This window comes from Pan troglodytes, chromosome 14 (assembly GCF_028858775.2).
Source record: "Pan troglodytes isolate AG18354 chromosome 14, NHGRI_mPanTro3-v2.0_pri, whole genome shotgun sequence".
Classification (NCBI taxonomy): domain Eukaryota; kingdom Metazoa; phylum Chordata; class Mammalia; order Primates; family Hominidae; genus Pan; species Pan troglodytes.
The window spans coordinates 90,314,569-90,602,926 of record NC_072412.2 but is presented as its reverse complement, the minus strand read 5'-3'; the positions used below and the strand labels follow the sequence as shown (position 1 = coordinate 90,602,926).

The 288,358-nt window shown below is 34.8% G+C and overlaps 2 long non-coding RNA genes across 4 annotated transcripts; both read left to right on the top strand.

The window, feature by feature from the left end:
• The first annotated feature begins 41,514 nt into the window (after window positions 1–41,514).
• On the top strand, window positions 41,515–66,734 carry LOC129136849 (uncharacterized). Of its 3 annotated transcripts, XR_008538857.2 has the most exons (7): window positions 41,515–41,823; window positions 43,126–43,260; window positions 53,856–53,886; window positions 59,099–59,423; window positions 60,676–60,859; window positions 63,461–63,595; window positions 64,987–66,734. It is a non-coding gene; the product is annotated as an uncharacterized LOC129136849 (long non-coding RNA). The 3 variants fall into 3 exon arrangements; XR_008538856.2 differs by lacking the exons at window positions 63,461–63,595; window positions 64,987–66,734 and having other exon boundaries at window positions 60,676–60,981; XR_010150535.1 differs by lacking the exons at window positions 63,461–63,595; window positions 64,987–66,734 and having other exon boundaries at window positions 41,525–41,823; window positions 43,126–43,295; window positions 60,676–60,981.
• A 96,822-nt stretch (window positions 66,735–163,556) lies between these two features.
• LOC134808146 (uncharacterized) lies at window positions 163,557–287,930 on the top strand. The gene is made up of 7 exons (XR_010150534.1): window positions 163,557–163,708; window positions 205,370–205,432; window positions 210,284–210,478; window positions 264,637–264,718; window positions 270,465–270,545; window positions 270,687–270,827; window positions 284,507–287,930. It is a non-coding gene; the product is annotated as an uncharacterized LOC134808146 (long non-coding RNA).
• Window positions 287,931–288,358: the final 428 nt, after the last annotated feature.

Genomic DNA, 288,358 nt, shown 5'->3' with positions numbered 1-288,358 from the left:
CAGTTTTGAGCATACTCATAAATATATTGATAAAGAGATAATATTTATCTCTTTGTGAATACTTTATGGCTGAATATTTTATGAAAGTGTCATAAGGCACAAGTTTTTGTTTTGTGTTTGGATTGTTAGCATATAGTAGGTCAAGTATGATTGCTTATGTTATTTATATTTCAAGGAGAAATAACAACCAATTATTCAGTATATTTAACAAAATGTGGCTTGGAGGTAGATTTTCTACTTGTACAATATTGGCTTTTTAGTATTTTCTCTATAAGACAGAATTTTATCAACCACAAAGAACGGAAAAAGTGTTCATTGTTAGGTCTTTGTGCTAAAGACTTTAAAATATCCCAGTTTCCAACAAAAAACATACATTTTACCATCCTGCTGAGATCTACCAAGCGGCAAATATGCGCAGAGATCCCATGATAGCAACAGTGGTTAAAACAGTTACGAGCATAAAGCTGCACTATGAATTTCAGATAGTCTCAATGAAGGACACTGACTGCCAGTCATTAATTGTGCTTATATGTGCAGCTTTTGAGACTTCAGTGTTTTTAGTTGAACAATATTTTTAGCAATATAAAAGTGAAAGTAACATAACCGTGTAAAAGGCAGTGAAGACAGAGTATCAAATCATTAAAAATAAGTAGTCTACTCTGAAACATCCAACTGAGAAAATGTCCTAGGGATGTGAAAACTATATTATTATGTTCTATTTCCAAAGAAAGTAAGAATCACAACCAAGTATAAGATAGCTGAGTGTCTTTTTGTCCTCTCTAAATAAAAATATGCTTTAAAAACTAATGTTATATTACTATATTTAATGAGTTGCTGGATGGGATATCTAAATTTATAACTGGTTAAATTTATGTTGTGACTATGACTCTTTTCCATTTTCATACACATGTATAAGTGCATACCTCTTTATTTTACTGCGTAATATTTGATTCACTGAATAAAAAGCTTGGATTGTTTAGGTGTTTTAGCAGAGTCAGATAAAGAATTTGATAAAGCTAGGAGAGCTGTATGATTTCACTCAAATACAGGCAGTACTGTGAAAATCCATTAGAGTGCCCTTAAAATTTGAAAGGTTACCTTAGACCTATAAAAATTTAATGCATTGAAAATGATATAATACAATGACAGAATCTAAATCAACAAAATCTACAGGCTTTCATTGGAAACCTTTCCCCTCAGAACCGGTTTTCTTTTGTAAGATATCTCTGAAAGATAACACAACTAGGAAAAAGAAGCAAAAGAGATACTCAAATATAGATAGAGTTAATTTATCATCATAATAAGTATATTCCCTAAGTGCCCAGAAGTTCATAGTGATGTTGTTCTTTGATGTACAAATGAGAATTCTGTTCTCTATGCAGGAACATGAGAGTCACCAAGTATAGAAAGCAAGTTAGTGTACCAAGCAAACATTTATCTTCAATTTAGCACTCTGCTTTGAATTTTTTTTCCTTAGGGAAGACTGAGCAATCATGAGACTGGAAGAGTTTGTCAAAAGGCACAGAATTCTACTTTAAAATGGTTTTACGTTAGGTGACTCTTAATGTTAAAGCAGAGATATCAAGTAAGCAATCTGACATTGAAGCAGACACTGTTGTTGCAACACCCAAATGCCCTAGGATTCCATTTACTACTCAAATGTCAAAGTTCACTGAATGGCTGCATGCATCGCCTACATTGCTGCTCACATCTGCTCATACATTATTCTTGGGCTATCAGAACCACCTCACATTGCACAATTTCTTCCTTGTCATCACATATAAAGAGAAATAGCCCATCTTTGTTTCTTCCAGGTGGAACAAACTCTGTGGCTCCTTATCTGAAACCAAATTGTTGCTTGGTTTCATCTATTCCTTATTCTGTTTCCTGAGGCTCTTTGTGGCCACCCATGACAACATCCCCTTAGTAGGTTCCTTGTATGTCAATCCCTCTGTCAGTCTTCATTTGTAAGGAATTTGATCTCATACCCAAGTCAATAGAAAAACGAGGGCTAGAGAAACTACTGTAGAAAGTATCAGCATTTACAACATTTAAACACCTGGGCCTGTATAGCATTCCCTGGGTAGTAAATGTAAAGACAGAAAAACAGACAATAAAACACAGTCCTGGGAAAGTGCAGCCTGTACAGGTACATAAGAGGAGAGCCAACAAAAGAGACTTAGAATGACTGGTGAGCTAGGAGAGTAATCAAGTGAAAAGATGTGATCAAGTGTGTCAAATGCTGCAGAGTGATTAAATAAAATGAGGACTGACACTTGATCACTGGAAAAAATACTTAGAACAAAGTAAGACTATAACCTTCTTACACAATGATGGCAAAAGCATCACTCTGATTATTTCATTTTATCAAATGTAGGGAATGATTTAGACTCTTCTGTAGGACACAAAAGCCCGTGGCTCTAAGGAACTGGAGCAGAAAACACTCTGTAAAGAGAGGCTAAGACCAAGAAGTAAATGGATGGGATTTTGAAGAAAGGCTGTGAAACCCTAGACAAAATATTATAATTACCATTTATAGTGGAAATGATGAAGAACATAAATTTTATTCATATATTGTTAGTAATAAGAATCAATGGCATGCAGACATAAACTCTAGTACAATGCAAAGGAAGAGAATAAAGACATTAGTAGAAAGTGCAAGAAGAGATAAAAAGATAGGTGATAGAAGAAAAAGTGATTGTCAATACATATAAAATAAAATTTATGTGATGGTAACCATAAAATTATATCATGAAATGATATCTCGTTTTCAGCCATCAAATGTTTGCAAGAATATAAGAGGCACCTGGAAGGGTTATGAAAAGGGTTTTGACAACCTATGTAATCTCATGCATTGGGACCCAGTATTTCTACTCATAGAGATTAATTCCAAGGACATTTAATATACTTTCTATTTTTCATATTTAAGAATATTTTAATTATTACTTACTGTAGTAATACTAAAAGTAATACAAACATTTTACTTTTAAAACTTCTTTTTGATTTTTTTTATAAAGATAGGGTCTTGCTATGTTGTCCAGACGGGTCTCCAACTCTTGTTCTCAAGTGATCCTCCTGCCACAGCCTTCCAAAATGCTGGGATTACAGATGTGAGCTACCACACCAAGCCAAAAAGTAAGGTAGGCATTGTGACTTACACCTGTAATCTCAACACTTTGGGAGGCTGAGGCGGGCGGGTCACTTGAACCCAGGAGTTTGCGACCAGCCTGGGCAACATGGTGAGACCCCATCTCCACAAAAAAACTACAAAAAATGAGCCAGGTGCGGTAGTGCATGATGTAGTCCCAGCTACCCAGGAGGCTGAGGCAGGAGGATCGCTTGAGCCCAGGAAGTTGGGGATGCAGTGAGCCATAATCCAGCCACTGCACTCCATCCTGGGTGACAGAGCGGGACCCTACCCCACCCTCCCCAAAACAGTAATGTCAACATTTTAAAAATGAGTTACTAAATAAATTTTAGTATAATCTTAGAGTAAATACAGACAAACATTAAAGTTTTTTATTTTTAACATCTTCAGATTAGTCAACATAAGACTATTACTATTTAATATAGGCATATTACGGTATCTGTATGCTGGCTGGCCTACAGCTGACATCAATATATGCCCGTTATGTGGAATTAGGCAATGTTCAGCCTCCACTTAATCCACATAGGTATAAAGTTTCAACTAATATAAGAAGAACAGAGTCTCCTAAGCAGAACGTGAGTTATAATGTCTCATTTCTGCTGAAATATAGACAAGTCTTGAAGATTTTTGTGGGGCACATGTAAAATAATTTATAGCCAGAGTGAAATGTAGCACCACCGGGAGTAAATCCACCATTTGTTAGGTGCCAAGAATTATGAAGAGTTTAACTTTGGAGGGGACAATGATTATAATTGAGGAAAAGAATCAAAGAAACAAAACCAGATCTTGTTAGCAAAGGTAAAATGAATAATGGGAATTTAGAGCAATGAGAACAAGGATGTAAAAGATTTTGAGCAGTCTGGGCTGAGTGAACTGTTTGTTATTCCCGAGGGAGTTTTGAATACATTCAAATTTTGCTCCTGAAGATTCTGAAAGGTATTAAAGAAATGAGAGAACTTCAATATGAGGCTGAGAGTATGTAGATTTAAACCAGGGTATTTGAAATTCTATGCTTTCTATGATCTCACTCATATTCCTGGACTTTAGTGAGATGTGTATGATGTTTTGAATATTACATATTATTCCTGGAATCCTGCACTGAGAACAGTCCATTTATAATAAGTACATAACACAATCATTTTCATCACTCTTCATTTTCACTGAGGACAGAAAGATATATGATTATTTATAGTGAGTACAAAGAGGGTTTTTGAAGTACCAAAATGAACAGATTCTAAAATATATTTTTATCAAATCCCATAAGTAGCAAATCAGACAAGTAGCAACAGCTGTTAATAATAATAAAATTTTTCTTAAATAAGAAAGTATTCTGTTTGCATTGGTATCAGTTACTAAATGAAAGTAGTAAATAATACTTTAACTTATTTTCTAAAATATAAATGCTGTAAAGTGATAAAGCTGTATATTATCTTTTTGATATTTTTCTAGATAATTAACATCAATGTTACCATACTGTGAATAGAATTAGTTACAAACACTTGAAATTTATTTCTAATTATAGTTTGTAAACTCCATTACTGTTTTTGTTTTGTCATATTTAGTATTCTTTTCACAGAAATAATTACTAGTTTAATATAATACAAGCTTATAATTTCTACAAGTAATGATGTATTGACAAGTGAAATTAAGAAAAAAACTATTTGTGCTACTCATTTTTAACAATTTTTTAGGAAGTTAGGTAAAAAATGTAAACATTTGATTTTGAAATTATGCATTATTTTTGCTAAGCATTGTTCACTTGAGATCAAAGAAACACCCTATCATTAGAAGGAAAATAAGAATTGCATTATAGGCAATTGTATTAAACTCATTATTAGAAGTTTTACTTGGGTCAATTAGGTTTTACACACACACACACACACACACACACACACACACGTTACCTAATTGATCACAGATTGAACATATGTATGTGTATATATGTATGTTACCTAATAGATCACAGATTGAAAAGGAACCAGTAATATTATTTACAGATGATGTGATCATGTAGACAGAAAATTTTAGGAATCTTCTAAAACTATTTGAACTAAGATACTTGTTCATCAAACTTACAGGACATGAAATCAATATTAAATCATTTTTTCTATGTACTAGCAATGAAAATAAGTAAAAAATTATAACAATATTACAATAATAAACTTGTTAGAAAAAAACTGAAGAAAGGAAGTATGAGATATGCATACCAAAAATGATAAAATATTGTTGAAAGAAAACATAAGATATTTAAATAAATGGAAAGATATCCTAATTTCACGAAGCAGACTTTACATTGACAATGTTCCTCAAATTGATGTAAAGTCTCAATACAATTCTTATTCAAAACTCAGTCATTATTAATTTTTGCAGAAATTGAGAATCTTATTCTAAAATTAAAATGGAAATGTAAAGCATCCAGATTTGTCAAAACATTTTTTTTTTACATCAAGTTCCAGGATACATGTGCAGAACGTGCAGGTTTATTACACAGGTATATGTGTGCCATGGTGGTTTGCTGCACCTATTGACCTGTCCTCTAAGTTTCCTCCCCTCAGCCCCAGCCCCAACAGGCCCTGGTGTGTGTGTATTGTTCTCTTCTTTGTATCCATACGCTCTTAATGTTAACTACCACTTATGAGTGAGAACATGTAGTGTTGGTTTTTCTGTTCCTATGTTAGTTTGCTAAGGATGATGGCTTCCAGCTTTATCCATATCCCTGCAAAGGACAGGATCTCATTCTTTTTTATGGCTGCATAGTATTCCATGGTTTATATGTACCAAATTTTCATTATCCAATCTATCATTGATGGGCATTTGGGTTGGTTTTATGACTTTGCTATTGTAAATAGTGCTGCAATAAACATATGTGTGCATGTGTCTTTATACTGGAATGATTTATATTCCTTTGGCTATATATCCAGTAAAGAGACTGTTGGGTCAAATGATATATCTAGCTCTAGATCTTTGAGGAATCGCCATACTGTCTTCCACAATGGTTGAGCTAATTTAAAAGCATTCACTCCAGCCTGGGCAACAAGAGCAAAACTCCATTTCAAAAAAAAAAATAAACATAAAAAGCGTTCCAATTTCTTTACAGCTTCACCAGCATCTATTGCTTCTTGACTTTTTACTAATCAGCATTCTGACTGGTATGAGATGGTATCTCATTGTGGTTTTAATTTGCGTTTCTCTGACGATCAGTGATGTCGAGCTTTTTTCCATATGTTTGTTCGCTGAGTAATGTCTTCTTTTGAGAAGTGTCTGTTCATATCCTTTGCCCACTTTTTGATGGGGTTGTTTTTCTCTTGTAAACTTGCTTAAGTTCCTTGTAAATTCTGGATATTAGACCTTGGTCAGATGGGTAGATTGCAAAAATTTTCTCCCTTTCTCTAGGTTGCCTGTTCACTCTGATAATAAGTTTCTTTTGCTGTGCAGAAGCTCTTTAATTAAATCCCATTTGTCAATTTTGTCTTTCGTTGCAATTGCTTTTGGTGTTTTCATCATTAAGTCTTTGCCCATGCCTATGTTCTGAGTGGTATTGCCTAGGTTTTCTTCAAGGATTTTTATGGTTTTGGCTTTTACATTTAAGTCTTTAATCCATCTTGAGTTAAGGTTGGATAAGGTGTAAGGAAGGGGTCCAGTTGCAGTTTTCTGCATATGGCTAGCCAGTTTTCCCAGCACCATTTATTGAATAACAGACCCTTTCCCCACTGCTTGTTTTTGTCAGGTTTGTCAAAGATTAGATGGTTGTAGATGTGTGGTGTTATTTCTGAGGTCTCTGTTCTGTTCTGTTCTGAAGCTTATTTCTGTCATTTCATCCATCTAACCCTCCATCCAGTTCCGTGCTCTTGCTGGAGAGGCACTGCAATCATTTGGAGATGAGGCACTCTGACATTTTGGGTTTTCAGCATTTTTTCATTCTTTCTTTCTCTTCTTCATCAGTTTGTCTAGTTTCAATCTTTGAGGCTGCTGACCCTTGGATAGGGTTTTTGTGGGGAGGTTTTTGTTGTTGATGCTGCTGTTGTTGCTTTCTGTTTGTTTGTTTTTCTTTCAATGGGAAGGTCTCTCTTCTGTAGGGCTGCTGCGGTTTGCTGGGGGTTCACTTCAGGCCTTATTCATCTGGATAGATCCCTCGCCTGGAGATGTCACTGAAGGAGGCTGGAGAACAGCAAAGATGGGTGCCTGCTCCTTCTTCTTGGATCTCTGACCTTGAGGGGCACCAACCTGATCCCAGTAGAGTCGCTTGTGTATAGGGTGTTTGACAACCCCTGTTGAAGAGTCTCACCCAGTTGGGTGGCACAGGGAACAGGGCCTGTTTAATGAAGCACTTTGTCCCTTGGTGGATGAGGTCTGCTTGGCTGGGAAGAAACCCACTAGTCTGGGCTACCCAGATTCCTGAGAACTACCAGGAGGAAAGGCAAAGTCTGCCGGTCTGCAGAGACTGTGGCCACCCCTCCCCCTAGGGGCTCGGGCCCAGGGAGATCAGGGTTCTGTCCCTGAGCCTCCGGCTGGAGTTGTTGGAGTTCCTGCAGGGAGGCTCCACCCAGTGAGGAAGGATGGGTCAGAATCAGGCCTGAAGATGCGCTCTGTCTATAGTCTGCCACAGCTTACGTGTTGGGCTATGGGGAACACCTCTTTGGACAACGCCATCCAGCTTCCCTGGCTTCAACAGGGGAAAAGCGCAGCCTGGAGCCATAGTGATGGATGCCGCCGTCCTCCAAGCCGGGGAGCTTATGTGTTAGGCAGTTATGAGTCTCAGTGCTGGCTGCTGTCCCTCTGCCAAGAAGCTCAAACGACTCAGACAGCAAGCAGCAGCAACTGTGGTGCTGGTCGCCCCTCCACCAGGAAACTCGGCAGGCTTAAGCGGATTCTAGCTGAGAGGCTGTTGAGAATCTGTACAGCTCTGGGGTTGGAACCCTAGGCCCCGGTGGCGTGGGTCCACGAGTGGGACCTTCCAATCCGTGGGTTGCACAGTTCGGGGGAAAAAGCACAGTTTCCCTGGCTGGGTAGCATGCTCACTCACCGCCTCCCTTGGCTGGAGGGTGGGGGCTCCCCTGCCCAGTGTGGCTCTCAGGTGGGCCACTGCACCACACTGCTCTTCCTTCCTCTCCATGGATCACACCCCCCTACCTTGTCAGTTCCGATGAAAGAACCTAGATATCTTGGTTGCTGGTGAAGGATTCACATGCTAATTATAGTTCTTTTCGATGGGAGCCTGAGATCACCACTGCTTCTAGTTGTCCATCTCGGCCCCACGTCCACCAAAACAATCTTGATAAAGAACAAATTTGGTGTTCAAGAACCAAACCTTCATATATGTGCTTTCCACAACTGTTGCTTTAACCAAATGTGAATCAAAATATTTTTAAAATAACAATACAATAAAATTAGTAAAATTTTTAAAGTAACAATATAACAACTATTTATATAGCATTTACATTATGTTAGTTATTATAGGTAATTAGAGTTTAAAATGTCTGAGAGAATGTCTATAGGTAATACACAAACACTATACCATTTTTTAAATTAGAGACTAGAGCGTCTGCAGATTTTGGTATTTGTGGGGTAGAGTTGCAGGTCCAGGAATCAATCTTCTGTAGATACCAATCTCCTTGGATAAATTTGTCACTGTCTCCCATCAACCCCAGATGGGACCTTCTAGTTGCAGGAAAACAAGCTCAGGGCTTCCACTGATTCTATATTATAGTGAGTTGCATAATTATTTAATTATATATTACAGTGTAATAATAATAAAATAAGATGCACAATAAATGTAATGCACTTGAGATCTAAAAACCACCACTCCCTCCAGCCTGGTGTATGGAAAAAATGTCTTCCATGAAACAAGTCCCTGGTGCCAAAAAGGTTGAGGACCACTGCTTTAGGCTATGAAGATCTTATGAAGGTTTCAAATCATTCAATTCACTCTTGGAGAATGAAAACATATACTTTGTTACTTTTCATATGCTACTTATATCAAGAGGAGAGAAACTTGTTATTCCTTTCAGTTTAAGGGTGTTTTTATTACTGGGTGCTCATTGACACGTTCACACGTTCAATTTCATTAAGGCAGTAAAACCATGGACGTGGATGAAACAAAATGAGAAAAAAGTGATGTCAGAGCTTTCTTTGTTTTATTCTTCCTGTTACTATTTTTTTTCAATAAACAAATCTAACCAAGCATTAAAAGGAGAAATTTATAATTTCTTAAACACTTTCTCAAATCCTGGAAAATTCTATAAACATAATGTCAGTAACTTTCAATTTCTTTAAACTGAATTCCACACAAATTACAGTCATCTGCATAATAAGTACTTAAGAATACAATATCTTTGAAGTCTGTCAAGTTGACCTTTAAAAACCTTTGCTACTCATTTTAGACCCTGCCATTACTGCCCATCAACTAACCTTTTTGTCTTTTACTTACCTTGTATTACAAAACTAACCGAAATTGAGGTGAAAGTGTGACTTTTAAATGGTAAATAATTAAAAAGTAAGTTGCCAACTCATCAGCAGCAGCACATCAATTTGTCACGATTTTATGAACAAATCAATTGTTTCTTTAACAAAAAATAATAATCAACAGCTGTTATAATCAGAGACAAGGTATTCTATTTAAAGTAAATTCCACGGAAAAGCTATTGTGCCTTCTCTAGGCAACAAAAAAGACAATACTCTTGACAAAGCATATTACGCAGCAGTGATGTCAACAAAAAGCTTTTAGAATAAAAATATGGGAGATAACAGTTTATAAGCTCATAAGATTGTGTGATCTCTCTGCAATATTAATGGGATAGATTTATGAGCCGTCCCTATAATCTACTAATGATTCATTGAAAAAGCATGTTTTCAGGCAGCTGTACATATATATAGAATCGTCAACCATAATGTCATGCAAATGTTGACTCACACACCGTATTTTCAAGCAGCTTTTAAAATCAGACTTCCAACTCCTTCTTTGAGTAATACAGGTGGAACTCATGTTTGCTTTGTAACTGACATAAAGAAGGGAAAGCACTTTTCTGAATGTCTCTGGAGCTATCTGTGTGCCCCCTAATATCTAGATGGGTGGGATCAAATAGTTGATTAATACCATCATTTTATTTCTCAGATCATTTGTTCTTCTTATGTTTTATTTCTATATTTTCCTTATCACAAGCAAAGCTTTTCAGCGGCCATTATAATTCCAGTTTTCTGTAGCAGTAAACGGCAAAGCTCAATGTAAGCCCATTGACAAAAAAAAAAAAAAAAAAAAAAAACCTAATAATAATCATTGACTAATCTTGACCTTTTATATAGTAGAGAAGATTTGAAGATTATGATTTTAATCCTATGGGTCATGTCTCTAAAGCCTTTATTAGATGAAAAGTTATAAAAGCGAATATTATTAAGCATTTCATACAGAAAATTACAGTTCTTAAAATATATTTGAAATGAAAAAATTCTAATTTAGCTATATGTATAACTCTAACAACGTGGTACTAAATAACTCAGACACTGACTCAATCATTTTTCTTAAATATGTATCTCAAATTTTCAAGTTTGTTAGAATTTATGGGCTTCATGCTCATATCCATAAATTTCTAATTTACTCAAAACTTCAGAAGAAAGGGCAAATATGTTTTTGAGGGTAATGAACAAATCTTAACTCACATGTATAATCGAGTTCAATTTTCCTCTTTAAAGAATAGCTGTTTCTTCTCTGGTAATATAAACCCAGTATTGCATTGGTGACATATTTTTTCTTCATAATATTTCAATTCAAATAAGGAAATAAGAGTCAGAAATGTCAAATACTCAGATAAGAGCAAATACAAGAACTTCAATCCACCAAGTCTGTGTAACTGAATTCAGTTATATTAGGCATATTATGCCAATTAGATTTTCTTGAAATTATGCACTTTCTATATGAAGTATTGTGTGTCTACTAAGATGATTTTCATCATATTATTTATCATTTATGCAAAACATATTTTTAGCTACTTGTCAGGTGAAAGATATATCACAGCTACTAGAGATCCAAAGATGTAAAGATACAGTCCTTGTTCCAAGAAAATCATAAGGGAAACTGATAGGCATATTTTACAATTGTCATATCATGGGTCAAATGCTATGATAAATCTAAGTATGGAATAATGGAATATTGCATAGTATACCATGAACTCACAGTGTTATTTGGATCTTAGATTGGAAATTTTGCATTATTAAGGTAGCATCAGTAACAAAAATTAGTATCATTAAGGAATTATTCTAAGTCAATTATTATTCACTTTCAAACAAGGAAATCTTTATTTTTTACCACAGTCCCTGGACTTTTCTGATATTACATTGTTCTAAAAGTATTTCTGCTATAAACCTATTAACTTTATGTCTAGCACATTAAGTAAATTTCAGCTTTCATCCAGCTTTTCTGCATCAAACACAGAACAGGATGTTTTCAGAGATTTTCAAGATGTTTATAAACAATGTATTAGCTCAGCACTGTATAAAAAGAAACCAGGAAGTACTAAATCCATGGCATTTTAAATATATACACTTACGATTTACTTTGCTTGCCCTTTTGAAAGTTTCAGCTTAAATTTAACGGCTTATGGGATGGAGGCTAGGATAATTGTATACTCTAGGGCTATGGTATATAATTTTGCGATATGTGTTGACAAACAGAAGTGAGGTTCATGAGGGACTAGCTTAGGCTTTACTGTTTTATCTTTGAAATGAATGTGCACAGAATTTTAAAGGATTGTTCAGATATTTGGAAATTATTTCAGGTATCTAGGGCTAACTCATACATTCATAAAATTATTTTTGTAGTGAACTGCTATTTCTTTTCACATAATATAATCAATATATGTGCTCAGGTAAGGCACAGCAAATTTATGGGGCAACATTAATTAGTAACTAGTAATAAGTAACTAGACCTCTAGTTACTTTGTAACTGAGAGGCTTCTATTCTTGAATTGCTTGTCTTCACTAAAATGAGAACTCCAAAATCTTAAATAATATACAAATTTTTTACAAGCTATTTTTCCCATAATAGGTAAACATACACATGTACTCTTGTTACTTTTTTAAAAACGTGTTCCAAAGTTCAGATTGATCTTCAAAAGAAGTCATAACAATAATATAGTAAAAAAAGATAAGCAATTATTTTAAAACTACTTTAGTAATTATTGGCCAAAGATCAAGAATAATATTTTTTATCAGGTTTTGATTTATGAGGATCCTCTACTAAGTTTTGAGATGACATATGTATAATTTCTAGAGGCAGAAATCAATCATGAGGGATTTAAAAACAAATAATTAAACATTATTTAAACTGATTTAGCAACCTTTTGTTGGGAATTTTCTCTTTTGTTTCAAATATCAAAGTAGTATACATTCTACATTTTTAACACAGATCAATAGGTTATATAAAGAATATCATATATTTTAAAATAAAATACAAACGGCTTACTCATCTTACGATTGGAAATGTCATTCAAATGTACATTCCTTACTGAGAGCCAAAGTTCTATTTATCGGTAAAAATAATTTAACTTTGGAGATGCAAGATGAGTTCCATAATGAAGATAAATCATGTGATCATATTAATGTAGAATTTCATTCAACATTCAATACCCACTCTTGATAGAAACTCAGACAACATGGAATCACTTCTAATTTTCTCAAAAATAATGAAGAAAATCTACAAAACACGTATATTTATCACAATATGTAGTGGTAAAAGACTGAATACAGTTCTCCTAACTTCAGTAACATGGCAAGAATCTTTACTTTTCCACTCTTATTCAGTATAGTACTAGAAATCCTAAGGAATGCAACAGAGCAAGGCGGGGCGGGGGGGCCGGGGGGGCCGGGGCGGGGGCGCCGCGGGGGCCGGGGCGGGGGCGGGGAAGAAAGCATACAGACTGGAAAGCAATCATTGAAATTTTTTTCCTGCTTGTAGAATACATGGTGACATATGTAGAAAATACCAAGGAAACTAAACTGAAGGTTCCTTTAAATAATATGTGATCCAACAAGGTCTCAGGATAAGACATCAGCATACAAATAGTTTATTATATTTCTTTATATAAGCAATGCAATATTTTTAACCAAATTTAAAAAATACCATTTACAATGGCTTAAAAAACTTGACATACTTAGGTATAGATCAAGGAAGGCATGTGCAGGATTTTTTATGGAAAGCTATAAAATCCTAACAAAAATAATTCAAAACATTAATAAATAAGCACATTATGTTCAAAAACATACCATGTTTTTGAAGAGCGCATATAAGAAAATCTTCATGACCTAGGATTAGCAAAAATTGTTCTTAGACATGACAAAACACAAAATACACACACACACACACACGCACGCGCACACACACACACACACACAAAAGCTACCAGACAAAAAGTTGATGAAATGAAATTTATCAGAACTAAAATTTTACTTGGAGAAAATCTCTATGATGATGGTAAGGACACATGGCATAAGATGTAAACTTGAGGCAAACACTTGTAAATTGAAAACACAGTTCTAAAATGGTCAAGAAAATTGACAAGATTCTTGACTAAAAAAGATTTCAATGTGGTAAATAAGCCCTTTGAGAAATGCTTGAATTAATTAGCGATTAGCAAAACTAAAGTTAAATCATAGTGAGATATTAGTACTTATCTATTAAAATAATTATTTTTTAAAAACTACATAAGAAATTCCTGGAACTGTTGCAGAATAACGTTATCTCTTCTTTCTGCTGATAGAAAAGTAAAATGGAGCACTGACCCTGGAAAAATCATTTTTACATACATTTTAAAATTAAAATCAATTTTTGAAATAGAAATTTAATTCTTGGGCATTTATCCTACAGAAAAGAAAATATATTCACATAAAAAGTTGTATTGTGATGTTCAAAGCAGCATCATGTATAATAGTCCCAACCTGGAGAAAAACTGAAATATATTTTATGAGAAAATGGATAAGGAAGTTGCACTATAGTACACCAGATTAGAATATTAAAAACCAACAAATACTTCGAAAAAAACAACAAAAATGTCCTAAATTTATTTTCTAATTTGTATAGGTATAAAGTTTGTATTTAGGTCTGTGATCTATGTAGATGTAATTTTGTTCTAAGGTGTCAAGTATGAGTAATGTTTTTGTGTTTGTTTTTGTTTTTCCATATAGATGTCTAGTTTTCCAGTAACATTTGTTGAAGTCTCCTTTCTTCATTGAACTGCCTTGGCACCTTTGTTGAAAATCAATGAACTATACATATGTGTGTTGATCTTATAACTCTATTCCATACTATATGGGTTGGTTTGTCTATTTTTTTCACTAATGTTATGATGTCTTGATTATTGCTACTGTTAGGAAATCATAAAATCAGGTAACTATTCCAACTTTGTTCTTTTTCAAAACTATTTTTGCTATTCTAAATTCTCTACTTTTAAATACACATTTTAGAATTATTTATTCATTGTTCATAATTAGAAATACAATTGAAATTTGTATATTGAGCTTGTATCTGAAAACATTGCTGAACTGTCATCATTTCTTGGAGGTTTTGTGTAGAGTCCATGGACAATCAAAATGTATTTGATTAGAGAAATTTTTATTTTCCCTTTCCAGTTCATAAATAACTTTTTCCTCCTGTATTTTAATAGGTTAGACTTCCAGTATCACCTCAATGATACTGGTAAAAGTGGATCTCTTTGCCTTGCCACTCATCTTTCAGCAAAACTGTTCAATCTTTCACTATTTAATATGATGTTACCTGTAGGTTTTTTGCAGATTTGCATTAGGATAGATAGTTTAGGGAACTAATCACCTATTCATAATTTACTGAAAGTTGTTATCATGATCAGATGTTGGCCAAAGTCTTATCTAAATCTATTGAGGTGATCATAGTGCTATTCTTCTACTTTCTGTTAATATGGTGAATTATCATAAATATTGTAAATAATAAATTAGCCTTTAATTACTTATATAAACCCTATCTATTCATGTTTTTTCATATGTATATACATTTTCCACACGTGAATTTATGTAAAGGGTGTACAAAATTATTAAAAATACAGGTTGAATATTCCTTATCCAAAATGCTGGAGAGTCAAAGTGTTTCAGATTTCATACTGGTTTTTTTCAGATCTGAGAATATTTGCATATATATAATGAGATATTGTATTAGTTCATTCTTGTGCTGCTATGAATACATACCCAGGACTAGGTAATTTATAATGAAAAGAGTTTTAATTGACTCACAGTTTCATATGATGGGGGAAGCCTCAGGAAACTTACAATCATGGCAGAAGCCACCTCTTTACAGAGCAGCAGGAGAGAGAATGAGTACAAGCAGGGGAAATGCTAGATGCTTATAAAACCTCAGCTCTCTTGAGACTCTTTCATTATCATGAGAACAGCACAGAGGAAACGGTTCCTATGATTCAATTACCTCCAGCTGGTCCCATCCTTGACACGTGGGAATTATGGGGATTACAATTCAAGGTGAGATTTGGGTGGGGACACAGAGCCAAACCTTATCAGATATCTTGGGAGTGGAACCCAACTCTGAACATGAAATTCATTTAAGTTTAATATACACCTAACACCCAGAGCCTGAAGGTAATTTTATGCAGTATTTTTAGTAATGTTGTGCATAAAAGAAAGTTTTGACTGCATTTTTACTGAAACACCTCACATGAGATCAAGTGTGGAATTTTTCACTTGTGGTGTAATGTTGTTGCTCAAAAAGTGTTGGGATTTGGAGTATTTCAAATTTTGAATATTTGGATTAGAGATGCTCAACCTGTATTATATAAAATTATCTTTAGACTCTGTGTATAAGGTGTATATGAAACACAAGTGGATTTTGTATTTAGGCTTAGGTCATATCCACAGGATATTTCATTAGGTATGTGCAAATCGTCCCAAATTTGAAAAGGTCCAAAATATGAATGACTTTCAGTCTCAAGCACTTCTGATAAAGAATACTGTACCTGTATTTACTTATTATCTTTTAATATTTGCAGGGATGTTTTTCCTTTCATTACTGATATGAATAATTTGTGTGTTGTGTTTGTGTCTATGTGTGGGGTCAGTTTTGCTAGAGATTAGTCAATTTTTCTTTCAAAGAAGCAGGTTTTGTTTCACTGCTATTATCTTGCTGTTCTGATTCCAGTTTAAATACTTTCAGCTCTTATATTTACTATTTTCTTTATTCCACTTGCTTTGGACTTAATTTATTCTTCTTTAAATATTTTCCTAAGGTGTATACTTGGATTATTGACTGGGGCCCTGTTTTCTTAAACATGGATTTATTGCTGTTTCTGTTTCATTACTGATTTATCTGCAACTCACAAATTTTGATATGTTGCATTTGTGATTTTATTTATTTTAAAATATTTTCTAAGTTTTCTGAAAACTTTCTTTTTGATCAATGTGTTATTTAAAAATGTTGTGCTTAATTTCCAAATATTTGAGGAGTGCTTAAATGTTTGTTATTAATTTTTATCTGATAAAATTAATACTTCCATTTTTAACATCAAATAAAAGGTCAACCTGGAAGTAGTGGGGATATGGAGAAATTTCCTTTTTTCTATAAGCCAGATTCTAATAACTAAGGAGGTTGGAATGATTCTGTTGATATTGGTGATGGTGGTAGGGATGCTATACATTTTTTGGCAAAGTGGAAGTAGACTACAAAGAAAGAGCAATGCCAAACCACTTCTTTGTTAGTAACTATAACATCAGCAGCATTCACGGTACCATCAGCAAAGTCAGCATGAATTTCAGAAGTGAATACCTTAGGCAGAAATTGTGACTACTTAGTTCCAAAGAGTTTCAACTGGCAAGCATTGAGAAGAATGAGCAGCCCCCTCCAATGTGAGAATGCAACATTAGCCAAGGTCAGAAGAATACGGTAACTGCTCCTTTCAGAGTTTTAACTTTACCAGTGTTATTTGCAGAAGAACTTGTGGCAGACACTTCAGGTGGAACTAATTTCTAATAAGTGAACTGGCAAAGGCTCATGCATTCATAACTTGATGTTAGGAAAAAGTAAAAGAAATGCAATCCCACTTCATATGGAAAGTCTGCTAAGGGTGAGAACCTACATATACAGTTGTGCTGCACTTCACTTGACTTGATTAACTTTTGAAAGTTTATGCAGATCTAATCAGGTTAGGCTTGAATTAGAGTGCATTTATATTCATGATTATAATCATATCTGAATCAGTAGACCAAGAAGTGGTATATTACATGGTAGGATCCAGGCGTTTTCATAATCCTTTGTCTATTTGTACTTTTCAGTGACCATGTTTTGCTCTATCATCAATAGCAGTACTGAGGCTAAAAATTCTTGATGTAAATCACAAAATGAATTTTTTCTATAAACAAGTTTGGCTTAAACTAAACATACTAGAGACAGTCATGATAAGGAATAAAACATATATTCAAACAAAAGCAAAAGAAGATTATGAGATTATTATTTCTGAGTGTTTATAAGGCCTTGTATCTAGGATAGGCTTACTTATATTTAGAAAGTAAGGACTATGCTTCTATGATCTTCAAAGATTTTCATTTGACCTTCTTTGACAGGGATCCCAACAACTTGATCTGATAACACTTGTGATATGTAATTTAAAAATAAGTGCCTGAATTTTTTAATGGTTGATCAGATTAATTCTGTGTGGTCAATTAGTATATATCAATAATTACTGCACATCTTAGAAAATACGTTTTATATGGAATTTATAAATTATAACTTAATTAGCCATCAAAAAAGATAAGTGATAACACAGTAGGTGGGTGTGAACCAGGGCAAATTTGATAAGCTCTCACACACCATTAAACAACCTCAACAGTCATTTTAGGGGAAAGAGGTCTGCACTTTCTGTTTTTGCCTTCTCATCACTTGTGTCGGTAGGTCTCTTCATGAAAGAGGCCCATAAATGAATAAAAACAGTCATATAATACAAGTTTCCTGTTTTATAGTCATAAATATAATAGCATGTTAATAGATAGTTTATTACGATGAACTCTTTGTTACTAAACATAAAATTTGTTATATTTAATACATAGCACCATCTAGTGAAATTTGAGGGAAATGTATCATGTATTGAATATAATGCATAACAACATTGCAAATGTTACAGACTAATTCTTATTCATTAAGTATAATTTTAGGTTTCTTCAAGAAATTTCCCAAGGAATAAATAAAATGTATGTCTGTATATGTGTGTGCTTATATATATAGAAATAGAGACAGATGTGGCTATAGATATAGACACTTCATAGTATTAAAATTTATTCTTTTTATATTAATGTTTATAAAATCAGTAAAATGTTCTCATACTATTAAATAATATATACCATTAAAAGCATGTATTTATTATGTATGCGTGTTTTGATATTAAGAAAATTGTACTTCAAAAGATTTATTTAAAAATCTCTAATAAGTTTTTATAATAACATTTGTTGGATTTTTGTGAAAATAGAGGTTGATGGTTCATGGAAGTTGTCAGAATAAATTTAATATTTACTTGATGAAATATGCCCTAATAGGTTATAAAATATTAAATGTTGAAAAATAAGTGATATTAAAATAATATATATAGAATTGTGTGAACACACCTCACTCCTCATGTTGATTTCTTTTCAATATAGCATAGAGTTCATCTATGTGCAGAGTTTATATTTTTGCCCATACACATATTTTACACAAAAACTATTTTGAACATCATCAGTAATGAAAATATATCATGCTCTGTGAATGAAGGCAAGAACCACCACCAAAAATGTTTTAAAACCACGCTAGGTAATAGAAGGGGAATAGGAATTGGACAAATGGTAAAATAAAAATAAGTCATTATAAAATATAATTGTGGATTTATTTTGCATTTGATCAATGGGCTCAAGTACAATTCTAAAAAGATAAGTTCAAATACATTTTTGTAACAGTTTTGATTAGTAATTTAACAAATAAGTATTGATTATCAGCAGGAACTATTCAATTAATGAATAAGAATACAAGTGTGTCAGTAATGAGAATACACTGCCTGACTTTCCCATTAGACAGCATGGTTGACCAGAAGCCCCAGTTACTATGCTTTAAAATCCATTTTCATGTTTTCCCCAAGGCCATGCTTTCTACCATCTCACTGCTAGCCAATAACCGAGTATGGTATGAGTACAAAAACAGGCTTATTTTGAGGAGACAGGAGGACATTTCTGACAGCCATCTTTGACTCACAAACTCCTCGATAGCTTTGATAAACTTTTCTTAGATTGCACTGCTATCTGGAAAGCTTCCACCAACCTTCTTTTTCTATCTCCTTTACACTTAGAAACACAATCTGATGGCTCTCCAAGACCCAGGTTTCTCTCCACGTTTTCTCAGATTTTTTTTCTAATAAATGGTTCACACATTTAATTTTATTTAATCTTTTGTTGGCATCTATTTCTCAGAAAATTCTGAAGTTGGACGGGTCAGAAGTTTTGTTCTTAGAGTGATAGATTTTTTTTTTTTTCTTGAGACGGAGTCTTGCTCTGTTACCCAGGCTGGAGTGCAGTGGCGCAATCTCGGCTCACTGCAAGCTCTGCCTCCTGGGTTCAAGCCATTCTCCTGCCTCAGCCTCCCGAGTAGCTGGGACTACAGGCGCCTGCCACCACGCATGGCTAATTTTTTATATTTTTAGTAGAGACGGGGTTTCACTGTTTTAGCCAGGATGGTCTCCATCTCCTGACCTCGTGATCCACCATCCTCGGCGTCCCAAAGTGCTGGGATTACAGGCGTGAGCTACCGCGCCCGGCCGAGTGATAGATTCTTATACGGGTTTGCTTTCATTACACAAAGAGCTTTAGTTATTAGTACCACATACATGCTTACGGAATGCTTGATCCACAGGCTTGAATCCCACACAGTGTAGCACTGGGGCAGGGGGCATAACAAGGGTCCCATTTAACGATAAGTTATAGTTAAGTTTAAATTAACTGTAGACCAATAGGGTAACTTCAAAATTCATGTGCCCAGGGATCACCAGGCAAAAAGAGGAGTCACAGAATGTCAGGAGTAATTGACCTTCATCAGTAAAAGGAAAAACGGTTGTCATTATGCAATGGAGCAGGGAGAAATATGTATGAAACCCGGGTGATCTACTTGGGTGCTTCTTGTTCCATTGGTACTCCTTTGCCTCATTTTAACTGTGAATGCTGCAACCCTAGGTGAAGAAGAAGGCTATGATTATTGCAGAATCAGGTACTTCAAGAATGAAAGTTTGACACTCACACTACCAAGCAAGGTTGGAAAAAGTTTGAAATGGATAATGATGGAAGGAGGGTGAGTATCAGTCAGATATTTTTAGATCAACTGCATCAGTAGGGTTAACTTCAAAGCAGTAATGTTTTCCTATATTTTTCCTTAAATATGTCCTAGGTAACCATGGAACTGATCCATGAACCTGTGTGGAGATTTTGAGCTCTACGGCAAGCGTGAGTGGACACTGGTGGTCATGAGAATGGGAGCATGGTTGACCAAGAACCCTAGCTGCTGTACTCTGGAATTTATCAGCCACATTTGCACTGAAGACAAATTTCTCACTGACTGATCAAGCCAATGACTGAAAGTGGTAAGGACACTTACCTGGCCTAATTTGGGAAGACATGGGCGTCTCCTAACAATTAGTGTTGGCTCCAGAACTCTCCTATCCCTCTGCTGAACTTTTCTTAGACTGAAAAAGCAGTATAGGATTCTTTTACACACAGTTTTATTCTCAGTCCTTTCCTTGGGATCAAACTTGCATGACCATGTAATAAATAGCTCAGCATTACCAGCTTCTAGCCCACTTCCTTTCAACAGACCTCTCAAGTTTGCCACTGACAAAATCCTTGATTAGTTAAAACTGACAGTGCAATATCAAATAGCCCAAGAAGCTTGGATAGGCAAGAGGCTAGGAATTACTAATTGGATTAAATTGATTCATTTTGCTGATTGATATGGTTTGGCTATGTCCCTACCCAAATTTCATCTTGATATGTACCTCTCATAATCCCTAAGTGTCATAGAACGGACCTGGTGAGAGGTAATTGAATCATGGGGGCAGGTTTTCCCATGCTGTCCTTGTGATAGTAAATAAGTCTCATGAGATCTGATGGTTTTATAAGGGGCAGTGCTCCTGCACACGCTCTCTTGCCTACCACCATGTAAGATGTGCCTTTGCTCCTTCTTAACCTTCCGCCATGATTGTCAGTCCTCTCAAGCCATGTGGAACTGTGAGTCCATTAAGCCTCTTTTTCTTTCTTTTTTTTTTTTTGAGGCATAGTATCGCTCAGTTGCCCAGGCTGGAGTGCAGTGGCTCGATCTCTGTTCACTGCAAGCTCCACCTCCTGGGTTCACGCCATTATCCTGCCTCAGTCTCCTGAGTGGCTGGGACTACAGGCACCCGCCAACACGCCCAGCTAATTTTTTTGTATTTTTTTAGTAGAGACGGGGTTTCACCGTGTTAGCCAGGATGGTCACGATCTCCTGACCCCGTGATTGGCCCGCCTAGGCCTCCCAAAGTGCTGGGATTACAGGTGTGAGCCACCGTGCCTGGCCGCCTCTTTTTCTTTATAAATTACCCAGTCTTGGGTATTTCTTCATAGCAGTAGAAAAATGGACTAATACGCTGATACACAGCCAGTAGATTATTAGGAAAAATTTTCTTCTAATTTCAAATTAATATTCTTCTTGTTTTAGAAAGGCTAAAATTAGAAAAAATAAAACAACAAAAAAGTATCCTATGAGGAAGAATATAAAAAATAAGTCAAGTATGTTTGTTACAAGGCATAAGACAGGCCAAATAGGGAGAAGGAAAAAATTGGTTTCCCATATTTCAGCTCAAAAAAACAGCAGAAACCCAAAAATATTTGAATTAGGAGATTCTGTTTAGAAGAAGCCTGTGGTCACAGAGATAAATTGCATTATGTCTGATTAGATTATTGTAATAATAAAGCATGATATATTGGATATCAAGTTTAAAATGTCATCTGGACAGTTTCCTGATACAACCTGTACTAACATCTCTGCAAAATATTCATGCAAAAGTGGTTTATCCTCACAAAAGCTTGAATACTAAATTTAGAGATGCAATCAAATTATTTTTTCTAGGGTAAAAATTATAATTTATACTTGTGGCATTCTCTTTGGCATGGCCAATTTTGGTGAACAGTTTAAGTATACATATATAAGACAAATTCCTACTTACTGTTCTCGGGGAATCAAAAACTATTCATTAGTATGTACACAATGTCAACTGCACAGAGACAACAGGGCCTGGATAATCTTTTTAGGTGCAGAGGAGTCTAGATTGCACAAGGTGGTATGTGGATCCAGGATCCACTGTGGAAGGAAGGTAAGCTGCCTGCTTTCTGCAACATGGTGAATGGCTTTGGGAAAAAGGGGAAAGCAGAATGAGTGTTCCTTGTGTTAAGTTTTGCTAAACAGCAAAACTTAGTAATCACTATAATTAAGCTCCTACTGAAAAGAGTGGCATACACCTTTATTGGTCATAAGTAGAAACATGATGTCAGATACAAGACTCAGGAAATACTTAGCAAAGGAGTATAGCAATTACCCAGAACAAGGAGTGACTTAGATGACAAACAGCTTTCAGGAAATATTTATGCAAAATAGAGGCATTGTTTGGTACTGTCAGAGTGTGTCCATCTGCTGGTAATGTTAGAGGTTTTATTCTTTTGGCAATAATGAAAGAGTCCCTATGCTGAAAATTGATGTGGAGAAAACTGTATACCCAGTCTCCACGCACAAGCTGGTGTATTTGATCTTATCGATTTGGTTTATGTCCTGAAAACCAATTCTATTTTTTTAGCAACCTTTTCAATACAAACATAATCTTTTGTTTTGTTTTATTTTACGTAGAGTCTTGATCTGTTTCCCAGGCTGAAGGGAGTGGTATGATTATAGGTTATATGATATTGCAACTTTGAACTCCTAGGTTCAAGGAATTCTCCTGTTTTAGCCTCTGGAGTAGCTGGGACTACAGACATGTGAAATGAAACCCAGCTAATTGTTCTTTTTTTATTTTTTATTTTTTGTACAGATGGGGATCTCACTTTGTTGCCCAAGGTTGGTCTCTAACTCCGGGCTCTGAGTGATCCTCACACCTCAACCTTCCAAAGTGCTGGGATTACAGGCGTGAGCCACTGCACCTGACCCCAAATGTAATATTTAGTAGAGAGCTCTACAGAATTCTAATTACAATAAAGAGAATTCATGATTCTCATTGAATTGTCTGCCACTTTCATCACTACAGAGGGTGTTGAGAACTACCCACCAATCCATTAATCTGTAACCTAATTTAGATACTTAGGGATTATGAGTGTGTATTTTGTTCTGTTCTTATTTACCATGTTGAAATAGCTCTTTTCATTAGCCAAGCAGCACACCTAGGAATGTAGATCAAAATTCACTTCCCTAAGGAAGTTTAAGTGTATGGTTTTTTGTTGTGAGACACAAAAGAAGTAAACTGTAATATTCATATCACTAGTATTTTGAATTATGTGTCTTCTTATCAGGAAAAGTATATACAAAGTTATCTTGAAAATATATATATATATGAATCTTTATTTCTTTATCTTTGTTTCAGCTAAGTTAGACATAGTCTGTAACATAAACAAGGTCACATTATTTATTACTGACAAATTTTACACTTGCAATAAAGTTCTTTCATTAATTTCTTTCTCCTAACAAAATTCTAAGCTTGTTAAAAGTAGGCAAAATTAGTTTACTCACCAATGCCTACCTAAAATAGTCTGGCACGGGCATTTATCATGAGGGGAAATGGAAGAAAATAAGTTATATATTTTTATATATTAGAAATAATACTTTAATGTATTTACATTTTTCTTCATTATAGTAAATACAGTTTGCTGATCTAAAAAATCATAAAATATTCTAAAAACAACAACAGAAAGTATTGACTCCACTTTAATTCTGATAAGGCATCATGATGAATATTCTGCTCTTTATCCTTGTTTATGTAAATCACCCCTAGAAGCATCGGAATTCCAGGCCTCTGTTTATCTACTTCGAATTACTCCCCGTAATTGTCTGCACTTTTAATATACCTCTGCACAGAATTTACTTCCTCACCTCTCATGCTCCCTACATTTAAAAATTAGTATAATATACAATCTGAAACTTACCATCCATCTTCATGAAAATCCCTAAATCATTAACTTACAATCTGAACGATCCTACATCTCCACCAAGGTCAATGCTACCTCCAAAATTTTTGATTACATAACAGCATTTTCTCTCCTCCCTGTGCTTGTACAAATGAGCCCAGAAGCGTGGTATAGACTTTTTTTTTGTTTTTCTTTAACCTTATTCCTGATTTCAAAAGCAATTTCATTCCTCCTTATTAATGCCCCCAATTTTGAATCTCATGTTATTAATTTATATACTGTAAAATATCTCTCTTGGTTGTAAAGTCTACTAATATGAACTTTATTTATCTTTAGTTTTCAATCAATAACAAAGTGCCAGACAAAATGAATAAAAATACTTCCATCAAAGACCATCACAAAATTCTGATTAGGGAAGAAAAAGGTTTCTAAAATAATTAAAAAAGAAAAAAGGGGGGTGCTCTAAATGATCAAGTATCAAAATGGAATGAAATTTTTAACAGCAGGACTGGAAGCTGATTAAAATGGAAAACACATTGAAATTCTTTAAAAAATATATATATGTACTTATAACTCTATGTCTGGTCAAAGTATTAAGTGTAGATTAAATATGGAAACTCTAAGAACTGCTTTCCATTTAGTATGTCATGTGGCTACTGGCAGATGTTTTCAATTAATGTAATGTATTGATTTGTGAAAAATTAAGAAACTGAATACAGAAAATGGGAAATTTATGATAAAAGGGCAATAAAGATAATTATCAGGAGCAAATACATCCATTAGATAGGCTGACAGATAACATAGGTGATCCCAGTTAGATTTCAATTCCAGAGGAACTATTTTTAAGTGTAAATACGTCCCAAATAGTGGAGGATCCATATTTATAATAAAATATTATTCATTTATTTAAATTTCAAATTTAACTGATTTTATTTCTTTCTTTTTTAATTTATCTACTGAACTTAAGTAACCTTATCCAGGAAGGACATCACCAAGAAATGAAACTTCTAGATGGTGTGATGTTTAAGTGTTTTTTATTTTTATTTTTATTTTTTAAATTTTACTTTAAGTCTTGGATACATGTGCAGAACATGCAGATTTGTTATATAGGTATACATGTGCCATGGTAGTTGGCTGCACCTATCAACCCATCATCTAAGTTTTAAGCCCCACATGCATCAGGTATTTGTCCTAATGTTCTCCCTCCCCTTGCCCCCAACCCCCAGATAGGCCCCAGTGTGTGATGTTGCCCTTCCTGTGTCCCTGTGTTCTGACTGTTCCACTCCCACTTATGAGTGAGAACATGTGGTGTTTGGTTTTCTGTTCCTGAGTTGGTTTGCTGAGAATGATGGCTTTCCAGCTTCATCCATGTCCAATGAGTTCATGCAAAGGACATGAACTCATTCTTTTTTATGACTGCATAGTATTCCATGGTGTATATTTGCCACATTTTCTTTATCCAGTCTATCACTGATGGGCATTTGGGATGGTTCCAAGTCTTTGCTGTTGTAAATAGCGCTGCAGTAACATACACGTGAATGTGTCTTTATAGTAGAATGATTTATAATCCTATGGGTACATAGTCAGTAATGAAATTGCTGGGTCAAATGGTATTTCTGGTTCTAGATCCCTGAGGAATTGCCACACTGTCTTCCACAATGATTGAACTAATTTACACTCCCACCAGTAGAGTAAAATCATTCCTATGGCCGGGTGTGGTGGCTCACGCCTGTAAGCCCAGCACTTTGGGAGGCCGAAGTGGGTGGATCAACTGAGGTTGGGAGTTTGAGACCAGCCTGGCCAACATGGGGAAACCCCATCTCTACTAAAAATACAAAAATCAGCTGTATGTGTTGGTGCACGTCTGTAATCCCAACTACTCGGGAGACTGAGGCAGGAGAATCGCTCGAACCTGGGAGGCAGAAGTTGCAGTAAGCCAAGATCTTGCCACTGCACTCCAGCCTGGGTGACAGAGCAAGACTCCATCTCAAAAAAAAAAAAAAAAAAAAAAAGGTTTCCTATTTCTCTCCACAGCCTCACCAGCATTCGTTGTTTCCTGACTTTTTAATAATCGCCATTCTAACTAGAATGCAATGGTATCTCATTGTGGTTTTGATTCGCATTTCTTTAATGACCAATGACGATGATTTGTTTTCAAATGTTTGTTGGCTGCATAAATGTCTTCTTTTGAGAAGTGTCTGTTCATTTTTAAATGTGTTGAAATTATTTCAGAAATGTAAGGAAGAGAATAATGTTACCTAATAAATTTAGCAAATTTTTAAAAATCAATTATTAAATTTGGAAAAACATGTAACTAAATCAAAAAATGAAATGTAACTATAAAGGACTAATTATGTCAGTTAATGTGTAGTCATAAATGTAAAAATAAATCAGTTTGACGAAGTGATAGGGAAAAGAGGTGTATATTCCAGTGCATATAATGAATATGTTTGTTTTCCATACTAAAAAGTATTAAAAGGATAAACAATCATCTTCTGTGGCATTGAATACATTGGTTTCCTTCACTTTTTGAGAATTATAAATGAAGCTGCCCCATACATTTGTGTGCAATGTTTAATGTACATAAGAGTTTGCTTAATTTGTTTTGGTAAATACCACAGAGCATGACTGATGGGTTTTATGGTAAGAATATATTTTGCTTTGTAAGAAACTGTCACACTATCTTACAAAATGGCTGTGCTATTTTGCAATCCCACTGATAATGAATGAGTATTTCTCTTGCTCTACATCCTTGCCAACATTTAATGTTGGATGTTAATGAAATATAAATAATGAAACTTCTAGATGGTGGGATGTTAAAGCATTTTTAAATGTACTGAAATTATTTTAGAAATTTAAGGAAGAAATTAAGATATTAGGAACCTTTAATTACTATAATAGTATTCTCATAATGTGGTAAATCATTTAGCGAGGTGGCAGCAAAGAGACTTTTTCACATATATAAATCATTTAATCTACCAAATTAAAAGAGTAAAATAAAATAATTCTAGAAACTAAGGGTTACGAAATAAATATCAGGAGAATAAAAATGATCTGTTTATGCTAAATTTTTATTGTAAAGTTAACTACTGTTTGACTAGTGAAACCTATCTGTGACAATTTTTTTCTTGAATTGGATTTTTATTCTTTATTTTACTTTCACTTTGTTTTTTGGTCTCTGGTTGTGGAATTTAACTTTGTATTATTTCTAATTCTGTTTGCAATTTGACTCAGAAAATAATAATATGTATGTGTGTGTGAGTGAGCGCACACAGACATACAGACATATTCATCCCCCTTAGTGGTTTTGCTATTTATAGCACTAATAGATTATCTAATTTTTTTTTGACAGATCCTCACTCTGTCACACAGGTTGGAGTACAGTGGTGCCATCTCACTGAAACCTTCACCTCCTGGGTTTAAGCAATTCTCCTGCCTCAGCCTCCCTGGTAGCTGGAATTACAAGAATATGCCACCATAGCTGGGATTACAAGCATGTGCCACCACATCTGGCTAACTTTTGTACTTTTTTTTAGTAGAGACAGGGTGTATTAGGGTTCTCTACAGGGATAGAACTAATAGGATCTTTCTCTCTCTCTCTCTCTCTCTCTCTTGCGTTCACTCTCTCTATATGTATACATATACATATACATATATATGTGTATATATAGATATGTATATATAAATGGGAGTTCATTAAGGAGTATGAAACTCACACAATCACAAGGTCCCACAATATTCCATCTGCAAGCTGAGGAGCAAGGAAGCCAGTCTGATTCCCAAAGCTGAAGAGCTTGAAGTCTGATGTTCAAGGGCAGAAAGGATCCAGCATGGGAGAAAGATGTAGGCTGGCATACTAAGCCAGTCTAATCTCTCCATGTTCTGTCTGCTTTTGTGCTGGCAGCTGATTAGATGCTGCCCACCCAGATTAAGGGTGGGTCTGCCTTGCCCAGCCCACTGACTCAAGTGTTAATCTCCTTTGGCAACACCCTCACAGACATACCCAGGATCAAAATTTTGCATCCTTCAATCCAGTCAAGTTGACACTCAGTATTAACTATTACAAGTCCACCCCTTGTCAACTTGAACCCATACACACCTCCTGAGATCATACATAATCTTCAAATAAAGACAATAATAAGGTCATAATTATGCCTAACATAATGCAACTACCATTCATACAACTGGAAACACACCAACCCCCAAATCAAATGCTATTCCATAAAGTTAACACTGAAATGCTGATAGGAAGTCAATAAATCTTATGTCACATGATAAAGGAAAAAGGAAATAGAATGAAGCTGTTTTCTTAGTACAAGTGTATACATGCAAAACATGTTTTTAACAAAAGAAGGAGGAAATGCTCATGATAATTATAGTCCTCATTTTTGCAGCTGGTTACATGGTCGTAGCTGTTATTGATGATCACCTTCTTCTACTACCCATTCTGTATTCTCTTTGCCTTCAGCAAGCACCTCAGCAGGTCATGGTTTTTTCCTGGTGGAGTGACCCAAAACTTCATTCCTGAAGGGTCTGGGCCATTTGTAGCCCTGCCTGGATTGAGCTGTTGTAGTTTCCCATTGATCTCAATCACAGGGCATGGTAATACTAAGAGATACCCTAATGGAGCTCCTGTATTCCATGCATACTCTTCCTTGCCTCCATTGTGGAGTGGTAGACTGATTTCATCTTGATAGTCTGGGTCAATCACCCCAGCCAACACTGTAACTCCTTTCTTAGCCTGTTGACTTAAAGGTAGGAGCAGCCCAAAGTGGCCAGGTGGCAATCTTCACTTCTAGTTTAATAGAATCGTTGCTGTGTCTCCTGGTGGCAGCATTTCTCCCTCTGGAACTAAGACCTCTAGGCCAGCAGAACATAATGTCATGAGAAGAGAAAGCAAAAATTTTGCTAGTGGATCACTGGGGATGATGGTGAGTAGTGCCACTTCCACTTCCACCCCTTGATTCCTGGACCCGTGAATCCTGGCTGTGGGAGAAACAGTACCATATATTGGATGCTGATTCAGTGCATACATGGCCTTCTGGAGAACTTTGCCCCAGCCCTGCAAAGTATTGTTACCTAGTTGGCATAGTAATTGTGACTTCAAAAGGCCACTCTGCCGTTCTACCAATAGAGCTACTTCAGGATGAATGAGAACATGGCAAGACCAGTGAATTCCAGAAGCATGAGCCCACTGCCACACTTCTTTAGCTGTAAATTGAGTGCTTTGGTCAGAAGCAATGCTGTATGGAATACCATGATGGTGGATAAGGCATTCTGTGAGTCCAGGGATGATAGTCTTGGCAGAAGGATTGTGTGCAGCACAGGCAAACCCATATCCAGAGTAAGTCTATTCCAATAGGACAAATCTCTGTCCTTTCCATGATAGAAGACATCCAATTGTAATCAACCTGCCACCAACTAGCTGGCTGTTCACCCCAAGGAATGGTGCCATACTGAGGGCTCAGTTTTGGTATCTGCTGCTGGCAAATTGGGCACTCAGCAGTGGCCATAACCAGGTCAGGCTTGGCTAGTGGAAGTCCATGTTGCTGAGCCCATGTGTAACCTCCATCCTTGCCACCAGGGCCACTTTGTTCATGGGCCCATTGAGAGATCACAGAGGTGGCTGGCGACAGTAGCTAGTAGTGTCCACAGAATGGGTCATCCTATCCACTTGATTATTAAAATTATCTTCTGCTGATGTCACTGTTTGGTGACCTCAGCACTCACATGGAATACAAATATCTTCACAGTTTTTGACCACTTGGAGAGGTCCATCCAAATACCTCTTCCCCAAATTTCTTTGACACCAAATTTCCAACATACTTCTTTCAAGTCCCTGACCATCCAGCCAAACCATTGGCCAAGGCCCATGAATCAGTGTATAATCACAGATCTGGCCATTTCTCCTTCCATGCAAACTGTACAACCAGTGCACTGCTTGAAGTTCTGCCCACTGGGAAGATTTCCCTTCCCCGCTGTCCTTCAGGGATTTTCTAGAAAGGGGCTGCAGTGCTGCAGCTGTCCACTTTCAGGTGGTGCCAGCATAGTGTGCAGAACCTTCTGTGAACAAGGCCCTAGTCTTCTTTTCCTCTGTCAACTGATCATAAGGAACTCCCCATGAGGCCATAGGTGCAGACTGGGGGAGAGAAGGCAGCATGGCAGGAGTGGAAACCATGGGCATTTGAGCCACTTCCTCATGTAATTTACTTGTGCCTTCAGGATATGCTTGAGCCTGATCACGTATATACCACTTCCATTTATTAAGACAATATAATTTTGTCATATATATATTATGAGTAATCATGTAGCTTAAAAGTTTGTTGAGTAGCTCCCAAGATCTTGAGGAGGGCTAGAGAACTGGGCTTGGACACTTCCTAGCCAATAAAAGTGCTCACAGTCAAGTACAGGACTGTTGAGTGAAGATTCGCTGCTCCTACCAACAGGCATAGACACGGTGGATTGCCTTCACCCTGCTCTTGACCCACAATTCTTCCAGGGTTACTCTTGCCACTGTTATTCTATGAACTGGAGATGGATCCTACTGATTCCCCACCATAAATAATGGCCATGGACGTTTATTTTATTTGGTTCTAATTCAATGTCTGGGACAGGTGCATGAGATTGGTGGATTCTAGTTTCCAAGCACACACACTAACAGCAAGAGAGACTTGGGAAGCAAGAATCCAAAAATTTCAAACTCTGTTGTTAGAAGTAGGCATTTTGTTATAGTGGAAAAAATGCACGTCACATTAATTTAATAAGCAAAAAAATAATAGTAAGATGGTTTCAACATCATCAACTTTGGCTGTGCAATATTAGTATAATTATTTGTTCTTTTCTTTATACTTCTAAAATCATACATTTTTTCTAACATAATGCAATTATTTCTTGTACAATCAAATACATGTTAATCTTCCAATCGAAAGGGTTAAAGCAAATTACTATGAATTACCGAAACCAATGTAAGACCATAATCATCCAGTCATGCCCATTAAAATCTTGCTTTTGTTAAAATGTTATTTTGATATTATCAACAACATACACCCTTTATTGAAGAAAAAAGAAAATGAAGTGTACAGAAGAGGGAAAGTATTTGCCTAATATAGCTATGCATATGACAGAGCAAGAAAGGAAATATGAGTTACTGCTCATAAGTCTTTAATTGTCAATAGATCGTAGTTGTTTTTTATTACTGCCTTGGTTTGCTAATCACACCACAAGTCCTGTACCACAGCCAACAACTCAGTTGTTAAGTTTTTGCCCTGTGAAGTAATGTATCTATCTATATATCTTCATGAATTTTTATCAGATTTATTGATATATAATTAACAAATATAGATTGTATATATTAAAGATGTACAAGTGATGTTTTGATATATGTATGTATTGTAAAATAATCACCATATTGAAACTCGTATATCTATCTCTTCACATGATTACTTTTTGATGAGAACTCTTAAGATTTACCTGCTTAGCAAATTTTAGGCCCACAGTATACAATAATGTTAGTTAAAACCACATTGATATACATTAGATCTCCAGAACTCATTCATCTTGCATAACTGAAATTGTGTACCCTGTGACAAACATCTCCAATCTCTCCCTACCCCGAGCCACTGAAAACCACCATTTTACTCTATGCTGCTATGAGTTTGACTATTGTAGATTCCACATGTATGTGAGATCACACAATATTTATCTTTCTGTGTGTCTGGCTTATTTCACCTCACATAATTGCCTCCAGATTTATCTATGTTGTCACAAAAGGCAGGATTTCCTTCTTTGTTAAGGCTAAATATTATTTTGTTACATATCTTGTATAGCACGATTTTTTAAATCCATTTGTCAACAGACATTTAGGTTGTTTCCATATCTTGGCTATTGTCAATGGTGGGGCAATTAGCATGGGGATATAAATATCTCTCTGAGGCACTGATTTTAATTCCTTTGTCTGAATAACCAGAAATAAGTTTGCTGAATCATATGGTATTTCTATTTTTAATTTCTTGAGAAACCTCTCTACTATTTCCATAATGGATGTACTAACTTACTTTCCCACCAACAGTACACAAGCATTTTTTTATCCACATCCTTGTCAACACTTATCTTTTGTCTTTTTGATAATAGACATTCCAACAGGTGTCAGCTGATAATCTCAATGTGGTTTCTTCACTCTTAAGGAATCTGAATTTTTATTGCCTCTGACTGTGTAAGGTGGTTGTGTTTTTTAAAGCTGTACCATTTCACTTACCATCAGAAATATAAACCTAGCACCTTAATGTATACTCTCTAAGAAGCAGACCCAGCCTCTAGAATTCAAGTAAAAGTAGTTGATTTGGAAAATGAAATGATTAAGGAAGTAGGGAATTGATAATAGAATAAACACCTATTAATGACTGTAGTATTAAGACAGCTACCCTAAAGTGCTATTAAGTCTTAATCCACTGGGGAAACACTGAAAGGATGCAAACACACACTTCTATCAGCCCCATTCATGGGGTCAAGTATCTGTGGTTTTTATACCCTAACTCCTAAGCATCATTGGTGAGGGCTGCTACTGGGTGCTATATTTCCCTGCATATCCTGCCCGCTGCCAAAACTATGTAGGAAACTGATCTTTCCAAAATCCAAGGGAAAGGAGTTTTCAGCTTCAGGGATGTAGATACTGTTGAAAATCACCCAGAGAATATGAAAGGTCTAGGGAAAATGGGCCAGACATTGCCAGGGTGAGCTACATTTTGGGGTTCTCTTGGGCTTAAATTATTTTTCTTCTCCTTGTATTTACTAGTAACAAACACTACACATTACATAACTGATGACTTCACAAACAGGACATTCATACTGTCACTCAAACTGCTACAACTGCAGCTACAGGAACTGGCTGCAGCTGCCACTGTCGCCTTGTCATCCTTGACTTCTCACATGATTAAATTTTAATTCAAGTCTATGGTAGGCGTGTTTGATTGGTGAAGCCTATATCAAGGATTTTACTGTGTATTAAAGGGCCTAAAAGATAAATATCAGTAGTTTTCACAGTTTAAAATAATATGAAGCAGTCTCTGCTTTACAATTCAGTGATTCTCCAAAAGTAGGAAGGAAATTCAACTGCAGAGAAACTTAAGTGAATGAAAATTCAAGTTCAATCATCTTATATAAATTGTTTTTATTTCTTTCTCTCAGGATAACTTTCACAGAGGTAATGGAATTTTTATTACAAGAAAGAAATCTAAGCAATGTACCACAGTCTGAAGGTTAATTAGGTAGTGAGGAATAAACAACGGGCATTCCAAATATTGACTTTCTGTTTCTAAAACTATTACTTGTTCAGGTGGTTAAGTAGATTATGTTATTGGCAACCATCTGCACTTCTCCCTGGATTACACCCTTTGCCCTAACCTTAAGGGCCCTTCAAACGTGAACAGTGTGCAGTTTTCTGTTTCTCCACATTAGCCTCAGCCATGCAATATCCTTTGGCCAACAGGATGAAGCAAAAGTGATGATGGGCCAGTTCTAAACATATACTTCAAGGGTCCTTACGTGTTTTCACCTGTGCATAAGTTCCTCTGAAATTGCTGTGAGAGTGAGAACATTCCTAGTAAGTTCATGGGAATGAGGTGTGGATTAGGGACCTTTGAAGCAGAGCCACCCACAGCTGAGCTCAAGCTAGATAAATGAACCATAGCTAGACACAAACAAATATGAGCCCAATTCATACCAGTAGAGATGCACATTATCACAAAATTTAGGTCAAGTGACCTCAGTCTGACTCAAGAGCTAAAACATTATTGTATGTTCCTTATATTTCTATGGGTGATTTTCCACACAGAATTTTTGTTTCTATAGCTAATACCTCATGTTACCAAGGAAGGGAATATGAAATCTACAATTCTTCTGAGGAATGCCATTGTACGTGTTCCCTTCCTCTTTACTCTGCTGTGTGATCTTTTTATTAAGCCAAACTTGTAAATACCTCAGATGGTTAAAGGAGTGTTATTTCCAAGCATCTTGAATATGTGAACAGTGATAAGTCCATAAACAAACAGGTATGTCAATATATTGGCAACTTAAAGGATACACATAGTTTCTTCTTTAGTATGCAATATAGTTTGACTGTGTCCCCACCCAAATCTCATCTTGAATTGTAGCTTCTATAATCCCCACATGTTGTGGGAGGGACCTGGTAAGAGGTAATAAATCATGGGGGCGGGTTTGTCCTGTGCTGTTGTCACAATAGCAAATAAGTCTCACGAGATTTGATGGTTTTATAAAAGGGAGTTCCCCTGCACTTGCTCTCTTGCCTGCCACCATGTAAGATGTGACTTTCCTCCTCATTCACCTTCTGCCATGATTGTGAGGCCTCCCCAGCCATGTGGAACTGTAAGTCAAATAAACCTCTTTCCTTTATAAACTACCTAGCCTCAGGTATCTTTTTATTAGCAGCATGAGAACAGACTAGTTCAGTATGTGAAAAAATAAAAATGGAGAAGCATTTTAAAGAAATATGTGTTTTATAAATAAAGAAAACCTTCATTTACCTCATAAACCAGATGATTTTTTGTCTGCTGATTTTACAAAAATTATTTTCAATAAAAAGAAATGAATTTTACTAGTGTAGCAAAATTAAATTATTTTCTCTGCTGTAGTCCACAGTTTTGTCTTTTGAGACAAAAATGATTTTTAAAAAAAATATATTTGTTTATGTTTCTTGAGTTCCAGAATAAAGTCAGGCAAAACAATCAGTAGTATTTAAATCATTATAATATTGCTCTTTAATATCATACACCTTAAAAAGTTGATTTAACACCAGGCTGAGTACAGAGTAGTTACACATAAATGTAACAAGTTAGAAAAAAAAAAGGAGAGAAAGAAATATGAAATCAGAAAGAAGGTCAAATTGACCAAAGAGGGAAAATGTTGGGGCCCAAAGTACTCAAAGGAGAAAAATGGAAGGTTGATTGAGATGAGGGAAAAAGAGATTGCTGTAGAGCAATCTATCAGTGAAGAGGTAGACTGAGAAAGAGAAGGAAAAGGTTCTTAGGCAATTGCACAGCATTTGAGTGAGAAATCTATCACTTCCATCTCTCTTTATTTTTATCTTGATCAGTAGGATTTTGAAGTTTATTGTGAGGTGCACAAGTTTTCTTCTTAATAACATCAATGTTCTTATAAGTTCCTAAACAATATTTCTATCTGTGCCATTCTTATATATCCATCCTGCTTTAAACATATATTGTTTAACACGTTGTTCAAACATATTCTTCATACTCTAATTTTACTGTAAGTTTCCTATTAAAAAACTCTGATATTAGTTTGTTGTGTTTTGTGCTTTTTGTTACCCTTTGTAAAGGAGTAGTAGGACATATTTTTGTAAACTTACCAGTCTTTTTATGTGAGGTGGTGACCCCAAAATATACCACCTCTGAAATATTTAACACCCATTATCCACTATGTGACCTCACTGTCTCTCACGGCATTGAAAGCTGACTTTAATGTTCTATAATCTAGAATTGAAATATGATTTGTTTCTTGCATTTAGTCCTTCTTCGTGCTTCTACTCAGTTCTTTTTCTTTCCCTGAAGTAGACTTATAAAGTTTCATTTGTTTACTAACGTGCCCCAAACTACAATCATCTTGTTTCTTCTTAGCTGATTGTCTCATTTTCTATTTTAAAAGTGGGAAACCAAAGTGAACTTGTTTTCCACCTACAAAAATCTTCACCTCCTCACCCATCCTCCCCTCATGTCCATATGGAAGAGGCTGGCGGCTGCTCTCACACTCAACATCACATTTCCTGTGTTCTCTATCACCTGCGTGCCTCCCACACCTGTGGGATGTTGTACCATTGAATATGTACTCGTGATGATTCTTTAGCCACTACTTTTCGCTGGCTCTTTGACCTCAGTATTTAAGATTTATGCTCCTCCCATCCTAAGATATGAAACGAAACACAAGATATGAAACAAAACACAGGCATTTTCTCCACTGTTTCTGTTCTATACTTTTAATCTTTTCTCAGCCAGATGTCTTGAAAAGAGAGTGTGAAGCACACTATCTTTACTTCCATTGATACGGGAGAGGGGTAGGGAAGTGCTGGGTAGAGAAGGGCCGGTTCCTGGCTAGGGCTCCACTCTGGTACCTGTGTCCATGGACCTAGGTGAAGACAGACAGTTGTTTTCTTGCACCAATATTACATTTCCCAAGACCACCCTGGCCCACCACGCCCCCATCCTGTGCCTATAAAAACCCCAACACCCTAGTGGGTACACACAAGTGGCTGAACGTCAAGAGGAACACACTGGCGTAAGGGCACATCAATAGGGACCAGCAGGCTGGCAGGCCATGGACCAGTGGGAAGATGTAGAGTTCGGTCGGGGCAGTCAGAGAGAGCCCAGCCGCTGAGCAGCCCAAATACAGAAGAAAACCACCTTTCCACTCTATCTCCCTTCAGGCTCCCGCATCTGCTGAGCGTTACTTCTACTCAGTAAAACCCTGCACTCATTCTCCAAGCCCACAGGTGATCCTATTCTTCTGGTACATCAAGGCAAGAAACCCCAGGATACAGAAAGCCCTCTGTCCTTGTGATAAGGCAGGGGTCTAACTGAGCTAACACAAGCCGCCTCCAGACAGCTAACCTAAAAGAGCACCCTGTAACACATGCCCACTGGGGGTTCAGGAGCTGTAAACATTCACCTCTAGACGCTGCTATGGGATCAGAGCCTCACAGCCGGCCCGTCTGCATGCTTCCCTTAGAGGCTTGAGCAACGGGCACCGAAGAAGTGAGCTACACCCCCATGAGCTACACCCCTATCTCACGCCCTGCGAGGGGGATAAGGGAACTTTTCCCGTTTCACCACAGCACTGGTACCTCAGCTCCTTGTGGTTAGCTCCAGCCTCCACTAAGCCCTAGATACTGAACTATCACTCCATCTTGAGGTTCAAACTTTTATCGAAATTCTGTTTGTGATAGACAACTGGCAGTCTCACAGGGTGCTCAACTTCAAAATATACAAAATTAGCTTGTGTTAATCAATCATCTTGTTGGTTCTTCTATATTTACTAGTTTAGTAATGACATTTCAATTCTATACATTACACAGGTTACAGTCTTCTTTTAATATATTTATTTTTTATTTTCTTTGAGACGGAGTCTAGCTCTGTCGCCCAGGCTGGAGTACAGTGGCGCCATCTCGGCTCACTGCAAGTTCCGCCTCCCGGGTTCACGCCATTCTCCCACCTCAGCCTCCCGAGTAGCTGGGACTACAGGCGCCCGCCACCACGCTCGGCTCATTTTTTGTATTTTTTTTTTTTTGGTAGAGACGGGGTTTCACCGTGTTAGCCAGGATGGTCTCGATATCCTGACTTCGTGATCCACCCATCTCGGCCTCCCGAAGTGCTGGGATTACAGGCGTGAGCCACCGCACCCGGCCTACACAGGTTACAATCTTAAGACTCATTACAGAGTCCTTTCTGCAATGTAATTTCTTCTGTTGAAATACTTTATCATTCTTACACTTTTTTCATTCCTCAGCACTGTTTCCACAACTCCACTAAAGGCCTTAAAAACTATGTTCTTAAGTAGATAGTCACTCCTTTCCTTGTTTTGTGTTTCACTCCCCTCACTCCCAGCCACAAATCATTCCTCTCATGCAATGTGAGTTCCTAAATTACAAACCTGATCAGGGAATTTCCCATGCATCAAGTCTTCAGTGACAACAAAGTTCAAATATAAGCGAGTACTTCTTCAGCATGTCACTCAAGCTGCATTGGAGGATACAGCTCATACACAGTGTCATGGTCTCCACCCATTCTACTTGCCCATTCATTTTTCTCTCCCTCCTCGATTGTTTCATTACTCCCTCTTGGAATCCTTAACATAAATAGCATTGCTCAGAGAGAATTTTTGGACCACTTTCTTTTATTTTATGCTCCCTTAACATGCTGAACTTCTTTAACACAGTCAAACTACAATATTAATTTTTATATTAATATTACTTTTATATGTATTTTTCATTAATTTTCCCTGAAATACTTACACTCAGTAGTTGAGGCCAATTTCTTCTTTATTCATTATTTATACTCCAGCACCTAACAAATTATCTTAACTTGTTGAGTAAAGGAGGTTAACTCTATCTAAGGAGCACTGACAAAGCCTTCCATAGATTTAGAAAGGCAAGGATATAACATAATTTTTGCTACAGAAATTTTTCTCACTCCAATGCACAGTAATAGTAAAATACTGAGGCTGGTGGATGTTTTGTGAGACAAAGAGGTTATCTAGATAATATGGTGGCTCAGATCAGAGAAATGGCAGGGAAATAGAAAAGATTAGACAGATCCCATAAAATGTAAGTGGTAAGATTAGTAAGACATGACAAGAGCTGATACATGGAATGGGGAAGAGGGAGACGGACAGCTTGAAAAAAATCGAGTTTACCACTTGATACAATCAGTTGGACAGCGATGTTAGAGAACAGAGGAGAAAAGCTAGTTTGGATAATGCAGATATTTTCTCTTGCATATGGCAATTCTACTGAGTAGAATTCATGTTAAAGCAAGAGTTCTAATGTTGTTTTATTCTTTAATTAAATATCCAACGTAGTATTAGGATTATGTACAATCAAAAAGATATGTATCACTAATTAAGGCAGATTTTCAAAGCAACTTTTATTCTATTTTAGATTTATTAAACACTAATAGTCTCTCAAAGAAAGCTTCATAAAATGTGCCTGAGATGATTCTAAGAAAAGTTCTAATTCAAAGGGTAACTCACCATGATCTTGAATTTTACTTTTCCTACACAAATATGATTTACAATAATGAAAACATGATTTTTGCCACTATTAACATTTTTATAAAGATGTTTTATAGTGCCCCAAAATGTTTCTAAATATTCTGTATTCATGTCTTTTTACCATTTCTTTTTGCCTATTTAGAAGCGTAAACTTGGTTCAAATAGCGAGTCTGTGCTGCCATCTGCTGGAAAATGTGAGAAAATTATCTGTTTTAATGGAATAGCAGTGATGTATGCTGCATTAAATAAGAAAACTCAGGTAATGTTCAGGATATTTTTTTCCTAATAAAAGATTATCAAAATGGGGCCGGGCGCGGTGGCTCACGCCTGTAATCCCAGAACTTTGGGAGGCCGAGGCGGGCGGATCACCTGAGGTCGGGAGTTCGAGACCAGCCTGTCCAGGAAGGAGAAGCCCAGTCTCTACTAAAAATACAAAATTAGCCGGGCGTAGTGGCGCATGCCTGTAATCCCAGCTACTCGGGAGGCTGAGGGAGGAGAACTGCTTGAACATGGAAGTTGCAGTGAGCCGAGATCACGCCATTGCACTCCAGTCTGGGCAACAAGATCGAAACTCCGTCTCAAAAAAAAGAAGTAAAACATCTCTGATCTGTAAAAGTTGCTCATTACAGAAAGGATCCTTACAACCTCACATCTTTTAAAGGCCTTCATGGGCTGGGCATGGTGACTCATGCCTGTAATCCCAGCACTTGCTACTAGGGGAGGCTGAGGCAGGAGAATCGCTGAGGCAGGAGAATGGCATGAACCCGTGAGGCGGAGCTTGCAGTGAGCCGAGATCGGGCCACTGCACTCCAGCCTGGGCGACAGAGCAAGACTCTATTTCAAAAAAAAAATTAGACTCTATTTTTGAAATAGAGTCTCGCTCTGTCGCCCAGGCTGGAGTGCAGTGGCCCGATCTCGGCTCACTGCAAGCTCCGCCTCACGGGTTCATGCCATTCTCCTGCCTCAGGCTCCGAAGTAACTGGGACCACAGGTGCCTGTCACGATGCCTGGCTATTTTTTTTTTTTTGTATTTTTAGTAGAGGTGGGGTTTCACCATGTTAGCCAGGATGGTCTCGATCTCCTGACCTCGTGATCCACCTGCCTCGGCCTCCCAAAGTGCTGGGATTACAGGCCTGAGCCACCACGCCCGGGCAATTTTTGTATTTTTAGTAGAGACAGAGTTTCACCCTGTTGGCCAAGATGGTCTCAATCTCCTGACCTTGTGATTTGCCTGCCTCAGCCTCCTGAAGTGCTGGGATTACTGGCGTGAGCCACTGCGCCAGGCCGTTTATTTCCCAAATTTTTTTAACTTACCATTCACCTAGATTATTTTTAGTAGAAAAAAAGTTTGAGTACAACCGAATTAGTATTTTATTAGTAGTGCTTTAGCAATATAAAAAAGCAGATAAAAAATTTAAAGAATGAAAGAAATATTTTCTAAATAACTAGAATATAACCTTACTTTTACTCATGACTCTCTCACCAGGTATGCTTGTGGACCTTGGGGTAGCCCCCGCTAATTGAGAGGTGACAACGTGCTAGCAGCCCTTGCTTGCTCTCGGCGCCTCCTCGTCCCCTGCGTCCGCTCTGGCCACGCTCAAGGAGCCCTTCAGCCCGCGGCTGCGCGGTGGGGGCCCATCTCTGGGGCTGGCTGTGGGGGCCCCTCCCTGGGGCTGGCTGTGGGGGCCCCTCCCTGGGGCTGGCCGAGGCCAGAGCTGGCTCCCTCTGCTGGCAGGGAGGTGTGGAGGGAGAGGCACAGGCCGGAGTCTGGGCTGCATGCTGCGCTCGCCGGCCGGTGCGAGTTCCGGGTGGGGGCTGGCTCGGTGGGCCCCGCACTCTGTGTGGCCAGCCGGCACCTGCTGGGCTTGATCAGAGGCTGGGTCCCATGCGTGGACGCCATTCCCTCTTCGCGGGTTCATTGGCCACAATGTTGGGTCTCCATCTCTTTCTGGCTTCCCCTCTTTTCCGCTTGGTTGTCTGAGATGAGCTCCATCTGGGCTGCCGGAGTGTGCGGGCTAGGTGCCACAAAGTCCTGCAGCCAGTGTCAGTGAGAGGTGAAGCCAGCTGGGCTTCTGGGACGGGGAACTTTTGTGTCTAGCTAAAGGATTGTAAATGCACCAGTCAGCACTCTGTGCCTAGCTAAAGGATTGTAAACACACCAATCAGCACTCTATGTCTAGCTAATCTGATGGGGACGTGGAGAACTTTTGTGTCTAGCTAAATGACTGTAAACGCACCAATCAGCACTCTGTGTCTAGCTAAAGGTTTCTAAATGCACTAATCAGCACTCTGTCAAAATGGATCAATCAGCTCTGTAAAACGGACCAATCAGCTCTCTGTAAAATGGACCAATCAGCAGGATGTGGGTGGGGCCAGATAAGGGAATAAAAGCCGGCCGCCCCACCAAGCAACGGCAATGCAGTGGGGTCACGTCCAGGCAGTGGAAGGTTTGTTCTTTAACTCTTCGCAATAAATCTTAATGCTGCTCACTCTTTCCATCGGCGCCGCCTTTATGACCTGTAACACTCGCCGCAAAGGTCTGCAGCTTCACTCCTGAAGTCAGCCAGACCTTGAACCCACCAGAAGCAAGAAGGAACAAACTCCGGACTCACCATCTTTGAGAACTGTAGCACTCACTGCAAGGGTCCACGGCTTCATTCTTGAAGTCAGTGAGACCAAGAGCCCACCAATTCCGGACACATAATCACCAGGTCTGATGCTTTCTGTTTTAAAAGTTAGTTGTTTATTCAATTTATTTAATAGATAAAGGCCTATGCAGATTGTTTATTTCTTCTAGTTTTATTTCTAATTGTGTTTTCAAAAAATTGGTCCATTTTATCTAGGTTATCAAAGTTATAGACATAGTTTCATTCACAATATTCCCTATCATTTTAATATCCATGAAATCAGTAGTAATATTTCTGTTACTTGTAATTTTTGTCTCCTTTCTTTTTTGTTGGTTAGCTGGTTGGAGGCTTATCAGTTTTATTGATGTTGTCTAATAGCATACTTTTCACTGATTTTCTGTTTCGAATTTTATTAATTCTCGAATTTTTACTATTCTACTTATTTGGGATTTACAATTTTTTTTAGTGTCATAATTTGTGATACCAGAATACTGATTTTAAATATTTCTTCTTTTGTAACGTATACATTTTCTGCTACAACTTACCATCTAGGAATTATTTTGCTGCATCATACAAATTGCAGTAAGTTTATTTTCTTTTTATGGAGTTCAAAATATTTATAAATTTTTTTCAGACTTATCCTGAGACCTAGATGTTATTTAGAAATGTGTTATTTAATTTCCATATATTTGGAATTTTCCAAGTATCTTTTAATTATTGATCTCACCTTTAATTCTATTTTGGTCTAAAAATATACTTTGACATTACTTTTTAAAAATAATTTGTTGAGGTGTGTTTTATTGCCCAGAATGTGGTCTATTTTATTGAATGTTTCATGACATCTTGAGAAAAATGTGTATTCTCCTGTTGGTGGATGAAGTATTCTATAAATATCAAGTGTCTGCAGTAGATTGATGATGATGTTCAATTCAACGGTATCAATTTTGTTCAACTATACTGATTTTCTGACTCCTTGATCTGTCAGTTACTCATAGGGGGGTCTCGACATTTCCAAATATAACAATAGATTTATCTATATCACCTTGCATTTCTATGAGTTCTTGCCTTACATATATTGCCATTATTAAAGACATTCACATTAGGGATTGTTACACCTTCTTGGAGAAATGACTGCTTTTTCATCATGTAATGCCTCTCTCTATCCCTGATATTTTATTTTCCTCTGAAGTCTGATTTGTCTAAAATTAATATAACTACCAGTTATGAGCTGAATTGTGTTCGTCTAAAATTCTTATGTTGAAGTCCTAACCCCTAGTACCTCAGAGTATGACTGCATTTAGGGATAGCATCTCTAAAATGAAAATTAAGTTAACATGAGTTTCGGTAGTATGGGCCCTAATTCATTACAATTTGTGTCCTTTAAAGGAGGACCCAGACAAACGCAGAGGTAAGACCATTTAAAGATGGAAAGAAGATTACTGTCTACAAGACAAGGAGAGAGGCCGTAGAAGAAATCAACCAGGCCAAAACTTTCATCTCAGACTTCTAGCCTTCAGAACTGTGAGAAGATAAATTTATGTTGTTTAAGTCAAACGGTGTGTGGTATTTTGCTATAACAGCCCTAGCAAATGAATATAGTACCTCTGTTATCTTTAGATTATTACTGCTACTATGCCGTATCTTTTCCATCCCTTCACTTTTAATGTTTCTCTCTTAAAGATTTCTTGATGACAACATATAGGTGGGTCTCAACTTTGTATCCACTCTGTCTTTTAATTGGTATACTTAGACCATTGAAGTTTAAAGTGATTATTGACATATTTGGATTCATGTCTATCATTCTGTAACTGCTTTCTATCCGTTGTTCTTGTTATTTTTGTGTATACATTTATGGGTCACATATGATGTTTTGATGCTGGGATACAATGTGTAATCACCAAATCAGGATAATTGGGATATCCATCACCTCAAGCATTTATCATTTGTTTGTATTAAGAAAATCTGAATTCCAGTCTTTTATTTATTTTATTTTAAAATACATAATAAACTATTGTTGAGTGTAGTCCCCCTGTTATGCTGTCAAATACTAGGTCTTATTCAAACTATCAAACTATACTTTTGCACCCATTGACCATCCTCGCTGTATCCTCCCCTCCCCGCTACCCTTCTCAGCCTCTAGTAACCATCATTCGGCATCCACTATTTTTTTCTGCCTTCTGTGGTGTTAATTGATCACTTTTAAAAATAACCTCATTTTCTCTCCTCTCTTAGCATTTTAATTATGCTTTTATCTTTTATTAGTATTAGCCCTAAAGGTTACAATATAATTTACAGCTATTGTAGGTATGAAGTCTTCTTTCAGGATTTCTTTTTTTTTTTTTTTTTTTTTGAGACACTTTTCACTCTGTTGCCCAGGCTGGAGTGCAGTGGTACAATTTCAGCTCACTGCAGCCTTGACCTTACAGGCTCAAGTGATCCTCCCACTTCAGCCTCCCAAGACTGGACTACAGGTACACGCCCCTGCATGAGGCTATTTTTTTTTTTTTTAATGGTGATGAGGTCTCACTATGTTGCCCAGGCTGGTGTCAAACTCCTGAGTTCAGGTGATCCTCCTCAGCCTCCTAAAGTGCTGACATTACAGGCATAAGCCATTGTGCCTGGCATCTTCTTTCAAATAATGATATACCACTTCATGTGCACTACACGTATCTTGTAAGAAAATACTCTGAATTTGTCCCATCTGCCCCTCATAACATCATCATGTATTTCATTTTCATACTTGCTATAATTAACAAATACAAATTTTGTTGTTATTACTTTAACAAACTTCTATCTCCTAGATCTAGGAATTAGAAAAATACAATATTTTATTTATCTGTGTTTATTACTTTAATGCTTTTCCTTTCCTCATGTAGATACAAGTTTCTGAACTATATCATTTTTCTTCCTAAATAACTTTTTAAAACACTTTTTGCAAGACAAGTTTACAGGCAACACATTTCCACAATTTTTATTTTTCAGAAAAAAGTATTCTTCCATTTTAAAGGATCATTTTGTAGAATACAGAATTTCAGGTAGATATCCATTTCTGGTTTTCTTTTCTTTTAGTTTTATAATTATCTGACTCTACTCTTTTCTTGCTTTAAGAATGAGTGACTAGTAGTAGCTTATGTCATTCATTAAAAGGTTGAGTTGCTAGCAAAGTAGAAGAATGAATGTTTTCTATATGAGGTTTAGTTTTAATGAATATAGAAGATGTGCTTTTTATCAAATAATAACGTTTAAGAATTTATTTTTTAATAAAGAAAAAATTTAATGCTGAATTATTCATGCTAGTCAAATCTAGTTTAAAATAAATAGAACAAAACACTAAAATCTTTAAAATAAATGAAAATACTTTTTATTTAAATGAAAGTACAGGCTCTCAAGAGAGATATTTAGATTTGACTTTTTCAAGTGATCTACTTTTAAATACTTACAATTATTTTCACTTATCTTTCTATTCAATTTATGAAATAAAGGCCTTCCTTTTCAGTAGGTAATCTGCATTCTATTAAAGACTGAAAGCAAGACCCTTGACTCATTCTTCACTGAAGCAAACTGTTTCTTGAGACTCAATGCTTATCATATGGTAAAAATGCAGATTTCAAAAAATTAATTTCAGGCTTGAAAGACAAGAGGCATACATACATCTGATATAATTACTGTATAAAAATAATGCAACTTTGATTTCTGAAGTACTAAATGGTCATGTTCTGGAACTCCTTTGAGGTATTGTAAGTTAGATGCTAATTTGCATTGGAGCCTACATGGAAATAATCAGTACAAAATAACAGATCCAGTATGTGAGTTTGATGGAATTAGAATGCTAATCAGAAATGCTTCAATTAACAAATGGCAAGAGTCCACATTAAGTTTAAACTTAGGCCCTGTGAACAATAAAGGGTTTTAAAATGTTTTATAAGAAAATATATTTTTACTCAATAGTCTTTAAATCTGATGTTGTAAAATCATACATAAAAGAAAATGATTTGGTGGCATGTCATGCCCTACATGTGTTACCGTCCAGATCCATGATCCCACAAATAATTGAAGCTCCCCCAAGTTTTTTAACATACATACTGTCGGAAAGACCAGGGCTTTGATCTTCATGCCCTCAGATTGTAAAATTTTACTTCATTCTGTCAGAGTCATAAATTTCCGTCTGCTAATTGCCCTTATCCAGTGAAGAAATTCATTGTATTATACCAGTTGTCCAGTTGTGTTTTTGAAACCAACCTAATTGTCACACAGACTTTTTTTTTTTTGAGATGGAGTCTCGCTCTGTCACCCAGGCTGCAGTGCAGTGGCACTATCTCAGCTCATTGCAACCTCCACCTCCTGGGTTCAAGTGATTCTCCTGCCTCAGCCTCCTGAGTAGCTGGGATTACAGGCATGCAACACCAAGCCCAGCTAATTTTTGTATTGTTAATAGAGACGGGGTTTCAACATGTTGGTCAGGCTGGTCTCAAACTCCTGACCTCGTGATCCACCTGCCTCAGCCTCCCAAAGTGCTGGGATTACAGGTGTGAGCCCCCACTCCCAGCCTTTTTGTTTGTTTGTGGTAAACATAGGAATTGACCCTTCTGGTCTTAAAGCATGAAACTTGTATTTGTTTAATCTGAGTTCTTTCATCAGGAAATCACCTCAGGCCTCTCAAAAAAAAAAAAAAAACTAGCAAAGAACGGAAACTCACCAGATAACCATTTCCAGATAATAAGATGCCAGGATCCCTTATTCATCCTGATTGCTTCCTTATTCCTCCCTAGTTACTGTTTTCTTACACATTGTTACATTTCTTTTCTATTATATAAACCCCTCCTTTTAGTTGGTCAGGGAGATGGATTTGAGACTAAGCTCCCATCTCCTCAGAAGCAGCACCCAATTAAAGCCTTCTTCCTTGGCAATACTCTTCATCTCAGTAATTGGCTTTATGCACAGTGATCAGCAGGACCTAGACTGCCCCTGGTGTTTTGGTAACATTTTCATTACTCAAGATCATTTAGTATAAAAAGATTATCTGTTCTCCATAGTTCTGTGCAACTTTCTCCCCTCTAATACATTTGTCTTCCACCGCACCCCAGTCATCCAATCTAATGGCCACAACTAGATTTTAAATTAACAATAATTGAACCAACTCTTGGGTCTTACTTTTAATCATGGCTTCGTCTGGCAACCACCATCTATCTTGATAGCTCAGTCACTCAAATACCCTAATTCTAAAATTATATAGGCCCTCCTGTGATGCATAAGCTAAACATGCATATATTTTCACATTTTATCAACCCTCTCATTCTAGTGTTGCTGTATACAGGTCTTAGAACCAATGACCCACACATATAAGGGTCATTGCATAATGACCCTCAGTGCATAAACACTGAGGTTTGCTTTCTCTCCATCGATTAAAACTCCTGAGATTGAGGGAGTGCAGATCACAGTACCCTTAAGTTAAACATTCTGTCTGCACTGGAATAGTGAATATAGCTGGGCAACTCTCCCTGCCACCCCCATCCAACACATACATTCATCTTTAATTCATCAGTATAAGTCTCTAGGTGGTTCTCCTGTACTTCCCACATCAGTTATTTTTTTCCACTTTTCTATGCTACTATTTCTTCCATTTTTTTTCTCCTGTTATCAGCTGATGATTTCATTACATTACTGAGAAAATGTATGCAATCAGAAGAGGTCTTCTACCTCTACACAGTCCCAAATTTACCAAACTATTTTTTCCTTCTATTATAATAACTGAATTCCAAATGTTTCTATCCTATTAAAAGTCGGTCGGGCACGGTGGCTCACGCCTGTAATCCCAGCACTTTGGGAGGCCGAGGCGGGAGGATCACGAAGTCAGGAGATCGAGACCATTCTGGCAACACGGTGAAACCCCGTCTCTACTAAAAATACAAAAAATTAGCTGGGCGCAGTGGCGGGCATCTGCAGTCCCAGCTACTCGGGAGGCTGAGACAGGAGAATGGCGTGAACACGGGAGGTGGAGTTTGCAGTGAGCCGAGATCGCGCCACTGCACTCCAGCCTGGGCGATAGAGTGAGACTCCGTCTCAAAAAAAGAAAAAAAGTCAAACCATCAGTATCCCACTCATATACCTATACTAAAATTTTTTATTGCAAGTTCCTTTCTTCTTCCTGCATCATAATTCCTATCAATATAAGGATACACTATCCCTTGGCATGGTGGCTCAGTAATCCAAGCACTTTGGGAGGCTGAGATGAGTGGATTGCTTGAGTCCAGGAGTTCAAGTCCAGCCTAGGCAAGTCCAGGGGTTCCAGTCCAGCCTAAGCAACATGGCAAAACCCTGCCTCTACTAAAAATACAAAGTAATTAGCCAGGCATGGTGGCACATTCCTGTACTCTCAGCTACTTGGGATGCTGAGGTGGGAGGATCACTTGAGCCTGGGAGCAGAGGTTGCAGTGAGTGGATATCACACCACTACACTGTATCCTGGGCAACAGAGCAAGACTCTGTCTCAAAAAAATAAAAAATGAAAATGAAACCCCCAAACATAAGGATATATTGTAACATATTTTATCACAAAAGGCTCCTTCAACCAACATCGTCCTCTAGTTACCACTATATTTCACTCTTCTATGTTGCAGCCAATTATCAAAGAATGCCCTATTAGCATTGTTCCCCTTTATCTTCTGCTTAAATCTCTTGAAACCAGTTTATCACTTGGTAGAAAGATTCCCATTATCTCCAATCTAATACTAATTTTAATTCACAATTCATTCAACATATTAGACACATTTGATATACATTCCTCCCTTTTTCTTGTCTTCTATCAGAGATTTCTCTTGGATATCAACTTGTAACACTGGTCATTTTTAAAATTTGTTTCCTCCATCCCCCAAATCTAAACTCTGGGATAACCCAAGAAGTGTGTTGAGCCTTTCGTTTATCTGCATTCGATTTCGGCATATTTTTATCCAGAATCTGTGTTTTATATAAAATTTATAAGTGTCTAAAAAAAAGGTTTATCTGTAGTCAGAAATAGACTCTTTCTGTGAGCTACAGAATTAATTATACAGCACTCGCTTTACATCTTTTAATTGTTAAGTTGTTTTTTTCAAAGATCACATAGAAAAAAAATGTATCCTTAAAACTGATTCCACTATATTCACTGTATGTGCTTTTTCCCTTATGTTCCCTAACTTAGTAAAAGGCACCGCAATTTATACAGTTGTGCAGGCATAAAACCTATGAGTTAATCTTAACTCTTTTATGTTTTTATATTCAATCCTGAATCTCTTCACTTCTATCATCTATACTGCTAATTCCAGAGCCTAAGCCATCATAATTGCTCACCTAGACATCTTCATTTGTCTCTTAACTAGTTACTCTTCCTCTATTCTTACATTTTTACTACTACATTTTTCAATTATCAGTAAGAATAACTAATGTAAAAATTAAAATGTCTATTGTTGAACAAGCCCTGGTAACAAGGATAACTGAATGGAGAGAAAAATCGCATTCATTAGCCGATAAGACTTGTGTTTTTCTGATAACTGATAAATCTGATAACTAAAACTTTAACAGTTAAAAATAGAGTTCATTAGGAAATAGAAACAACCCATACAATTAGCACAAGATAATTTTCTTTCATCAAAAAATGCAATGGTCAGCATTCATCTCCTCATTGTCTTGATCACACCAAATGATTTCATTAGCTTCAGATGAACTGTAGATGTAATGTTGTGATTGCTTTCGTATGCACATTGTTACATTACCTCCGAAAGATTTGCTCTATTTCAGAGAGACTCAGTCGTTATAGCTCTACACCATCGTGTACCAGTCTCTGCTCTTACTCCCTATAAGAAACAACAGCAATCTGGAGAAATCTAACTCATGCAAGGGATAAGTGAAGAAATCCAAAAATTGTAAACTCTAAGGTTCTGGGAGGTTTGACTGAGAGGACTTTCAATTGTAATACAGTTGAAGGTGACTACTCATTTTTTGCCTTGGTTAATTTGTACCACAATAATAAATTTGAACAATATCCTCCCAGACACTCAAACCAAAAAAAAAAAAAAAGGCAGTATAGATTTTTTTCTCTTTCTTTACACCATTATTTACAAAACTTTTCTGTTCATAAAACACTTTCATTACATTTTTTTCAAAAACTTCCTTACATGTCTGTTTGCCTCTCATTACAATCTGTCCACAAAATTATTGCACTATCCATATTTCTGAAATACAATTGGAATGTCAGCAATCTACTTAAATTCTTCCAGTGCTTCCCCATTATGGGTGAGTAACAGTACACCTTCCTGCAACAGCATGTAACCTGGCAGTTACATGGCTTTTGATACTATACCAACATGTAGCCCCTAGGTCTGTACTAGGATCGTTTCTTAGGCTCCATGATGATATTTTATATATTTGAAGTACTGTTTTAAGAATCCCCACTTTATACCCCATTCATTCTCTTTCACACGGCTAACTCATCTTGTATTCATTCACTGGTCAGCTATCACTTATGAAGGGATGTATTTAGCCCTAACTACTTACATGCATTGTCATTTCTTTTTCTGGATGCACATCTTTTACTAGCTTGTAGAATGAGGTTCTGCTAGTACAAAGCTTTCTATTTTGGTATTAACATATTATTAGTTCATATTTTCTCTTTAAGCTTATCTTGATATAGAATTCTGAAATCACAGAAATTTTCTTCCAGTAACTTGAAATTCCTCATTATATTCTAGCTTATTCTTGCTATTTAAAAAAGTCATCAAATTCTCATTTTTTGGAGGTAATATGTAGTGTGTGTTTGTGTGTATGTGTGTGTGTGTTTAATTTACATACATTAAATAACTATTATTCCATTTATGCTTCTGTAATTTAATTATGACAATGTCCAGGTGCAGATTGATTCTTATTTATTCTGCTTAAGACCCGCTGTGCTTGCTGAATCTGAAGATGCATGTTTTCCATTTTACCCGGAATATCCTTAGCCTTCTCAGAGTAAATACTCAGTTTCATTTATTCTGTTAATGGAACTTCTTTAACACCCTACATGTCTCATAAACTTTCTTTATATTGTCCATGTGTTAAAGTTCCTGTGTCATTTGGCTAATTGTCTGTTAAATTATACTAGTTTACTGCTTACTGCATCACTGCATATTTAATTTTAATTTGATTATTTCTCGACTTCACATATTATTATATTACATGGGTTTTTTTCTTGTATTTTTAATCTATTCTTACATTACTTTATTTTAGAAACAAATATTGTATTCCATGGTTGTCTGTTATTTATTTTCTCTTTCTTTTCATTTTATTTACCTTTACTTATACATTCACAGTGCCGACTTTTGCTTAGACAGATTCTTTTATCATGAGTTGCTTGATATTTTACTCAAGAGCATTTCTATGATAGCTTTTACCATGTACGTCTACTGAATTATTAGCAACCCACCCCTTTATATGGTAATTTCTCAATTTCCAGACTTGCATCACAAGAAAAAAAGAAGAAAAAAGAGATGTAACTATGGGAAATAATGGATATGTTAATTCACTTGACCTATAGTAATCACTTCATTATATATGTATACCAAAACATCTTGCAGTACAACTTAAACATACAGAATTTTTTAAAAGACTGCATCTTCATGCTTGCTTAAGGACATAAATTTTCAGGTGAACTTTTTTTTCCCACATAGAATACAAGCGAAGATAGGCAAATTTCCTTTCTGTAGCCTACTTTTTAATTGTGAATTTCTTAGAATTTTCAGCCTCAGTTACATGTTTCCAAGTCATGAATTGGCCTAAGGCTTTATCTCCTGCCCTGCTCCCTATTCCCAGTATACAAATGTTATGTCACACGTATAAAACAGAAACACCTTAGTTGTGAACATGCACAAATTCCTCTAGGCATCCATGTCATGAGATTATATACACATTAGAAGCTTAGGCTTTTCTTTTGTTTTATTTTCAGAATTTCCCTTATTTTCTTGCAAGGTAACCTATATATTTATGACTATATTAAGTTATTTCAACAACAAATTTTTATTTTTTCCAGCAAGAGGAATTTCAGATGAGCTACGTTGTTATATTGTTTTTTACAAAAGCAAAGCTGAAATGTATAGACTTTTGCCATTGTTCCCTAAATAATACAGTGTAACCACTGTGTATATAGCACCTACATTTTATTAGATATTATCAGGAATCTAGAAATGATTTAAAATTATGGAAGGATGTGCATAGGTTATACACAAATACTACACCATTCTATATTGGGGACCTGAGTATCTGTGGATTTGGGTATCTGTAAGAGGTCCTGAAAAACCAGTCTCCCATAAATACTGAGCGATGACTACACACACACACACACACACACACACACACACACACACACACACATCTCATTCATTTTTTTTAAATAAAAAACTAAGTAAAACTATTTTTGTTCCACATATTATAGGAAATGTTTGCCAGGATAAAATACAGTTGCCCCTTGAACAGGATAAAATACAGTTGCCCCTTGAACATGGTAAAATACAGTTGACCCTTGAATAGGATAAAATACAGTTGCCCCTTGAACAGGGTAAAATACAGTTGACCTTGAACAGGGTAAAATACAGTTGACCCTTGAACAGGATAAAATACAGTTGACCCTTGAACAGGGTAAAATACAGTTGGCCCTTGAACAACATGGGAGTTAGATATACCAATTCCCTACACAGTCAAAAATTTGTTTATAACTTGAGTCCCCCCACACCTAACTACTAATAGCCTATTGTTGATGAGAAGCCTTATCAGTAACATAAACAGTAGATTAACACTTATTTTGTGTGTTATATATATTATACACTATATTACTACAATAAAACAAGCTAGAGAAAAGAACGTTATTAAATAATTATAAAGAGGAGAAACTACATTTACTATTCATTACAGTGAAGTGGGTCATCATAAAGGTATTCATCCTTGTCATTTTCACGTTGATTAGACTGAGAAGGAGAAAGAGAAAAAGTTGGTTTTGCTGTTTCAGGGATGGCGGAGGCAGAAGAAACCATGCAGTTTAAACCCGTGTTGTTCAAGGGTCAACCGTAAAGCAACTCCAAAATCACAGCAACATAACACAACTAAGGGTTTACACTACTTGATGTACAGAGATTGGTAAGAGCCTCTTTTCATGGTAGTCAATTCAAGACGTAAGGTGATGGACGCTGTTTCAACATGTGCTTCCAAGTACATCACAGCTGGAGGAAGGAAGCATGGTGAACTGCACATTGCCCGTTAGAGCTTCTGCCAAGACACGGGACAGTTCACATCGACTCACATTTCATTGACTAAAAGAAATCTCAACTACAGACCTCTCTGAAAGAAGCCAGAAGGCCAGATTATTAGCATTGCTAGAATGACTGTCACAGTCTTCTGTGCTGGAAAGGAAATATTAGTTTAACTTGCTTTCCACATAAGTTACATTATCCTGTTCCCAAGTGAGACAAAATCCCCATTTTGTCACGACATTGAGCTCAGAGTTCAGGACCTCTGGTAGATGCAGACACAAGGAGGCTTTCATTCTTTTTTCTTTTTTTTGAGATGGAGTCTCGCTCTGTCGCCCAGGCTGGAGTGCAGTGGCACGATCTCGGCTTACTGCAAGCTCTGCCTCCTGTGTTCACGCCACTCTCCTGCCTCAGCCTCCCTACTTACTGGGACTACAAGCACCCACCACCACGCCCGGCTAATTTTTTTGTATTTTTAGTAGAGACAGCGTTTCACTGTGTTAGCCAGGATGGTCTCGATCTCCTGACCTCGTGATCCGCCCACCCCGGCCTCCCAAAGTGCTGGGATTACAGGCGTGAGCCACCGCGCCCCGCCGAGGCCTTCACTCTTGTCTCTGAAAGAAGCTCCCGTGTACATTATTCTCCAGAATCACTGTTTCCACCTGTTGGGGGAATCTTCATTTACATTTTTTTTTTTTTTTTGGCCTTAGAAGCTTGGGTGAAAAAATATGTACATTCCATTTTCTGCTAATAGATGTGGAGGGCATAGAGGGAGCTTTACATCTTTAAAGTTCTTAGCCTCTTTATTAACTCAGGCCTATATACTTTCCTTAATTTTAATTGGCTTTTATTTTTCTTTGATTGCAGAGAGCACTGTGAGAAAATAATCATGTTCATGGTAAGATTTATAGTCTGCTTCTTGTATATATATACATCTTTGCTTTCTCATCTCTATGCCTTCTTTATGGATCTATCACAAATATATTGGGTTCACAATGTTAGCATGGCACAGATGATTAGCTTTATCTCCTAAGGAATTTTTGTCCAATGGAAAGAAAAGATTAGCTGAAAACCATATTATTCTTTAATCTGAGACTCTTATTTTACACAGAGGTTTAAACAATAAGTGCGGTATTGTTTGAAATCACACTTGATATTGATGAAATATTAATGATATTTCATCATTAATATAAGAATGGTTAAATTGTTTTATAACTCAAGGGCTTTCTTCATTTTAATATTTTAAAAATTGGGTATGAGAAGCAAATGCTTCTTTAAATTGTCATGGTTTTGGACTCCCATTTTAAAACAAGCTTAAAATTAATACTTCATGTTTTCCTTTTTGCATTCAATAGTAAGCAGCACAGAATACTAATGTTTTGTTTTATAATTTCTTACACAAGAACTCTAAAGTCGTTATGCCCGTGATCTTTCTTCCATGTAATCAGAAGAAACCATTTTACCAGTTTCTTTTATAGTCTATTGACGAATCATTATTTTTCCAGACTCCTTTTCGGAGAGAAACGCTTGTCTTTCCTTATGTAAACTCCAAAAGTTTAAAAAGAAAAGCTCCTCTCAGATCTTCAACCACTTGTTTTTGTATTGTGTTATATGATTTTTTTGGACTTAAATAATTATTACAACAGAGGCTACTCTTGATTGTTTAAGATAAGAAAGGGTGTGGTTTAGACAGAGAAATGTCTTTATAACAAAGTGCAGTGTAAAAGCATCACATGGCTTAATCTCATGACAGCTCTTTTTTTGCAGACCCGGGATTCAGTGGGAGCTTTGCTCAGAGCCCAGTGATCCAGTTAAAAGATAGAGACTAAATTTAAAACTACCTACTAAATAAAATTGGTCCTCTTATACAATCCTGTGGAAGATAGAATTTTATGTTTGATTTGGCATCTATTTTTAATCTCCCTCTCATACAACAGACTCTCTCTCTCTCTTCTCTATCTCTCTCTCCTCTATCTCTCTGTACTTTGAAGTGTGAATTTTGCTATCTGATTTTCACCTAAGAGTTGTTACTTAAGTAAGCAAATTTAGGGCTCTCCAGCTTACAGTTGCCTGGAGTAATGAAACAGATTATCAAGAAATTGAAAGTCTAAAATAGCAGAAAAAGAAAAGGGTCTTGTGGATCTATAAGATTTACTTCTACCTGCATATTTAATATATCTGTGTATTTATTTAATATATAATGTATGTCACGTATATGTTTCACTACAAAAAATATTAAAAAGAGCTCTAATTCATTGGCATAAAGAAAAAAAAGTGCTTAAATCAAATGCTGTATCAGAAAAATAGAGGCTTTAAGCCCAAATCCATTTTCAAGTTTACCTGACTTAAATTAATATTTAATAAGTAAGCTCGTTGGTAAAATAAAATTAGAAATGTCTTCAGAATTGTCAGCATACATTATTGTTTAGATTTATTGGTCAAATAGTTTTAAATTTATCTCTGCTAGATATTATAAGCTGTCAAAATTTGCCATGAGGGTTATAAAGCTATAAATGCAGCCCAAAAGAGAATTATCTTTATTTGTGTCATTTTTTATAAATAAGGCATTTAATATTGCTTGTTCAATACTAACAGCTAAATCTTGAGTTATTGACAAAAAGAATTACTTAACCTTATTATTCTTAAGTAAACACCTGAAATTCACAGGATATACAAATGGTTAACAGGAAAATAACTTTAAATAATAACTATCACATTTTTCATAAGTAATCTATGGTAAACTATTAAAAATAAATTAATCAGGTAAATGTAATGGAATAAATGCTTATAAATAAATTTGTCATATTATTTAGAATCTAAAATTATATTAAACTAAATAAAAGATGGTCATTAAATGTCTGGGTCATTTCCAATGTTTTAAAAATTATAGGAAATCATTTTTTAAATGTGTTCTTATTTAAAGGAAAATAATTTTTGCCTAATTCAAAAGTTATTTAAAGATTACTTATGAAACAAAGTAAAAGGAACCAATAAATAAGAGAGATGCAAAGAAAGTTATACATATAAAGAGGCGTTTCAGCTAGTAAAGGTTAAAAGGAAAATAATTGTGTATGGGAAATAATCTTGTAAGATAAATTTTTGTCCTAAAGTAAAATAATTGGTTATTTAGGAGAGAGGGATGCTTAGGATAAAACAGGAAATCTGAGTATAATGCAAATGGTTTGTGTAAGTCATGATCAGGTTTGTACAAAGAGAATTTATGAGAAAGAAAACTTCAAATGATCACATTGGCTATAATAAAAGGAAATTATTTATAGAAGTGTTTCTAAATATTGGGCTTTGATATTAAAAATACACTAACACACTAAAGAATTGGTAGGAACACCAAAATTGTCTTATTTATTTGCTCGTAATAAAATTACAAGAGATTTAATTTATTTTAACCCCAAATTTCGACTTTTATTGCATCTCATTGTTTTCAGTTTTCTCCCCCATTTGAGAAAACATGAAATAATAACTCCTTCAAATTTTTTCTCTCGGGTTCTAACTGCTATTGTGGCCTGATGCTAAAAATGTTTTATCTTAAAGCTCTAAAGGAAATATCTTCTTTCAATATAACATTCTGTGCCTTTGGCTTTAATGAAACAAAAAAGCTCCACTTATGCCCCAGGATACACTCTTCCTATGTTTGACTAATTCAAGTATCATTTTTATTAGTTTTGACTTCCAGGTTATCTAAATGAACTCCCCATAGGGAAAGACAGGCAATCACACTGCAGAAGGACTTTTCTTGTTTTTTCTTTTTTTGCCTTTTTGTAACTGGTGTAACAAATAAATTTTATGTTTTGTTGAAATAATTTCTATGTCATTTTTACTAAGTTTTAATTTCCCTAGGAAAACTTAAATTAAAACAAATTATAACTTAAAAACAAATAATTAAAAACTTTAAAAAATTAAGCTTTTTATATCCATGTAACTTTCTGTATTGCTTTTAGAGTCCTGTGCTATTACATTACAGTACTTTGACTCCTGGGTCTAAAAAGGACACCAAGTACTGCTAAATCTTAAGCATTCACAGCAGTTAAAGCCTTCATCAGAACTGAGAGATGATGACCATCAAAATAAACTGCCTTTGTGAGACACAGAGCCAGAAATTAAAACTATTGAACCCCTGTAGACCCAGATACTATTGCAGAAGAGGTAGTCACATGAGATTGTAATAGCCCATTTTGAGAGATAAAATTAACTCAGAGTTTCTCTATAAATTTAACATTAATATCAAATGCACACTGATGCAAGAGCAGCATATAGGCCCCTGAGTCAGAATAATACGCCTTTCTTGGAGCATTAACCAAATCTTTTAAAAAAGTATAAAATTTTATAAAAAGATTTATGGAAATTATATCTTAGGGTCAAGGTAATTAAAATTAAATAGATTTGTTTATAACATTTGAGAGACAGATTCAACTAGTCTCATGGTGTTTTTATTAGAGCTTATTGCTTGGGAAATTAATTCTCCTCTCTCAAATAATAAAGGTTTTTGCTTTTTAGGGGGAAATCTTTGAGTTTTTACTTTGGCTAAATGAATGACTTATTTTACAGTGACCTGTGATCCTATTCTGTGATGTCAAGTGTTTTAAACTTTTTATGTTTGATGAACTTTCTAAAATCACGTGCTAAATTCAGTCCTATTGACCTCATTAATTTTTTGTTAGTAGATCCCTTGAAGTCCAAAAATAAATGTTTGGCTTATTTGATGTAATAAAATCATATAGGAAGCATTATCAAATATAAAATGATGTTTAACCATCTTTGGATTATATTTATATAAATGTGTTAGTAGTATTTATTGCAAGATTATATGAGATTCCTGTGACTCTAATATGTCTTAGTATATGTTATCAATAGTAATTATAATTATTATGTAAAATAGTTGAATGACACAGAACTAAATTTCCTTGTCAATTGTATCTTTAACTATAGCTGTTCTAACACATTTTAATTTAATCCTTTAACAAGGCAGTTTATAACCAGCTATAGAAGTCTAAGGATCACTGTTAAATATAGGTTTCTCATAATTTTAGAGATTGTAACATTGGAATAGACAGAAAATTTTCCAGGGCTCTCATGGAGAGCTGACGTATTCATGAGGATTTTTGATCCAATATTGAGCAGAACAGGAATCAATTGCAGAGACTGAACTAACAAAAGAGTAAAATAATGTTGGGGAAACCAGCCCCACACCACACAGTGGGTACCTTGAGTCTGGCGGAGACAAAGGAGTTAGAAAAAGACAGAATAAGCATTTAAAAGGTGGGTCCAGGGAACTGGAGCATTAGAGGCTTGCTCATGGCCCAGAGCTCTCAGGAATCCCCCTAATTTATTGGTTTACAAGCTCTTTGTTCTTAGGGCAGATGGGAGGGGGAGGAAGGGATGAGGAAAAGGATTAATCAGTGAAGGAGAACTCTGAGTCATTCAATAAGATGTATAGCAGTGGCAGTTTCTGTGAATTTCCTTGAGCAAAGGCGTGTGTCTAAACTACTTAAGATCTTTAACTTATTGGGAATGAAATGGGTGGGAATGGTTTCAGGAGGAGCCAAGATGTTTGATTATACTTCACTGCTTCAAGGGAGTGTTATCTCCCTGAGCAACCTGTGGAATGCCGCTGAGCGGTTATGTTCTTGGGGCATAAAGACATGAAGGCAATAAGGAGACTTTTCTCCTCAGAGGCTGCCCATGGCTTCCCATGGGTGTCTCACACAGGGGAGACCAACTCAACTGGCATCCCAGAAACTCTCTTTCCCACATGTCCCCCTTTTTTGTCTTTTTTTTTTTTTTTTTAAATTAATAACCACCATTGCTATGCCATGGCTCGTTCACGGTATCTGGCTTCTCTCCCAAGGCACTGTCCGCATTTGTAGACTAAAAACAAACAGCATAAACAGACACAAACCAAAATAAAATTTGCAATTGTTGATCTACCTATGGTTTTACTCCACTTTAAAGGATTGGTATTAGAAAGGCCATCAGCGGCTCCAGCAAGAATATCAGCTCCAGGCAACAGGGTGAGATGAGCCCGAGATGCCTCAAAAACTTGTTTTCTTCAGTTTAGCAATATCTAATGTTAAATTGTCTTCTTTTCCTTGCAGGTGATGTCTAATCATCGCCCAGTGGTGCTCAGTGGCATTATAGGAGCTATGAGTAATACAAAAATCAGAAGTATTCCAATAACATTGCATTTGAATTCTATGCTCCAAATTCATAATCCAATCTCCCATCCAAATTACTGTTTGACAGAGATCATTAATTTGATTTGCCAATTTTTGATCTATTTGGCTTTGGGAATTCCAAAGCTTAGAAGAATTTTTCTGCCAACTATCCACAAAGCCTGCAGTTTGAATAGAAGAGTGCAAAGCAACAGCAGCAGCAGCAGTAGCTGTAACAGCTATAAGGCCCAGGATCACAGCTATTAAAGTAAATATGAATCTCTTTGATCTATTAAGTATTCCTTTTAGTACTTCAGTGATAATATGTATGGAAGGAGAGGCCTCCCAAGGTCTATTGAGGGAAACAGGTATCCAAATTCCTTCTCAGGACTTAACCAGTAAAATGTTATTATCTTTATTAAAGGTAGAATTAATGCAGGTAAAAAAGATGACCGTTGAGGCATGATATGGTTTGAGAGTCAGGTAGGATATTAATTTTTTCCACTGCCAACATAAAAGGAGGTTTAACACAACTCTGCAATGGGACTGTCCGATTAGAGGTCATGGCTACAACAAATCGAAGTTTTTTACTATGGGTTTCGGTTTTATTTTCTCTTTTCCAAATCTGAATTGGGGTTTGAGCCATCATTGATTTCCACAGTTCTGGATGTTCTGGACTTATAATTGGATCAATCATTTTCGGGCTTGGAAGAGCCATACCGTTCTCCTCCCACTTAATAGGGTAATTTGTTTCAATTCTTCTATATAATTTTGGTGCATTATCTGGGTAGTCATTTGCAAAAGGAATCTCTCTGCAATCTTCATGCTGTCCAGTACAATTTACTGCAAAGCGTCCCCTAGGGGCCCAATCAATGATGATTCCATAGGAATTATTTTGCAGTACAACAGCGCTGTTTGCAGTACAATCTTCCCAGGTTAGCCCCTCTAGCTTTCCAGACAATTTAGTGGCCTGCCTAAGGCAGGGCTTTTTATTAGGTTTAAATTTATTAATCTGGTGATGTGTCATAACATAGCTGTGCTCAAGGTATTTAGTAGTGTCCAAAGATTGAAATGTTCTTCCACTGATTGCATGAATAGAGGCTTTTGATCCATTATGTGCAGGGACATAAACCATTCAACTTTGTTTATTATAATTTAAACATCCTGCTGCCAGCCCTAGGCAGATGGGAGGAAAGCGATAACCAATGGAAACATTCCTTAACATTCCTTCCTCCCCTGGATGAGTAGGACCTCGTTTATCTGTTGGTCCAGGCATCCAGACACTATCATTAACATAAACCTCCACCGGGGAGTCTAACCATGTAACAGGCCTAATCAGTGGTGGGAATGGAACGTAGGGCCAATAAGTGTAATTTTGATCTGTCTCAGCTACGGCGAGACTCACTGCCAGGGAGATTACTGCCATCATAGCTACCATTAGATTACTGATGGTCAGTGGCTTGTTCTGAGACCTCAGGTTCTCTTCTGCAATGTGAGCTACTCTCTTCATCTGCCCCCAGGTCGGTGGAGTTGCTTGGCGAGCTTTACAGTTTCCATCTGCTCAACAGAGATGGTCTTCTGAGCCATCTGACGAACTAGGGGTGCAGGGATGTTCCGAGGTCTTTTCCTCTTCCTTGGATTCTGGCTCATGGCACAGCTTAAGATGTCTTGTGGGTACCCAGACAGGAAGCTGATTCTCTCCTGGTGAGATACAAGCAAACCCTTGACCCCTTGTAATGATTTTGCCTTTTTCCCAGGTTTTGGTTCTGACATCCTTCCACCACACATGTTTTCCCTCATGAGAATTTATTTTTTGCCCTGTCAAATGCTGCTTTGCTGCCGTTGTAACCTGATCTCTAGACAAATTCAAAAAATTTAAAGTGATAAGAGCCAATTGTATCTGCATATGGGGAGTAGAGTATTCTCTGGTTCCCCCCTCTGTCTTTTGTTTTTGTAATTGAGATTTTAGGGTTCGATTAGCCTGTTCAACAATGGCTTGGCCTTGAGAATTATAGGGTATTCCAGTACTGTGCTCAATGTGCCATTGTTGAAGGAACACTTGTAAAGATTTACTGCAGTAGCCTGGGCCATTGTCTGTTTTAATCTTTTGTGGGATGCCCATGGCAGCGAAACAGGAAAGTAAATGTCTTTTAATATGAGCAACCACCTAACCTGTTTGGCAAGTTGCCAATACAAAATGAGGAAAGGTATCTATAGTAACATGGACGTATGAAAGTTTCCTGAATGAAGGTACGTAGGTTATGTCCATTTGCCACAACATATTGTGGGTTAATCCCCATGGGTTAACACCAGTCCCTTCATGTGGCAGTTGTAGTACCTGGCACTGAAGGCAATGTTGCAAAATGTCCTTTGCCTGTCTCCAAGTAATCTGGTATTTCTGTTTAAGTCCTGCTGCATTAACATGTGTTCGGGAGTGAAAATCTTGGGCATTAGTAAGCACAGTGGAAACTAGTAAATCAGCTTGATCGTTATCCCTTACAAGGGCCCAGGAAGATTAGTGTTTGCTTGAATGTACATAATATAGAAAGGAAAACAGTGATCATGCACTGCCTTTTGTAAAGAAGAAAACAGCTGATAGAGTTGTTCATCCACAAGATATTTAATGAGTGTAGTTTCTATAGATTGAGTGGCTTGAACAACATAAGCTGAATCAGAGACAATCTTTACAGGTTGCTTAAAGTCTTCTAACACAGCTATACCTGCCTCTAATTCAGCCCTCTGTGCTGATTGAAAGTCAATTTGAATAATTCTGTTTTTGAGTCCTACATAAGCTGCTTTTCCATTGCTAGATCCATCTGTAAACACAGTTAACTGCTCCTTGCAACGGAGCACTAGGGGTAATTTTTGGAAGGACCCATGTTGTTAGCTTTAAAAACTGAAAAAGTTTGTTTTTTGAATAATGATTGTCAATAACTCCAATGAATCCAGCTAAATTTATTTGCCAATTGACCAAATTAACAAAGGCTTGCCGAATCTGATTTTTAATCTTTGGAACTATAATCTTATCTGGATCTGAGCCACAAAGTTTAACAACTCTATGGTGAGCTTGCCCAATCAAGATTGCCATCTGATCCAAGTATACTGTGAGTGTTCTAACAGTATTGTGAGGCAGAAAAGACCATTCAACTAAGTCCTCACTCTGAATTATAATCCCTGTAGGAGAATGGAGAGTAGGGAACACAATGAACTGTAATGGTAAACTTGAGTCTATTCTATTAACCTGGGCCTGTTGTATTTTTTTCTTCAATCATTTGTAATTCTTTGGCAGCTTCAGGAGTCAGTTCTCATTTACTATTAAGAGCAGGGTCTCCTCTTAAATAGAGAACAGATTAGACATAGCATAGGTAGGGATTCCCAAAGTAGGTTGAATCCAATTGATATCCCCTAATAATTTTTGAAAATCATTTAAAGTTTTCAGAGAGTCTTTTCGAATTTGAACCTTTTGGGGTTTAATTGCCCTTTCCTGAACCTGCATTCCCCAATATTGGAAAGGAGTGGCCATTTGAATTTTATCTGGTGCTATGAGCAACCCAGCATTGGCTACCACCTCCTGATCTGGTGCTATGAGCAACCCAGCATTGGCTACCACCTCCTGTAAATATGAATAACACTGGATAAGTCGGTCTCGATTTTTGGCCGCACACAATATGTCATCCATATAATGAATGTTATACGAATTGGGAAACTGATCTCTCACAGGTTGAATAGCCTTCCCCACAAAAGTTTGACAAATAGTAGGACTATTCAACATGCCCTGTGTCAGGACTTTCCAATGATATCTGGCTACTGGTTCCTTGTTCACAGCAGAAATAGTAAAAGCAAATTTCTCAAAATCAGACTCTGCTAGAGGAATATTTCAAAAGCAATCCTTCACATCTGTAATCATTAATGGCCAGTCTCTAGGAATCATGGTGGGGGAAGGAAGCTCCAGCTGGAGGGCCCCCATCAGCTGGATGACTGCACTGACCACTTGTAAGTCAGTTAGCATGTCCCATCTGCCAGATTTTTTCTTTATTACAAACATTGGCGAATTCCATGGAGAAAATGTTGGCTCAATGTTTCGTTTGTTTAATTGCTCTTTGACTAATTCCTGTAAGGCCTCCAATTTTTCCTGAGAAAGCAACCACTGCTCAACCCAAACAGGATTTGGGGTCTTCCATTTTAAGGGAATAGGACTTGGAGGCCCAACAATGACTGCCCCTAAAAATGGTAACCTAATCCTTTTTGGTCATTTTTTACAGTAACCTGTATGGGTTCAATAATGCCCGTCTCCTGTTTTCCTAGGCCTTTTCCAGGAATATAGCCCATGTTTGACATTATTTTTTGATGAGCTTCACCGTACCAGGGAGAAGGGATTGAAATTTCTGTGCCCCATTGCTGAAGCAGATCTCTCCCCCATAAGTTAACAAGAATCAGTATGTAAGTACTACTCCGGTATGTACTTGAATTCCCTTTAAGTTTAAGCTGGACCTTCTCAGTGTGAGTCCCACCATGCCATTTGGCAATGCGCTGTAAACTCCCGTTGGGACCTTCCTAGGAGGCTCCCCAGGATGGAGGGATACAGCTTTGGTACAGCATAAATCTACTGCCCTGCCTTTAGCTGTGGAGGAGGACAATTGCTGTACATTTGTACAGGGATAGACTGTGCCAGGAACACTCTGTTTGGAGTCAGGGATGTCCTGTCCTGAATTGGGAATGCCCCGTTTTGAATCGGAGCCTGGGGCTGCCCCCTCTGTCTGTTTCCTGGCAAGGGCTGTCTGCTATTATCAAACTTTGAATGACATTGATTAGCCCAGTGTTTTCCTTTCTTACATCTAGGACAGGTACCTGGTTCCCTGCTTTTTCCTCCTGAGTTTTGCCTTTTTTGGCGCTTTGTACACTCTTTTCGTATGTCCTATCTCTCCACAATTATAGCAAGATCCAGGGAACACTCATGTGTTTTTTGTTACCCTTAGTCCAGCCATTGCCTGAGCAAGGATACTGGCCTTATATAAGTGCCCCCCAATGCCATCACAGGCTTTAATGTATTCACTTAATGTTTTTCCCTCATTTAGATCTGCCTTTCCCTTAATAGGTCTAATTGCTGCCTGACATTATGTATTTGCATTTTCATAAGCAAGCAGCTGAATGATCACTTACCTGGCATGAGAATCCGAAATAGCCTTTTGAGCTGCATCTTGCAAATAGGTGATAAAATCTGGATAAGGCTCACTTGGACCCTGTCGAACTGAGTTAAAAGAAGGATAAGTAGTACCAGGGTAGTGAATTTTTTCCCAGGCTCTTAGGCATATAGTTCTGAGCTGATCAGCAGCCTCATCACCCATTACCATCTGTTGATTTAGAGTACCCCATGCCTGTCCAATTCCAAGCAATTGATCAGATGTGATCTTAACGGGAGCTTGGGCTTGAGCATTTCTGCATGCCTGATTTGTTGATTCGTCCATCCACCAGGTTTTAAATTGGAGAAATTGAGAGGGGGACAGGGTCGATCAGGCTAATGACTCCCAATCCATGGGTTTTAAACGCCGGTTATAAGTCACAGATTGTAACAAGGAATGAACGCAAGGAGAATCTGGCCCATATTGTCCAATTGCTTGCTTTAAGTCTTTTAATATTTTAAAAGGAAATGGCTCCCAGCATGCTTGAGCATGTTCTCCATGCCAGCTTCTCAGCTGGCGAAATAATTACCAGAAACTGCCAACCATCCAAATCCCCCATTTGTCGTGCCTGGTGAATGGATGCCTGGATTATCCCTGCATCATAATTTGTATTTGGGCCAGCTTGCAGCATTCTTCTACCATAATTAACAGGTGGACAAGCCTGGATCATTCCCTCACCGTAACTGGCTGTTGGGCAAGCCTGAAGCTTTCCTTCACCATAGTTAATGGCGGGGCATGCAACAATGGGAGTGGCAGGCCGCGTCTCAGGCTCCTGTTCCAAAAATTCATAAGGCCGAGGTGGGAGTGGCCATTCTGGACCTTCCCCTAAAGGCGCAGTAGGTGGCACTGTTTCTGCAGTAGGTGGAACTGTTTCTTTGATAAGTTTTTGGAGGTTAGCATATATAGCTTCCCGTTTCTCCCCCTTTTTAAAACTAGACTGTGATGGTTCACTTTGCTGATCATCAGACTCCCGATTATTAAACTTTTCTGTCATCCTGAAACTCCTCATCCTCCTCCTCAGTGTGGAAGGGCTCCAATGCTGTTTTAATTGCTGACCACACAGACCAAGTGGAGAAGGGAATATCATGGCCCTCTTACTGTGCTCGTTTTAAGTCTGTTCTCACCTTGTCCCAATCTTTTACATTCATGGTTCCGTATTCCAGGAACCAAGGAGAATACTTTTCTATGAGATGGAACAAAGATGTGAGATTTTGGGTACTCACAATTACCACCCCCTGCGGTGCAATAACTGCTGCACCAGGCTTAAATAATTAGCAAACTTACCTTCAGCCTGACCCATATTTTCCTGAGGTTACTCTGGAATTCTCTGAGGGCCCTACTTACCCATAGAGCATGAAGTGAAAAACGTACTCAGGCATCCTTCGTCAGTCGTCCTCCACTCTCCATGCTCTGGTATTTCTTCACCTGATTATTTGTAGAGTTTATGGGGAGCCCCACGTTGGGCACCAGATGTTGGGGAAACCAGCCCCATACCACCCAGCGGGTATCCCAAGTCTGGCAGAGACAAGAGTTAGAAAGAGACAGAATAACCATTTAAAAGGTGGGTCCAGGGGACCGGAGTTGGTGGCTTGCTCACAGCCCAGAGCTCCCGGGCTCCACCCAATTTATTGGTTTACAAGCTCTATGTTCTTAGGGCAGATGGGATTAAGGATTAATCAGTCCCTTGAAGTCCAAAAATAAATATTTGGCTTATTTGATGTAATAAAATCATATAGAAAGCATAAAATGATGTTTAACCATCTTTGGATTACATTTATATAAATGTGTTAGTAGTATTTATTACAAGATTATATGAGATTCCTGTGACTCTAATATGTTTTAGTATATGTTATCAATAGTAATTATTATCATGTAAAATAGTTGTATGACACAGAAGTAACTAAATTTCCTTCTCAATTGTGTCTTTAACTATAGCTGTTCTAAGACATTTTACTTTAATCCCTTAATAACGCAGTTTATAATCAGCTATAGAAGTCTAAGGAGTACTGTTAAATATAGGTTTCTGGTAATTTTAGAGATTGTAACATTGGAATAGACAGAAAATTTTCCAGGGCTCTCATGGAGAGCTGATGTATTCATGAGGATTTTTGATCCAATATCGAGCAGAACAGAACAGGAGTCAATTGCAGAGACTGAACTAACAGAAGAGTAAAATAATCTTTTATGACTTTTTGTTTAAAACATTTGCTGATTCCTTTTGTTTTGTTTTTCAGTAAAGAAAATATTTTTTCTTTCAAACTAGTTATAGCTTTATACAATTTAGTAAAGTATACTCTAGTGAGCAAAATTTAAAGCATAATTCTTTTCTATCTAATTTCTCCCAAATTTGGAAACTATATGCAATTATTATTAGTTTATGGCAATAGAGTTATTTGCAGAAGTTCAATAGCAATCTGTTTTCTTTTATAATAGGGCATAATTGGAGTCACTCATTATTTTACCAAGGCTTTGGCTAGAATGACATATTTTCAGATTACCTTGAGAAAATGAGGCTTACCTATAGGGCCAGTAAAGGCCCCTTGGAAATATTGGCCCCATATCTTGTCCTTTACAAGGTCCTGACCTGTCGTAAGTAAAGAATGTCACTCTCTGATAGGACCAGGGATTTCAAATTTTCTTGGGACCTTGAAAAGGGAAGAATACATTCAATTCATACAAGTATCTGTAGGCACAGATAAATCCTTAGCTGCGCTTAAGGCTTTTTAAAATGTGTAATCTTAGATTTCTTGTTGGAAATGATTCCAGCAAAGCCAATTAAAAGAGAGAAGGGGAGAGAGAGAGAGAGAGAGAGAGAGAGAGAGAGAGAGAGAGAGAGAGAAAGCCTATTAGCAAATGATTATTTTTGCCACACATTACACAAATAATCAAGCCAAGAATAATAAGACTAAAACTTATTTTAAAAATAAATTAGCCCTACTGTGATTTTATCTTTAATAAAATTGGGGAATTGAAGAGACAAAAATGTTTCTAAATGAACTATATTGCACTCATTATTGGATTCTAGCCTTGTGCAGTGATTTTCTATTATTATTATTATTATTATTATTTTACAATTTGGACTGAATTCTGAAAGTTCTCCTTGCCACAAGTCTCCAAAATAATGTTTTAATTATTTCTCTTTGTTTTCCATTTTCCTGATTTGAAACACTAAAGCTAGGCAACTTAAATGTCAGAAGAAAATAACAGTAACCTTTTTGTATACATAAATTAATTTGATACCTATTGATGCATGGACTTCAGAGTAAAACGGCTTATATCAGTTTTCCAGGATTTTCTCCCTTTTTTGTTGTTTGTTGTTTTCTTCCTTTTCTCTTCTGTTTATTTCTCTTTCTCCCTCTATTTTTTCTTTGTAAGAGGTGAGACTTTACAATCTGCTAAAAACGAGCCTTCCCAACCATGTAGGACCTGTTTGTCTAGGAAAAAACTGTCCTATACATGAGAGATTAGAGAAAACCCAAGACCAGAGACTAATTTTCTTCTAAAATGCTTTCTCTCGAAGATTTCAAAAAGAAGAGGGAGGTGAAATGTAAAAGGAAAATAGAAATGTGGGACCCCAATTCAAGATGCCAAAAGGAAAAATTAAGCTGAAACTGAGTCATGCAAGAAGCTGCCTTTCTTTTGGTTCCTAAGCAGATAGGTACAGATAAAAGGTTGAATATCTTCACAGGTAGCTACTCTGTGTTCACTTTGTCTTATGTAAAGTGCTGCCTCACTGAGCATGGGATGAATACCTAATGGACTATTCCCCTATGTGCTCCTTTTCTCTTACAACATGTGGATTTTGTAATGTGACCATACCCTCCCACTTTCCCCTCCAGGCTGCTTTTCCCCTTTAAATATTGAAGCCCTCAAAAATTATCTTTGGAGAAAGGCACAGATGTGTTTTTTGAGCATGTCCTTAACCTTTGCAAAATAAACTTCAAAATTGATAGAGACCTGTCTCAGATACATTTTGTTTTACTGACTGATTCTCATTTCATCTTCGCTATGCTTCCAAAACCATCAAGATGGGGAAAAATTAAACACACTCACAGAATAAACAGTACAGTAATTCTTAATGCTACTGCACAGAAATGTCTTTCACCACTTAAACTATCATGGCATTGGCCAAAACAACTCACAGATTCATTCTTAACTTCAGGTGGACACAGGAACACAATACTATCATTTCTTTCAATAAAAAATATGGCTGGGAAATTTTTCTTAAATAGTATGAATGTCTCTATCAGTGTCTGTATACAAACAACACAAAGAAAAATGCAATTTATACATACTCAATAAGGGGAAGAATGAAACTTTTCCAGCATCTGTGTATTTTTTGATAATACATGTTCTATTTTGTTGCAAATTTTTGAAATGTAAAAGTATTTTTAGAATTTAGTTTGTGTGTGTGTGTATTTAATCAGGAGTTGAAGGTAAAACAGTTATAAATTTAAGGGGTTTATTTTTGTTCACAAATCATAAAACTCAGAACATGTCATTAGAAATTGATAAATGATTACAAATTTTTATTTGAGATATAGAGTTAATTCTAGTTCATTGTAGTTATTTATTTACTTTAGGTTACCTTGAAAATACTAATTAAGATTTTTTGAAATGATTAAAATCATTCCATTTTCATTTGCATAATTCTTAATTTATAAAATGCATCTTGTTAATAGAAATAAATTTTTTAAGTGTAATGTAAGCTACTTGGGTGAGGGAGAAGTAAATATTCTTTATATTCTTTCAGAATTTTTTTAAGTCATATACCACTTCACAAAATCCTCCAGGTAGATTTTAATATGCTGTGTTTTCTTTGGCACTGCTGAATTAATCTACTTATATTTCTTATTTAGAAGCTGAAAGTGCCATTGAGCATACCAAGATTTGTTTTCTAAATGGCGATCCGGCTGGTGTGTGTGTGTGTGTGTGTGTGTGTGTGTTTGTTGTTGTTGTTTTTCTCCTCTATTAATTCAGCTGCAGTAAGTGCCTGGATTGCAGGCATTTGCATTGCAGTAACAACAAGTGGCATGCTAGTGGGCACTGGCCTGGAGCCAAAGAAGCCAAGCTGCCTCAGGCTTCCTTGTGCTTTCACTACTCCTTCAATGGACCTTTGGTGTCAGCTGAAAAGTGTGCAATAAATCAGCCTGTTTCATCAGTTGAAATCCTATAATTGAATTAAAGAGCATTTTCATAGTTTATGGGAATCTCAGTCATTGGTTAAAATCTAGCTGGATGTGCCATGTTCTAATGGACTGGAAATGAATTTTGTGACTGTCCACTTTAGTAATTTTCTCAGCTGCCTTTCTCATTCTTAATGTTTCAGCAATTGCAGTCTGTGTCACCGGGTGGTCAGAGCAATTTCCTCTCACTAGTCAAAGCTACTCCTTTTTGTTTTTTTCAAAAATCTTCACCTGTTTTTTTTTAAGTAGTAAATTTGTGGTAATATCTTCATCTTAAAATCTTTTCTCTCTTTTATTTTTACTTATAGCAATAATTGTACATACTTATTAGGTACAGAGTGATATTTTAATACATGAATATAATGTGTAATAATCAAATCAGGGTAATTAACAAATTCAGCTCCTCAAACATTTATCATTTCTTTGTGTTGGGGACAGTAAAAATCCTATTTTCTAGCTTTTTGAACATATAAATAAATGATTTTAACTGTATTTATCCTACAGTTAAATCCTATCAGACACTAAAACGTGAAACCTTTTAACTCCTGCCTGACCCAAAAGTGTTTGAGTATACCTTAAAAAGTAAGAGCTCAAGACAAAAATCTCTATGCTACTATTTGAAAATCCATTTAATATATACATAGCACATATATAAGTAGATTTCTTTTACCAGTATTGAAGGCTAAAGAAAATAAACTAAAACAATTTGTGTTTTATCTTTCTCTCACATATACACACAACTGAAAATAAACAAGTTTTTGCTATTTCATCCTTTCAAACTGGAATATGAAAAAAAAATGATACTTTTGAAGCCTGATTTCACTGGTACCACTAAAGTAAATTTGTTCATCCATTTACTTGTCAATTTAACAACAGTCATTATTTATTGCCTGCTGCATTTCAGAGATTCTGCTAAGTTCTGTAACTACAAAATTTTCTGATATACTAGAAAAAAAAAAACTAGAAAACAGATAATCACATATACATATAAACATCACATAGAGAAGTTTGGTTGTGTCAAAATCAATTTACAGTAAGTGATATTGTGTTGCCTCTTTTTCAGTCTTGATTTTTATCTCCTATAGAAAAGATTCTTGAAAAGATTTTCAAGTTGTATTTTATCTAGTGTTTAGCACTGTACATTTCAAATACATTTTCCCCCAGTCTTATTAATTTACAATTTTCTATCTTAAGCAGCACTTTTTATGGTTCTAAACTGCTCTTATTTCCAGTAATCTCTCAGCTACGTGTGTCATCTTGTCTTACAGCAGTAATTACTTTATATGAAAGTGTTTTTTATTTGCCAATATCCATTTCTCTCATAATTTTGTGCACAGGAGAGGATTACTGTAAAGTTAGGTGAGGCCAATTTTTTTTCTCTAATGAATGACATACGAGTGGATGTGCACATTTTAGCTTCTCAGTGAGATCACTCTGAAAAACACATTTAAAATTGAAAGTCCCTTTCAATCAGCACTTCCTGTGGCAATGCCTTGTCATTTTTTGCATAGTAGTCATTACCAGTTATCAATCAATGCATTTTAAGTAATTTTATGCTTTTTCTTGCTCCAAAACACACACGATTGTAAGAGCAACAAAGTAAAAGTAATTCTTTATTTTATTTTTTTACTAATATTGTTTCTTTCCCTTTGGATTTACAATAGGGCTTAGAATATAGAAAGTGCTACGTGAAATAGCAATTATGAGGCAGATGTAAAGAGGTGATTTCCAAACTAGGAAAAACGTGTGTGTGTGTATACACACACACACATTTTACACATATTATTTCTATATTATATACTAATATATTTTAAATATACAAAATACATTGATTTGTATAAAATATATAACAAATACTATAGAGAGACTATATATATACATACATACATATATATGTGCTTTTATGCTTGTGCTTTCATGTTAGTCTTGTTTGCTTGAGTGTTCGTTTTCTCATATACTTGTGTGCTTAAGTTTTCTTGTTTAATTTGTTCATTTACATTATGCAAAGTTATATGGATAGTATAATTCATTAAAAGCATTAGAAGACTAAGTATATTGGGGTAATAAATTTAACAGACTTAGTTGAAAAAGTAGTAATATTATATCAAGTAGAATATTGCAATTTAAGATATCAAAGATTGTGTATTTCTGGATTATGACAATATATTGATGTGGCAATGGGATATAAAGCTAAAGTGGAATGCATTTAAAATTCCTGGAGTGGATGAGTTCAAGGATTTTAGGCCAGGCTTGGTAGGCTGCATGTAGCTCTTTACATCACGAGGGAAGCAGGTTCGTTAATAAGAATAACAGTGTCAGTCAGAAGCTCAAACTAATTTAGAGAAGTAACTATGAGTGTGGTTGAATTATCTGATTACCATTTTAGCTGCATATGATAGGCTATCCACAAATAGGTTGAAATTCTATGAGGTGTTTTTAATAATGGGTTTAGGATCAATACATTTTTAAGCTTCTTCACATTTTTCTTACCTCTGTTTTTCAAAGAAGTGGACTCACTAAATCTCCAACATAGACTGTTTCCTCTTGGTTCTAAAAACAGTATAGACTGGAAGCAAAGTATTGCTGAAACTCTAGATTTTCTTTTCCTCCTTCACTCAACATGGAATAAAGGAATAAAGAATTCACAAACTCCTAAGATAATCCATTCACTTTTCTGACTTCTCTAATTGAGGGAACATTATTGATTTTAACCCTATTTTCCTATAATAATGAACCCCGTTACATATATATATATATATATATATATATATATATATATATATATATAATTTGTGATGGCACAGATTAAATCTAAACCCTCACTAGGTAAGCTCAAATATTTACCTGCTGAAAATTTACAATGGACCCATTCTATGATTGAAAGTTTACGTGTTTGACTTCTATTAATAAATATGTCATCCCTTGGTATTCCATTTTGTAGGATTGAATTCTTAATTTGGTTCCTTTTTTTCTGGTAGTTTACTTTCCAAACTCATTTTTATAGACTCATTTTCATATCCATTGTTACATATTATAGACTAATTATTTCCTCCTCTGAGGAAGCAAATTTATTGTTATCAAACAATGTTTCATTTATTTGAAAACAAGCATTATATTTTACATTACTTTTGCCTTCCTTGGGTTAAATATCCTCATTTCATCATTTTATTTCCCATTTTGTCAGAGTTGTTGATCTTTGCTCTTTGACACATTTGACTTGATAGACAACACTGTGCAGAGATTTATAAGTTTTACCAGTATATCTCACAGATACGAACAGCCTAAAACTGAACCATTATCCTCCTTCTTCTAGACATTGAGTGAAGAGTGAAAATTGCATACATTTTTGAGAGTTGAAGCACATTGATGGCTCCATGTAACACCCATTGTAAATTTTAATTGTTTTATCCATAGAAGTATAAACTTCATTTTTCATTGTTCCAATTTAACTTATATTCCGCCTCTTAATTTAGATTCTCAAGTTCCTTTAGAACCAAGACTCAAATAAATAACTATTTCTTCATTGTTCCTGATCCACCCAATCTATGAAGTAGGTCAGTTCTCTTTGTTTAACTTCAGTCTAATAAATCATAAATATATAGAATGGAATAGAAGTGTATTATAATTATCAATTCTCAGAAGCAAGAAGGAAATCCAAACTTAAATTATGAATGGGACTAAGATGTTGAGAAAAATAAAACAAAATTCTGAACCAAGTGAAGTAAAATGCTGGTATAGTACTTTTTAGAGACATCCATGAAGTGGAGAATATAAACATATTCAATGAGAATCAATCTAGGTGACTTGAGGTGAAAGCTTTATGCTGAGTGAAACGCAACATTCAAGAAAGGGCAGTGGGGTGAACTTGAGAGTAAGTGTAAAAAGTTGAGAGCTCCAAATTTAGTCAAAAGATAAGAAAAATGTGAGAAATTTCTATCTTATAACATTTAAGCCTCACATAGCATCATAACAACTCTCAGCCCACCAGTGGTCCATCAGACACAAAATTGATATGTTTAAAATTGTATTCATTTATTTTCTTTTTAAATTATAGATTCAGAGGTACATATGCAAGTTTGTTACATAAGGTATATATTGTGTAATGCTAGAGTTTGGGCTTCTAGTGAACTCATTGCCCAAACAGGGAACGTTGTACCCAATAGGTTATTTTTCAGCTCTCATTTCTCTCCCACTCTCCTCCCTTTTTGACTCCCAAGTACCTGTTACTCCACTCTGTATTTTCATGTGTATCCACTGTTTAGCTCCCACTTTATAAGTGGAAACATCTATAATTTTGTTCTGTGATTTAACTCTTAGCATCAGCTTATAAAGGCAAAAGTTTTGAGTTATTTTCTGGTTGATTCAGATTTGAAATGTTTAGTAGAATAAGATAGTTGGCATGAAAGCACTAATCATTTCAATTGTTGAGTAAAACTCCAGAAATTTCAGAAAAAAATTGCTTAAAGTTAGATGAAAATCAAATCAAAATGATTGGAAACATGTGAAAAACAGTAGAGAATCTGATAGTAGGTGGGCCACAATTGCTGTGGAGAAATGAAGGCATGGACCTGAAAGGGACTAGAGGACCGAAGGGCTGAGAATAGTCTTGGGGAAAAAATAGTTTCTGGATTTTCTGTTCCTGTCCTTTATATTGTGACTGTGAGAACGTAAGATTAGAGATATAACAAAATGATTATGAGTTCAAAGCTGAAAATCTGTCTCAGGTTTTACTCAAACGTCAGCTTCCATTTTTGAGCCAGTAGGGGTGTTCAAAATTCTCTTGATAGCATTATGAATCAATAAAAATGATTTCATTATTACGACTTCGGCCAAGATTATATCATTAGCCCAGATCCTATAATCCCAGAATTTTGCCAGATCCTTTCATATCAGGAGGCAACAAAACAGTAGAGCCAACAGGTAGGGTAATACTAAGGAGATGCTGGACTGTTACTACATTGAGTAGCCAAGAGGGTGGTGGTGGCTGGACTGCACACCTCTGAACCCTCTTTTACTCTAACCTTGGTATAGGGAATTATTTAGAGGCTAGCTGCACCTAAACACAAGAACGAGATATATGATGCAGAAATTTGGAGGTACCCTGGGGGTAGACTTTACATGAAATGAAGGGGCTCATTTGCAATCCTAAAGATACACCTCTCCTTCACTCATATGATTAACACATTTTAGAGTTAATTTAGTGTCTCTTCTTACAGCTATCAGAAGAGATAATGAGCCTAGGTATGGAGTATATCAAGCAAGTTGGAATAAATTCATATGGGAAAAAGTGTTGTAAGACATGTAAAGAGGAAATAAAAATGAAACTGATGAAATGAACATAACAGCACACCACTGAACATCAAATGGATGAAACCAATTGAACAAGAAAGCTGAACATTTTAAAATCTAAAAAGATGGTATAAAAATTGGAAACAAGAAGGAAGAACAGTAGTTTTGAAGAAAAATTAAGCCAAAGACAGGATAGACTGGATAGAAAAAAAATTGTTGGCATACTTTCAAGAAGTAGGACAAATAGAAAGACCAAAGACCTCAGATCATGAAGGTTCTTGATCCATAGTCACTTATATAAATAAGTATTATTTAGATATATAATAGAGAATTTTAGAAACAGCAAACAAAGATACAAAATAGTAAAAGCTTTCATATATAAAGCCAGGTATATCTAAGAAAAAGCTGTTTGTTCTTCAATATAATTGAGTTATGGTAAATTAACATGTTTGTTAATCATAGATAGACAGAACTTCTAACAGAAAGGATAATGTCTCTGGATCAGAGAACAGGCCATGTATTACATAGATATGCAGTGGGGTAGCACCACATGGGAGGAGGCCCTGATGGTAAGATTTGGAAAGTATGTTTCTCATCATAGCATCTTCCCTTTCAAGGAGAGAAGGTGTTACTTTAGCGACTTTATTTTCTCAAGTATTCCTACATATCATCACTTTTTTCCATCTCAGATAAGAGAAGGAGTTAAAATTATTCAGCAACTAAAACAATTGCATAAATTAATATGTGAATAAATATAGATATCATATATGACTTTGTCTGTTTCTTCATTTTCCATGAAACAAAATACCAAGTCAAATATAATAGTATAAAATCATTCTAATAATTATTTTGTTGCATAGTTATACAGCACATTAACTGTCACATAACCTGAGAAGTCACTAATCTGGCCCTCAGTCTAAGGTAGCCCAATTTTATGTGTTTGCTGTATCACTTCTAAATTTTCATGCATAAACATCATTTATAATGAAAAGCTTAACAAAATTGTACAGATCATTAAAGTATAGACAGTTTTGTGATTTTTAAATTTTAAAAAAGTGATTTTAAAAGTTAATGGCTAAAATCCTCAATATACTGTAAGTCTCAGGTAGGAATAAAGTTTCCTCTTCCTACAATTCTGTCCTTATAACATATTCATGTGCTAGGCAATTAATATACAGCTGTTGAAAAAAAATCAGTGAAATTAAAATTACTGAAAGCCTAGGAGACAGTGATCATTTCTAATAGAATATATTAGAGATCACTGTGACAAGCTTAGGGAATTTCACATGTTTGGGTGTACATGTGATTAAAAAAGAAAACTTTCAAAAACCCCAGAGGGCAAAAAGTGATTATAGTAATAATGTGGACAGTGGCACTAAATGGAGGTTTCACATCCAGTGATGGTAAACTATGAAATACAAATCACAGGTGATTTTAATGAGAGTTTTGAAAAAAAATTATTAAAATCAATGATAAACTCTAAACGTTTTAAATATAAAACTGAAGTCTTTCATGATACCATATCAAAATGTATACATCAAATGTAATAAGAACTGAAATATAAAAATTAGAATTGTAAATCTAATAGATTATCACAGAGACCCTGTAATGGCACATTGTTGAGGTGAGGTCCTCAGATGTATCTAAGTTTTAGTGGGACTAAATTATGCCTAACGTTGCTCTGTATCCTCTGTAATGAAGCTTAAAAGCTTTGTAGAAGAAAAACCCATCATTCAGGTAACTTAACTGTGTATTATGAAATGTCCAATATTATTTAAGGGAACACAAAGAAATTTAGCATCTGACAATATCACATTGACACCTCCTAGCATTTCATATAACATTTTCAGGCTCAAAAAATAAAAGGATGACATAAACTATAATCAGGAAAATAAAACAACAATAACTAGAAACAAAAAAAAGTGACAGTAATAATGGAACTAGAAGAAAAAGATATAAAAACAGATATCATAAATATCTGTTTGATATGCTCAGAAAGCATGTTTAAAAATGATCATCAGCCAGGTGTGGTGGCTTACACCTGTAATCCTAGCACTTTGTGAAGCCAAGGCAGATGGATTACTTGAGCTCACGAGTTTGAGACCAGCCTGCACAACATGGCCAAAACCCATCTCTACCACAAGTACAAAAATAAACTAGGCATGGCGCCTTACACCTGTAGTCCCAGCTACCTGGGAGGCTGAGGTGGCAGGATCACTTGAGTCTGGGAGACAGAGGTTGCACTGAGAAAAGATCTTGCCACTGCACTCCAACCTGGGCAACAGAGGAATACCCTGTCTCAAAACAAACACAGAAACAAAACATAACTTACGGAAAAGATGGCAAGTCGAAATTTTGGAGATGAAAAATAAAGTCTCTGGAATTAAAAAACAAACAAACAATAGATGAAAAGAATAACCGTAGAGTTTATAGAAGAAAAGCAGTTAAAACTTGAAAATAAAACATATATGTAAGACTGAAAACAAAATGAAGAAGAACATCAATGACTTGTGAGACAGTATCAGCCAAAATTGACAAATGGGATCTAATTAAACTAAAGAGCTTCTGCACAGCAAAAGAAACTATCATCAGTGCGAACAGGCAACCTACAGAATGGGAGAAAATTTTGGCAATCTATCCGTCTGACAAAGGGCTAATATCCAGAATATACAAGGAACTTAAACAAATTTATAAGAAAAAAAAAACCCTATCAAAAAGTGGGCAAAGGATATGAACAGACACTTCTCAAAAGAAAACATTTGTATAGCCAACAAACATATGAAAAAAAGCTCATCATCACTGGTCATTAGAGAAATGTGAATTGAAACCACAATGAGATACCATCTCACACCAGTTAGAATGGCGATCATTAAAAAGTCAGGAAACAACAGATGCTGGAGAGGATGTGGAGAAATAGGAATGCTTTTACACTGTTGGTGGGAGTGTAAATTAGTTCAACCATTGTGGAAGACAGCGTGGCGATTCCTCAAGGATCTAGAACCAGAAATACCATTTGACCCAGCAATCCCATTACTGGGTATATATCCAGAGGATTATAAATCATTCTACTGTAAAGACTGATGCACACATATGTTTATTGGAGCACTATTTACAATAGCAAAGACTTGGAACCAATCCAAATGCCCATCAATGATAGACTGGATAAAGAAAATGTGGCAAATATACACCATGGAATACTATGCAGCCATAAAAAATGAGTTCATGTCCTTTGCAGGGACATGGATGAATCTGGAAACCATCATTCTCAGCAAACTAACACAGGAACAGAAAACCAAATACCTCATGTTCTCACTCATAAGTGAGAGTTGAACAATGAGAACACGTGGACACAGGGAGGGGAACATCACACATTGGGGCCTGTCTGGGGGTGGGGGGCTGGGGAGGGAGAGCATTAGGAGGAATCCCTAATGTAGAAGATGGGTTGATGGGTGCAGCAGACCACCATGGCACGTGTATACCTATGTAACAAACCTGCACGTTCTGCACATGTATCTCAGAACTTAAAGCATAAAAAAAAAAAAAAAATCCCTGGCTTCTGCTAAACATACACCTTACTGAGATCAAGAACAGAAAATATTGACATAGATGTTAGTCTGTCTCTATGGGCACTAGCTCCTGCTTGTGGGTTTCAGCTTCTTGTTTTCCCCTAACTTACTTCAATTTATCTCTCTTTCCTTGATGCCTTATAGACTTCAAGCTTCAGGCTCTAACATCAGACACAAAGACAGTAACACTACACCAGAGACTAACTCCTTTCCACAGCTTCATGAAGTCCAAAGCTTTTAAAATTTATAAATATGTGTGTGTAAGGTCTATGTGTAATTACATACATACTAATATCTAACTACATTGTACATCAGGAATAACGTGTGGTAATTGATTCCTTGATATTTTGTTGGTGTTTTGCTGTATACATGTGATAAAATAAATAATAAGTGCTTTGTTTATAGAAATTATATAAACATTGATTTATTTTTCTTATAAACAAAGAATAGTTATATATCTCATAAAAGGAAAATAGAGGGTATGTAGAAAACATAACCATAAAAGTGAACAGCATTATTTAGTTACTGTTAAACATTATTTGAGATATTTTTGTTTGGAAAATATTTTTAAAGTGATTTATTTTTAAGTAAAAATGGATTTATTTCAGCATTTAAAGAAAAATCTTTTAGAATCCACTTGTCCATTTGGGCACCTATAGGTAACTATTATTCTGATCAATCCAATAATTATTATATAATAATTATAAATGTTTTAAATATTCAGAAATATTCTATCAATGTTTTAATATAGATATTAAGATTTAGTTTTGATACTATGTACATACATGTATGAGTACGAATATACCAAGTAAATACTAATTTTAAAAAACTTAGTCATCGGGGTTATATATATATAAATATATGGATATTAAAATGATACTACATATCAATAATTAAAATAACATGTGTTCATAAAGTTATTTTAAAAATTTAATGTTGGAGAGGGAAGGGATTGTCAAGTGTCTAGCTCATGCTATGAACTCCAACAGAAACCAAGTGAATTACATTTCAATTCACCTTGAATGCCCATTCCTGTGATCTAATCTAAAATTGCAAAATATTTTATAACCTTTTGTAGGTGTTCTGTTCCAAACAGACAAGTAGGTAAGCATGTTTTATATTCACATTGTATTAGGAAAATATATAGGCTTAAACTTTTCACCTTAGGTAAATTGCTTGAAAAATGAAGGCAAAATATTTTTTTAAATGACAGAAATTTAAGTAGTTTTAAAAAACTAAGTGTAATGTAAAGCAAAATTATCATAGAGTACTGAATGCTTTCCTGGAGGCATTTCCAACATTTTATTACAGCCTTCATTAAAGAGTATTGAGCATTTTAATGGAGCAGAAGGGAAAAGACTGCCTGGTTCGGAATTGCCAATTGCCATTCAACAACCTTTGTCATCCCTTTGTTTTCGGCAATGTTGCCCTCATAGAACATTAAAATATCACAATATTTCTTGTCGACTGGTAAGATGACAGCTCTGAGGCTAGTTGTACAGTCACTAAGAAACTAACTAGGATTATTACAGAGAAGTGTATATGATAATTAACAATTAAACTTTAACTTTCTGAATAGAAGCTGGTTTTCCCCGGAGGGGACTCTGCATAGATTACACTGAAGGAAAAACTTAATAAATTTTTTTGCATACATCACTTACATAATTATGATTCCTTGCTATAGTCATTACTATTTAAATGCTCCATGTACAACTGTAACTTTGAATATACCTTTTGATGTAACTATTTACGGAATAACAATGTTTGCATTTTATTAACATTCTATTGTGACTGATATTAGAATCTTCAACGAGATACTGTTGCAGTATTTGGCCACATGTTTTTAAATAAACAATTCAACAGACAATAAAAGAAATATAAATATCCAAAGTATTTATTCATAACCACATCCCAGAGATTTTTGAAACATTTGGGAGCAGATGTTCTGAAAAACATAACCTCTATTATGTTTAAAGTTAATGATATAAACCTCATCATTTTCAAAAAACATTCTAAGCCTTACTTAACCAATTTTCTTGGGAATTTAGCATTTCACATGTTATTTTTCTTTTCCATTTTTGTGTATAGACATATATCGTACTTTTAAGGAAACTATATTATTTTAGTCTCTAATTGGCAACAAAATCTAGGCGGAGTTAACAATAGTGTGGGGTGGAAATTGTATTTTGCAGCTAACAATTGTACTTGTTCAAAATTAGTAATTTTAACAATTAAAATAGTTTTATATTTTTTCCTTAAAAAATGTAACTCAGAGTCAGTGTCTCATGCCTGTAATCCCAGCGCTTTGGGAGGCCGAGGTGGGTGGATCACAAGGTCAGGATATGGAGACCATCCTGGCTAACACGGTGAAACCCCGTCTGTACTAAAAAATAGAAAACATTAGCCAGGCATGGTGGCGGGCGCCAGTAGTCCCAGCTACTTGGGAGGCTGAGGCAGGAGAACCGCGTGAACCTGGGAGATGGAGCTTGCAGTGAGCAGAGATCGCACCACTGCACTCCAGCCTGGGCGACAGAGCGAGACTCTGTCTCAAAAAAAAAAAAAAAAATGTAACTCAGAGTACAGAACATATAAGGTGCTGAATATTAGACATACATTTTGTCAATTTGCTTATAGTATTTGAAAATATTAAATATAAGGAGATTCGTTTGTTCCTAGTCAAATATAAAATTTAAATTTGTATTTTAGAGTGAAATAAAAATACTGGCAATCAATCTAAGTTACATGTCATGTACATAAATAAACATTGCTATACAGATTAGCTATTACAAAAAACAATGCAGCAATTTGATTATTAATCACATCCCATTTTAGGGGTTGTCATAAATCATATTTCAGGTATTTAACTTTCTAAGACCACAGCTACTGCTAAATCCAAAGCAGGATCTGGCCACTGTGACCTAAACCAACTTCAGTCTATTCTTGGTTTATTTAAATGGAAATGTTTTAACTTAAAATTTAACAATATGGGACTAATATGGGAATTTAACAATATGGGAATATTAACTTAAAATTATTAAAAAGATTGCATTCATGCTTATACAACTGTTATCTATATGTATTATACAACAATAGGTTTTTTTGTTTTGTTTTGTTTTGTTTTTTAGACAGAGTCTTGCTCTGTCACCAAGCAGCAGTGCAGTGGCGCGATCTCAGCTCACTGCAACCTCCACCTCCCAGGTTCAAGCAATTCTCCTGCCTCAGCCTCCTGAGTAGCTGAGACTACAGGCACACGCGACCACGTCCAGCTAATTTTTTTTTGTATTTTTAGTAGAGACCGGGTTTCACCATGTTCGCCAGGATGGTCTCAATCTCTTGACCTCGTGATCTGCCTGCCTCGGCCTCCCGAAGTGCAGAGATTACAGGCATGAGCCACCGTGCCCGGCCAACAGCAATAGTTTTTTAATACACATTTGTATATTTTCTCTTTAAATTGAAGGACTATTTAAAAATCCAATTTTGATTATAATACATGCAAAGCACTGTGGCTTATGTCATGTCAAATAACTTTTTATTTGGTTTTATATGGAAAATTTTGAAAAACAACACTGTAGTGATGAATAATTAGGTTAAAATCCCATTTTTGTCTTCTTCCTAATCTGACTGACATCACAACAATGGAAAATACTGAAACACTAAGTTACGCTAAGGAGTCTTGCAGTCTCAATTTATCTCTCTTTTACATCCCTGATGTTACAAGATAATGGATGTATTGGTTCAGGGTAAATGTGTTTTTTATTGCTATTGCAGGATAGTAAGCTTTTTTGTTTCAATGATTTTCTGTCATTATATGAGAGTGATAGAGTCTGTGACACATAAAATGATGTAGATAAAAGGTTTTCTTGATACATTCAGTACCTTAGCAAACCCAATGTTCAGTTTCTTCACACGAGAAGAATGAGGTTTAGTGGTACCTATAGACAACTGGTCTTCAAATTTGATTTCATTCCATGAACAACGATAGCATAGACATACTTTCTCCCGACCACAAAGGACTGTTTCAATTTTCAGAAAAAATTTACATCTTCCAAAATGATCAAGTGGTTCATTTTTTATTAATATCAAGTAGAAATATTCTAGAAAAATAAGATCAAATTTTATTTAATCTAAGTATAATTTCATAACTTTCATAATAAAGTTTCCTACTAAAAATCATAAGCTGCTTTTTTCATGTTTATTTTAAAAAGTATAAAATAGTTTGTTTTCCAAATTATTATATCAATTTATTTTTCCCCAACAAACAGTACTAAGCTTTACAAATATGAATGTTAATAATATCTCTTTTCTGTTGAATCAGAAATTTAGAACTTTTAGATAGAAGATGGATAGACACTGAAAACTATTAAAATAGTTACATATTATTAGAGATGTGAAATGGTGTACCATACATTTTCATTCACACCCCATTTATAGATATTATGTTGATAGACATTGTGTTTCCAGTTGTGAGTTAAAAAGTATATTGCAATAAATAATACATATACTTGAACATATATTCTAACATAGAGGTGTTTCAAAATCTGGAAGTTTTCTAAAATTGATATTTCTGGATATAAGCTATACACATATTAAAATTGTAATAGATTAATTCAAATTTTATTTTAAAATGTTTTAATAATTTTCACTTCAAAATTTTCACTTGTGTTTATTACCCACATCTTTATCGGCATAATATATCAAAAATGTAATCAGTTGAGTTAACATTTAATATATTATAGTAATTTTGTTTAAAATACATCTAAAGTTTACAATCAGCATTTAAAAACCTGCCAAATCAAGCAAATTCATATAAATCAAAGTAATTTAACTTAATATTACTAAATTCCCTTTTATGATTTTCATGAAAAGTTTCATTAGAACTTCATCTAGTGAACCATTGCAGATATTAAATAATATCTTTCCACTCTGACATATGTATTCCCTTTAAAATACTTAAACATATTGAATATCCATATATTTTAATGATCTGTGATACTAAGCAGAAATCCACACTTCTAAGGTGATTAGCTAGCATTTTGATGAAAACTCTGTATTTCAGAAGTGTTTTCTAAATGTGTTTCTGTAATGTTAACCTTTGCTGAGTGCCAGAGACTCTGGCAATTAACATAACAAATGAAAGAGAAGTTTACATTTATAAAATTAGTTGCTTGATAATAAGAGACATTAGAAATGGGATGTTAATTGTGAAATTGATGTTATCTGTGAACATGGGCCTATACTGAGGAAACTTGAAATATCAAAGAGTATATATCTTAGGATGTCACTTATCTGATGCCTACCAAGTAAATATAACTTTGATTTATTCGTGTCATTTTAGATGATTAAGTATTTATTGCTCTATTTACCCCATTTTTTAAAAATGTTGTCTTAACAAAATAAATAATATTTTCAAATAGTTGTTACCATTAAAATGGTCTGTCTGCTGAGTATGGTGGCTCATGCCTGTAATCCCACTACTTTTTGAGGCCAAGGCTGACGGATCACGAGGTCAAGAGATCAAGACCAACCTGGCCAACATGGTGAAATCCCGTCTCTACTAAAAATACAAAATTAGCTAGGTGTGGTAGCATACACCTGTAGTCCCAGCTACTTGGGAGGCTGAGGCAGGAGAATTGCTTGAACCCGGGAGGCAGAGGTTGCAGTGAGCCGAGATTGCACCACTGCACTCCAGCCTGGCAACAGAGCGAGATTCTGTCTCAAAAGTAAATAAATAAATAAATAAATAAATAAATAAATAAATAAATAAATAAAATAAAAGGTCTGTCAATTTCTCGTTCTGAGTCGAGTCGGGAAAAATCAAAACATGCAGTCTAGTTATTTCAGACATAAGGGATTCAATACAATGATTTTTTACTCACACAAGCTGGAAAAGCAAAGAGAGGCAGGTAAAGAAACTGGGAGACGTGAGATACAACCAGAACAAACAGAATAAGGGCATGGTGGCTCGTGCATATAACTTCACCACTTTGGTAGGTGACAGGATTTTTTGCAGCCAAGAGTTCCAATACAAACTCCAGCCTGGAAAACTGACTGGAAAAAAAAAAGTAGCTCTAGTTCTGAAAAATGAAGGGGGGAATTTGTATATAAAAGGGTTCAGGTCTTTGTGTCCATGTGTACTCAGTGTTTGGCTCTCACTTATAATAAGAATGTGTGGTATTTTGTTTTCTGTTCCTGCGTTAGTTCATTTCAGAAAAGAGTGGGAAAAGGGTGAGGATCAGAAAACTACCTATTGGGCACTACGCTCATTACCTGAATGACGAAATAATTTGTACATCAAACCCGTATGACATACAATTTATCCATGAAACAAACCTGCACATGTGCCCCCTGAACCTAAAATAAAAGTCAGAAAGTAAAAAACAAAGTAGAACAGCGGTTACCAGAGCCTGGGAGAAGGACGAACGTGGACTTATTGTTTAATGGGTACAGAGTTTCAATTGTGAATGATGAAAAGTTCCGGAAACATGGTGGTGATAGTTGCACAACGATGTGAATGTACTTAATGCTGCTGAACTGTACTCTTAAAACAATTAAAATAATAAATTTTATGGTGTTATATCTTACCATAATAAACATTTTAAAGAGTGAAAAGAAAGAAAAAAGTGTTCAGGAAAAATTTTGCAAATACACATGGCAATCTGATACTACTATAATGAGGCTGCACAGACATGGCTGGGATCTCAGGGAGGAGACCCGTCATGGTGGTTGATGGAAACACTGTCAAAGTCATTGCTGAAAGTCACTGTTGAACATGCAGAGGAGCTGCCTTGGTGCTGCACAGTAGGGGCCAGGGCAAAATTTTCTGGTACTGAGACCAAGAAAGAGGTTTCACATTGCAGGCCCTGAAGCTGGTGATGCTGCTGCAGCCCAGATCTGTCCTCTGCTGATGGATGGGTTAAAAAGACAGAAAAAAGACAGAACTGGGAATTGTTTAACTTTTCCCCTTTCTTATCTAATCTTCTAGCATTCCCACTATCAGAACATTACCTGGATACAGTTAGCGATGAAAGCTGGGTATTATTTTCAGGGTACCAGCCTCTCTCAGTACATAGAGCACATGATTTACTATGTCCTCTATAATATACAGAGATTATAAAGTGTGTTGACAATTTAGAACTTTAGAATGCATTCATCTTGAAACAGAACACATTTAGGCTTTTTAACTTAATGATCTACTGTGCTGGAACTCAAGTCTGTTTATTGATAACAAGTTAGTGTGAATTTTAAATATTTTGAAAAATGTATTGCATGTTTATTTACAGAAAGCTCATTTATGTATAATTGTTGCATGAAATAGAAGGAGCTGTAGTATGCATTTAATGTATCGCTCATCATTTTCACCTTAGGCCCTCACTCTGACTTTTGCATCAATTGCATTAATCAAGTTGCCACCATCAAGTAATTAGGCTGATATTAAATTCTAATGGTTGACATGTTCATAATATGGACTTCTCAGTTCTACCTCTATAAACTAAATGAGCTTGTGGTAATATTAGAATTTTAAAATATTAAATTTTACACATAGTATTGACTACTTATATTTTGTATCCTACTTTTTAGCCTTTCTGAAATAGAGTCTACTGGTTTATTTTCTGTAAATTTCAGCCATGTGTTGACTGAAATAATACGACATTCAGTACGCTGTGCTTGTGACCTCTTCATTCTGATTGCTAGTCATATATTGATAATTTTATATTTAATAGCTCTGAGATGTAATTCATATATAATTAACCCACTTCAAGTATAAAATTAAATTTTTTTAGTTCATTCATGGAATTGTACAAACATTGCCAAAATTGATTTTAGAAAATTATCATCAATCCCCCGCTCAGAAAATCTCATGTGCACAATAACAGTTACTTCTTATTTCTTCTTATCTCTCCCATTCTTGATCCTAGGCACATTTGTTTCTACATTTTCTATAATTGAAATCAAATTGAAATAATTAAACAATTTGAGTCTTCTTGTTTCTTTTTTCCCCTTGGTCTCTTCACCTTAAAGTTTGTTGGCATTTTCTTTTCCTGACTTTTTATAGAATCAACTTTTGGTTTCAAAATTTTTCCATTAATGTTTATTTCTGCCCTAATCTTTATTATTTTCTTTCCTTGCTTCCATTTATTTTCTTGTTTCTAGTTTCTTATGATGGAAAGATATGGTATTAATTTGACAACTTCATTCGTTTTTAATAGGGGCATTTACAGCTATAAATTTGCTTCTAGGCACTAATTTAGTTGTATTCTGTGAGTTTTGGTTTGTTGTGCCTTTATTTTCATTTATTTCAAAGTATTTCTAGATTCCTCTGTGATTTTGTGACTCATTAGCTATTTAGGAGTGTTTTATTTTAATTTCCACTTATTTGTAAATTTCTCAAGTTTCATTCTGTTATTGAATTATAATATTTCATTGTGATTGAAGAAAATACTTTTTAGGATTTAAATCTTTTCAGATACACTGAAGCTTACTTCATGATTTGGCATCTTGTGTATTCTGAAGATGTTTCATGTATAGCAGATACTTTATATTCTGTCATTACTGGGTGAAATTTTCTAAAAATGTCTGATAAGACTTGTATTTTAGTGTTAATCACATTTTCTCCAGTTCATCTTCACCAATCTATTCTACCCACTATTATTATGAGGTATTAACGTTTCCTACTATTCCTTTTGAATTACATATTTCTTTTTTCACGTCTTTCACTTTTGTTTCCTACATTTTGGGCTATTTTCTTATGTGCATATATGCACATAATTACATTTTTGTATGGATTTACCATTTTTATTATTTTCATATGTTTCTTTGTCTCTGATTCTTTTGTCTGTTTTAAATCAATTTTGTCTAATATTAGTATAGCTGTTTCAGCCTTATTTTTGTTGCTATTTGTATAATACACTTTTCCATTCTTTTATTTTTGAACTTTTATTTTTAAAGTGTCTTCAATATAGAGCATTTGATATTTGTTTTGTTTGTTTCTGTTTGTTCTTGTTTAATTATTAATGAAAATCCTGTTTATTCATTCATCAGATTTTTTTTTTTCTTTTTGAGATGGAGTCTCGCTCTGTCGCCCAGGCTGGAGTGCAGTGGTGCCATCTGGGCTCACTGCAAGCTCTGCCTCCCGTGTTCACGCCATTCTCCTGCCTCAGCCTCATGAGTAGCTGGGATTACAGGCGCCTGCCACTACGCCCGGCTACTTTTTTATATTTTTAGTAGAGATGGGGTTTCACCATGTTAGCCAGGATGGTCTTGAGCTCCTGACCTCGTGATCCACCCATCTTGGCCTCCCAAAGTGCTGGGATTACAGGTGTGAGCCACCACGCCCAGCCATTCATTCATCAGATTTTTAACCAATAATATTTAATGTTACTATTGATATAGTTGGATTTATATCTTCCAATTTATATGCATCATGTATTTTCTTCCTGTATCCCCCTTTTGCTGCTTTCTTTTGCATTCATTAATATTTTTAATTTAACATTCCAAATCTGTTAATGTTTTCTATATTTTTTTTGAGTTAGTTCGTTAAAACATTTTTTGTGTGTGTGTCCAAATTGCTGTTTGGAGTCACTTCCTTTCAGTTGGAAAATCTTTCTTTCATACTTCTTATAAGAAAGGTTTGCTAATAACACATTTTTTTCAGTTGTTTACCTGTGAATGTCTTTATTTTCTCATCTTGATTTGTAAAACTTATTTTGCTGAACTTAAGATTCTTGTTTGACAATTATTTATTTATCTATTTCCTTTTAGCCCTTTGAATATGTCATCCCACTGTCTGCAGGCCTCCATTGTTTTGATGAGAGGTCTGCCGTTAATCTTATCTGCATTTCGTTTTAAGTGATGTTATTTTTCTCTTGCTGCCTTCAAGACTTTCTTTGCTTTTCATCATTTTTAATATAATTTGAATTTGTGTGGATCTTTTTGCATTTATTGATTTGTAGCTTATTGGAGAATTACATTAATGCTGTTCCTTACATTTGGAAAGATTTTAGTGATTCATCAAATATATTTTGTACACCTTTTCTTCCTCTCTGCTATTTACATCGTTCATATGTTGTGATTAATAATGATCTGTGTTTTGCTGAGGCTCTGTTCATTTTCATCAATCTTTGTCTCTGTTATTCAGATTACATAGTTTCTAACAATCAATTATCAAGTTAATTAAACCTCACTTCTGCACATTCAGGTCTACTTTTGACCCCCCTATAATATACTAATTTTGTCACCCACAATGATGGAATACAAAATGTACCCTATAATAGTGTAATTTTCATGTGTTATGCTGCTATTTAGATTGTGAATTTCAATTTTCCAAAAATAACTTCTGTTTATGGATATTTAGTATTTGAGGACAAATTGTCATCATACATTATTTCTTTATGCACAATTTCCTGTGTTTTTTTGAGCTTATCTATAATAGTTTCCCTCAAATCTTTCTGAAGTTCCACATAGCTGACCTTTCACAGGCAGTTCCTTGCCTGCTATTTTTGTATATATGGTCACTTTCTTCTTTCTTTGCATGTCTCATAATTGTTTTTGTTGGAATCAGGACGAGTTTGGCAATGTATTATATCAGCTCTGGATAATAATCTCACCTCTCTCTAGGACTTATTGTTGTTGTTTGCTTTTTTTATTTGTAACTTCTGGTCATCTTGGCTTATCTCTTTTAGCATTGAACCTATACCATAAAAATGAGCTGAGGCAGCGGAAATTGGGGGTCTAATTTTGGCTTGCCACACCTGAGGTATAGCCTCAGCCCTCGGAATAGGAGCTAGATAAAGGGATGGGGGGAGCCCAGTCTCTTTACTGCAATCACCTGGATTTAGCTTTCAAGACATGGAACTGAGGGTTTTGAGAAATGCTAGTGGTTTGCCGCCTTTCCATTCATATACTATAACCATTGACCAGGAGCTGAGACAAAGAGAATAAGCCCTGTTTTCTTAGCCACACTCAATCCAAGCAGAGTTTCAGTCCTCTGATCTAGAAGGGATAGGCTGGGGCCTGAGTGACATAGACTTTCACTGTTCTTAATAAGATTTATATTTGCTTCTTCATTTGCTGCATGCTCTTAGGACAATTTGCAGAGCCTTTAAAAGCTAAATTGTTTGTTTATACAAATGTATTTTTACTAGCTTTTGCCATTCATAGTTGATTTTCTTGGGAGAGGTTCTGTGTAGTTTCTCATGCTCCTATTCTGAAAGCAATCCCCCAAAAGCATGTTTTTTCTTCTCTTTGTTAAAATCATTTGGAAATATTTATGAAATAAATTTAGTTAAAACTAAAAAATCAAACTATTAAGAATTATGTACTATTAAGTGATGACTTTCAATCATTTTTTTAAAAGCATTTAATGATATTTTATTTTACATTGTGTTTCATTTTACAAGGTTGAGTCTCCTTTTTCCAAATGGTTTTCAAGTGTTTTAGATTTCAATTTTTTTTTTGATTTTACAATATTTGTATTATACATGCTGGTTGAGCATCCTTTATTCCAAAATCTGAACTCTGAAATGTTTCAATGAGCATTTTATTGGAACATCATGTTGGTATTCGAAAAGTTTTGAATTTTGGAGCATTTTGGGTTTCAGATTTTTGGATTCAGGATTCTTAACCTGCATAATATAAAACACAAAGCAAATGTTCTAGTTCAGTTAAAATTACCACACAGGCAGAAAGTGTTGAAATATGTACTCAATATAGGACAGAGAGTTAAAAATAGTCATTTTTACCATGAATTAACTATACATTATTAAAGATTTGTTCTGATACTTTCATCTCCCCCCCCCCTTTTTTTTTTCCTGAGACGGCGTCTCACTCACTCTGTTGCCCAGGTGCCCAGGATGAGGTACAGTAGCACAACCTCTCCTCACTGCAACTTCCGCCTCCCAGGTTCAAGTGATTCTCCTGCCTCCTGCCCAAGGAGCTGGGATTACAGGCATGCACCACCATGCATGGCTAATTTTTTTTGTGTGTGTATTTTTAGTAGAGATGGGCTTTCACCACTTTGGCCAGTCTGGTCTCAAACTCCTGACCAGAAGTGATGCACCCACCTCGGCTTCACAAAGTGCTGGGATTACAGACATGAGCCACTGGGCTCAGCCATATTTTTATCTTTATACAGTCAATGAACATTTCCATTCATCAGTTACTGCAGGCTAACTAAATTTATAGTCATTTTATTGAGTATAATTGCTTTGAACTAAAATCTCTAGCTATTGCAATGCAATTTCATGCTAATATAGAATAGACACAGGTTAGCAGGGGGAAAAAGGCTTTTGCTGTAAATCATTTTGAATGTGACACGTAATTTTCAGGTAAATATTTCTGAGAGACATGTAAAGAATATAATTGGAATAATGTAAAAATGGCTAAAACTCTCTTTGTATTTCATTTTGAAAAGAGAAAAATATTGTTTTGGTATCCTGTTTAGCAGGTGATTTATTCTTTTGCTGGGTTAGAGCTCCCCTATGTGGCTATTTTGTTGAGACACACTAAGAGCTCAATATTGATGTATTTCAACAACTAAACATAAACTATCCTCCTAGATATATCTCAACAAAAATATATTGAGATACTCATCTATAAATAATTTTAAGTTTTGTAGAAATTCTAACTTTTCTCTCTGAATAGAACTGCCAGGAGAATTTTAATAGGATTAAAATTCAGTGAAAACATAAAGTTAAATGCTATATGGTATCAATAAAATAAGCAAATTTATAACTAAGTCAGCATGCACCAATTTCTCATACTTGATTGACGACTAAGTTTGAAATAGTTTATTCCCAAAAAATTAGGAGGAAAGTTTATTTTCCATTCATTTAATTGGTCTATTTTAATCAAATTAATGTGTGTACATTTGAGGAGGGAAAACCATGTAAAAAGTAGTTATGTCCCTCAGCACACTGAAAATTTTGTAGAGAATGTAATTTATGTAAATAGATGTCACATAATTCTACTAAGTACAATATCAACTGTAATAATCTATTAAGTTTTCATGAGAATGAAAGAATTTGAGCTCATTTTACAACATGCTTGGGATATTTTCATCAAAGTATACATTTCAGTTTGCATAAATTGCAAAAGTAAAAATAAAACTAAGGAAAATTTTAGGATATGTCTAGGGAATCAAAACCTACCAAGTATTATCAGACACTGGATCTGGAAAGAGAATCACTTGTGCCTTGGGAATCATATTCATATTTCATATTAACTTTTCAAAATATCTAAAATTCAAATAAAGCATATGAAGTTAAAATGGAAATTTACCATATAGTCTTTTATTTTACATTCATGAATACAGTAAAAAATTCTTTTTCAATGATTTAAATTTTTAAACGTGAGCTATTTCTGTGCTTTGCTAATAATGCAAAAGGCAGTTTATATGAAAGGTTTATGAGCAGCTTGCAAATAATCTGAACATAAAAACTCACAAGTAATTATTAACACTATACCTCACTAAAATATAAAAGCAAAAGAGACACCACTGAAATTAAAAAGAGGATAGCAGTCATTAAGTATAATTGTTGCTACCAGCCACCATAGTTCTGAGTCATAATAACCTCACAGTAAATATATAGTTGTGTGATTGAATGAATGACTAAGCTACTTGCAAAATGTAAAATGTTCTTTATGCCAAATGTCTCTAACATAGATACCTAAACAAATTATGCCTTTACATAATTGCCATATCATCCCAATACAGGTAAAATCAATAATGATGTTGTCATCAATGGATATTTCAGGATGAATGAATTCATATTCTCTAGGGGAATGCTAAATATTAGTAGGGGATAGGGTAGGTGAATTTAAAATACCCCAACCAAATCATCCAAAAATAGACCTAGAGAGAATGAGTTCATTGAGGAAATGGTTTCCTGTACACAGCATAAAGATATGCAAGCAGTATGCTGATTGTGTACTTTCAAATCAGTGCAGAATTTTAATTTTATTTGGCCATTATTTTTAAAAAGTTATCTGGAAAAGTATTCAATATATCTGAGCACTCTAGGTTAATATATGTGTCACAGGACCGCTGGTTTCTTAACAAGTTTTGATTTATAAAACATTTTGTGGTATTATGTGTCCCTAAAGCCTGCACAATACCATAAGGGTTAGCACCAAAGACATTCAAACCATTCATTGGCCATGGTTTATCTGATAGTTGAAGGGAAAAATAAATGGGCATGGAATATTTTTTAAAGAATCCCCAAATGATCTGTCAGAGGAATACAACGTATTTTATATTAATGGAGATGAATAATATTAAAGCAATAGGTAATAAATATATGTTGGGCAGGTGGAGATATTTTAAAAAATGGCAAATAAAAGTTTGTAAAATGTTGTAGTCACAGAAACTGTAGTGTTTATTCTTGGGGTCTTTGCTATTAACTCTCAGCCCTTAAGGCAATAGGGCATAATGCCGTATGAAAGAACGTGGAAGCCTTCTTACATGAAATAATTGTGAGTAGCTTACAAACAAGCCGAATACAGAAAGTGCAAGAAAATGTTGATACTATACATGACTGAGATCAAAATGAGAGCAGCAGAGTCACCGAAATTAAACAAGCGAGTAGTAGACACCAGTAAAGCTGAAGTTTACATAAGATGTACCCGCTACCACAGAATCAATTCATGATAATCTCTCAATAATTACATAGTTGTATGACTGGAGAATAGCTGAGTCAGTGCCTTATACCTGTAATCCCAAAGTTTTAGGAGGCCAAGATGGGAGGATCACTTGAGCCCAGGAGTTTGAGACTAGCCTGGGCAACATAGTAAGACCCTGTCTCTACAGAAAAAATAACAAATGAGCAGGGCATGGTGGTGTACACACCTGTGGTTCTTGCTACTCAGGAGACTGAGGCAGGAGGATTGCTTGAGCCCGGAAGTTTGAAACTGCAGTGAGCTATGTTCGTGTCACTACACTCCAGCCTGGGTGACAGAGTGAGACTCTATCTCTAAAACAACGACAACAACAACAACCAACAGCATTAATAAAATAGAACAAACACTGGTTAAGTATCTTCTATGTGTCAGACAATGTAAGAAGCACTTCTTTACATACAAACATTCTAATTCTGAAAAAGCACTGAGAAAGAATTATGTAGTGATACATAGAGGTTATATAGTTTAGCCAGATTAACTTTGTTTGCTTGTTTTGTAGAGAAGTACTGAAATCTAATATCAGAAAATATTTCACATAATACTGTAAGAAATAATATTGTGATACATCCTTCTCAATAGGTATCAGTAGGGAATAAACAGAAATGCATCACATATTGATAAAAGATGACCAAGTCAATTAAACAGAAATATATAATACCTAATATATGTGAATATATATTTTGATAAAAGAGATAAAAAGGTAGATGTTTTCAAGCCAATCTTTAACTAGGGACATGTATCTAACAAATTTATTTTACAATTTTAATGCAAGGAAATACAAGAAGGAAATATAGAAAAGCAAAAGATTTAGGATTTATTAATGTAAGATACTATCAATGTAATGGTAACAATTCTGCCTTTGCCCACTATTTCTTCTTGGTCAGAGCAGTAGGAAAGGAAGGGTAGAGAAGGCTATATCCAACTAACTCTAATTTAGAGATTTCATTCCTAAAAAAAATTCTTTTCTCTTTTAGGTGAAGCCTTCTGCTATCTTAATAAACAAAAAATGTGTGAAGTTAAAGGTACATTATTTGAGTTTTAAATAATTGAATATCTTGTACTTAATTAAATCACTGCCTTGAAAAATGAAAATCATACCAAATTATTTGTATTTTTCAAACTTTGAGAGAGTTTAGGTACCAAAAATTGCATCAAAGGAAACATGCATTTCAACAGGAAGTGAATTACACTTATCACCATGGAGCTCGTCTGATTTTTCTGCCACATTTCTTCCAGCATTGCTATTTCATCAAACTCCACAGCCATTAACTTTGCCATAATCAGTTTCTCTCTGGATTCTACAAAACCTGGCAACTGGAAGCAAGGTGGGAAAATGCTAACCTCTATTATTGACTACAATTGACTCATTCGTTGAAAGTAATTAGATTAAATTAAAAACACATGTTTATTTTTAAAACGTAAATAAGATAGAAAAAAACAAAAATATGTGTGTGCTCTTCAATATCACCTCATGTTTAACTGTGCTAAAATTTTATTCAAATGTCTTCTATATCAAGTTATACTCATACAAATAACAGGTTATTTTATCTATAGATCAAATATATACATACATATATAAATTACATATGTATAATTTTGTAGCTTTCTTTATTTCACATATAATGTTTGTACCATCCCTAGATTCATGCATGCAGATAAGAGATGTGCAGGCCGAATTATCCAAATGACAGGGTGCTAGATGGGTCTGAATATTAGCACAGAGCATAAGGAGAATAATCATTTACCAGTAGTGGAATTTTTTAAATTTCATTTCATGCAGTTATGTTGGAGTAGAATAGTTAAGACAACATGAATAAATAGGAATAGATTTATTACCTACAACTCAAGCCAAAAGGAAAAGTAACAGTTCATCTATACCTGGGAGCTCATTGTCCAGCATGTCAGCTTTTATACATGTAATGCATTTACCCTTTACAACATCACATTTGTTAAACATGCTAGTTTCCAACTTCACTCTTGACCATAAGGAAATCTGCCCAGGGGTAAAACTTAAACTGTGTAAAAACAGTTTCACAACGCAGAAATGGCCTCTGGGAGGGGATGCAGGCTGAGTATTAGTTCCTAATTACTATTTACCACATTTGCATGTGGTTTTGTCATTAGTGTCATTAACGTAAAGTGATAGTCTGAGGATCAGGATATTTGGATGTAGAGTATATGAAATACAGCTTTAATTATACACTTAAATTTTGGTATCATGAGCTTTTTACTAAAAATAAAACTTTCATAATTTTTTTTGCTACCCTTTGATATTTTTGTCTTCAAAGGATAGGCTAAAATGAAATTTCTTTTGAATTTATTGATGCAGTCAGCTGCATCAATTTTTACAATTAAAGCTAATATTATTCCCTTTCTTCTATATTCAGAGGCCCCTCTTATTAATATTTCTTCCTGGTATGTCCCTATTTTTCTCATTTTTTTCTTCTGCAGTTACAATTTCTTTGTAAAATTTAGTCTATTAAAAATATTCCACCTTTTTTATTGTTTCATATACATTTCTATGTTATTACTTTCCTGCCAGGATATAATACCAAGAGAAAAGAAGAATAACAATGTCTTATAATGAAATGAAAACTTAGTAAACTAATGAAAATAACACTGATTTGATCCCTTTTTTTGGTAGAGACACGTCATTAAGGAGACAACTTCTATAGACAGAGATAATAATTATTTTGTTATAATAAATATCTGACATATTTTTCTTTCACTGTACCAAGTAGTAACACATTTACAAATACCATTTATCAAAAGTAACCATCCTATCTCTAGCTTTAAATGTTCTTTTCATTTTAACAGCTGGGATCACCCAAACACCTGCTCTTGTTCCCACAAATTTTTCAGCTCACATTATTATATCTAAATTTCCTCTGTGAACATTAAAGGTTTCATATGATTGGGTAAGATAAGAAACTACCTGAGGATTGGATACTTTTTTTTTTTTTTTTGAGATGGAGTCTTGTTCTGTCTCCTAGGCTGGAGTGCAGTGACGATATCTTGGCTCACTGCAACCTCCGCCTCCCGGGTTCAAGCGATTCTCCTGCCTCAGCCTCCCAAGTTGCTAGGACTGCAGTGCACGCCACCATGCCTGGTTACTTTTTGTATTTTTAGTAGATATGGGGTTTCACCGTATTGGTCAGGCTGGTCTTGAACTCCTGACCTCGTGATCCACTTGTCTCGGCTTCCCAAAGTGCTGGGATTACAGGTGTGAGCCACTGCACCCGGCCTTTTGTGTTTTGTTTTGTTTTTTTTGTTTTTTTTTATTTCTAAAGGTATGAGTTTGCACTGACCCAACAATACTAGCTAAAATACTATGTAACTTTCCTGATGTCATATCAGTATTTTCTTCATTAGTAATCACTCTAAATTATCTTAAAGTTAGACCTCAGCTATAGGGCACAAGTATATCAGAAAAATATATATCTACACTAAATACTTTCATTTTGTATTTTGTAGATATACCTTATATTCACAGAGTAAAAAAATACTGTTTTGAATGTTCACTACTTTTATTCTCTTCACTCCAAATATAATTAAACCACAGATTTATACTATTTATTACACATAGAATGGTCTGCATCTTGCCTTGAGTGCTATTTTTTGAAACATTTTGCCCACTCTGTATAACAGTTTTTGAAATATAATGCACATATTGTAAAATGAATGTATTTAAAGAGTGCAATCCAGTGGTTTTTAGTGAACTTGTAAAGTTGTGCAACCATCTCTACTATCTTATTTTATAGGACTTCTCTGTCATCTCAGAAAGAAAGCTCATACCTGTTTAGTAGTCATTCCCCATTCCTGCTTCACCAGAACTGTCCCTCACAAACACTCTTCCATTTTCTGTACTTGAGCATTTGTCTATTCTGGACATTTTATATCAATGTAATCATATAATATGTTACTTTTTGTGCCTGGCTTCTTCCAATTGCCATAAGGTTTTCAAGGTTCACCCATCTTGTAGCATGTATCAGTACTTCATTACTTCTTCTGGCTGGCTAATTTTCCATTGCATAGATATATAACATTTTGTGTATCTATTTCTCCAATGATGGCCATTTGAGTGGTTTCTATACCTGGGCTATTATAAATAATGTTGCTGTGTACATTTGTATATACATGTTTTTGTATGGACATATAGTTCTAATTTTCTTTAGTAAATACCTAGGACTGAAATTACTGGATCATATTACAACTGTATATTTATCATTTTGAAGAACTGCCAAACTGTTTTCTGAAGTGATGGCACCATTTTTGAATCTCATCAGTAATGTATGAAAGTTTCAATTTATTGCATATATCTGTATTTTACACTATTGTCTATTTTTTAATTTTACATATCTTCATAAGTATGAAACTTTTCTGAAGTGACAGCACCATTTTTCAATCCCATCAGTAATGTATGAAAGTTTCAATTTCTTGCATATATCTGTTTTACACTATTCTCTGTTTTTTTATTTTACATATCTTCATAAGTATGAGGTGATATTTTGTGGGTTTTTGATTTGCATTTGCCTAATGACTAATAATTTTAAGCATCTTTTCACCTACTTGTTGCTATTTGGGTAAAACTTCTTTTTTCGTTTCTTTCTTTTCTTTCTTTTTTTGAGATGGAGTCTCGCTCTTTCGCCCAGGCTGGAGTGCAGTGGCGCATCTCGGTTCACTGCAAGCTCCGCCTCTGGGGTTCATGCCATTCTCTCACCTCAGCCTCCTGAGTAGCGGGGACTACAGGCGCCCACCGCCACGCCCGGCTAACTTTTTGTATTTTTAGTAGAATAGAGACCGTGTTTCACCGTGTTAGCCAGGATGGTCTCGATCTCCTGAACTCGTGATCCTCCCGCCTTGGCCTCCCAAAGTGCTGGGATTACAGGCGTGAGCCACCGTGCCTGGCCATAAAACTTCTTTAAATAAATGTCTATTTAAAAGAATAATTAGGTTATTTGATTTTTACTGTAAATTTCTAAGTGATTTTTATATATTTTATACAAAAATACCTTAAAAATGTGTAATTTGATTTTTTTTCCTTTCTTTGTATGTATTTTAATTTTTGATGGCCTCTTTTGGAAAAGAAAAGTGTTGAAATTTGATGAAATCCAATTCATCGTTGTTTTTCTTTTGTTGCTTGTGGTTTTGGTGTCATATTAAAGAAGCCATTTCCAAACCCAATGTCTCAAATATTTACCCCATTTGAACTAAGTTCTTTATCATTTTATCATTTATATTTTGGCTTATAGTTTATTTTGAGTTAATTTTTGTGTATTGCATGAAAATGTCAACTGCATTTATTTGTGCATGGATATTCAGTTGTCCTAGCACCATTTGTTCAAAACACTATTATTGTTTCATTGAATTTTTTGCACCTTCATCAAAGTTGAATTGACCATATTTAAGCATTTATCTATGGACTTACAAGTCTGTTCTCTTTATCTGTATGTTAAGCCTAACACATTACCACCATCTTGGTTAGTGAGCTTTTTATATGTTTTGAAATCAGTGAGCGTGAATACTCTAACATTGTTCTTCGTATTTAAGGCTGTTTTGGCTACTCTGTGACCCTTGAATTTCTGTATGAAATTTAGGATAAGGTATAAAATTCGAAAAGCAAACTGTTGGGATTTTAATAGATTGTGTTTAGATGGTAGATCAATTTTCAGAGTATTGCCATCTTAAAAATATTATTTCCAAGCATTAAGTATGGGAGTTCCTACATTAACTTAGGTTTATTATGTTTCAACAATGTTTTATAATATTCAGTGTACAAGTTTTCTACCAGTTTTGTTGATTTTTTTCTAAATGAGTCATTCTTTTTGATTTTATTATAAATGGAATTAATTTCTTAATTTCATTTTCTGATTGGGCATTTTTAGTGTATAGAAATATAATTGAATTCTGTACATCAATCTATAATTGTATCAAACTGATTCATTCTAAGGGTATTATTTTAGTGAATTCCTTAGGATTTTCTATGTGCAAGATCATGACACCTATGAATAGAGATAGTTTGTCTTCTTTCTTTCCAATGTCGGTCCAGTTTTTTATTATTACCCAAGTGCTCTGGCTAGAACCTCAACTTCAATAGTGAATATAAGTATCAAGAGCAGCTATCCTTGTGTTTTTCCTGGTCTTTGAGGGAAAGCATTCCTTTATCACCATCAAGTATGTTTGTTGTTGGTTTTTTGTAGATAACTTTTATCAGGTTGAACAAGCTCTTTTCTATTCTGAATTATCTGTGTTCTTTAATCACACACATTGGTTTAACATGTTAAATGCTTTGTTCTCTACCCTTTGAGATCATGTATTTTTTATTCTTTATTCTATTAATGTGGCACATTAAACTGATTTGTTTTTGTATGTTAAACAAATCTTGGGATAAATCCCACCTGGAACTAATGTATAAATACTTCTCATATATTGCAGGATCCAGCTGCTAGCATTTTTTGAGGATTTTTGCATCTTTATTTATAAGGGATACATGTCTGCAGTCTTATTTTCTCACAATATTTTGGTCACATTTGGAATTTAATATACTGATCTCATAGAATTAATATGGAAGTGTTTTCTCATTCTGTGCTTTGGAAGAGTTTTCTAAGGATTAATGGTAATTTGCCTTTAAATGCTTGACAGAATTCATCAGTTAAGTCACCTGGGCCTGGGAAATTTTTGTATTTTTAGTAGAGGTGGGGTTTTACCGTGTTGGCCAAGCTGGTCTGGAACTCCTACCTCAAGTGATACACTCATCCCAGCCTTCCAAAGTGCTGGGATTACAAGCATAAGACACCCCTCGCAGCCTGTGTGGGTATCTTATTCCCTTGTTTTTCCTTTTAAAACTTTTAATAGCCATTTGTGAGACTGAAATCATATTGACCTCTCAGACAACTTTGAGGGTTAAACAACTACTACAGATTGTATTTGATAAATGCCGTATATATAAGTGTATTCACATAGAAAAAGCTTTCGTTAGGTTTAATAAAGATAAGGCCTGGGAAAGGAGCTTCACAGACAGTTTCCAGACAGATAAGATAATCTCATATTGTCTTTCTATTTTCTTATATGCCTAAAAAATCCTAAAGATTTATTCAAAAAACTCCTGGAACTGATAAATGAATTCAGCGAATTTTCAGGATACAAAATTCACATACACAAATCGGTAGCCCTGCTATACACCAACAGCGACCAAGCTAAGAGTCAAATCAATAACTCAAACCATTTTACAATAGCTGCAAAATAAATAAAATAAAATACTTAGGAATATATTTAACCAAGGAGGTAAAGACCTGTACAAGGAAAGCTACAAAACATTGCTGAAAGTAATCAAAGATGACACAAACAAATGGAAACACATCCCATGCTCATGGATGGGCAGACTCAATATTGTGAAAATGACCATTTGTAGATTGCTGCCAAAAGCAACCTACAAATTCATTGCAATTCTCATAAAAATACCACCAACATTCTTCATAAAACTAGAAAAAGCAATCCTAAAATTCATATTGAACCAAAAAAGAGCCTGCATACCCAAAGCAAGACTAAGCAAAAATAACAAATCCTGAAGCATTACATTACCCAACTTCAAACGATACCATAAGGCCATAGTCACCAAAGCAGCATGGGACTGGTATAAAAGCAGGCATATAGACCAATGGAATAGAATAGAGAACCCTGAAATAAAGCCAATATTTATAGTCAGCTGATCTTCGACAAAGCAAACAAAAACATACAGTGGGGAAAGGATAATTTATTCAACAAGTGGTGCTGGAATAATTGGCAAGCCGCATATCGAAGAATGAAACTGGATCCTCATCTCTCACCTTATATAAAAAATAACCCAAGATGGATCAAAGACTTATATCTAAGACATGAAACCCTAAAAATTCTAGAATATAACATTGGAAAAACCCTTCTAGACATTGGCTTAGGCAAAAATTTCATGACCAAGAACGCAAAAGCAAATGCAACAAACACAAAGATAAATAGATGGAACTTAACAAACTAAAAAGCTTTTTCACAGCAAAATAAATGACTAGCAGATTAAACAGACAACCCACAGAGTGGGAGAAAATCATCACAATCTATACATCCAACAAAGGACTAATATCCAGAATGTACAAGGAACTCAAACAAATCAGCAAGGAAAAAAAACAATCCCATAAAAAAGTAGGCTAAGGACATTAATAGACAATTCTCAAAAGGAGTTATAAAGACGACCAACAAACATATGAAAAATGCTTAACATCACTAATTATCAGGGAAATAAAAATCAAAACCACAATGTGATATCACCTTACCCCTGCAAGAATGGCCGTATTTAAAAAATTTAAAAAAAAATAGATGTTGGCATGGATGTGGTGAAAGGGGAAAACTTTTACACTGTTGGTAGGAATGTATACTAGTACAATCACTTTGAAAAACCATGTGGAGATTTCTTAAAGAAGTAAAAGTAGATCTACCATTTGATCCTGCAATCCCACTCCTGGGTATCTACACAGAGGAAAGGAAGTCTTTATATGAAAAATATACTTGCACACACATGTTGAAAACAGCACAATTTTCAATTGCAAAAAATATGGAACCAGCCCAAATGTCCATCAATCAACTAGTGGATAAAGAAAATGGAATATATATATATATATACCATGGAATACTATTCAGCCATAAAAAAGAATGAAATAATGGCACTTGTAGCAATATGGATGGAACTGGAGACCATTATTCTAAGTGAAGTAACTCAGCAATGACAAAACAAACATTGTATGTTCTCACTTATAAGTGGTAGCTAAGTTATGAGGATGCAAAGACATAAGAATGATACAATGGACTTTGGGGGCCCGGGATGGGAGGGGGATGAGGGTTAATAGACTACACATTGGGTACAGTACACTGCTTGGGTGATGGGTGCACCAAAATCTCAGAAATCACCACGAAAGAACTTATTCATGTAACCAAACACCACCTGTTCCCCAAAAACCTACTAAAATAAATATGTATATATTTATATATTAAAACAATTCTTTCAGCAATGTTTTGTAGAATAACTTATATGTATTAGGTGGGTTTTGGTGCAATTTTAATTTATATCATGTTAACATTTCCGTTTTTTAACTCATATTACCAGTATATTTAAAAATTGATTTCTGTATGTTTATCTTATATTTAACTCCCGTGCTGAATCACTAATTGGTTGATTAACAATTATCAATATTAATAGAAAAGATAATGATAATGTCACGGGATCCTTGGGGTGTTGCTTTGCTAGCCGGGAAACTCTATAGCTGGCGACACCTTCTGCCTGAGTATTGCTTGTGCCCACTGGGCTTGTTCTGCCCACTCAGCCTGGCAAGTTGTGCTCAGCTCACATTACCCACCAGCATCCCACATCTGCCTAGGGTGAGCCAGGCATGGAGCAATGAGGGGTGTGTGGGTGAGGGAGTGCGGGGTCTGGCTACTAGGCACAGCCATTCACAAAGGCTGCTGTGACGGAGCGGGCAGCTCGGGGCTCTGGCACAGGTGCTGGCTCCCTGTGAGACTGCAACTCGGCCAGATGTACCGCACTCAGTTTCCTCTGTGCTCCCCTGAGTCTGGACAAAGGGAACGCCCTGCTGCCCAGAAGCTTGGAGATGCCAGGAACCGCAGAGCCCGAAAGAGGGTGTTACAGCCCTGGCTCGGGGATCTCCTAGGTCTGGGACTCCTTATGGTGGCCCACAACGTGGCAAGTGGCAGGGGAGGGGGGTAGCTGAGCTTGTTTGTGCCCAAAGCTTCACAGGCAGCCAAGTAGCGGGGGCCGCGGGTAGGGGGAGGGGCTCTGATGTCCCTGCTGCCCCAAACATTTGCACACCCCGCTGGGTTGCGACAATATCCAGGCTTGACTACAACTTTGCTACAAAATTGGAGTGGGCGCGGGGGAGTGGGGAGAGGCCAGGGAGTGGGAGCAGGCACTTCCAAGCCTACAGGGGCAGAGGTGGCTTCCTGCGCAATGAGAGCTCAAGGTTGCCCAGGTACAGCGCCCTAGCCATGTGGCTGCAGCTGTGTCTGGGAGTGCGGAGCTCCTGCCCTTTTAACTCAGTAGGGGGCGGTGCTCCTGTCTGTGCCTGGCTCTGGTGGGGTCTGTGGAGTGTGCAGACCCAGCTGCACCTCGCCTGCTGCAGCCCGCGTCTTCGCAGAGGCTGCTCCAGACCATCGCTGCCATCGATAATTCTCTGGAGATTGGGTTAATGGGGGGGCTCCAAAATGGACCTATGCTAGTTGCTTTGAGTAGCTATTTTTCAAAACTAGTATAGCCATGAAACAGTTGGTTTCAAAGCTAGGAAGGAGCAGGGAAGGGATGTATAGAAAGAGAGTAAAATGCTAGCGAACTTTCTGTTTTCACCGGGTTTCAACCATTTTTGTTACATACATATCTTCAGATTTTTTCAAATATTTGGTCAATTTCTCAAATTCTGCAAGTGTTAATTTTGACAGTTTTTACCAGTGTTCTTGTTCTTGTTGCTTTCATGGAGGCATAGCCTTTCCGTTTTTACTCCATAACTCTGGTAGTGCTTAACTCTGGTAGCAATATTCATTTAAGCTTAGCTTTACATACACTAATAGTTCAATCTGAAAGTCGTTATATCTCATAAAACCCAACAGACATATCACAGCACTGGCAACATTTTCTCCAAATGGTTCTCCCATAACTTGTTATCAGAGGAATCATTGAGTAAAAAGTTTGCAAAGAGACAACAAAATAAAGACAACACATATTGCTAATAATTACTTCATGCTTTTTATGTATCTGCATGAATTGTTAACTCTTTTATAAACTAGCATTCATTATATTTTCACATAATTTTCAGAAGACTCTATCCTTGACCACACTTTAGTTAGGCTCATCTAAGCCTTCTAGGCCTTGACATTGGCATCTTACCTTATCAGTTTTACATTTTCCATTTCTTTTTTAAAAATATATTTCCAACTTTTAGTTTAAGTTCAGGGGTACATGTGCAGGATGTGCAGGTTTGCTACATAGTTATATGTGTGCCATGGTGATTACCTGCACAGATCATCCCATCACCTAGTTATTAAGCCCAGCATCCAATAGCTATTCTTCCTGATGCTCTGCCTCCTCCCACCCTCCAGCCTCTGACAGCCCTGGTGTGTGTCGTTCCCCCTCCCCGACCCCGTGTTCACATGTTCTCATCATTCAGCTCCCACTTATAAGTGAGAACATGTGGTATTTGATTTTCTGTTCTTGCATTTGTTTGCTGAGGATAATGGCTTCCAGCTCCATCCAGGTCCCTGCAAAGGACATGATCTCATTCCTTTTTATGGCTGCATAGTGTAACATGGGGTACATTTTCCATTTCTAGTAAGAATCTTGCTGTCAGTTTAGAGAGAACCACCCACATTTACTATCTGATCACCTTTGATAGCTGATAGAATTCCCCCTCCCTCACCATTCTTCAGGTGAAATTTGATCACCCTGGCCTGCCTTCAGGACAAATCCTGTCAAATAAATCTTTCCTTACCTTTGATGTTTCCTCTTGGCTATTTTCCATCAGCAGACCTCCAGCCTGGTCCTTGGCTATAAATCCCAGCTTGTCCATGCTGTCTTCAGGAACTGATCACAGCTCTATGCTGAGGTCCCTTTTCCCCTATTGCAATATTTTCTGTAAAAAAAATTTTATATTGTTTGAACTAATGTCCAATTGTGTTTTTTTCTTAACAGTTCTTTAAAATATTTCCATTATTCCCTTTCTAAAATAATAAATTATACATGTATATTTAAAAAACAAAAATATACAGATTTTATTTTTTCTTTATTGATGCATTATTATTTCAACTTTGTCATTTATCAGGATTCAAATATAGTATTCACATCTTTGGATTAAACCATTTTCAGTAGGTTCTATTGAAAACTCATATTTACACTGAAACCATCTCTTTAGCATACCTGTATAACCTAATTTATAGCATCATAATTGTCTTAATGGCCTAAAAAACACATATTTTCAAGTAAAGTGAAGTGATCATTTTTTTTTTTACATGAACAAATTTCCACTCTTTGGCCATTGATGTATTTCTATTACCCTTCTCAGCCCACACTTAAGTATTAACTATATTAAGTTGCTTTCTAACAGAGCTTGTTTTTAAAACTTTCTTACTACACAATAGAGAATCGCTTATGCTACAAAGAACACTTGTTCCAGTTCATAAAGAAGTGTAATAGAAACTCAAATCTGAGAGATAAGCCTGTAGGTGACATAATTGCAAATGCATCATGAAAAGTAAGACAATAGTGAAAAATCCACTGATATTACTGTTATAAGAGTAAAATTTTGTTTTAAGGGGGAAAGAAACTATATATAGGTATTTCTAATTGGCTCCTATTCTTACTATTCTATTATGTAATGCTATTATAATTGGTTTATAAAAGATATTACAGAAGAAAAATTTAAAAAAGAAGAAAAGTAATATGATCTCCTTATAATTCCAGGTAAACAAAGTTTATTATATTTAAAACCCATCATTCATGATTGTAATTATTAGAACACTCCTAAAGCTGATAATGTATATCAAAAAAATTCATTTCATAATATTTATATTTATTGATGAAATATTTAAAGCTATTATTTTACAAATCAGGAAAAACAAATTCTTATAACTATCATCTTCAATATTTTACTGCAGATTATAACCAATAAAATAAGCCAAATAAAAACTTAATACAAATTATACAGATTGGAAACACATATATATCTCCTAATAGGAGATATTTTTCTATTACATGTATGCCCTATTATTTACAACTAATATAATTATATGCATAGAAAATTATAAATAAATAAATAAAACTCTCAGATAAATAAATTTTAAGAATCAGTTAAAAATCAAGTACTTTTCATTTTTGCTGTTTATATCTTGAATGCATCTGGAATTAATTTTCACATCTTGTTTTTTCACAAAACAAGTTGACACATTCTAGAAGATAGATTTCAATAATTAAGTGTACTAGCAAACATTTATAAATATTAGTCTTCATTAATTTTGATTCAAAAACCTGAAATATAAATTTTCTCTATAAGAAGATTAACAAGTGTCAAAGGAAAACAAAAAGTACAAATTTGGATAAAGAGAATAATTTCACAATATTTTAGTGACATTGTGTTTGCATAAGCCCAATGACACAGTAATTAAAAGAAAACTTAATTATGAAGATCCTGTGCAAACATTGCCAGTTACATTTGCAATTAAATTGGAAAGGAATAAAATAATTTTTTAAGTTGCAATAATTATTGGTTAAGTTGAAAGAAGCCATACCAAAGAGACTAGATACCATATGAATCTTTATGCAATTTCTGAAAAAGGCAAATGGGAGAAAGTAAATTAGTGGTTTCTTGAGGTAATTATGCGAATGAGCATTATTAGTAAATGAACATGAGAGATTTTACTGACAGTGTGAAAATTCATTAAAACTGAATTTTGATTGCAGAACTTGGTAAATTTACTTTAAAAATGATTGAATTGTACCCTTGAAATTGTTTAGTTATACGATATATGAATTTTGCTTTAATAAAATTGTTAAAAACTTTAACCAATATTATCGTCATTGTGCTAAGGATTATTTACTTTGCTTAAACTTAGTTAATTTAAATGTTAATTGAGCAAATAATTTCCTTGGAATCACAATCTTGAAAGTTTTAATTTGTTTTTTATTTTTAATAAGTGTAACTCTGGACATGGCATAGGTAGATCACACATATCAGTTTTCCGGCTTCATACAGAAATATACAATGTGAAAGTAATACATAAAAATATGTTCCATGGGAGTTAAAATAATTTGAATGCTTTCATTTTCTTTTTATTTTATGTATTTAAAGACAGAGTCTTGCTCTGTTGCCCAGGCTGGAGTACAGTGGTGCTCACGTCTGCCACAAACTCCTGGGCTCAAATCATCCCACTTCAGCTTCCCAAGTAGCTGGGACTACAGGCACATGCCACCACGTCCAGCTATTTTTTAAAATATCTTTTTGTGGAGACAGAGTCTCACTTTTTTGCTGAGGTTGGTCTCAAACTCCTGGCTTCAAACAGTCCTCCCACCTTGACCTCCAAAGTGCTGGGAATACAGGTGTGAGCCACCACGCCTGGCTAGAAATGAAATGTTTGCAAAGTAGAAGAACTATCAGTAGATAAGAGAGAGTAAAACTTTAATGTAATTGAAGCAAGACTATTCATTTTATAATACTGCCGTTAGCAGAAAAATGTGTAAATTTCAGTAGTGCTAAACTTTCTCTAGAGCAATATACCTAAGAAATACACCACACATGTATATTTTTGAACAGGTTTTACAAGTAAGAAAAATTCTTCTATCATACTAATAATCTATTTCTCATATAGAGTTTTAGATGGGTGACAATATGGTTCCAAGACAACAGAAATGTAATATTTTAGGTAAGTCTAAAAATGGCTAGAAAAAAACTAAAATTACACTTTATAAAATCTAAATAATAAATAATTGTGTACATTTGGTGATTTATATTATAATTCTGAATGTTATACATCTATTCACGAGCTACTTTTCACTTTTTAAATTTAATTACAAAGTATATATTAAGGATAATATGAGCATCATGCTTCTAAATCTTATTAGAACACTTTCATGTGTAAATAATGGAGTACAATATTTGTCCAAAAAAGAAAAAAAATTGGTATGCATGTACATATTTGTCTGTGATCTTCCCTAGATACATTTATTCCCAATTATTTATAAGAGCTTCTTGTCCCTCTGTGGTTGTCCAGGAAATACTAGACTTCAGAGGATTTGACACTTGTTTTGCTTTGATCATCTTTTCATCCAGGGGAAAATAGGTTGCTCTGAACTCTTTCAGTACAGACTCCTATAACTCAATCTTATATCCTCAATTCAAATTAAATGTCTCTGTTTTGTGTAATGTAAGATTTCTCAAGGAAAAAGGATGAGAGGCAGAGTTCTTCTAAGACTTCAAAACCATGCTTTTTCATTGGAACATGGACGTCAAAAGTGGTTCAAACTGTATACATAAAATAGAATTTATGGAGAAGACTTTCAAGCAGAGAAATAGCAGACCTTAAAAAATACCTTGAGTTCTCACTCCACACAGAGGCTTACTTACGTGCAGCTTAACTGAACTAGATATCCATCAAAGGTTCCAGGAAGAACTATCTATTGGCTGTACTTGGGAAAAGGAAGAAGGACTAATAAGCAATCATGTAACAAATAACAGAGCTTTCTGACTGATCCAGCTCCTTGAACTACTGAAAGCAGGCAGGAAATGTGCCTCAACAGTTAACAGAATTTCACTGGTCAGTTTAGAAGCAATCTGATGCCTCCTCCTTTTTTAGTAAATTTTACAGGGAATGACACAATTACAAAACAGTTTCAAAATACTTGTTTACCCATTAATGTTTTTCCTCAATTTGCTTTAAAACTGCATTTTCAGTGTACATGGCAACTATTTAATAAGGAATGGGGAAAAGACTCCCTATTCAATAAATGGTGCTGGAATAACTATCTAGCCATATTCGTAAGAATGAAACTGGACTTCTACCATTAACCGTATACTAAAATTAACCCAAAATGGATTAAAGAGTTAAATATAAGACCTCGAACTATAAAAATTCTGAAAGAAAACCTAGGAAAATCATCCTAGACATCAGCCTTCAGAAAGAATTTGTAACTAAGTCCTCAGAAGCAATTGCAACAAAACCAAATATTGACAAGTGAGACCTAATTAAACTAAAGAGCTTCTGCAGAGCAGGAGAAGCTATCAAGGGTGTAAACAGACAACCTACAAAATGAGAGAAAAAAATTCACAAGCCACGTATCCAACAAAGGTCTAAGATCCAGAATCTATAAAAAACTTAATTCAACAAACAAAAAACAAATTATCCCATTAAAAAGTGGGCAAAAGGCCGGGCGCAGTGGCTCATACCTGTAATCCCAGCACTTTGGAAGGCCGAGGCAGGCAGGTCATGAAGTCAAGAGAGCGAGACCATCCTGGCCAACATGGTGAAACCTTGTCTCTACTAAAAACACAAAAATTAGCTCAGCGTGGTGGTGCACACCTGTAGTCCCAGCTACTCAGGAGGCTGAGGCAGGAGAATTGCTTGAACCTGGGAGGTGGAGGTTGCAGTGTGCCGACATTGAGCCACTGCATTCCAGCCTGGGCAACAGAGTGAGACTCCATCTCAAAAAAAAAAAAAAAAGTGGGCAAAAGATATGAGTGAACACTTCTGAAAAGAAGACATACATGCAGCCAACCAACATACATACAAAAAATGCTCAACATCACTAATTATCAGAGAAATGCAAATCAAAACCACAAGGAGATACCGTCTCACACTAGTCAGAATGGCTATTAATAAAAAAAAAAAAGATACTGGTGGGGCTGCAGAGAAAAGGGAATGCTTATATACTGTTGGTGGGAATGTAAATTAGTTCAGCCCTGTGGAAAGCAGTTTAGAGATTGCTCAAAGAACTTAAAACAGAGCTATCATTCAACCCAGCAATCCCATTACTGGGTATATACCCAGCAGAAAATAAATCATTTTACAAACAAGACACATGCACTCGTATGTTCATCACTGCACTATTCACAATAGCAAATACATAGAATCAACCCAGGTGCCCATCAGTGGTAGATTTGATAAAGAAAATGTAGTACACACACACCATGGAATACTACACAGCCATTAAAAAGAAAAAAAACCATGCCTTTTGCAGCAACATAGATGCAGCTGAAAGTCATTATCCTAAGAGAATTACACAGAAACAGAATACCGAATACTGCATGTTCTCACTTATAAGTGGAAGCTAAGCATTGGGTACACATGAACATAAAGATGGGAATAATAGACATTGAGGACTACTAGACGGGAAGAGGGGAAAATGGCCAAAAAACTATCTACTGGGTACCGTGCACAGTATCTGGTGACAGGATTATTTGTAATCAAACCTCAGCATCACACAATATGCTCATATACATGTACCCCTTGAATCTAAAATAAAAGCTGAAATTATTTTTTAAAAATAATTTCAGTATCTACTGCCTGAGAGTGCTATATCTATACACTTAGAATATGTATAAATAAATTACTTATTAGAAGTTATTTATTACAAAGTCTTTTCTAAAGTCTAAATGATGCTAACATCATTTAGATTTAATTTCCTGCCATTTAGGCATATTGAAAAAACATATTTTTGTTTTGTTTTGTTTCACACTGTTTCATATGGTTCGGTTACTTCATCCTGCAGCCAGAGTGATTTAATTAAGTCATAACTTAAGGCCAAACAGAAAAAGCTAAATATCCTTTCTTAAAGCCTATAATGGTTTTTATTATACAATTTCAATATGTATAAAAGGAAGAAATTTTATCTTTTAAAACTATAAATACTTACCTTGAAAGATAGACATTAATATAAAACTTGTGTGTAGGTATATAATTTTGCAAAACTCTTTAACGCATATGTGAACATATAATGTAGACTACTGTTATTAATTATATGTTGAGGTATAGATATCTTCCAGATTACTAGATAATGCAAAATTCTTTTTACAGTGTTATTGTAATAAGTTGCACTCCTGTAAATCTGGTATGTTTCACTTGAGGAACTGCCAGACTTGTTTACCGAGTTCCTGCACCATTTTACATTACTACTAACAATGCATGAGGACTCCATTTTTCAAGTATTCTTGCTAGTCAACACTTTATTTTCTGCATTTTGGATTATACCCCCAATTTTGTTTTCATTGCCTCAAGGAGCTGCAAAGCTCAACAATTGCCTTTAACTACTTTTGATCAATGAACCCAAGGAAAAGTTTTTTCACACTGAGTGAGCCTTTCTCTCTGAGCTGCATATTCTGTCCCCTGTACTCCACGTAAAATACAGAGCAGAAATTTGCCTGACAATGTAAAATACTTCAGGGTAAAAGTGACTTTACTTTTTTGTTTTATATCTCCACTCACTTTTGGCCTACGGTTTTCATTTTGTCTTCTTAGATTTTTAATGCTTTGAAGATGATATATCTCATGTATATTTTACAATGTAGTGATTCGAATTCAACCTTGACTTTATTTCAAATGTATAGAGAACTGTCTAACAGCAACAAAAGCCTGAATGACAGCTAGGTAATTCAAGATGCAAAAAACCTGAGCATAATTATGTTTAAGAGGGAAAGCCTGTGGAGAGAGAGTGATTGAAAAACACTTGAAATCAGGTGTAAATAATGAAGCATTTTGATAGGGGTGATTGAAATAAAGTGGAAGAAAATTCCCGGATAGGAATAGTCAGGCCTTAGCATTCTTGATTAATTCACAAACGTAACTTGCAAAGACCTTTCCCTAAAAGACAAGACTACAGTGGAGACTAGTTTAATGCCTCTGATAGGGGTTGGATGCGCCCCCACCCAAATCTCATCTTGAATTCCCACAGGTTGTGGGAGGGACCCGGTTGGTGGTAATTGAATCACGTGGGCAGGTCTTTCCCGTGATATTGTCATAATAGTGAATAAGTCTCACGAGATCTGATGATTTTATAGCGGGGAGGTGTTCCCTGCGCAAGATCTCTTTCTTTGCTTGCTGCCATCCACGTAAGATGACTTGCTCCTCCTTGCTTTCTGCAATGATTGTGAGGCCTCTCCAGCCATGTGGAACTGTAAGTCCATTAAACCTCTTTCTTCTGTAAATTGCTCAGTCTTGGGTACGTCTTTATCAACAGTGTGAAAACAGACTAATATAGCCTCCAATCTCAGAATTCTGGTGGAAGTTCTAAATACCTCTCTTCTTTGCATTGTGCACAAGATTGAGTTTGTGTGGTATGTAACCTACTAAACAATAAGAATGCGTGCCTCCTGTCTACAGTAAACACACTTCTGAATATCTGAGAAACTGTAATAGTAAGATTCTCAACTTTGCAACTTAGCTCTGTTTACAGTTCTGCTGTCTTCTGACATGTATTAATGATGACGCTTTAATAGTTCTCTTTCATTTGTAAGAGACTCAAACACACTTTTTAGTGTACTAAAAGTAGACTACAAGCAAAATCTTGGTGCTGGTAATGAATGAAGGAAGGAACAAAGGGTTGAAGAAAAATAAGAAAAAATAAATAATGAATAATGAAATAAATGAAAGGAAATAAAATATTCTGGCTTTAGAATCAAGCAGACCTAGGTGTTTAAACCTAGGCCTACATGATAGATACTGATTCTGTCTATTATTTTTTCTATTATTTGGATCCTTAATCTCCAGTAGTATCTCCCGAGGTAATAGGAGATATGTATTACAGTAGCTTAACATGTAGGTGTTTCTTAACCACACACAGTCTCATAAAGATTACCTGATTGTCTCTCTCCCAGTATCAAAATCAATGGGCCTGTATAGGTGCCACATCACTACTTGAATAACAAAATGATCAAGCTATGGGGATAATTTTTTGTCACCCTGCATTATAATCTCAAAATTGTGCTGTCGTCTGGGATCTTCTTGATTGACAACTTTCTCAAATTGGCAGAGAATGAAAGAGGTACCAGAAGCAACAATGAAATGCCTTGCTTCCAACTAATAATGCCTGTCTAGGAATAAAGAAAGTTCAGTGCGCTCACTCATTTCTGTTCATCTATTTCAGGTGGCTTACATTTTGGGAAATTTTCCAGTCTTAAATTTCTAAAAGATCACATTTACCTCTTTCCAAAATTTCTAATCTAGCACGTAGTATCTAAATGTAGCACTAAATTTGCAATAATACTCTGCTTCTCACTGTATATCTCAAAATATTGTTTTTAATTTTGAGAGAAATATGTATTTTTTGCAATTCTTATGAAAATAAAATTAGATATATTGATTTTAACTAAAGAGGTGAATTTTCATAGAGCAATCCTCCTCTGAGGAGGTATCCATGAACAAAGAAAGCATGTATGTATATGAGAAACATATGAGAGTATTCACTGCAGTATTCTTCAAATAACAACTGCCCAAAACTAGAAATATTAGTGCATATATAGGAATAATTACATGAACTATTTTAAATTCAGATATGAAATATGCATTAGAAAGGTGAGATTTTTTAATATACAAAATTCCATGCAAAGATCAATATATACTTGTTCTCACCACAGGGAGTTTCTACATGTGGCATTGACTTGCTCGATACCTATTCCAACCTTCTTTTAATACACTTTTCTCTACCACACAGGCTGGAGAGCAAAACCTATTTTCTCACATTTCCTCGCAGTGAGGCTCCTGGGTGTAATTTAGATTCTTCCTATAAGATGCACTCCTGTGTGAATTTGATTCAGGACTGATTATGGTGAGGTGAGGAACTGAGAAGGTTCAAAGCATCCATTTTGCCGTTACTGATTGTAGAACTTCTGCAGCTGTCTTCTGCGGCCATGGTTTGAGGATCAGGTTTCTCTTTTCCTTATCAGGGAGTATGCTGTTTAATTCTGGAATCAGTAACTATGACAGCAGATTCCTGGGTCTGTGGCTTAATGATTACTGTACTTGCTGAAGAAAAATTAGTGACCATAATCTCTGTTGTAGTTTTAGAAGTCCCTTCTATTAGTTCAGTATTAAATTATGTTCTTGGTTTTTCTTTAAAAAAAAAATTCCTTATGCTTTAACTAGTAGAATGGTTTCTGTTTTCTGCAATTTGATGCAACCCAAGTAAGATGTATGCCAAAATCTTAAAGGAGAGTCCCTGGAATTAAAGCTACACAAAACTGCTTCATGTTGCTTGTTCTTCATTTTACATTTTGGTTTATTTTATTTGTTACAATAAATGTGTGACAAATAACTGTTTACATATTAGAAAAAATGTTAAAAATTTGTACTTGTCCAAATTGTCTTCATTCTAAACCATTATGTTTTTGTAAATTTATGCTTTTATAAAAATAATCCAACTGTATGGTTAGAAAAACAGGTTTAAAATTCAACGAAGCTAAAACAACTAAACTAATGTATAACTAAAAGGTTTAAAACTCAAATTTTTATTTCCCTGTATTGGTCATTGTGTTCTTTAGCTCCAAAATCTTAGGTTAGTTCTCCTGTATGTTTCTCTTTGTAAAATTTCTCGAGTTTGTTGTTTGTTTATTTTTGGTATTGCTTTTATGATTTTGTTAGTTTTTTTGCCTGTGTTTTATTGCGGTTGACTGAGCTTATGAATAATTATTTTGAATTATTTGTCAGGCAATTTGTGGATCTCCAATTCTTTGTGTTGGTTACTGGAAGTTTATTGTTTTCCTTTTGTGATGTTCCCCTGATTATTCCTGATTCTCAGAGTCTTTCATAGTTGTCTGTGCATTTGAAGAAATAGTTGCCTCCTCCAGACTTTATGGACTGGCCTTGATAAGGAAAGACATTCACCTGCAGACATAAGGAGGCATGTTGGATCTCTGTATACCAGGACTAGTGATGCCTGTTGTCAAGTTGTGGGTGTATGGTGGTTCCAGCTCTCGCGGGGGAACAGTGTCTCATCAACTCAGGCATTTAGGGTCCACAGTTATAGTAACTGCATGGTATTTGGTGGCCATAGCTGTAGGAGGTCCATAGTAGCTGCAGGGGCTCTTTGAGTCTCTGGTAGCACCTCTGATTACAGTGACTGAGGAACAGGGAAGACAGTAATAAGATTTGGGGCCAGCCATATGAATACATTCAGCTACGTAGCACATAGCTGCATGGGCAAGCTTCGGATGCACAGCAAACGGTGGTGAAAGCCAGGGCCTGGAGCAGGGTCTAAGGTCAATTATGGGTGCAAAATTAGTGGTGGGGGTCATCGATATGCACATGAAAAGCTACGGAGTCAGATATGCAAAGATAATGAAATATTAGGACTGAATTTAACTAAAGAGGAAAAATTGGTACACTGAAAATGATAAAGTGTTGATAAAATAAATTGTTGAAGACAAAAAAATAGAAAGATATCCCCATTCATTGATTGGAAAAATTAATATTTTAAAAATATTTATACTGCCCAAAGTAATCTACAGATTCAATGTAGCTGCTATCGAAATTCCAATGACATTTTTCACATAAAAAGAAAAAATAGTCCTGGTGAGGTGGCTCACAACTGTAATCTTAGCATGTTGGGAGGCTGAGGAGGGCAGATCACTTGAGGTCAGGAGTGAGACCAGCCTGGCCAACATGGCGAAACCCCGACTCTACTAAAAATACGAAAATTAGCCAGGCGTGGTGGCACAGGCCTGAAATCCAAGCTACTCAGGAGGATGAGATGTGGGAATCACTTCAACCTGGGAGGCAGAGGTTGCAGTGAGCCAAGATTGTGCCACTGTACTCCAGCCTAGGTGACAGAGCAAGATTCTGTCTTTAAAAAATAAAAAAAAAGAAAGAAAGAAAAGATAATTCCAAAGTCCACATAGAATCAGAAAATACCTCTAATACATAAAGCAATATAGAGCACGAAGAGCAAACCTGGAGAAATCACACCCCCTAATTTCAAGCTATATTACAAAGCTATAGTAATCCAAACAGTGTAGTACTGACATTTAAACAGACACATAGACCAATGAAATAGCATAGAGAGCTTAGAAAAACAGCCACAATACATGGTCAACAATTTTTGATAAAGATACCTAGAATACACAAAGAGAAACAAGAAAACTGGATATCCACATTAAAAAAATAAAATTGGGACTCTCTCTAACATTATACAGAAAAAATAATTCAAAATGGCTTAAAACTTAGGCATAAGATGTGAAACTATAAAAGTCCTTGAATAAAACATAGGAAAAAATCTCCTTGATAGTACTGTGGGCAATACATTACTTTTTTTTTTTTTTTTTTGCATATGATCCTAAAAGCACAGGCAGCAAAAGCAAAATTAAACAGTAGGACTGCATCTAACTAAAAAGTTTCTATTCAGGAAAGGAAACAATCAACAAAATGAAACGGCAACCAATGGAAAGGGAGAAAATATTTGTAAACTGTAAATCCAATAATTAATATCCAAAATGTAAAAAGAACACAACTCAGTAATAAGAAATGACTCAATCAAAAAAAGGTCAAAGGACATGAACAGATATTTTTCCAAAGAAGACATATAAATGACAAACAGATGTGAAACATCAATACTTATCAGATAAATGCAAATCAAAATCACAATGAAATACCATCTTACACTTTGTAGGATGTCTATTATCAAAAATTAAAAGATAACAAATGTTGGTAAGAATGTGAAGAAAAGAGAACCCTTGTAAACTGTTGGTGGGAATGTACATTGGTACGGCCATTATGGAAAATGTATAAAGGTTCCTCGAAAATTAAAAAAATGAAACTATCATGGGATTCAGCAATCTGACTTCTGAGTATACAGTCAAAGGAGATAAAATCACAAAATCAAAGAGATTTCTGCACTTCCATTTTTGTTGCAACATTATTTACGATAGTGTAGGGAGGGAAAAACCTAAGTGTCCAACAACATATGAATGAGCAAAGAAAATATGCAACACACATGCACACACGCACAGAGGAATTTTATTTAGCCTTAGAAAAAATTCTACCACTTGCAGCAATAAACAGCATGCTGACTGTAATTACTAGTAATCTACTGTACACATGTAATTTGCTAAGAGAATAGATATCAAGTGTTCTCACTACACACAAAAAAAGTCACTATATGAGGTAATGAATATGTTAATTGATTTGATTATGTTATTTCACAATGCATACATATTTCAAAACATTATGTTGTTACCACTAAATGTTAATATACATAATTTTTATTTGTCAGTCATACCTCAATAAATCTGGGGAAAAAGTCAGCATTCTTAAATAATTCTCTCTACAGTTTAATGAATAAAATTATAAATAAGTGTTTTCCATTTATGATATCTGTCCATAACCAATTACATATTCATATAAATCTGGGTAATTTTGAATTCTCCCAGTTTTAGACTTTTAAAATGTGAGTTCTCATTTTCTAAGGACCACTTGGTGGTAATGTATTTGTCAAATTGTTACTAGGAGACTATGGTTGGAGTAAAACCATAAGGCAATAAAGGCAATGTCTGCTATAACCCCAAACATGCATATGTATACATGGATATACATGGGTATATCTATGTCATCTCTGTAGAACATACAGTGTCTGTAGAAATGGTAAAGTAGGTGATCTCTTTTTTTTCTTCCAAAGAGAATTTAGATATTTTATTAAGAATGAGTGATACAAAAAGGAGGAAATTTTAGTTTCTTTGCTGTGGCGGCTATGTACTTTTTTTGTTCTATAACTTTGTCCAATCTGTGGAATGAAGCTTTGGCTTGGGTTTTTCCTTGTCTGAACAGGAAAATGAAATCTATCCTATTTAAACTCAGGTGACTAGAAAAAGGAAAAAAAAATTAGTTTAATGGAATAGGTAGACTACTGATGTTGAGGTGTCCCTGAATCCATCCCCATAACAAAACTAATGGTATAACCTCAGGACTGAACTGCAATGATTGAATAAATGTCTCATTCCTTATGAGTTACACTGAAACACTAAAATTCTGATGACTTTTGTGTGGAACAATACAAGAAATTTAGATCTGTCTCTTCTCTCTTGAATTCCTGATCTGGCCTAAATTCACACATACATTCTTTGCATTGCTTGTTTGCAAAAACTTAAACTGTGACTTTATCCCCAATATCTTTCCCCACATGCTCCTTGTGATTTGGCCTAGCTTACCTCCCACTCAGCATGTATTATAAAACAAATTAAACTTTTGTGCCATGACCACAGTTCACAATCAGGTGTTTTTGTTGTTGTTGTTGTTGTTGTTTTGTTTTGTTTTTTGTGTGTGTGTGAGTACTACTACCTCGAACTTACTTTACGTATCCTGAAACCTGCATTACCTGAGTGCTCTAACTATTTGTCATTCTGCATGTCAAGATTGATGAGACTTGCTTGGCTTTATCTGCTATAGTTCACGGCTCTAGAACTAAATCACTGTAGAGTTTGACCCAAATGCTTACAGTTGAATAGACCTGTCATCTCTTCCTGGAAAAACACCTCACCCTCAATAAGTTATGGCCCCTGCCTGGCTAGCTTTCTCTTATTTCCATTTATTCTTTGGCATGTTAACTCTTTGATTTGAAACTTCATGAGTTACTACTGTATGGAATACGGCTATGTTTTTATAAGAACACTGGGAGAAGAAAAGTGGTTGTTACACCCAAAGAATGAATCAAAATCACAAATCAGAAATTAGGACATGAAAAGCATTTTCAGGAGGAATAATTTTCAGCAGCTACTTGAAGAAAATATAAAACCTGATCTCTCTTTATGTCTAGACCCCGCTGTGTTTATTATCTTGATTGTAAAGCCCAATGTATTATGAAGCTGGTTAGAGAAAAGTAGAAACTAATAAATTAATAATAATAAATATGCCAAGGAAACATAAATCAGAATAATGTAACAATGGAGCTGAACCTCTGGAGCTTTCTCTCATCCTCTCTACCTGCACTTAGGCAAAAAACCTTAATCATCTGCACATGTATTTGTCAATTTTGTTTGTAAGTGTTTGGCATTTTAGAGATCTTTTTGCTCATAAACCAAATCTCAGATGATAGTTTGGTGATAGATGTATGTTTGCACAAAAATGTTTATTATCTGGCACAAAGATAATTTTCATTCACCTTGTCCCCATTCATACATAAAACAACAGGTTTGTAATAACCTGATTATACATCTATCATATAAAACTGTATTTTTGGATATTTTTGTTACATTTGTAGAAATTTAAACCCTTTCATCTTCATATAAATTTGACAAGTGTTTCTCTGTCACATTTTTTACCATTTTTTCCTCTGATATTTAGGAATAGAGATATAGAAATATTAGACTTAAAGAAGCATTACTAGTAATATGATGAACAGGATGATTAATTGACAAAAAAGGGAAATGAAACAAACAAGAAATGCATGTGGGTTAAGTATACATATTTCAAACATGGATAAACAGAAGACAATGAAAGAAAATTTCTGTTCATTTTTGAGTATTTGTTTAAAAATATAAATGTTATCGAACTGTTTACAATTTTATATAAATTGTTTCTCATAAGATATGTGAAGAAAAATAACCTATGTTTATTTCAAATTTCTAAATAAAACTTATGAGTTCTGGGAACTCAGGTTTAAGATACATCCTAAAGTTGTATCTCAGAACTGTATTCAAGAGCAGACACTGTTAGAAAGAGTAGCTTTGGTAACAGATGGGTTCAAATCCTCAGAGGTAAAAAAAAAAAAAAAAAAAGGCTAAAATTTATTTTAAGAATCAGATGAGAAAAATCACATACGTCTTTATCAGATACAAGTGCAGGCTTTCCATTCCCCTCCTAAAAAATAAATATAAATAAAGCTACAAAATATTATTCATAATTCTCACTACTGGTTGAAGTAATTTTTGAATATAACTGGTTTGCTAGGAGGAACAGCTTTTGCTAAGGAAAGTTTATTTAAAAAGCGTATGCTCACTTACACTAATTGCTTTCATGCCAACTGCTCAGTCTATAACATGTAGGTTGTTCTATCCTTCTGGTCAAAATAACAGGTTCTCCCTGCAGACAAATAAGGTTGAATCTTGTATTTAAATAGTGTTTCTTGTTCATCTTTTATTTCTGACCAAGTTTATGATAATTCATCATCCAACCCAACTGCAACAGAAATATAATATATAACAGTATTATCAGTGTTCTATTGCTGGAATAAATTTGTATTATTTAAAAAAATAGTAGTATGTAACAACCTTTAAAGGTACTGTATGTAAATGAGTCATCAGCCTCTTTTCAACATAGTTGAGTATTTAATTTTGTCTTTAAGCGAGAATCAGTTATTAATGGTTGTAATATGATACACACTTTCTAAAGATATATACCTCAGAAATTATTCCCAATATGTAATAGAGAAAACCAAATTATTCTAGATTGGTTAAAAATTTTGAAAACTAAATCTGAAGTTAAAGACTGTTTTCAAGTAAAACTGAGAGATAAATTAACAATATTTCTAAATGCTGATTAAATATTTTACTGCTTTTTTAACATTTCTCATTTTTCAGCCTCTGCAATAAATGCCTAAGTTGTAACAGTTGTAAGACTGAAATCTTTGTAAGTTTATATTTCAAAAAAGAAAATACTCTACATATGAATTTCACCTATTATGTAAAACAAATACATTGATATATATATATAGAGAGAGAGAGAGATGAACATGGTAGATATTTTACTGAAAGTCACTTCAGTAATAATATCTAAAATAGAATCTGCTATATTTTCCCAAAATTAGACTATTTCTTATTGTCATTATAATCAAATCATTGACTTTTTTTTTTTTTTTTTGAGACAAAGTCTTCCTTTGTGATCCAGGTTGGAGTGCAGTGGTGCGATCATGGCACACTACAGCCTTCACTTCCCAGGCTCAAGCAATTCTTCTGCCTCCACCTCCTGAGTAGGTGGGACTACAGGCACCATCACGCTGAACACTTTTTAAAATTTTAGTGGAGACAAGATCTCACTGTGTTGCACAGGCTGGTTTTGAAACCTGAGCTCAAGCAATCCTCCCACCTAAGCCTCCCCAAATGCTGGAATTATAGGCATGAGCTATCCCACCCAGCCAAATCACTGACTTTATAAAGATATAATGTATTTTTACACAGAAAGTTAAAAGAATTTTCACTCTATATTGGACATTTTTGTATTAACCAATAATTCTCAAGTAAAAACATCATTTTTCAGGAATTCTGGTATTTCTGTTTGATTTGGCTTATAACACATTCTTGGAAAGATGGATTAATAATTCAGTATATGAACAATTGAATGACACATTTCAAATACAAATGTAATACCAAGGGTGGAACATAAAATTCTGAAAATCTATGAAATATTTTATTTGCTTTTTATTTGGAAATATTTCTGACTTTCAAAGACATTTTCTAATAGCTAGACACAGTGGCACAAGCCTATAATTTCAGCTACTTGGGAGGCTGAGGAAGGAGGATCCCTTGAGCCCAGGAGTTTGAGACCAGCGTGGAAAACATAGCAAGACCTCATTTTGAAAAGCAATCTGCCTGTGAAATTAGGCAAAGTGATTGTTTAATGCAAGCTTGTTCAACCCACGGCCCATGGGCCACATGCGGCCCAGAACGGCTTTGAATGTGGGCCAACACAAGTTGGTAAACTTTCTTAAAACATTATGAGTTTCTTTGCGATTTTTTAAAGCTCATCTACTATCATTAATGTTAGTGTATTTTATGTGTGGCCCAAGACAATTCTTCTTCTTCCAATGTGGCCCAGGGAAGCCAAAAGACTGGATACCCCTAGTAATGTTTTATCTCAAAACTCTTTGACTATTGCAAATCTCCATTTATTAAATCTGTTTATCCCCAAGAGTTTTTATTAGAGTATTTTTACATTAACAATGAGTAACAAGAAAATAGAATGGCTTTGTTATAAAGAGGACAAAAACATATTGATCATCTCCACACCAAACGAAAATATAAAAGTAAAGACCTAAACAGTATGCAAAATCAAAATCTGAGGTTGATAATTTAAACCTACTTTACTGAAGTAAATAAAAATTTACAATGAATAAAGATCAGGCGCCTTTTTATTATTACTTTAAAATTGGATAGACTGCAAACATATGCATAAAATCAAACACTCAAACATTCCTCATTGCTGCAATTCTACACAGAAAAGATGTAGGTTAGGCAGCAGATTCCCAGTAGGATATTTAATAATTGAATAAGCCTGACCCTTTATAGTGCTCTTGAATACTCTCGGGACAATGGTAGTCCAAAGAAAAACGATATACCGATGCTGACTACACTGAGCTAGTCTTAATTGTGAGTTAGTCTGTCACATTTCACTGCTTTTTGTTTATTTAAATTGGTTAATTTCCATGGAGAATTGCAGAGCTCAGCAATTTTTACAGTATGATTTTGTTAATGGAATGAAAATAAGCCAAGTTTTCATGGTTTAAAGGAAACTCCTTGATCCACAGTGCAACATGTTAGTGTTTTAAAGTTTTAACTGTGTTTTTCTCACATGTTTTGTTTTGGGAGCCTATATACCTTGATATTGTGGCATATACTTAATATTGCTGTCAGCAAGAGTTTATGTTTATTCCTACTTTACAGGTAACTATTTTATTAAGAATTCCCCTTGCTGTCATCAACCCATCTCTCAGTATGCATGGATTCTTAAAATACATTGGTCCTGCAATGTTCTCAACTTTTAAATCTAAATCAATGGTAATTTTTTCTTTATTGAATCTTTCCCATCAATATCCAAATATACTACAGTCTCTGCTAAAAGTAGTAAAGAGAAAAAAAAAGGAAAAACTTTTCTTGACCAAATCTTATCACCTCAATTAATTTCCCCGATAGCAAGAGGTCTCAAGAGATATTTGTTTTATAAGATGTGAAAATTCTTTTGATGACAGATCCAACCCAATGACACTAATAGCACTCAGATAGATCGATGGAAGACAACACTTTGTGACTGGCAGCTCTAATAAGAGGGTGCAGCTCAGGGCCCTAAAGGTGGTCGCACTTAGGGACAGGAACAGAATCACAGCAATCTGTATCTAGCTGTAGGGGGCAGTTTATGCATGGCAAACAGGGTAGGGTTAGGTTGGTTGTGCAGGCTTTCTGTGGATTGCTAATTTGAGTTATTTTTCCAGTTCTGGAACATACAGACGGTCCCTAGTTGTCTGGTATCTGTCTCTAGGGTGATTATGGTAGGGGCATAGTGGCTCCAGAGTCTGAGTGGCAGATCAAAAATCTGGTTGGATCTTAACTTAATCACCTTCTCAAGAAGAGCAATTGACTGGCTTCTAGCCAGAGACCCCAAATTGGGTCAAGACAACATTAAAAACAAAGAAAACGAATCACACTATATTGCATTATATATATTTGTAATTACTACTGTGTGTCTTATTTTTTTCTTCTTATCACTCATATCAGAATTTTGTTCACAAGTCACTATCAAATGATCTTCAATACAGGTCAGCAACAACATCCACATTGACAAATCAAAGGCTAATTCTCAGTGCTGGCCTGTGTATGGCATTTGAAATGGTCTGTCCCTCATGTTCTTTAAATATGTTATCCTGTTATTTCCTGCACAGCCCTTCATCACTAGTCATCACCTTGTAGTCTTCTTTGCCCATTCCTTGACTTTCCAACTTTTAAACATTGTTTGTACCAGAGTCAGTCAAACTTCTTTTCATGTCTGTGTGCATTCACTCCCAGAGTCCCCTTATTCACCCCAGACTTTAAATACCATCATTAAACTGATGATTCAGAAATATGTAAGAACATCACATTGAACTTACTCTTGTTTTACTTAAATTTACATCAATCTTAAATTTATATTTTACTTACATCAACTCTTAAGTTAAACTATATTAAACTTTTATCACATTCCTACATCACTTTTTGACTTGACTGTCTAATGCTGTTTAAAATATGCCCAAGAGTGAACCTATTTCTTAGTCTAAAATGATACATATAATCATTATTTACTCATTTCAATTCCATTTTTCCTGGTCCTGTCTTTAAAATCCCAATTCTGACCATCATCACTTACTAGTGCCTATAATGCCAATACAAGTCATCATTCTTCTTTAGTTAAGATTTTTGAAATTCATTTTAAGTTTTTATCTTTACTCAATTTTCCCCCTTGTAAACTATTTTCATAACATTATATTTCATATGTTCTGTATTATCTTTTAATTTCAGCTAAAACAGAAACAATTTTACTTTGGCTTAAAGAAACTTAATTATCATGTTCTGGTTTCCTCTCTGACTTTTTCGTCTGTTATTTTTTTTTTCCCTTTCTGCTGCACCCATACTGATCTGTGTTCTGTTCATTGAATACAACAAGCACTTCTGCCTTAGGGCGTTTGAATTTGCCATTCCCTCTGACTGGAATGCTTTCCCTCCAAACTTTTTCAATCAGGAATGCTTCAGTTACACGTTGAAAATTTCACCCTGCCTCCCACACAGATCATTCTGGTCTTGTATCTTGCTTCATTTAGCTTTAAAAGTATGTATTAGTTTTCTATCATTGCCATAACAATTACCATAATCTTGCTGATGTAAAACAACACAAATTATTACGTTGTAGTTTTATAGGTAAGAAAGTCAGCACTGCTTCATTTAACTAAGGTCACGGTATTGACTGGGCTGTGTTCCTTTGCAAAGGTTTTAGGGGAGGACCTGCTTTCTTGATCATTTGGTTTGTTGCCAAAATTCAGTTCATAGTGCTCATAGGAACTAGGACCCCTGTTTCTTGCTGGCTTTAACCAGAGCGCTATCTTCAGCTTCTTATAGGTGCCGTATTCTTTGATTCATAGCTTCATTCCTCCATTTTCAAAGCCAGAAAATTTGGGGTGAGTTCTCACCTGGAATCTCTTACATTATTTTTCTGAGCACAGCCTGGACAATTTTACTGTCATTTGCTCTTGTTGTTGCTGCTGCTGTTGTTGTTGTTTGGCTTTCTTTAACTTTTAAGTTCAAGGGTGCAAGTTCAGGTTTGTTACCTAGGTAAACTTGTGTCATGGGGGTTGGTTGTACAGATTATTTCATCACCCAGGAATTAAGCCTAGTATCCATTAGTTATTTTTCCTGATCCTCTCCCCACTTTCAACCTCCACCCTCCAAAAGGCCCTAATATGTGTTGTTCCCCTCTATGTGTCCGTGGATTCTCATCATTTAGCTCACATTTATTAGTGAGAACATGTGGTATTTGGTTTTCCGTTCCCAAAATTTCACTGTGTTTAAGACACCTTGTGATTAGACTGGGCCTGCCTGAATATTTAGGAATAATTCCCCTTCTCACAGGAGTTTAAAGCACTTGCAAAATATGCTTTGCCATGTAAGATAACATTGAAATCTGTGGGTTCAGGGGGTACAGTGTGTACACCTTTTAGGAGACTTAATATGTCTGCAAAACACTACCTTACTTATTATTTCTAAATTTCTTTATACTGTTTCCTCTCACTGCACTCAAATCTTAAGGTGAAATAAATATTTTCTGACTACCTATTTCTCATTATTATATTTCAAACACCTAGAATAATAACTGGTTTGAAAACACGAATACAATAAATAGATAGATAAGTAGTTTTGATTTTGAAAATTTCAATTGAATGCGTGTAAAACAAACCAAAAATAATTTATGCTGATTTTCAGCAAAAACATTATTATAAAATCTTTCTTGTGTATTATCAACATTCGATTCAGTATCAATTTCATAGGTGCACATAAATTTTTTAAAAATGTTGACAGATTCAAGATTTCTCTTTGATGAAATATTTTAATTATGTTAAGGCAAAATAGGATTGAGCTTTAATGAACAATTGGTGAAAGGGTAAATTTATTTATTGAGCAATACAAAAAGATTGTTCAAACAATTCTGGCAAATAGATCAAAGATACTTGCATCTAAATGTAGATGAAAAAAATTATCCGTTCCCTTTTGCAATATCATAAAACTGCAGGTAACAAATAGCAGGTATCTTAGTCTGAGTATATAAATTACTTCTAATGCATTCTTCTATTTCCAAGAAGAGCCACAATACCTGAGGCATCTAATGGGTACCAAAAGCAGTCAGTGACTGAGCTGAACTGTGGATTACTAATTCTGTATTCTATCTATTTGGCTTTCATATTTAATTCTTGAAATATATTTAAAATACACTTGGTAGATATATTTTAATTTCCTACCAGCTATTAGCCTTAATTAGTAATAATGATTTTAAAAGATGATTATTGCAGTTAAGAGGTTTTGGATAATTAGATTTAGTCTTCTCAAATATGTCCCAGTTTGCTCTTTTTGAACTGGTGGGAAACATTATCTTATTTTCAATGCCTTCTGAGTGGAGTATGTGTGTCTGTGTGTGTGTGTGTCTGTGTGTGTGTGTGTGTGCGCGCGTGTGAGAGAGAGAAGGAGGGGATAATAATTTTAAGAAAAGAAAAATACAAAATTTAAAAAACATAATAATTCACCATTTGACAATTTCTGATACTAAATGAAAATATCCAATGAATAAATGTTGGATTACAACAATATAATCGGCAAATTTGTGTATTTGGTCACAGTCTTGAACAATTTTTAATATTAGATAGATTAATCTTTAGAAATGAAAACTCTAAATATGCTACAAAATCATAAAAGTTACACTGATATACTCTAATAGGTATTTACTTTTTGCTTTTAGAGCATCGGTGCTATTTTTGTCAATGATTTTCCTAAGATAATTCAACACTTTTTTTTCCTGACTCTTCAAGTTCTATTCCTTTGAGTTTCCATCTTAAATATGAATCATCTCTAGAGCATCCTAGAAGAACCAAGAAAATCATGCCTCTAATTCTGTTGGCCACAGGGATTATTTCAAGCACAGGCACATGGCTGAGAATTCTGTTTTTTATCCTGAAAAGATAAAGCTCAGTAGCTTCTGGCAGCAATTTTCTGATTATGAGGGAAAAAATAATAATTGGTGGAGTCAGTGCAGCAGCTGCAGCTCTGAAATAAGGAGAGTTAACCTTATAACTTGCTGTTCCCAATCACTGCAACCCTTTCATTATCTCACTTTCAAATATTTCACTTTCCATCTTAGCCTTCAGTTTAGTCCTTCGAGTTCTCCACATCTAAACTGCTTTGACCCTACCCAGACGTACAAACCTTTGTTGCTGCTAAATTTTCAAATCCACTTATTTCCCACCCCTTTGATGCTTTTTTATTTTTCATATATAGGTTAAATTCCATGAGCCAGCATTATAACCATTCCCTTGCATAAACTCTTAACTCTCCTTGTCCTTACTATAAATCAATGCTTCCTCATGATGCAGAACAACGTCCGGCACATAGAAGGCATTCAGAAAAATTTTGATCAATGAATTGACCCCATGTTTGAATAATTTCAGGAATGTGCAATATGTAAGTGTGTTTCTAACTCTACTCCCCTCTTTTTTCAAAATAAGGAAAATAGAAAATAAGATGGGAAAAGAATCCGTCTTCGTACAACACATTCCTGGCAAAAGATGTGGCTCAGAACTCAAGCCACCTCACTCCCAGTTCATTGCTCTATTCTTCCTAATTTCCTAGTTGTCTGAGCAACCTTATGTATTTTCTCCCAGACAACTTTGAGCCTTATTTAATGACCTCCCTTCCACTACAATAGTTGAAGAAAGATGTGTATCAAGAAATATTTCAATTTTTAATTTATAAACAGAACTACCCCCAATTTTAAGACACTTATATGGTATAAGCCATGCAGACAGATTCATTGTAATAACAGATTTATTTATATATGCAAATCATTAAAATAATGTAATTTTTCTCAACTGAGAGATGACTGAGCAGACTAATATTGACAATCTTTAAAGTATTTTGATCTTGTCCTAGAATAAAGATATTGGATCCATAAGGCTCTGCTTCTGAGAAGTTTGGGAATGAAACTAGGATTAGGTTATATTCATTGATTTTAGTTAAAGATTAATGAGAAATAAAATTGTATTGAAGTATTATTTCTGCAACAAAATCTTTTAATACACTGTTTAAAGTAAACGATTTAAATCAAGGATATTTTTAAGAATTAGATGAGTTAGTAACAATTATCTTTTTTATTTGACAACTTAAAAAATATAAATGAAGCACATTAGAGAAGGTTGTATTTTTTGCTTATTTTTGTTTGTTTATTGTAAATATTGGATAAGCTATTTTGAAAGTGAATCTTTAAACCTAAAAGAATCAGAATTATCATATCATAAGAAGTTCAGACTGGAAGTAGAAAATTTCACTATAAATCTAACCTCCAAATTAGCTAGACACTAGGATATGTGCAAATGTCTGTGTACTCCAAACTAAATAGGAAATGTACATGTCATTAACAATTATATGCTAGAGTCATAACTATTATTCACTTATCACCTGCTTATGCTAACTATGTTACAATAAGTTGTTATTATATTGTTTTGTTACTTTTCTTTACCTCATAAGGAAGAGAACTGGGAAAACGTATGTCTCAGTTAAGGTACATACTCTTCATCCATCCTTCTTTCTTTTATTTCTTTAATTATTGCTTCATTCATACATTTCATTTTTCTTACCCCCGTCACTTCACAGGCACTCTAATATGTTTAGTATATATCCTTAAATTTTATATATTTTGTAATTGTGTGTGTGTGTGTGTGTGTGTATGAGTGACAGGGTCTTGGTCTATTGTCCAGGCCTGTGTGCTGTAGCATGATCATAGCTTTCCGCACCCTCAATCTCCTGGGCCCTACTGATTCTCCTACCTCAGACTCCCGAGTAGCTGCGACTAGAGAGGTGGTGTACATTAGAGAAGGTTATTATTTTTTGTAGAGATGGAGGTCTCACTACATTGCCAAGGATGGTCTTGAACTCCTGGGCTCAAGCAATCCTCCTGCCTCCACCTCCCAAAGTTCTGGGATTAAAGGCATGAGCCATTGTGCCTGAATGGAGTGTGTATTTTTTAAATGCATACATGACTTAGCAATATAAAACATGTTTCTTTTGTTTATATGTAAAAGGAGTTATATTAAGTATTTACATTAATTTACTTCTTTTGACTCCTGGATTGCATTTACAGGGTATATCCTCTGTTTCTCTCTTTCATCAGAATTAAACAATGCATGGCCAGGCACTATGGCTCATACCTGTAATCCCAGCACTGTGGGAGGCTGAGCGGGGTGGATCACTTAAGGTCAGGAGTTCCAGACCAGCCTGGTCAATATGGTAAAATCCCGTCTCTACAAAAAATACAAAAATTAGCCGGGCATGGTGGTAAGTGCCTATAATCCCAGCTACTCGGGAGGCTGAGACAGAATTGCTTGAACCTGGGAGGCAGAAGTTGCAGTGAGCCAAGATCATGCCATTGCACTCCAGCGTGGGTGACAGAGCGAGACTCCGTCTCAAAAAAAAAAACAAAAAAATTAAATTAACTTTTAAAAAAAGAAATAAACAATTCAACACTCTCCAAATCCCATTATATCAAGAATGCTGAAACGATCTTCTGGCACATTTTATCTTTCAGAGCTCTGTGAGAATTTCTCTGGTCTATATACGCAGAAAAAGATTCCTGAATCCAGGATTTATTATAACTGAGGATGTCAGATTACTCCCTATTTTGAATTCGCCAGATGAATTTCTACTAGCAGTGCAGAGTTCACTTCATTTCCACTGAAAGTTTTACTCAACATTTTTATCTTTGAAGATCATATAGACATAATATAGTGGCACATTTTTATATTCACTGACTAGCGATGATTTGTGTACCTTGTATGGAATTCACTTAAGTTTTATCCTCCATTAATTATTTATACCTTTCCTCCATTTTCTACTGTATTTTCTGTTTCATTTCTTAGTGATTTGCAACAGCTCATATATATATACACACACATTAGAATTTAGCCTCCTGTAGTTTCTGAGTTTGTATATAACTTTCACTAAACATCTATATGGTATGTATACAATCCTAAATGTCAGTTCTTCATATTATGTTTTATGCTTTAGAAATACTTTTAAATGGCTAGGCGTGGTGGCTCATGCCTGTAATCCCAGCAATTTGGGAGGCTGAGGCAGGCGGATCACCTGAGGTCAGGAGTTCCAGACCAGCCTGGCCAACAGGGTGAAACCCTGTCTCTACCAAAAATACAAAAATTAACTGGGCATGGTGGCAGGTGCCTGTAATCCCAGCTACTTGGGAGGCTGAGGCAGAAGAATTGCTTGAACTCGGGAGGCGGAGGTTTCAGTGAGTCAAGGTCGTGCCACTGCACTCCAGCCTGGGCGACAAAAGTGAAGCTCTGTCTCAAAAAAAATTTTTTTTAAATAATTATACCCCAATATACAGCTTATATTTTGGTCACTTTTAAGGCAGGAGAACCTGATGTCTACCTTTGGAGATACTGTAGACATCCTCATTTATTCTGTTGCATGGAGTGGGCCAACTTGTTGCTTACTTATTGATATGTTTTTCCCATATTTGTAATAGAACAAATCTAGATGGATAGAAATAGATACCTGAGCTTTCTATTCATTCTCCTTGTTGGTGGATTTACCCTTTTACAAATGTTTTAACAGGTTCAAATTTTTAAATATCCTCTCCTTGGCTCTACTTCAAAATAACCATTACAAATTAACATACATATTAAATAATTTTTGGATAATTTTGAAATTAATAAACATCTTTAAAATCTTGATTTCACCACTAAATAGTGTGCTTTATAGAACTTTATTTATTTATTTTTTTTAGACAGTCTCATGGTGTTTTCCAGGCTGGAGTGCAGTGCCACAATTTCAGCTCACTGGAACCTCCACCTCCTGGGTTCAAGCGATTCTCGTGCCTCAGCTTCCCGAGTAGCTGAGACTACAGATGGGTGCCAACCATGTTCGACTAAATTTTGCATTTTTAGTAGAGATGGAGTTTTGCCATGTTGGCCACGTTGGTCTTGAACTCCTGCCCTCAAGTGATCTGCCCACCTTGGCTTCCCAAAGTGTTGAGATTACAGGCATGAGCCACCACACTCAGCCCTAGAACTATTAATTCTGACCTTCATTTATAATCTTTAGAAAAGATTTAACATTCTCTTGATGCTAATGTACATTAAATATATTCATGTGTAATGTATAGTTTTTGGTGATGGCTTAAATTGTCTTATCTGTTAGTAACTTTTTAGTTGATTATTTTTCTTGAAAACAAATCCAATATGTTATTTTTATGAATCAATTTTCATATTCAGAATGTTGCCAAACTTATTTCTAATTGTTTTAGATTAGAATTAAATCAATTTTTTCCTATTATCTGTAACTAGAGATAATTTTATTGCCTTTATTTTTATCTTGACATCTCTTTTCTATTGTACTACAATGCTGAATGGAATCTAGTGCCATGGGAAGAGTTACAGATGATATTAGCTATCCTTTATTGTCTACATTTTGGAAAACGTAGGTACAATTTCTCCCTCTACAACTTAAATTGTTTCATATAGCTGTGTTAGTAAAATTTTTCACATTAAGAACGTTTCCTGCCGGGCATGGTGTCTCACGCCTGTAATCCCAGCACTTTGGGAGGCAGAGGAGGGTGCATCATGACGTCAGGAGATCAAGACCACCCTGGCCAACATGGTGAAACCCCGTCTCCACTAAAAATACAAAAATACAAAAATTAGCTGCGTGTGGTAGCGCGTACCTGTAGTCCCAGCTACTTGGGAGCCTGAGGCAGGAGAATCGCTTGAACCCGGGAGGCAGAGGTGGCAGTGAGCCGAGATCGCGCCACTGCACTCCAGCCTGGTGACAGAGCCAGACTCCGTCTCAAAAAAAAAAGCATTAATGTTTATGGAAACATGCATAGTTTTCTATCCCTCAATGCCTATAGATATACATTCGGAAAGTTAACACCCTACCCCCCCCACCCCCGGCCTCCGCATTCCCACACACTTATCTTTACATTAGCTGATCTATAAGGTGGACACGGTAGAAATCAGATTCCTGCCCAGTGGTGTGGCAGGACATGTTCTTGCATAAAAACAAATTGGTTAAATCAGAGCCACTAGCTATGGGGCTGATCAGCCTCAGGCTTTGAAGCTGTTCTACTGTGAATGAAATCAAACAGGAGATAAGAGGGTAATATGCAAGTAAATTATACCTGCTATTGTCCTTTCAATGGACAACTCCAGGCTGTTCGTCCATGGAGCCAGTCTACATGAGTCTATAGATGTATCTGCTAGAGAAACTGCTATGATTTTTTAGGGCTCATCGTAAAGCAGTAGCCAGGAGAGTAATGCTTCATCATGCAGTTCTTCCCAGTTTTACCTGTATCACATCCCTATTGTCTTATTGTCATTGCCCTAGGATTTTAAGAGTCAAATAAAGAATTGACATTTATTCTATGTGTAAGGTTTGTCTTTTTTAGAAACTAAAGCTCAGGAAATTGCTAGCAGGTACTGTTTCAGAAAATAAGCCTTTGGAATGAGATTGTAAAATTGGATTACCCACCTGACTTAAGACAACAATGAACCCAGTAATATGAGTTTGAGATGATAATAGCTTCTGGAAATTGTCACATCGCAATTACTTAAGATTACTTAATTAGTAATTGAGATAAAATACATGTAGAGGGCAAATTATTGGATAATTAATGTAGTGTTCAATCACTATGGGCAACAATAAACATAATTATGATTGTGGAGTGGGATTGATATTACTGGATACTTTGTAAAAATAACCTAATAGCTTTAAGGCAGTTCTTGCCAATGCAATGAATGATTTCAAACCAGAAGACCTCCATAGCAACTTTAAATTAGTCTTACCCCTTGTAGTCACATGATTGACAGTGCTGAAAGAAGAAAAAAAATGTGCATTTAGTCTTGGCAAAGCTTCAAAGAAAAGCTTAAATGTGCATTACTGAATAGTCTTCTATTATATAAAGGAGTGATTAAAAGAGAAGGCATCTGAGACTTGAGGAGGAAAAATATAGGTAGCTGCACTTGAAAAACTTGATCCTCTTCATGCTATTAAGATTTTTAGAAAGGGGAAGTGATCATTTTCACTAGCCAAGACTATAAAATGCACTCAGGTTAAGCAAATCCATCACAAGGTAACACTTATTTCCTTCAAGACTAGCCCCAAACACCTTTTATCCATCTTTAGGCTGGAAAGCCAAGTTTCTATATGGTCCAGGTTGAGAAGTACAAGCTTACACCAGGACAAACATTCCCATTTGCTGATAGATCTTCAAAACCTGGTCATATTGTGCTCTAGGAAACAAGATACCATGTGTAAGGGTGGTTCCCAAGGCGGTGTGCAAAGAAGGAAGTACAGAATACAAATCTGGGTAAACAGAATTCATTAATGTGGGAATATTTAACCATAACACGTGACTTAATATTTGGCAACGGTACCTGGAGTTCAAGCTATTTTTTTTTATTAGGAAGGTATCTTCAATCTTGAGATTAACAATAACTTAAAATAAATTGAGTGCAGATGCTAGAACATTTTTGTTAGTGGTAAACATTGCTGGGAAGACTTACGGAGATCGGAATGGTTAAAATGTATTTATTAAATATATACTGAGAATTGTTGGATAAATATAATGAAAAACAGAATATTTTTCCAATGCAGATATCCTCTCCACAAAGGTGGTAGAGAAATAAAACATTTACTACTGAATAAGCCCTAAAATGTAATGCAATGTGTATCACAGGGAATCTAGTAAAAGACGGCAAAAGGAGAAAAAAACCCCTCACGTTTATTATTTAGCTAAGCAGATACAATCCACTACATACATGTTATAAACTATCATTAGTCTTCAAGTAAGAGGACTTCACAACACCGTTTGTCACACATAATCTATCTTAACTTGACCTGGGAATTTGGATGATCATCTGTGATTAGCTAAGTGGCTTCATCCAGAGGAGAGGAAAACTTATAGCTTTTTAACAGGAGGAAATTTTGCAGCTTGAAGCAAGGAGTCTACCAAAAATTGGACTCCTATTTTTCTACAGAAACTGGAACATAGGGGTCCTATCTTCCTTGATGTTTATATTTCAAAGAGATAGCTCCCAGGTCCTTGAGAAAGACATTCCTAGGTTATAAAGTTGAAAGGCCTATCTAGTTTAGAAAAGGAGATATATACATTTCAAAGGAGGAGCAAGTACTTGTAATTATACGTTTTCTAAATTAAATACTCAAAGAAAAAGGAGAGGAGGAACATATCTTTCCTGAGGATTAAGGCTCTTATTTTTAATTGGTTTTTGTCCTTAGAGAAACCAGTATGCAATTATATTTCTAAGAGTTGCCAGAAGGCTTCCATCCCCTTAGGCAGTAAGAAATGTACTGGAGAAGTCACTCACTATTCTGGATAACTTGTAATGGCTGTTTTTGGGGGGTTTTTTTTGGTTGTCATTTTAAAAAAATTTTTATTTTTGTAGTTCGGTGTACACAGAAGATATTGGGGAAGAAAATGGGCTCTGTAAAATGAATAGATCACAGAATTTCAGAATGGCAAGATACAAGAAATGACGTTAAATGTCAGAGTGAAGTATGCGTAATTATCACAATGTGATATGAATGTTCCTCACTCAAATGTTTCCTCAAATTGGTCACTCTCTAGGGTAACTGTGCATTGGGAAGGGTGAATAAAAGAATATTTGAGGTCTATTAGTTATGGATTTCTTACTAGGGGACACCAGGTGTTATCCAGGTCCTATAGTTAAAGTAGAGGGCTCAAGGAGGAAATTTTTAAAAACGAAATTATGATTTTAGTTCATTTCACATAGCACCCACATATTTTAGTGATACACCTTGTCATTATTCCCTCGGTTGACTAAAGTAAAGCTGAGCTAGAAATGCTTAACACAAATAGAGCCCTCCCAACCCTACAGAGGGTCCTGTTAACAATGGAGTGTATCATTTTCTATTATATTTTTGGGAACTGGGCTCCTGTGAAGAACACACAGTTTCTTTTGTCCTGTCACTAGTGTCAGAGGGTGGAATCAATCTAAACTGTAGGTAAACTACATCTAGGCTTCATCGCGGTTTTATTTATTTTGGGCCCACCCCGGTGTCAAACATTTTGAGGACAGGGACATGACTCTGATTTCACCAGGGCTTGGAGCCTAAGCACTGGTGAAATCCTGAATTTCTGTTGAGGTTTCATAGCAGAAATGCAGGCTTTGCACATTTTGGGAAATTTCCCTGTGCTTCATAGACTGCATGACAATTTTTGTATATTCTGGGATGTTCTCTTTGCTCTTCAGTACCATCATCCTCACTATCCTGTATCTCCAGAGTTCCCTCTCTGCTCTTTTGCCCAAACCTCGGACTTCAGAAAGTAGCTGTAGTGCACTTGGGAAAACCCCTGAGCTTCAGGAGTGCAGGAGGATGATCAGCTTCCCACAATGACTCCAAGACGTTGTTCTTCTGCTCTGTACTCAATCAAGCCCCTTGGATAGGTGTTTGCAGGTGCAATCAGATGCATTCTGTGCCTGTGAAACTTGAGATTGTTATCTGTCATGCCGTGTCCTATACAACCAGTAAAACTGATTAAAATTCACACATTTTCCATGTTGCCCATCTATAGTGAATTTTTCCTCTTCCCACCACTCTTAGAAGGATGAAAAGAACTGTGAGTCGCTCCCCCTCACTAACCGATCATAGCCCTTCGGGTGTGTAAGCATTAAAGGAAGCCGTACCAACACTGTTTCTTTTTGCAGTGATACTGGTTACAATTTAGAGCCAATTTCTTCAAATCTGCACACAATATACAAGTATTTCCCAGGACAAGATACTCAGAAAATGTAAATAAGATGAATGGTGCCTTTATTTTGATGAGATAAATCCATTTTCCTCTGTTACACATCTGTCTTTCTAACACTGCTAAAATATCCACTACCTTTTCTTTTCCAGGAACTAATGGTATGTTTTCAAAGTAGTGCATGAAAATCGTGGCCTGGGGAGCATGTAATGATCAATGTTTATAGCATAGGCTTAGAAATTAAATAAACTCTGAGGCAAGACTGTAAATATGAACTTTCATCTTTGTTAGGAAAAGGTAAATTGCTTCTGATATTTTCTACTCCTTAAATGAAGGAGAAAACTTTTGAGAGACGAATAGCTTAGGTATAAGGGCTGGGCTGCGTCACCTCAGTAAAGATAGAATATATAAAACAACAGCAGCAATCATATCACCATTTAACTAAGCTCCCAATTATCTTCAATTATTCTGTCTTCTCCAAATTCCAACATTTTCTTCACAAGGTAAACAGAAATGTTAAATGGTTTATGATAAAAATAAATAATTTTGCATTTTTTCACATCTCTGTTGGTGGAATAAATGTTAAAATCACTCCAGAGACAGGGTAATGCTCTGGGGTTTTAAATTTGGAGAGGAGTGGAAACTCTAGTTTATTTCATTTGGCTCTTCCTTAATAGATTTAACTCCTTGGATCAGAAAGTGAATATGGTGATTTTTCCAGTTTCTAAAATATATTTATTCCAATTGTCCACTCAAGAAAATAGTCCCAGTACGTATTTCCTTACTCAATAAAGTTCTACTGAGATATACATGGGCAAACATATTTGTAACCTGAAACCCATAAGCTACCACCATGATAATGGTGCCATTCCACATGCTATTCCTGAATATAACATGGAAATGTGTACGATTATTCATGATGAATTGAGATTAGCTTACTTTACCAAGTATACAGTTACCTGGTAAATGGAGAGGTAATTGGTATGTCAGTAAAAGTTAAAATGGTGACTTATTAAAGGTGCTTGTAATATTATAGTGTAGTTCTTACTCCAGGGAACCCTATGGACCCATAAATATTATGAATGGATTTAGACTAGAAGTTGAGTCAGGGATAGAGATTGTGTTGCCTCAACTCAGGGAACTGTAAACCAGGCCTATAGAGTATGGGCTTTTGAAATTATAAAAACCTAATTGTATAATGATGCAACTTGTACCTGATTATGTTTGTTGCAGGAAACCATAATTAATTAGTTACTTCTATGCAGTCTTGCTGATTATTCTATTCTGATTATAGGCAAGACCTAGTAAGTGTGAAGTTTACCTCTGGAGTTTAGTATTGATACTAGAATTTTGCCTCACCAGTATCTTATTATTCACATTGAAATCAGGCAGAATGTTTCATTGGCAGAATTTAATATCTAAATCGCTGGTGTTTAGAAAACAGCCAAAATAGTATTTTTAAAAGATGCTTGCTTTCCTTTTCCTAAAAGAATTTCTCAATGCCTCTTAAAATGATTAATTTGTTGCCTCATCCAGCAACTTATCTAAGTGGTAGCTGAGCATAGTAAGCAATATAAATCCATTCCAACATCTCTATCATGAATAGACTTGGCATCTTATCTCTACATTATATCAAAAGATTTCTGACATCTCAAGTTTATTTAGTGTGGAACCCCATTTATTTAGGTTACTATCAACCCTTGCTGGGAACAGATTACTACCACATTTGGTGAAACACATCAAATTTAAAATCTCTGGTAAATAAACTCATATTTCTAAATTCAATATATAGACTTACGTTTCTCATTCTCTTGCCTAGCACCTTAGAAATACATTTTTGCGCATTTACCCATTTTCTTTATAGACATAATAGCAAAACATCTATCCTTTTAGCTTATGAGCCTCCTTATCCCATATATGATTTTACAATTTGTCTTGTTTAATGTGATGTTGTTCTGAATTTGTGGACAATGAGTGGTAGAGTATAAAGAGAACACTCTTCCTGTCAGGATAACTAATATTTTAAAAAAGACAACAAGGGTTGGTAAGGATGTGGATAAATTAGAATTTTGCACACTATTGTTAGAAATGCAAAATGGCACAGCCACTAGAAAAAACAGTATGGAGGTTCCTTAAAAATTAAAAATAGGACTATCATATGATCCAGCAATCTCGCTTTTGAGTATTTATCCAAAATAACTGAAATCAGAATCTAAAAGAAATATTAGTACTCCAATGTTTATTGCAGCACTATTCATAAGAGTCAAAACATGGAGAAATAATCTGTTCACGGACAGGTGACTAGATAAAGAAAATGTGGTACCCACCTAAAATAGAATGCTATTCAGATTCAAAAAATAAATTCTACAATAAGTGAAAACATAGATAAACCTTGAGGGTATTATTCTATGTGAAATAATCCAGTCACAGAAAAACAAATAATGCATGATTTCATCCATATAAGGTATCAAAAGTAGTCAAATTCAGAAAATCAAAGAGTAGAATGATGGTTACTAGGGACTAAGGGGTGGGGAGTAAAGGAAGTTATTAATCAAGAGGCATAAAGTTTCAATCAAGCAAAAAGAAAACTCTAGACATTTGCTGTACAGCATTGTACCTATCGTCAACAATAAGATATTGTACACTCAAAAGCTTGTTAAAAGTGTATATATCATTTGAAGTGTTCTTACCACAATGAATACATGAAGAGAGAAAGACAGAAACACACACACACACACACACACACCACACTGAGAGAGAGAGAATATGCGAGCATAGAACATTCTTACCATTATTAGGCAAATTTCTCAGGGTCTTTAAGCAAAGCAGCAAAAGCTACACTGACCAGAATAGATTGCTTCTTTTGGTGACCAATTTTTCATGTGTTTTGTATTATCATTTTTTCTTCAACATTCCTGGTTATTCTTAATATCAATAAATTCCCAAAATTTTATAAAAAAGACTTGAAAGTCCTAAGAATTTTACTCGGCTTTATATATTAGGATTTTGCTGAATCAGACCATGCATTTGATTTTCTGTTTTAGCAGCACTCTGGCTGAAGGAGTTAAAAGAATAGAACATCATTGAAATCTCCATTTTCTTTTCTTTTCTATTTTTATTTTTATTTTTTTTTTGAGATGGAGTTTCACTCATTGCCCAGGCTGGAATGCAATGGCACGATCTTGGCTCACTGTAATCTCCGCCTCCCAGGTTCAAGCGATTCTCCTGCCTCAGCCTCCCCAGTAGCTGGGATTACAGGCCACCACGCCTGACTAATTTTGTATTTTTAGTAGAGACAGGGTTTCTCCATGTTGGTCAGGCTGGTCTCGAACTCCCGACCTCAGGGGATCTGCCCACCTCGGCCTCCCAAAGTGCTGGGATTACAGGCATGAGCCACAGTGACTGGCCAAAATCTCCATTTTCTATAATTGTGTCTTGAGCCAAGAATTTAAAACCTGAGTTTCATATGCTATCAATAAAATCGTCTGTGCCATCTGAAGTAGCCCTTGGTTTGTCACCACCTTGCCTTCTATAGGCACTATGAACAAACATGATAACTATGAATACATTCACTACTCTATGCTCTTGACTCCCAGTGTCCTGTCCTGTAGTGTTGCATTTGCACCAGATCAGATAAGAAATCTAATAAGTATATTCTTGAATATGTTATTTTTCCTAGAACACACACTTTTTTTGGTGAATGGGAGACCAGAGTTTTATTATTATTCAAATCAGTCTCCCTGAGCATTTGGGGATCAGAGATTTTAAGGATAATTTGGTAGGTATGGGGGAAGCCAGTAAATCGAGAGTGCTGATTGTTTGGGTCAGAGATAAAATCGTAGGAAGTTGAAGCTGTCTTCTTGTGCTGAGTCAGTTCCTGGGTGGGGGCTACAAGATCAGATGAGCCAGTTTAACAATCTGGGTAGCACCAGCTCATCCATCAAGTGCAGGGTCTGCAAAATATCTCAGGCACTGATCTAAGGTTTTATAATAGTGATGTTGTCCCCAAGAGCAATTTAGGGTGGGTCAGAATCTTTCAGCTGCCAGCTACATGACTCTTAAACCATAATTGCTAATTTTGTGGCCAATTTGTTAGTTCTAAAAAAGCAGTCTAGTTCCCAGGCAAAAAGGAGGTTTGTTTTGGGAAAGGACTGTTTTTGTCTCTGTTTTAAACTATAAACTAGGTTCCTCCCAAAGTTAGTTCAGCCTATGCCCAGGAATGAACATGGACAGCTTGTAGGTTAGAAGCGAAATGAAGTTAGGTTAGCTCTCTTTCACTGTCTCAATTATAATTTTACTATGGCAGTTTCAATCCATCCCTTTGAGTTTCAAAACATCTTAACCTTAAGATGTTGACTAAAGAATATGAAAAGTGGGCGAAGACCACTCTAACTTCTTCCTGCTAAGCAAGGTCATAGTGGGGGTAGGTGTTGACCCCAAGGTGAGAGGAGTGGAACCACTTTGCAACTGTCTGAGTGTACTCACACAGACCGTTCTGGGGTTCCAAGGCTCGCATGACAAAGGCATTAGAAAGTATCATTTATAGCTTTAGTACAGCATTCCGGGAGCAGCGTACTATAAGGTAAATAATGAGTTCCAGAACCAGGAGTGCAATTCCCAGTTTTAAAAGTAAAGATTTGAAAGCATTAGTTTGGGAACTTGTAGCCCACAAAGAATTTAGGATTGAGCCCAAACGTCAGAAAAAAAACCGAAGAACAACTAACAACAGGTGTACTATAGCTGTTTTTGGTTTTTTTGAAGCATAATTTTTCTCTCTCCAGTTGTCATTTTTATAAAAAATAAATCATACCAGGTCAAATTTACTGGTAAAATAAGTTTTAGTATTATTGTTCTCTTCCTAATTATTTGCATGAAATGCAGTAGGAATAATTACTTGCCATCTAGGTTCTTTCTAATATTGGCTTTGCTGAAACTTTGCTCTATAAGGAATCTCAGATTGTACCTTTTTAAAGCCTTGAAGCCCAGCCATGGATTTATCTTTCACTACAAATACCTGTGAATTCCTCTCCTCGAGGTCCCAAGATAATCTGGTGCTCCTGGGCCTATCAGAAAGTGACATTCTTTACTTATCACAGGTCAGGAACCTTGTACAGGGACTGGGTAGACAAGGTATAAGGCCAGATTTCCCAAAGGGGTTTTTATTGGCTCTATAAGTCAACTTTGATTCTTTAAAGAAAGCATGCCATTCTGGTCAAAGCCTTGCTTGGTAAGAAAACAGTTTCTCCAATTGTGTCCTGTTATGAATGAAAATGAATTCTTATTGCACTGATGCTAATAACTATACTGCTGTAAGTTGAGATTACTCCCAAATAGGTTCTAAATGCTGGAGAAATAAAGTAGAATGAAAGCAATATGCTCCAAATTTATCTCCCAGGAGACTTTACTCACTTGCTAAAATATGTAAATAGCTAAAAGGAACTAAGTTTTTTTGACTCTGAAAACAAAAGGATTAGCAATGGTTAATACACCAACTCTCCATGAGAGCCCCAGAAGTTTGTTTTTTTCCTCTATTCCAGTAACAACATTTTTAAAGTTATCAGAGAGGTGCCTTCAAGAATACCCCATCAGATCCCTATCTCTGATTAAAAATTGCCTTTTGAGACAGATCAAAAAAAGACAAAATTGCCTGTGGATGACAAAAGTCTTAGGATAGCCACCATTAAAGCTGTAATTGACTAGGAATCTGGTACTTTTGTGGCATACAATAATTTTACATAACAATTATAATTATTTATAATATACACTAAATCATATTAGAATTACAGAAGCTTCCCATAATTTTGGAACACATACTAATAGCATACTTATATAAATACAGCCCAAAGAAAGCCAAACACCATTTCATATTTGACAATGCTTCCTGTATGAATATACCAAATAAGCCAAATATGTTATTTTTGGACTTTAGGGGACCTAACATCTAAAAGATTAATTATGTCAGAAAAAGACATACTTTATAATTTGATTTTGGAAAGTTTGTGAAATATCAAAGTTTTAAAACACTGAATATCACAAAATAGAATCCCAGGTAACCATAAGTCATTCATTTGGCCATAACAATAACTCCAAAATTTTAAAAGGGAAAAAGCTTTACTCTGATAGAGGAGACTTAGCATTCGAAACAACAAGGCCCAATTAAGATAGCATGAGGCCAACTGAATCCATCTCTTCTCTCTCTCCTCTCTTTTATACTGGTATTTACCCAAAGAGCAAACAAAAACCTTTCGTTATCTTTTAATATTATATAAAAAATCTTTTTTTAAAAGAGAAAACCTAATTTCATGTTCTCATTAGTGCACCTTTCATGCCAAAACTAGTTTTTAATAAAATTTTATAAATCTGTCTAATTTGAATTAAACATAAGGTAATGTTTTAATAAACTTTTAAGAACCCTTTACAATTTTCTGTTAAACAGAAGATCAGTTTTCTTAGAGAACCCTGTTATTCAGACACATGGGCACAGATTCTGGCCCTGTGTCAGTGTGCTTTTATTTAAATGTTCAACCTATGGGGAAAAAAAGTAAATAATCACCTTCAAATCTTAGCCAACTTGCTCAGACCCACAGAACTTTATAATACTAACCCTTCATGAACCCTTTTCAACTTACTTAAATTTTCAGTTTTGTCCCACTATTCTTTCAGTTTAAGACAATTTTTAAAATGCTCTGAGCTAGACAAAATTACATTCTTTTTAACAAAAACCGTATTCCCATGCCTCCTTATAATCTTTTACCAAAAACACATTCTACTTTCCTTATAAACCTTGTATGTAAAACTGTTTCTACAGTAGTTGCTGCTACATGTTACAATGTTAGTTTTTCACAACTTTTATTTTTGGTGAAAAACCTGTTAAGTAAGTGATTTTAATTATGTACTAGGTGTGGAGTCTAGGACACCAGACCGAAGATCAAATAAGGTCTGACTTGTTTCCATCATAGGTAGTGGACACGGCTAACTCCATATGTTCCCAGGCCTTATCTAGAATCTAATGGCTCCAAAGCAGGTAAGTTGAACAATTTTCAAAAGTCAAAGAGGCAGTTTATGACCTTAAAGCATTTTCAACTCATTTTGTAATCAGCGCATCCCCCATGGCACTCTCATCTCTCAGTTGGGGGGTGGGGAGGTGGGGATGTTTCCATACTTTCCATGTGGCCAACAGCATGCTTCTCTGATCCAAGTATGTAAAGAGCCAAGTATTCCTCCATAACTGTCATTAGCCATCTCTCACACAATGCAAAGTAATTTCTGATATCCCCAAAAGTCAAAAAAATCAGGTAACATAATGTAAAGTATAACAGAGCCTTGGATTTTGAGAAGTATATATCTGTTTTCACTTCCTGGGGTTCCATGAGGAAAACAGAGGTTTTTCCCAGAATGGGGTTTTTCCCCAGGAGTCCCAGGCTGTGGTAATTATCTTAGGTTTTCTCATATGGGCATCAAGAGAGGCAAGAAGAAAAATGAAGAAAAACAATTCAATTGACTGAGAAGAAAAACACTTTTTTTTTCTTTCAGAAAAATATGGCCCAAGAAGAGAAAAAACATAAAGCCTTTTTAAATATGTGTAGAGCTTAGATATCTGTTTTTAATTAAGCTGATTGTAACCACAGAGTTCTTTTTTCTTTTCTTTCTTTTTTCTTTCTTTCTTTCTTTCTTTCTTTCTTTCTTTCTTTCTTTCTTTCTTTCTTTCCTTCTTCCTTTCTTTCTTTTCTTTTTTTAATAAGATTTAGAATCTCCCCAAGGGTAGTTCAGGGAAAGAAAAATTCAAGACATGGGGGGAAAATCTCAATAAATGACAAAGTTACACAAATAATAAACCAGAAAGGACTCATTCCTGCAGCAAAGAGATGAACTCAGGCTGCCATTGTCAAAAGACATAGCCTTGGCTGCTGAGTTACAGCATTGAGCACTTTCTATTGCATCTCCTAGAAGCCCAGTACAGCCAATTTCAAGCTTGCAAAGGCTTATAACTGCTTAAGATGATTTTTACGGCTTACTATGACATGAACTCCTAATACCCATCCTCTTGATGGTGGAGAACAAGAGAAAGTAGCCCCACATGATCACAAGGTTAAGCTGTTATGTACAGAAAACAAGACAGAGAAATTTCATCTGGTACTGGTTTTAGGGACTTGCAGCAAAGTTTGTAACTGACCAACCTGCTGGGCTGGCTTGAAAGCAGGCTTATAGGAGTCCTAAACCTATGTTCTATCCTGTGATACCCCTCTGTAATAGTCCATTTTCATACCACTGTAAAGAACTGCCCGAGACTGGGTAATTTAAAAGGAAAGAGGTTTAACTGACTCACAGTTCTGCATGGCTGGGGAGGCCTCATGAAATTTACAATCATGGTGGAAGCTGAAGGGGAAGCAAGGCACCTTCTTCACAAGGTGACAGGAAGGAGAAGTGCCAAATGAAGGGGGAAGAGCTCCTTATAGAACCATCAGATCTTGTGAAAACTCACTCACTATCACAAGAACAGCATAGGGGAAACAGCCCCCATGATTCAATTACCTACACCTGGTCTCTTCCTTAACACATGGGGATTATGGAGATTATGGGAATTACAATTCAATATGAGATCTGGGTGGGGACACAAATTCTAAGCACATAATTCTGCCACTGGCCCCTCTCAAGTCTCATATCCCTTTCACATTTCTAAACCAAAAATGCGTTCCCAATAGTCCTACAAAGTTTTAATTCATCCCAGAGTTAACCCAAAAGTCCAAGTTCAAAGTCTCATTCAAGACAAAGCAAGTCCCTTCTGCCTATGATCCTGTAAAATCAAAAGCAAGTTATCTACATCTGAGATACAATGTGGGTACAGCATTGGGTAAATACATCTGCTCCAAATGGGAGAAATTGACCAAAACAATGAGACTACAGTCCCCATGCAAGTCCAAAATTCAGTGGGGCAGTCAAATCTTAAAGCTTCAAAATGATCTCCTTTGATTCAATATCTCACATTCAGGTTATGCTGATGCAAGAGGTGGGTTCCCATGATCTTGGGCATCTCCACCCCTGTGGCTTTTCAGGGTACAGCTCCCATCCCAGGCTGTTTTCACAGGCTGGTGTTGAGTGTCTGCAGCTCTCCCAGGTGCATGGAAGCTGTTGGTTGATCTACCATTCTGGAGGCTGGGGGATGGTGGCCCTCTTCTTACAGCTCCACTAGGCAGTGCCCCAGTGTGGACTCTGTATGGGGTATCCAACCTCACATTTCCCTTCTGCACTGCCCTAGCAGAGTTTCTCCATGAGGGCACCACCCCAAAGCAAAGTTGTGTTTAGACATTGAGGCATTTCCATACATCCTCTGAAATTTAGGTGGAAGTTCCCAAACCTCAATTCTTGAATTCTGTGTACCTGCAGGCCCAACACTACATGTAAGCCACCAAGGCTTGGAGCTTGTACCCTCTGAAGAAATGGCCCTAGCTGTACCGTGGCCTCTTTTAGCCATAGCTGGAGCTGAAGCAGTTGGGATGTGGGGCATCCAGTCCCCAAACTGCACAAAGCAGCAAGGCCCTAGGCCCAGCCCATCAAGCCATGTTTCTCTCTTAGGCCTCCAAGCCTGTGATGAGAGACGCTGCCAGGAAGCCCTCTGACATGCCCTGGAGACATTTTCCCCATTGTCTTGGTGATTAACATTTGAATTTCTTCCTAGAAATGTTTTTTTCTTTTCTATTGCATTGTCAGGCTGCAAATTTTCCAAACCTTTATGCTTTGCTTCCCTTTTAAACATAAGTTCCAATTTCAGATTATCTCTCTCAAGTTAAAATTTCCACAGATCAGGGCAGGAGCAAAATGCCACCAGTCTCTTTGCTAAAGCATAGCAAGAGTCACCTTTGCTCCAGTTCCCAAAGAATTTATCTTCTCTCTCTGAGACCACTTCAGCCTAGATTCATTGACTATATCACTATCAGCATTTTGGTCAAAGCCATTCAACAAGTCTCCAGGACCTTCCAAAATTTCCCACATGTTCTTGTCTTCTTTTGAACTTTTCAAGCTATTCCAACCTCTGCCTGTTACCCAGTTCCAAAGTTTTGCTTCCACATTTTTGGATATCTTCATAGCAGTGCCCCACTCTCGGTATCAATTTACTGTATTAATCCATTTTCATACTGCTATAAAAAACTGCCCCAAGCTGGGTAATTTATAAAGGAAAGAGGTTTCATTGACTCATGGTTCAGTATGTCTGGGGAGGCCTCAGGAAATTTACAATTATGGCAGAAGGCAAAGGGGAAGCAAGGCAACTTCTTTGCAAGGCAACAGGAAGGAGAATTGCCAAACAAAGGGGGAAGAGCCCCTTATAAAACCATCAGGTCTTGTGAGAACTCATACACTATCATGAGAACAGCATAGGGAAAAGGATCCCCATGATTCAATTACCTGTGCCTGGTCTCTCCCTTGACACGTGAGAATTGTGGGGATTGTGGGGATTACAATTCAAGACAAGATTTGGGTGGGGACACAAAGACTAACCATATAAGCCTCTCTCCATTACAGAACATCTCAGAAAGAAAAATTCTTATCACAAAGTACACCAGATTTGCTACAGCCTAACACTTAGTCTCACAAATCCTTTTTTCTATTAATCAAACCCTGGCTGAGGAGACAAACAGTGGGGTTTACCATTTACACACACACACACACACACACACACACACACAGAGAGAGAGAGAGAAAGAGAGAGGGAGAGACCAGAAACTTGGTTGGTAAGAATTTCCCACCCTCTTTGCCAGTATACCGGGTTTCCAGGTTCCCTTTCTCTGCAGCTTCCAGAGTAACAGAGAGGCTTTTGATGACTCTACTCACTGTGCCATAGCTGTGGGGATCAAGCTACTTTACAAAGGAAAATAATATTGTTCTGTTTTATGGAACCATAGGGAAAAGCTTCTCAATTTTTCAAGAAGCTGCCCAACAGGTTGCATGGGGAATTGAATGAACATTTTCCATCTTAACTGAAGCAAAATACACATAACAAAACAGACAGTAGTCACCTCGCTCAGCACCCAACATTAACCTGGCAAGGCTCAAACTTTCTCCTGTTGGTCTCTGTCATCTGTGATCCATGCAACATGGGGAGCAGTGACCTCTGACCAGAATTCAATGGGTGGTCTCTGGGCGAGAGATAAAGAGCAGAAGGTCACCTTGAGTCAGGACTGTTGAGCTGTCTTCAGCGCTCTCCAAAAGTGACCAGATAAATAAGAGAGATTCTCTGAGTTGGGCCTGCTAGATTTTCATCAGCAGTTCCTTCAGAGATCCCATCCACATATACAAATACACACACAACAAAGACAAGAGAGACAGAAGACCTTCCAAACCAAGATCCCTGACCAAGAATTCCGTAAACTATTTTTTCCAAACTAACCTTCTACTCTCCGTCTGAGGAATCTGCCCGAAATATTCCAGATTGGGGAGATCTCCTGAACCAAGACACTTATCACTAATTAGGGAGAGCCAACTGAGACCCCCAACAGAGCCAAACCAAGACCCCTAAGGAGCTGAACCAAAACCCCCAAAGGAGTCAAATGGAGGCTCCAAAGTAACCGAACCAACTGGGAGACGGAAAGGGGTATTGGCAGCACCCAGAATACTCACCAAATCAGACACCTCATAATGGGGCTATAGTTACAGACATCCTGTGGTGGAGCTATAGGCAGACATCCCACCGTGAAGCTACAGTTATGAGACATCTCCCCAGGACTACTTGTCTATTGCAATTAAATCTATGTACATTGGGTTGGCAGTGCCTCGCTAGTAGAGACAGTACCAGAGTCAGCCCCCAGTCAAAGAGAACTAGGCAGTCGCTTGGGCTGTCCTCTGGATCCGTCGCCAGAGGACAGCTACCAAACCACTGGCAAGTATGCGCAGGGGCAATCCCAACAAGCCCCCAGATTTGTAACTGCTCAACGGGTCCACCTTGCCTATTGCCTAGACAGCCAATTTATCGAAACAGGGGAATTGCAGTAGAGAAAGAATAATTCATACAGGGCCGGCTGTGCAGGGGACTGGAGTTTTATTATTACTTAAATCAGTCTCTGAACACCACACACTTTTAAATAATAAAAATCCAGTCTTTGATAGTTAAAGAAAGAAAATGCTTTCATTACTGGATATAAGTTGGTTCACAGAATCTTCTAAGTAGCCCAAGAATCAAATTATGAAGCTACATACTGCAACAACGAATGTACAAAAGCCATTCTCCCCAAGTTTGGCATCTAGTTATTGGGTAACAAGAAAATTACCATGACTGCTTTTGAAAAACTGAACACCTCTGCCATCATGATTGCTAGAAAATTAACCTGCATTTAGTGGCATCATATTTCATAATGCAGAAAATAAGCCCTAATGGTGTATATCCAATTGGCATAATGTAGGTTACAGGGCTCCACTATAGCAAAGAAGACAAAGATAAAAATTTACATGTGAAACCCTAGGAAACCTGAACTAACCGTATGTGAAATTTTCAAAACTTAGAAATCATTTCAATTTCTAATTGAAATTTCTAATTGAAATTGAATTTCAATTTTGGGTAGCCTCAATGAAACCCACTCTAATGTTCCTCATTGTTTGATTCATAACATTTTATTTTCTTTCTATAATGATTGATATTTTTGGTCAGAGAATAAATAAATGATTGTGACCAATTAGCTGTCTTTAATCATTCTCTTCCATTGCCTTAGGTTTATGATATTATAATTTGAATGTGGAGGTAAAGCTTGTATTTTTAACTACATATTAGTTTTCAGATACGCATAACTTTAATGATCTATGTTGATATACGCTGCTTGTAGTAGGATGCATAGAAACCAGATTGGAAATCACTAGAGACCATTTATTGTATTCTACTTTCAATATAGGGTCTCTATATATGCTAAAATTTATGCTGTATTCTAATAAATGTATTTAGAAAGCCAGTAATTGAAATGTTTGATTTTAAAATGATACTGTCACAACATTAGTGACATTTAAATTTCCCTTAACAATGCTACTATTCAACTACATGATTATTGATAAAATAACTTTTTAAATCGGTAAAAATAATTCACACTCTAATTTCTTCACATTAATAGACTCATATCTATACTTACCTCAAGGTAATGTCAGAAATCTGGAAGACATCAAAATATTACAATAATACTGCCAACAAATTTCTAAATTTTTTATATTTTTATACAATTAATACAATGAAACATGAAAAATGTAAATATAGCATTGGAATAAACATTTTTGTTGCATTTAACATACTTTTTTCTTTTTTTTTTTTTTTGATACAGAGTCTTGCTCTGTCACCCAAGCTGGAGTGCAGTGGCACAGTCTCGGCTCACTGCAACCTCCGCCTCCTGGGTTCAAGCCATTCTCCTGCCTCAGCCTCCCCAGTAGTTGAGATTACAGGTGCGTGCCACCATGTCTGGCTAATTTTTTGTATTTTTTTAGTAGAGACGGGGTTTCACCATGTTGGCCAGGGTGGTCTTGAACTCCTGATCTTGTGATCCGCCCGCCTCAGCTTCCCAAAGTGCTGGGCTTGCAGGCGTGAGCCACTTTGCCCGGCCTGCATTTAATGTGCTTAATGCATATTAATTCCTTTACTTTTTAATCTTCATCAAATGTTTAAAAAGCTTCTCCTTACTATTCATACAATATGTGTGTGTGTATATATGTGTATATATATACTCACCTAATAACAATGAGTGCTTAGAGAATAGATAGTACTGCATTATGACCAGGGATAAAAAATATGACACTCAGCAATAACTGTCATAATAATAATAACAATAATAATTAAATAACAGCAACTGAAAGAAAAGCGTCCTTTCCTGAGGAACTTGTGCAATGCATCAGTCATGCAACATAATCTTTTTCTTGCCATATAGAAAGCAATTATAGGCAAAGGGATACATATACACATATATATGTATACACCTATACATGTATATACACATATAATCAATTTAGATTTTAATCATCATATTAAAATATATTATATTATTATATGTATAAGTTACACTGCAGGAGAGAATATGCCTAAGAGAATTATGGAAGCTGTATTTGAAAAGAAAGATGTGTTTGGTCTTGGTGTTGAAATAGTTTACTCTGACGATAATATATAGGTGATATTAAAGGAATGTCTCAGAGAGCTGAAGTATGTATTACATCACATTTTGAAAATAACTGCCACTTTCCTGTTTCAAGTTATAAATTGATTACATAATCTATTATATTATGGTCCAAAATAAAAATAAATTTATAAAAATCCTGATTGTAAGTTGTGTTTGCCATTCCTATTCAAGAATGTCAAAAAACTAAAAATTTATATAATTAGGTATCTATAGAAATATTTCTTTCAATGAGGTTAACGTTTGAATGTTTATTAGTGGGTATAACTTCCATTTTAATGTCTATTTTATCTTGAAATGAACAGATCAATTTAGTCCTTTCCAATGGCATAAGCCCCATTGATTTTGATAAAAAGCATTAGCTTTCAAAACCTGTTCTATGAAGCAAAAATTATGTTTTCTTCAGTCTTTAGAGAAAATAAGTAAACATAAATTAAGGGCAGAGACTGTGTCTTTGCAGTGTCCTTTTCCCCCCTCCCCTGTGGTATCCAACATATTATAGGTCTTTGATGAATGTTAAATCACGATGATGACAAAATCCTGAACTATCTCATTCTTTAAATCATCAAACTATGAAATGTTATCATTCACACATGATGTTAAAATAGCTTTTAAAAAAATAGCACATTTATATTTCCTTAGGTCATTTTGAAAAAGCAAAACAATTGGCATACATGACAGCTTCCCATCTATCTGTGTGTTTAATAAAGCCAAATGTGATGAAGACTAATGTACCATTTTGATGTCTGGAGAATTTCATTAATGTATTTCCAAGACTATCATAACTCACTCACCTCTGTTGAGTTTATGAGCCATGGGTTTTGCACCAGCACATAAAATCAGCTTTCCTCACACAGTGCAGACACTAATAATATCAAAGATGTCACTTCTTCACATTTTGAAACAAGGTGACTCATTTCCTTCTTCTCAATGTAGTAAGACAATGGAGTTATTTAAATTAGTACTGAAATTAAGAACTTATGCAAAGTCACTAAGTGAGGGTACCATGTTTTTCATAAGAAAAGCCTGGTTTTTTTAAAATCACAAAATTCAAAGTGGTACGACAAAGCAAGTCTTACCTTTGCTCAGAAATGTAATTTATTAGAAATACAGTTTATTAATAAAATCTCCTTATATCGATTATTAATATTCACTTTACTGCTCCATGAAATATTTTAAAAATCCTCCAACAGTATTGATGATGTGCTAATAACAAACAGATACAGTTACTTACTCATTAACCTTCAAATAGTAGTATAATCAGAATGTAAGCCTTATATTTCTTAACTATGTAGCATTCATCTGTATTTATAATTAGGTTGATTCAAATATAGATCTTAAGAATATTTTCATAGGCCATCTATCTCACCCCATTCTACCACCTTTGGAGGTTCCACTTATATAGCTGCTATCATAAAAACACAAAATTATTAAGTGTGTTTAATAGCTATAAATCAAGTAAATAAAGATGTGAATGAAAAAACAAAAAAGCAATGCCTACATCTGGCTTCTGTCTACTTCTCTGACTTCTGGTAACAATCCCTTTTTTCTCTCTCCTTCCCCCATACACACCTCATTTACTCCTCTCCTGGCTCACTGGCCTTCATCGTTGCTTCATTATGTGAAATGCATTCTCTCTCAGATCTAATGTACTTTCTTCTCTTTCTGTTTGGAAAGTTCAAATGCAATTTCTTGCATGGCCGCCTACTGGTGATCCTATAGGTCTCAGTGTATTTTATTATGATGCGTGTGGAAAAAAAATGAATTTCTCATCCACTCTCAAATACAGGGAATCAGTTAGTGGATTTTCATGGATTTTGGCCCAAATAACATGAAATACTAGAATTATTATTTTTTTTCCAAAAATAATGAGGCAGCAGTTTCTGTGTTGTTTCACCACTTAAAAAAATGATGTAACGTTGTAATATTGCATAAGTCACTTACAATATTTTTCTCATCTGTGTAAATTTAATGCTTATATTACTGAACACACATTTTTAGATAAGCATCAGATATTGAATGTAAGAACTTACAGAGGTGTTCAACCTAGTATTTTTCCCCCTTTATATCCATGATGGTTTCCACAAGTATTCACATTGCCAAAAGGCCAAGTGAAAATGATTACACAGTCAATAGACAAACAGTGCAGATACTTCCAGTGCAAAATACAAAAGCAGGCAGGGAAATTCCTAAATTGTCCACAATTTAGTTCCTATGATATATTTAACACATTTATTTATTTATTACAACTATATAAAAACTATATTCCAATCAATACAGATATAAATGATAAAATTTCTCTGTAATTATTTTATTCATTATCATGCAATACATGTAGTGAATGCAGCAGTATGAAAAATGCAGAAAATTGTTAGAAAAGTCATTAAATCCAAAAAATGAAAAAAGAGAATTAAAAAGGCAGCAGTATTGACTTTTCTTTTAGGCCTGTATATATAGGCTTCTCAAATCCTCTAGTGAAGAGAGAGTATAATCACTTCTTTGCAAATTGCCTTTCCATATTATTGTTAACTTTATTGTGAGGTTAACTGAATATAGCTTAGCATAATATATTTGTGTGTATTCTCATGTAAGCCTTTTCTTATCTCTGTTAAGACCTGAATTTGAAGAACTACTTTTTACTTTTTAAAGCATGTCACAAATTCAGAAAATCAAAACCAAGACGGATAAATTTCAATACATTCAATTTGACAGGATAATAAAAAATAGTGTTCATAGGTAAAAAATAAATAAAAGTGGGGAAATATGAACAATACAACCCATAGCCAAATGCCAAGTTCCTAAAGATATTTATAATCCTTAAAAAAATGATAAGAAAAGCAACAAAAGTTTATCTAAAGTGGGCAAAATAAATGGGCATGTAGCCACCAGCATTAAGACACACACACACACACACACACACACACACACTCATTGAAATGTGCTGAATATACCTCGTAATTTAATAAAATGCAATTTAAAGTGATAATGTGACAGGTGTTTCCACCTACCAATTTCTAAAATAAAAGCAAACAGTTTTATAATGCAAAACATTGGTGAACATGATGTGAAAACAGACAGTTTGATACAGTGAGAGTCTGCTTGTTGAACAGCAACTTTAGAAGGCAATCTGACAATATCTGGCAGATTCATTAAGTCAATAAGCATTTCAGAGTACCCCTTTGTTCCAAATACTTTCCAAGCTAGGAAATCAGGAAAAAAATAACAAGCAAGCCAAATTTCAATTTCATTACATTCCAGAGATGGGAGATAGGTGGCAATCACATTAGTACTTTGTTTTAATGTATCAAATGTTTAAGGTCAAACATGTGCTTCATCAGCTGGTAATAATAAGCAAGGCATGCACTGGCAAGTGCTGGGGTAAGAGCGTTGTGACTGTGAGGGTGACATTTTGTTAGAGATCTGGAAGAAGGAAGCAAATATTCCATGTACACATCGGGAAGGAAAGATTCAGTTTTAAAGGCAGGGCTGGACAAAGTTTCTGAATATAGAGCTTGTCTAAAATTTTTTTAGATAAGAATCACAATATAGTTTGGAAAATAAAAGGGAAAATAACAAGGAGAGGAGGGAGAGAGACAAAGGGAGAGAAAAAACACATCATGCAGAGTTTTGAACATTATTGTAAAGACTGACATTTACTCTGAGGTGGAAAGCCATTGTAAAAATTTGAGATGATGAGTGCCATGATCTTATTTAGGTTTTGGCTTATAAGCTGACTCTGGCTGAGAATAGCTACAGAGTAATAAGAACAGATGTGGACTAAGATGAATTAGGAGGCTATTGCAGTAATCCAGGTCAGAAAAGATGGTTGCTTGGGTATATTTTTTAAGGTAATGCCAACAATATATACTGATGAGAATGTTGTAGGATATAAGAGAAGACAGGGATTGCAGATGACAAAGTTGCTGGCATAAGTGACCAGAATAATAAAGGTCATTTACTGCAAATCGGGTTTGCAAGGTAACAGTGTGATGGAATGTGGAGTCAGCTTGCTGTTCATTTTAAGGTTGAGGAGCCTACGGTCATCAAGAGGAGATGTCAATTGCATAATTATATGGAAGCCTGAGGATCAGAGAAGAGGTTAAGACTGAGATATTAATCTAGGGGCCATTAGCTTTCAGATGATATTTAAAGTAAGAGGATGTATGAAATGATAAAAGGTGAGTTTTGACATTAAGAAGTGTCAGAGATGACAATGAAGGAGGAGACGAAGAAAAGGGACAAGTGCTGTAGGAAAGACACCAGGAAAGGATGGTGACATGGCAACAATTTAAAAAGATAATACTTAATATACTGTCTTCTGTAATATAAAATTGATATTGGATTTAGCAACACTGATATCACTGTGACCTTAATAAGCATAGCTTCAGCGTTTTGATGGGAAAATACGATTGGTGTGGAGGACATTCAAGGGAGGATGGAAGGAGATGAATTTTATCTTTACATATGGAGTTTTGCTGTAATGGGAAGTTGGCAGAGATTTTCTTAGGCAGAGAATCAAATAAGTTGGTAGAAGTGATGGTTAGAACTTGTGGAAATATGCCCCAATTCTTCCTAATTTTTCAGTGAACCACAAAGGAAAATATTTGGATGTGAATAAAGGCAGAAAAAGATGTGTTGGTGGTGTCAGGAAAAATTTAACAAAAGTAAAATATGAGCATATCTGCATCGGGAAAATATACAAATGTTTGCTAACACTGAATGCTCCGCAAAACCCAAGTCATACATTTAAAGAAAATCAGTCAGCATGGTTATGTATTTCATTTCAAACAAGCTAAACTCCATTGTCTAAAGTGTGGATTAAATTTTTCTTTACTTTTCTAGGGGATTATTTAAAGCAATGATGGGCAAATGGTTTGAGGTAGAGTCAGAGGAAAAATGATAATTATTTAAGTTAAGGTGAATTAGAACAGAGTAAAGACTGTGATGATAGTTATGTACAAAAAGAGTTCATGGATTGTAGCTCAAAATGGAATCAAAGGGTTTTTGAGAGGGCGGGTTAATTCTGTTCACCTGAGATTCCAAACTGAGAGTCTTTAACAAGAAGAGAGACAATATTGTGGAAGCCGAAATGAAGGGCAAATAGGGTGTCTGCTCCACTCCAGGACTCTTGATATGACCAAGACTACAAAGGAAGAGAATATCCCACTTGAGAGGCTGCAAGAGAAGTGGCTTCAGGGCAGGATAAGATTTTGAGTTGAACAAGATAGTGAAGGTACTATTTAGAGAAAAATTAGGAGATTTGGGAGATTTTCTGAGTTTCGGAGGTGGAGGGGAGGATCGAAAGATTTCTGCATTTGAGGAGTTATGAGAAGTGGGGTCAAAGAGTGGCATGACACTGGGATGCAGGACTGCCTTAAGACTCTTGGAATAAAAGTTGTGAAGTCCAGGAGAGAAACACAGTTAACCAGGACAAGACTCCTGCCAGGAATGAATTCTGCAATTGCAACTCCTGAAAATGTATCATTACAATTATTATTCATGTAGAAATAGATCAAAACAACCTACATATCCATGGAAAGACTCCGGATTTGACACATTGCATTATGGAATATTCTACAAAAGTTAAAAAGTAATAAAAATATTTCTATACATGCATATAAGGAATACCCTCAGTCCTTATTTTAATTGAAATATGCAAGTTTGGTTTACAAACTAAGTTAGTGTTAAGTCTTCACTTTAATTAAAATATATGTATTTCCTCCATGAAGGAGACTAGAGCTCTCAAGCATAAGGGAGGCTTTTCTTTATATGACTATTAACATCATTTTAATTTTCTAACACATAAATATCATAACTTATAAAGCATAATATTACTAAATTAAAATATAAAATACCCAAAAGATTAATGTAGAGGATTGTAAATTTATAATACAGTTTTGGACTCCACCTGACAATTTTAGTCAAGATTCTAGAGTACATAGTGATGGAGATCGGGTAAGCAGTACACAATAGCAATAGTTGAAAAGAGACTTCCATTGTAGCAAAATAAAAGGGGATTTGTGTATATATAATATTAATAATTACATATACTATTTATAAGATATATAACACATAACAAATTGATATATTGCTTGAGTAAACATATCAAGTAATAGGTCATAAAATATGTATAAGACCTATGAATTATGAGATATATATTTTTCTATCTGTAGAGCTTTATATATATCAAGCTATAGTCATGAGATTGAACTACTACTCTCATTCTCAAAGACTGTACAAGAATTTTATAAATGAATAAGATTTTGACTTCCTTTTGTCAAATATAATTATAGTATTATCGAGTTCTAAGCTATCAAGATCCCTCTAATATTCATTGCTATAAATTGTTCTTAACTTTTGCATGTACATTTTATTATTTTCTAGGGTTTAATATTCAATATATGAAAGTAAATTATCAAATTAAAAATAATATAAATACATATATTGTTACATATAACCAATCTGATTTTAATTGAATCATACAAACTACCAATTTTATTTTTTTCTTTTTTGTATTTTACATCTGATTTTCCTTATAAATAATTTTTATATGAGATTTATAGATAGCAAAATTTTTAGAAGCCTTCTACAAAAGAGATTGACTGATTAAAATGCTGTTTTTTCCCTTATTATACTTTTGTACTTAAATAAGTGATCCTGTGTATCTCTAAATTTCTTTTTGCTCTTCTGAAAAAGTGGTAATAATAGCCAGAGCCACTTCTACCCAAGCAACTTGCCCCCAAGTCAGGGGAATGCCATTTACATCACATTTATAATCTGACTCTGATAATAATAGTGGTTACTCCATGCAGTATATATATCAGTGAGTATGTGAGGAATACTTGATATAGTTATTATGAGGAATACATGACATATGTAAAACAGATGAGCTCATCACTTGACACATAGTAATACCTAGGAAACATTTATATTTTATTATTTATTCTTGGTCTTAAGGATAATATAGTTGGAGTAATGGGCTAAATATTCTTTATCATGTCTTCTGAAGTATAAAACTTTTGCATTTAAAAAATCATTTGTTACTGGGCAAGAATATCTTTGTTTTATGAATCCTCCACCGTAACTACGGTCTTATACTATTTATTTTGTGGAATGTTTTACACACCCGTATTTTATTTGAAATGTGTCAGGAAAATAGAATCGCGGTTGAAAGTATTTCTGGTGTTGTGAGAGACAGAAAACATGAGAGCCCTTTACAATAAGCCTGTCAAAATGCCTGTGCTACCTACCAAAAGCCTTTCATTTGTGAAATTCCTTAAACTTTATGACTTCAATCAGACTATCTGGACCTACCTCTAGGTTTCTTCAATAACTGACATCATCTACTTATTAGCATTTTTAGCGTCCTAATCTCTGGTGAATTGTAACACTCTGAAAATTAAAGTTTTATATGAATTTCAATGCCATTTTGGGATTTTCAGAATAACAAAGTTGAAGTTTGTTACTTCAACAATATGGGTAAAATATGTTGAATTATAGAATAACCAAATTATTCTATACTGTGTTGATAGATACTTATATGATCCAAAGAACAAATTGTATTGTCTGTCATATATGTCTAAATATTTATTTAATTGAATACTATATGCTATTTGCTATGTCTCAGAAAGTTTTGAATAAAATATCAATTTTAATCATACCTTTAATAATTCACAAAAATTCTGAGGTTCAATTTCACCTGAATGTTACCATTAGCATGTTTTAGCCAGATTTTGTAAGGTAAGGCCACAGTCACAAATTACTCCAACACTTTAATGTTTATGATGTCATGTTATCACTTTATGGTGGGCCAGCAGTGACTTTGCTCTTGACCTAGGTGTGTCCTCATTTGTGAACCCAGCCTGATTGCCATCCCTAATTTAACACCCTATTTTATTCTGCAAGAGAGAAAACAACAAGAATACTGTTGGAAATACACACGTGTTCTTAAGTATCTAATCAGGACTGGCACATATCGTTCCAGCACATATTGTTTGAACCAAAGCAAGTTGCAGAGCAGGTATAGAGTACTCCTCTTGTAGGGAGACATGCAAGTCACATGGGGTAAGGAGGTATACAGTCTTTCTCCTTGGAAGAAGGAGCAAATGATTTGAAACAACAATGCAAGCTATAACCACCAACCCCCCTTGTGCACACACACGCACACACACTCACACACACATCTAAAAGTAATACAATAATTAAAATCTCCTCATTCTTACTCAGTTCTGATGTCTAGAAATAACCACATCATCTTATATATATTCTCAGAAAGTTCTAATGCATAAAAACAAAAGAGTTTTTGTAATAATGCAATGGATTTTACATACTTGTCTGAAATTGTTTTATTAATTCTAGTGCAGTGCACTTGCAATGACTGTGCTCCTAGATTGAACTGGTTTAAACAACAGATCATAGCGCACTAGTCCTATAATAATAGTCTGTCAATCAGTACTGGTAACATACACAACAGTCTTACTCCTCTTAGTTCTTCTGTCAGAACCTATTTTTAATGTAGAGACTAAGAGTTTGAGATACATACTTTCCTGTGCCATATTATACCTAGCAGAGCAGGAAGAAGTTAGTAGTGTGGGATTATCTTTCCAACTAGATTGTTTTTCTAGGGAATTTATGGTCATGATGTTGCTCACTAATAAAAAGTATAAGGTGCAAAGTGCATGTGCCCTCCCTATTCCTCAGCACTTTGCCATGTGATTACAAGATGCTTGACATGTTGCAGGCATCTGGCAAACAGTAATAGGACATCACCGATGCATTAGGAAAAGAGAGAGAAATCCTAGATTGTAGACAAGATCACCAAACTACTTGACCAACTCTCCAAATAAATGCTTTAGTACAACTTGAGCATATTAGAGACCCTTTCCGCCAGTGAATGCCATTAACAGTTTGGTGTTTTAAAACTTGCAGCTTATAGCAGTCTCAAAAATGATAACTCAGTTTGCTAAGAAAACTATTTTCATTTGAAAAATACATTGGCTTACATCTAACATTGAACTCTTGAAAGTCAATATTTATTCCCTCACCAAGTATTTTATTTTATTTTATTTTATTTGCTGTAAGGTCTTGCTCTGTCATCCAGGCTGGAGTGCAGTGATGTGAACTCGGCTCACTGCAACCTTTACCTCCAAGGTTCAAGTGATTCTCCTGCCTCAGCCTCCTTAGTAGCTGGGATTACAGGCATGCACCACCATGCCCAGCTAATTTTTCTGTTTTTAGTAGAGACAGAGTTTCCTCATGTTGGCCAGGCTGGTGTTGAACTCCTGACCTCAAGAGATCCGCCGACCTCAGCCTCCCAAAGTGCTGAGATTACAGGCATGAACCACCGCGCCCGACCCACCACTCCCCAAGTATTTATTGCCCCCACTCTGTGAAAGACACACTTACATGCACTGGGAGTACAGCCGATAACAAAACACAATGATTCTCTTATGGATGTTGCGTATTTTAATTTAATATTAGATTTGGAACAATTAATTTTGATAAGAAATATTGACTTTGTTAATGATTTCGTTGTGTTTACATTGAGAAACTCTCTCCAATATGAAAGAGTCTATCTGGAATGTTTTTCCCGCAGATACTCACATGGCTCATTGCCTCGCCTCTTTCAGATCTCTGCTCCAACACCGCCATGGAGGACTTTCTTGGCAATGCTACTTAAAATAGCAGTCCCTCAAATTTGTTACTTTGCACTTGCTCCTTCTATGGCATTTTGGTTTAAAATAACACCATTTTATTTCTCATTTATTGTCTGTGTCCTCTACTAGAATAGAAATTGTGTATTTTTCACGGCTGTACTGGAGATTAGTAATGTTACCAGTTATATCAAGAGTAGTTGTCCAAAATTTTTGTGTGATGAAACATTGTGCCTGGTTCCTCAAGAAAATTATACTAAACAGCCCTACATTTTATATTTTATATTTCTCTTAAAATACTCTAAACCATTGCTTTTTACATTGTATATAAATAGGCATATCTTTTGTTTTCCTTAACCACCTTAACAGAAATGGTTAAACAAAGTGTTCAACGTCTGTAAACAATTTTGTCCACCTAGGTAAAATTTCTTTTGAAATTGTGTTCATGTTATTAATCCAAATGTGCATAATTTGCATTCCTTTATACTGATTAAGCAAAAGCAAAAATATGTACTAAATACTCTCTTAAACTTAACTTTTACTAATTATATAGTTTCATTACAGCTTTAAAAAGCAAGTAGAATTTTCTAAATTTGTGCTTAGTGTTTTTATGAAGACTTCATTGTTGGTCCAAAGTCAGAAAAAAAAATGTTTTGTTTTGAATAAGTGTTGTTTCTTATTAATCTCTACCAGATAACATCTGCTCTACTGTAAACTTTTTGCATGCACTCCTGTATCAGAATTACATTAGATTTTATCCATGAATTATAATGTGGCCATTTACCTTTAGCACTAGTTTGATCTTCCACAAATCTCATCACCCTATATAGTCCTTTAGATTATATGTATACATGATGAGTTTCACTCCCTCCTGTGATTAGGTAATTTGTATAACACAGTTGAATGTAAGAAGATTATCTGGGTTGAGCCTGACCTAAAAGGGTAAGCTCTTAAAAGTGGCTGAAGTCATGTTGAAGTCAAAGTTTTGAAGTGTAAGTTGGGTTCATGCAAGAAACCGTCTATTTCTGGCTTCAAAGAAGCAATGGACCGTGTTATACAGAATTTGGATAGCTGCTGGGAGTGAAAGCAGTTCTCAGATGACAGCCAGTAAGGAAACAGAGGTCTCAGTTCTATGCCCTGCTAAGATTTGAATTCAGCCAACGACCAAATAGACTTGAAAGTGTCTTTTTTCCTGCAACCTTCAGACTTGAAATCAATCTAGCTAACATATTGATTTCAACTTGGTGATAGACTAAGCTGAGAATCCAGTAATATTTCACCTGGATTTATGACCTATATACTTTTAACTTGTAAATTTGTGTTGTTTTTAGTTGCTAGTTTATTGATTTGTTAAACAACAATAGAAAACTAATACACCCCTTCTCTTTCTTTTCGGTCTCCATCCAAGCTTACATCTTGCTCTTGTTTCCTTAAACCAGAACTACAGCCCCACATAATTTTGTAACTGTGGTATTTATTATACTAGCTCACCCTACAAGTTTGGCTCTTATTTAGAGTAGTTTATTAAATGAGCTCCTTTCCTGTGACTTATCAGACATTGTCTACATCTGATAATGCCTGACATTCATGGAATTGAGCCATATAAAATATTGATAATTCCCCTGTCTCATTTATAACAATAAAGCAATAACAATATCAGCTAGATTTACACAAGGTACTCAAAGTACTAACACGGGAAATGAAAACTATGGATCTCTCTTATAAGAAAACCGTGTAAGAAATGAGGTCTTAGAGTTATTTAAGATAAACATAAAGCCACAAATACTATTTCGTATTTGTAATTCATACACATAAAGAAAAAGTTGTGTATTAAAATGATACCTGGCTACATATCTGAAAAAATAAACAGTGAAGATATCTAGGGAAAGAATAGTCTCAGTAGATGGAAAGAGAGGTGTCTTCTCCAAAGAATAGTTTCTTGAAAACACGTAATTGAATTAGACCCCTCCACCTGAATTTATAACATTTGTGAAGACTCAAAAGTATCTCTATTTCCTAAGTAATAACTTTGGGGAAAATTATTATCTTTAGTTAATGCATGTAAGACTTGTCTGAGATTTAGTGGGTAAAAGTAGGATAGAGGAGATAATAATAAAAAGAGCATTTACTACAAATCCTCCTTGAGAATCAGGTTTGATCTGTGGTGAGTGTGGGTCTTTCTTCATTTGGGAAGTCAGTAGACAACATATTAGGCATATAGCCCTGAGACATACTTTGCCATCTGCTCTATTAAGACAACTAGAGTGCTCTGTTTTAATAGAATCCTGTATAAGCATGTGATTAGAATGAAAATGTTTTTATTTTAAAATGATTGTTAAACTTAAGAAGTTTCTAGATGCAATTTTGAGATAAAATAAAATACTCTGAATTCATTGTATCATTAATATGCTGTAAGAATTGTTGCTGGAACATTTGCTCCATCAATCACCAGAGGACAGGACAACTTATTCTGACTTTTCAGCTTGAATTGGGAAATAAATCGAAATCATTTCTCTTGCCATTAACCTTCCATATGAACTTACTGAGGTTTAGTGGATCCTTGATTAGCAGTCATTAAAATAGAATATAATTAGCAGCCTCCTAATTATATCTAACTCATTTCAAGAAATAATTTTCTTGTTCTTCCTATCCCATAGAGAGAACCAAAAATTACATATTTTTATTTGGCAATCAAATTCTAAAAGCTAATGAAAAAGAGTGCTTTCTTGTGGATTAATTAAGTGGTGCATACAATTTAGTGTCTTTTGCATAGTGCCTTAAGTTACTTTCAGATAGTTATTGAGTCTATTTTGTGATTATAATTATGGAAACCAAAAACAATTCAAACTGTATATGAATGTGTAGTGTGCATATATGTGTACATAAATACACATATACATGCATGTATATATAAAGTAACACATGTACATATGCATGTTACATATCAAAAAAGTTGTAGGTAATAGGATAACCCATAATCACTCAAATAATAACTTGAATTTAGCTTTAGTTATTAAAAATCAAATATAGTATATGATGCTAGTAACTTTGCATAAGGATAAATAACTTACAACTAAGGAGATAAGGAAGATTTTTCTCATTCTAATTTGGATTAGACACTAGATAGACATTAAAGACATAATTAATTCTATGTTTAGAAGGTAGGGGAAACAGAGTTCTAGGTAGACAAATTGAGCAAAGCCATATACAACAGTGAAAATATTAAAAAGTTTTTTGGAACACAGTGAGTATACTTTCTTCATTGCCGGCTCCTCTAACATCAGCAGAGGATGGGGTGTGATGTTTTTAAATAAAAATAGTATGAATGAGACTAAAAAATTGTTTTGTTTCTGTCTTTTTAAGTTGTATTTTATTTTCTTTTAGATTAAGGGGGTTCAGATGCAGGTTTGCTACATGAGTACATTGTGCAATGGTGAGGTTTGGGCTTCCGGTGTACCCATCATCCAAATAGTGAACATTGTTCCCGATGGTTTTCAAACTGATTATAGAATGTTTGAAATGCAGCCTAAAATTTTGGCTTTATTTCTAGAATTATAAATTACTTGCGTTCATGTTGTCAACACATAATTATTGATATGATAACTTTTCTGAGCACCTGAAATATATTCTTGTACAAAACTTTCTGTCTCCATAAGTGACTTTCCAGTTAGATAACAGTCAGTAAATGTAATAAATAGTAAACAAAATGTCACAAAGGGAAAGGTAGCAGAAAAAAAAATTGGAGCCTTTAGAATAGATATTCTATTCTATGTATTGCTTATAAAATATATTAGTTTTTAAAGGACATTTCAATGAGAAGATCTAAAGAATGATATGAGATGTTTGCCATGTGGGTAACAAGAGAGAGCATCCAGGCCTGAAAAAGTAGGTCCTAAGTTGGATTCATGCTGTGTATATTTGACCAGCAGCAAAAAGCTAGCCTTGCTGAACCAGTGGGAGAGGTGAAGAGAGAATGAGGTCCGAGAAGTGATGGGATCAGATGCTGGAGGGCTTTGTAGGCCATTTTAAGGACTGTACAAGGACCATAACAATTAATGAATTCAATCTTCTATAATCAGCCCATTAATAAACTCAGATCCAGAAAGAATAAATGAACTGGTGTCCTCCCAAAAGAGCCCAGAACAATGCAATTCATCTACTAATTCAACAAATATCTATGGAGTATCTACATTATATCAGTAGGTATAGTAACAACGTGGGGACGAAGGCCATAAAAGTAGGCAGCTATGATTCAGCTCTGTACATTTTATAATAATGGTGTTCATACCATGGAGGACACATTATAGAAGCAGGAAAGGGGAATTGGTTGCCAAGAGAGGAGTCTCCTAATGAGCAGGAATGCTTGAAAAATCCTTAAGTACGAGGAGAGAAGTGTAAACAAAATGAAGTCATAAAAGTGGGAATTCTAATGGTAATGGAGCACAGAGGAACGAAGAAGATTACAGTTGTCAAACTAAAGTATATGGACATAGCTGGGAAGAAAATTCAAGAAGAATGTAGGAAATCTGGAAAAGTGAGAAAGGATGAGATTGTGAGTGATGTTATGTGCTGGTTAAAAGGTATGAGATTTATTTAAGCGTTAATCCAGAGCCATGTAAAACAAAGAAATAGGAATAACATTACATTTAGCTCAAACTTATATTTTATGAATTTACGATGGCCAAGGAGATAATTCTATGGAAGAAAGAAAATCTGAAACAATACAAATTAGACATTGTTTTTTAAATAGAGCAAAGGAAACTAACCTAATATATGACGAGGAGGAAGTAGAATCTGAAGTATTTGACGAGTATTAGAAATACAGTCCGGTGGATGATTATTAAATGGTGTTGATGAAAAAGATGATGGGATGCTATTTCTGGACAGCCTACAAAAGTAGTGCCTTTACTAAAGGAAACAATGCAATAATAGAAATTTTACACTACTTCCTTTAGATTGCACAACACTGTCATCCTTCATTTGTTATGTATAGTACTCTCAGGAACCATGAGGGTTTCACCTTCAGCTCTTCCATCTGAAATTAAGTTTATTATGTCTTCTGTCCCAGTTATTCATTTTCTGTTTTGGTTTCAAGCTTAGCGAAATAAATATCTAAGATAGTTTTCTCACATTTAATCTAGCATTTGTATGTGTGTGTGTGTGTGTGTGTGTGTGTGTGCGCGCGCACGCACGCGCGCTTGGAAGGTAGATGGGGGAACTTGGTTCAACCTGGTAACCAGTAATGTCATCCAAAAAAAAAAAATGCAAACTGTCTTTATTAAATTTTACTAAACAGATTTCTTACAAAGGACATTGTCATTATCTCAAACTGGAATAGGAACAGTGTGGGGAGGGGGGCAATGGAAGGAAAAAAAGAGATTAGTGACAGTGAATAGATTCACCAATATGTCTAGTTTATTTCTGATCTGATATTTTAATAGCTAAATGAAGATGGAAGTTGTATGGTTAGCTGAAAGGACAAAGATGATTTCATTACTATATTTATTTGAAGTACCAGCAAATATTAATTTAACATGGCTTCAGGCTAATAGTACTTGTAGCTTCTTCAAGTTTACACCAAAATTCCTGTGGAGATACAGAAAAAGTCACAAAACCCATGAAGTTATGTACCATTATGTAAAGGGAATGAAGTTCTTAGAGTATTCACTGTGAAATGACATGTTAATGAGGCTAGCTGGCCTTATCCAGTTTTTCTTTAACTCATTTTATAACTGAGCTTTTAAGTTTGAAACTGACTGCCTGATTTCTGTGGAAATTAATTTCTTCCATTCCTGTGCTGCTGTATAGGTTATTTCTGTTTCCCTTGGAATTTATTCTTTCTTCTCTGCAGTAGCGTTAGTTTGGTTTGTATCTATATCACTAATGGACTCCTTAAAGTTGAGGAAGTATATATTACTTGTATTTTCTGAAGCACTCATAAACACTTGAAAATGATTGTTCAATTATTGAATAAAATTTTCTTATCAGAATGGCATAATAATAGTGAACAATTAAATAATGTTTTGCAATGCTTAGTGATTAGTGAGCTGCTTCATGTAATAGAATAAAATAAAATAGGCAATGAACGGAAACTGCATTTTAGTTAACTTGGTGTTTCATTATTCTGATATTTATAAGCCAGCATTCATAAATGTTTTTGCATAGCTCTCTTAGATTATAACTTATCACATACTAATTTCTCACAGTTTTAAAGACCTGTATTTCTCTGTAAACTGAAAGCACATTAAGGAAATGAAAAAGTTATTACTTCTCAGCTACCTAATTATGACAAATTTCACAAATAGAATATATATCTGTATTTTACTATCAAGTATGCTGTCCAGTATTCAAGAATAATAATAATTATTTAGAAAAAAGAAATCTGTGTGTACAGTACTGAACATATTTACATTTCATTACCTTTATTTAAAAAATCTCATATGATATAATCTCATCAAATTAGTTTGAAATAATGTAACATATAAACCTTTAGTATTTTGTATGATTTTTGATATTTAATATGAAATGTAATATAAATGTATATATAATATTTTGATGAGGTGATCTATAAAATTTGTTTGACACATACCACTATCTTAGTAGTCCTATTTTAAAGAGAAATATTTTTAAAATCTATTTTAGATTTACTAGTCAATTATAAACCTAAGTATAAATTTTTATTATAACAAAAGTTTAAGAATGACCAAACAGTGAATGGTTTTCATATGAGAGTATATCTGTCTATATATATATAACATCTGTCTATATATATATAGATAGTACATTTGTCTATATATATATATATCTTGATGCCAATATTGACGTAGATATAGAAATTTTAATAGAGATAGATATGAAATTATTAAGTAAAATCCACCAAAATCATAATTTAAATTCAATTATTTTAGGTTGAAGACAAAGAGAATATTACATTTCTCAAAAATGCTTACATTTGGTATTTTTATATTATTATTTTACAATGGGTATTAAATAAGTTCATATGATTACATCGTAAGACAGGTTGCTATCAGCATTTTTCAGACATTCTAATTAAATGTGTGTAATTTTTCTCAAGGTTCTGTAATATTCAAGTGGTAAAGATAGTATAAGGAGCTTGATTATTATAATGTCAAAATGACATGACTATTCTCTCGACCTACCACATGAATTTATTAATACAAAGCATACATATAAAAATAAATGTAATGCATGTAAAAATTAACAATATTACAATTAAGTTTCTATAATGTTTCTTCACTTAGAAAACAAAAGCTTTCACAACTAAGCATTTGATCATATGTAGAATTCAATTATTCTTTGAAAATAAAAAGAAACTCACATAGGAGTGCCTGCAGTGGACTAGGGTATTTTACAGATGTGTCTAATTTAATTTTCATGACAACTCTAAAAAGTGAATGCTTCTATTTTTTATTTAAAGATCTGAAAATATTGGTTAAATGGTTCCAGGTTATAAGAGTATTAGTGAACAGAATCAATATTCCAACCCAGGTCTCTGACTCAAAAACCCAAAGTTTTCTTGTATGTTTCCAAAGCTTGAAAAGATCAGGTGATATTCTCATTTCATAAATGCAACATCAACAAATCATAACGAATTAGGTCCTGGCATGTAGCAAATTAATTTAAGTAATATTTGTGAGTATATTTTCTATAACAATAATAAATAATGTAGAAGAAATGATGTTTTCATTTATCAATTTTTTATAAGCTACTGAAATTATTTATCATCTTTGTACTATACCAGAACCAAGCATGCATGGTGTTCTTGTTTCTAAGTCATATTATATATATATATATATATATATATATATATATATATAATCTCACATATTTGAGATATAATGATATATATATCAGATCTATATGAGATATATATCATTTAGATGTAGGTATGTATATATGTACATATTACACACAGATACATAATACATACATATATATTTCTATACATCATTTGAATTTTTTCAACTACTTTTTGAATTATGACTTCAATTCATAAGTGTTATTATTTTCAAATTTTCAGTAATATAATATGACATCTAAAGATCTTAATGTAAAGCAATTTAATACAACTTTAATGTGGGGTATTTTCCCCCATTGGACTCCAGGAATTTATAGATAATTCTTGTCGATGACCCAGTTAAAATTTATTTTAAAAAGTGAATCTTTCTTTTCTGGCATAGAACGTAAACTACATGCTGTCTTCAGAGAGCTAAACTTTAATACAAATATTGATTCTCTAATAATAAGCATTTCAATGGACTGTAAGATAATTCCTCATGACTGCTATCTAGACAAAGAAGAAAAGAGAGAAGAATCAAATAGTTCTCATAGGTTTTTATTAAGAAATTTTGCATAATTATTTTGTTTGTTGGTCATTTAGTAGATTTCACAAGTGAAGTTAACCAACTGGATTATTTAACTTATATAAAGCTGTGCTTAACTTTGCTATAAAATGTAGCACTATTTTTGTTCATCTCTGTAGACTTTATGCTTTACTAAATTATTTAATTAACAGAAAGTAAAATGTTAAAGTTAAATGAAACAAATTATCCCTTTGGTGAATGACTGACAGGTTAATTAAAAATCAATGTTTGTGATTGATTTACTCAAAGCTGTGAGCATCCACACTTTTCTCCACTCAATGTACATATAAATTATTTGTTAAATGTTACTTGAAAAAGAGAGCAGATAGAAAACAATGATTTTATCATTTCAATATTTCCTCTAGCATTCTTTTGAAAACTTTCAACTATAGATATGGATCATGTGCTTTCCTATTGAAACACATTTGATTTATAATTATTTAGTATTATTTCTTCAGTATGACTGAAGTTTTTTGGAAAAATAAAGATAATTAACTTATCTGTGCCTCAGTATCTTTCATAAACTTCCTCTATCCTCCTTTTTATAACATTCATTAAGCTGCAATTTAATTATCTTTTATACTAATATCTTGCCACTAAGATCTTTGTCTATAGAAAATGTCTCTCATTCAGTGTTGAAATATTTTATTATGGTAATAAGCATGTGGTAGAAATTCAATAAATGAGTGTATTTTACAGAACCGCCCAGGTATGTAATCACATTTTCAGACTACTTGTCAGATATTGTGTTGCATAATGAATTCAAATATTGGTTTCCAAAAATATGACTATCTTATAACTTACATCCAAGGCTTAAGTATGTCTCAGACATGCCCCAAAATATTTTTATTTCTTTGATTTCTTTTGGAAAAAAACAATAAAATTCAGCCACTAGCTACGGTCAGACAGAAACACCCAGCTTTAATGATTATATATATGTATTTTCTTATATATATGAAAATACTCTGCATATTCTGTATTCTGAAGCTATGCTATTTTTGAAATGTCAAATGACCTGATTAATTGAATTAAAATGAATATGTATCCCTATATTTTTTAGTTATAAGATAAATCTAATAGAGTTCATATTTAGGAAGATGATAATGAACTGAGTACAGGAATAAGTTTAGATGTGTCTATTACTTCATGCTTTTATAATTTTGTTTTAATATCAATTGTGTTACACACACATATATAAAGTGTTTCAATATTTATATTAGCATCATCATAGAGATTTAAAGTCAACCAAGATTATTTAAAACATAAAAATATATGATTTGAATTTAGTTAATAACAAAAAGATATTGCTTTATATTAAATCTGTACTTTTCTATGTGTAACTATAGCTTAAAAATTGTATTTCAAATGTCGACTTTTTACATAAAATAATCAGTGCTTTTTTCTTCTTTTAAAAAATTTACTTAATTTTTCAAAAATATATACCAATGATTTTTAAAAATAGCTAGTAGTTTATTTATTCTCTATTTTGATTATTTTTTCTTCTATGGTACAGTTTTTATACTTCACATCTTATGATGGGTATCCTAAATTTAGCATCATGATTTCTTTAGTAATATTTAATAGTTAAATAATTTTAAGCAATTGTAGTTTCACTGTGTGTTTTAATATTTTTAAACACTCTTACAAAAAAAGCACTTAATAGTTTTTTCAGAGGCAAAACCATGGGAAAATGATATACTCCAACTTGATAATTTTATACATTAAGAAGGTATCCTGTCCTATTTGACATGGCTGATAAATTAATTGGAAGCAAATATTTTCCCAAAACATATTATACAGCCCACAGCTCAACTTTTCCAAGAAAAATTAGGTATTTTACATGTTATTATAATTCTGCCATGGTTCATGCCTATTTTTGCCATATTTTCCAATTCTTTCAAAATCCTTAAATCTGTGAAAAGTAATTTGGTAACACAATTAAGAGATTTAAGTAAAGAAAATATGGTATACACAGAAGGTATGCCAAATACAAAATGACTGTATTTTGTATAGTCAATGTGAAATATTAAAGTTCAATTTTTTTCAGTACCCATAAATACTGAAAACTTATTTTCTTTCAGTAAAACATCCCATTTGATGGCTGTTTATATGGCATGGTTTCTGTCATGTGGAGTGCTCCCCTGTGATCTCTTCACTGAATCCTTTTTGAAAACTCTGAATGAGAATTTGAGTTTATTGGAGTGTGCACTTTCCAGCTCACATCTCTCATTTCTCTACTCCAACTTTTGAATTATCTTCTCCAAATTTTAGTTTCCCTTTCTGCCTCAATCCAATATTACTCAATATTACATCCTTATATTTTTCCTATTATAGTAAATTAAGATCAACCATTCAATGATTATTCAATGAATATCTGTCAAATGTGATGCACTGTTCTGAACATGTAGGATATACCAAACAGGTCAATAAGATATCATGCAGTTTATATTCTTAATTACCAATTCAATTTCAATGTATTGCAAGGCTTAAAAAATATATCATAAGAGACTATTTTCTTTGAAAACATTTAATACAACCTATTAAAACCCAAGGAATAGGCTAGGCACTGAAAACATAAGTATTAAAAACTATGTTTTTCATTTAAATAGTTGTTGGTCTACTGGCCAAATGATAAAACTTGAAACAAAATAGTGTGATATTTCTGAATTTGGAAGTTCTAGACTCAAATGCTGTTCTTGACTCTTAGTTCTGCTACTTACTGGATCTTGAGAGAGTTCACTTTACCCTCATCAATGAGTATAATATTAAGAAACATATAGAGAATATAACAGTGGGATTTAACTTACAGAATTACTGTGAAGATTAAAGTCATAATAGAAGTACTGCATATGGTCTGGCACATAAAATGTGCTCAATAAATGTATTTTTGTTGGAATGCTATTGCTAATGTGTTATAATTGTATATATTTAAAATAGCATGCTAGTATCTGTGAGAAATTAACTTACTTCCATCTTGGCAGAAAGGTAAAGGTTAATAACAGTTCAGCATAAATTACAGTGTCTTACATGAACCTTAGTTTTCTCATTATAAAATGGCAGTAACTTACTGTAATAATTAGCAGAAATATGAAAGAAGAGTTTTGTGAAAGTGGAATATAAACTCTAAGCACAATATAAATATACAATGTTACTAATATACTATAATAAAACTGTTAACAAACACCAAAAGGCATTTGAAGGTGAGTTACCTGAAAGTTTGGTGTTTGGTTTGCCAAGTAGGTGCCTACAGTTAAATGATAACACATTATACACTTTATGAGATAGCTGTTAAAAAGTAGAGAAATTGAAATGTTGGTGCCAGAAACTTAAAAAACAGGACTCTCTATGTTGTGAAATATCATATTTAATAAACTAAGCCACATGGTCATGCCATCATTATTTATGCCTCTTTGAACCCCAAACCTCCCATTTATTAATAAAAGTTGAATTATATCCACTCATTTGATTGATTCGATGAGTGAGGCTTACAATGAGATGATCTACTCTGAACATCAGCTAAAATGCTTGCCTCACAGCAGACACTATAAATATTGTCATACCTCCTTCATTCAGTCTTTACATCATCTTGTTCTGGGGGAACAAAAAGAATGACTAGGATATGAAACAGGTTTCATGGAGCCACTTGAATTGCTTTCTCAGTACATCACTGTATTGCCAATATCTAAAGTGCCTTTTTTTCTATAAATAAAGAATTATTTTCTCACAATAAGGTAAAAAACTCTCATAAATTTTGTTCATATTCTCTGAAAGTCAAAAACACAGACAAAAAGTCGCCTGTGGGGAATATGATAAGCTTTATGTGAGAATATATTGCCATTAAAACAACCATCACCAGCCAATATACCTCCAAGGTGAATCTCAGAATAAAATACTCATTTTTTTAGAGAAATTGGGTTAAGTTAGTTGTTTTCTGAAAAATCATTAATTTTCCCTAGAATTGAAGAAATATCACAAAAATTTATGACTATAGACATAATTGAAATTTATTATTTGTATCATAATAGAGCCGGGGCTTATAAATATTTATTTTCTTTGAATTTCTCTACTCTACAAATGATCAGTGTACATAATACACTGAACATGTACTACTGATAAGTCAGGATTACGATGGTATTTGGCAAATTATATGCAGCAGGTAACACTTGTTTATTTCTAAGTGCTTGTAGTTTATGAAAGCCCTTTAGCCAAGATTTATTTTAGTATATAAAATTTAAAAAAAATCTTTTAAAGCTAATATATATTTTCACCAACTAGAAGACTAAAAGACAATTCACTAAAGGATTAGAACATGTTTGTAATTTTCCTGGAGAGTCGTCACAGTAACCCTTGGAGGCATATACTGTCTCCATTTCACAGATGAGTAAATAAATGACAGGTAATGTGGAGATTAAACACATATAATTGTTTAAAAGTGTATTTGGTTTTTGCACTGAAAATATGTAGTAATTAAAATGACAGAGTTAGAAGAAAAGAGACAGAAAATATGTTCCCTCTAATAAAAGCATACTGAGAGAAGAATCGAAAACAGGATTAAAAGTCACCTTGTCAATAAAAAGACAAGTCAGATGAATTAAATGTATCAGAATGTTTTCACATGCAATTAATAGAAAGCTCAACCAAATCTGTGGATAACAGTAAATGGAAAATAGATGCTACTACTTCTGAATAATTTCATTCAGTACATTTGGATTATCTACACTGGCATTTAGCCAGGCCCCAAATCTCTTATTTTATCCACTGGCTTGCTGGCTCATGATTAAAATGGCTACTTCAGTATGATGTTAGCTGTGGGTTTGTTGTATATGACCTTTATTGTGTTGAAGTGTGTTCCTTCCACATCCAGATTGGTGAAGGTTTATGCACCGCAAAGAAAACCATAAAATGAAGAGAGCCTATGAAATGGAAGAAAGTATTTGCAAACTATGCATCTGACAAGGGGTTAATATCCAGAGTATATTAGGAACTCAAACAACTTAAGAGCAAACAAACAAACAAACAAACAAAAACCCCAAAAACCTGATTGATAAATGGACTAAAAACCTGAATAGACATTTTCCTAAAGAAGATACACAAGTGGTCAGCAGATACATGAAAAAATGCTGAACATTAGTAATCATCAGAGAAATGCATATTAAAATTACAATGCCATTACCCCTCATCTTAGTTAGAATGGCTATGATCAAAAAGACAAAAAATAAAAAATGCTGGTAAGGACATCGATAAAAGGGTCCCCTTACACTCTTGGAAGGAATGTAAATTAATACAGCCATTATAAAAAGCTATATGGAGATTTCCAAAAAAAATAAAAATAGAACCACCATACAATTCAGCAGTCCCATTACTGGGTATATATCCAAAGGAAATGAGAACAAGATGTCAAAGAGACATCTGTAAACCAACGTTTATTACTATTTATTTATTACTATTTGACTATTCATGATAGCCAAAATATGGAATCAACCTAAATGCCCATTACAGATCAATGGATAAAGAAAATGTGGTCTATATATGCAACAGAATATTATTCAGCCATAAAACAGAATGGAATTCTGCTTTTTGCAGCAACATGGATAAAACTAGAGGACATTATGTTAAGTGAAATAAGCCAAGCACAGAAGGACAAATACCATATAATCTCACTCATGTGGAAATTTAAAAGTTGATTTCATAGAAGTAGAGAATAGGGTTGCGGTTGCCAGAGGCCGGAGAGGGGTGGGGACGGGGAACAGTGAAAAGTTGTTCAATGGGTAAACTGTCACAATTAGGAAGGATAAGTTTTGGTGGTCTATTATACAGTAGGGTAACAATACTAGCAAACAACAATGTATTATATATTTCAATGTAGCTGGAAGAGAAGGTTTTGAATATTGTCACCACAACGAAATGATGTTTAAAGTGATGGATATGGTAATTACCCCATTTGATCATTATGCAATGTATACATGCACTGAACCATTGTATTGTGTCCCATAAATATGGACAATTATGTGTCAATTATAAATAAAAATATGTAAATAATAATAGTTCTAAACAGGTAAAAATAAAATACTATGGCTAATTCATCTGCAGGACACTCTTGCTTACATAACTTCATCCAAACAAAGAAAAGGAGAGTGTCTCTCTACACATTTTTTAGTCACAGTGGAAAACATTTTCCATCAGACCACCCAGACTAACAGCCTAATATATCATAGGCCAGAACTGCGTCACTTGTCAATCCCCTTAAATCTATTACTGACACAGGGGAATAAGATTGTTGTACTTCATTTAGTTCAACCATCACTCATCCTGTGTGACTAGGAAGAGGCCCATTTTTCCTGAACATAGCACCTTCAGACATACCTGAATTACATCTAGATTATTTTTGGCAAGAAAAAAAAAAGAAATGCTATCTGAATAGGCAACTAACACTGTCATGTTAGGTATGAGTGACTTAGAGGGAAAATATAATATAGAGTTGAAATGTTTCTGATTTTATTCTGTTGCAAGCTGACTAGATTCAGGGACCATTGCATTGTACTACTTCAGTCAGCATCATCCATATTAAAATCTATGTGAAAGATGTTTCCTAGACTTTCACACAGTAAAGCTTGAGTGGCCATGTGCATCAGCCCTGGTAAGTATAGTGTCTTGCAATGATCTTGAAAGAGATCTACAAATTACCATGGAACAAAACAATTGCTGTTATATATTAAGCACTGAGTGCCACAATACAGCAACAACTGAGTATTGCTAACATACATTAAACAGAATGTGCCACAGACTGAACTAACCTCTAAATATATTTTCTAATTTAGTTCTCATAACAGCCTTATGAAATAAGTACTTTGATTTTCTCCATTTATTGATGAGATTGAGTGCTTTATAAATCAAGTATCTTTCCCAATATCCCATTTAGTAATTAATAGAGATAAGCTAGAGGTAATTATCAAATACACATATCAATTGCTATTAAACAGCACTCTAGATATCTACGAAATGTAAGTAGAAGAAATGAGACATGATTGATGAATCAGAAATATCAGAACTGGAATATAAAAATAAAAATGTTGGCCAAATAAATGAGAAATAAACAGAAAAAAGTGCACAGCCAAAAAAACCCACAAGGAATACTCATATATGCAATATTAGCACTGATTATGAAATATTGTTTTCTCTCAATTATGACATGTAAAAAAGTCCAGAATTAGGCATAAAGTTTTCTTAATCCAAATGTAATCAGTCAATATGAACACAATGTTTATGATTTGATTACTTTTTATATTCTATGTGATTACCCCAGAAATAGTGATAGCAGGAGTAGAAGCATTTACTATTTTGTCACATAAAACAACTTATATTAGCAAGGGTTGGGGAATTACAAAATATATTAATCATATTAATATATTTTCAGATATAAATGACAAAATTCTAAAACACTTGAAGTAGACTACTGATACAAACTCAAAATTTTTAAAATTGATGTCTCTAAGAATCATTACATTTGAAGCTTTGTGGTCCTATGTGGAATCTTTTCTTTGTCATATCTTAGCTATGTTATAGTGCAGGAAATTAATTAATCTCCAGAGTTTCAAATTTTCCAACTGTTAAATGTGGGTTAATAATATCTATTTGTCTTGGTCATTTGAGGTTGAAGGTAACAAGTGCCAAGTTGTCTGGCTGCTTGGCACATTCCAGTTACTTAATAGAAAGAAGAACTATTAAAAAATTAACAGTAGTCCTTATCTCTCTCAGTGTATGTATTCCAAGACCTGCCATGGATGGCTGAAACCCTGGATAGTAGGAAGCCATATATATAGATATAGATATAGATATAGATATAGATATACCCATCTATCTATCTATCTATCTATCTATATATACGTGGCTTTTTCAATCTGGTAACTAAGATGGCTGTTAAGTGACTAATGGATGGGTAGTGCATACAGTGTGGATAAACTGGACAAAGGAGTAATTCACAGCCCAAGAGGGATAGTGCAGGATTTCGTGACGCTACTCCGAAGGGCACACAATTTAAAACGTATGAATTGTTTATTCCTGGAATTTTCCTTTTAATATTTTCAGGCAGTGGTTCAAAATTTTTCTGTAGTAACTTTCTGTATGTCACTGAAACTATAGAAAGTGAAACTTTGGATAAAGGGGGACTACTGCACTTAAATTTCTATTTGTGTTTGTTTTTTCTTTAACTCTACATGTAACCTGAATTCAGAAATCAGTTTCATAATTCACGGCCCCTATGCAATTATTAATTCATTAACTTTAGCTCTTTTCAACAGACTATGGTTCCTTGATATGGAGAAGGACTTTTATGTAATTTTTTCAAAAGCATCAGAGCCAACACATGCACAACTCAGAGAGTTATGCTAGTTTGTGTCAAGATGGCAGATAATAGCATCAATCCTTGCAGTTTAAAAATTTTTTGAAAATAGCATTTTCAAAAAGTTCGATTTGGTTTGGAGTTTATATTGCCGGCTACTTTATTTGATAAAATCATTTTAAATTTCAAACACATTTTAAAGTTTAATATTAAAATATAAACAATGTATATTTCAAATGAGTTATCTCCATACTTTTCAATTTTACAAAATAGAACAATAAAAAGTTTTTTTCAAAAAGATATTCTAATATATGAAGTACAACTTTTTATTTTTTGCAAAGCAAATGTTTGAAATGGGGCAAAACAAAGAGCAGCCTCTCAAATCTAATATACAATCTTCTATATAATTCACCACTAAAGAGTAGGAAAGTCATGATCTCAGAATAAGACTTCCAAGACGTAACACTTTAAATACATAAAGAATTTACTCTGTCACCATTAACTTTTTCGTTTAGCTTCATAAAAAAAGAAACTGTAACACATTGGCAGCAACTCCTGGGACTTACTGCACCAAAACACTAAGGTGTCCACCATGCAAGAAAGGACACCTTTAAAGTTGTAGTGAATGGAGCATATAGTCTTAATAGTGCTTATATTTGAAAGATGATATAAACAGACAATGACAAAATCAGGTTAAATAGCTTTTGATTAAAATTTCATAGCAGTTTTCTCAAAGAGAAGGATCAGAATTGGTATCTGTATGTTAATAATTGCAAAATTGAGCAAAATAATATGGAGTATACAAACTGTTATATTAAACACACTACTGAAAATCCTAATAGATTTGGTAATTTCTTGAGTGGAAAAGATCTGTTTGTATAATAAAGAAAGGAAAAACCATAACATAGTCATCACTATCAAAATGGCAGTGGCCCAGTTTTTGGAAGCAATGATTTTTCTACTTTGTTAGAAGCAGTATTGTATTTTAAGGATAATAAGTAATAAACTTTGAGTTCTCCTTGATATAAAATTTAAAGAGCTGAAATGTTGGACGAAGTTAGTATATTGGCTCCATTTCAATTCTACTGTATAACTGAAAGAATTAACATTATTATAAAAAGTTCAAATTCAAATGTCTTTTAAATTAAAAAAAGTTTTTTATAGAGAAGTAGACTCAATATAAAACTGAACAAACATAACATATATATAAAATATATTTATTTATGTTTTACATATAACATATTTATATAAATTTATTTATTTATTTGAGATGGAGTCTCACTCTTCTGTTGCCTGGGCTGGAGTGCAGTGGTGTGATCTCGGCTCACTGCAACCTCTGCCTACTGGGTTCAAACAATTCTCCTGCCTCAGCCTCCCAAATAGCTAGGACTACAGGTGTGCACCATCACGCCCAGCTAATTTCTTTGTATTTTTAGTAGAGATAGGGTTTAGTCATGTTGACCAGGCTGGTCTTGAACTCCTGACCTCAAGTGATCCACCTGCTTCAGCCTCCCAAAACGCTGAAATTACAGGCATGAGCCACCACACCAACCCAGAAAAAAATGTATTATAAGGAATTGGCTCATGTGACTATGGAGGCCAGCAATTCCAAAGTCTAATGTAGGCAATTTCTGGTCCAGTATTTAAGAAGCTTGGAAGTAGCTATTTCATCCTAACAAGTAAAATGCTGAACAAACTGAAAAAAAGCAACAGCTTTTCTTATAAATATAAGAGACTTGGAGGTCAAAGGAAAAACTGCTGCCCCATAATTAGAGAGTTCAACAGAGACATACAGAGAATCACAACCTGACAGAGCAGAAACCCACAAGCACAAAATTCCTTGGGAACCAGTGCTGGGGTAGAGAAACCTAAATGTAATTGATGACTGCCTAGATGTTCAGTGCAGACAAGAGAGAAAAACTCAGGGGGTCCGGTGATGCCGTTGAGTACATCTTTTTGAGTTTTACCTCCTGGAGCTCTACCAGTTTCTCACAATGAATATCAAAGAAAATTCTTCATGTGCTTCTAACAGATAGAAGGAAAAAGAAACCAGTTCGAAATATGCCAGAACATTCTGTTCTTTTTTACAAGGTCTGCCCTCAGGAGAAACTAACCAAAGCTTATCTTGCTAGGGTTTTTATCAGAGTCTATCTGACCTGGGGGGAAGGGAAATCTTCAAATCCAGCCCACTCTAGCTGTTCTTTCCCACCCTCCACTTGGGAAACAGAAGAACTGAGAAGCAGCAGCACAGGGTCAATAAGAGACTGAGACCTAAACATAGAACTATAGAATGCTTGCCCTTCCCCGAGACCTTACCACCACATTACTTACTAAAGGACTATTTACAGCACTCCCCTTTTCCCTGTACATCATGTCTAGCATCACACACACACACATACACACGCACATACACACACTCACACACACACACACAATTCCAGGACATGCTAAAAGGCAAAAACCAAAGTTTGAAGACAGTGCAAGCACCAGAACTAGACTCAGATATCATAGGAATGTTGGAATTGTCATGCTGGTAATTCAAACCAAGTATTGTTAATATGTTACTGAATAAAGTAGACAGCATGCAAAAACAGATGGACAATCTAAGCCGAGAGATGGAAATTGTAAGAATGAACAATAAAGAAATGCTAGAGAAAAAAAATCACTAGTAGAAATGAAGAGTGCTTTGATGTGATTATTAGTAGACTGGACAATGCTAAGGAAAGAATCTCTGAGCTTGTGGATATCTCAGCAGAAAGCTCCAACACTGTAAAGCAAAGTCTGTAATGTGGGTCAGCAGGAGGATGAGAAATGCTAATGTCTCAGCTGTTGTCCTTCGTAAGCGTCTCTTGGAGAATTCTCTCTGGATTGGGAAGATCTGTCTTTTTGTTTTAGTCAGGGGTTTAACTGATTGGATGAGTTCTACCTATATTATGAAGAGCAATCGCTTTATACAAAGTCTACCAATTTAAATGTTAATCTCATCCGAAAACACCCTCCAAGAAGACACATAAAATTAATCATTACAGAAGCTAAAGGTTTCAAGTGCAGGAGAGCAGAAAAAATGTATAATTTATTAAAATAAGAACATAAGAATATAGTGGAATTTTTTTTGCAATAATATAATTGCATTAAAATAACAATGTTGGTTTAGTTACTTTTTTCCAAAAAAATCTTTATTGTATGGCTCATGATTTAGCTTCCAGTTACAATAAAAACTTCATTATCTTTCTACACACACCTCAGTAAGTGAAGTAATAAAAGGAAAGAGGGTGAAATTTGAATTCACCAACAACTGCTTTTAATGCAACTATGGATTCAGAAAAGCAAATGGCAGTTATTGGCTAAAATAAGATTTGGTGTTATGGTAGATTTTATATTAATCTTACTTTAATAGCCTTAATCATTTAAAAATAACTATTTAATTCTCGTGTTCTCAGGAGATTAAAAGTAGAGAAAACTTCTCTACATGTTCATAAACTAAATTATACAATAATATAAAACAACATCTTTACAATGTATTTCAAGAAATGTGAGTTTAAAATGAGAAACCAAATTATGAAATGTCTGGGTAAAGATAAGTGAAGAAACGATGTTTCACCTAAGATCAGAGAAGGATTTCACAGCAAGCTGGATGTCCACAGCCTTCACAGTACTCTTCAACCTTGGATCCTTGCCATGTTATAAATAATGGCAAATCGGAAAAAGAGCGACCTTTTCTACTCTTTACCGGTGCAGCTCTATATTTCCCTTCTTAATAACAGCTCTGGTAACATTCCTGTAAAACAAATCAGAACAAAAACTTCTAATGGTAACTACATTTGAAGGGCCTTGAAGACAAAAAACAACTTATTCTTGGAGAATTTTTTCATGTTTTTATAAAATTTCTCATTGTACAAATCAGGTGGGTGTAAAGAGCCCTTATAAGTATTTTCTTCTTACTTTCTTAATCCTAACTTAATTACTGTTTCTTGAAAGAAAGATATTTTGCCAGAGAATGCGTAACACTTGCTTATGACCTTAAGTGGGGTTTGCAGATGGTCAGAAATAAAAGAATGGCTCCCAATGCCCTTGAAAATGGGAGAAATACAGCTGTGTAAGGCCATCACAGGTTGTTATTTTGTGATGATTATTTGTACTTCCCCCTTTTGGAAAATTAAGTTATAAAAACAAACACCTGTTTCAATAATTCACAGTGCATCATTAATTCAAATGACTTCAAGGGAAAAGCTATGTTCATTCTTATGAACTGAATTTCCTAATGATAACAATTCAATCAGTAACAAAACTAAAAAATCATTATTAAAATATAATTCTCAGGTTGCATAGCCTGATAATAGTCAATAGCATTACAATGAAAATGATTATTCAACTGTCTTAAATATACAAAAAATTTTCTAGTACTTCTAGTTAGGGGTTACAGTTATTAGAGTCTATTCTTTTAAAGAAACTGAGCTACTGTTTACATTTGTAGGGTACCCTAATGTAAAGCCTTCATATTATTGTATTTCATCTAAATTTTCCAAAAAATATATATACTACTAATCTAAACACACAAAAATAAATGACTTTTAAAGAGGCAGGCGAGCTGTCTACAGATCCTATTGAAACATTGGATGGGATTTCACATTAAGTGATCCAACCAAACCTGAAAGTCCACAAAATTATTATTTCTCAGTATTTTCAGAAAACCTTCTAGAATTCTACAGCATCATGTCAAATTTCATTATTTGTATACCATTTATACCTTGAAAATCACAATAGGTAACAAACATATAAAATAGAAGCATGTTTTAACTGAAGATTTTCACTCAAGAACAGGTAAGTTAATAAAAAATATAATTGTAATTGAAACTTAAAAGGTGATGCTTAATCATTATTTTTGTTTATTTAAAGTGTATAGTGTTCATTCTCTTCTCTAATTTTAAAAGTGGTACCAAAGACTTTTTATGTATGAGTTTCTCTTACATGCATAAGTTGGAGTTTTGAGTGGTTAATTTTGCATAAGTCATACTCAGAAATTTCATATTTTATTCTAAAAAACTGAGAATGAACATAAATTTATGGCAAACAATCTGATCCTACAATCCTTTTAGTCTTTTACAAGCTGCCACCCTTTTACAGTCATCTCATCCACTCATAGCCACCAAGAGGCTTTAGTAATTTCCCTTTATTGTTTTTCAAGGTCTTCATAGACAAAATTATTATTTTATATGGTAATTTGTTTATAAAATAGTTAACTAATGTATGTGAATGTAAAAACAAGAGCAACTGGCATTAACAGGAGAAAACCCAAGCAACTAACTTTAAACATTTTGTTCAGCTGGGAGGAAGTGATTGCAGAAATGTTGAGACATTCTGGAGGAATCTTCCACCACCAGTATCCACCTCCATATAAAAATCAGTTAACATGTTGGCAGAAGCATTGGAAAATGGCTGAAATTTGATAAAGAGACTTTCTAATGCATCTTGATCACTAACTGTTTTTTCAATGTAGACATTTTGATATTGGGGAATCCAAATAAAGCAAATGAATTATGATCACTTGCTCTTCTTTGGAGCAATGCCTACCAGAACATATTTCAGTAATTCAGAAACATATTGATTATGTCATTATGCAATATGTTTTTTTCTGGTGTGAATAAGTTAATGGGTCATTAACAATCTGTCATTGATGCATTCTTATTCATTCAACCAAATTCAGCTCCATTGTATCTTTCCTGACCCACTCAGGCAGAGATCAATGAACCTTCCATTTGCTCTAATTGCACCTCATATATGATACCCTTTAGCAGAGGTAAATCTGTTGAAATGTCCACCTCCAAAATCAGAGGTGGGCAGCTCATTTGAATCTTTTGTGGCTGATAAGGGAGGAGGAGCACCATCATTGATAGAGTATATTACCATAAAAAATTAAAATATAGTAATCTTCCATGTTGCTCTGTATGGTAACTTTTGTTCAATTAGTTTCATGGCTTCCCTAGAGCTTCCAATCAAATGTGGCATAAACTAATAGTGTAAGCTCATATGTTCAAAATATAAGAATACATTAAATTCTAATTAAATCAGGTTAAATTATAAAAAGATATAATTTATATATATAAATTATGTATATATATGCATATGTGTGTATATGTATGTGTATATATAAGTTTTGAGGCAGAGTCTCACTCTGTTGCCCAGGTTGGAGTGCAGTTGAAAAATCTCAGCTCACTGTAACCTCTGCCTCCCGGGTTCAAGCAATACTCCTGCCTCAGCCTCCCAAGTCGCTGGGATTACAGGCACCCACCACTTTTGTATTTTTAGTAGAGAAGGGATTTCTCCATGTTGGCCAGGCCGATCTTGAACTCCTGACCTCAAGTGATCCACTTGCCTCGGCCTCCCAACATGGTGGGATTATAGGTGTGAGCCACCGTGCCTGGCCAATATTTTATAGTTATAAAGAATGGTATGAGAAAAATTGTGTTCTTAGGTCAAAATTATCCAGTAAAATATTCTGATTTCAAGTCAATATAAAAATTTGAAATATATTTGAAAAGTTATTTTCTTTTTCAATTTCTGATGTAAGAATAGTATGAAATAAATAAATGGCAGCATACATAGCAATGGATTTTTAACATAAGAAACAATTTCAAATATGGTGATAATGGCTCTCCTCAAATCTGAAGAACTGATTTGGAAAAAGTGCTTTTCTTCGTATTAGTGGGACCAAAGTTGTAGAAGTTGTTGGAGACGTTGGGTAAAGTTTTAATAGTGTCAGATAGAGATAGTTTTGAGAAACAATTTCAGAGCTTCCAGGAAGCTTTCTCTAGAGCAGTGGTACCCTCAGCCAAGATTAATTTGGCACCTTCAGGTGACTTTTAGCAATGTCTGCAGATAATTTGATTGTCATAATGGGAAGAGATCATGCTTTTAGTATCTAAGTGGATAGAAGGTAGGGAGGTTGCTAAACATCCTATAACGCACAAGATAGCCAGATACCGCAACTTATAAAATAATAATGAGAAAAAAGTGTCAGTAGAGCCCAGATTGAGAAACTCTGTCACGGAGGTGATGAGGATGAAAATAATGATTACCATTATTATTGATTTTACCTCAAAAGACCATGTTATGAATTTTTCCTATTACTATGGTTATAATGTCAAAAATGAATTAGATTTTAAAATTTATTATTCAAATATGAATTCAAATTTATTTACTATTATTCCATAAGAAAATATTTTTTATACTCAGATTCTAATAACATTTTTTGAGTGAGAAGCAAATGAGTGAAATTGTAAACAACCTATCAGGAATTGTACATAGTAAAAATGTACTCTTCAGTCCTGTGAACACTACTTGACATGCAGAAAACAATTTGTCTTATATCCCTTGTTACTTGTTATTTTCTATGAATTATGTTAAAAATGTGTAAGAGTTTCTATTCTTCTGCAATCAGACTTCTGAAAGATGGCTGGATTCAGAAGTCACGTAACTCTACTTTTATACACCATTTCTTGACATAACTTGTCTTCAACATATACCTACTGTGATATTTCTTCTCTCCTTTAACCCTGTTCATGTTACATCTGCCAGTGTGCATCTGTTTAATACTCCCAGGCACCATGTTAACAAACCTGTATACGTGCTTTGTATACAACGCTTATACATATGAAGATGGTAGAACTTCTTAGGAGATTTAAAAAAATTGATGCTTTAAAGTAACAATTTTATGTTATAATCAGAACTTTTTGTCATTTTTCTTGAATTTTAACATTCCTTGTTAAATCAATATCATCTTTTACAATTGACAGTAAAAGAAACAAGATTGATGATTTTTAGCATTATGGGGGGCACAGTATTTAGGATAAACATATTCAGCAAGAGATTACATTCTTTTAAATACCTACTCCATAAAATTATATCCAAATTTTGTGCTTATATATGATTCAACTTAAAAATTCAGTTTATCAGAGGTATTATATGTAGTGTGCTGCAACAAGTCATTTAAAGGTTCAAAATCAATGTTAAAATATTTTAACATTAACCTAATAAGGATGTTATGAATGTTTTTATTGATTATCACATAATTTTGGGTGGATAAACATAGACATGAAATTTGAGTAGGCTAGTGCCTACTAGTCAGACTGGAGTCTGACTTCATAACTGCAGGTCAGCCTTGGCTGAATGCATTCCTAACATACAAGTGAAGATGTTAGGGCATTCGAAAAGCAGTCAGGAAGTGAAGTAACAAGGACTCTGTCTCAGTGGAGGTTACAAATATCCCCAAAAGGCAGAGACAACTCTTAGAATAATGAGAAGAATCACATCTTTGTCATTATAACATCCAGGATAATTCCTTTTTTTTTTTTTTTTTTTGAGATGGAGTCTCACTCTGTTGCCAGGCTGGAGTGCAGTGGCATAATCTCAGCTTACTGCAACCTCTGCCTCCCAGGTTCAAGCAATTCTCCTGCCTCAGCCTCCCCAGTAGCTGGGACTACAGGCACAGGCCACCACACCCAGCTAACTTTTTGTATTTTAGTAGAGATGGGGTTTCACCACGTTGGCCAGGGTGGTCTCGATCTCCTGACCTCGTGATCTGCCCGCCTCAGCCTCCCAAACTGCTGGGATTACAGGCATGAGCCACAGCGTCTGGCCGATAATTACTTTTTTAATGTTGTTCTTCTTTAACCACCTGATCCTTCAGGTGTACTCTTTATCAAAGATAAGATATTTATAATGACAAGATAAAATATTTCCAAATATATTGAGAAAATTGTTTCTGTTTTTTTTTTTTTTGTTAACCTAAGAAATGAAGATGTTCTGGCTGTAAATTTCATCAAATGTCTTGCTAATATCACATTCTATCATAAAAGAGGGAAAAAGCCATAAAATATTGTTTTTATGTTTATCAAACACTGATATCTAGGGACATGAAAATTTTGCTCAAATGGGTGATATATTTGTGAATTTATTTAAAAATATTCATTGCGTATATATATTATGTATTATAGAGAGTATGAAATTCAATAATCCCATATTTTAACAAAATATTCACAGGCCTTTACAAAGCTTAACTCTACTAGAGATTACAATCTTTAAGCAAATATTTATGATAAACTGTGCTGAGTATTATAATGAGGAGAATGTCCTAGGCAGAGAAAGCTACATAAGTAGGTACAGGAGGGTAGAGATATTATGATGGGTTCGAGAAAAACTGTGTATCTAAGAAAGCTAACAATAGAGAGATACAAATAGATGCAGGGAGTCAGAAGTATAGCTACATTAGTAAGACAGCTACACTCAATTTTGTATCATATTTACTGTGAAATGCACCCAGAAAAGATCAAAGACCTTTATAACAATGCTCATATTTAATACATTTTGCTTAATCTTAGTATATGATATAGTTTGAAAAATTACCATAGATAAATTTTCAAGTTTAAGAGTTGCAAAACATGTTCCCTACTACTATGATACCTAACATACAATGAAGAGAATAGAGACATAGGGAGTACAATCAACAGTTAATGTTGGAGCTGGGATTGGAATCTATAAAACAGGGCTCATATTAACACACTGTTCACTACTGTACAATTCAAATCTTCACAGAGTTTCAATTCAAATAATACGTAAATAACTTAGATGTTCTTTATCATCCATCTATGTAATATCCCATATTTCTTTCCCCACCATCATTAAACAGCCTATGCGGAAGTATGTGCTTTGTCACAGACACCAGTTAAACTTGAAGGTTCGGAGATGCATGGCAGAATTCCATCCTTTTAACAGCTTACAAAAGAGCCAAAGCACAGATAAGTTACCAGTCAAGCAAAAGTGGAGATATTAGGAGAATGGCAAAAATGATGATAAAGGAGCATCATTTACTCTGTTGATTATCAGGAGATGCTTTCCTAAGAAATTCATGTCTGCAATGAAACTTGAAGAACAAATAGCAGAAAATCAGTAAAATAAGGTTGAAAACACATTTTAGACAAGGGAAAGGTCACATGTCAATGTTGGGAATTATGAGAATACATGATAAATGTAGAGTAGATATAGAGAAATAAATTATTTGTAATAATTTTCAGGAGATATTAAAAATTACACAATTTTGGAATTGATTGGATTGTTAAAAATTGAGAAAATAAAAAAGCCTAAGATTTTCCCCTAGTCTTGGTAAATTAGAAAATAAATGGAATCATTCATTAGAACTGTATTAGTCAGGGTTCTCCAGATAAACAGAACCAATAGGTGTGTGCATCAATATGGAGAGGCAGAGAGAAAAAGAGAAGACAATGACTTCAAGAAATCTGATTCACAGGACTGTGGGGGTTTGGTAAGTCCAAAATCTGATCGGGGAGCCTGGCCAACTGGAGATTCAGAAAAGAGTTGTAGTTCAAGTCCAAAGACAGTCTGATGGAGAATCAGGAAAAGCTAGTGTTGCAGAGAAAGTGAAAAATTCCTTCTTGTTCAGGGAAGGTCAGTTTTTTGCTCTATTCAAAAATTTAAATGATTGAATGAGGGTCACCCATATTATTGAAGAAAATCAGCTTTACTCAAAGTCTACCAACTTAAACATAAATCTCATATAAAAGCACTGTTACAGAAATATGCAGAATAATGTTTGACCAAATATTTGGGTTCTATGGCCTAGCCAAGTTGACAAATAAAACTAACCATCAAAGGAGGGGAATACTAAAGAAATTGTAGCCATAGGTATTTTTTTTCTTCCCTAGTGAGAGCCATCTAATAGCTAATTGATATGTCTTTTTAAAAAGAAAATTTATCATTCTAACTTTCATTATTTTAAGCACTACATTTACCAAATATTAGTAAAGAAAAAAAAAGTCAAAGTACATTCTTGACCAAATCTGAGCAGTTGATATTCTAGATATTGAGAGGAACATTAAATATTTTGTCACACTAACAATATTAGGCATTTAAGGGAAAGAAAGAAAGAATTTAATCTATATATTTTACTTTTATTAGGAATATCCTGTATTTTTTTGACACCCAGAAATTCAAAGCTCTCCAATCCATGACAAAAATGTTAAGAAAAATCCGCAGCCTTAAGTTTAGTAAATAGTCTAGAACACTGAAAATCAATTCCTAATTCTTCTAATATTTTCGAAAATGCCATTTTGTTTTCAATTAACAGTCCTTCCAGTTACTTCATAGCCCATATATAATTTTCTTCTGAGTAGAGAAAATCACAAAAATTCCAAGTCAACTTTTCTTACTGGTGGAGAGATCCACATGACATATAAAATACTTGTAAAAATTCTTTTAGTTGCTCTTTTTACAAAATCTATCCCTGAAATCTATTGCTTATCAAGCAGTCTATTTGATAAAGTTGTAATAGATAAGTTATTCTTTTTATCTTTTTTTTTTTTTTTTGGAGACGGAGTCTCGCTCTGTCGCCCAGGCTGGAGTGCAGTGGCGCGATCTCGGCTCACTGCAAGCTCCGCCTCCCAGGTTCACGCCATTCTCCCGCCTTAGCCTCCGGAGTAGCTGGGACTACAGGTGCCCGCCACACCAAGTCTGGCTACTTTTTTTTGTATTTTTAGTAGAGACGGGGTTTCACCGTGTTAGCAATGGTGGTCTCGATCTCCTGACCTCATGATCCGCCCGCCTCGGCCTCCCAAAGTGTTGGGATTACAGGCGTGAGCCACCGTGCCCGGCCTTTTTTTACTTTTAAAGTTTCTTGCCCTATTATGCTCTACAAATAAAGAGAACATATGCATTAAATGATTCAAGTCTTCAGGTCTTATTTTAGGTGAAAAGTGTTAGCAACTGACAGTACAATTAATCCAGGAAAACTAGGATTAAAAAACAACAACAAACAGCAGCAATAAACAAAACAGCAGCAATAAACATTACTGTAAGTATAATCCAAATTAGTTTATTGCAAGACCTATTTTAATTCAGGTAAGCAACAGCTCTCTGCTATCTTGTGAGACTTATTATATTCCCTGAAAAATTATAGATATTAATATTATAAAGGCTACCTCTATATTAATGTAATTTTCAACATCTTTTGTCGTGTTGTTTAAATAATGAACACTATGTAAATATTTAGTCAATAAATATTTAAAAACTATTAACAGTTCTTCTAGTTACTTCGTAGCCCACCAATAATTTCCTTCTTTGATGAGTAGTAGAAATCACAAAATTTCCAAGTTAACTTTTCTAATTGGTGGAGAGATTCACATGACAGGTGAAAGATTTTTACAGAGTATTTACAGACTTTTAGGGAGTTATTAAACATTTTTCTCTTGATTAGATCCAAACCCGCTTTTTCCACTTTCACTGTAGAACTGGAACACTTCAAAGTACATTTCTTTGTGACCAGTTGATTTTTCTATTAGGTTTGGTTTTGACAATAGTGGGTATTACAGGGAGGCTGCCAGGTGAAAGATGGATAAAGGGAATTGTTCCTTTCGTTTTTAATGCTGTTCTTTCTCACTTTGTAAGCAGCCATTGGTTCTGGTTTCCAGCTTGTTCTCAAATCCCCAGAATGAGCTTCATGGCACCCTCTCTGAATACCAACACAAGCGGGCAAAATCTTCCTGATGGGCCCAGGCTGCAGCTCTGCGGCTCCTCTTCCAAGCTTCCAGCTTGTGCCAAGTGCAGCCAGTCCTCTTTATTTCCCCAACAGCATGGGTACAGCTGCTCCCCGTAGTTAGTATTTCTACCATTTTGATTTTTACTTTTACTTTTTTGTAGTCTTTCACTGTCTCTTAATCAATTTCTTCTAATATATCTCCCTATTAAAATAATTAATATGGTGTTATCTCTCCTTGCCTGGACTTCAACTAATCAAGATCTACTCCAGTGTAGCTCTAGAGCCCTTCTGAGAATCAGTATGTCCAGTGTTAGGAACAGATGGGAGCATGAGAGGTGACTTCTGTAAAATTTTTGTAATTACAGATGCCTGAAAAACAAACACATATAGTAAATATATAGTTTACTATATATTTAACTATAAAAATTCAACTATAAAAATAAGTTGAATTATGCATATCTGGAACTTTTTTCTCACTTAGCACATAACTTTTTTTTAACTTACCACCTTTTTGATAGACAATTCAACAGATTAAAAAAAAAAACAAGAACAGAAAATGGGTGTTTTGCAATCAGAGAGAGCTAAATTTCTTTATGCTCATGAGGTGCTTTTTATACTTTTATTTTCTGAATTCTTGTTTTATCTCATAATTGCATTTTTTAGGTTTCTCACTTACTGGATGTGAGAAACTTAAGGATAATGATTTATCTTTGTATCTTTATGCCTAGCATAACACATATACAATTTAGGGGCTCAAAACATGTTGAGAAACATAAATTAAATTTAGTTTAGCACATTATAAGTTGTTAAATGGTGTAAAAAACATAAACTGCTATTATTTAACTGTTAGCAGAAATTTACATGTGACTAGAAAGTTGAATCAATTTATATTAAGTATAAAGTAATACACATAAGACATTTTTATATGAAGACTAAATTATTTTCTGCCTGGTAAAAGTGTCTTTTATTGTTTCCCAGAAAAATTATTTTTGGGAGATATAGTTTGTTATGTATTCTTCATTTTTATCATCCATAACATGATCTGACTGATGGACCAAAAGTAATTATCTTATAGATCAATTAAGATTTATGTACTTAATGTACTGTACAACAATATATCCAATGTTATAGGGATTATTTATGTAACTTTCATATTGGAAAAAAATCATAGCCATTAAAATGCCATTCAGTTTCTTATATGTAAGCCTACAACTTTCAGTGCATTGCTCATTTATTTCTTTCCTTCCTTCCTTCCTTCCTTCCTTCCTTCCTTCCTTCCTTCCTCCCTTCCTCCCTTCCTCCTTCCTTCCTTCCTTCCTTCCTTCCTTCCTTCCTTCCTTCCTTCCTCCCTTCCTCCTTCCTTCCTTCTCTCTCCCTCTCTCTGTTGTCTTTCCAAGACGATAACCTCCGTTCATACGTTTTAAAACAGGTAGAAATTTTTTGTCTCTCTTACAATTAAAATGCTGGCCCCCCCACCTTTGCTGCTGCTTATGTCATTAGTGGATGATAAATCTATAATATTTTCATTTTTCATTTTTATTACTCAAAAATGCGATGTTTGCAACTGATACAACTAACCATGTATATCATATACACTGCAAAACTGCATGGAACAATATGCACTGCAAAATTAAACTAGACAGAATAAATTGTTTTCACAGCATCCATATTGGTAGAAACTTAGTTACTTTTGCTAAAAGCCTCCATGTTTTTTTCTACCATTTTTTGTTCTTCTTGTCTTGGGAAAAACATTTACCAATTTCTTAATTCTTCAAAAGTTCTCTTTCATTATTAAGTCCCCTTGTCCCACTAAGAAATGTGTTTCAGCCTTGTTACATTTAAGCAAAAAAAAAAAAAAAAAAGCGTATATCTAAGAATTGCATACCTTGCAAATAAAAAATCAGACACTACTTCAATTATGGTCCAATAGCTTAGGAACATTCCACATTTTTTGTCATATGCTTTAAATCAGCTACCTGGATTTCAACGTTTAGGGCTCAAAACTTGGAATGGGGCATTAAGCATTTCTGTAACAGCTCTCCCAGAGCGCAAATCCTGGTGCTGATTCTGTTCTCCAGTGTGACTAACAGTATGTTATGCCACATGTTGAAAATAATATGTCTTTACTAAACTGATGATAAAATCACCATAACATTATAAGTATTGCACCCAGGATATTCTGTCCCCTACTGAAACAGACATTACTTGTTCAAGCATTTCTGTCATAAGCAAGTAGATTATATTTCCTTGTTACTAGATTTGTGGTTAGAGGCATGATCTAGACAGCAGGGAACATGAGTTTTGAGTTATGTTAGTATTTTTCTTTACTGTTATTCAAGTCCCTTATTAAATAACTAGGGATCATATTTATCTTTCTTTCTGGCGTTAAATGCACTTACAAATTCTAGGTATGAATTTCAATCCTGAATGTTAAATGATGAAATTAAGCCTGACACACAATTCTTAAGCATTTATTTTGCAAAGCATAAATGTATTTGAAAAACAGTCTCTTCTCTTAAATTATATTTTATATTTGTTGGTTTCGGGTGATGTTGAATTAAATAGCTGACTGATATGGATAATAATATCATGTCAGAGTAGATAATAAACATAATTTTTAAAGTGAAATTAGTATACATTTTCTGCATTTTCATTATATTTGGAACAAACATTCTATTTTACATTAAGTTGTTTTTAATTTAAAACCTCTTTTGGCTTGCATGTGTCTCCCTCTGTCCCCAAATTTAGATTTTTTAAAAAATGATAGACTCCTAGTATGATCTGATGAGCTACCCCCTACATACTTCTTCGAATTTATCCTCTACATTGTTTTACTTTATCCATTTCTTTTTCCTGTGAGTGCCCAAACCCTTTTAAAATGCCAATTGTATTCTTGCCTAGATCGCTTTACACATATTGCTCCCTCTCTGAAAAAAATTCTTCTCCTTGCTTTCTTATTCCTAAATTATTTTCATTTGTAAGCTATATACTCTAAAGCTTCCCATTTTCAGCCTTTCACAAATGATCTGATATGAAATGCCACTATTTACTCCATTCAACTGCCATCCAATTTTCCTGTTTTATTCTCTCATAATTCCACTATATGAAATGCATTTCTTTCTTTCTCTTTCTTTCTTTCTTTGTTTCTTTCTTTCTTTCGTTCTTTTTCTCTCTCTTTCTTTCTTTCTCTTTCCCTCCCTTCTTTCCTTCCTTCCTTCCTTCTCTCTCCCTGTTTCCCTCTCTCCCTCTCTCTCTTTCTCTCTCTCTCTCTCAGTTGACTCTTTCTGATTCACTCTATCTAATCCCATTCATTTATATTTGTATCATTTTGCTTATTTTTTGTTTCCCTCTATCTCAGGGAATACTTTTGTAAAAACAGAAACCATAGTAGGTGTTTTCACAGGGAATTTAATACAGAAAATTACCTTGAAAAGTGTTGGGAAGGCAAAAAGGCAACCCTGAAGCAACAAAGGCATTGTGACTGTAGGCATCAGCTCTTAACTCACATAGCTGAGGGGAAAAATGGAAAATATAGGGATTACCAGAACCTGAGAAATGATGAGCCTTGCAAAGGTAGGCTCAAACTTCTGAGAAGACACTGACTGGATAGTGGTAGAACTTTTGGTTCATGGAACTGAGCCTCAGACTGTTAAGCATGGGATGCTGTCTGAGCAATGCTAAAGGAACTGGAGAGTAAAGCATACACTGCAACATGTAGCCCTTTTTTGAATGACTCTAATATTAACATTAATGGGAAAAAAAGTAGCAAAGCAAAACAAACAACAAAAAATGAGAAAGCCCAGTCTTCATTCATAATCATTCCTCATTCATAATCAATCTCTGGTAACCCCTTCTGTCAAGACTTTCTGTTTAAAATACAGTAGATAAAAGATAAATATTGTATGTGGATCCTCAGTCCCAGCACCACAGAGCAGAGAATAGAATGGTGAATTGAGACGAGGAAGACAATAGGTTGATTATCAGCGTACACCTTTCCTTTGGTTAGCCTGTATCTATTCAAACACTTGCCATAGTGAATTACAATATAATAACAATTGTAATGTTTTCCTTTTGCTTACAAAAATTCAACTATTTTCATTACCCTCTCTTCAAAACAGAACACCAGGTACTCTATTTTTTCTAACTCTAAGCAAATATGAGGATATCTATTTCTGAATTATTGTAATTAGTCCACTAGTTGTGTTATGATCACCATATGATTCTGAAGGTTATGTGTAAAGTTAACCACTGATGAACAATTTCTCTTTTGTACAATAATGAAAACAAGAGGCAGGAAACAGAAATTGAATAATATATCCACTTGTGTGCATGTGTTTGTGTATAAAAAATAAAGAAGAGATTATGCATATCTGTTACAATATTTTTTCCCCCAATAATGAGTCTATAGTTGATATTTTAACTTCTCTGTTCAATTACCAATTACTTTTTCTCAGCAGATTGTGTTTTTACCTCAGGAGTTTACTCAAAATTATTTCTAAAAGCTGTAATATTTGAGTAATATGGCCTTTAAGAGTTGTTTCCATTAACATTTGCTATTAGACATGAAGTACTAAGTGACTAGTACTTAATCACTGTGGATTTTAAGCATACTCCTCCCTGTCACCAATGTATGCCAGCAACACACCTATCTCGTAAGTATCATAATAAATCACATCAGAACATAACTAATTTATTCTTTGTCAGTTCAGTGGAGTGAGGGAATTGAAATGGCCAGGTGATGACCTCAACCTCCAATTCAATCATTTTTCTATGCCCTAATAGAAAAAAGCAGAACCTAACATTTTTGGTATAGAAGTGAAAAATATTTCTAGATGGATTATTAGGTGCAATAGTATAATAGGCAGAATTCTACATGTATTTACTACTCCCACTACAATTTCCATCCCCTGGTTATTCAACAAACATTAATCTAGTTACTTCTTTGAAGGGAGTTTGACATTGAAAGTAAGGCTATTCATAACCTGCCTTCAGGTTAAGGGTATTATCCTAGATGATCTAGGTGGGTACTGTGTAATCACATGAGCTCTTAAAAGCAGAAAATTAAGGCAGGGAGAGTCAATAGACTGTGAGACTGAGGCTGCAGAGGAAGTAGCAGAGGAAAGAGGAAGCAGAGTGGATGTAAAATGAGATTTAAAGAAGAAGAACACAATTCACCACTGGTGTTTGTGAAGATGAAGTCACAAGGCCATGAGGCAAGATCTGTTGACAGCCTGTAGAAGATGGGAAGAACATCTGGCTGACAGCCAGCAAGGAGATGGGTAAAAGTCCTACAGTCTCACAGAACTGAATTCAGACAACAATCTGGACTAGCTTAGAGGGGGATTATTCTTCAAAGCCTGCAGAAAAAAAAAACTGGCAACTTGCTGAAACTTTAATTTCTGCTTTGGTAGACTCTAAGCAAAGAAATTAACCAAGCCCACCAAAGTTCTGACCTACAGAACTGTGAGACAAGATATATGTGCTGTTTTAAGTGAACGATTAAGTTTGTGATAACTTGTTAGGGCAATAATTGAAAACGAATGAAAGAGTAATTTAATCCTCCTCATTTCACTCTTGATTACATGATCTATGTTTTCTAACAATGAAAAAATATAAATAACCCTCATGTTGAAAGTTAACCTAAAGCATAGATCACCTCTTTCAAGACAGAACATCATACTTTTAGTGTATTGTTCCTCAACTAGCACTATAACTGAGTCTTCAGTCAGTCATTTCTTCTTTCTATCAGAGAAGCTGCTTGGCATGATAAAGAATTCTATGGCATATGCCTATTTCCACACTTATTTGCTACAGAATAAATCCCTTATACAGAAATCACAAGTACATATATAGTGGTGTTAACAAAAGCATTATGTGCAGGAATGTCAATTCATAAATAGAGTATATTTCTAAACTAGTGAGGACAAATCATCACTCTTCCCCAAAGATGCAATCCCATGAAATCCTCCCTGGCCAAGGTGTGATATTAGGACTTCAACATTGTTCTAGATGATGGAAAACTAGACACTCAGTAATTAAGACAGCAAAGTGAGTTGTGTGATGTTCCACATTGCTTAGCCTGTGTAGAGCCTTCATCTCTTCTTTTGTGGCTAATCATAAATAAGCCCATTGCTCAAGCAAAAAGGTGGCTGGAGAGTTCGCAACCAGCCTGGGCAACACGATGAAGCCTCATCTCTACTAAAATACAAAAAATTAGCTGGGTGTGGCAGTGAGCACCTGTAGTCCCAGCTACTCGGGAGGCTATGGCAGGAGAATTGCTTGAACCTGGGAGGCAGAGGTTGCAGCGAGCTGAGATCACACCACTACACTCCAGCCTGGGCGACAGAGGAGACTCTGTCTCAAAACAAACAAACAAACAAAAGCAAGGTGGCTGGAGAAAGAGGCTAACTGATGTTCAAAGGGCAGGTTATGTTGTCCAGATGATTATTGAAAGTTTTCTCTGAAACAGATATTCCTCTGAACTCATTTTTTCCATTTTTTCAATTCTGTAATACCGTTATTTTCCAAGTTTCTGATTATACGGCCAAATCATTAGCCACTGCCTCAAATTAATACAGATCTATCTATCTATCTATCTATCTATCTATCTATCTATCATCTATTTATTTCTCACAACAGACTAAGAAATCCAAAATGGATTGCTTGATGTGTGGCCCACTGGGATAATTTTCATTCACACTTGTCTTTCAAGGACATAGTTCTGATTAAGCATCTAATGCTGCAGTAGTCCCTTGTAAGTCGGATTTATCATATTGACAAAAGACCTAAGATATTTCTTCTTCTATCAATTTGTTATAAGGTACTGTGCAAAAAAGGTCATAGGAAGAGGAATGGCAATGCATCAAGAGATGGCATCAAAGGAATCTGAGCCACCTGCTCATTCAATTTACTTGTATTTTATTTACCTGCCTGAGCTTGATCTCTTATGCATCATCTGCAGTGATGATTTATGGCTTCTGGGCATGCTCTGCCTTATAATTTGGTTGGTAAAAAAAACACTCAACTCAAATAGTTTGGTCAAGCCACATGATCTCTTGATGTCTTATAATCAAATTTTTAAATTTATATAGGGCCCAATAGCAAGTCAGAAAGTGTTTCTCATAAGGAAATAAAAAAGTATATTATCCGTGAAAAAGGGAAAGCTGTTTCTTCAAAACACAAGGAGTCTCCTGTGTCTTATTAGACTTCAGCAGATTTGTCACATACATTTTATGTATCAATGTAACTGCTGTAAGGAAGTTTATATGGCAACATAGCTTTTATTGCACAATGGACTCCTAAAGAGCTTTCCCTTGCTCTTGGCCTCAACATTGAGAGTCTTATTTGTTACATAAAACACGTGTAATATATCGTCTTTGAGGTGTATGATGCAATGTGTATAAATCCATTTTAGGCATTGGAATGATTATCTTTATATTGTACAAAAAAATTTAATGAGGTGACAAGGCCCTTAAGCTCTGTGAGGTTTGACTCTAATCTCTGGTTTACATTTTCCTTACTGTGATTTTGTTTTTTTGGTCATTGATTCTTCCTGTGTATTATATTCAGCAAACCAGCCATCATTAATGTAGTGAAACAGTGTAAATCCTTCTGTGGGATGTTGTCAATACTGATACTATTCCTACAGGATAGATTGTTGATATAGAATTGATATAGCTTTGAAATACCGTATGAAATTTAAAAATGTATCCTGTTGTGCCTGCTAAGCAAGAGAGTATGACTTCTCTTGAACCTTATATGTTGAGAAAAATAAATAATGTATTTGATTAATAGTTGTGTAGATTTTTTCTAGTAAACACAACTCTGAAAAACAGCTAAAATTCACTTTCATTTTCTCAGATCCATCTGCCTCTTCACAGGCCAAACAGGTGAGTTAAATGGAGATGTTATACAGTAATCACCAACACTGAATTTTCAAGTATATGATAGTGACAGTAGTTTTGGCAATTTTCTAAGAAATATGACATTACCTCCAATGTCAAATATATTTACTGATTTGTCCTAACTGCTCATTAGGGAAATTATGCCACCTTGCCTCTTGACATTGAGTGTTGCCATTCAACATCATCATTGTGAGATGCTATCTCTAATGCCATTGCAATCATTAAGTTTGTCTTAAGGACACCATCTTCCTCCATCATATCGAGCCTTCAGAAAACAATTACCACAGAGATTTTCCGTATTCTAGCAATCTGCTCACAAATGTATTACTTGGCGCTGTGATGGGCTCATATGGTGAATGAGTGGGTGACATAACATAACTTATGATAAATGCACTACAAAATATCTAATTCTCTGAGCCCAAATTTATTGGATGTAGGACACCAACATGTCCAAGTTTCAGGCAAACAATCAAGTCAACTCTTAAGAGCCAATCCATCTGTACAAGCTAGCATCATAAATTCGTATCTGGTAAGTGTACTTATATAAAGGTGGCATATTCTAGAGTTTTATTCCATCCCCTTGGTCTATTCCCATTCAAATTCATTCCTAAACACATTCATATGTGTCTTAGGTTATATAGTAAACTAATCTGGAAATCATTTGGTAGGTTCACCTGAGTCAGATAATGTATTTATCTTCCTAGTATATACATTCAGTTATTTGACTAGAGGATATCATGAAAGAACAGGTCAGTTTTAGCAAGAATAAGCACTAAGCATACCTTTGCTAATTGGCCACCCACAGTGAGGTAAACAAGGGTCTTCAAGGAAGGCAAGACTTGTTTCCTTAGATACTGTGTGACAGAGGTCTCCTTAGACATAGCAGACTTCCTTCTGCTAGCAAAGATAACTCACAGAGATATGGGAATTCAGTATTCTCAACCTTATCTGATTCTGTCTCTTTTCCTAAAATCTTAGGGTCCTACTGCCTCTAAATCAATGTCATAACCTTCATGTAGGAGACTTGGTGAGTTGAGGAACTCAGTATTTGTTGTCCTTCTGCAACCTACATAATTACACTTGTGTTTGACTTAGAGTGGTCCTTGTCCTATAGCTAGAAGAAATAAGAGATTGTTAAGAGATTATTTTAAGTCTGCCATAGAAGCTCTGTTTCTCTGACTGTTTGGGCTGAGAATGTGAGAATGTAAAGCTGTAAGCTTGTAATTTTTTCCTGTAAGCCTTTTAGTGCATTTGCAATCAGATATTTCACCCCATAGATCCTGCAGTCATCATTAAAAATTTAACAGTTATATACAACAGCTAGTCCCCCTGCCTCCAAAGACATTTGCTTTTTAGTAAGCATTGTTTCACAATCAATGACAGGTTTTAATTTAATGCATTTTATATTCAAGGCATCCTATGATCAAAGAGATTATTATAGTTTTCAGGACAAAGCATAATCAAAATTTCATAATACCATTTTTGAGATTTTTTTAATAACTTCTGGGATCATTAAGTAGTGTATCTAATGCCAAGTAGAGACAAATCAGGGGAAGTGAAACTACATTAGGTATTTCAATAGAGATAATTGGAAAGAGGATATTGAATAGGTGGTAGACGTCTGGAAGAACAAATGAAAACATTTAAGTAAAATACAGGTATTATATGATCTATAGTTATGTACTATCATCCTGAGTTCATACCTTGAGGAGGGCATGCTTTCTGGTTTTGCTGGTACATCAAAAGCTAAGAAGGGGTCCTGGCTGGGCACAGTGGCTCACGCCTGTAATCCCAGCACTTTGGGAGGCTGAGGTTGGCAGATCCCTTGAGCCCAGGAGTTCAAGATCAGCCTGGGCAACATGGTGAAACCCATTTCTACAAAAAATACAAAAAGTAGCCGGGTATGGTGGCGAACACCTTGCGGTCCCAGCTACTCAGGAAGCTGAGGTGGGAGGATAGCTCTAGCCTGGGAGGCAAAGGTTGGAGTGAGCCATGATTGTGCCACTGCACTCCAACCTGGGTGACAGAGTGATAACCCCATATCAAAAAAAAAAAAAAGAAGAAGGAGCTCTGAGCTTACAACTGGGCTCTGAGCAGGGTCTAAGGTCTGGATGGTAATGATAGTTCTGAGAAAGTACAACAAGGTTGGTTTTGAGTGCTAAAAGATGCTGGAAAATAGAACCAAATGCTGCTTGCAGGGTGAAGAGTCAATAATACAGTGGCACTCAATGGAATAATAATCAAAGAAGAAAGAAAAATTACCTGTGTTCCCTCTTAGCTTCCTATAATGCACTCACTTGAATGAAAATATCAGAAGTAGCTGAAAAAGAAAAAAAAGAGTGATTTGAAGAATCTTAGCCCAAGCATAAAAAAGGAAAATATAAAGGTAAAATTTTGGAGTGACAAGAGCTTAATTCCTGACACATTCTGGACTAGAACATATGTTGTATGATAACAAAGCTATGTTCCTAGAACCTTGGGACTCTCAACGGAAAGGCCTCGTTACTTATTGTTGAGTGTGTGAATTAAACACCACTTTACAGGCAGGATGATAATATCAACCATCATGCAACAATGTAGATCCTTTTGTTGGAAAATGATGGAATGTAACAAGTAATATTAAAATAGTAACAACAAAATCTGTACTACATTAGCATGTAGCATTTAAATACAACATTTAAAATGGACTGTGGCAGTCATTCATGAGCCATGTTGATATTTCTTGCAGAACTCATGTCTCACTATAGGTTGTAAATAAGAAGAATTAGCAAGAGAAAGGCTCAATTATTAGTAGAACTTGATGCTATATTCTGTGAAATCTTTGTGTCACAAACAGGTAGAACTTGGAATGTTTCAAGTGATCATATGGTTTGGAAAATGATGATGATCTCTGTCTTCCTTAACTCTTCATATTTGCTCCCTTCACTTATAATGTTCTTACTTTTTAAAAAGCTGGTAGAGTTTCAAGATGGCTGACTAGTGCCGCTAGGAAGTGCTGCTCCCACCGAAACACACTGAGATTTAGATTAAACCAACATAATTTGAACATATCTTCGGAGAGAAAATGCCAAATGTGGGCATGGAAAAGACTCACATGCTGAAGCTGAAGCGGGATGAAGCTGAGAACTCTGCATGGGATAATTGAACACTAGAGCTGGTTCCAGGGCCCAAAGGGTGCCTGGAAAAGGGGCTACGGTAAAGAAAACAGCGTGGTACTGGTACAAAAACAGATACATAGGCCAATTAACAGAATAAAAAAGCTCAAAAATAAAGCCATCTGATTTTTTGACAAGGCCAACAAAAAAGCAATGGGGAAGGGACTCTCTTTTCAATAAATGATGCTGGGATAGCTGGCTAGCCATATGCAGAAGATTAAACCTGGACCCTACCTTTCAGCATAAACAAAAAATAATCCAAAGCCACGAAAGATTTAAATGGAAGATCTCAAACTATAAAAATTGTAGAGGACAACCTAAGAATTATTCTTTTTGACATCAATGCATTAGTCTGTTTTCACACTACTATAAAGAAACTACCTGAGGGATAATTTATAAAGGAAAGAGGTTTAATTGACTCACAGTTCTGCATAGCTTGGGAGGCCTCAGGAAATTTGCAATCATGGCAAAAGGTGAAGAGGAAGCAGGCACCTTTTTCAGAAGGCTGCAGGAGAGAGAATACTCAGGAAAAACTGCCACTTTTAAAACCATCAGATCTCCTGAGATCTCCCTCACTATCAGGAGAACAGCATGGGGGAATTCACCCCCCTGATCCAATCACGCCCCACCAGGTCCCTCCCTCAACATATGGGGATTACAATTTGAGATGAGATTTGGGTAGAGACACTGAGTCAAACCACATGAATTAGCCTTGGCAAAGAAATTTTGGCTAAGTCTCCAAAAGCATTTGCAATCAAAACTAAAGTAGAAAAGTGGAATGTAATTAAACTAAAGAACTTCTGCTCAGGAAAAGAAGCTATGAACAGAGTAAACAGAAAACCTGCGGGATGGGAGAAGATATTCACAAACTCTGCATCCAGTACATGTCTAATATCCAGAATCTATAAGAAACTGAAACCACTTGACAAGTAAAATCAAATAAACCCATTAAAAAATGGGTAAATGACATGAACAGACACTTCTCAGAAAAAGACATACAAGTGGCCAACAAACATATGAAAATATTTTCAGCATCAATAATCATCAGAGAGATGCAACTCAAAACCACAATGAGATACTATCTCACACCATTCAGAGTGGCTAATATTAAAAAGTCAAAAAATCATCACATCCTGGCAAAGCTGTGGAGAAAGGAGAACTGTTATACTCTGTTGTTGGTAATGTAAGTTAACCACTGTGGAAATCAGTCTGGAGATTTCTCAAGGAACTTAAAACAGCTATCATTCAAGCCAACAATCTCATTACTGAATGTATACCCAAAAGAAAAGAAATCATTCTACCAAAAAGACACATGCACTTTTATGTTCATTGCTGCACTATTCACAATATCAAAGACTTGGAATCAACCCAGATCCTTATCAGTGGTAGATTAGATAAAGAAAATGTTATATATACATGTTATATATATATGTATATACACATATATACACACATACACACACACACACACACACACACACACACACCATGGAATACTATGCAGCCATAGAAAATAATGAAATCATGTTTTTTGCAGGAACATGGGTGCAGTTGGAGACCATAATCCTAAGCGAACTAACACGGGAGCAGAAAAGCAAATACTACATCTCTCACTTATAAGTGAGAGCTAAATTTTGAGCACATTTGGGCATAAACATGATAATAATAGACACAGTGGTCTACTAGAGGTGGGAGGGAGGGGGTGTAGGTTGAAAAAGTTCCTATTGGGTACTATGTTCACTACCTGAGTAACAAGATCCATACCCCAAACCTCAGCACAAGGCAATATTCCCATGGAAAAAAACTGCACATGTACCCCCTATATCTAAACTGAAAGTTGAAATTTAGAAAAAGCTGACTGTCTTACTCCTAGTTTTCTTTCAGTATTTGCTTCAGGATCTTTTTCTCCATGAATATTTCCCTGATCCTTTGGTGCATTTGTGTTAATTCTTCTAAACTTTCAAAAATCCTGGACTGACTTCTACCAAATCACAAATAAATTACATATACAGTTTTATTTGTCTGCATCCCTCACAAAACTTTAAACTTTATGTGGTTAAGAATTGCATCTTTGATTTCTGTTTCCTACTCACTTAGGAATACAACTTGGAACATATAAGTCTCAGTGTCTGTGATAAGTATATAAAGGAATACTTAGGTAGTTATATTGAATCATGTAGGTTATAGAAAAAATAGCAAGTAATATATCTAAATGTTAAGTTTAGAAAATGATGTTTAGCAAGATATTTCTGTTGTTACCATGTAGATGGAGGCATTTTATGAATAATTTTTCCTCATGCATTTGTTCATGCAAGATTTGTTTTCTCTCTCTCTTTCCTGCATGTGGATTTTCTAAGCCAATTATAAGTGCCACTACTTTTGTTGAGCTATCACTATGGCCAGTTGGAAAGAGCTGATGCTTTCCTGCATCCCTTTATTATTTTATTTGTGTTTGTGTTATATCATAGTTTCTATCATGATTGTTTTATAGCTTACCAGAGGATAGCATAGTGGTTCAGAGGCAGTTGAGCATGAATGATTAGATACTACCACTCCGAAGTCAAACTAACCACTTTGAACCTTACCAAAGTCAGAGATTATCTAAGGTACTTGGACAACTTACTTGACCTCTCAATTTGTCAGATTCTTTGAAAATAATGGCAGCTACTTATTTGGGTTGTTGTAATGATTAAAGGCAGTAATGTTTACAAAACACTTCATATCATTAACAAACACATAGCAATCTCTGACAAATATGTTAAAGACTGTCACATACTTATTCTCATCTCTAAATAGTGAACTCTTTGAATACATAAATATTATTTTGCCTTTTTATTATGCAATAAATAATGCAAATTCTATCAAAGTTTCTTTTTTTGCCATTTGGTCTCTGAAACAGCTTTTACTTATAAAGTAGTAGTAATTTTATTTTTTATGTTTTTCTAACATTGTTTCTTTTTTGCTTTCATAATATCTAGAATTTTAAAAATAAAAACTCGACAACACTACTTTTTCTTTTTTAAACTGGGCACACTAAGCCTTCTTAGTTAAAATTGTGTTGTCTTATTATAGCTATGTCTACATAATGCCTTTGTGTCTAAGCTCTTGAGTGTTGTATGCTGGCATTTCAATAATTTATAAGGAAACAAAATAACATGTCATTAACTTTCAGAGAATGTTCGTTCACCAGAACAGTTCTGAAAGCTTTGAACACTTGGGTTATTCACTGAAGCTTTGACAATCAGTGCACCCAAATCCATTCATTCTTCATCTTTGTATTTGCTGTTACTGAGAAGAAAGGTCCAAATAGGGAACTAGAGTACTCTAAAGAATAATGCAACGAAGGATTACGTTCCAAGAGGCTGGGGACAAGTCTCTGGCTCTGCCATTAATTACCTGTCTGAACAAAAGAAAAGGAATTAAATTCTCTTGATCATAAAAGCTTCAGCTGCTAAATGAGGAGAACTTGGCTTAGCTGTCTTCGTATTTTTTGAACAAAAGAAATAATGTAGAATGGATATCAGTATTTTTTGTAAAGTTAGTAAGCATTATTTGGATGCCTATAGAAATATAAATGTATTCAACACAAAATGTACTTTTTGTCATATCAGATACCAGTTGCATTTTTTCATTGTTGTTATTGTTAGAAGGATTAATGAGAGTCATGGGAGGCAAAGATAAGTGTAATAATTACTACACCAATTACTTCTAAGATCTTTTATATTTTATTATAAAGATCTAAGTGCCTTCATTTTAAACACTCATTCATTCAATGCATCCATTTACTTGTTCGTTCAATGTATAATTAATGAAAATGTCTACATTATTATTAGGGCTAAAAAAATGCATACAGGATGGCTCCCAAATTTGAGATGCTTTGGAAACAGCACTAGTTAAGACTCAACATAGTGCACAGAAAGAGAAAAAGATGTCCCTGAATACCTTCTGTGGAGAAAAGTTACAGTGTAGCATCAGATGTAATACTTTATATCTCAACACTCTCAGTAGCTCTCTAAAGCAAGGATTAGGGCTATTTATCCCATAAGAATTTCTGAGATTCAGAAAAAGTGAATAATTTTTATATGTTATATTCAAGAAGATGTTGGATGTAAAGTTTCTGCCAGGTAATTCTGATCTCAAAATTCATCTCTTGAATAATGCATATGTCTCTGTAGCAAGGAAAACTTACTAAGATACCTACAACACGTTACTGGTACCTCCATGAAGCCTAAAACAATTAATAAAAGGAAGTTTTTGTTATCTAAACTTCAGTTTATGACATCTATGTTATTTCTTTAGTTTTCCTAGGAATTAATAGTAAGTTTTCCAATGAGGTTTTATGTTTCGTGGGCAATAAAATGAGTGCTTTTTAATCTTGATTTATAGGAATCAACTAAATATGCCCTTTAAAATTGCAAAATTCTAAAGATATTATTTCTACATCATTTTATAGACAACCATAGGAGTAATACTGTCTACTTCATTTTTAAAATTTGTTTACCGATATTAAAAGCAAATTCATTATCTAAAATTAGTTCAGTTCTAATTTTAATCCGAATTGTCCACTTTAAATCCTCAAATCCCTGGGGGGATATAGGCACGTAACATTTAGGTTTTAAGCCATTTTTCATTGTCTGATTAGAGAAATAAAGCACTATGCAATTGTTTTCTTTCATTTTATGCACACTTCAAAATCCTATTTATTTTATTCATTGTAGAAAATGGAAATTTACCAAACAATGTGGAATAGACAAATCTTTTAGCAGCAAAATAACGTCTCTAGGACTTTCTGTAAAGTGAGAACAAAGTGCTTCATAGCCCTATTTGACGCTGGTTAATAAGACACAAATGTAATAGGCTTCACTGCATTTAACTTCAGAAAAAGTGCCAATATCTTCAAATGTGAACCTTGGATTATTGCCTCTGCAATTTGTTTAGGCAGCCAATGCACTACAAATCATTTCCAGCCTACAAATTGCTTTGTTAGTGGGAAACGGACTACAATAAAGCTGGATTTCCTAATGCTTTATTGACTCTTGATCCAGTAGATGTTGAGAATTCTTTTGTCTTCTTTCAATGACTTTCTCAAATATTCTAAGTGTTTTCAAAATTATAGCCTCTTTAAGTGCTGTGAATTTTTTTGAAGACCATTGTAATTTTTTTTGGAGTTTTTGCTTTCTCAAAAGGGTTTACTTTTTTTTTTCCAAATTGCCTGTTTGTACAGATTTTGGAAGTACTTTAAAAATAACTATTTCTCTAAATGTAGGTTAGGCTTTAGTGACAATACATCAATGTTCCTAAATGTCATGATTATATTGTTATATTCTGATGGAAGTAAAATATCACAAATGAGTTCTCATAATTAATTTAAAATGTGTCATTTTAATACGTTTTCTTCAGCTGCATTTTGCATTATTTTGTAAATATTAAATAGTCTGATGAGTATGACCAGCATGTAATATGTTACTCAATGACACCAAAATAATTAATACCTCCATCATTCTTGGATGTCATAAAATCTTCTAATTAAATGTTTTAATAATTCCTGTATATTAAGTAAAAAATATACAGGAATCAGTGAACATCAGTGCTACTACAGAAGTATAGGTCAAATATGTTTACATCTTTTCACCAAACGTCAAACTATAAAAAGGTTGAAAGTCATTTATTTTATAAGAATTTTTATTTGGAATATATAAATCACTGTTTATAACAATTTTTATTTTACATGTGAAAATATTAAAATTAGCATTACTGCCACTGAATTTCTTTTGTGTTAAAATTATGATTGCACTTTAAAAACAAACATCTATAATGCACAAATATTACAATATGATTATATCACATTGCTTTAGTATCTCAAAATGCTATCCCTGCAGACAAACTAATATATTGGGTTTGCTTGTTTTCTAGTACCTGTAGTACTTGAATACGATCAGCATCCAGCTTTGTCAACAACTTAGAAGCAGAATCCAGGTAAGCTGTAGGGCTAAGCTACAGGGAATAACATATCCAAACTCCAGGAGTATTTTGAATTGGGATATAAAAGGTAAAGCCAGCAATCAAGGAGAAAGGCTGATGTGAAGTTGAATGAGTAAGAAGGGACTGGGAGCCAGCTAGACAAAAATGTTCTTCATAGGTTGCATGCTAAGTCCTTTTGATAAATGCTGCTAAACCATGCATATGTTCATGTGCCTGAGTTAGCTGTTCTTTGTCCTGTGCATTGTGAGGTAAATCCTAAAAGATGGAGATATAACTGATAAAACGTCAAAATCTTTGTTGTCAAATAAATTATGCATAGAAGTTCAGATCTGACGAGTTAGCTATAGACCACATCTTCCTAAAATAGCCTAGCAGAGTGGAACCTGATCAGTACTATAGTTGTCTAAAGGAGATTTGAAGGTTTCAAGTTTTTATTTCTAGGACATATAGCAGAAGTTTAAAAAGGAATCCTATTCCTAATTTGATAATTTCAAAGCATCAATGAGAATTACCTTTGAAGCCAAATGCTGCTGGCAGTACATTAAAGACCTTCATATCAATATATCCACCTTATATTTACATTAACCCAGAGGACTCTCAAATAAATATAAATGTCTTAAATTTATATATAAGCTAAAATTAAAGACTTAGGTGAATTTTGAACATTTGAAGACAATAAGAGATTTATCTAAATTTGTTGTTGTTGTTGTTGTTGTTGTTGTTGAGATGGAGTCCCCTCTGTTGCCCGGGCTGGAGTGCAGTGGCATGATCTTGGTTCACTGCAACCTCCACCTACCTGGTTCAAGCAATTCTCCTGCCTCAGCTGAGTAGCTGGGATTAAGGTGTGCACCACCACACCCAGCTAATTTTTGTATTTTCAGTAGAGATGGGGTTTCGAACTCCTGACCTCAAGTGATGCCCTTGCCTGGGCCTCCCAAAGTGCTGGGCCACCATGCTTGGCCAATCTATTTGAAAATGTATTTTTTGTATGTCTCAAAAGAGGAAAATGTTTTTCTTCTGAGAAATGGCCTATAATGAAAATATTACTTCCCTTGGTCATTTTTAATCATACATGTGCATCTATGTATGTATTCTAATGATTAATGAATGGATAATGATTAATTAATGGATATTAACAAATGGACATTAAATATCAATAATATATATCAACTAACAAATATTAATATTCAGTAAATACAACAGAAAATCAGAGACTACCTAATGTTAGTATGAGCAGTATTTTCTCATTTGTTGTCATTGCAAAGGTAAAGATTATAGACATTTGACAATACATATCTAGTGAAATAAAGATGATGTCAGGAGAATTCATCTCCTAGACAACATTCAAAGTGGCTTTCATTGTCAGGAATTCACCAATTTTTATTTTTTATTTTTATTTTTATTTTTTTATTTATTTTTATTTATTATTATTATTATAATACTTTAAGTTTTAGGGTACATGTGCACAATGTGCAGGTTAGTTACATATGTATACATGTGACATGCTGGTGCGCTGCACCCACTAACTCGTCATCTAGCATTAGGTATATCTCCCAGTGCTATCCCTCCCCCCTCCCCCCACCCCACAACAGTCCCCAGAGTGTGATGTTCCCCTTCCTGTGTCCATGTGTTCTCATTGTTCAATTCCCACCTATGAGTGAGAATATGCACTGTTTGGTTTTTTGTTCTTGCGATAGTTTACTGAGAATGATGATTTCCAATTTCATCCATGTCCCTACAAAGGACATGAACTCATCCTTTTTTATGGCTGCATAGTATTCCATGGTGTATATGTGCCACTTTTTCTTAATCCAGTCTATCATTGTTGGACATTTGGGTTGGTTCCAAGTCTTTGCTATTGTGAATAGTGCCACAATAAACATATGTGTGTATGTGTCTTTATAGCAGCATGATTTATAGTCCTTTGGGTATATACCCAGTAATGGGATGGCTGGGTCAAATGGTATTTCTAGTTCTAGATCCCTGAGGAATCGCCACACTGACTTCCACAATGGTTGAACTAGTTTACAGTCCCACCAACAGTGTAAAAGTGTTCCTATTTCTCCACATCCTCTCCAGAACCTGTTGTTTCCTGACTTTTTAATGATTGCCATTCTAACTGGTGTGAGATGGTATCTCATTGTAGTTTTGATTTGCATTTCTCTGATGGCCAGTGATGGGGAACATTTTTTCATGTGTTTTTTGGCTGCATAAATGTCTTCTTTTGAGAAATGTCTGTTCATATCCTTCACCCACTTTTTGATGAGGTTGTTTGTTTTTTTCTTGTAAATTTGTTTGAGTTCATTGTAGATTCTGGATATTAGCCCTTTGTCAGATGAGTAGGTTGCGAAAATTTTCTCCCATTTTGTAGGTTGCCTGTTCACTCTGATGGTAGTTTCTTTTGCTGTGCAGAAGCTCTTTAGTTTAATTAGATCCCATTTGTCAATTTTGGCTTTTTTTGCCATTGCTTTTGGTGTTTTAGACATGAAGTCCTTGACCATGCCTATGTCCTGAATGGTAATGCCTAGGTTTTCTTCTAGGGTTTTTATGGTTTTAGGTCTAATGTTTAAGTCTCTAATCCATCTTGAATTGATTTTTGTATAAGGTGTAAGGAAGGGATCCAGTTTAGCAGCTTTCTACATATGGCTAGCCAGTTTTCCCAGCACCATTTATTAAATAGGGAATCCTTTCCCCATTGCTTGTTTTTCTCAGGTTTGTCAAAGATCAGATAGTTGTAGACATGCGGCATTATTTCTGAGGGCTCTGTTCTGTTCCATTGATCTATATCTCTGTTTTGGTACCAGTACCATGCTGTTTTGGTTACTGTAGCCTTGTAGTATAGTTTGAAGTCAGGTAGTGAGATGCCTCCAGCTTTGTTCTTTTGGCTTACGATTGACTCGGCGATGCGGGCTCTTTTTTGGTTCCATATGAACTTTAAAGTAGTTTTTTCCAATTCTGTGAAGAAAGTCATTGGTAGCTTGATGGGGATGGCATTGAATCTGTAAATTACCTTGGGCAGTATGGCCATTTTCACGATATTGATTCTTCCTACCCATGAGCATGGAATGTTCTTCCATTTGTTTGTATCCTCTTTTATTTCCTTGAGCAGTGGTTTGTAGTTCTCCTTGAAGAGGTCCTTCACATCCCTTGTAAGTTGGATTCCTAGGTATTTTATTCTCTTTGTAGCAGTTGTGAATGTGAGTTCACTCATGATTTGGCTCTCTGTTTGTCTGTTGTTGGTGTATAAGAATGCTTGTGATTTTTGTACATTGATTTGGTATCCTGAGACTTTGCTGAAGTTGCTTATCAGCTTAAGGAGATTTTGGGCTGAGACAATGGGGTTTTGTAGATATACAATCATGTCATCTGCAAACAGGGACAATTTGACTTCCTCTTTTCCTAACTGAATACCATTTATTTCCTTCTCCTGCCTAATTGCCCTGGCCAGAACTTCCAACACTATGTTGAATAGGAGTGGTGAGAGAGGGCATCCCTGTCTTGTGCCCGTTTTCAAAGGGAATGCTTCCAGTTTTTGCCCATTCAATATGATATTGGCTGTGGGTTTGTCATAGATAGCTCTTATTATTTTGAGATACGTACCATCAATACCTAATTTATAGAGAGTTTTTAGCATGAAGGGTTGTTGAATTTTGTCAGAGGCCTTTTCTGCATCTATTGAGATAATCATGTGGTTTTTGTCTTTGGTTCTGTTTATATGCTGGATTACATTTATTGATTTGTGTATATTGAACCAGCCTTGCATCCCAGGGATGAAGCCCACTTGATCATGGTGGATAAGCTTTTTGATGTGCTGCTGGATTCGGTTTGCCAGTATTTTATTGAGGATTTTTGCATCAATGTTCATCAAGGATATTGCTCTAAAATTATCTTTTTTGGTTGTGTCTCTGCCCAGCTTTGGTATCAGGATGATGCTGGCCTCATAAAATGAGTTAGGGAGGATTCCCTCTTTTTCTATTGATTGGAATAGTTTCAGAAGGAATGGTACCAGTTCCTCCTTGTACTTTTGGTAGAAACGAATTCACCAATTTTTAAAGTCTAGCCCTAAGGTTGGAGGCTTAAAGACTTTAATTTCCTGACTTATTGAGAATAGTTGTATCATTTATAACTTGTGCTTGACATCCCATCATATAAACTAGATTTATATTTATTCTACATTCTATAAATTAGAATTCAAATTTAAATATTTACAATGAACAATGTGATAACTATGGGGTACAGAAAAATCTTACCTAAGTTATTCACCCCTTGGAATCAGATTTCATTAGAAACCTCTTTGTGTGGATCAGCTATAAGAACTTATTTTAATAGAGATGCACTTAATACTAGAAATAGTGAAATCATCTGCCATTTTACCTCCCTGAGTGGAGACAGACACATACCATAATATGCAGTATTTATCTTATGTATTTTGCACTTAAATATCCTTCAACATCTTCCTCTCCTATTAGCACGTTCTTCATTAAATAACATGCATTCATTTACTAAGACTGATTCTTGTCAGGGAGACAGTCTGTGTTCTTTAAGTGGTTTGGCACATATTGTGGTGATTTTCAAAATCCTCAGTCTTCTTTAGAAGGAAAATCTTATTTCTAAATTCTATAGAAATAAATAAAATTCTATAAGAATAAAGCTACTTTCTGTTTTTTAAGAAAAAAATAAGTATTTTATCATTTATTTGCTTGACTCATGTTTTCAAAGAGCAAACTTGTAATCTGTGAACATTTAGAAAGTATATCAAATCCATCCTAGATATTTGTATCTTATACTCTGCGTCCACATATCAAAATGTGTTCACTTGTTTCCCTCCCTTTATTGAAAATGCAGAACTTTTCCAATAAATTAAGGATCCTGAGATGAAGAGATGATCCTGGATTATCCAGGTGCACCCAATGTAATCCCAAGTGTCCAGATAAGAAAGAAGCAGAAAAGTCAGAGTCAGAGAAGGAGATGTGACCATGGAAGCGGGGTCCTACTTATGTGACTGAAGATTGAGAAAGGGCCGGGAGCCAAGGAATACAGGTAGCCTCTAGAAGCCAGAAAACACAAGGGAATAGACTTTCTAGTGCACCCTCTCAAGAGAACACAGCCCCAGATTTTATTCCAGTGAAAACCATTGAAAACTTTTGTCCTCCAGAACCATAAGATAAATTTGAAAGATAATATAAATTTGCATTATATTAAGCCACTGTTTGTTAATTTTTCATAGCAATAGGTAATTAATATTGACAGTTGATGAGAATAAGTTTTTAGAAATGTACTTTCTATACAGAACAGGAAAATAAATAAAAAGCATTATCTTAAGCAATAATAACTACATTATATCAAAAATATACATTTACTTACTCAATGCTGAATAACTATATGTTGAGTAATGTTTAATCATGATGACCTATTATTTTTGAATTCCATCTCTCTAAATTTAGTTTTTGACCTTACATGAGTTATTTACCACCTGTGTACTTGAGATTCCTTTTATTATACAATGGACAGAATAGTTATCAAAAGGGGTAGAAAAGTTCTTGCACATTGAAAACAATAAATATATGTTACTCATCAATTTGTTTAACAAAATCATTGCTGGTTATTGTTACATTTTTATTATGTAACTTGCAAATAAAAGCTACAATTGTAAAATATGACTTACATAAACAGTGACTAAATTTCATTCACTGTTCAGTCTTCCAAACTGCAAATTTCAAAGTTTTATGAAAAAAAGACTATAATATCTAGTTACTTTGTGGCATCATCATAATCATTTCATTAACATGGGAGCCACATAATTATATCACATTGATAAGAGGAAAAACATAATTCTCCCAAAATCAAAAACAAGACATAAAAAGTGCAATAAGCATTCTAAACAAGTCACCTTTTGTAGTATTAGTATTGCAGTACGTCAAGTCTGAATTAACAACAAAATCTAAATGCCTATTTAATGGTCTCTGAAAATATTCAATCTGCTTCATCTCCTAGCTTAATAGAAATCAGATATAGGGATGGTGTTAGACTATAAACTGAAAATCTAGAGGCTTAAAATAGACTAATAAATTTCTTTTTAGCACATGCTACCATCAGAGTGGTCAATAATAACTGTTTGTAGGAAATTGCTTAGCCTTTCCTCAACTATAGCATGAAAAGTAATTTCATCTGAAAGTATTGTATTTTATCTGACACTAAGGACCTGTCTTAGTAACTTTATTAAATTCTTATGTACTGTGGAATTGTACTTCAGGGTAATTTACAAACTATATGTGTGATTGGTGATTAAAATTACCTTCAAAGACAGAGTTCTATATTGATAATAATTTTCTGCCTATTCAAAAAGGAAATGAACAATCAGAAAGGCAATAAGCTATTCTTATGTGTGTTCCTACACAAAGATACTCAGTAGCTTTCTTCTCAAGAGAAGTGTGGTCAATTCAATTATACATAGAGAATCTGTTTAGTTAAAGTTTTTATTTTAATTGTTATTATCATGGTGATTATCATTATCACTATTATTTTACTTTGTCTCAACAATAGACAGTATTCTGTCCCTATTTTGGTCTCCTTTTTTTCAACCAAGGACATAATAAATGAAATAAATTTTGGATAGTGAGTTAATTTTATATGAAGTTTTAAAGCAATTAAAAAATTATTTAGTTATGACAAGATAAATATATAAACTATCAATCATTAAAAGATAGTAGTTAAAAGTATGGCAATGACATTGATATCTAAATACAATTTTCTTTAGCTACTTGATTTTAGAGAAGTTATGTGTCATTTTATGTCTTCGTTCCTGGACAATAGAAGATGGTCTGTATGTCTCTGTTGATCTCTTTGTCTCTCTTTGTACGCCTCTATCTCTGTCTTTTTTATCTCTCTCTGTGTGTGTACACATATAATATATACCTATAAATCTAAGCTATATAGTAAGATATACACATACATATACACTTATAGGTCACCATATATTTTATATTATGTACATACATTCTATGTATAAATATATCTATAATATATATACATATGTTCATTGAATAAGTAAATGAATATGTTTCAATTTCCTATAACATTATTTATGCCTTGTTAGAGATTGAACTTTCCTATTTTGCTAGCAATTTTTCTAATATTTCTCCATAAAACTAAGACCAACACAATAAAGATGAAGCAAACTTTAAGAATCATATCAAAAATAATAGCTACAAAGAGAAAAACATAAAGGGAGGCAAAGACATTACAGCCCTTCTCCTTCCATGATCTTTTTTTGAAGATGGCCTTCTGAATCATAGCCACGAGTTAATAGTCAAGAGCCCAGCAATGTTTGTAACGGAACAAGAAATGCAGTAAAGGACAGCCTGACTGTTAAAGCTGAGTGAAGAAATAGCCTGGCAGGGTTGGCAGGTAGAGGAGGATTGAGCAAAAATATAAAGACTTGGAAAAAAACGGAAGTAAAGTTTCTCACTGTCAGAGAAGGGAGTTACAAATAAAGAATCAGAGACAAATGGACTATATGGTTCTGGAATAAAGTAGGAGGTATTGGTGTGAAGTAATGGTTTTCAATACATGTAGATAAGTGCAGACAGAAATATACTTGTGTGTGTGTGTATGTTATATCTCCTTGGTCTGTCCACTAAGAAAGTCTGGAAGTAGTAACCACCTAGCAACAATAAGAAAATCTAGTGCTGAGATCTTGCATTTCTAAATATTTTTTCTACCATAAGAAATACAGATTCTTTGGAGAAATGGCCAAATAAGAAATAAGATAAGCCTGAAATATTTAGCTGTGTCAGAAAATAATCAAATTGTCAAAGAATGAGAGACACATGCCAAAGGACATGAGAGAAGAAAAAAAAATCCTTCCATGCCTAATAATAAAGGTATAGGCATTATGAAATTAGAAAAATCACAGTTTGGTAACCTATCTAGCAACAACTGATATGGAATAGTATCTATGGATGCCCAAAGTAATGGGTGAAAATGTGAAGAACAGAATTTTTATGTAGTCACAGATTATCTCTCCACAAAATACTTTTAATTTGAAAAAAGACAATGAGTAAATTAACAGTGAGGACAACTAGAATATATCACAGAAATTTATTGATCAAAGTGAACATCTTCCATAATAGGGCAAATTGTTATCCTACATCAGCTGATAATGTGGAAGGAGAACACACATCATGTCTGTGATATTCTTGCTACAAGTGCTAAATGGAATGTAATCGTGATGAAATATCAAAGTCAAATAATAGGAGCATTGTCTAAAATGTTTCAGTAGTCCCAAAAAATTAAGTTCATGATAATAATGGAAAGACTAAAATACTATTCTCGGTTGTATGAGTAAAAAGAGTTTATAAATAAATGTAATGTGCAATGTTATATTGGATCCCTTTACTATGAAGGACATGATTGAAACTGGTGAAATTTAAATAGGGTCTGCAGGTCATTATTAGTATTATTTCCAAGTTAATTTCCTAGTTGTAATATTTGATGCCTTTTTTCATAAATAATAGACATTAACTTATTCAGACTAATGGGTCACCGTGTCTGCAAACTACTTTCAACATGAAAATAATATACGTTTAAATAGAGAGATCATAAACAACAGATAGAAAGACGGGGAGGTACACTTAGAAATAGAGATACAGTTGTAGACAGATACATATTAAATGGGAGGAGTTCCCTTATTCCCCTCGCGGGGCATGCGACAGGGTTGTGGCTTGCTTCTTTGGTGACCTGCTGCTTAAACTCTTCAGGGTAGCATGCAGTTGGGCAGGTCGTGGGGATGATTTTTTTGGGCTCTGACGCCACGGCAGTGTCTAGGGTTGAGTGTTTACAGCTCTCGAAGCCTCAGTGGGCATGTTACAGTGTGCTCTTGCAGCTTTACTGTCTGTAGGTAGCTTGTGTTAATCAGCTCAGTTAGACCCTCTGCCTTATTGCAAGGACAGATGGCTTTCTGTATCCCAGGTCCTTGCCCTAGTGTACCAGAAATATTGGATCACACTTGGGCTTAGAGAATGACTGCAAGATTTTATCGAGTGGTGGAAGTAGCTCTCAGGAGGTGGATGGGGAGCCAGGAGGGAGATGGAGTGGAAAGGTGTTCTTCCCCTGGAGTCCGGCCACCCAGTGGCCAGACCCTCCTCCGACTGCCACCAGCCAAATTTCCATCCTTGTCTGCAGCGTTCCAACGTAGATGGCCTGCCAGTGTCTGCTGCTGTCTGTTGATGTGTTCTTCTGCTCCTCTCAACATCCAGCCACTTGTGTGTCCCACTAAGGTCTCTCAGGTTTATATGGGCGCAGGATGGGGGGCAGCGTGGGCCAAAAGGCACCTTTTTGGGCCAGAAAACAGAAATGCCTCTCCTCATTTAGGTCCGTGGGCACAGGCTCAAGGGTGGAGCCCTTGTTGGGGACCCCACCCTTCTCTACTCAGCACTTCCCTGCCCCACTCTCATATCATATATATATGATCTCTCTCATATATATATGAGAGAGAGAGAGAGAAAGAAGAGAGAGATATATATAAATATAGATATAGCCACAAATTATCATCTTTGCCTTTTATTGACCATTCTAAATCCTGGGAATAATGGTATTTTGTTTAGACGTTCAAGGCCGCATGCTTTTGAGGTCAATTCTGTAGGTAGAAAATGAGCATATTGATCCTTTGTTAGTACCTTATGATAAGAGGGTCCTCTCAACTATCACAAATCTCACTTAGAAAGCTGGAAAACATACCTATTAATAAAAGTGAATATTTTATCAAAATGTGATTAATCTGCCTTGCTTCCCTCATCTATCCTGCTAATTTTTCATAAACTCAAAAGTTGTTCAGTTGCACATAGAAAGTGCATAGAGACTATCCTGCATATGAATACCATGATTCCACTTGTGGGTTCAGCCATGTTGTTTATTTACAACAGATCATATAGATCTGCATATTCTCTATCACTGAATTCACAATATAGATCTTTCATATTCTCTGTCACTGAATTAAAGATATTGCAGACTTTATCAACATAATTAGACAAATAAGCCCATAAATAAACACTGCCATATTCATCAAGAAAATCAATTACTAGACTACATAAATCAGAATACAACAGTTAATATCTTAAGTCAATCAGCCAATGAGTGCAAAGTCTATTCATTTACCTTATCAATATGAAAGTTATTTTATACATATAAAGACATAGAAAATGACAAAACCTAAAAGAAATCACCAATGTATAGGGTTAAAATGTAAAAAATCAGGTATGAGTTATTTATAAAGGGCAAAATGTTTTCAGAGGTTAGAAATATCTGAGGCAATCATCCAGTAATATAAAACTATAATATTCTATTGTTTCTATAAAAGTACTTAGGTTTTAGTGTGTTTCTTTCAAGTTTTAGTATATTTATCTTTGCACATGTATTAACTACTGTATGAAAAAATTATATGTGTCTTATCACACTTAAAGATTTTCTTGTCTGGCTCTCCCAGTCACTTTGGCATAGGAGATAACAAATAAAATTTTAAACTCAGATATTTATAACACATAACCTAGTGAAAAACACCTCTGTATTCTGATTAATAGTGATCTTACATGTCCATAAGAAATGTGATTTTTCTATATCCAAAACAAAGCCAGGAGACAACCAGAATATGTTTAAAGAGTAAGAATTTTAGAGCTGAAAGTAACTTTACAGTAATGCCCTAAACATCACATAAATAAACAGTTAATAGTGTAACAAAATCTTTTGGAAAAAAATAATATCTTTATCTTTCAAAAATATGTCAGAATTATTTTCAAAGGTAAATTAAGGGATGTTGTTTATCTGCAGTAACCAAAGCTCTAGACATTATAAAAGAAACCAAGACAGGGAATGGTTATATGTCTGCTTTAGCTAGAAAGAGTAGCTAGCATAATTAGCAGAAATATTTTGTAATGGCTTATATAGAAAAATAGAAAACATTTTGATTGACACTTTGACATTTACCTATTACACATCATCTGGTTGCTCTAAAACAATTATAATTACCTGGGAATTCTGCACCTAAGACAAAATTTCAACCAATTAAGGAACAGGCAAAGTCTGAAGACGGACTCTGAGAATAGAACATTTTTAGCTCTTATAAGAAATTCACAAGAACTCAAACTCCCAGTTTTGCTGAGTAAGTGTGAAGTGTCATCTTGCCCCAGGTCTTGACGGCAACATGTTGTAAATAAATAAGAAGCCAGGCATCAATGTACACTGTGGCTGGCCAAGCGAAGAGTAAAAAAAGCTGGATTTTTGATGTTTTTAAGCTATAAAATCATCTCCCCTGAAGTCTTTCCTACTTGTGTCTCTCATGAGCAAACTTATCAATAATGCAAAAATAATACCACTACCGTATCACCACTATCAACAATAAAAACCATGTTATTTATTTAAGAAAGCCTAGAATATAAATTTACTCACGAGAAGAAAAGTAATTATAAAAAAGTTTTTGAAAAAATTATTTACTAAAATTTACTGTTAGGTAAAAACAGGTATGTTATTACACTAATCAACACTACATCACAAATATTCACTGTCTTGTAGTGATTAAGACATGCATGCTGAAATCTTCCTTTTAACAAAAGTTGAAATAATCTTTATTTTTCTAGCAAAAAGTATTCCTACTATCTATATACAGAGAGGGTGGGTCTGCTTTATCAGTTATGCACATAGATTTACTGGTAGCTTTAGTTACGAGTTCGAGATCTATAACAACCTTCTAAATGCATAATGAGGGAAATGAGGACAAGGAGATTATACTCAGTACCACAGTGCAAGTAGATATTTGAGGATTAAAGTTAGGTCTTCTGGAAAGTTTAGTTTAATACTCTAAAAATGTTGTCACTTTTATCGAAGCAAATGATAGATTTTTCTTACAGTGTTTACACCAGGCCATGCACCTGGAACCTGCGTCATGAGCTAGAAAGGCGCATGAAAGGTAATGTTTCACTAACACATATAGTAAGACATTTTTAAAAAAGAAATCCCTAAAAGGTAATAATATAAATAATATAATAAAATAAGAAATTGCAAGGGACAAAAATAAAATTAATTAGATTTTGCTTGGGGGATGTCAAGTGAATTAGATCATACAGACATTTGAAAGAAATATCACTGGGATAATTAGGTATGGGAGAAAAATAAATTTTAATTTATCCACAGTAAGAAACTTTACTTGATTAAAATAGATAACTTCAATGTTTCAGAAACATTGAATTGGGAAGCATTATAAATACATTTTGCTAACTTGTTTTCATTATTTGTATATCTCTATTTCTTCACCCATCCATTCTTCTGTTCATCCATCTATCCATTTATTCATCCAGTCTGATTTATGTTTATTTTCTTTTTTTGCTTATAATTCTACTGTTTCTTTTTAAAATTGGGATATTTTATGAGTTACATCTAACTTGGGGGAAATTTCCCCACTTTTTGTAGATTATACAAATTGAAATTATCTGGGAAATAATTTGTAGTAAACTAACAAAACTATTTCACTAATATAGTTCTTCTACACACATATGCTGTGTGAAGTATGTGTGTTTGTTCATATAATTTGTTTATCTTCATGTTCATGTTATTTGTAACCTTGTCTTGATATTTTCCCTTTTTTTCTGAGTTGTTATTTTATAAATGCCAGTTACAACATTGTACATGATTATCTCTAATAAAATAAAATTAAATTAATTCCCAAAACCTTTTTTTCTTTTATTACATTTACAGAATGACATATTTGCAGAGGGATTATGAATACTTAAAAATGAAGCAAATAAATTTATGATTAATTTCTGCAATAGCAAAGGATAAATGTCAGCATAAGAAGAAAGTTTGCTTACATTAATGTCATAATATTAAATTATGAACGTAATTGTATTAATGATAATAAATTATCAGCTCTGAAAACTAAACTGACATCAACCTTAAGAGCTGTACTGCTTTCTTATTAATTAGAATCAGATTGTTAAGGCTTTCTTAGTGAATTTTATTTCATTATATTATATTGAAAGAAATTTTGCTTAGCAAGGGCTGACAAAGCAACTTTCATTATGAATCTTGTTATTTGGTGTCTAAAATTACTTAAATTGTACGTTTTCTGCTTTCTTTATTCTACACAACCTTATGGTTATGCATCTGAAGAATATTTTCACAATCATCGATAAATCTATCATTTAGATTGGCTTGAAGGGTGGATACTGAGTTGGAAAAGTTGTTGAGGTCTTTCACATGTTAGATTAACACTTTGTAAGGATTAGTTTTGGTTATTTTGCTCTTTGGGACTAGATCATTAGCTTCTGGAACTGCACATGGCCATATAGCTTCTCCACATAACCTAGCTCCTGAGTTGCAGCTTTTGCAAATTAAAGGAAACAAAATGATGTATTCCCTTTTTTTAGTCAGTATGACACCTCAAGCATTTTAAACTTCCAGTATCTTTGCCAAAATCGCATGGAGTTGTGTGACTTCTGAATTATCAATAATAATAAAAATAACAACCTGGGTCTTATATATACTTTCCTCTGTATCAGGCATAAGCTATTCACGTTTAAGGCTTACTTTTATATTTTGTTAATTTCTCCAAAATTTTAAATTATATTTAAGATTATCCTGGAATTTCTCAATAGTGAAGTTCAAAAATAGTCTTTTTTTTTTACTTTTACTTTTCAAATATTTGCAATATTTCTAGGTATCTTCTGTTATATGTTTTAAATTAAATTTGACTGTGACCCAAGAAAATATTCTTAATTATTTCAACCATTTAAAGTGCATTAAGAACTGTTTGATGTCTAGATAATGGGAAAGACTCAGGGTGTGAGTCTTTGGCAGTGCGCAGCAAAGGCTCTTAATTTGTTGTTGTTGTTGTTTGCTGTTGTGTCTGCAAGTGTCATGTAAGTCAATTTGATTGAATGTTGATCATGACCTCTGTATCATTACTGATTCTGTGTCTATATGTTTTAATTACTAAAGGAAAACTGGTGAAATCATCAACTGTAAATTGCAGTGTATCTTTCTTTTCAATAATATCAGTTTTTCTTTAAATTCTGAAGTCCTGTTATTTGACTAGATAAAAATTGTGAATGTGTAAAAATCAAATAGACCCTGAGTCTTTCCCACTTCTAATATAATAAACTTTCTTTATCTTTTATAACACCCTGTTTAAATTCTACTTAATCTAATATGAACGTAACCAATATGACTTTTGTATGTTTACCATTTGCATAGTATTTCAATTTTCATCCATATGCTTTCAACTTATTTATTTCCTTATATTTAAATTGTATATGTTCCAAATAAAATATAGCTTAATCTTTCTATTTTGCTGTTTTCTGACTCTTTCATTTGGAGCTCTTAGTTTATTAACATTTCATATATTTGTTATTATATTGGAATATATGTCTACCTACCAAGTTATATTTTAGATTTCTTTGTTCCTGTATATTTTATTCCCTTTGCTACTCTTCTGACTTCCATTAATTGAATGCTTCTTAGAATCTTAATTTGTTTATTGGTTTTTAGCTATATTTATTTGCATTAATTTTCTCTAAGGATTACACTATACCCAAGTACATTTTCAGAGTCAATTTGCAGATAACATTGTTCACAACATAAAAAAAGTAGAAAAATTACAAAACTATAGGTCCAATTTCTTCCTCCCTAATCATTTTGTTTTCATATGTATTAAATCTATTTAATAATTTCTACACTGCAAAATTATGTTTTGCATTTAAATGTTTTTATATTATAAAATATATATAATATACATATATTAGTCTCTTTATTCACATTTTTCTTTAATGTTGCTTTTCCTGTTGATGTTTTTTTTTCCCTGAAGTTATGTGCTTCCATTGGATTTATTTCAAATCATACTGAAAAGCTTCCTTTAGCACTTCCTATAGTACAGGTATGCTGAAGATGAATTATTTTAGTATTCATTTACTTACAAATACAAAAATGTGTTTATTCACTTTGGTCTTGAATAATTTTTTTGCTAAATGTAGAACTGTTGGTTGGCAAGTTTTTGTTTTTCTACTCAACAGTTTGAACATATTGTTTTACTGTTGTTCAGTCTCCATATTTTAAGATGATGAGAAGTTGGTCATCTTGATATCTGTTTCCCTATATGTGATGTTATTCTTTTCTGGTTGCTTTGATGATTTTTTTTATTGTTGGTTTTGGCAGTGTGATAACGAGGTGCCCTCTTTTTTAGTTATGCTTGGCTTTGCTGAGCTTCTTCAATCAGTGAATTCTTGCTTTCATCTCGAGGAAATTTCTGACATTATTTCTTCAGATAGTTTTACTGACACATTTTATCCTCAAACTCTTGGTTTCTAATTGTTTATTTGCTAAACTTTTAAATAAAAGTATTCTATATGAAGGAACTCAGGAATGGAAAGCAAAATATCATATGTTCTCTTAAGTGGGAACTAAGCTATGAGTATGTAAAGGCATAAGAATGATATAACGGACTTTGGAGACTCAGCGGGAAGGGTAGGAGGAGGTGAGGGATAAAATACTACATATTGAGTACAGTGTACACTGCTCAGGTGACAGGTGCCAAAAATCTCAGAAATCACCCCTTAAGAACTTGTCCATGTAACAAAAACCATCTGTACCCCAAAAACTACTGAAATAAAAAATTACATTCTTTACTAGTCTGACTGGGCTGACATAATTGAAAACATAGACTGCGTGGTTTAAATAACAGAATTTTATTTTCACATGGTTCTGGAGGCTGGAAGTTCAGGGTCAAGGAATCAGAAGAGTTGTTTTCTGGTGCAGGACCTTCTTCCTCTCTTGGGCACATACCTCTTCTGATGGTGTACTCACATGGCCTTTCCTCTGTGTGTGCAGCGAAGGAGAGAGAGACAGAGAGAAAGAGATCTGGTAATTCCTCCTCTTCTTGTAAGGACACCAGTCCTAACGGATTAGGTCTCTACCCTTTTGACGTCATTTAACCTTAATTACTTTCTTAAAGCCCCTATTCCCAATTACAGCTACATTGGGTATCAGGGATTCAATATACAAATTTTGAGAAGAAAACAATCAGTCCATAATATATTGTCTTGTGTTTTCTTCAGAAGAATTTACTTAGCTTTTCAAAATATTTTTCCTCTCTTTTTTTCAGAAAAAATTATTTCTATTGATCTCATGCTAAATTCACTGAAACTCTGTTCTGTTATCTCCATTCTTATTGCATTCATTCAGCGAAGAATTCTTGCTTTTTTCCTTCCACATATTGTATGTTTTCAATTCCAAAATTGCAGTTGGATTCTTTGTAAAATTTCTATTACTGTGCTGTAATTTTCTGACTGGGTCATCTAAATTCTGTCTTTATTGATTTTCTTATTTTCTGGATAGTCATATTTTCCTTTGTCTTCAGTTGCTGACTAATTTTAATTTCTATCTTGGACATAATGAGGGATTGATATTTGATGGAATCTCTGGGTTCTGGCATGTATGTACTTTCTATAAATATTGATTTTGTTGTTAAACAAACACTCAATTTGCCCGAGATGCAGCTTTATCTCTGCTGTGTTGACAAAAGCTCACATATCAGTTCATTCCTTTTGGCCTTACCTATGGTGCTGAGGTTGAGGTATACCACAATACTTCAAAATTTAGGGATTGCTCACAAACTCTGGCAAAGTTTACAAACAGATCTGGTTCTTTTCCTTTTGAGTGCTCTTCTATCCAAGAATTTTTTTCCTCTCACTTTCAGTGACGCCGGCAGAGCAAACTCCGTCTTCTGTTTCTTTAAGAGTTTAAGCTTGTGGGTTCTTAGCGTTATTCTGTCTCTGATGAGAAGCCTGGGTTCAAACTTTAAGAAATACATTTGGAAGTAATACTGCTTAATTCCATCTTTTCTTCCATTTACCAATATCTAAGTGCTTTTGGGGTTTTTTTTGTACATTTAGATACCTTTTTGTTTACAGGAATGTATAGGTTTTAACTGTAGAATGAGTGGTCTAATAGGATTTCTTCAGCAATGGCCAGAAGCTCCACTGATCAAGCACTTTTATATAAAAAAAGAAATTAGTGCTGTATTAATATATGTTCAATATTTTTGACACTAAAGAGTGTGCACCTGGTACTCCAAACATATCATATAGTGTAAAAATATCTACAATATAATCATAATTGAATTAAGGTAGTTACATAATACATAGTTGTAATTTGATTTTATTTAGTTCTACCAAGTATGATTAAAATGCCTGAAAAAATAAACAATAATGATTCACTGTACATTTTCTTATATTTGAAATCATACTAAATATGTTATATTTATACCATTTTGAAATAATTAAAATCTAAATTATCAAAAACAATAGAATGTAAAAAAATCACTAAATGTTAAGGAAGTTATTTAGTTATTTCAATATTCCAGAGTAGAAAGAGATAGAAATACTCTAAATTAGGATCGTGGGAGTACAAAATATATGAATATTAGAGAGCCAATAAAAAAAATCAGAAGAAATAGCCATCAATTGAATGGGACAGTTGGAAAAAAGGTTAAGTGACAAAGATGATGGAAGTTTTGCTCATGATTTGTGCACATACTGAATCCAGAATCTATTCCATGGAAGCCTAAATTGGAATAAGTCTGATAGGGGCTCCCATGGTAGTAAAATGAATGGTGTTGTTTCATTGGTTTAGTAAGGTGTGCTGAAGCAACAATCATGCATAAATTTTACCTGTTAGTTGGAGATTCAATCTGCAGCTTAGATGTGTGATAATTGCATAGAAGTGACATCTAAAGCTACTTAATTGGTTTAAGCTCATTGAGGGGAAAAGTACAAAAAAATGAAGAAACCCATATCTACACATCCATTTATCCTCTAAAAGAACAAAATTAAGCACTCACATATAGGTGAGCTATATGAATCTGAAGAAGTACATGCACAGCACCTGTGCCTTGCTAGATACAAAGTTAAAAACCTAGACCAATTATAGGCTGCTGTAATATGACATATGAGTAAAGGAAGTTTTTTTTTTTTTTTTTTGAGACACTCACTCTATCACCCAGGCTGGAGTGCAGTGGCACGATCTTGGCTCACTGCAACCTCCACCTCCAGGACTCAAGCAATTCTCCCGCCTCAGCCTCCCGAGTAGCTGGGATTACAGGGGCACACCACCATGCCCAATTAATTTTTGTATCCTCGGTAGAGGCGGGATTTCAACCATGTTGTCCAGGCTGGTCTCAAACTCCTGGCCTTAAGTGATCTGCCTTGGCCTCCCAAAGTGTTGGGATTACAGGTGTGAGCCACAGTGCCTGGCTACAAGATAATATTTCTAAAATTCAAGGATTTTTGCTCATTAAAGTGTTTAAATTGTGAATTATAAAGTGTCCTTATTTTTCCATTTTTCAGTGAGGAATGGAAAGTGTCTGGGAATGGGATAGAAAGGAGGACAGTCACAGTAGAGAAAAGTATAAAGAGCTTCAGGTACAATAAGATTTCTTCTCAAGACATCTAGCTATCCCAGAGACAGTCTGGAAACCACAGCGAGCTTCATTTGTGTATATTTATTTATGGTCTATCCAAGGACAAAATTTTCCACACACTTATCTCTGCGTATTGGCTTATCTCTGTCTCATCAGGGGTCCTTCAGTGAAACTTAGCTGTTTTCCTGATGGAGTACACAATCTATTTCCAAGCTATACATCTCACAAATGGTAGGGAGTAAATCAGTCACTTTATGTTTAATTGAAGTACTATATGTGTATTCATAGGTATTGCAAGTGAAATATTTTAGCAGTGCCAAGTACTTCCTGAAAGTGCCATTCAGACATATGGTACAATATGTTTATACCTATTGCAGACCATCTGTTGTCTAGGCTCAACTGAGCATTTATTTTACTTTTAATTCACAAAGAAAATGGAAAATAGAACTGGCCCGTGTACCATAATTTGGCAGAGTTTTAATCAGGTGCAAATTCAATAAGAAAACATATTTAAAACTACAGAAACCTCACTTATTCTGTCCCCTTGTGGATATATATTTTTTCCAAATTAATACAAATTTTTTAGCCCTTTATGCTTAGGTCTGTTGCAGTGTGTAATGGGGTCTGGTGGGATGAAACTGATTCAGAAAGCAGAGAACTATATATGCTTTTACTGAAAAAGTAAGTAATATCTATAATAATATGTGCAATGCAATTTTATTGGTGTATCAAAAGTGTTATATTTATAGGGAAGGTAACAGTTATGAAGACTTTATTATTTTTAACAAATTTCACTTTTGCTTTTAATATTTTACATATACATAGAATAAAATATAATGTAAAATTTTCATAGGCACAGTCATCTTATTTAAAATGTGGATATTTATCAGAAACCAAAGCATAGACATACAGCTGAACAAAGAAAATGAGAGAATATATTCACAAAGCAATTAAAGCATATATCTCAGTAATACTTTAATTACTAACTTTGATATGAAAGTATTTTTAATGACAGTTATTTGCAGAACTGATCAGATGCTCTTCTAATTACTAAATTTCAGTAACTATCTCAAGTAATATTTTTGGCTGAATTTTGCTATGTTGTAACATTATCTATAGAATCATTATAATACCAAGGTTATTGTTGCTGCCACAAATTATGAATATTTGACTTGAACTCTCTTGAATCTTAAATTTTCTTCATTATCTGGGTTCATTAGGTAGGAATTGTTGAAGACATTTTCACTGAACAGAGTCCAACTACATAGCGGGTCAATAGGAGAAACTTACTCTTTTCAAAGAGTTTCTATACCATTCAGTCAATATTAATAAACATCTTACTTTTGAAAGGCACCATGATAAAGATAAGTCAATATATAAAAATGTAAACTATTTATGAAATATTTTCTCAAAACCTGATGTCTAACCTTCCTATGTATATTTATAGGGTCTCTCAAATAAATAAGTAAATAAATACATAAAGACATATAAATGATATTGCATAATGAAATATAACTACATTATCGAAGAGTAAGTAGAGTAAGTTTGTTTTAGCTCTAAAGTTGGGCACTACCACTGTGATAGAAAAGAGGAGGACTCTAAAAGAAAATCTACTATAAAAGAGAGTTTTGAATGAGTGGTTGGATTTTGGCATGCTGCAATGGGGTAAAACATGTTTGGGATAAGAGACCATGCAGATGAAAACATTAAGAGATTTTGTTTTACGTGGTCCACTTTAGTAAAAAAAAGAAACACCTTTGCATTGCTTTTAATTGTCTGTACCTCTGAAATTTAAAATGAATCAATAGTTGAGTATATAAGTAAATAATGAGTGACACATTTAAAAATCAAGGTGCCAAATCAAGGACACATTAATATAATCAGTACAGCAAATGGGTTTAATCTCATGGCCAGCTCCTGTCAATTAGTGGTCTCCAAAAGCACAGTCTTGAGAATCATTTCGGGTTTTCTTGTTCAATGAAACTAAGCACAGTGATTGTTTAGTGTTGTTTTCCAAGGTCACTTGAGTGCATTTTTCAATTCTACCTTTAATTTACAGCTTCAACTTTTCCCCTAATAATACTGAATATATATTTGGCATTAACAAACTGAGCTTCTTTTCATAATAATTTATTTGCATTCAACCTTAATCAAAATGGGCTCAAAGGAATCACAGAACAGATTAAATCGATTAATTAAACATCCTGACTTTTCAAGAGACTGTTAGTATGTAAGTGGATTCCTCTGCTCTTCTCTAAAGTGGCCATTGGGGAGTAATTCAAGGCTTTAGCTTAATTCTAGGTACGAGAATAAAAAGATAGGGCTGGAACGTTTTTAGTGAAAATGTATCTGAATTGTACTTATTGGGAGATATTGGCTTGATCATTTGCTATTGAATCTCTGTCTCTGTCTCTGAATCGTAGAAAAGACTGTTCCATTTTCTGCCCTTTTCTCTATACATTTTACTTATCCTATAATGTGTGTTTGCTCATATTATTTTGTAAAAGTAACACATCTAACAAGAATAATTATTATCCAAATTATTCTGGAACTTGATTATTCAGAACTTTAACTCAGTAATCTTGATCTGGATCCATATAATAGAGATATGTATGAGTCTAGCTGGATGTAAATTCAAAGCTCAAATAAAACAAATTTTAAAAAATAACCAAAATTTCCCCGTTTCCCCAATTGAAAAATGTTGATAATCACAATACCTCCTTTATGAGAGTGTTGTGAGAACTAAATAAGCTTTAAAAATCCTTAGAATGGTACTTGACACATAAGTAGCACCCAATAAAAGTATAATATTATTTTTATTGTTATAACTGGGGCATCACAGTGCAATGGTTAACAGCAGTGACTCTGGGGCCAAACGCAAGGGTTCAAATGCTGCCTCTTACTACATGTGTGACCTTAGGCAAATTTAATTTATAATTAAATTTAGAATAACCCTTATTGTAGAATTAAAAATACATATAAGTAAATACATATATATTTAAACTCAATAGTTTTATATATTATATTTAATTTATAAATCATATCTAAAAGCTACATTTATGGGTATACATGTAGCATGTGTGATTGCATATACAAGTATATACACATACATAGCTTACAAATCTTACAACTATATATTGTATATATATAATATAATATGTATGTTATATAATATATAGTATAAAATTATATATTATATATTGTATATAATATATAATTATTATATGTATTATATATTTATGTATTATTATATATAATATATTATTATATTAATTATATAATATATTATTATATTAATTATATATAATATAATATTAATTATATATTCCATATTAGTATATTAATTATATATTCCATATTAAGATATTAATTATATATTCCATATTAAGATATTAATTATATATTCCATATTAAGATATTAATTATATATTCCATATTAAGATATTAATTATATATTCTATATTAAGATATTATATATTCTATATTAAGATATTATATATTCTATATTGATATTATATATTCTATATTAAGATGTTATATATTCTATATTAAGATATATATTCTATATTAAGATATTAATTATATAATATAATATATTAATAATTATAATACAATTAATTATATTATAATTAATAATTATAATACAATTAATTATATTATAATTAATAATTATAATATAATTAATTATATATTATTTAATTATTTTATTATATATTTATAAATTTATAAATTTATATATTTATATTTATAAATTTATATATTTACATAAATTTATTTATATCAAATATATAAAATTTTATATATTTTATATAAATTTATTTATGTAAATTTATATAAAATTATATATATGTAAATTTATATAAAATTATATCTATTTTAAATTTATATATTTATATATTTTTAAATTTATATATTTATATATTTATAAATTTATATATTTATATATTTATAAATTTATAAATTTATTTTTATATATTATTTAAATATATAATTATAAATACAAATAATTATAAATATATAATTAATAATTAATAATATAATATATTAATTATATATTATAAATATATAATATATATTGTATTTATATAATATATAAATATATATTGTATATATAATATATAATTATATATAGTATTTACAGCATATTGTATAATATATACAATTATATATTATAATACATTATATATTGTACTATTATATATTATATTATATAACACATAGTATATATAATATATAATTGTAAGATTTGTAAGCTATGTATATGTATACACATGTATATGTATATACAAGGCAAATCTTTGGTCAATGTAATATTTAGCTATCTATAGGTTATAAAAATACGTTTCTGAATATTCAGACTGAAATTAATTTTTTTTAAATCTACATTTCTCATTGCCTATTGATATATTTTTTGCTGCCATTAATGGTTGGCATTAGAACTTTATTTTACACAATACGGGCATCATAAAATTTGAAGATCCCTGTCAAAATTATCTAAAATGTCAGACATTCCCAAGGGCAAGCCTCAAGCTTATATCCACAGAGACTACTGCTCCTAAGATAAGAGGAATTAAAGAGGTCCTTCTGCCTTTCATACATACTTTAGTCACCTACTTTACCCAGAAGATGATATCTCTCATTGCCACACAGAAGCGCTCCATTGTGATTGCTTTTCTCATAGCTGTAATTTATTGGGAATCTTCTATGAAGCAGTTGCTGGGCCAGAGGGTTTAGAATGTTTTTTTTTTTCTTTCCATACTCTAACTTGTAATAAAATCCTAGGTTGTGTTGTCATAGGTTTTTTTGTTTTTGTTTTTGTTTTTTTTTTTTGAGACGCAGTCTCACTCAGTCACCAGGCTGGAGGGCAGTGTGGCGATCTTGGCTCACGGAAACCTCCACCTCCCGGATTCAAGCGATTCTTCTGCCTCAGCCTCCTGAGTAGCTGGGACTACAGGCGAGCACCACCACGCCCAGCTAATATTTGTATTTTCAGTAGAGACAGGGTTTCACCATGTTGGCCAAGGTGGTCTCGATTTCTTGACCTCGTGATCCACCTGCCTCAGCCTCCCAAAGTGCTGGGATTACAGGCATGAGCCACAGCACCCGGCCGTATTATCATAGTTTTTAAGGCTTAATTTTAGGTTATTTAAAAGGAATTCTCTTATGTTGTATCAAGGATAATGTGTGTGTGTGCACCGGTGTGTGTGTGTGTGTGTGTGTGTGTGTATTCTCATTAATAGAGAAAGTCATCTAGGATCAGTACTCACTATTATTTACCGCTTCAGGAAGTTTTTGGTTTTTCTTCTCTGGAATGTCTACTCTCTTTCAATTGTCTTTTGTTCAGCATAATATTACAAGCACCATCCTTAGATCAGAAACAAGTGTTAAAATATACTATGAATCTGTACATTTTAGACTTTAATTTGTATGATCACTCAAAAGTCTATTACATTTATCTTTAAACATTGTTCCACTGCCTTCTCTCGTCCTTGATTACAAATGTCTACATTGATTAGAGAAGGCTGCTTTTCTTTCCATTCCAACACGCACGCGCGCGCGCGCGCGCGCGCACACACACACACACACACACACACACACACAGAGTTCGGAAATACTTTTTTCCCATTTTTCTCTATATTTGGGAATTTCAGAGGACAAATCTATGTATTTTCATTTAATTTTTATTAAATTTGCTGGAGACTTGGTTAATCCATTCAGCTACCAGTTAAAATCCTTGTGCAAAATATTACTCAATTATCCTTATCTCTCTTGTGGAATTCCTTTTATTCACACACTGTGTCTCTTATTCACACACTGTCTCTGAGATCTGCCTTTCTACTGTTTTTATTTGTTTATTTTACTTATTATTTCTATTTATTTCACCTAATTCTTCAGGATTATGTTGTTTGCTTACTTCTTTTGAGAGCCAGTTTCACCTTTTACTCTTTCAGAACAAAAATTAATTCAAAGCAGTGACCTTCTCTTTTAAATTACCTAAGATTTAAATGAAATATTTCTTCAGTTCTACACACTGGTTTGGTATTTGAATTGCATTCCTTTAATAGTCATTATTTTTGAAGAAGTTTTTTCGTTAGTTCCACTTTAACAGAAGCCATCTGCTATGTTTGTTCATAAGAGTCCCCCATCTTCAGTTTAAATAAATTGCAACATTTCCTGCTTTATAATTACCTTAGCATAAGTATGGTAAGATTTTTTTTTCCAGATATATTCATCATAAAGTAAAATGCCTACATAGTTTGGAATGAAATTAATTATAAGCATATGAAATCTGCACATATTATTATTCCCCAAATAAATAACAATTATAAAAGCATTAATAACCAGATTATAAACTATAATGTGCCATGATCTGCTTTATTAAATTCATATCCACTATATCAACATTCTACCTATGTAATAATACATAAAATCAATAATATTCCTGTCTTTTTATAGGTGACAAATGGACAAAGTTAAATAACTTGAATGAAGTTCCATTGCTAAGTATGCAATAACACTGAAATTAGTACAATATCACTCCCAATTTCATGTTCTATCTACATATAATATTTTGCTATTTCTTACTGTCTCTGTTGCTGTTGCTATATATGAACATACTATTCCATTTATAATAGGTATAGTTGCAAACATCATTTTTTTTCTAGAACAATGAGAGGAGTCTTCATAAAATGTGTACTCCACATAGTGTTCTTTATATATGAGTGTGTGTATGTGTGTGTATCTATACACACACACAGTTTTATATAAATATCACTCTCTCCTAAAGTTAACTGGGTAACTCTGAGAAATCTAAAGAATGTTTTCGTATTTCATATTGCAATGTTTTTCTTTTATACAGATATTTCTCTTTTTGCCTTTAGTGACTTTGGGCAAGACCGTTTTTCAAATACATATCACGGGAATTTTGCAAGAATTAAAACAGATTCTTTACACAATGTCTGCCATGTAATGAATGCCCAGTAACTATAGGTTAAAACCAATATTAAATTAAAAGTAAACTATTTTCCAGGAAAATGTTCCTCTAATGTCACTTAACGTTATTCAAACTAATTCTTCCATTAAAACAACAAAGTATACTGGATAAAGTGCCTGTACAAATCTTACCACAACCATCAAGGAGATGACAAAATAATAAAGAATTATTAGACAAAAGCTTAAGAGTAAGCAACAGTTTGGATTCTTAAGCAGTACATAGACCTTCAGGGTATGTGCAGACCTTGGAAACATTGAGCCCTTACTTTGGAGGGTCTAAGAGGGCAAGGAAGGTGAAAATAAAAGCGTGAGTCCTGCCAAGGTAATGGATACAAATGGAGACTCTCCCTAAATTCAGGATAGCATCTTTTGGTACGCTTGAATTAGAAATAAACCTATACCAGTCCCAGCATCAGAAACTTATAGATAAAGACTAACTCTATCCTCTTTAGAACCCTAAGGAAACATATTCTTGGAGGGTCGAGAGAATTCAACCATTGAATTTGGTTGATGAAGTGTCTAAATGATAGTACCATAGGCACCTGGCAGAAAGAAATGTAAAATCTTTCTGGAGGAGGTACGTTCATCTCAGCTGTTCAGAAGTCCAAAAATTACTTTTCAAAGATAGCGACTAATATAAAGTCAAAAAGAACCAGTCACACAATTGACAGCGTAACAGAAGAATGAGCAAGTAGGAAAACAAGTACGAAAAAACAGGCAGCAAAAATTCACCCACACAGTTATCATACGTATTGGAATTATCAGACTAATTATGAAACAAAATTTATGATGTTAAAAATAAGGCAGGCTTGAAAATATGTGCAGGAATCAGAAAGTGTTATATGACTAAGATTATTTGAGAAAGATTCAAATAAAATCCATAGAAGTGAAAACAAAAACAAAATAAAAAACAGTGACCATTATTAAAACTTACTCGATAAGTTTGGGCCCAGAATTCTTTAAAAACCATAGAAAATTAGGAAGCTGAAAAGTAAGCCAAAATAAATTATCTAGATAGATCCCTCAAAAACTATGGGATAGTAATAATGAAAACATGGAGGACACAAAGAGGAAGTCTAATGTGCTTTAATGAGAGCCATAGAGGAAGAGAAGGCCCAAGAACAGAGACAATAGGAGGAGACAATGACCAAGAATTTTTCAGAAATAATTTTTTGAAATAATATTTTCCAGCCACTTGACCTCTCATAAATCATCAACATCTTATTATTAAAGCCAGCTAACTTTCTCCTTGAGTTTCTGTATCCTCTTTCCATTTGACCTCGGACATTTCTCCAGATACAGTAGGATATATTTGCAATTGCATGGACTCTACTTACAAGACGAAAGTCTAGGGCAAATCTATCACCCATAAAAATCCTGGCCTGGCCAGGCACGGTGGCTCACGCCTGTAATCCCAGAACTTTGGGAGGCCGAAGCCAGCGGATCACTTGAGGTCAGGAGTTCGAGACCAGCCTGGCAAACGTGGCGAAATCCCGTCTCTAATAAAATATAAAATTTAGCCAGGTGCGTGCCTGTAATTCCAACTACTTGGGAAGCTGAGGCACGATAATCCTTTGAACCTGGGAGGCAGAGGTTGCAGTGAGCTGAGATCATGTCACTGCACTCCAGCCTGGGTGACAATGTGAGACTTCATCTCAAAAGACAAAACAAAACAAAACGAAAACCCTGGCCAGTGATTTGAAGTCAAAATGAATACTTTCAAAGACCCAGCTGGTGCAATTCGTAACTTGAGATAAAGTAAATAAGGGGTAAATTTTGAACCATCTTTTCTAATTAAATGATTTCATCACAGAAATAACCACTCTCAGGGCTAGCAATTACCCTTCCCGGTAGCATTTTGTTACAAACAAGTCATACCAAAAAAAAAAAAAAAAAATTAAAATAATGATGTTTTAGAAGAAGAAAAATAATCCAAGATGAAAATGCAGAAATAAAAGCTAAAAATTGAGAAAAGAACATTACTATTATTTGGAGAAATGCAAGCAAATGCTGACTTGTATAGCAGCAGTTCCCAACTCCCAGTTGACTGATACCAGTCTGTTGCCTATTAGGAACCTGGCTGCACAGCAGGAGGTGACCAGCAAGGCAAATTAGAGAAGCTTCATCTATATTTGCAGCCGCTCCCCATCACTCGCATTACTGCATGAGCTCCACCTCCTCTCAGATCAGCACCCTTATTAGATTCTCATGGGATCACAAACCCTATTGTGAACTGCACATACAAGGAATCTAGGTTGTGCACTCCTTATGAGAATCTAATGCCTGATGATCTGTTACTGTTTCTCATCAACCCCAGATGGGACTGTTTAGTTGCAGGAAAACAAGCTCAGGGCTCCCACTGATTCTACATTATGGTGAGTTGTAAAATTATTTCATCGTGTATTACAAAATAAAAATAATAGAAATAAAGTGCACAAAAATGTAATATGCTTGAATTACCCCAAACCATCCCTGCAGGTCCATGGAAAATTTTCTTCCACTGGTCCCTGGTGCCAAAAATGTTGGGGACCGCTGCTGTATAGAACTTTAATAATAAGGTTTTATGTGGTTAAAAATATAAAAGTATAAAACATACCAGAAACATGTAATCCTACTAGAATAAGGTACATGAAAATACAATATCCTGAGTCACTCATATTACATGACTTCAGTCTTTGGCATAAAAAAAAATAGGTCTAATACAGAAATACCTACAAATATGTAGCAACAAAAAATTAATATACTATAAAATCTTAAAATTCTAAAATTATTACAATTGATAAATCAATAATCAAAAGTGTGCAAAGACAATAATGAACAACTCTAGGCCCTGTGGCTTTACCTGACCTAAATAGATGAAGATGTATGACAAGTTACATGAAATAAAAGACTCAATTCTATAAATATCTCATTCTCCTTAGATTATTTATAGATTCACAGCATTTCCAGCCTCTGAAATAAAAGCGTAAGGCAAGAGTAAATTTTTAAAAAAGCATTTCTAATCTAAATAACATTTTCTGGGTATATGAGTGAAAGTTGTTAAACTGGTTCTAAATTTACACAGAAATAAGCAAGGACAATTTTAATCAACACACCTTAAAGAACAAGATGAGAAATGTGGAGGATTCTGAATAACAGAATAAATCAGTAGAACAAACAAATGAACTATGATAAATTCATAAAAATCAAGACCATTAAAGCAAAAACAAAATACTATATTTTAATGTAAATAAACTACAGTTACAGAAAACAACAAGAAAAGATTAAAAACACATTGCTAGGTGAGAGAACAAAAAAGGACTTTTTTATTTTAAGTTTTGGGGTACATGTGTAGGGTGTGCAAGTTTTGTTACATAGGTAAATCTGTGCCGTGGTGTTTTGCTGAACCTATCGACCCATCACCTAGGTATTAAGCCCAGCATGCATTAGATATTTTTTCTGTTGCTCTCTCTCCCCTCACCCACTCTGACAGACCCTATTGTGTGTTGTTCCCCACCCTGTGTCTATGTGTTCACATTGTTCAGCTCCCACTTATAAATGAGAAGATGTGGTGTTTGGTTTTCTGTTCCTGCATTAGTTTTCTGAGGATAATGGATTCCAGCTCTATCCGTGTCCCTGCAAAGGACATGATCTTGTTCCTTTTTATGGCTGCATAGTATTCCATGGTGTGTATATACCATATTTTCTTTTTCTAGTCTATCATTGATGGGTATTTGGGTTGATCCCATGTCTTTGCTATTGTGATGAGTGCTGCATTGAACATATATGTGTATGTATCTTTCTAATAGAATGATTATATAGAAATAGAATGATTTTTATTCCTTTGTATACCCATACTGGGTTTACCCAGTAATGGGATGGCTGAGTCAAATGATATTTCTGATTTTAGGTATTTGAGGAATCACCACACTGTCTTCCACAATGGTTGAACTAATTTAAATTCCCACCAACAGTGTAATATTGTTCCTATTTCTCCACAGCTTCCCCAATATCTGTTGTTTCTTAACTTTTTAATAATCACCATTCACCATTCACCATTCTTTTTTTTTTTTTTTTTTTTTTTTGGAGAGAGTTTCACTCTTGCTGCCCAGGCTGGAGTGCAATGGCACGACCTCGGCTCATGGCTCACCACAGCCTCTGCCTCCCGGGTTCAAGTGTTCTCCTGCCTCAGCCTCCCGAGTAGCTGGGATTATAGGCATGCACCACCACACCCAGCTAATTTTGTATTTTTATTAGGGATGGGATTTCTCCATGTTGGTCAGGCTGGTCTTGAACTCCTGACCTCAGGTGATCCACCCACCTCAGCCTCCCAAAGTGCTGGGATTACAGGCTTGAGCCACTGCGCCTGGTCAATAACCCCCACTCTTAACTGGTGTGAGATGGTACCTCATTGTGGTTTTGATTTACATTTCTCTAATGATCAGTGATGTTGAGCTTTTTAAAAAATTTTTCTGTTGTTCACATAAATGTCTTGTTTTAGGAAGTGTCTGTTTATGTCCTTTGCCCACTTTTTATTGGGGTTGTTAGCTTTTCTTGTAAATTTAAGTTCCTTGTAGATTGTGTATATTAGATCTTTGCCACATGGATAGATTGCAAAAATTTTCTCCCATTCTGTAGGTTGTCTGTTCACTCTGATGATAGTTTCCTTTGATGTACAGAAGGTCTTTAGTTAAAATAGATCACATTTGTCAAGTTTTGCTTTTGCTACAATTTCTATCGACATTTTCACCATGAAATCTTTGCCTATGCCTATGTCCTAAATGGTATTGCCTAGATTTTCTTCTAGGATTTTTATAGTTTTGAGTCTTACATGGAAGTCTTTAATCCACCTTGAGTTAATTTTTGTATAAGGTGTAAGGAAAGAGTATAGTTTCAATTTTCTGCATGTGGCTAGCCAGTTCTCCCAGCACCATTTATTAAATAGGGAATCCTTTCTCCATTGCTTGTTTTTGTCAGGTTTGTCAAAGATCAGATGGTTGAGATGTGTGGTCTTATTTATGAGTTCTCTATGCTGTTCCATTGGTCTGTATGTCTGTTTTGTACCAATACCATGCTATTTTGGTTACTGTAGTCTTGTATTATAGTTTGAAGTCCAGTAGTGTGATGCCTTCAGCTTTGTTCTTTTTGCTTAGGATTGTCTTGGCTATTTGGGCTCTTTTTTAGTTCCATATGAATTTTTAAATAGATTTCCGAATTCTGTGAAGAATGTCAATAGTAGTTTAATGGGAATAGCATTGAATCTATAAATTAATTTGGGCAATATGGCCATTTTCACAATATCGATTATTCCTATACATGAGGATGGAATGTTTTTCCATTTGTTTGTGTCCTCCCTGATGTCCTTGGGCAGTGGTTTGTAGTTCCCCTTAAAGAGGTCCTTCATTTCCCTTGTTAGCTGTATTCCTAGGTATTTTATTCTCTTTGTAGCAATTGTGAATGGGAGTTAATTCATGATTTGGCTCCCTGCTTCTCTGTTGTTGGTATATAGGAATGCTTGCGATTTTTGCACATCGATTTTGTATTCTGAGACTTTGCTGAAGGTGCTTATCAGCTTACAAAGCTTTTGGGCTGAGATAATGGGGTTTTCTAAATATAAGATAATGTCATCTGCAAACAAAGACAATTTGGCTTCCACTCTTCCTATTTGAATATCCTTTCTTTCTTTCTCTTGCCTGATTGCCCTGGCCAGTACTTCTGATACTATGTTGAATAGGAGTGGTCAGAGAGGGCATCCTTGTGCCAGTTTTCAAATGGAATGGTTTTCAGCTTTTGCCCATTCAGTATGATATTGACTGTAGATTTGTAATATATACTCTTATTATTTTAAATATACTCATTATTTTAAGGTATGTTCCTTCAATACCTAGTCAATTGAGACTTTTTAATATGAAGCTATGTTGAATTTTATTGAAGGCCTTTTGTATGTCTACTGAGATAATTGTGGTTTTGTCTTCAGTTCTGTTTATGTAATGAATTACATTTATTGACTTGCAAATATTGAAGCAGCCTTGCAACCTGGGGATGAAGCCAACTTGATTGTGGTGGATAAGCTTTTGGATGTGCTGCTGGATTCAGTTTGCCAGTATTTAATTGAGGATTTTTGCATCAATGTTCATCAGATACAGTGGCCTGAAGTTTTCTTTTTTTGTTGTATCTCTGCCAGATTTTGGCATCAGGATGATGCTGGCCTCATAATACGAGTTAGGGAGGAATCTCTCCTTTTAAATTGTTTGGAATAGTTTCAGAAGAAATGGTACTTGCTACTCCTTGTACCTCTGGTAGAATTAATCTGTAAATCTTTCTAGTTCTGGGATTTTTTTTGGTTGATTGGTAGGCTATTTATTACTGCCTCAATTTCAGAATTCATTATTGGTCTATTCAGGGATTCGGCTTCTTTCTGGTTCAGTCTTGGGAAGGTGTATGTGTCAGGAATTTATCCATCGCTTCTAGATTTTCGACTCTATTTGCAGAGAGGTGTTCATAGTATTCTCTGATGGTTGTTTGTGTATCAGGAGGTCAGTGGTGATATCCCCTTTACCATTTTTAATTGCCTATTTGATTCTTCTCTCTTTTCTTCTTTATTAGTCTAGCTAGTAGTCTATTTGTTTTATTTTATTTTTTCAAAAAACAGCTCCTGGATGTGTTGATTTGTTTAAGGGTTTTTGATGTCTTTAATATCCTTCAGTTCTGCTCTGACCTTGGTTATTTCTTGTCTTCTGCTAGCTTTGTGGATTTTTTTGCTCTTGGTTTTCTAGTTTGTTTAGTTGAGATGTTAGGATATTGATTTGTGATCTTCCTAGCTTTTTGATGTGGACATATACTGTTATAAATTTCCCTCTTAACACTCCTTTAGGTGTGTCCCAGAGGTTCTGGAACATTGTCTCTTTGTCCTCCTTAGTTTCAAAGAACTTCTTGATTTCTGCCTTAATTTCATTATTTACCCAGGAGTCCTTCAGAAGCAGGTTGTTCAATTTCCATGTAGTTGTGTGGTTTTGAGTGAGTTTCTTAATCTTGAGTTCTAATTTTATTGTGCTCTGGTCTGAGAGACTGTTTGTTATGATTTAAGTTCCTTTGCATTTGCTGAAGAGTGTATTACTTCCAATTATGTGATCAGTTTGGAGTAAGTGCCATATGGCACCAATAAGAATTTATATCCTGCTGTTTTTGGGTGGACAGTTCTGCAGATATCTATCAGGTCCACTTGATCCAGAGTTGAGATCAAGTCCTGAATATCTTTGTTAATTTTCTGTCTTGATAATCTATCTAATATTGACAGTGGGGTGTTAAAGTCTCACAATATTATTATGTGGAAGTCTAAGTCTCTTTGTAGGTCTCCAAGAACTTGTTTTATGAATCTGGGTGCTCCTGTATTAGGTGCATATATATTTAGGATAGCTAGCTTTTCTTGTTGAATTGAACCCTTTGCCATTATGTAATGCCCTTCTTTGTCTTTTTTTTTATCTTAGTTGGTATAAAGTCTGTTGTCATAAACTTTGATTGCAACCTCTGCTTTTTTCTGCTTTCCATTTGCTTGGTAAATTTTCCTCCATCCCTTTATTTTGAGCCTATATGTGTCTTTACACATGAGATGGGTCCCTAGAATACAGCATACCAATGGGTCTTGACTCGTTATCCAGCTTGCTGTCCTGTGTCTTTTTTTTTTTTTTTTTTTTTTTTGAGATGGAGTCTCACTCTGTCACAAGGCTGGAGTGCAATGGCATAATCTTGGCTCACTGCAACCTCCACCTGCGGAGTTCAAGCAATTCCCCTGCCTCAGCCACCCGAGTACCTGGGAGTATAGGCATGTGCCACCACACCCAGCTAATTATATATATATATATATATATATATATATATACATTTTAGTAGACATGGGGTTTCACCATATTGGCCAGAATGGTCTCGATCTCCTGACCTCATGATCCACCTGCCTCAGTCTCCCAAAGTGCTGATATCACAGGCGTGAACCACCTCGCCCAGCCCTGTTCTTTTAATTGGGACATTTTGTCCTTTTACATTTAAGGCTGATATTGTTGTGTGTGAATTTGATCCTGTCATCACGATGCTAGCTGGTAATTTTGCAGACTTGTTAATGTCGTTGCTTCATAGTGTCATTGGTCTGTGTACTTCAGTGTGTTTTTGTAGTGGCTGGTAAGTTTTTCCTTTCCATTTTTAGTGCTTCCTTCAGGAGCTCTTGCAAGGCAGGCCTGGTGGTAATGAATTCTCTCAACATTTGCTTCTCTGAAAAAAATTTATTTCTCCTTTGCTTGTGAAGTGTAGTTTTGCCAAATATGAAATTCTAGTTTGGAAATTATTTTCTTTAAGAATGTTGAATATTGGTCCCCAGTCTCTTCTGGATTGAAGGGTCTCTGCTGAGAGATCTGCTGTTAGGCTGATGGGCTTCCCTTTGAAGGTGACCTGGCCTTTCTCCCTAGCTGCCCTTAACATTTTTTTCCTTCATCTCGACTTTAGAGAATCTGATAATTATGTGTCTTAGTGTTGATCTTCTCATAGAGTATTTTGCTGGGGTTCTCTGAATTTCCTGAATTTGAATGTTTGCCTGTCTTGCTAGGTTGTAGAAGTTCTCCTGGATAATATCCTGAAGTATGTTTTCCAACTTGATTCCGTGCTCCCCATCTATTTTGGGTACCTCCCATCAGTTGCAGCTTTGGTTTTTTTGCATAATCCCATAGTTATCAGAGGTTTTGTTCATTCATTTTTTTTCTTTTTTCTCTAATCTTGTCTGCCTGTCTTATATTTCAGCAAGATAGCTTCAAGCTCTGAGATTCCTTTCTCTGCTTGGGCTATTCAGCTATTGACACTTGTGGTTGCATTGTTACGCTCTTGTGTTGTGTTTTTCAGCTCCATCAGGTTATTTGTGCTGCTCTCTAAACTAGTTATTCTGGTTAACTGCTCCTGTAAAGTTTTATCATAGTTCTTAGCTTCTTTGCATTGGGTAGAACATACACCTTTAGATCAGTGAAGTTCATTATTACCCACCTTCTGAAACCTACTTCTGTTGATTAATCCATCTCAGCCTCAGCTCAGTTCTATGCCCTTGCTAGAGAGGTGTTGCAATCATTTGGAGAAGAGGCACCCTGGCTTTTTGAGTTTGAACCAGTTTTGCGCTGATTCTTTCTCATCTTTGTGAGCTTATCTACCTTCAATCTTTGAAGCTGATGACATTTGGGTGGGGATTATGTGGGGTCTTTTTTGTTGCTTTCTGTTTATTTTTCTTTTAACAGTTAGGACCCTCTTCTGTAAGGATGCTGTGGTTTGCTGGGGGTCCACTCCAGACCCTATTTGCCTGGGTTTCTTAACAAAGTACTCTGGCTGCCCCTTGGTGGAGCATGTGCACTGCACTGTGGGGAATCCCACTCATCTGGACTGCCTGGCCTCTTCAGGGCCAACAGGCAGCAAAGACTAAGTTTGCTGAGTTGGGGCTGTGTCCCATGGAGATAAGAGTTCTATCCATAAACCCCTCACTGGAGTTGCTCCAGCCCCGCTCTGTGAGGGGGAATGGATCTAGGTCCCACCTAAGAAGCAGTCTGGCCATAATCTGCCACAGCCACTGTGCTGCACTCTGGTAAATCCCTCCCTATCCATACTGCCCTGTCTGCCCAGCACTGGCAGGGGAAAATGGCCAACTGGAGCCACAGTATGGCAGCTGCTTCTCCTCCCGGGAACACAGTCATCTTAGACAGTCTCCAGTCTACTGCTACTGGCTGCAACCTGAGCAGTTGCCAAGTCTCACAGCTCTGCACTTGGGATCCATGGCCCTGGTGGCTTGGGCGCACAAGGGAATCTCCTGATCCAAGGGTTGCACAGATGTGTGGAGAAAGCATGGTTTCCTGGGCAGGGTTGCACAATTGCTCACTGCCTCTCTTGGCTGGTGGTGGTAGCTCCCCTTGCCCCATGTCACTCCCCGGTGGGCTTTCACTCTACCCTATTTTTCCTTGCCTTTTGTGGGTTGCTCCAAGTGCCTAGAACCTGGATACCTCAGCTGGAGGTACGGGATTCACTTGCCATTTTTGTTCTACTCAATGAGAGCTGCCAGTGGCAGCTGCTTCTAGTCAGCTATCTTGGCCTCTTCCCCTGAAAAAAGACTTTCTATATGTGTAATGTTCAATATCAGACAAAACTAAATTATAGTGTTTACAAATGTATACATAAAAATACAAAGACAAGTAAGAAAACAAATATCATGGAAGTCAATATAGTGATGATTATAATAGAGAAATTTGTGATTGGGAAAAACATAAGATGTGGGAAAGGACTATAAGTTACAGGTGATACTTTGTTATTCCTTCATCAGGGCAGTATTTAAACAGGTGTTCACATTATGATTGTTCATCAAGCAATGCATGGACATTTTATGTTCTTTTTTATGTGTATAAAACTTCATTTAAATAATGTGATCCAGGTTAATAATGTTTTCTTTTTATTATTCTTATTATTCTCTTTAAGTATAATCCTTCTTGAATAAATCAATGTTTCACTACTGTTAGCATTATCATGTATTTTAACTATAATTTATTTATTTATTTTGAGATGCAGTTTCACTCTTGTTGCCCAGGATGGAGTGCAATGGTGTGGTCTTGGCTTAATGCAGCCTTCGCCTCCTGGGTTCAAGCGATTCTCCTGCCTCAGCCTCCCTAGTAGCTGGCATTACAGGCATGTGCCACCACGCCCGGCTAATTTTTTTTTGTATTTTTAGTAGAGACAAGAGTTTCTCCATGTTGGTCAGGCTGGTTTCAAACTCCCGACCTCAGGTGATTCGCTGGCCTAGGCCTCCCAAAGTGCTGGGTGTGAGCCACCCTGCCCAGCTTACCTATAAAGAGAACATTACAGCATGAAATTCATAGAGAATCACTGCAGAGCACTAAGACCTCAATTTTTCAGTGGGTGTTTTGTGTGTAAAACAATACCCAAAGGCAAAAAGAAGCAGAATGTATTTTCAAGTAGTCATGAAGATAGTGACTTTGAAACATATGTCAGTAATATTTTGAGAACTGAGAAAAATACAGATGGTGACTACATATGTATAAAATTGATATTGTAAAAATGTTATGCATATGAAGATAAAATATACCCTAAATTTAAAAAAACCCTCCAAATCTAAATTAAAAGTTTGTATTTAAAGAGTAGTTTGAACAAATATTAATACAGTTATTCTTTTCTTAATATGATTAATCTCTTGTTTCTAATTCCAATAAAGGATATAATAACAAAATCCCTCAAAGCTGAACACATGGATTTTTCTCAATTTAGAGATCATAGCACTTTCATATCTTAGTTCTAATGCTTTTTTTCAGTGAGCGTGATAGACATATTAAAATACATAGTAAATCATTTAAACATTACTTTAGCATCTATAACCACAACATTTACATAGACCACATGAAAACACACATATCATATCTTTCTCATTATATAAATGATGAAACCAATTCAGGTATATTAGCCAGTCACTGACTCTGATCTCAAAGGTAGCATGTGTAATCCTAGAACAAAAACTAAAGTTGACTGTTGTGTAACCTACACATGATTAAGAAGTCGTGCTTTGAAGTTAGCTCTAAGTATTTTCTAAAACCTAGTACGTTAACAAATAAAATAGATCTTTTTTCAGATAAACTATATTCTATATTCTACCCTAAATCGTGTATAACACCCAGGAAATAAATCACAAGTAGGGTCTGTTTCAATAGAAAGAAGAAAAAAGAGGAGGAACAGCTGTTTTTAAGCCACAGTCACTGGCTAAACAGGCATTGACGAAGACTGATGGACCTCAATCAATGAAGCAGGAGTGGAAGGCCATGATGAACCTAAAGAGGGTAACTAAACAGAGTAGAACTTTGGGGGGAAGAAGTGACAATAAGTGCTAAAATAGAAATACATTTTCCAATTTTCCAATTGGATATGTAGCAAAGAATTGCCCAAAGCCAAAATTCACTCCTGATTCCTTGACATGTTGTGAAAAATCTCCTCTGTAAGTCTACATAGTGTGAGGATGAGGGCTGGATTTGTAGTTTACCCAGGAACCCCAACAAATACTTTTTGAAATGAGGACTTCATTGTGTTTCTTAACAGAAGTAAGCTATCTTGTAAAGGAAATGTACCATTTCCATCCATGATTCTGGGGTACTTTTTTTCTGACTTTTATTAGCTCCCACATTTAGAATAAAAGAAAGTTTCGGTTCATTGAAACACTGTGCTAAGTGTTTGTCCCTCATCATTCCTTAAACTGTCTTCTTCCAATATATTTCCAAACCATCATTTGCATTCTTTCTAAAATTATAACAGAAGTTAGTTAAGTTTTATCTCCTTAAAAAAGCTCAGTGTGTTCAACTGATTATGAGATACAATTTATAATCCTTAACATCACTATATTTTTCTGTTAGGATTTTATCTACCATTATATTTTCTCATTGTTTTGATCTGTAAATAAATTAATACAAGTGTATATTTTGCCACCCCTATACCAACCAAACCCAAACCCCTGACACAAGTTAGGTATGGTAAACCTCAAACGACTCAATGCACTCTCTTACATTTGTTTAAGTGTATATATGTTTGATTACCCTGTTAAACTTAAAGAAACAGACAGTATTCTTTGGACTTACTTATTGTTAGTGTATCTTCTTTGGAAAATTGGCGATGATATGTTTGTTTGTTGTATAAATCACATTCTTGTTTCCTGTTCATTTAAATATTTGTTTCCTGGTGACCAACTTAAATATCCATTACATATTTTGGAAGAAGAAAAACAACTAAATCATTTGCTCAAGCTTATGTGAAAATGTTGCAAAATGAGAAAAATGTTGAAATATGTTAGTAAGAGAAGCATGATGCTTAATTTTATTATGTGACAGATAGAAAATAAGTCAACATTTAGTTTTCTTCCAATAATGTTCACTAAGGAAATTCTTCAGTAAACTTTAGATACATGTTACATTAATTACAGAGCAGGATGGTAGAGTAGAAAAATGGTGGTTGCAGTGTATCAGCTATTGTTTGATCAACTTATGTTTAGCAAAGTTTTGGTAAGGAGGAAGAGTTGGAGACAATTTTTCAAGGGTCACAGTGAAATATTTTCAGTCTTTCAGGGACTTTTACATTCATTGCTCTTTACCAGAATTCACCTCTGCAAAAACATCATCATGCCTAATGTCAAGAGTTCAAATTGTTATCTTTATCCAGGTTTCCAAATCAAAAGAGGTCCATGATTATAGGAAATCCTTGAGTTTCAGGTGTATCATCAGTTTCTGGTTGCTTTTGCTTTGCTTTGTTTTGTTTTCTGGTAAATTCATTCGTTAGGTGGTGGCTATATAGAAGCACTTGGCTCTAGACAAGATACAATGTAGAATTGTAATATCAAGAAACACAAGAAGTAGATTATTAATAGGCCTTGATGTATTCTCTTTACCAACACTGACTTTTTTAAACCCTAGTCTGAAAAAAACCTTCCATCTTAACTTCTCAATTTGCAAAGTGGCACAGTGGCCAGTTTCCAAGTTTACTTATCTTTCTGTTTTATCTTAGTAACAAGGATTAGCTTTTGTAAACAAAAACAATGGAAACAAGGACAAATGTCTCAATTTTTTCATTTTTGATAATTAAAAACCTATAATTATAATCTTTAGAAAATGGCTAAGGATAACCATTTCAAAAGGATGAGAGGAAAACAGAGAAGAAAGAGAAAACAAAGGGTGACATAACCAGTAGCTCCTGATATTCAGCCTCTAGGTCTGGAAATCTCAGAAGTCTAAAAATCTGATATTTGATCCAAGTTTCTTGGAAACGCTGAATTCTTTATGATGCTGTCTGCTTCCAAAGAATTATAAGAGTCTCAGTTTTATATCTCCAAGCATTTAGTACACTGAGGTCATGGGAGTGTGATGCTTTATGAATTTCAAAAGGTAAATACAGAAATCTGTGCTTTTAGACATAAATATGAAATTAGTAGTAACTAATATAGTCAATTCCAGTTAGGTTCAAGAGCATTTGTACGTTGTTTCCAACGTTGTCTCTGTGGTTTTCCTTTGGTAAAGTTGCCTGGATCTGTTGATTACAAACTTTTTGTTTTGTATATCGCAATAAACCTAAGATGACAATCAGTTACTGGAGGTGTAAATGTTAGCCTCACTGGCTAAGGGCTTATAGAATGGTAACCTATGATTTCCAGTAAGTGAATTTCTGATAGCCAAGGCAGCAAAGGATAATATCTAGGTCATGACATTTAACCATTCAAATAATTTTCCAACCTTTATCATTTTATTTTTCATTTTTGATAGAGTATGATGAATGTAATAGAGTTCCTTGATGCTGAGCAGTATCATGAACAGCTATTGGATTGAAATCTCTGTAAAATCGGTATTTCTATCTCTGGATAAAGATGTTGATAACTGGATAATGATGTTGATAACAGCCTAAGTTGAAAATACAAAGCCTAGAATGGTGATTGTTGTTTTTGTTTGTTCGTTTGATTTTATTTTCTCTTTGTTAATGTAGTTGCCATTTAGCAGAGAAAAACTTTTGGCCATCCATAAAATGGACAATAGTAAAAATATATTCATATCCATTTCAAGGAGGAAATTGGATGAATTCCATTTCTAAATACTCAAATAGACTTTAAGGCTTTGGTTTCTGCCTATACCTACCTTTGCAGATTTGCTTGAATTATAATTTTTACAGATGGAACACGTGCCAGAAACATCTCAGTGGTTTTGAGTAAAACTGTCCTACTAATTATAATTGTTTTAAAATTTCAGCTGATTTATTTTTGCTATGATGATCAAAATTAATAGTTATGTTAAGAAATAATGCTAGTTATGTTAGTTATATTATGTTAATATTTTAATAAATTGTTACAGTTATTTCAATAAATCATCTTAATGATATTACATTATTATAATCACTGATTATTGTGGGAGGAAAATATTTTATAAACAGAATGACATGAACAAGTTTCTGTAACAATTGGATTCATATTAGAAAACAAATTCTGCTTTGTCACTTATTTTGCCTGGTAGTTAAATATTTTAAAATTTACAAACAACAATTTTACAGAGAGTCATTGTGCCAGACTTTCTGCTTGTACAAGAGTGTATTTTAATCTTAGGGGTTCAATATATCTTTTGTGGGAACATAATTTAATCCATAACAGTCCACTCTCTGGCCCCACAAAATTCATGTCCTTCCTGCATGCAAAATCTGTTCACCCCGTCTTGACATCCCCAAAAGTTTTAACCCACTCCAGCGTCAACCCTAAGTCCAAATCTCATCTATGTATAATCAGCTAAAAAAGTCCCAAATCTTATCATCAAATCATCTAAATCAGTTATGGGTGAGACTTTGGTTATGGTTTATCCTGCAGCAACACTCTTTTTAATCTGTGGGTCTGTGTAACCAGAAAACAAGTAATATGCTTACACAATGCAATGGTGGCAAAGTCATAGGATAGACCTTCCCATTTTATAATTGAAAAATAGGAGAAAAAGGGGTCTTAGGTCCCAAGCAAGTCCAAAAACCAGTAGGGCAAATTTCATTAAATTCCAAGGCTTCAGACTAAGCCTCTGTGGCCCAGTGCTTTGTCCTCTTGGCCCTCTTGGGCCATCTGAGAGGCAACTGTAGCCTCCTGCCCAAGGATGTTCTATCAGTTCAGGCCTCTGCATCCATGGCCCTGCCATCAGAATCATTCTTCATTAATTTCATCCCATCTCTATCACTCTCAGTCCAAATGATAGGGACAGGAGCCAGATAAATTTTAGGCAGAAAAGGGATGAGTCCTTGGTGAAAACCCCACCCTCAAGCTGAAAAGCCTGAAACTGCAGCCCAAAGTGAGAACTTATATCCTTGTTTTCCTGCTTGAATGATGCCTTTTACTAAACCATTCATGGGCCTGTCCCACCTCATCCTGTGTCTATAAAGACCCCAGACTCAGCCGGCAGAGAAGAAAAGCAGCTGGATGTAGGGACTATGGCTGGACGTTGGAGAGAAGTGGCTTGACTTCAGAGGGACAGCTTGACAGCATAACTTTGGAGAAGAATCCAGCTAGAGAAGCCTGGGCTTCAGGGGAAGATTACCTTTCTGCCCCATCCCCTTTTCAGCTTCCCTTCCAGCTGAGAATCACTTTCACTGGCAATAAAATCTCCCACATTTACTATTCTTCAATTTGTTTGGGCAACCTCATTTTTCCTGGATATCAGACAAGAGCTTGGCAGCCATGAGCATGGATGCAAAGGGCCTACTGAGATGTTAACACTTAAACCGTTCGTGGATGGCAGAGCTAAAGGAGCACTGTAACACACCCTCCAGGGCTTTGGGAGTCACAGGCGTGCTGCATGAACAGGGCCTGCATGGAGTTTGCTCTTGCCAGTGCCCAAAAGTGGTCACTCGGGCTCCTGCACCCACTCACCTGCTTGCTCCCTCCCGCAAGGGGTGGAATGCAGCAGTCCGAGTGAGTAGAGTTTGATCCCACAGGCACCAAAATGGGCAGCCAGTTCCAGTGTTCATGCACTCCAGTTCCCACCCCATTTGCTTGTGTGCTTTCTCCCATGAGGGGTTGAGAGCGGCAGGCTGAGTAAACAAGGCAATGCTGTTGTGAGTCCTGCAAAGGGGTCAGGCAAATACCCTGCTTCACCAGCTGGCAATGTTTCCACCGGTATAATTCTTAAAGAACCTTTTCAGTCTCCTGAGTAATTCACAGGAATCTAAACATTAAACAAGATGATCTACATATCCTTTCTGGAAAATCACATCTCTTTTCCTGTATCTTGCTGAGTGATTTGGTTGGATACATGAGTAATTGTACTAATCAGAGTTCTACAGAGGGACAGAAATAATAGGATATATGTATATATGAAAGGGAGTTTATTGAGGAGAATTGATTCACACAATCACAAGGTAAAGTCCCATGATAGGCCCTCTGCAAGCCAAGGAGCAAGGAAGCCAGTAGTGGCTCAGTCCAAGTCCCAAAGTTTCAAAAGTAGGGAAGCCGACAGTGCAGCCTTCAGTTTGTGGCCAAAGGCCTGAGAACCCCTGGAAAACCACTGGGGTAAGTCCAAGAGTCCAAAGGCTGAAGAACTTGGAGTCTGATGTTTGAGGGCAAAAAGCATCCAGCACAGGAGAAAGATGGAGGCTGGGAGACTCAGTAAGCCAGCTTATTCTACTTTCTTCCACCTGCTTCTTCTAGCCAGGCTGGCAGCAAATTGGATGGTGCTCACCCACATTGAGAGTGGGTCTTCCTCTCCCAGTTCACTGATTCAAAATGTTAATATCCTCTGGCAACACCCTCACAGACACACACAGAAACCATACTTTGCATCCTTCCATCCAATCAAGTTGAGACTTAATATTACCCATCACAGTAAAGTACTCAATTTCTTCAGCACATGGTTGTCTAGACAGACTCCTGGTTCATGCTATCAGGATAGGATGAGAATTTTCCAAGTCATCAAGTGCTGTTTCCTTTTTGTTTAACAGTTTATTCTTCAACTTGTATATTCCACTTGCATTTTGCTATAAGCAGCAAAAAGAAACCAGACCATATCTTCCACACTTTGCTCAGATATATCATCACTAGATATTCAAGTTTATCACTTACAAATTGTACCTTCCTCAAAATAGTACAAAATAATTCAGCGAAGTCATCTGTCACTTTATAAAAAGAATTGCCTTTTCTTCAGTTTCTAATATCATGTTCCTCATTTTCATCTCAGACTTTACCAGAAGTAGCCTTACTGTTCCTACTTATGGTACTGTTTTCTAACATGATAGGAAATTTCTATGTAGTTCTCCTAACTTATCTCTGATTTATCACTAGAATGTTCTTTAATGAGCATTATTTCTACCAACAATCTCTTCAAGTGAGTCTATGCATATTTTTTTTTAAATCAAGAGCCTCAAAACTCTTTCATCCTTTACCCATTACCCAATTCCAGAGCCATTGTCACATTATTTAAAAATTTCTTGCAGCAATACCCCAATCCCATCACCAAAATCTATTCATGTCCTGGGGCTATCATAGCACACATGCTGCTTAAACCAATAAAAATGTATTCTCTTACAGTTCCTGAGGCTAGAAGTGTGAAATCGAATTGGCAATTACCCACCTCCTCCCTAGAAGGGAGGATCCATCTGTGTCTCATCTGGCTTCTGGTGGTCCCAGGTGTTCCTTGGTTCCTGGCAGTTTAACTCCAAAATCTACCTCTGTTCACATAGTCATCTTGCCTCTCCATCTGTGTCCAAATATCTTTCTTCTTATTAGGACACAAATCATATTAGATTAAGGACCCACTTCACTACAATACAACTTCATCTGAACTTAATTTCACCTGAACTTAACTGAATTTATGTCTGCAATGACCCTATTCCTATATAAGTTCACAATCTGAGATACCTGAAATTAGGAATGTAAGAGGTCTTTTTGTAGGACACAATTTAACACACAACAATCTGCTTTTATGCTGGGGGTCTGGAATTTTGATAACCATTCATGTATGTGCAGACAAAGAATCCCTATGTAACCAGTTCCTCCAAAACAAACAAACAGAAAACCACCTTGACTTTGAGTTTCAAGTGAGTCCCCCTCGGCAGAAGCACTGGGACCATGTCGTTGCGTTTCACTGCTGGGAAATGGAAAGCATTTTGCGTGAGTCCACTCCCTCCTCCCGAGAGGGTGAGTTTTGGAAGTCTGCACCTGGATTTCTCCAGACTCCATCTGATGTGCCTTTTCCTTTGATGACCCTACTGTGTATCATTTTACTGTGATAAGCCATACCCATGACAACAACTCTCTCTGCATCGAGAATGCCTTTCTACCAAATCACTGAGGATGTGGGTGGCCATGCAACCCCTACAATATATACGGGCTTAGCTAGGGGCCAAAATCCTGTGTGATCTTTCAGGCCAGACCACAGGCAATGACAAAGGCTTTACCTGTCAGTCCTTGTGGGAGAGAGCTGTCTTCCCAACACCAGACTTGCAGTCTCAAACGGATAAGCAGCCAAAGATATCACTTTCTCTTTTCCCCCTCCCCACTGTCCCACTCTACTCCCACCTCTACTGGCCATGTTCATACATATGTTTTCATCCCTAGCCCAGGATTCTGCCCTTGCATGTCTCATCTGGGGCCCCATTTGAGAATCTCCTATGGCAAGAGGAGTAGAAAACTATCGTGACCAGGAGCTTGTTCTCTGCTTTGACTGAGTTTCCTCCTACCTTGTACCCATTCCCTCTCCCTGTCCCCACAGGTCTCCATAAGATGACAGGAGCTTCTTGTTCACTGCTGCTTAGTGAGATGTTTTCCCACCTTCATCAAATGTTACCTGACTGACTCTAGCCTGATATCTTTCCGTTGGAAAAAATAAAACATTAGAGGACAGCACTTTTCTTTTTCTTTGCCTTTTGCCTGCATTATTGCAGTATTTGAATAATGACTTGATTGTTATTTTCAGTTTGACTTTTGTCCTAATTGGCCACCTTGAGAGTTGGCAGCTTGACAACTACCTTAGAGTACTCTCACTGTCAGGCTCAGTCTTGCTAGCACGGAAGAAAGGATTTCACTTTGTTCCTCTGTAAAAAGATAGAAATATGCTACAAAACAAAGTTTAAGAGAGAAACTAGACCCTTCCACAGATTCTCAATCTTTTAAATTAAAAATCTTTCTCCCAATTCTCCATGCAACAGCTCTCCCTCTGTGTTTTATTTAACTGTTTGCTTCAACTACCATAACCTTTGTTTAATATTTTATCAAAATTAAACACATTCTAAAAGGCTGTATATTAAATTCTGCACCATTCAATATGCTTTCTCGGTCCTCTAGTTAATGTTAACTACATTTACTTTTTTTCTTAATAAGAGTGCTCTCAATGTATTTTTTAGAAGTTTTTTTAATATAATCATTTTTGTTTTCATTCATGTATAATATAGATGTGTGTGTGTGTGTGTGTGCATACATGCTTGAGAACAAGATATTACAAATAATAAACACAAGAGGACATATAGAGACATTTTTATATGTAAGTATATATATACATACATACACTTTTTCACAGGCCCCTCTCAGGGCAAACCCATTCCAGGACTCTCTGCCCTTTGCAAAGAAAAAAAACTCTTCCCAAGGCTCTCAGAGGCTTCTCTAGGTCAGTTGTGTTACTGCAAGATTCATATTTTTAAATAATTAAGATTTATATGTTGGAGGAAAGAAAATACAAGATTGAATACCTCAAGTGAGAATAGGAAATAATCAAATATTGCATGCCAGATCTGAAAAATAACTACATTCAAATTCTAGAACTGAAAAGTACGATTATTACAATTTAAAACTCAATGAGTAGATGAAACACCAGATTAGATAGGTAATGAGAAATTGGTGAATTGAAGAACAGGTGAGAAGGAATAAAAAATAAAGTTGAAAAAACACCTAAAATACATTTAAATTAGAATAAAAAGAGAATGGGTCTGTGGTCTTATTTAAACAGATAACTACTGATAATTTTTTTTAAAAATTATGAACTACATAAATTACACATATTCAAAATCCCCTCAAAACCTCAGGAAAATTAAAATGTAAAACTGAATTTACATATATTATAAAACAAAACAAAGAGTGATTTATAAACTAGCCAGCAAGATGGGAGAAGGGGTATAGTTTACGTTCAAAGAAGAAACAATCACATTTTATAATTGAGAATGAAAGTTGAATTTTATACAAAACTTTTGGAAGCTGAAGGTGATTGAATGATATATTCACAGTAATAGAACGCCAAGAGAAGGTGGTGAGGATATTCTGCCCAAGTACAAGCAATGACTGTGTTCACTGTCTATAATGAATTTAAAGCTATCACAAAACTGAATAAAAGCCAATCTGCTTTTTATTATCACCATACACTGGAAATTCTAAATATTGTCAATGATAAAACATACCTTCCTGCCTGAGTTAACTATTTTCACTCTCCCCACAGTTACATAGAGCTGATGAATAATAGGTGTCAATTTAAAATTCTATGCTCCATAAAAGTACTCCTTAAGAAAGAAAGTCTATCGTTTGCAGTGGCTCATGCCTGTAATCCCAACACTTTGGGAGCATGAGGTGGATGAATTTCTTGAAGCCAGGAGTTTGACACTTGCCTTGACAACACAGTGAAGGCTCATCTCTAAAAAATATTAAAAAGTATGCAAGGGTCATTGCATGTGCCTGTAGTTCTAGCTACTTGGGAAACTGAGGTGGGAGGATTGCTTGAGGCCAGGAGCTTATGGCTGCAGTGAGCCCTGATTGTACCACTGCACTCCAGCCTGGAAAACAGAGTGAAATACAATCTCTAAGAAGAAAAAAAAAAAGACAGCAAGAGAGAATGTAGGTGAGCCCCATGAACCACTAGGCATTTTTGGATATTGACCTTATTTCCTGTGAAATTGCTAACCTCACTTAATTCTGGTAGTTTTTTGATAAATTCTATAATCTTTTCTGCAAAATAGGATAGTTTTTCTTTTCTCATAATGCCTTTCATTTGTTTTCTTTGTCTTACTGCCCTTGCTAATATTGCTTCCATAAAATGTTGAAGAGAAATGACATACTGAAATCCTTGATTATACCCTGATCTTAGGTGGAAAATATTCAGTACTGTACTACTAAATAGAGTGTTAGTTGTAAGAGTTTCACAGTTGCTTTTTATCTATTTGAGGAAGATTCCTTCCAAGAATGCCTATCAAAAAACAAAACAAAAATCTGACAATATCAAATATTGGCAAGGATGTAGTAGTTACACATTTATTGATGAAGAGTGAATTGATATAGCCTTTTTGGGAGATTGTTTGGAATCATTTGGTGACACTGAAAACAAGAAAGCCAGGTGTGGTGGCATGGGTATGCAGCCCTAACTAATCAAGAGGCTGAGTAGGAGAATCACCTGAGCCCAGGAGGTAGACGTGCAGTGACCTATGATCATGACTGCACTCCAGTCTGGGTGATAGAGTGAGACTACATCTCTAAAAAAAAAAAAAAATGAAAATGAAACAATTTGCAAATCAAATTGTATCCACATATGTACTAAAAGATATATATGACAATATTGATAGCAACATTATTTGTAAAAGACCCAAACCTGAAAACTAAAATATTGGTCCAAAGTTGTTAATTAGGGTATGTTTCCTCAATAGAGTAATGTACGGAAATTAAAATGGCATAACTAGAGCTACAGTCATCAACATGAGTGAATCCTACAAATCTTACAAACATAATGTTGAACAAATGAAACAAAACCTCAAAGTCTACAATTAATATGATTAATTTGTGTAAAATTCCCTCTAAGAACAGGCACAAGACAAGGATGCCCACTTTTACTACTCTTATTCAACCTATAAGAGTACTGGAAGTCCTTGCCAGAACAATCAGGTAAGAGGACAAAATGAAAGGCTTCAAAATTGGAAAACAGGAATTCAGTTATTCTTGTTTACTGATGATAAGATCTTATACCTAGAACACTCCAAAGACTCTACTGAAAAAAAAATCTTAGATTTGATAAATGAATTCAGGAAAGTCTCATGACACAAAATTAATGTACAGAAATTAGGATTTTTGTATATATGCAAATAGTGATCTTGCTGAGTACCAAATCAAGAAGAAAATCCCATGAACAATGCTACAAAAAAAAAAAACACAATAAAAACACTAGAAATATACTTAACCATGGAGGTGAAAAATCTTTATAAGGAGAACTACAAAACAAGATGAAAGGAATTGCAGATGACACAAGCAAATAAAAGAACATCTCGAGATGTTCATGGATGGGAAGAATCGCTATCATTAAAATCATGATACTACAGATTCAGTGGAATTTCTACCAAATTACCAATGCCATTTTTCACAGAATTAGAAAAAAAAATCCTAAAATTCATATGGAACCAAAAAGGAGCCTAAAAGTCAAAGCAATCCTAAGCAAAATCAAAAAAGCTGAAGGCTTCACATCGCCTGACTTCAAATTATACTACAAGACTATAGTAGCCAAAAACAACATGGTACTGGTATAAAGATAGACACAAAGATCAACAGAACAGAATAGAGAACCTAGAAATAAAGCCACATACCAATAGCCAACTGATCATTGACAAAGTCAACAAAAAATGCATACTGTGGAAAGAACAATTCAATAAACGGTGCTGGAAAAATTGGATAGACACATGCAGAAGACTAAAACTGCAGCTACACCTCTCTCAATATATAAAAATTAACACAAGATGGATTAAAAACCTAAATAAAAAACAGGAAACTATAAAAATTTCAGGAAACACTCTTCTGGATATATGCCTATGCAAGGAATTTGTGACCAAGTCTTTAAAAGCAAATGCCAGTAAAAACAAAAATAGACAAATGGAACTAGAAAACTAAAATGCTTCTCCACAGCAAAAGAAACAAGAGTGTAAATAGATAACCTACATAATGGCAAAAAACAATCTGCAAACTATGCATCCAACAAAGGACTAATATCTACAATCTATAAGGAACACAAACAACTTAACAACAATCACAAAATAGCCCCATTAAAAAGTGTGAAAAGGACAACAGCCAAGTGGCCAAGAAACATATGAAAAATACTCAATATCACTAATCTCAGAAAAATGCAAATTACAAACACAAAGCGATACCACCTTACACCCGTCAGAATGGCTATTACTAAAAAGTCAAAACACAACAGTTGTTGGCAAGGATTCAGAGAAATGGGAACGCATATGCACTGTTGGTGAGAATGTGAATTAATACAACCTTATGGAAAACAGTATGGAGATTTCTCAAACAACTAAACATTGAAGTATCCTTAGATTCAGCAATACCACTACTGGGTATATACCCAAAGGGAAGGAAATCATTCTATCACAAAGATACCTGTACTTGTATGTTTATTACCATACTATTCACAATAGCAAAGATATTGAATCAATCTAAGCATCCATCAGTGGAAGATTAGAAAAAGAAAATGTGATATATATATACCATACACACATAACATGGAATACTACTCAGCCATAAAAATGAATGAAATTATGTCTGTTGCAGCAACATCGGTGGAGCTGGAGGCAATTATCCTAAGTGAAACACCGCGGAAACAGAGTCAAATACCGATAGTTCTCATTTATAAGTGGGAGCTAAACAGTGAGTACAAAGAGACATATGGAGTGCAATAACAGACATTGGAGACTGCAAAAGGTGGGAGCTTGGAAGAGGCATGAGGATTGAAAAGTTTCCTGTTGGGTATAGTGTTCACTATTCAGGTGATGGGTACACTAAAAGCTCAGATTTCACTATTATGCAATTGCATGTAAGAAATCTGCACTTGTATCCCCTAAATATATATTTTAAATTTTTTTAAATTTAAAATTCATATAAAAGCAACACTACTCTGTGGACTAATCCATCAGAAATCATAGTAGTTGGGCATAACTTTAAGCATGCAGGCAGATTTTGGCATGCTGGATATGTTCCATTTTCTCAATTGTTTAATGATGTCTGCCCCTAAAATTTGCAAAGCTCTCTGCATGTGATTATGTTTTAATTACATAGAGAGAGAGAGAGAATTGTGCAAATAATGGTGTGTTGTATTAAAATTTGGGCCTATAAACCAAGTTTTCATTCAAAAATGTATTTATTTCCGTCCTCCACCTTCCATCTCCTGCAATTGGATCAACAATATTAATTGCTTTCAGAACATGAAGTAAAGTCCAAAATGTATTCAAATAGAATAGAATGATTGGTTTTGTGTTCCAAATTAGATTCTTATGCTGAAAGCAGGAACAATAACCTTGAAATGAAAGGCTTTTCATTTTCAAGAGTCTGCTGCTTTAAAGAGCCAAAGACTAGGCTTTGAAGGAAGCCAAGCTTAATATGTTTGCCATAAGGAAGTGATGGGAACAGGGACAGAGAAGAACTGCACTACCTGCCCCAAGACCTTAGATAAGACAACCCAGTGTGTTTGCCTTTGATGGGGTCAAGCTCATTGAAACACATAAACAAATCTGCCATTTGAGAATGGCAAAGCAGCTTAAGTGTAGAAATGTTGTTACGAATAGGTCTCAGCTTAAAGACTAAGAACCTTCCCTTACTAAGTCTCTTAGGATCCACGTAAGAAAGAAATATGGAGAAAATTTCAGTTTGAATTATCCCTCAGCTCCATCTGTATGTAAAGAATTGTCTGATAAAATGCAAGCAGATCAGAAAAATACACACTACTAGAGTACTAGAAATAATCTAAATTAACTAGGTGACTAGAAGATTGGCAAATCTAAGGACTTCTCATCAGATGCAACAAATGTAGAAACTTGCATTGAATAGCAATACAAGATGAAGTATGTTTTTGAAAATGTTTACAGGTGAATAGGGCAAATAATTTCCTATTATCTATTACCTACCGAATACTGGATGCTACATAAGACACTCTGTTACCTGGAACTGAGAAGCCACATGGAAGATAATTTATGAAAGCTATATAGAACCTTGGATGTATTGGGATACAACAGTATATGATTGAAAAAATTAGTGAATTCATGAATATTTTTTCAAGTGATTAAATTATGTCACTGGGTTCTGTAGACTCGGGGCATGAGATAATGTTTTAAGTTTATTTTTAGAAAAATAAATTATATTTACATTCACTTCAGTATTAACTATAAAATTTGACCTGACTCAGAGCTAAATAATACATATTTGTTAAATTAATCATACATAGTCAGTGTATTCTATAGCTTGAAAAGTCAAAATACCTTGTGATTCATATTGTCCAAAGATTTTAAAAAGAAACTAAGGCTAGATTCTTATCCTACCATGGTCTATACTTTTCATATAGCTAATATCAAATGTTCTCTCCAATTTCCAATTTTTAGTGTCACTTCAGTCTTTAGACGAATCAGCAATCCAACATGTATTTTTGTTCCACTGAGTTTTAGGCAACAACTCATTGTGTGAAATTAATCTTGATTTTTAAATTTTGTACACATTTCAATGGCTGACATTTAACTTACCTGAGCATATAATTTTAGAAAAGTACTGCATGTTTGAACCCATTTAAACCATCCAACATAGGTCCCTACAGATTCACTATTTATCTCTCAAATGCAGCCTGAGAAAGGGGAAAGTAGGGAGCTTGTATACGAAGTTGTCTACTACCCACATCAAACTACCAACTAAGATATCTTCAGGTAATGCCATGCTTTGTGGTATATTGATATCTGCAAATAATGTAGAGGAAGATAGGATAAGCATTACGCTTTGGCACTTATAACACAAATTTGTGGCTACTTGATATTTTGATACTTTTAAGGTTGGTCTTGGAAAATCATAATACTTTGAATTAGGTACTATCTCTCTATGATAAAGAAAATTTCAAATGCATATTTCTGAGTGGTTTTAGTTATACAATCACCTAAAAAATAAGTAACCAGTAATAAAGACATAAAAAGTAGCTAATTGACTGAGGTAAATATAGTCAAGTTTGATGCATACACGAGTAACTAACTGAAACAAAATATTTTATATAAAACTAATATATATCAATTCAGAAAATATAAAAGACAATGAAGTGGAAAATATAATTAATTGAAATGTAAAAAGCTTCAAGCATGAATGTAGATTCCTAAACAAGCTAACAAATAGGAAAAATAAAAAGTAATTTTTGATCTTTAAATGGTAGTTTATTGACATCAAGCAAAAAAGAATGGATATTTACAAACCAGAAACCACCAACATATACTAATAAGAGAAATGACAGCATTTGTGGCTTTTTGCAACCACATTTTAATATAAACAATGACATAATATACAGTATAGTAGAGCAGATAAGTTCTTATTTAGCCATTATTCTCTAAAAATATTTTTAAAATTTCATGCTTCTTGTAATGAAAGTTATGTGCATGCAACTGGCCTTGTGGTGTCAGCTTTTTAGCTGACACCACAAAGTGGGAAGATAAAACAACAAAATGTTTTCAGCATTTTTTCTAATAAAAAATAATTTTGTAAAAAATAATTTATTAAAATGACTCACTGTACAACATAGAATAAAAAGTATCCTGTAAAATAGTTAATATATTAAGCAAAATATTAATAATTATACCCAATAAAAGAGCAATAATAGCAGTGAATTTTGGGGAAAAAAGTCTACAATTTTTCAAATGAAAATAAAAATGTATTTTCAAGAGGAAAGTAATAAGCTTTGATATTATTAAATAAGAAGGATAAAGTAACTAAGTTAACTTTTAAAGCATTAAAACAAACCATATGTAAAGACAGTGATGATTTACAAATGGATGAATAAGGTTCTCTCTTTATCTGAGGATGCCGATATGTCTAGTTTTTAGCTATTAGCCAAAGTGAGGAGAGCAGGATCTATGAATGCGCTATTTAAGTTTGAAATATCATCTGGTGACCAGCCTCACCATTCATGATTTGGTACTGGCCTAACTGGTTTCATAAGCCTAGAATTATTATATGGCTAAGGGACTTAAAGACTTTGCTGAGAGCTTTCATACCCTTTTTTTTCTTTCCAGTGCTTGCCTGGACTTTAGTTCTCTTGTCCCAAAACTCAACTTTGTCTTTAAATAAAATCCTCAAGGGAGAATGTTTTATGGAGTCAAATGTGTCCTTTACCCAAACTGAGTAAATATTTGCAGCTTATAAAAACAAATAATAAACTAACACAAAGTGGGAAGATAAAACAACAAAATACCTTGATCATGTCAAAGAAAGCAACATAGAAAATGTAAAATAGAATCAGAAAAAGAGCAACAGAGAATGCAACTAGTTAGAAAGTAGAAATTTCTTCAAATACATGAGTAATTATTATAAATGTGAATGTAAATATGTGGACACACAACAAGATCTAAGTAAATTTTGTATTCTTGTTTTGCATGTCTTTTTTTAAACATTATTTAAAAAGTTTTCCCAATGCTTAAATTTCCTCTGAAATAGTTAACATTTTATAATAAAAATATGATATTTCTAAATGAAAGAAAAAATTATTCACATTATATTTTTCTTATAGTTACTGCCAGAACGTTGGCCTAGTAAGGATGATACTGCAACCTGTTTTCTCAACTCACAGCTTCATCCTCTGTGATTATAGATGCTGAAAAACATAAATCTGACATTTCAGTTAGTATTCTGACTCATGGAAAAAGGAAACTAATGTCAAAAAACTGGGCCAACTGTAACTAAGAAAGGAAAATATGACAAAGACTATCTTTCTCTCAGCTTTATGTGATGTTAACAATTTGCCTTATTGTGTCTTATACCATAGAACATTTTTGAATGGTATTACATGTCAGTTAAAATGTAGCATCCTTTTGAAAGCAGTCACTTGAAGTTTAAAGAAAAAAAAGATTTGGATATTTTAAAAGTAAACATGAGTTCTTTTAAAGTTGAAAGTCTTTCTTGACATCTTTCAAACTAGAAATGAAAAAATCATGGAATCTCATACAGGGTAAATTGTATTTCATTGGTTGGGTAACTGCATATGATAGTTGAGAAATTGATAAAGGCTTGAAGCTTTGCCATTGGTGAGTGTCTGCCAAATGAAAAGTTAATAAAAGAAATCATGTCAACGTGGTTTCAATGATACTGTAAATCTTCAAATTAAATATCTAACTGAAAACACAAATACTGAGTTCAGGATTGTATTCTTGACTTACAAATAGATGAATACAACATGGAGCTACACTTGCTGTTTTCGTGTATTGGTCCAGAATAAGCACAAATTAATTATCATAGAAGATAATTTATACAAATGCTTAGCAATAACCGTGAGTAGTGCTAAAATATGCCGGGTGTCAAATAATCCTTCTGCGTGATACTGTTTACCGTGGAATAATTGTACTGACATTTGCACTGTTGGTGCAAAACAATAGTGGTTAAAACTCCTGGTGCCTTAGCACAAATCAAGATGGAGAGACCTAACTATACCAATAGTAACATTCCCTTCATTGTTATGCAATGACCGTTTAAAAAGTCAGTATCAAGCAAGTATTGAAATTAGAGAAACTAGTATCCATCTGAAGTGCTTTACAACATTTCATTACTTCAAGTTTTTCTGATGAGATATGTGGCAATATTAACAAATGCAATTTATTGTTTTTATTATTTCAATATTGGATAATAAAATGTGTCATGAACAAATATTTTCCAAATAATGTGTGGTGTTATAATCATACATGAATAAAATATCCATTCAAGGTGCATGATAACCTAGTGAATTTTACTATACCAACGTATGAAAAACTCATTGATACGATTTCAGATTCCACGTTGCAACTAATCTTGAAGAAACTCATCAAGTCTGAATGTAGCATCAAAAGTAGCCACAATTATCTAAAAAGTGTTACCAAAACAGTTTTCAATTTTTCTCATGTCATTTCTGTGTGAGGACAGAAATGACATGAGAACATGTGGACATGTCATGTCTTTTCTTTACATGCTTCAAGCAAAACAACATCATCACAACAGATTGAATACAGAAAGCTACTCGGGAGGCTGAGGCAGAAGAATCACTTGAATCTTGGAGGCGGAAGTTGCAGTGAGCCAACATCGCGCCACTGCACTCCATCGTGGGCGATAAGAGCGAAACTCCATCTCAAAAGAGAAAAAAAGAGAAAAAGAAATGTGAACCCAGCTCTTTTCTATTGAGATGTAAAATAGTGGCATTCTTCTCACTAATTGTTTTGGATGATATTGTTATTTTCAATAAAGCATATCAACATAATGGGTTTAATTTTGTCATTATTATTATCATAAATTGTTCAGTAATGTTTTAGTTTCTAATATGGCAAATATAATAAATGTAAGCCATACAAACAAAATCTCTTTGCAGTTCTTAGTAATTTTTAAGACTGTAAAATTGCCAATCAAAAAGTTTGGTAACTGCTACCCTAGGGAAATCTTTGCACTTGCTCACTGGGATAAATATACAAGAATGTTCATATTTTTATTATTATAAAATCCTAGAAACAACTTACTCCATTTTATATGATGTATGAATAAAATAATTATGTTATATTAATTTGTGGTATTGATTTTACCCTATGACTATTCATAGCAAAATTTAAAATTAAAAATTGTGATAATTATCACCATAATGCAAATCTTCTAACATGACTTTTTTCTTGCAAAGGCCTACTTCTTTCTGTCATATTGTTTCTAAATTATTCTCTATCTCATTCTCATAAGAATTGAATTTGCAATTTTTGTTTTGAAATTGACAGAATTTTAGAGTATAAAGTTTCTTTATGCCACCATCTATGGCCTCAGTTACTGTTGTCAAAACTTGGTGTTGCTTTGCTGTTGCAAACCTAGATATTAAAGATTTTCACACTCCACTACTGAGATTTGGGCAAAGGGCTCCTTGCAAGCACTAAATAACTGAGAGAGGCTTTTTTCCCTTTTCACTACACTGCAGGAGCAGGAGGAACTGTAACAATTTCCAGGAACTTTGAAGGAAAAATATATATTTCACACATATCATATATGCATCAAATAATTTTTTTTCTATTTACTCTATATTTGACTTTGTGTTATTGACTACAGAGGGTGTTAAAGACAATAGATCACATGCTTTTGTATTCTGGTGACCCCATTACTGAAAAAGAAAATTTCAAGTGACATAATAAATACATTTCCCAATATTTTCTCTTTTTAGATCAGTGGGGCAGTTTTCATATGTGGATGAATTATGCACTTTCCTTGAAAATCACATTAAAATTAAAATTATTTATTAAGCTCTGATTCTGTGACCTGACATTTATGTTCGTATGCCAGTAGGTACCTAGTGGACAGGGAGAGGAGAAAACCCAAAGGATCAGGGAAACCATGGCTTGAAACATTGGCCACAAAGTGAGAGCTCGCAAAAGCAACAACAATCCCCCTCACGTTCCCTCCCACCTTCTTGGCATAATGCCCTGTGATACTCCACCACTGTCAACAACCTGGATCTAATAACATTCCTAAAATTGTTAGATGACTGGTGATTTTCGGTCTGTTTATTGGTTTTGTGAAATATCTTATACCTGAAGCATCTCCATATTACCCTTGTCCCTTTTTTTTCTTACTATTTATTTAAGAAAGCATTTCTCAAAAAGTCCTCTGAAAATATTGCTTTGCTTTGGTGTTATAAGAATAATATATACTCAATATAAAAAATAAAAATATTACCATAATTTGGGACACAAGGTGGAACTCAAATTAACTATAGGCATAGAGTAGAAGGTTTAAGATGAATGGCTCTGGCGCTTAATTCTTTGAAGTCAAGCCACTTTTTAAATGCGTGTTCTACAGCAAGGTAATTAACCTTTCTGTGATTTGGTTTCCTGGAGACTGAAATAGTACTGACCTCCTAGGACTGATGTGAGACTTAAAATAATTAATTAACATTTCATTGGTAATAGTGGCCTCATAAGCCTGAAGATAAATCTAAAGATTAAATTAGCTAATCAGTTGTGAGAATGGAATTAACCTCATAATAGTATTTAACACCCAATAGGTGTTCACTTTATTAGCTGTATAAAATAGCATGCTTTTACAGCTTTAATTTCATTTTTGGTATAATATTTGGCAACTGCTGTTTTACTTAGCATAAACATTTTTCTCTATTAGTATCACTATTTGTAATAAATCTCCAATATTACATTTTATGGAAAAAATATAATTTAATCAGGCAGCCATATATTGGGATATGTATGTTGTTTCCATTTTTAGTTTTATAGATAAGGCCAAATTTAGCATTATTTTACATACATTTATATGCAAATAGTTTTTATTGCCTAGGATACTTTTTCAGTATTGGAATTACTAGAATTAGGTGTATCCACTCATTCACTCCAAGAACATTTAGTGCCTGTTTTGAGGCTGGCATTTATCTTCAGCTCACTCTCTGATTGTCACGAAAGGAGTAACCTGCGTTTCTGCTCCTACAGAGATTAAATCCCATGAGGAATAATGTATACTTTTGTACACACTGTCAAATGACCTTATTGACAAAGTTTGTACTTTGTCAGTCATCTTCTCATTAATATAGGAAATATTATTCCTTAAACTTTAGCCAATGGGGAACATTTTAAACCAACAAGCACAATATAACTAAGGAAGAAAACAACACAATAACAACAACAAAACTGCCAATTAGAGAAAAAATAGTACGACATTAATTTGTTTCGCTTTATTTCTATTAAGTTTTATTCTTTTAAATATAAACTTTAAGTATTTATACTTCATAGCTACTGACTTTACCTATCACTCCTGCTCATTTTTTATTTGAGGCATACAGCAGAGATTACCTGATGCCAATATGCCCACATGAAAAGTATACATTTTCTATATTTTTATTTTTTGTGGATGTAAGTGGGGAAATGATTCAGTTCTGAACAATGAGATGTGAGCTCATTAGATTTTAGTGAAAATCTTTTTTTTCTATTTTACATAATGAAACAGAGTTTTCAACAACAGAGAATGGAGGTACATATATGTACATATACTTCTTATATTCTATATGATTTCTAATTTTAGATTCCATTTTGTCAGTTGTTTTAGTCTACATAGAATTTATTCATGTACCAAACAAGTACTTTTCATGTGCAAAACTATACCAAGTGAGTCCATATTTTGTAGCAATGCTGGTTAAATGCACAATAATAAGAAAGAAAAACTGATCTGAATACTGAAAAACATTTATTTGTTATGTTATTTGGACAAATTATTTAATACATCTGAATTTCAAATGCTTCATCTGTAAAACAGGAATCGTATTATCTATTTTACATGACTAATGTCATGATGAAAACAAAAAGTGTATGTTGAATCCTAAGAATAGTACATTAATAATTTTATCATTGCTGTAATTATTGTAATTACTATTTTAACTTGAATATCCCAAGATTGTGACCAAAACGCAAGGCTGTATTCTCAAATCATGGTAGATTGAGGGCTCAGAAACTTTATTGTTGGTAAGTAAATCATGGTGGCTTGAGGCCTTTTTATTCTCAAACCATGGTGGGTTAAGGCCTCAGAAACTTTACTGTTGATAATTAAAAATCCCTCAGTGTATTCTCTTCATTTTGGGGGAGATTAAAATGGATATCCCATGTATGCCCCAAAACCCAGTCTGTCATTTCTCTTCACCTTAATGCCTGTTTTCATTCCCCTTCCTAGTTCTGACTGTATTTGTGTCAGCTGCTCACACAGTTATTTGAGTGCTTGTTGTTGGTACTGCCCATAATTAGCAAACCAGCTTCCAGGCATGCTGTCCTTGGTACTGATGTTGCAAAAAGAGCGAAACTCTGTCTCAAAAAGAAAAAAAAAACAAAGATGTACATTCTTAATATAACATTTAAAGTGTTTACTATGTGTTGATATTACGAAATGCCCATTTTTTGTTCTTTTCCTGCCTTATTTTTATGATTAGTACTTTGTGAATAATGTCTTAACAAAGAAATATTTTGAATGAATCTTAATTGGAGCACAAGACAGACAACAGAATTTATGCAAGGCTGTTAAAGCATTTTTTAAAAGTTAAATATGACAACAAATGAATACTAACAATTTAAGTATGACATCTTGCATTTTTATGTCATTTTAAAATTTGTAAAATATATTATTATCACAATTGCTGTTTAAAAATACATGATATTGACATGTTATAATTACTTCCATTTTACAGTAAAAGAAATGATGATGTTTAAAAATAATTTCTTTCCTTTACTTTACATTATTTCAAAGATCTGGACTATCTACACTGGGGATATGACTGCGGTAGCAATATGAAAGATACATGCCACAGAGGAAGAATACCAGCATCAAAGTGAGAAACTTGCTTTTAGTTGCAGTGATTTGTGACCTATGAAAATATATTTTATCTCTCAGGCCTAGTTTCCTCATTAATGAAAGACAAATAATAAACAATTTCCATGGGTCTACTGTGAGGATTTGTTAAGGAAAAAAAAAAACTTATGTAAAATTCCATTCAAGAGCTTAAGAACTAGTATAAAAGCTCAATCAATAGTTTTTCTCTATAAGTTTTTTTCATGCTAACCACAATGACATTTATATTAATCACCTCTTCCAAACACCTGAAACCACTCTTTTTTCTAAGTATATCAATTATTTGAAATATTACATAAATAATTGAAGTCTCAGAATGTCATCTTTGTTTGTAAATCACTTGGTCTTTTTATTTTATTAAAGAATGTTTTCACGCTATTATACCAAACTTAAAACCATGACATTTTAGAAATAAACAGGGTATATAATATTTAAAGAATAAATAAATACGTTTTCCTTCTATCCTAATGGATACTTAGCAATAAAGAGATCTATTTTAAATAAGATAGAATGCTGCCTCTTTAATCCAGGTTTTAAAAGGACATTTTATATGGTGTTAGAGTAGCCTACAGTCTTTAAATTTTTCTTACTGGCTTCCAACTGAGAAAGGAATGGCACTTTCTTTGTTACCTTATGATGGAAGAGGTAAGCGAAAGGACTGTCAATGGATCCATTGATAGTGATTTACCCTACTTCTTCACAAGCAGCAACTTCACGTTGCTTTTACTTTATTTCTGACACCTACTAAATGTGTTAAAAGCACTAGTTCAGAATTTATCTTAAGTAGGTTTTTGTAAATTTAATATTGCGTGGGCACTCAATCTTTGCAAATGCAGAGGGATTTTTTTTTTTCCCTGAGAAGACTATAAAGTAGAATAGCTGCCTTGGGCACTATATAGCAAGTGTACAGGTTTCTAAGATCAAGGAGTGGTTAAAGTCAATATCTCAATTACCCTTTGTCCTGTAAATGATTCTGTGGATAAAGTAAAGTGTCTCGGCAGGACAACATGATAGAAGATTGTGCACTTAGTGCCCAGGATCTATTTTACTTTGGATAAACAGAGTGCTTCACTCTCTTTCCTTTCTGCCAATCTTCCTTTCACAAGGACGAAATTACCTAAATGGAGAGGGATTGTTAAATGCCTAAACTTCAAGATTCTAAAAGTACTGGCAGTTTGCCATATTGAAGATCTGACAATGACTGGCCTTGTTTTTACTTAAACACTCCTCCCCATTTAGATATTGACAATATAGAGAATGGGAATGCCCTGTAATTTCCTGCCTCACTTTATGTTCACTGGGAGAAATCAATATCTTTACAGAACTTCTGTTTCTTCATTTCTTTTTATCCCTACTTCTTCCACTGAAGTATTCATTGGAACGGTAACTTTCACAATTCTAGTTACTATTTTAAAATGTACTCCGAAGATGCTATCCCTGCTCTGTTTAAAAATGCTGTTCTTCCTGGAGTGAATTGGAAATACAGAATGAAAACAGGAATCAGCAAATGGAAAAATCTATGGTGGTGAGGTGGACACACAAATAGAAAGATGCTATTACCATTTTCAACCTGGCTAAGATTATTTTTATATCTAGCACCGTATTCTCACTGAAAGGCAACCACTGTAGTATATATACATGGTTGACTGGATTTGATTCGAATCACAAACATTTATTAGCTTTGTTTCCTTTATTTGAAGAAGTTATTATTTAGCATTTCCTGTCTTTCTCAAATAAAGCTAAAAGGAGTTAAATTCGGAAAGTGTGTGAGTAGCTAGATAGAACATAGTAAGCACTCAATAAATTTGCTAATGTTGTCAAGGCTCAACTTTTCTGATATGTTTCCCTTGACAGATTCAGGTCTAAGCCAAATTATTTGTCAAGTTTCTTTTATAGTAATTCCTAAGTGATTATATCATGTCCCAAATCTGACTATAGCAAGTTATCAAAGGGCAGTATTATTTTTCCCCTCTTAAAACTTTTACTGAAATTCAGAAATGTGTATCCAGAGATGCTTAAGTAGCACTAATACAATTTTATAAATATTTTTCTATGGGAAAATACTATTTCAAGTGACTATTGCTCATTTCCTAATTTTCCAAAAGCTTTCAGTGTTGCTAAAGTGCAATCTTAAATTATGTGAGTTCCAAATACAGTTAAAGCACAGAAGATAATCCAGGCAAAAAGAGAGAAATCTGTAGTACAAGATAAACATAGAAAAGAGAAAAACATTTTTAATTTGAAGTAACCAAGTCAGGCATATAGTCTTCATCACTGTACATGAAGTAGCTAGTTGAAATGATTCAAAATAATGCATTTAGCTAAATACCAACACTGTATTAATTGCTCATTTAGAAACAGCTGGGTAGTGACACAGAAAACACAATTAAATATTCTTTAAACTAGTTTAAAGAGCTCAGCTGATGCTTTTAAAATATAGCATGGTAGTAAATTTATTCTAAAAAGTTAGAAAATGTTGAAATATTGAACATATCCATTGTGCTACCCAAATTCGTGCACACACACACAAATCATTTGATATTTTAATGGATTTCAGCTCCGTCCATGTTTTGTAAATATTATGCATAGGAAAGAGTTAATGGACAATTGTTCTTGTTCTTCTTCCTTTATGATTTTGATTCTGTCCTCCAAATCTATTGAAAATATAATTTGCTTTCCTTTTCATTTTAAGAACCCCGCACTGTATTCCTTGAATATCCTTCACAATATTATCATTTCATCAAACAAATAGAGATTTAGATTTAGATTCTACTTTTATCTAATTTTCTCTCCATAGTTAAATGTCCCAGTGTAAAATTATATACACACTTAAAGATGGATGTGACAATATGATGAATAATGAGAAACGATATGTAAAGTGTCTGCTACACATTCAGTACTGAAGAGTAGAGGTTTTCTCCCTTTTCCTTTCACAACTCAACTATCCTTTTCTTTCTTCTCATCATCCCCCATCACCAACTATCAAGAAGATATTTAGTCTGATTTTTTGTTAGGATCATTAAGAGACTTTTTCTAATTTCTTTATTAACTGTGGTTCATTTAAATGTACATTATTGTTAAATCACACATCATCTTTCTTCCGCCTCCTCAACTTGTTATAAGGATCCATTTTGTATAATAATGAAAAATTTTAAAATAAAAGTAAAATAACTGATTATTGGTCACTTGAGTGTAGCAGAAGTTTACAAATCAAATTTTGAATGGATAATACCCTTCTCAACAAAAATCACATTAATGGAATTTTTAAATACATATCTCTTATGAAAGTGCAGCTTTTGGAAGATCAAGAAGGTCCAGTCCACTGAGTCTTAACATCTATCAGTTTTGCCCAGTTCAGTACACCACCTGCAATGGTGCACTAAATCAGCTTCCCAGCCTTATTCAGAAATCAAAATTACTTGCCCTTTTCAGACAACTATGCAGTTAATGAAATCTAAAATAATAAAGTCAGAATAAAAGTATACACTCTTCATTTGTTCATCAGGTTATGTGCCTGAAGTTTTGTCTCAGGGATTTCTTTCCCCCAAGGTAACCAACCTGAATCTTTGATTTCAGGATTTTAAATAAAAGATTTAAGAAAACTCAAGTATCTTCTTGTAACTGGTGAAGTAAACTTTCAATTCATGAAGGTGTATGTGTGAAATAACTTTAATAGTTTTTGAAAATGAATATTATTTTTAGTTGGCAAATCATAATTATATAAATTTGTGTGTATAATGTGATGAGCTTTGTATTTCATAGGGGCACAAGTTTCTGAAATTTTATTCTGACTTTAAAAATAATTTTTCATTGAACATTCTGGAATACATTTTATATATTAAGACTTTTTGTCAGTCAATTAATCAATCTAGTCCATTGTGTAATAAGATTGCAAAGACCTAGTGAATTCATTCATAATCCTCATATTCTTTTCTATTTTATTTTCTATTTTTTTCTATTCTCCGACATATATACTGTATCAAAACAGATAAATAATCGTCTTGACTCTATCCGTAATCACCAATATAAGTACTATCTGAAAACTATTAATATTCCCCATAATACACTGAAAAGACATGTTATTCAAAACAAAAAATAAAATATACTAATCAATGGAAGCTTGTTTAAATGTATCAAAGAGTAAAATGATCTTTAATGTATATTTGATTCTAAAACGATAACTTAATGATCTATAGGGTGTTAAGTAAAGATCATTTTTAACTGAAGTACTTTGTTAGCATGCTGATTGAGTTGCTTGTGTTATAAACCTATTTATCCAGAGACACTGTCCATAACATTTGGCAGTCTTCGCTAACATACTTTTTACCTTTAGCACTTCAGATTGGCATGTCCTTTCCTTCTCTTTCTTTTCTTTTCTTTTCTTTTTTTTTTGAGATGGAGTTTCACTCTTTTTGCCCAGGCTGGAGTGCAGTGGTGCAATCTCGGCTCACCGCAACCTCCACCTCCCGGGTTCAAGGGATTCTCCTGCCTCAGCCTCCCGAGTAGCTGGGATTACAGGCATGCCCCACCACCCCGGCTAATGTTGTATTTTTAGTAGAGACGGGGTTTCTCCATGTTAGTCAGGCTGGTCTTGAACTCCCCACCTCAGGTGATCCACCCACCTCAGCCTCCCAAAGTGCTGGGATTATAGGTGTGAGCCACCACGTCCAGCCCTTCTCTTTCTTTTCAACCAAGCCATAATTGTTCTTCAAGGATTAACTAAGGATCACAATATGCTCCTCCAAAACTCCAGTCCAATTCACCTGTCTTCTTCTCCTTGTTATCCTTTCCTTATTTTTCCTCATCTTCTTCTTCTTACTCCCCTTCCTCTTCCTATTTCTCTTTATCTTCATCATCTGACTCAGAATCATCCTTATAAATCTCCATTGTTGTTGCAGTTGTTATTGTTTGAACCTTTTCTTCCACAGAATTTTTATTGATACAAATGTTTGTACATATTTATGAGGTGCATGCGAAAGCACAATTAGATTCTGAGCTGCTGAAGAGAAAAAATATTGTAGCTCACGTGAAAAAAAATATAAACTTTTGGGCTCACTCAGTAATTCTTAAATATTGTGGATCACATTATTAATTTTTTATTATATTGGTACATAAAGTAAAATAAATGGGTGGGGGAGCTTAAAGTTTTATTTGTATGAGAGGATTTAAACTAAATAAAAGATAAGACAATGTAAACAGAAGATAGAAACGTAGTGTTTAATAGTTTATACTAGTATAAGAAGCAAATAGAGACCAGAAAATAAATAAATAAATAAATAACAAAGAGAAAGAAAGGTTACACATAAGGCAGATCACTAGAATTACTCCTCGGTAATTGAAGCATCTTCTTAGCTGCTTATCCTAATACCTAACAAATGAATGGATGAATGAATGAATGAATAAATGAATTTTCTTGAACGTCTCTACGTGTGACCGATGAGATTATTCTTTGATACCTAATTCTAAATGTACACTTGGTTTGCACCCACCTTGATTGGGAAATTTCTAATGTATTTCTATTTCTTGCATTCTAAAAGAGACTAACGTAAGCAATTATATAAGACCACCTCTAGCAAAACATCAACTTCTACACAGTAAGTGGTAGAAAAACACCCCAAATGCTGACTTATTTGTTCAGAAGAAAATTGATCTTCAAGGTAAATGGTCAGAAGAAAATTGTTTGACTCATTTATTAATCTGTCCATTTATTCATCTATCCCACAAAGGATGAAGAAGTACCTGCTCTCCTATGGCTTTCATTCTGATGTGGCAGATGGAGAATAAGCAAGCAGATAAATAACATACAGGTAGCACATCAAATAATTGTAAATACCATGGGAAAAATAAAGCATAATAAGGGCATCAAGAGTAATTATTGTGAATTACGGGGGCTGGAAGGATGGGTGTTATCACATGTAATGTATTCAGGTACATTCCTACACCTATAGGAAATGAGGGTGTGCATACTGTGAACACGTGAGAGCAAAGCAGTTCAAACAGATGGGCCAGCCATTGCAAAGTCCTCGAGTATGTGTGTTTTAAGGACAGCTGGGAAGCCAGGGTGTCTGAGCACAGAGAGCAAGCGAGAGGTAAGGAGCGAGATATGGGATCTGAATGCAGCAGGTTCTTGTTGACTATTACAAGGCCTTTTGTTTTTAGCACAGGTAAGATGAAGAGTCATTGAAAATTTTTGAGAGAAGACATAAACTCTTTTCTTTTTGAAAGGCTCATTCTATTTGCTCTATAGGGAAAAACTAAAGCCGAAATCCAGTTAAGGCTGATACCACATGAACTCAAGTTAGAGCTAATGATGCCTGAGCCCATAATGAGGGTGGAAAAGGTATTGAAGAGTGATTGACTTTTTTATGTACTTGGATATTTGGTATAGATATAAATGGAAATATTTTGAAGGTATGCCAGTTGTTTCTTTCCCCAGGTGGAAAGTGTATGTAAGGAAAAGGGCAAAATTTTAAAATGTCTCCAAACCCTAGCAACTGAAGAAGGTAATTTCCATTTAAAGATATGAGCAAGTATGTGAAAAGGCAGTTTGTGTGAAATGTAATTTGTTTTGAATATGGTTAAGTATAAAGTATTTGTTAGAACAGGCAGATTGTGAATCAGTGTAGATTACAGAAGAAAATTTATACTAGAGATAAAACTGGATGTATCAATCAAGGCTAAGTTAGCAAAGCAGAATTATTAGAGTAATGTATAGTGTATTGTATGTATGCGTGTATGGGTGTGTGTATATATTCACCCCCACACATATACACATGCACGTACATCTGCTACACATGCACATACATTTGTTACAGAAATTTGATTTTAAGCGGTTGTGGGGGCCAGTTAAACAGTCTCAGTAAGATTCTTCTCATCAAGTCTGATGCCGGCAGTAGAAGCAAACAGGGTAGGCAGGTTTGGAAGGGACACTAGATAGAAAGTAGGGCAGACTACCCAAGATTAAGCTCGAACCCACAAACATGATCTGGACTCCCATGAAGATGCTTTGAAAATAGTGTCAGCTCTCGTTGCCTCTGACCTTGATGGTGAAGGGATCCTGAGGAAATTGAGCCCTTTGCATGCTAATAAACACACTCACTGGATCCAAGAGTTTGAGAAATGAGGGGAAAATAAAGGAATTGCAGGCCCTGCCACTGCCTCACGTCAACGAAGGAAGCCAGCAGATAGGTGGCAATATGTTTAAGACACAAAATAGCTTCTGCTTCACTTTCACTTTCCAAATCTCCAGCAAGACCTCTTTTGTGAAATTGCTGAGAAATCAGGATTTGTATGTTAATACAGGTGGCAGTTTCTTAATTAAATTGAAGGTCGATAGAGTGAAGAAGAGGTCTTGAGACTGATCTCTGGGAATTTTAAAGAATTGTTATATGGTGTGTCTTCTGGAATTTTTAAAAATTAATTGTTTTTAATTTTTTGAAAAAATTAAGTCAGACACAGATTCAGAGAGAGGAGAAGTTAATTAAGAGTCAGACGGAGACAAAGAACCAGACAGACAGAAAGAATGCTGAGCCAATTTGTTTACCAGAAATTTTTTCAGAACTACTTTCAATTCGAATACATTCGATGCCTTGATCTCCACCATCTTTAAACGGCCTACAATCACTTTCACATTTTTATTTGGAGCATTGAGTAATGCCTTTTTTTTTCTTTAACATGGAGAGAAAATTCAAAATAAATTCTGGTAATACGTATGACAATGGGAGGAATCATGGTAAGATAGGGCAGTATTTTCTCAAAATTTAAATGAAATTCAAATGCACAAGCAAGACTCGGCAAGAAATCTGACGTTATCATAAGAAGGATTGTGAGAATCTGAAGGATTTATAGCCTGATGTGTACTGAATTTTACCTATGAAATTGTAATTATTTTAAGCATGGAAGAAATAGATCCCAAAGTAAGAAACTGACCTGCTGTGGGATCTTGTCTGCTACATCTATGAGTCATTTCAGGATGCCTGTGTTTTTTGGTAATTTTCCTGCTCATCTCCTAACAGACATTGCTCCAAGAAAAGGGCCCTATCTCTATTACATACTCATCCCCTCTCCATTTGGTATGGGTATATCCATTTCTGTAATACAAACAAAACAAAACAAAATGGAAAAAATGTCTCTATTTACAATACCCACTCCCAAACTGTTTTTCTCTTTCTTTTCTCATTCAAAATTACTGAAAATTTATCATACATTTTTCTGAGTCCAGTTCTCTGCGTCTCATTCACTAACGACATTTTAAAATTTAACAATCTAGTTTCTTTCTCCATGCCTGAAATAAAAACATTCCTTGCAAGAAAATTAAAACCCTGTGGGTACTAAATTTAATGAAAAGCATTTCATGACTGTATCACTCTACATTCCAGTCAATACTGCTGAGCTTTTGTTCCTTGTAAGGTTTTACTCCATTTGTTTGCCTGATTATCTTGGTGACTCTTTGACTATTTCTTTATATTTGCTTTTCTACTTCTATTTTGTTTGCACTTGAAACTCATAATCTCTATTTCTTGCTCTCACCTCTCCTGCGGCTTCACATGTGTACATTCACCTGTATTCTGAACATCTTCCTTTGGACATCCCATGGATAGCTAAGAATTACCATCTGCCAACATGAACCAATCTTCTCCTTCAATTTTTCTCCTCAGTCTGTTTTTCTTCTAATCCTGCTATCATTAATTGGAGAGCCATAATTCGTTTTTGACCATGTCTTTATTCTTATAATCACACATAATGAATGAATTCAATAAACATCTTATGTTCTTCCTGTATAGAAATTAATAACCAGAAGGACTGTGATATAATAAAGTTAATTATCAACTCAAATAAATTAATATATTAGTATAGAAGTAAGCCTAGCACTTAGAAACTGTATGATAGTAGACAAATTCCTAAGCATCTCCAAGTCACATTTTATTCTTTTATGTTAGGAAATAAAAATAATTCATACCTCATAGATTAGATTCAATAACTCTATACATGAAAATATTTGAGTATGTTCCCTGGCTCAAAAATATTTTTTCTTAATTATAATTTTGTCATTTTTATATGAAATCTCATTAGTTCTACCTTAGACTATTATAAAATTCTCCTAACTAGTTTCTCTGGCTAAAATCTGTTCCCTTTGAAAAAACAATTCTCAAGCAATTAAAATATTTCTAACATTTACTTTTGTCTATAACTTACTACAAAATAAAGTACTTCATTTATTATTATCACTTACATCTCATAGACAAATGATCTTATTATTAAATACTAAGTAATCTGGCTTCTCCTTTCATGCCCAGAGTCTTCTCTTGCCCTGCCTAAATTGTAACTATAATTACATTTCTATTTGCCTAAGGCAATTTACATGATTGCAATAACATCTAACATGTGCCAGGTTCTCTAATTATTTTACATGAATTAACTCAATAGTATTATCTTAATTTTCATATTAGCATCTATGAGTGAAGAAGTAACTAACTTGGTCAAGGTCACACAGCTAACAAAGGGCAGGCCTGTAATCTGAACCCAGGAATAGTGACCCCTGGACCTGACTTTCTAATTGTCCTACTCCATGTCCTCTCAACCACACCTTGGTTTAAATCAAGAGTTTAAATCAGAGAGTTTAAATCAAACTCTTCTGACTCGCTGTTTATGCCAAATGAAATAACTCTTTGAAAAAAATCAAGTAAATTGAAGAATTATATATTTAATTTGGAGATTTATATCTAGCTTTTGCACAGTTTATAGACTGTAGGTTTCAGTGTAAAAGACTGAGAAACAGCAGCCTCAAAGGAAGAGATTTCAGTATTTTACCCAATAGATAAAGTGGTCTAAAAAAGTGTCAGGTGCAGTAAAGGCATTAAAAATATGTGTTAAATAAACTAATACATGAATGAAGAATGCATCATCAAATGATTGAAAATAGAACTCATCTAACAGTAAGGAGAGTTTCTTTTTTTTTTTTTTTTTTTGAGACAGAGTCTCGCTCTATCGCCAGGCTGGAGTGCAGTGGTGCAATCTCAGCTTACTGCAACCTCCACCTCCCGGGTTCAAGCGATTCTCCTGCCTCAGCCTCCTGAGTAGCTGGGATTACAGGCATGCAACATCACGCACAGCTAATTTTTGAATTTTTAGTAGAGATGGGGTTTCACCATGTTGGTCACACTGGTCTCAAACTCCTGACCTCATGATCCACCTGCCTTGGCCTCCCAAAGTGCTGGGATTACAGGTGGGAGCCACCACACCCAGCCAGAAAAGTTTCTTAACTTCAAATTTATCATGGAGGAATTTAAAAGTTTTATGGACTTACATTTTTCTTATTTTATGCATGATATTCTTGGATAATTAGAGCCTGAGCTGGTTTCTTCATTTACTTTCCCTTACTACACAATGAGTCAGCAATTTGCATTAGTAGTTTCCATTCTAGGAATGGAAAGAGAAATAAAGACCTTTTTTATGCTAACCATAGTCCTCTAAATTAAATACAAGCATGTTTCAAAGGAATGAAAATATTAAACAAATAAATGTCACTTTTCTCAAATGAATTTTAGTTTCCAACCTCACTCTTGGCTCTTCATACACTAAATGGAGAAACAGTTTTGTGTTGGATGATTCATTGCCAGAAGGAGCTGCTAACAAAGCCTCTAATATGTTTGGGATCAAAAATCAAATAGCAAGCTTCTGGAACATGAAGGTGGGAGAAGACCTTATCCCTTAAAATGATCTCGGGATTTTAGAAATGTGCTTTTATTATATTCTTGCTGGGTTTTCTAGATATAAGGGACAAAGTATTTTAGTAAAAAGAAAACTGGACTTGGAAGACAAATTGATTTTGGTTTGAATCACTTTCACTCTATGACCTTGGCAATAAAAATACATGCTTGGGTGATGTAATGTTTAAGGTTCCTTCTAGCTCCAATGTTCTATAAATTAAATAATATTCTAGTTTTTAAGCAGCAGAACTCATTAGATAGCTTAAATGTATGACTGCTTTTTGTGTCTGTGTATACGCATATGTATAAATTTAGAAGACAAGTGGATTCGTGTTCGACTACGGTTTTTTTCTTTATTCTGCAATTGACTTTTACTGCCAAAATAAACAAAAAAGAGTTAATGTATTCTACTGAATTTCAAGTAAGATATTGATTTTTCCAAACTTCTAAATAACACTTTTATTCAGTGTAAACAATAGCCAATATTGCTAATATATTTTACAATTTTGATGTTATCATTTGTATTCATTTGTAAACCAAATAAACTGTCCCATGTCACATGAGACAGTTATTATATCAATATGACTCACATCAAACTATGTCTTCGATGCTATTTAGCAGGATATTAGAAAAATAATTTCCCAAATAAGTTGAGTTTGTTCAAAGAATGAGACAGCAAGACAGAATTTCCTATCTAGGAAAAATAAGACACCTGATTTTTAACCTTGTTTATTTTTACAGAATTGGGGGCAAAAGAGCAAAAATGAACCTAATATTTAATATTATAAAGAAAAATGTAAGAAACTTTTGGACATGGATTTAGAATCATTAAACATTTAATCAACAATGGCAAATCTGTAGGCAAGATTAGTCAGCATTAATGTTAACATCAGCAATGGGAAACCCATGCAATGCGTTCAGCTTTGCTATTATCCTGTGCTCAATGTTAGTATTCATCAATATAAATTTACAACCTTTCTCAAAAGATGTGCCACATCATAGATCAAAGCTTAGTTCTCTTTTAGACATCCCTAAGATTTGGGGGCATTTAGCGAACGGTGGTGTCAGCAATAACTGATAATGCCTGCATCGTTTTTCCTTCTCAGGCCCTAAATGACCTAAATATTAAGTATCAATTTTTGAAATATTAATTTGTCAGACATTTGTAATGTATCTCAACTGATTTGTTGTTGTTTGTAAACACTCTTCCTGAAATTCTTCACATTGCAAAATAGTAATTTTCTAAAATGAAAGCATATAAATAAGCAAATTGTCAAACAAATCCAAATGAAATAAGAACTCATCAAAACTAACAAGCACAAAAATAAATTAAATGCTCCCACTATGAAAAATAAACCACAGTCACTTATATTTAATTTATCTGGTTTCTAAGTTTAAGTTGCAGAATAATTAGTCCAAACTTTTACTTCCATGTATATAACAATATATAGATTGATACAAAAATATATATGGATATATGTACATATATTTGGAAATATGTATATGAGAGAGATAGGGAGAGAAATATGTCAGATGTTAGATAATTTTCTATTAAATGTACTTTTCTCAAAGACAAGTTCTTGTGAAAAGTTTAACAAAGTCCTAAAATGTTCCACAATGTAGAAACAGATAGGCAGAATATCGGAAATTGGAAACATTATTATTCATTATAAAAGTGCAGCAACCTCTTTTAGAATATTTCTTTGTAAGCCTCTTTGCCAGAGTAACCCTGATGGCAGAGGACAGGATTTTATGCTATCAAGATTAAAATATTTTTCCTACATCAACATTCTGCTGACCATAGCAGTGTGTTTGGGTTTCCATTAATGCTGCAACTTTTCGTCATGTGATCACAATTTTAAACTCACTTAATGTGTGCATGTGTGTGTGGTTCTAAACATAGCTATTAAATTTATTTTATTCCCTGAGATTCTACTTACCTCCCAAGCTCTATCAAATATCTAGCCTCAACCAATTTAGACATTTTAGCATTGCTGTTTCCATTTTGGAATAAATCTCAATGGATAAAAAGACTCATTTATTCTGCAAAATAAGGCAACTAAAGGCGTAATTGTTTTCATGGCCAAAATCTGAGTCATCAATTAAGAAGGAGCTTTAAATACTTTTCTTTAAAAAAGATGAATTATAAAAAACTAGAAAATGTGCTTTTGTTCAAGCATTATTAAAACCAGCCCATTGCAGAAAATACAATTGTTATTGAAGGAATAAGTCTATAATAGACTACTAAGAGAATATTAGGGGAAAAAGTGGAAGATTCTTTCTAAGTTTTCCTTGTACACTTTAAAAGACTAATTCAGAAATATATGAAATCTAAATAAAACGCATATATATCCTGACCTGGGTTCTCTAAATGTTAATATGTTTATTGTTTAAATTATTCTAAAGAAAATAGAAAATCACAAGTACGTCTGTGTATTTTATCTCTCTTTTGAATTCTTGACTTATTAATGTATCTGATTATCTGGAGGGTATCTTCTTAAAGATAGCTTAAAAATCTCAAAAATCAATATAATTCAAACCAAATGTATCATTTTCCCATGGTCTCTTTAATTTTGAAAAATGCTACCCTCCCCATCTTTCCAGATAAACTTACGAAGATTTTATAAATCAATGAAGACTCTTATAACTAAGAAAAAATAACCATCAAATATTTTCATTCCCATAAAATCATTCTCATGTTCCATTCCCAATCTTATTAGTAAGCCACAATATAGAACATTATTATCTCTTCCTGATAGTTAAGCCTTGAGCTAGTTCACTCTGTCTAAATATTTTCCATCTCACTCTCAAATTTATCTCTGAAAAATGCAAAAAATATATTATTCTCTGCCCCAAGACCATAGATATAAGTCTAGTCAAAACAGATTTAGTTCAAACTACTTAGCATAAATACAAAATACTTCACATTCTATATAGCTTCAACTTCTATAGCACTGAAATAGCTTATTCATCTGTCAAGAAACAGATGGAATGCTTTTTGTGATTTCTATGGTTGACAGAACAGCCCTCTAAATAGGTCCAGGCCCTAATCTCTCCTACCTGAGAATATGCTATGTCACACGGCAAAAATGACTTTGCAAATATAAATAAGGTGACAGACATTCAAGTTGTCAAATTATTTTGGATTACCCAGGCGAGTCCAATATATTTACATGACCCCTTAAAAGCCAATCACTTCTCCATCTAAAGGTAGAGAGATATTGCACAAGGATTACTCGGAGAAATTCAAAGTGTGACAATGACTCAATTAGTCATTGCTGGAGGAATTCACATGGAAACCCTAAGAAAGGTTGAGTGTAGCTTCTAGGAGAAAAAAACTGGCCCCCAACCAACAGCCACAAAGGAAACAGTGATGTGAGTCCTATGACTACAGAAAACTGAATTTTGCCCGCAATCTAAGTAAGTTTGGAAACAGATGTTTCCTCGGACCCTCCAGTAGGAAATGCAGACCTTTCAATACCTTCGTTTTAACCTTGTAAGACCTGGAGCACAGAAACCAGCTAACCCCACCTAAACTTCTGACCTACAAAACTGTAAGTTAAAATATTGGTGTTCTTACAGGCTGCCAAGTTTATGGAAATTTGTCACATTAGCAATGAAAACCTAATACAAAGTTTTCCTTAGAAATAAACATCATCCCTTAGAAATAAGCATTATCTTTTAGAAATAAACATTCCATCTTACACAATATATGTATATGTTTTATTCTTTCATTGCACAATATATGTGTATGTTTTATTACAATTATTTGTATTCCTTCTTACACAATATATGTATATGTTTTATGACAGTTATTTGTATGTATATTCTTTACTCTTAGGACCTATAAATAACTTGTGACAGATTTTCTTTAAGCTTGTTGGTATTCCAGTCTATCTAAACTCACCAACATGGGATATATGGCAGGTTTTTTTCCAAAGAAAACCACAATAACATCTCCCATCCCGTATGTGCTTCTACAAAGTGATTTGCAGCTTCCCTATGAAGAAGTGAAGTTGAATTTTTCACAAACTTAAAACCAGGTGGGCTTTGTAGGCTGGTTTTGAATAACAACAAAGGCAGAAATGACCCCATGCTAGTTCTGAGTATTTCTCTTAATGGACCTCTCAGCTTCCACTTTCTGCCTCTTGGGAGCCAGCCACCGTGAAAAATTTAACTACTCTAAGACCACTAAGTTGTGAGAAACGCTAGTTGCACGGAAAGGCCCAGAAGTTAAGAAACCATCAAACCTTTGTGTTGGGTGAATGGGGAGAGACAGGGGGTAGGGGAGGGAGAGAGAGATAAAGGGAGGGAGAGAGAGATAAAGGGAGGGAGAGAGAATAAAGAACATTGATTCACCACATACGTGAATAAGGGAGCCACAAGGGAACAACATCTTCCAGTCACTGCTGACTCTGCTGACAGACACCAAAGAATCACAGACAAACTGCTCAGCCTAGCCCTTTCCAAATCCTTTACCCTCGAATTATGAGCAAATCAAAATGGTCAGTCAGTTTGGGAGCAATTCGTTACACAGCCATAGATAACTGAAACAGACTCATTTGAAAAGGACTCTAGCCATTAACAAAAAAAAATTAACTACCAATTCTCTGCCTCTGGTGGCAGAACAGATACATTCTTGGTCTTGCAATTATATGTTGAAGAGTGTTAAACAAAAAACAAAACATAAACTTTAGACAAATTAAATTTAGTGGGGTTTATTTGAGCAAAGTACAATTCATGAATCAGGCAGAACTCAGACCCAGAAAAGGTTTATGGAACTTCACCCAGCCGTGTGAACAGCTGGCTTTTATGGATCAGACACAGAGGCAAAGTACAGAGGTCACCTGGTTGTCCACAGCTGGGTGTCTGCATTATTTGGGCATGGTCTGATGAGTTGGCTGGCCTGTGATTAGATGAACCTTGGCTGTTTGTTATACTTCTAATCTAGGTTTCAGATTGTTATTGTAGGAACTCAAAGTATAAAGAGTCTCAAGCTAATGTTGTCTTGATTACTGATTTATCAGGAGTCTTGTCTTCTGGCCAAAACACTTTTGTGTGATATTTTAAGCCTGATCATAGGCCTGGAAAACCTCATGGGGTAAAGCTACCTTCTCTACACCAGGCTCGGTGCCCAGCCAGTGCACTTCGGTCTGTGATGGGAGTTTCAGTCAAGTACTCAGCCTTCGTGTCTGGTCATGCTCTTAGGCATATCTGCATTACTAACTGTATTAGTTCGTTTTCACACTGCTGTAAAGACATGCCTGAGACTGGCTAATTTATAGAGACTGGATAATTTATAAAGAAAAGAGGTTTCATTGACTCATAGTTTCACATGGCTGGGTAGGCCTCAGGGAACTTACAACCATGGTGGAAGGGGAAGAAGCACGTCTTCCATGGTGGCAGGTGAGAGAGAGAGCCCAAAGGGGGAAGATCCCCACACTTATTAAGCAACAAAATCTCATGAGAACTTACTATCATGAGAACAGCATAGGAGAAACCACCGCCATGATCCAATCACCTCCCTCCCTCCACACGTGGGGATTACAATTCCAGATGAGATTTGGGTGAGGACACGGAGCCAAAAGATATCACTAACCAGTCACCTTCATTCTGAGATCTCTTTCCCTGGGACCTTTGACTGAGGCTTTCCTCAGGCACCTCTGCTGAGACTTCCTAATAAGAGCAGGAAGGGAAAAAGTTGAAACTTTTGTCTACTCTTAGTATCCAGTAAGTAGTTTTCCACTCCCTGTCCTTCCCGCACAATTTCCTATGACTCCAGGGTCCATAAAACTGAAAGAACCTCTTACTGGGGTTCTCTGACCAGTGAGACAATCCCCTAGTCTCTGTCTGTGTAGATTTCTCTCATCCTCAGTCGGTGCAACATTCCATGTGGGAAAATGAAATAGGTGGAGTTGGAGCTTTCTCCAGTTTAGCCTCTTGCTTGTAACATCATAGTAACTGATTAAAGCCTTGACCATTGCTTTCATTGTAGTTTGTTTCTTAAATTGACGGCTGACAGCTGAGTTCTTTCTCCCCAAGTCAGCTGAGCCTGTGACATGTTAATGGTAACTACAGCTGCTTATATTAGGGTATTCTATGTTATGCTACTATGATTTATATTGAAATGTCAATCCCCAAATCTCAGCAGTCAAAACAACAAAAGCTTACTTCTCACCCAGGTTACAATTCCTTCATCGAGTGTCAGTAATGACTGCTCAACATAGTTCCTGAGGGATCCATGAAGACAGAATAGCCATCGTTCTAGCTTTGGTGTTACTATGTGAGGGGCAAAGAATGTTCTAGAGGGTCTTGCATTGTCACTTTAATATTGTGGCCTAGAAATGGCACTGATCTATTTTGCTCACCCTCCATGTTTTAATTGCAGGTCTCCATCAACTGTAAAGGGGCCAGGGAATATAATCATATCACGTTTCTGGAGTGTGGGAATCAGAAATATTTGGCCGTCAATTCTTAATACTATGCCTCTGAAAATGGCTTTCATGTTTATACACAGTCTTTTCCCTTAGAACTTGTATGACCTGCTTCTGTACACTCCACAGATTATTTAGTGTGAGGTTCCATCGGTTCTTGTGAGTCATCTTCTGATTAAAGGTGAAGTTTAATACATCATTCCCTAGTCTGAATCCTCATGGGTCTCCCTAACCCTTGTTCCCATTCAGCAAAAGCATCTCCTTCTGCTCAATGGGTCCGCTTTCCATAGGTCTATCAGACAAGAAATTTTAACTTACATGGAATCTAATTGATTTACTTTCCATACCAACTCACAAAAAGGGGAGAGGGTCATTTGGAGACTTAAGTTCATTTTGCCTAAAAAATGAATTTTCCTATTTGCCAGGCATGATTTAATCATCAGCAGAATGAATAATACATATCAGTATATCCATTACAGATCTTAGTTTTTAAAAGGAAATGCAGACTTTAGATAATTCAGTCAAAGGCAACTGGAGTAAGTAGATGGAGAAAACTTTTTGAAAATGGGCTGTAAACATGTTAGCACTATATGATTTGCAAGAAGGATTCATGATAATGCTTTTGAGACAGAAAGCTCGGTTGAGGTTTATTTTCTAGGATATGTAAACTTAAAAACACAGTCACACACGCAATCTATAAGTTTAGAAAAGGAGAAGGATACTTTATTTCTTATAAAGGGTAACAGCCTGCAAAGTGGCCATCTGCAGGCTGGGAAATAGAGCCTCTGTCTGGCCAAAGTCCAGAGACGGGCACCTCAAATGAGGAGGGAGTGCGATAGGAGAATTATGTTGAACAGGCTGGTCAAACATACATATTCAACCGGTTACAGGAACAGCTATGAATATTCATGAAGGTGGTTCTGACACATGCATATTGAACAAACAAGCATGTAACATAGAATTCATGTTCACCTTGGGGTGGGGACATAATATTTAAATGTACTATGATTAGGCCCTTGTGTTAGTTTTGCCTTGCTGTAAAGGAATACCTGAGGCTGGGGAATTTACAAAGAAAAGAGGTTTATTTGGCTTATGTTTCCACAGCCTGTACAAGCATGGCACCAACATCTGCTTGCTTTTTTTGAGGCCTCAAGAAGCTTACAATCGTGGTGAAAGGCAGATGGGGAGCCAACATGTCACATAGCAAGAGGGAGCGAGAGAGAGGAGGAGGTGCCAGGCTCTTGAAAACAACCAGATCTTGCACGCACTCATAGAGGGAGAACTTACTCATTAACCTGACGAAGGCACCAAGTCATTCATGAGGAATCCACTCCCATGATCCAAACACCTCCCACTGGGCTCATTTCCAACACTGGGGATCACATTTCAACAAGAGATTTGGAGGGGAAAAATATCCCCATATATATTCAAAGGTCTTTTCAGGACATGAAGTTACACAAGTGTGTAATCTCCATAAACTGGCCAGGAGCAGTCTGTGGTTGGTGGTCTTCTTACTAGGAGAAAGTTACTGAATTTAGTCGCTTGTCCAATTAAAGCTGTAGTTATGGCTAGTAGATCAAGGGTTCAGGTAGTCAGCTTCTGTGAGCTGGATGAGTTGTGATTATTTTAATATTGTTTATCTTGAAGACAGTACTTGTTTAGTTGCTAGAGAGAAAGAAAAACCTTGTGGCCATTAGAACATAGTTTATTTTTTGTAGTTTAAGTCTAGGGATGTGTAACTGAACTCTTGCCTGGCATGGCCTTAAGTCTTGTTTAAAATTTGATATCTTATTGCCACAAAGACCCTATTCTGTCAGTCTTACGATCTCTATTTTATCATTAATGCTGGTCAGATATTGTATTGAAACCATAAAAGAGAGGGGATTATAACAAGGTATGTCTGACCTCCTGCCTTGTCATGGCTGGGAACTAAGTTTCTAAGTCATTTCTGGGGTTCCCCTGGCTGAGGGGGCAACCATGCAGTCAGTGGGGATGGGGGGGTTAAGATTTTATTTTTAATTGACAGAAGCATTAACTCAAAGCCATTTCCTTTCTTTTGTTCTTGGTTATGCTGCAAAAGTTTAAGATTTGTACCCATTCCACAATGTATCCATATATCAAAAATCAATTTGTATACCATATATATATATATATGTGTGTGTGTGTGTGTGTATACATATATATATGGTGTACAAAATGGAATATATATATATATATATATATATATATATTTCAATTAAAAATCTCCAGCTAGGTCATCTGAATCCCTATGTATTAATTATGGTCTGGGAGCAGATGAAAGGGTTGGAAAAATTAATGTAACAGAGGGATACTCTAGGGACACCCTTAAGATTCTACCCTGTGAGAACAGGCACCTAGATTTACAACTCTATCAAGTTTACACAAATTGAAAAGCAGTGATTCTCTGGGAAAAAAAACAACAAAACCTAGAATTAGAAACGGGCACCGAAAAACAACAAATATCAACTACTCCTAGGGAATACAATTTGCTCAAGGCAAACTTTTACTGACAAGCACAAAGTTTCCCCTAATTCATTTATTGAAAATGCTGCATTCTAAGACAAAACATATTTAGCATGACCTTCATTTTTTTCTTTTCTCAAGGTGGTAAGAACAAAGTGATATGCTACAGAAAATTCTCCATACCCTTGAAGGGAGCAACTGCCATGCTCATTTTGGTATGTCCCCTGTGACTCACTCACTGACTAAATGCCTGAGCCAAAGTCACTTCCTATGATAACAGTAGGTTATTGGCAAATCTCCACAGAAATATCATCACGGTGAGGCTGATACTAAATTAGGACAAAGCTATTTGGCTTGATCGAAGCTGAAGCTATTTTTCTGTCATATAATAGATCTTATATCAGTACCCTTCAAGAAATTGCCCCGAAAACATCAACTATATTATTATTTCAGAAACTTGGTCAGATAATGGGAACTATTTAAAAATAAAAAGTGAAGTGCATTCTTTTGTTTGGATATAAAGTAAATCCCATGTTATTTTCTAAAACAAAAAATTGATTGATTATGAAAAATGCCTTCTTGCATTGGACATAGTCCATAAATACGCATAATTGGAGAGCTCTAAAATCCTAAAATCTAAAATCTAAGTGGTGATTTCAGATGCGGTGATCGGTCAGGATTAAAGGAACACAAGAGTTCCTGAGACCTATGACATCTTCTGAAACCTGCATCTTTCTCCACATCATAACTTGAATAATTTTAAAGGAAATATACTAATTACTGAAAGATTCTGTCGCTTAAAGGAGAATCAGTCTTGACTTTCCCATGTAATTCATACAAAATTTTTTCTTGTTTAGTTCATTCTTTTTGATCTATAGCAAAAAAAGTTGATTTGTTTCTCCCTAAGCAAATATTAGAATGAAACAATAGGAGGTCATCTAGACCAGAGCAAATGGGCTTAACTACTGACTTAATATAGTCAACTATATCTGAAGTTCGTTGAAAACAATCACCTTTATTATTTTTTTCCCAAATGCTTTAGTAATTTGCCAAAAATCATATAAAAAGTAAATAATGAAATTAGATGTAGAATGCAGATCTTGTGAACCCAAATCTAGACCACTGAATCAATAAATTTTGCAAAACATTGGTACAAACACTTTGTAAAAACATTTATGTTACAAATTTTTAGAATGAGTGTTATTTAACCCTTATATGCAAAGAATACAATTAATTAGAAAAATTAGATTTTGAAACATAGAAGTTGATATTACCTGACTAAATCTCAGCTGCCCTCATATTGGAATGAGCTTTGTCATATAGACATAAATGGATTAATATGTGTTATAACATCCGGAAGAAATGCAGATCAACAGTAAGATTGTCTTTTCCTCCCTGCCTTTTCTTGTTCTCTCTTCCTTGATCTTTCTTTTGTTTTCGTGCCCCTCTTTCTTCCTTTTCATCCTGTTGTCATCCCTTTTTTAATTTTCCTTGCTTCCCTTTTCGTAAATTATTATATTTAATTTATAAAATTTAATGTATATTTTAAGCCTAGGGAAAAGCATTTAATCATTGAAACATGAGCTTTGAGCACTTTTCAAAGCTGGCAAATTCTATAAAAATGGGAGTTCGGTTTTTAATACTCTTGTTGTTACTATTTTATATTTACATTTTGAAACATTTATTCTTTACTTATTATCTAATTTAATCCATCAACCAGCATTTGTTGGGTAGCTAGTAAACACCAAGAAGATCCTAAATATGGTCAGTTACTGTGAATGAACTTTGAGTACTTTAATGCAAACATCAAGGCGTCTTAATTGATTCCTAATCTACATGCAAACAATTTCATTGTTACTAAGTTTAGACATGTTGCGTAAGTTTTAAATCTTTTTGAATTTGGACAAGTCTTTTCAAGTTGATGATATAAATAAAATTCACTAAATCATCATGTTAATTGTATACTAAATGCATGATGATCATTCTGTCATTTTTCCATGTTAACAAAAAAACTACATTGAAGTTTTCATTATTTAAACATTAATACTTCTTGAATTTGAAATTAAGTGTATTTAATTCATCACTAGATGGCACTCTAAATTTAGACTGTAATATATGTTTCTTCAAATAGAAGCTAAATATGTTTTATAAGGAAGAATTCATTTTATAAACAAAATATTTGCCCCCCTGTTCAAACACAAACTGGAGAATTCCCTTTCTATCTGTCAACAGTAACAAAGAAAACCTACAACATGTAATAAAAAGTAGAAAAGCAACTACCAATACAATAGAGTATACAGACTGGATTATAAAGAGAATATGGTGGTTATCTGAAAATATTTCTCATATATGTTTGAATCTATTTTTAATTTATAATTTTGAGACTTAATTTTTCCATATACAATAATCCAGGAAGTGTTAAAGTGTTTTTGTTGATTTACCCACCGTTTTAAAAACTGACTTGCTTCTTAAAAGTTAGTCAGCTTTCAGTATCCACAGGATCCATTTGCAGGCTCAACCTACTGCAGATCAAAAATATTAGCAAAATTTTTTTAAAAAAAACTACAACTAAAATATACAAATAAAAATATAGTATAACAACTTACAAAGCATTTACATTGTATTAGATATTATAAGTAACCTAGAAATGATTTAAAGATGTCCATAGATTATGTGCAAACACTATTCTATTTTATGTAAGGGACTTGAGCATGCTCAGATTTGGTCCTAGAACCAATCCCTGGCAGATATAGAAGGATAACTGTATTTTTATTTGTAACAAATATATAAGTATGATGGATACAATAAAAATGAATGTACTTCTGCTAAAACTTGCCTTTTGTGTCAGATATAATTGTATGTAGACTGCCTCAAATACAAGATAATAACTTGTGTAATTCCTTTTCTCCTAAATGTTAGAAGCTGTACAAATTTTTCATTTTTCTAGAGAAGATTTTTTAGCTTCCTAAGAAGACTAAGCACTTTCTTGTGTTACTTTCATTTGTAAGTGATGACATCCCCCATAAAATCATAGGAATGAACCTTTGGAAACATAATTCTGACCATTTGAAAAGTATCAGGCCAATGATACTATGACCCCAGTATAATTGAAACCATCAACTGTTCTCTGTTCAGGGACCACAGCCTGGGTGGTTAGCATAAGGGCTGCTGAGGTGGCTCGGCCTCATATTCAGACTGTCAATTAGACTGCATTAAGGAACACTTCTAGCAGGGTTAATGCCACTGCAAGTGTAAAGCAGGCATTTAAAAATAGCCGACATTTTAAAATATTCTGTATTAGAAGTCCAAATTTTCCATGGATGAAAGTCAATATATTTTGCCCTTATTCTATGCTAAGGTCGTGACTCCAATTATTATGTAAAAATGGGTTTCTCTGAATATTTTTGACTTTGCTGATGACTACATTTTTTTTTCTTATCCTGACTGCACAGTAAAGATTGACTCTCTAATTCTCTGGGTCAGATATGTGTGGAAATGACTATTATATTCTTGTTTTCCACATCAGAGAATGAGATCTTTGAATAAAATTTCTCCTGGACAAATGAAAAAACAAGTAGAATAGTGTTGCATTTCTGCATAGTTTCTTTTTCACTGGGTAAGTCTCTTTGTAATGAAAATGAGAGGACTCCATCATTATTAACATTGATAAACAGGTAAAATTTTAATCTTTATATTTTTGATTCTGTTATTGTAAAGATGACATAAAATGAGAAATTTTAAAAATATTGTTACTTTGAATATGTATTTCATAAATATGTATTGTATAAATATTTATCTTAGAAAATAATATTTTTTCTTTAAAAGCTCCAAAAATGTTCTAATGTATTATAAAAGATAAGAAAACAGATTTATTTTAAAATTGCACTTAGAAATTAACAGTTTTCTCTGTCAATATTTGTCTATTATAGATAGTAATGCAAGACCAATATTTCAGGAACATATATATTTTTATTTATTGCTTGTGAGAACAAA